Source organism: Sceloporus occidentalis, unplaced genomic scaffold (assembly GCF_023333645.1).
Source record: "Sceloporus occidentalis isolate IW3139 unplaced genomic scaffold, rSceOcc1.0.p SCAF_3, whole genome shotgun sequence".
NCBI classification, from domain to species: Eukaryota; Metazoa; Chordata; class Lepidosauria; order Squamata; family Phrynosomatidae; genus Sceloporus; species Sceloporus occidentalis.
In genome coordinates this window covers 247,762,743-248,049,223 of record NW_028316983.1, presented here as the reverse complement: position 1 = coordinate 248,049,223, position 286,481 = coordinate 247,762,743, and the positions used below count along the sequence as shown (strand labels likewise).

The window sequence follows — 286,481 nt, the reverse complement described above, 5'->3', positions numbered from 1 at the left end:
TTCTAAGCTCTGAGAGGGCTTCCAAACTCTTTTTCTCCAGGATCCACATTCTGGAATCGGAACAGTGAATAAAATGCATCCTTGCTGGCATTTAGGCAGAGAGAGACCTTCAAGAAGGCAGCAGAGTTTAGCAAAGGGAGCAGAATTCTGGTTTATTGTCCTGGGAAGCATCCAGCATCAGGTCAAGAAAGAGAAAAGCAAGGAAAACACAGAGTCCAGAAGCACAGACCCCTCCATGCCACCCCTGCTGAAACTTGAGGGCCAGGATGATGGGCCTTCAAAACACATAGTTTTTTCCTTCTGGGCTCAGGTGGAACAGGGGACTCAACTGCCCAGCATCCGAAGGCAAAAGCCCCAGGGCTCCTTCCCATGGATACAGTCCCAAAAAAGCAGCAGAGCTGTTTCCCCATGGAGGGAGGGCAGCCCCACGAGAAGATACAGATTGTGGAAAGGAAAGAAATGGGGAGCAGCAGCTCTTTCTGATTTTGGGGATGCCAAGGTGGCCATGGGGCATTGGCCAGAGAAGGGAAAGGGAGGCTCAGCTGTGAGTGCTCTGGTATTGGGGGTTCACCTAAAGCCAAGAGGGGCTTCCATAGGATCATAGAGCTGGCCATCCAGTCCAACCCCAAATCTGCCATACAAGAACTCTCAATCAAAGAATCCCTGACAGATGCCCATCCAGCCTCTGTTTAAAGACCTCCAAAGAAGGAAACTCCACTATACTCTGAGGAAGGAGTATCTTCCACTGTCAAACAGCTCTTGCTGTCAGGAGGTTCCTTGTAATGTTGAGGTGGAATCCTGGAGCTTGCATTCACTGTTCCAGATCCTATTCTCTGGAGCAGCAGGAAACAAACTTGCTCCCTTCGCAATATGACATCCATTTAACATAAACATAAACAGGGCTATCATATCACCTCTTAACCTTCTCCTCCAGGCCAAACATCCTGGAGAGGGATGTGTGCCCTTGGCAATTTTTCTCTCACCTGCGTTTCCACAGATGAAACCAAGACACACATGGCCAAGCAACGCCAGACTGCAGTCAGGTGACAAAAATCATTAACAAAGAACACAAGCTAAAAGAGGCTGCAGCAGTTTGCTTTTGCCTGAGCCTCCTGGGAAGGACATGATCCTGCCCCACCTCCCATTGCTGGGTTAATAAAACACAAACTACTTTTGCACTTCGAACTCAGTTTGCAGCAATGAGGACAAAGGGAGGAAGTGGGAGGAAGAGAGAGAAACCAGGACATTTTCAAGGCAGCTGAAAAAGCAGGATGGCAGAGGATTAATCAGGGCAACTGGGGGGTATGCAAGGGTTTGCTGGCTAAAAACTATTCCATAACTATATTTTTGTGGGTTTTTCAGGCTATGAAGCAGTTTTCTAGAAGAGTTTATTCCTGATGTTTCACCAGCAACAGCTGCTGGTGAAACATCAAGAATAAACTCTTCTAGAACATGCCCCCGTAGCCCAAAAAAACCCACAAAAATTATGGATGCTGGCCATGAAAGCCTTTGACTTCACATATTCCATAACTCTGACTCTACCTTTCCAAGCACATGGAGGGGGGGGGGGGGAGAGAAAGATAGAGATGCACATGGAGGAGGGAAGGGGAGGTGCATTCAGACATGCAGGTCATAAGTCCAGCCTGCCAGGTGAGGAAGAGGTTCAGTCGTGCAGCTCCTCACCTGACCCTTTCAGCAAGGCATGGCAGACATGGGGCAGCAGCAGGGGGAAGTGCACCCTCTTTTCACAGCCCAAAGTCTTTTCATTTACAAAAGAGTGGGGAGACATTAGGACAGTGGGATGGAATTGCAAGTGGGGCCCATGGAGGTGTTGGTGAAATTTTGAGGCCCAAAAGAGAATGATGCCAGGGCTGCCAGTCTGAGGACATCCAACGGACGAGGTGGAAGGGACATTGGAGTTCTCACAGTGCCATGGGATAGCAAGGCATGGGTGGTCATCACTAGGCCATGATCCTAAAAGCAATGAGGAGCTGACCTCTTGCAAGGTTGAAGTGATGGGGATGATCCCAACCCACTCTTGTGATCTGGGAGGAAATGGAACCATTCCTCCTACTCTCCTTCCTTCAGAAGGGGCAGAGAGAGTGATTTCTTGCCCCATAAGGACCAGCCTGCTCAGAGAGGAGGAGAATGAGGAGGTCCCATCCTTTGCGTGGATTGAGAGCCCTCTGAATCCTCTGTGGCTGCCATGGTTCTTGCTCCCAGTCCATCCCCCGGAGGGCTGCAGAAAGGTCTCCCTTGAGGAGGGTCTCAGACGTCATGTTGGGCTGATGAGTTGATGCGTCGGGCGGCCGGGCCCAGCTCCACTTTGCAGACGCGCTGGGCAAACTTGAGCGAGCAAATGGATTCACCCACATTTTTCTCCAAGGGAGAGATCTGAGGAAGAGGAGACAGAGGAAGAGGGGAAAGTTGCTGGCTTGTTGTTGCTAACTGCCCTCCAGTGTACTTTGACTTGTGGTGACCCAATGGATGAGACATCTTCCTCCACTGCTCTGCTTAGGCCTTGTAGAGTCAGACCCATAACCTCTCTAACTGAGTCTATCCATCTGGCATGTGGTCTTCCTCTCTTTCTACTGCCTTCTACCTTTCCTAGAATTACTGTCTTTTCTAATGCAGAAAGCTCCAAATCTTTCCCAGCCTGCATTTACATTTGTCTCTCCACATTCGTTAGGGTTAGGGGCACAAGACCCCCGTGAATATGGAAAAAACGCAAATAACAAAAACACCATGTTTTTACCTGAGAGGACACTTCTCTAGGAATCTCTAGGTCCTCCAGTGCAACTCTGTGGTCGACGTCCGACAGACACTGACCATAGAACTCCAATGGAGGAGCTACAAAGGCCTAGTAGAGTATCCTCTCTAGGAATCTCTAGGTCCTCCAGTGCAACTCTGTGGTCGACGTCCGACAGACACTGACCATAGAACTGCGCTGGATGAGCTACAAAGGCCTAGTAGAGTATTCTCTCTAGGAATCTCTAGGTCTTTCAGTGCAACTTTTAGTTAAAGTTGACCATAGAGTTGCACTGGAGGACCTAGATGTTCCTAGAGAGAACATATTATTCAAATCTGTGAATAATCAAACCCGCAAATATCAAAGCTGCAAATATGGAGGGATGAGTGTATTTATTTATCATCTGTATGCCACCTTTTTCCCAGAGTGAGTCAATTTAAAAACACACTGTATAATAAAAAATTTAAAACAATTAAAATCACTGCATAAAGCAGTATAAAATCATTGGAAAGACATACAAAATTGTAAAAAGGCAAATAAAATCTCCCAGTAAGGAGTATTTGACTGAACCGACTGGGAAGGCCAAACCTCTCTATCCTAGTCTCCTCTCACCTCACTGTGAGTTAACTGAGTAAAAACTCCTTTTGAGCACAATTTGAGGCAACTGAAGTAAGTTGAGGACAAAGGGGGAAAGTGCGAGGAGGAGAGAGAAACCAGGACATTTTTAAACCAGCTGGAAAAGTGGGATTGCAGAGGATTAATCATGGAAGTTGGAAGGTATGCAAGGGTTTGTTAGCCAAAGGCTATGGCATAATTCTGACTCTGCCTTTCTAGCTGCGAAAGGCTGCATCCTCACAGCAGAAATGATCTGATCTGACACCACTGTAAATGCCATGGCTGAATGCTATGTGGCACCAAAGCTTCAAACTGGATTATTTCTGCTGTGCAAATGCAGCCAAAGTGAGATGGCAGATAGTTAACCAGGGTTATCTTTTCCAAAGGCAGTTGGTGGGTTTGGAAGGGTTTGCTAGGTAAAGTCTATTCCATAATTCTGACTCTACCTTTCCAGCTGAGACAGCAGGTAACTAACCAGGACTATCTCTTCCAAACTGGGATGGTTGGAGGGTATGGCACCCAACAAGCCTTGAAACCCTCACATCCATTCGCTCACCTGCACCATCATTATGGTCTTGCTGCCCTTCCCCAGGGAGTCCTGCAACAGGTAGGTGAGTTTGGAGTTCCTAAAGGGCACGTGGGCCTGCTTGGCGCGCAAGGCCTGGATCACCTCTCCCAGGGCCAGCAGGGACTTGTTGATATTCTGGGCCTCCTTCAGGCGCTCGCCCTGCGCTCCAGACTTCCACACTCGCTCTGAGCCGGCCAGGTCCACCAGGTTCAGCTTTCCTGCAGAAGAGAAGGAAGGTGAGAAAGGATGCAGGAGTCGCCATGGGTCGGTCACCCCTCCGAGGGACTTGCAGCAACTCCGGCTGGGATGATGATGATGATGATGATGATGATGATGATGATGATGATGATGATGATGATGATGATGATACATTTTTATATACCACCTTTCCAAAGGGTCATGGTGGTTTACAATGTTACATAAACACATAAAATACATAAATAGTTTATGTAAGCAAATACATAAAATACCTAAATAATACTTTAACGTATACGACTAAAATTCCACCCCTCATCCCTTAACTAAAATCCAATCATCAAATTCCAATTTAAATTCATTAAATATTTTAAAAAGATAAACTTAAAATAAGCAAGTTAAAAGTTAAATTTTAACATTTTAAAATAGGTCGGCATAGGAGGGACATTTGGGGCAAACAGGGGTCCTGAGCTGATGAAAACACTTTTTGTGGCACTGAAGGGTGATGGGATGAAGTGGGTTTAAATTCATTCTGCTCCATGTTAGCCTATGGCCAAGAATCAGGACCCTGGACAGGGAACTTGGAAAGCGATACGACAAACAGTCTTTATACATAGGTTTTGCAGGCTCTGTGGCCAAGGTCTAGAACAGTTTATTCCTGGTGTTTCACCAGCATCTGTGGCTGGCATCTTCAGAGATGCCATCTGAAGACGCCATCCACAGATGTTGATGAAACGTCAGGAATAAATGCTTCTGGGACATGGCCACAGAGCCCAAAAAACCCACTAAAAACTATGGATGCTGGCCATGAAAGTCTTCGATTTTACCCAGTATTTATACACACACACACACACACACACACACACACAACTCCAATGTAAATATGTTATTGAGAGCTAGTGATTTGAGCAATTGACTACAGCTCTGAAGATCAGGGTTCGATCTTCTGGTGCAAAAAGCCCATTGAGACTTCCAGATTCCCAGACCTCTGCAGTCAGTCTACTCTATAACCATACTTTTTACTTTATTTCATTTCATTTGTTTAGGGAGCCAGAGTGATGTAGTGGTTTGAGCATAGGAGCATAGGACTAGGACTCTGGAGATCAGGGTTCAATCCCCCACTTGGCTTTGGAAACCCATTGGGTAACCTTGGGTGAGTCACAAAATCTCAGCCTCAGAAAAACCCAGAACAGTCGCCATAAGTCAAAAACAACATGAAGGCTCACGACGACAACAAATATATTTGCACTGGGGTTGTAGTGATGGGCATGTGCAGTCCTTTAAGATCTCCTGGGAGGGCTAATGTGCCCCCTTAGCCTTCTGCAGTTTCCCAGACCTGCTCTACAGGGACATTTTTGCGAAGGTTTGGAGGGCCCTGGTGTATTTTACCACCTGGAGAGGCCTTTTTTTAGCAAGAGGAAATGACTAAATGTCAACTTCTATTCAATTCCTATTCAATATCCTGTGCCTGAAATGGCCCGGGGGGGGGGGGGTATGTGTCACTCACCCAGCATAAATGCCCCAAAGCCCCAGAGTGCACCTGGGGACAAAATATTGCATTTTGCCCACATCTGTCTTAGGAGGATGCCCAGCAGCCAGAGTCTTCCTTCCTGATTTCAGAGAGACAGCCTTCTGCCCCCAAAGCAACCTCCTTCGTCCCAGTTCCTGCCAGGTTCCAGTCCCATTCCACCACCATGACCCATCACCACCCCACAGATATAGGTGTCCCTCTAGGTACCTGTGACCTTGGTGCCACTGGCCAGCTCTGTGCCAGTAATGGTGACGGTGAGGAGAGCATGGGAACGAGAGCTGCGTTCGTTCATGTGGGTGGAAGAGGTTGCCCGGTTCCGCTTCCCCAGCAAGAGCATCTGCAAGGAGTCAAAAGGAGGAAGGGGTTCAATGTAGGTTGGCATCATACATGAATTCCACACATGTGTTTCCCTTCTAGAAGTTATCAGCCCCGTAGACACAGCATTTGATGCTGAGCCATAGTCCACATTACTCCATCTTTTGCACCCTGCTTTGTGATAGTCTCCCTCCTTGGAAGTCTTTAAGCAGAGGCTGGGTGGCCACCTGTCAATGGGGATGCTTTGATTGAGAGTTCCTGCATGGCACATTGGAGTTGGACTGGATGGCCCTTGGGGTCTCTTCCAACTCTATCATTCTATGATTTCATGATATGGGTTATATGGGATCAGAAGTTATATGGGATCTGAGTAATGTATGCAGCATAGCTTTATGACACTGTTTTTTTCTGCTTCATTATCCAGCAAATAATCTTATCCATTTTAATAATCTTAATGATATTGTTTTAATGTCATTGTTTACTGTTATGATTTATAAGTTATGGTGGTGGGTGGGTGCAGTTCTGGGGCATTGTATTTTATTGTATTTTAATGTTGTTAATGTTGTTAGGCATCTCAATCTCATTGGAGAGGCGGGGTATAAATAAATGTTATCGTTATTATTTATTATCATCAGTGGGGAAGATGGCAGGATGGCCATCTGTCAGGGATGCTTTGATTGTGATTTCCTGCATGGCAGGGGGTTGGACTGGATGGCCCCTGTGGTCTCTTCCAACTCTATGATTCTATGATTCTATGGGAGCAGACCTGCCCATCGATCATGCATCCAAACAGAAGAGCTGTGGTTCTGGAAGTCCCTGGAGGCCTGGAAAGAAGAGCTTCTCTAAGGGTTTTGGTGGGTGATTCCTTCCATCTTCCCTTAAAAGTGTAAGTGAAGTTGCATAAATAGGTACCTATTTATGAAGCCAGGCCAGTGGGGAAAGCGGGCCTGTGCTTTAGCAGTCTGACTAATCAACTTTAGGGTTTATCCACACTGCAGAAATAAATCACTTTGATACCACTTTAACTGCCATGACTCAATGCTATGGAATTTGGGGATCTATAGTTTTGTGACATATTTAGCCTTCCCTGTCGAAGAGCTCTGGTGCACCACCAAATCCTGTAATGTCATACAGCATTTGGCCACTGAAGTTAAAGTAGAGTCAAACTGCTTTATTTCTGCAGTGTGGCAATAGCTATAGCTCCAGGGGACCAGAATTCAAATCCCTGCTTGGCCATGGATGGCCTTAGGCAAGTCACACTCTCTCAGCCCAAGAAGGTAGCAATGTCAAGGCAAGATCTGAAGAAATCTTGCCAAGAAAACACTATCGGGATTCAAATCCCCACTCAGCCATGGAAACCCACTGGGTGGCCTTGCTCAAGTCACACTCTCTCAGCCTCAGAGGAAGGCAATGACAAACCTGCTCTGAAAAAAATCTCATCGAGAAAACTCTCTGACAGGGAAGCTGAGTTCAGGGTTAAACGCCAGCATGGTGTAGTGGTTTTGAGTATTCATAGAATCATAGAATCATAGAGTTGGAAGAGACCACAAGGGCCATCCAGTCCAAACCCATTCTGCCATGCAGGAAATCCAAATCAAAGCATCCCCAACGGATGGCCATCTAGCCTCTGCTTAAAGACCTCCAAGGAGGGAAACTCCACTACACTCCGAGGAAGGACTCTGTTCCACTGTCGAACAGCCCTTACTCTCAGGAAGTTCTTCCTAATGTTGAGGACTATTGGACTAGGACTCCAGAAGACCAGAGTTCGAATCCCCGCTGAGCTACCGAAACCTACTGGATGACCTTGGGCAAGTCCCACTCTCTCAGCCCCAGAGGAAAGGAATGGCAAACCCCTCTAAACAATTCTTTGCCAGGGTTGCTGTATGTCAAAAATGGCTTGAAAGCACAAAAGAACAACAATTGGGACTTGGATGGTTGCATCTCAGCATCACTTTCAAAACCCACAAAGGTGGGAACTTCATGTCCTTCATAGAGAGTCTAAAATGACCCACTTCTGGCTGTTTTTCTGTTGACAAAGACTTTTCCCTTTAACAAAGAATATTTGCATTGAGTTTTAGGGAACTGAAGGAGGTTGTTGTTGTTTTAAAGAAAGGGCTTTTAGGAGAGTGCTGTACTGTTTTTATTGTTTCACTTGCTTTTATTGTTTCAGTTGCGTTGTGTTGTTTTTAAACTGCTCTCTGAAATTTTTAGCTTCATGTGTTAAAATATTTTTAACTTAGTTCCAGGTCAATGTTGATCTTTTTTAAAAAAATAATTTTATTGAATTTTAATTTAACATAGAATAAATAAGCAACAAACATTCTTTCATTATACGTTTTGCATTATCTCTTTTGTTACGTATTCGATTAAGTTACAAACAAGTTCTTACATTCTTATATTTTCCTTCTCTATATAGATTTTGGTTGATTAATACCAAACTCATATACTGATCTGATCGCATTTTATATTCTTATCTCCCCCCCCCCCCCCCATAGTCTTGACACTTCTTTCCATTCCTCTTCATACTGTTGGATTGTCTAGCCAAGCTATCTAATAGAGCTTGGTCATTTAACTTTATGACCCATTCATCCATTGATGGTATTATATTTGATTTCCAGTACTTCGCATATATCATGGTATGTTAAGAATTGCTTTTTTATCAGTAAGACACCTTGAGCCCTAGTATTGTGGGAAAGGTGGATTAAGCCTGACTTAAGTGAGAGTTGACAGCACTAGGCTAAACAGACTCCAAAAGTTCTCACTCATCTCCCTGTGTTCCTATGCCCAGGCCAGGCTTTAACACTGCCCCACACTGGACCTCTCCCCAAAGCTGACTGTGTCCACTCTGCCAACCTTTTTAATCTCCCGGAGGCTGTGCACCTCAACACTGGTCAGTCCTGGCACATGCAGCTGACCGCTCCCATCCGGATTCAGTTTGACATCCAGTTTCTCTTGGGAATCCTTGGCCAGAAGATCCCTAAAGAGAAGGAGAAAAAAGTAGTTTCTTGTACAGCCCTCCTGGGAAAGATACCATAGATACTCAACTATGGGGCACGATAGACCGCCTGAAAACGGCGGAGTGCAGGCTCCCATTTGAACTCTGGAGGGATGCCGCAGCAGCCAAACCATGCGGCATCCCTCTGGAGTAAAAAGAACCTGTGAAAAGCGCACTCTGCACAGCATGACTGCACCTGTTGCGCGTCCATGACGTAAGCGTGGTGCCCGGAGGTGCGGATGCTGTGCCACACTTGTGCCATGCACACACACCTCATATGGATGACGCCACGTAAATATGGCACTGTACATACATGCTAGGGTTCCGGAGCGTGCGGATGCTGCATGCTCCAGAACCCTAGAATTGGCCCCAGGCCACCACAAACTGTTGACCTCTTGCATAAGTCAAGGTTTTGTAGTCAAGATTAAGGATTTTGATATTACCCATAGATAAGTCAAGGGTAAAATTTAGGGGCCTGTAACAAAGGATGTAAAGAGTGAAACAAAGGGAAATGATGCCAAAGAACTTGGAAAATTCGGTAAGTCATAACTGTTTGTGTTCACCATAAAGGCTGAATGGATGAGATAGTAGAGGGGGTCAGTGCTTCTTTTAGGTGCTCCCAGGATGGGTTAAGCTCTCACCTTTTGCCACACTACTCAGAGGATGCAATAAGAGTTAATGTACAGTACTTACCTACAGATAGACTTGTATACATGTACTTATATTCATTGACCCATGGATAAGTCGACCCAGGTTTTCAGGGTCAATTTTTTGGTACAAGATTTCTAGACTTGTACATGAGTATACACAGTAAGCTTTCAGGATGGCTAAGGTCTCCTGACTACCAGCACGGTTTGTGAATTGGACTATGACCCTGGAGACCATGGGCTTCTTCATCCGGCAAGATTTTACAAACAGTTCATGTGACTTCAACAGATCCCCAAAACTGCAGCTTCAGTTGGCACTTATACAGTACAAGCCAGGGTTTGTGGGTGAGAGGTGCAAGGAATGGCAATGCAAAGGATATTGCTAAGAGTTGGGAGCTGACTCTCTGGACACAGCCTGGGCATCATCATTGACAGCTGCTTAGAAACAAGCCAGGACTGAAGTTCACAAATTTTAGGAGGAAGGAAATAGGAGCAGGGTTTGCTCTGTTGACAGGTTCCCAGCTAAATGTGTGGATCTTGCACTAAGGCTGCATCCACACTGGAGAAATAACCCGGTTTGGCACCACTTTAACTGCCTTGGCTCAAGACTATGGAATTCTGGGAGTTGGAGTTTGTTGTGGGCCCAGAGCAGAGGTGCCAAACTGGGTTATTTCTACAGTATGGATGCAGCCTAAGAGAATTCACACATCCAGGCTTCTGCTGTCTGCAAGCCCAAATGATCCAAAAATTGAATAGGTCACAGATGGGTATCTTCATCTCCATAACGCAGTTAAGCATTCCCCAGTTTTTTTAAAAGGCTCTTTTTCTTCATTCAGTTACACTCAGGCCCTCCAGACACAAGCGCAAAGTGCTGAATGCATTTCATTCTCTGGCAATTCACCTCTCCAAATTGCATAACTGACAGTATCACCCTTTCAGTTGTGTGTTTTCTCTCCTGCAGGGCAGCATCACACTTTAGTCTATTATTATGTGAACAAGGTGATTAATGCAGAACTTCCCTAAGCTATAGCGGGAAAGAAAGACTTTGCAGTAAGATCTGTGGCTGGTTGCTTGCACTGACTTGGGCTAAGGAGACTTTCAGTTTAACACATTTAGTGTTAAAATGTTTGGTCTTGCCTAATGTACCTTGCAGACAAGGCAACACTGTATGTCCTATTGGGCTCAGATCAACGATTCCTAAGATCCTTGGCTTTTATTTCCAGAAAGCATGTCTCTGGTTCCTATGATATCCCTGAAAAATGGGTCCAATGCCTCATTGATTCTTAAAGATAGATCCAGAAAGATCTTCAAAGGTGAGGAGATCAAGCCTTGCTGTTGTTGTTGTGTGTCTTCAAGTCGTTTCCGACTTATGGCAACCCTAAGGGGAACCTATCATGGGGTTTTCTTGGCAAATTTCTTCAGAAAGGGTTTGCCATTGCCATCCTCTGAGGCTGAGAGAGTGTGACTTGCCCAAGGTCACCCAATGGGTTTCCATGGCTGAATAGAGATTTGAACCTTGGACTCCAGAGTCCTAGTCCAACACTCATATCACTAGCAAACAAATCTGGAATGAAACAAATACCAATGAAGGAAAACCATGCATATTTATTAATGAAGAAAAATGTATATTCACAATTATGACCACATAACTTGAGAGAACCAGCATGCTGTAGTGGTTTGTGTGTTGGATTACAACTCTTTGTAGATTTGCCTTAGGGTCGCCATAAGTCGGAAATGACTGGAGGGCACACAACAACAACAACAACAATCCATGGGCTTAAATATCTCCTCCAAACTACCACAGGTGCAGCCAATGGAAATAAAGCATTACCACAGTGCTACGGCTGTGTAGTGTGGATGGACTGTGCAGTATGCACTCCCCACCTCTTACCTGATCACCTCGTTGTAGATCTCCACCATACTGAGGCTGACGGTGTATTTCCATGCCTCTTCCTTGGCTTCCATCTCCCGGTACAGAGCCTGCAGCGCTCGCTGGTTGATCCCGGGGTTATCTGGGACACCCTGGAACCGGAAGGAAAAAGGAAAGGCTCTGGGATCATCTGTCCCAAGGGAAGTCAGGGAGGAAGAGGGAGGTTCAGGTACGATAAAATCTCAGGCTAGCAACTGCTTCATTTGCAGACATCTCAAGTTGCATCTATACTGCAAAATTAATGCAAGCTGACACTGCTTTAACTGCCACGGTTCAGTGCTATGGTAGTCTGGGGCCCATAGTTTTCTGAGCTATTTAGCCTTCCCTGTGAGACAGCTTTGCTGGCACAACAAACTACAAATCCCAGGGTTTCATAGGATGGAGCCACAACTGTTAAAGAGGTGTCAAACTGCATTAATTCTGCAGTGTGGTAGGCAGCTGCCTCCGCCTCTCCAGCCAAATCCTGTAACCCACTTGAGTCTCTGTACTGGGAAGAAGGTGGCATATAAATAAACATCACAATAACATCATAATAATTTCTTAACTCTCCTCCTTCCCTTCTCTCAGGCCAGGGATCGCCCAGCCTTCCTTATCAGGTGGAGACTTCTTTTAACAGGACCACCATCTCTGTGGCACAATGATTAGAACAGAGGGCACCAAAGAAATGTTGGAATGGCCATGGCAGCAGAAGTGAGGCTTATGAGTGGGCACTGGGCAACTCCTTTGGCATTGGGCAATTGCCAGCCAAACCCATTGTTCATCTGAGCATGGGAGTCTACATGTCCCAAAACACTCCCAGGCAGCAATGACTACCGGAGCAAGGAAACTCTGGTGATAGGTCTGGAAACCACCATTCCCAGCAGTAATTCACAACCCAGCAAAGGTGAATGACAATTTAATTGCCAGCAATAAACTCCAGTTTCCAAAAGCACTTTGTGGAAACAGGACCAGGCACATAGCAAGGATAAGATTGCAACAAACGTTCCAAGCGGTGTCACTTTTTAGAATTTGGTTACAGTGATCCTATCTATTACAATTTCATCCAGAGGTTTTGTCAGTCCATTTGGAGGTGCTCCCTAAGGAAGGAGTTCCAAAGTCTGGGAGCAGACACCAAGAAGGCCTTCTCCCTTTCCCAGCCAAACATTCCTGGGAAGGCAGAGGGACTGAGGGATGCCAAGCCACCCACCCACTCCATGGAGTTTATCGCACTGCGTTCTGAGACCGTTCTCATCACGTGATGAGAACGGAACGCATTTGAGTATACCGCACAGTATGTGTTCCAATCGGGTTCTCAGAACGCTTAAATGCGTTCCAAATGTGTTCCAGGAGGGTACAGATATGAATGTGTTCCCAGAGAGCTGGAACGGGATGAGAACGTTCCAACAGAGGTGTGTGCGGTAATCTTATGTGTTCTCAAATCCGTTCTCGCATTCCTCCGTCTCCTGATTGGCTGAAAGAATGACAGGCAGGGAGGGAGGCAGGCAGGCGAGCGACTGCAGTGAGGGAAGCTGTGTGTGTGTGAGGGGGGAAAGAAGGAGGGAGGGAAGGGAGGAAAGTTGGGACAAGTGAGAGAAGAGGAAAGAAGGGAAAGAGAGAGAAAGAGAGAGGGAAACAGGGGGGCCAGAGCAGAGATCAAGAGGGAGAGGGTCTGGCTGCTTCTGTGGGGGCCTCTAGTGTCATGTCCAGCGGGGCTCCTGTGCTGGCAGCCTGCAGGAGGCAAGGATGGCAGGAATGCCCAGGACCTTCTCCTCCTTCCCTCCAGGAAGGAACCCACAAAAGCTCCTCTGTTTGGAGCAACACACAAAAGCAAGCAAACAACTCCCAGAATTCCATAGCAAAGAGCCAGACAAGAATTAAAGCGGGGAGGGAAGCTCACAGGCCCCACCTGGAATATTGTGTCCAGTTCTGGGCACCACAATTCAAAAAGGAGCGTGTCCAAAGGAGCGCGACTAAAATGGTGAAAGGTCTGGAAACCATGCCCTACAAGGAACGACTTAAGGAGCTGGGGATGTTTAGCCTGGAGAAGAGAAGATTAAGAGGTGATATGATAGCCCTGTTTAAATATTTGAAGGGATGTCACATTGATGAGGGAGCAAGCTTGTTTTCTGCTGCTCCAGAGACTAGGACCCGGAGCAATGGATGCAAGCTCCAGGAAAAGAGATCCCACTTCAATATTAGGAGGAACTTCCTGAGAGTAAGGGCTGTTTGACAGTGGAACACACTCTTTCCTCAGAGTGTAGTGGAGTCTCCTTCCTTGGAGGTCTTTAAGCAGAGGCTGGATGGCCATCTGTTGGGGATGCTTTGATTGTGATTTCCTGCATGGCAGAATGGGGTTGGACTGGATGGCCCTTGTGGTCTCTTCCAACTCTATGTTTCTATGATTCTATGAAGGCACACATTACATGCGCACACACACAGGAGGCAAAAGGCTGACAAGCAGCCAAAATGGGGAATTGGGATGACAGCAGAGGACTCTTCTTTTCTAACCGGTTTAAAGAGCTGCTATGGCTGCCGGGGCTCTGCCCTTGGCCCAGTCCCCTCCCTGGCAACTTGCTTTTCTTCGGCTTGAAGAGACCTGCATGGAGCTCCTCCTTCTTCCCAGCCTTGCAAAGGAGGTTTGGGATGTAACTGGCAAGGCTCATCTCTCCTCATTTCTCTTTCTCCCTGCCTTCCTCCCGATCCCTCCTTCTTCCCTCCCTTCCCTCCCTCCTCCTTTCCCCCCTCTCTCTCTCACACACCCCCCTTCCCTCACTGCAGTCGCTCGCCTGCTTGCTTTCCTGCCTCCCTGCCTGTCATTCTTTCAGCCAATCAGGAGACGGAGGCGGCCTTGGTGGAATATGTTCTCGGAACGGTTTCAGGAATCGCTGTGCGGTAAAATGCAGTTCTGATCACGGTCTGATCACGTTCTAGTTTACTAATGCAGTAATATCTGTTCCAGGAAAGTTCTCATCACGTGATGATAGGAACGTTCTCAGAACGCAGTGCGATAATCTCCCATGAGTGAGCCCTTACCTCCATGGTATAGGTCTTGCCTGAGCCCGTCTGCCCATAGGCAAAGATGCAAACGTTGTAGCCGTTCAGGCAGGACATGACCAGCGGCTCAATCTCCAGGAAGACCTGCACAGGGGCAGATGGCAAAGTTAAAGGGAGCAAGCAACACACCTTCCCAAAAAACAGTACTTGCAAAGACTGCAGTGAGGCTGGGAGGCAAATGCAAGGAGGTGCGGGTGCATGTGTGCGCAAGTGACTAGAAAGAGACTATGGCCTGTTACAGACTGCCAAAATAAAGCTGCTTCAGGTCTCTTTGGAGGTATGCTGTTTAAATGATGCATGGGTCCTAAGAGTCCGGAGGTTGCGCCAAAGCCACACTCCATTCCTAAGCACTGGAGTGCAGCTTTGGTGCAGCTTTCGGATTCTTAGGATGCATGCATCATTTAAACAGCATACCTCCAAAGAGACCCGAAGCAGCTTTATTTTGGCAGTCTGTAACAGGCCATTAAGAGGAAAAGCAAAAGAAGGACCAATTCATAAATGCTAGCATGGTGCAGGAGTTTCAGTGTTGGACAAGGACTTGGAAGGCTCGGGTTCAAATCCTTCCTCAGCCATGGAGCCCCAAGTCACCTCTCTCAGCCTCAGAGGAAGGCCATAGCAAACTTCCTCTGAAGAAACATTGGCAAGAAAACTATAGGATAAAGTTGATAATGAATACCCATTCGCTGACCTTGGGCAAGTCACACTCTCTCAGCCTCAGAGGAAGGCAATGGCAAGCCTCCTCTGAGGAAACTTGCCAAGAAAGCCCCATGATAAGGTTGCTTTATGGTCACCATAAATCAGAAATGACTTGAAGTACACAATAACAACAACAAAGGGCCACCATAAGTCAAAAATGAATATGAGGGAAAGGTAACAACGACTTCCAACTTTTCAGCTAACGGTTATGCATGATACGATATCTAACTTCCTTTGTTGCCAACATACTGTCTTAGGTTTATTGATCCTACTAATCTGTTGACCCTACTGTTTATTGATCCTACTAATCTTCAGACCCAGCTATTGCCAATTTCCTTGGTTGTGTTTGTAAAAAAGAAAAATTACAAGGTTTCCAAACTTTTTTAAAACTACAGATTTTTCTTCAAATTAAGACAGTGACCAGCTCCATCGGAAGGACTCTTGCCTCTAAATTGCTAAAAGGTATATAAGCCGCTGCAATTCCGTATATTTTAAATAAAAGAGCCAGATGGCTCACATTTTAAAATTTGGCATCAAATACAAAATTAAATCAAATACTACTACTAATAGAAATCAGGACTCCACCCTCCAAATGCAAAACATTACTTGCTGAGCTTTCTAGTTCTTCTGATACAAGGCCATCTTAAAGAACTAGGTTTGCAGCGCCTCCTGCTGGTTTTCTAAAAACATACACATTATCTTTTGCTTTTGCAGTGGGGGAAAAACCATTCCACAATCTCTCTTTGCTGTTTGTCTCCTCTTCTTCATGGTCTGCTTTCCAAAAGATCCCAGGAATGGGTCTTGGCTTCAGCATCTCTGGGGTGGTTGAATGCGCTCTGGGTTTTAGTGCAAACTTGAAACAGACTTTCCAAAGGGCTGAACCTCTTTCGAGGCTATTGCTCTGCAAGTGCCATGCCCTCCCACAAAATCCCTGACAGTTGCAAGAACTGCAGTGAGACAGATGCAAGGAGGTGAAAGGACATGAGCGCCAACCCTTCAGAGGAGTGCAGTGTGTGCAAATAAGTTTAGTGAGGGAAAAGAGAAGGTTGCATGGAGGGGAGGACAAGCTCAGAGCAAGTGTGTTACCTGCTGCGGCATCAACCACAATTCTGGTCATCCTGGTGGGGTGTGGAGTCCCCTTCCTGGCAGCCACCTAGTAAATCATAAGGGGTCACAAGGCAGCAAGGGCCTGGGTTCAAGTTCTGGCCAAACCAACAGGGTGGACAGTGCCCAGGAGAAGGCACAACCTCCTGGCCCTTTGCCACACAAATGCAACCACCTGATCTAGAAGCATCTCCCTTCCTATGTTAGGCAAAATCCCACAGCTGTGTCAGGGTGGCCCTGCGCACGCTCCCTGGCAATTAATTGTAATTAATGTTTTAGTTTTATCCCTTTTAAATTACACATTCACTGTGGTTAGGGGCACAGGACCCCCTTGAAAGTGAGGGAAAACACAAATTAAAAAACCACTACTTTCTTAATCTGAGGGAATACCTCTCTAGGAATCTAAAGCAATGAATCCTCTAGGAATCTAAAGCATCAACCCTGCATCTTTCAGGACTGGTGGCAGTCTGGCTTCACTGCTTGGCCTTAGGTTGTAACAAAGGTCTGTGGGAAGTGGGTCCCTGGAGCATGTGCCTAGAGCATCACATTGCGGCTCCTTCTCACCTCCTCCTGGGTGGCCTGTGGCAGGAAGACCTTGTCCAGCCGGAAGGTGCGCTCCTTGCCCTTGTAGCAGGTGCTCACGCAGCCATCGTCACTGAGGTCGGCCTCTACCATGGTGGCCCCGTCCCCATCCTGCTCCTCATCCTTAGTCAGTGGTTTTAGGCGGCACAACACCCGGATGTTTCCTGCAAGGAAGGGGGAGAGTTGCATGCCATGGGGACCTAACAGAACCCTAAGAGCTTCAGGGGAAGGCTTTCTCTTGGTCCCACCATCAACACAGACTTGTTTGGGGAAGAGATGAGAGACAAGGCCTTTTTGGTTGGCTGCTCCCAGCCTCTGGAACTCCCTGCTGCCGCCCCCTCTGCTCTCCTTTCATGGACAGGCAAAAACTTTGCTTTCCAAGCATGATTTTAATAAGTAATTGTGCCCAGGTAAACCCCAAGGTGACTGGCAGGGACCCAAGGGCTGGAAGAACTGAGCCCAGACAGGGGTGCTGTCACACCATCATTTCAAAGTATTTTACTATTTCTTCTTTGGAGGGTTTCTGAGTCAATTTTCAGAGTCCGGGGCAAGGATCTTGGATGGAGGATGCCTGGAGGTTGCATCAGCAGCTGCCCAAGTTAATCTGGCCAAAGTGTTACTGTAAAAGTAGCACATGATCATGCCCCACAGCAAAATCCATTCCCTCATTGATCCACTGGTCAACTGTGGCCAACTCAGGAATGAGGAAAGCAATGCTGAGCGCACAGTAAGAGTGACAGAACTGGGACAAAAAGGAAACAAGAAGACACAGGGGGGTCCCAAGCACCTGGGATCCATAGGAACCCAACTATCCTATTTGTTTTATGTTATTTATCCCCTACCTTCCTTCCAGAACTGTGACCCTAGGCAGCTCTCAAGATGATTAAAAATCAGAAGGACTTGTAAGCCACCGTGAGATCTTTTGAAATAGGGCAGGATACAGATACTTAATAAATTGTTAATTGAATAAATGCAGCTAAAACCACCACAAAATATAATACATTTAAGCTCTTTACAATGTTTTAAAAAAAAGCTCACTGAATTAAAATTATTTCAAAGCACATCAGAGAAAGAGCACAGCATTGCCCCATTTGTTAAAAGCCAATTCGTCAGCAGTCAGTGAATTTCCAAAAGCCTGCCTGGATCAAAAGCTCTTTCCTTGTCGATGGGAGGACATCTGGGAAGGGTCGGACTAGCATAGAATCCCTTGCAAGGGGTTTCCAAGGCCTGGAAGCAGCCACCAAGAAGGCCCTCTCTCATATCCTCAGCAAACGTGTCTATGAAGGTGTGGAACGAAGTACCAAAGGAACATCGAGATGGAGGAGATCCCAAGGGCCATCCAGTCCAACTCAATTCTGCCATGCAGTAAAACATCATCAAACACCTCCCTGTGGCAGATGGCCATCCAGCCTTTTAAAAACCTCAAATAAGGAGACTCCATCACCCTCCGAGGCAGCATCTTCCACTGTTGAACAGCAATTACTGTCAGGACATTCCTCCTAATGTTGAGGTAGAATCTCTTCTCCTGTAACTTGCATCCATTGCTCTGTGTCCTGTTCTCTGGAGCAGCAGAAAACAAGCTTGCTCCATCCTCAATGTGACATCCCTTCAAATACTTAAGGAGGCCTATCATATCACCTCTTAACCTTCTCATCTCCAGGCTAAACAGACTGAGGCGCGTTACAAACACGTGCATAGTATGTGCTCCGCGCGTACTAGGGTTAGGAAGAGCCATCTCTTCCTCACGGCCCCCAACCCTAGTACGCGCAGAGCGCGTAAGAGATGGTGCCGCCTGTCCACATGGGGGCTGCCATCTTGATGTAGTGGACGCACTGCGTCCGCACGTCGCACCCCAGAAATGACGCGGCGAGTGCGTGCTTCGGCACTTGTGGCATCTCTTCCAGGATGCAGGAAGAAGCGCGATTTTCGCGCTCCTTCTTTGCAGGGTCCAGGATGTCATATTGAGGATGTCATGTTGAAGCTTGTTTTCTGCTGCTTCAGAGAATAGGACATGGAGCAATGGATTGAAACTGCAGGAAAAGAGAAGAAATGTACAGATGTGTGTGGGATGCTGTATTTCAAAGACCTTCTCATGGGAAAGGAAATTAATAATAATAATAATAATAATAATAATAATAATAATAAATTTATTTATGTTTTCCCGCCTCTCCCATTGGATCGAAGCAGGGTTACAGACTATAAGGTGGAGACAAAATCAAAAGGGGGGCTGAGCAATTAGGATGATGATGATGATGATGATGATGATGATGATGATGATGATGATTTGTATCCTGCATCTTCAATAAGATTGAGGCAGCTTACATCAATAAAACAATATACATAATAAAATGATCCCACAACCCCCTCTTTTTAAAAGGAAGAATGGGACTTGGTTATATATTTATTTACAGATGAATAATAGGGAATCCTGTGAAACGTTTGTGCAGGTTATTGTTAATGTTAGGCCTGTGTTTGTAGATTATGGCAGCTTTGTCTACAAACATCTTCCTGCCAATACCTACAGTTGTTGAAATAAAGTTCTTTCTGTTTGAATACAGAAGGGACTGGTTTACTGAACTTTAAGGGAAAGGGCAGTTCCTGAGAGTACCTTTCAGCTCCAAAAGCTGGTCATGGTATTTCTTGCGAAGCTGCACTTCCCGCTGGTAACGCTCCTGCAACGAACGGTTGGTGTATGACGCCTCATTGATGGCTGAACACATCTGGAGGGAAGGTGAAAGAAAGCGAGGCTGAGTAAGGAGAGAGGCAATGGAGAGAAAAGGCCAAGTGGACTATGGAGGCCCACTCTCCCACTGGACCCTGGAAGGCCACCATCAAGCCTCATTCCCAACCCTATCTTCATCTCTGCCACCCTCCTTCCATCTTCCACCATCTTTCTCCAATGATGTAACTATATGGTGGAGGGGGGAACAAATGAAGGATTCATTCTGCATCCCAGTGAAATTTTCCTCCCATCCCCTTTTTTTCTAGCATTGCAGAGGCAGGCCTTGAAAATCATTCACACTTGGAACTCTTCTTACACTTGCAATCCCTTGCTCCCTTTGCTTTCCCCCTTTCTAAATGCTCAATCAAAGTTTTAAGTAACTGCTGATCTAAGCAGGGTCAGCCCTGGTTAGTACTTGAAGGACAGACCACCAACACATTCCAGGTTCTGTAGGCAATATGTCAGAGGAAGGAACTGGAAATAACACCTTTGAGGATTCCTTGCCTGAAGCCCAGTAAGTGACTTTGGGTGAGTCACATACTCCCAGCCCCAGAAAACCCTGTGATAGAGTTGCATTACAGTCGCCATAAGTGGAAAACATTTTGAAGGCACACAATAACAATGCAATGAATGCAGATGGCCAGATTAGATCTCTTCAGTAACAGGTGCAGTTCAAGACATTTCCAGACAGCACCAAAGCAAGATCAGCCAGGATCAGGGACCCTGCATATACCCCATGGCCAATGTCTTCTCATTAAGCCCACAAGGCTCAGCTTGCCCACCATATAATTAGTCAGCTCCCAGAATCTCCACTTAACAGGCTGGTGAGAATGAGGCCCACTGCCTACCATCTTTCCAAGAGTCTCACCTGCCTTCGAGCCTCACTGAGCGCAGCTTCATAACAGTCAGCAAAACTGCGCACTTGTCCACGCAGGCTGCTGTAGTCAGATTTCATGCCTCGGAGAAGAGGCTGGAAAGTGTCGAGACGCTGTTGTATACCTGAAGCAGAATTGGAGAAGGGAGTTTGCTTGATACACTGAGAGCCTGCCTTTCCTCTGTTTGTATCTCATAACAACCCTGCAAAGTAGGATATAAACTAAAACTGTTCACTTCAAAGAAATGAACTGGGACTTCTGAGATCCCTACCCACCTTTCACTCTCTAAAACTCCAGACTTTGGGGATGGGAAATCATAAACAAGGATCACTTTTTCTCTCCTGCATGGCATCTGGTGGCATCCATGTCAGCAGAACACTGAAACCATTCCAAGGTTTAGGAGATTATCACATTAGCTTCGCTGCCGGGATAGACGTGGGATGTAACTTTCCTAAGGTGGATCTTATTGCATTCACACATCACCAGGCAGTATGCAGCCGGTATGCAACCCAGGCTTCTCTCTCAGCTTTCCAACAATGAGATATTCCCATTCTTGAAAAGATGTGGGACAGGCCCAGAGAAGCCAGCATTGCATACAGGCTGCAGACTATCCTGGCAGCACCAGTGCTATTCAACATCTTTATCAATGACTTGGATGACAGAATTGGGGGCATAGTTATCAAATTTGCAGATGATACCAAATTAAGAGGAGTAGCAGGGGGGTTGGACTGGATGGCCCTTGGGGCCTCTTCCAACTCTTACGATTCTATAAACTCCTTAGATTAGACATAGAATCATAGAATCATAGAATCATAGAATCGTAGAGTTGGAAGAGACCACTAGGGCCATCCAGTCCAACCCCCTGCCATGCAGGAAATCCAAATCAAAGCATCCCTGACATCATATGAGTTCTCCAAGGTGGAGAATGACTTTGACATCCTGGAGTTGATTTCCAGTACCATTGACATGGAGTCCACCAGCCACTACTGCTGCCCACTCTCCAGAGGCAGAGAGCATAGAGGTTGAAGGAACCTGCCCCAGATATCTTGTTCAGCCCTTCACCCACCCACTACCTGCCAGCTGCTGGCGCAGATGCTGGAGGTGTTTCTCAGAGCACTGAGAGGCCTCCCGGACAGCTTCTTCCTTCCGCGCCTCCAACTGGTTGATCTCACACAGCAGTTCTTGGTGCAACCCTGCAATTTCAGACTCATAGGCAGAGATCTGTCAGGGACACAAAAAGAGAAAAGAGATTCCACCTAAACATTACAGTAAGAGCTGTTCAAAAGTGGAACACACTCCCTCGGAGAGTGATGGATTCTCCTTTATATGCATTTGTTCAGTGGATGCACCATCGGTGTTTGAAGCTCAACATGTCCAAGACGGAGCTCCTTGTCTTTCCACCTAAGTCCACCCTTCAACACTCCTTTTCTGTCTCTGTGGACAACATTTCTATTCAACCAGTCCAGCAAGCCCACAGTCTTGGTTTCATCTTTGATTATTCTCTGTCGTGTATCCCTCAGATCCAGACCACAGCCAAGGCTTGTAGATTGCCAAAATCCGACCATATCTCTCTGCCTCTACTGCCAAGATCCCTAGTGGTCTCACGACTGGATTCCTGTAACGTCCTCCTGGCTGGGCTTCCTCTCTCTCACCTCCGTCCTTTAATCTCTGTCCAGCATTCAGCTGCACGCATTATCACTTCCACCCACCGCTCTGACCACATCTCTCCTGTGTTGGCGTCCCTTCACTGGCTCCCTCTTCCTTTCCGCATTCAGTATAAGCTCCTGCTGTCGACGTTTAAAGCCCTCCATGGTCTGGCCCCTCCTTACTTATCAGACCTTATTTCTCCTCACCTTCCCACTAGGGCCCTCCGTTCTGGTAGTCAAGGTCTGCTGTCTCAGCCCAGGATTTCCTCTGCCCCATCTCGAATTCGCCCCTTTTCACTTGCTGCCCCTCACTCCTGGAACCTTCTTCCCCCACAAGCAAGAGCCATCACTTCTTTAACCAGCTTCAAAACTGAGTTGAAGACCATCCTGTTCAGAGAAGCGTTCCCAGGCATTGCATAATTGTCACTTGCTATTTGATGTTCCTTTGTTGCCTGTTTTATTGAATCATTTCCTGTATTGCTATGTCCTCCCTCCAGTCCATCTCCCCTGATCCAGGCCCGGGAGGTAGAGAAGAACTGTTGGCCCTCATCCCCTTCCCCTTCTCCTTTTGTGTCGTGTCTTTTTAGATTGTAAGCCTGAGGGCAGGGAACCGTCCAATTAAAAATATTGTATGTACAGCGCTGTGTAAGTTTACAGCGCCTTATAAATAAAGGTTAATAATAATAATAAAATAATAAAGTTCCTTTTTTGCAAAAGACATTGTTGCATAAGCTTTCATAGAGTCAGTCTACTTGGTCTACTTCCTTGATGCAAGAGGAATGAAAGAATCAAGGGCAGCCTTTGTTGAGAGCAAGGACATTAGGAGGAGCTTCCTGAGAGTAAGGGCTGTTTGAGATTTTGATGGAGTCTCCTTTTTTGGAAGGTCTTTAAGCAGAGCCTGGATGGCCAATCTGTTGGGGATGCTTTGATTGAGAGTTCCTGCATGGCAGAATGGGGTTGGACTGGATGGCCCTTGGGGTCTCTTCCCATTCTATGATTCTATGATTCTATGACAAGGCGCTCTGACATTCAGCTTCATAGAGGCAAGTGTGCTAGAGCTGTAGGACACAACTCAAACCCAGGGCTGCCTTACCTTGTGGCGCAGGCCAGCTGCCACCTCCTCGGAGCTGTGAAGTTGCTCTGTCAGCTGTTGGCATCGCTCCGCTTGGCAGGAGAGCTGCTCCATCAAGGCCCGGTTCTGCTCCTCGGCTTCTGCCACAGCCTGCAGGGTTCGGGGGGAGTCCACCTCCACAGTCTGGGTGACGTACTGGGAAAGGGGACCAGCAAGGAAAAGAGAGGTCAGGTGGGAACAATATCACTTTTTGGACCACATGTTGGCTATGAGATTCTGGAAACTGTAGTCCAAAAAAAAAGTAGTAGTTTCCCCAAGTTCTACTTCTGAATCTGCTGTAAGAAAAATTCTCTTGGAACTCCCTGCTATGCGCTTTGCCTTCCAACTGTCCTGATTTGGTAGAGACAGTCCAAATTAATCCTCTGCCATCCCACTTGTCCAGCTGCTTTTAAGATCTCCCAGTTTCCCTCTCCTCCTCCAACCCCACTTTCCCCCGTTATCCTCAGCTTACTTCCATTGCTGCAAACTGAGTTCAATGTGCAAAAGTTAAATTGGTTGACTTCATGGAAATAGATAAATTAACACAAATGCTGCAAAAGAAAAGTACAGAAAAATTCAAAAAGGACTGGAATCTTTTGCTTTGTTACCTAGAAAACAAGTGGAGGCAAAACTGGAAGAATGGTCCAGATTAAACAAAATCTGAAAAATGTATAGAAATACAGGTTTGAAAAACACCAATTTACAAATATGATGGTTTGGTTAAAATTATGTGGAATTAATCTCTGTACATGTGATAATTTACAGGGAGAAAAACCTATACAATAATTAATCAGGTAAACTTGAGAAGTAAGGAAGTTTTGTTTGAAAGGTGTAATTTTTTATTGTTTAGAATAGGAATTTATGTTTAGTTAGGTTGTATGTATTGTACTGTTGAATGTGTGCTATGGATGTCATGATTTTATGTTTCATAATACAGATTACAAATAAAGTGCAAAAGACGTTTGCGCTCCATTCACTCAGCAAGAAAGAGAGGAGAAGGTGAGGCAGAAGTTGCCCTTCCCAGCAGGTTCAGGCAAAAGCAAACTTCTGCAGCCACTTCTGCAGCTCATATGTTCTTCCTGATTAATAACATTTGCCATATTGACCCGTGGCATCACTAGGCTTGCGTCACCTGGTGCAGTAAATCATGGTCTCCCTCTCCCCATTGACCTTCTTCCATACCACACCATGCAGAATCCATAGTAATATTTTTGTACTAATGTTACTCATACATCATAATTCACATCTATCACTGAATGTAACAGCAATGGTTGTGACATAAACAACTATCAAAATTAAAATTACAGTTTGCGGCTGTGACTTTGGTGGATTTGATTATTCATGGATTTGATTAATATGTTCTCTCTAGGAACCTCTAGGTCCTCCTGTGTGACTCTGAGGAAGGTAACCATAGAGTCACCCTGGAGGACCTGGAGATTCCTAGAGAAAACACCTCTGTAGGCACCTGCAGGTCCTCCAGCGTTGAGTCTATGGTCAGATTCCAGAGGATGTTGAACACAGAATTGTGTTGAAGAACCTAGAAAACCCTAGACAGGTGTTCTCTCCATTAAAAAAATAGTGTTTAGTTGCAGTTTTCCCACTTTCACAGGGGCCCTGTGCCACTAACCCCAGTGAATGTGGACAGTCCAACATATTCCTCTCAGTTATAATCGCATATGCACAGCCTAAATGTATTTACATGTACATAGGTCCATGAAAATTTGGTAAGATGGGATGCTTTTAATTATAATTAATTTTGAATCTTAGGGGAAAGGGCTTTTTAGACCTAGGGCCTCTCTCCTCTCTTCCCAGTCAGCCTCCTCCCACTCCTGCCATCTCTTCAGTGTTTTAAAAGGATGAGGTGAATGCCACATTTCTGCCAAAAGGCAGATGTTTGGAGAGAAGTGGTGTTGCTCCTCCTAAGAGTGTCACCTGGTGCGCTCCACACTCTCCGCACCCCCCGAGTGATGTCCCTGAGAAGTGACCACACTCTGATGTGGCTTGACCACACCTATCCTGTGAAATACTGGAAGGTATGCACATGGGTTGTGCCTGCCCTGTAGTACACACAAAGGGAACTGCAATTCCACTCACCTGTATCTCAGGTGGGCAGCTCTTTTGGGCTTCTAGAGAGAGCTGGAGCCCGCGCAGGCGTTCGTCCAGGTGGCGCACCTCCTCCTCCTTGCGCCACTGGAGCCTGTCCATCTGGGCTTCCAGGCCCACCAGCTCTTCCACCTTCTGTTGCAAGGTGGTCTCCAGCCGCTGGACCTTGGTCCGTAGGTCCTCGTTCTCCTGGCGGGAAAGAGCCCTGAGGTTAAGTCAATGCCCCCTTCACCAACGCCATGTTTGCAGAGTGAGGGGCACCCTGGCATTACAGTGGCAGCTTTGCACCTCCCAAGGCAGGGCTAGGCCACTAATGGGGACTAGGTGGTCACCTTCTTCACCCCAGCGGACCTTGGGGAGCCAATCCCAGCAGCATCTCCTCGTGGAAAACAATTCAATTTGAAGGCAAAGGTTTTCACGGCCAGCATCTATAATTTTTTGTGGGTTTTTCGGGCTCTCTGGCCATGTTCTAGAAGAGTTTATTCTTCACATTTCACCTGAAATGAGGCTGGCATCTTCAGAGAATGCTGGCATGGAAGAGAGTTAGTTGTGTGTGTGTGTGTGTGTGCGCGCGCACACGCACACACACGCACACACACACATTGTGTGATCTTTGGTTGGAAGAAAGTGATTTACCTGTTAATCAGTGTGTTGGTCTGCTGTTGACTAGCAAGGCTTCAGGGTGTCTATTTAGTTAGTGATCCATTGACTGCTGGGAAAAAACCCTCACCCGGGTGGTTTTCAGCTGCATGTTTTCACTTTTGATTTTGGAGTTTTTGAGGATTGGTAGGCAAATCTTGTTTACTCTAAAGGTTTCTTCTTTCCTGGTGAAGTTGTCCAGGTGTTTGTGAATTTCAATGGCTTCCCTGTGCATTCTGACCTGATAGTTGTTGGCATGGTCCAGAATTTCAGTGTTTCCAAACAGCATTTTCTGCTCAGGATGGTTTATAAAATGTTCTGCTACTGCTGATTTTTCTGGCTGACCAGGTCTGCAGTGTCTCTAATGTTCCTTGATTCATGTTTGCACACTGCATTTGGTGGTCCCTACAGAGACTTGTCTACAGCTGCATGGAATTGGAACACCTGGACTGGGCTCTACAGGCAAATGGTTCTTCCAGCACATAGATCAGAAGGGCTGCCAGACCCAGAAAAACCCAGAGGAGTGAAGACAATCACCCGAAGGCAAGAGTGTTGGCCAGTTTAGGGTGGCCTCAACTTGCTTGAGGAAGAGAGAAAAAGCAAGGAAGGTCTCACCTTGACCAGGAGGGCCGGGGGCTGAGCGGACACAGTGGCCAGCTGCTGCAAGAGGCCCTGGGTGATGGTCAGGCTCTGCTTCAGCCCCTCATTCTCCACTGTCAGGTTATGGATCCGCTTCTCCGAGTCTGTGATTCCCTGCCCAGGAAACAAAACGCAAAGGCTTATGGAGGGAGGAATTAACTAATGGTGTCCCTAGGGTTGGTGTCACCCAGTGAAGTAACTCATAGTGAAAGTTACTATGAAAGTGGCTATGAATAAGTGGGAGTTCTGGCTTCCCACTCCAAGGAAAGAAGACCTGCAGGTTCTAAGAGTTGACATCCCACAAATAGTGAAAAGGGAGAATCTGTCCAGGGCAATCTAGGATCTGTAGTCCTTCCAAAAATTAAAACTAGACCTGGCTGGGGGATTTGGGGTCTTATAATCCACCTGTAAACTATTTCCTTAACCATCATTGCAAAGCCAACACACATCGTCATATTTATCATCTCCACACAGCCAAGTGGCACAATCCACAGAGAGGAAGACACAGTGGCGGCAGTGACTCTTTCCCTTCCCTCCGTGGTCTGACTTCTCTGTTCTTCTCTGTCTCTTTTGCTCTCTCCAACTCTGCAACCACCATCGCTGCCTCCTCTGAGCTGGTCAGCCATGAGGTCCATCAGTGCCAGCACCTCAACAGTGTGGTCAAAGGCAGTGGCCATAGCAGTGCAAGCTGCCCTAGACTGCACAAAAGATGTATACAGTATTTTGGTGTCAACCTTTCTGATAGTGTCACCCAGTGTGGTAAGCACTCCCCACACCTCCTTAGTGACGCCACTGAAATGGACCCACCTGAATGAAAGGGTGGGAGAGAAGCAACAGTAAGGGTAGGCAACTGTCAGAAGATAAGAGGTTACAATGGCACCCCAAAGGACCTTGGGAGGTGGTGACTCCCAACCCCTGGTTTTTGTCTCCCCCCCCCCCACTGACCCCTAGCTTATTGACTACCAGGTCACTTCCAACTTAAAATGGTTCTGTTGGGTGTCACACGTGGTCCACTGGCCAAACATTCCCCACCCCTGACCTATAGCAACCACACAAGGGCAAGATTTAAACTAGGCTGTAACTAGTGGGATCATGTCCTGTGAATTTCCACCCTTCAAGGGAATGGTTAGAGGGTGACCATAAGGCCAAAGTAAGGTGGAATCATACTGAAAGAAAAGTTTCCTCAACCACGGAAAATATTAGAAGTTGCAAAGTTTCCAGACGTGTAATCGTCTTAGTCTTCTGGGGTCTCAGGCTGCAAAAACAATCCAAGGACCACTCCTGATTTGAATATAGCATGTACCTCACTCCTCATTAGGAGGAGGACTAATAGGGCTAGGTGGGCAGTGCTCTATCTGCCCAAAATGTAGGATCACCCCTTGCTCCTTTGGCTTTCCCTGTTGGGGAGACAGGTAGGATGGCTGAACTTTCCTCACCGTTCCCATGCGAAGCCGTGCCAGTTCCTCCTCTCGCTCTTGAATCTGTTGCTTCAGATGCTGGATCTGCCAGGAAAAAAGAAATTAAGTATATCACCCTTTCTGTGTTTTGGTCTCCACACAAAGGAAACCAGAGAGCAGCTGAAGGCGGGTAGTTACCCGTCAGATGCTCTTGATTATGGGTGCATCCACACTGTAAAAATAATGCTGTTTGACACCACATTAAGTGCTGTAGCTCCATCCTATGGAATCCTGGGATTTGCAGTTTTGCATGGTCTTAAGCCTTCTCTCCCCATTAGCACTGCTGCCTCATCAAACTACGACTCCCAAGATTGTGTAGGATAGAGCCACGGCAGTTAAAAGTGGTGTCAAGCTGAATTATTTCCACAATGTAGATGGACCCATGCTTCCAGACCTGTTGTTGTTATTATTATTATTATTATTATTATTAACCTTTATTTATGAAGCGCTGTAAATTTACACAGCGCTGTACATGCAATCTTTTTAGTTAGACGGTTCCCTGCCCTCGGGCTTACAATCTAAAAAGACATGACACAGAAGGAGAAGGGAGTGGTGGAGGGAAAGGGTAAGAGGTCCAGCAGTTCCTCTCTACCTCCAAGGCCTGGACCAAGGCAGATGGACTGGAGGGAGGGCTTGGCTTCAAAATGGAAGGTTAATCATTATCCAGGGAAAATACATACTCACAAGTAGGATAATACATATACAGTACATAGCAATACAGGAAATGGATCGATAAAAAGTCAACAACAGAACATCAGATAGTAAGCAACAATTATGCGATGCCTGGGAAGGCTTCTCTGAACAGGATGGTTTTCAACTCCGTTTTGAAGCTGGTTAAAGAAGTGATGACTCTTGCTAGTGGAGGAAGAAGGTTCCAGGAGTGAGGGGCAGCAAGTGAAAATATAAACCTGGATTGGTTTATATTCCTTAGATTCTTCTATAGCTTTGTCTTTTTCTACCTCCTGAATCTTGATGTTGCTTAATGAACTGGCTTTCATCCTAGGACTAATTTTGACTCCCTTCTCTTAATATACTGGCTGGTGATGAACTTGGCTTCTCTGACTACAACTCACTTACATACCCTGATTGTGACCAGCTGCATCCCATGGTGCTTAATGACAGAGTAACACACCTGTGATGACTGGTCCTCCAGTCACCTGAAGACTTCTCCTGAACTACAAAGGGTTAATCTGGGAGGAGGTACATGCTAATGGGAGATGACATCACATGCTAATGAGCTGTGACATCATAGCTGATGCAAGGTCTAACTGACCAATCAGAGAGTAGGACCGCGAGATTCAAGAACTTTCTATGGGAAATCTTTAAAAGATCCTTTGTGGCCATGCGGTTCTTTGTCTCTCTCTCTCCTCTTGGGGGGGGAAACCATGCTTTCCTTTGTTCTCCATCTTTGTGTTTGTTTGGGGAAACCGGCTGTGTGCTTGCACGGAAGCAGGCAAAAGCGATGCCAGTGGAGCTAGGCCATGAGGGCCAGCTCCTTGTATCTGAAAACTCAACACGGACTACAAATCCCATCACTGTGTTAGTAGTTAGGAAAACGTGTTAGCTCAGTGCGTTTTAGGCCTTTTGTTATTTTCAACAATGGCTTGTGTGAAATGAACTCTATAACTATGTTCTTTGACCTGCAAGGCAAGGGGGCTTTGCAAGAGTGATATAAATTCTTTCTATCCTATTCTATCCCTTTTTAAAATAAATATCTTTCTTTAAAAGTACCTGCTGTCTCTCTCTACTCTCTGTACACGCGTCTTAAGCTCGGTCTAAGGGGTGTTCTTTACTGATTGCTTAAACTAGAGGTCCCCAGCAAGTCTCAGTGTGTGCTGGGAGACGTAGTGCATTGAATTCACTGAGTGGTGGCAGCGAGACTATAGGACCTCCAGGGGTCTCATTCCGCTCAGCAGGGAGTGAGAATGGAGACCTAGGAGATCCGGGAAGGGAAGTTCTTTAAGGGACTCCCTAGGAGTAAGAGCCACGCACAGCGCATTGCTCCTAGGGATCACCACATGGTTGGCAGCAGTGGTTTTCGGACTTTTGGAAGCACTGCTCGCTAGGCAAGGGTGTTTCCGCTTTGGGAGCTAGGGACCTGAACTTTTTCAGACTCTAGTGTCCACAATACAAAATCCACCTCTGATCTCACCTGATGGTGAAAACTGCCAGCCAGCCGCTCCTTCTCTTTCTCGCGTTCTTCTGCCTGCTGCCTGAGACCCACTACCTCCTCTTCCAGCCGACTTCGTTCCCCTTGGAGGACATTGATGGACTCCACCAGTTGATGGACGCCTGCTGGGGCCACTGGGTAGAGCAGGCAGGCGGAGGGCAGCTTCACACCTGGCCAGAGGAGAGAGCACCTGTGTTACATCATGAGCACATGCAGGCATAGGCGAGCCAGGGTTTTGTGAGCATGCTCCATGGGTGGGGCCTTGCTTGGGCAGGCAGAGGATGAAAAGATCATTCAAAAAGCTTTAGAAATGTGCCATAATTCACCCTCTAGAGCAGGGGCATCACTAAGAGGGTGCGGGGAGTGCATAATGCACTGGGTGACACCTCACAGTGGAGATTTCTTCCTTCCCATGTGGAGTGTACAATGCATCTCTCCTCAGGTGGACCATTATTATTATTATTATTATTATTATTATTATTATTATTATTATTATTTATATCCCACCTCTCCGGTTGGACTGAAACATCTACCAATAAGAGTAAAATTTAATACAGAATACAATAAAATACTCAATAAAGCCCATTTCCCTCCCTCCAACACAACACCTAAAATACCCAATTAACAGTGACAATGCTAAATAATATCTAATAATAAAATAACAGAAGACAATGGGATTCCTGGGTGTAAATTAATCTGGAAAGTCAAATCAGGGAAGGCTTGTCCGCAGAGATCTGTCTTGACAGCTTTTTTAAAGCCACCAAGACTGTCGATGTTCTGGATCTCTTCCATGACTCCCAGAGACTGACGGTCCTGGGGAGGACCTGGTCTACCCAACTGGAAGTGGCAAGGAGGCCAGCTGTCAGCATGCTGTGCTGGACCCCTTCGGGACTTGCAAACAAGGCAGTCCCTTTTTTGTGTCTTGGTCCACCAGCTGTCGGTGACAAGTAGACAGGAGCCTTTCTCTTCCCAGTCTGCTCCTTAGGGACCATTGGCCTGGTGGCTCTGAGCCTGTGGCTAACAGCATGAGGGGTTATCACACTGCGGTGATGCCAACCCTAGTGACGCCAATGCTCTGGAGACCAACAATTCAGCAGGAGAGGAGGAGGCAGATTGCCAGGAATCCGCAGCTCTGATAACAATGCTCTTTCTGAGTCCAAAGACCCAGGGGTTGAGCAATGAGAGGACAAAGGAAGATTGTGCTGCTCTCAAAAGTTGTTAAGTAGGAGATGCTGACCTAACTAGGCAGCTAAGGTCTTCAAGCGGCTGCCTATAAATCTCCCAACCACTCTCTGGCCCCTGTTGCTTTTAACTCTGCAGGGAAAAGGCAGTTGGGAAAGAGGGAGACTGCACTGCAGGTGGATTAAGCCCATCAAACAAGCCAGGCCTGCCCTGAGTGTGAAAGACCAGAGCAGGGCTATGGATGATCAGGGACCGTGGAGGTCTTTCTTTCAGAGGGTCACCTACTCTCTGTTGTAGGAACCTGGAGTATCCAAGCTTGGGCTCACCTCCATGCATCTTCTCCAGGAGACCTTGCTGCTCTGAGATGATGCGCTCCAGACTCTCGATGAGGATGAGCTTGTCCTTCACCCGCTGCCTGCATGCCCTCTTCAGCCCACGCAGCTGCTTCCGCCTCCGACTCTCTTCCTTCCGCAAGCGGGAGCGATACTCACCTGCCTTCTCCTGCAGCTGCTGCAGCTGGGAGTAGTGCTCCAGGAAGGAGAGGAGGTGGGACATCACTGAGACCAAGGGGGATTCTGGGGACTGGTGGGAGAGGAGCCGCAGGGAGACCCAGGACCAGAGGAGGAGCAGGCATGGAAAGAAAGAGAGGAGACAGAACGTGAGTGGCTTGCCCATACCCCTCAACTGTCCCATTCTGGCAGCGACAGTTCTGATTAATCCTCTGCTGTCCCATTTTTCCAACTGCTTTTGAAATGTCCTGATTTCTCTCTCCTCCTCCCACCTTTGTCCACAGCTTACTTCAAATGCTGAAAATTGAGTTCAAAGTGCAAAAGTAGAGTTTGTTCCCACTATGGTTTAAACTGGATCGTGATCCGATTTAAACCACTATGGTTCCCACTTAATTCGAATCCTTGAAGCAATTTGGAAAAGGGGGGGGGCATGGTTTTTAAGACACTGGCAAAATGGGGTGTTTTCTGGGCTGAATCGATTTATTTGGAAATAAATCAATTCAGCCCAAGTGGGAACCAGGCGGAATTGAATCGGATTTGAATCCTCCCTGATTCCCACTGGCAGCGGCTTCCCCGGCCTCCATGGCTGCTCCGTCCTCTGTCCTCTGTCCTCCCGGCCTGCCTCTCTCCTTCCGCCCCGGCCTCTCCTCCGCCCCCGGTATGGCTAGGAAGAACGGAGGGAGGCATGGCAGGGAAGACACGGCTGTCGCCTCCTGCACCGATTCTTGAAACCGGCGCAAACATAGTGGGAACCATGCTGTTTGCTGAATCGGTTTCAGGAATCAGTTCAGGAATTGAATCAAGAGATAAGTGGGAATGAGGCTGAAGGTTACTGTATATACTCCACTATAATTCGACCTCATGTATAAATCGAGGGCAGGTTTAGGGGCCAAAATTATGGATTTTGATATGACCTGTGGATAAGTCGAGGGTCAAACTTAGAGTCATGTAACAAAGCATCTAAAGGATGAGGCAAAGGAAAACAATGCCAAAGAACTTATAAAATTCCAGCAGCCATAACTTTGGACTCATTTTAAAGGCTGGATGGATGAGAGAATAGAGGGAGGTCAGTGCTTCCAGGACAATTTACACTCTTGCCTTTCATCAGGAGGTGGTTCCCTTTTTTAAAAAATGAGAGTTAAAGTACAGTACCTACATTGACCCATTAATAAGTCAATTCAGGGTTTTTAGGTCAATTTTGTGACCTAAATTTCTAGACTTATGCAAGAGTATATACAGTACATCCAATTAACTCAATGTGGGAAGAAGACAGGAAGGGACAGAACCTATGATAAAATGAGGATAAGCAGAGTGTTTTGGTTTAGTGGAAAATGAGACTCCATCCGGCTTAAGATTTGAATTTAGGTGTGCTTTAATTAGGCATTGCTTATGCTGGCTCTTTAGTCCTGACAACACATATCTGTGGTGGACATCTAGAGTTCTGAATAAAGCTTTTCTGTTGTATTGCTGAAAGCTTGGATTTGTGGATTAATGTGATAGGATGGAAGATGGAGATTTCTTTATTTTACTTTTTAACCCTGCTACAGCTAATCCCCCCTCTGCCCCCCCTTGTCTTCTGTACAAATCTTAAATAGGACCAGAGCAAATTAGGGGTAAGGATGGTGGTAACCATTTACCGTTTTGCTTGGGGACTCCATTTCTGCCAGCACCATCTTTGCAGCTGCCTCTTGCTTCAGCGACCGGAACTCAGTGAGCGGAGTGGGGGCATCCCCCAAGTGAAGGTCTTCCTCCTCTTCCTGCTCCTCTTCCTCGGTGCTGCTCCCTCTGTCACTTTCTGAGCTGCCTGCCAAAGAACAAAACCTTTTGGCAAGTGGGAAATGCCCCAAATTTCATCATTTTCTCTTTGGGAGCCATCCCAAGATGGGAGGTCCACCCTCTTCAATGCTCACATTTCAACCTCCAACCCGCCATTAAAGGGGGAAAACTATGAAGTCTCCATGGCACGCATCGCTTGATACGTTCAGGGCACCACCGAAGGAGATCTCATTTGGAAACCCTCTTTGGGTGCATAGAAACAATGTAGTTTGACACCACTTTAAGAGCTGGAGCCCCATCATATGGAATCCTGGGATTTGTCACTTTACAAGGTCTTTAGCCTTTTGTGCCCAAGAATGCTGGTGCCTCACCGAACTACCCATTTTAGGATTCTGTAAGAATGACCCATTTTAGGATTCTGTGGGATGGAACCACAGCAGTTAAAGTGGTGTCAAACTGCATTCTTTCTACAGTGCAGGTGGAAACTAAGTGGGATCCAAGAGTTGCTTGGCCAAAATTTCTACACAAGAAAGAGCAGAGCTTGGGAAAGTTATTTTTAGGGAGGGATGACTTCCGGAATCTTTGTTGGCTGGAGGATTCTGGAAGTGCTTCATAGAACCATACAATCAGAATCATAGAGTTGGAAGAGACCCCAAGGGCCACCCAGTCCAACCATGCAGTCCTGCCATGCAGGAACTCACAGTCAAAGAATCCCCATTGACAGATGGCCATCTGCTTAAAGACCTCCAAAGAAGGAGACTCCACCACACTCCAAAGGACATTGTCCAAAAATATATATTTATATGTAACTTTCCCAAGCTCTGGGAAAGAGCTGCTCACTCCTGTTGGCTTTCCTGTTGCTGGCGCCACAGCCAATTCATTCCACATGTTAGTCCCTTCCTTAAAGGAACTCTCCAAGAGGCTTAACTTATTTAAGAACTGTAATTCAGCACCTTAACCAGCTCCTTTGAATTGTGAGTTAAAACCTGGAGTGTTTTCCTAATTATGCCCAGTGACCTGGAAAACAGGAGTCGCCGTTGCCAGATTCATGGTGCAGATAGATCCAACTTGTATTGGTTGGCTGAGCTGTGGAAACTGGTCCCACCACCCTGCATCCTCTGCCCTGGTGTTCACACTCTGGCTCCCAATAGTTCCCAAATCTAGCAAGTGCAGTTAGGCTATTGTACGTCTACTATTGTTCTTCACACATGGGGAAAGCCCTGTGTTGGGCTTCCCAGGTAATGGTGGCAGCAAGCACTGGCTATTGGGCTGACTAATAATTCTGGGCTTTGGGTGAATGACTACATACTGTCCAGCTCTGTCAGTTCCTTCCAGAGGTCCTTGCGCTGTGGTTTCTTGGTCCTCTTTGGTGGCTCCACAGGAAAAGCTTTGAGGCCCTGTGTGAGATAAGCATGGAAGGAGACATGGATCGGCACCGCTCTGCAGGGAGTCTACATACCATTCACTGGGGTCCTGCGGGGCTACTTTATAGATGAATATTGAAATGACATTTCTAAAGTGTTTTCAAGCTGTGGATGCTTGAATCCGAGGATACACAGATTTTAAAGAAGTCACCATCTCTTAGCTTGAGAGGAAGGTGAATTAATCTTGCCATGAAAACCCCAAGAGAAAGGGAGAACAGGGTTTGAATCCCCATTTAGCCTTGGAAACCCACTAGATGACCTTAGGCAAGACATAGGCTGCATCTTGTTGTTGTTGTCATGTACCTTCGAGTCATTTCTGACTTACGGTGACCCTAAGGAGAAGCTATCCTGGGGTTTTCTTGGCAAGATTTGTTCTGAAAAGGATTGCCACTGCTGTCTTTGAGGCTGAGAAAGTGTGACTTCCCAGGGTCACCCAGTGCATTTCATGGTCAAATTGGGAATCAAAATCTGCTCTCCAGAGTCGCTCAAGCCACTACATCACACTGGCTAAGGGTTGCATCTTCACTACAGAATTAATGCAATTTGACACCACTTTAATGGCTATGGCTCAATGCTATGGAATTCTGGGATTTGTAGTTGTGTTAGATATTTAACCTTCTCTGTCTGAGCACTTGGGTGTTGCAATAAACCACAAATCCCAGGATTAGATAGGATGGGGTCACAGTAGTTAGAGCGGTGTCAAACCGCATTAATAATGCAGTGTGGCAGCAGTCATACTCGCTCAGCTTCAGACGATGGCCGTGGCAAACGTTCTCTGAAGAAATCTGGCCAAGAAAACCCTAAGAAAGTGGGTTGTCACAGATAACTACAGCCCTATGGAGTCCTCCTAAGCAATGAGCATGAGTAAAAAGCCCATTTTGCTGTTCCCTTCTGAGAAATGTGTCAGCCTGTCCTTGCTGCAAATAAAGGGAGGGAACAGGAAGGATCCTTCTAAAGTTCTTTTTTCCTAGCAGCAAGCGACAAGACTCGCACCCAGAGCTCAGGGCACGTTTGTTTCTTGGAGGGGGAAAAGGACAGTATAGGTGGTGTTAGGCAATGCTTGAAGATACAATGCAAAGGTCAAAACAGGTTTTTTCCCTTGATTTCAACACAATGGACAAATGAAAGGAATAATTTAAGTGCAGATTCAGTCAAGGGTTTGTGGCACCACATTTGCTGTCCTTTTTCATTAAAATGCTTTGTTGGCTTGCAATGTTAAGTATTTGTCTTCCTCGGAGTTCTATAAATACAATGCAAGCCAACAAAGCATTTTAAGAAAGATAAGTTCAGCAGAAAAATACAGCTGAGTATATAAGAGCAGTTTGAGTGTTGGACTACGGCTCTGGAGATTGGGGTTAGATGTCTAGTTTGGCTGTGAAACCCATTAAGTGGCCCTGGACAAGTCACACTCTCTCAGCCGCAGGGGAAGGCAATGGCAAACGACCACTGAACAAATTTTACCAAGAAAGATTAGGGTTGCCATAAGTCGGAAACAACCTGAAGACACACAACAGCAACAAATATTTATTTATATACTCGACTCTAAGTCGACTTCATGTATAAGTTGAGGGCAGATTTTGGGGCCAAAATTAGGGATTTTGATATGACCCATGGATAAGTCAAGGGTAAAACTTAGGGGCATGAAATAAAGGAAAAGGAAAATGATGCCAAAAAACGTACGCAAAAAGGCCTAACTGTTTCTGCTCACAGTAAAGGTGGGGTGGATGAGAGAGCAGGGTTGGGTTAATGCTTCCACGGCAAATGATATTCTTGCCTTTCACAGAGGATGGTTCCTTTTGATATAAGCCTTAAAGGACAGTACTTACATTGACTCATAGGTAAGTCGGCTCTGTTTTGGGGGGGCAATTTTTTGACTAAAATTTCTAGACTTATACATGAGTATATATAGTAATAGACAAACACACACACGCTTGATCCTTCCCTTCGGAAGATGCCATGGCACAGCTTGTCTTAACAAGTGCAATTGGAAAGTTGCCGGCCAGCATCTCGTCTTGCAATATTGCAAATGCTCCATGCTCCCAGATTTTATGCCAATGTAGTCACTTGGCTCAGCAGCACCCAAGAAAGTATTGAGGCACACAGCCAAACACAGCCTGGCAAAGGAGGCTGGTATGAAGCCTTGTTAAAATGGCCAGGCACTTGCTTGTGTTGGGTTTCTTAGGAAATCGTGACTTTGCCCATGTGAGGCTGCACTCCAGTGCCACATATGCCACTTTCTTTTTCGACTGTGCCCATTCCCAGGCTGCTTCCCTTCCCCTCCTTTCCAACTGATAATTTTGACGCTTCACTTCCCTTTGCAATTAGGACCTTTATTCCTGGCACCAAAGAGCAACAGGCCTGGTGCCAGGACCACCAACCATCACACTTCTGCTCTTGAAACAGCCTGGGAAGCGTGCAAATGGAAGCAGTGCCTTCTCCCCCTCCATCTTTCTTTGCTGAGGCAGCAGAAACTTGGAAGACTGTTTTCTTTCTTAGATCCCATGATGCAAGGCTCAGCCGGGGGCAATGTTCAGCTTGCACATATTAAAGCAGCAGAATGCTGGCAAGTGCAAAATGAGCAATAGTGAATTCTCTTTCCGTCTTTCATATCTTATTTTTATGTGCCCACGCATAGACATACATGCGCATCATTTCCTTGTGGGAGGACCTTCAAACAGCTGTGGCTGCCCGGCCATCCTGATGGGGAAGATGCAGCTCTGTTTCCATGGCAACAGTGCCATGGAAACCCCATCACGAAACCTGTCTATCTGAATCCTGCTTCCTGATGATGGACGGAGCAGATGCATTTTTAGCCCTGTGGTCCATATCTGGAGAAAAGGAGGAGCTTGTGCTACACAGGTAACCATATCCTGGGGAATTCCTTCACAGCAGATGGCCTTTAATGCTCCTTCCAGCTCCAGGAGATACACATTACAATAGCAAGAATCTTTCAAATAAGATTCCTGATGACACCTAAAGATCCTAAAGAGCAAAGGTATACAACAGAGCACCAAAACTAGAATCCTCCAAGCCACTGCTTTCCCCATCACGATGTACGGATGTGGGAGCTGGACAGTGAAGAAAGTGGATGAGAAGAAAATGAATTCATTCAAAATCTGGTTCTGGGGAAAAGTGCTGAGGATACTGTGGATGGCCAAAAAGACAAACAAATGGGTCCTTGAGAACTCAAGCCTGAACTGTCCCTGGAAGCCAAGATGATCAAGTTGAGGCTGTCGTACTTTGGCCACATCATGAGAAGGCACGAATCACTAGAAAAGACCAAATGCTCGGAAAGGTGGAGGGATGCCAAAAGAGAGGAAGGCCCCATGCTAAATGGATGGACTATGAAGGAGGCCCTGGATATGGATTTGCAGGACCTAAGCAGAGCAATGGAGGACAGTCTCTTCCACAGGGTCGCCATGAGTCTGGTTGATTCAAGAGCAGTTAACAACAAAGGTGTCCTCTCTCTCCATCCCCCAGCTGTGCCTTTTTCCAAAATAGCTCTTAGATATTCCCCTCCAAGAGACAAAAATAGCCCTCTGCCCCCACATTCCCCAGGCTCCAGACTTGTCAATGCCGCTCACGCAGACCTGAATTCAGGCAGGGGAATGCCAACTTGGAGGACATGGCATCTGCACACCCACTCAGCCTCCTTCTAGAATAGACACACATAGACACAAACGCACACACACCACACACCACTTTGCCTGCCAGCTACAGTCGCCTGGCCTGGCCTTTGCAGAAACCCTGGATTGCTAGGAAGGGAAGGAGGGGGAGAGGCCTTTTCCTAGCTGGCCCACAGGGACAGGCAAGGGGCCATTAAAAACCCACAGACCTCTGCGTGAACTCTCTTGCGCACACAAACACACTGGCGCATGAGCGATGGCAAGAGCTGGCTCCTCTTCTCTGGGCAAAGTGGTATTCCTACCCAATTCGGGAAGCGGACCAAGAGAAAAGGCTATGACTAGAAATGTCAAAGATGTGACATTTCCAGCCTGCACCCCTTTTCCTGAAACTATCCACGTCCACCCACAACCTCTCCACTATGCATCACAAAACATATGTATAAATGCTCAGGGGGAGATCTCACGTCCCGTAATGTAGTCGCCAGCATAATTATTCTGTATTATACACACAGAGAAAATTTACTATGAGGTCTCGCTTTTGTCGGTAGAGTTCTGGCACCACAGCTCCCAGAATTCCATAGCACTGAACCATGGTAGCTAAAATGGGGTCACGCTTTGATAGCATTCAGTTTGGGGTCAAACATGATTGCTAGTCTATGCTGTTTTAACCTGCGTTGTTTATTTTATTGCTTCTAATTTAATATATGTATTAGTCTCCATTGTCCTTTGTAGAATGTATGCCACTTTATTTTATTTTAACTGATTGTAAATGACTTATTTACATTTATTTTAACGATTATCAAACTTTGATAGCATTCAATAGTAATAACTCTTACATTTCTATGCCACTTTATAGTGCAGAGCATTATTATTATTATTATTATTATTAGAGCGCTGTGAATTTATACAGCGTTGTACAGTTAATCAGTTAAAAGTAGAATAAAATAAAATAATCCTGCCTATGGCGTACAATATACAAAATCAGTTTAACATAATAAATATTAATACATATTAACATAATATGTTAATAAAACATAATAAAAAATTAGCAAGCAACAAATAAAAATAAACCTACGATGACAATCAAGTGAACTCTCTAAGTGGTTTGCGAAGCGTTAGCCAATGTGTTAGGAATGACTTGAAGGCACACAACAACAACAACAACAACAGCAGCAACCCGATATTGCCAGCCCTGACTGGCAGATATAGGAGATTCTAGGATACAGGGAAGGTTATCAATATCTTCCAGTTAAACAATCAATCAATCTATGATCTGCCGCCTCTCTGGGATGGTGATGGGGGTACCTTGCCCCACAGTCTTTGCAGCTGGGCTGCCCAGTCGGTTTGCATAAAACTGGAGAAACTGGGAAACAGGGAAGGATGGTGGGCATCCTCTCTTGGGCATCCGGCAGCAAAAAGTCTGAGGTCAACCCCAGTGCCATCCATCCATCCTTAGAGAGACCAGGTTAAGTGGACCTGGAGTTGCCAGTAAGGATTAAACCTGCCTGGGCACAGAGGGGCCTGCTTTGGACTGAATCAGACCCTTGGCGTTTCCAGACCCAGGAGTGCCCACTCTGGTTGGCAATGCTTCTACATTGCAGAAACAGTGGTTTGGGACCACTTTAAGTGCTGCAGGCAGCTCTATGGAATCTATGGAATCCTGGGATTTGTAGTTTTGCAAGGTCTTTTGCCTTTTCTGCCAAAGAGTGCTGGTCGTGCCTCGCCAAACTACAGATCCCAGGATTCCAAAAGATGGAGCCAGGGCCCTTAAAGCGATGTCAAACTGGATTATTTCTATAGTGTAGAAGCAGCCTAGGGTTGACTCTTTTAGATTATGGGTGCAGAAATAAAGCATTTATTATTATTATTATTATTATTATTATTATTATTATTATTAAGATGTATTTGCAAAGTGCAGTAGGTTTACACAGCGCTGTACATACAATCAATTAAAATTGTCGTGGCGCCAGAGGTCTCTGACAGAGAAGGCAAAACATCTCACAAAACCACAGTTCCCAGAATTCCATAGCCCTGAGCCATGGCAGCTAAAGTGGTGTCAAACTGGATTATTTCCATTGCAGAGACAATGCAGTTTGACATCATTTGAGCCCCATGCCATGGAATCCTGGGATTCGTAGTTTTACAAGGTCTGTTAGCTTTCTTACGCCAAAGAGTGGTGTCTAATGGTGCCTCCCAAAATGACAAATCCCAGCATTCTGTCAGATGGCAATGGCAATTGAAGTGGTGTCAAACTTGGAACTGAATCTGTACAGCAGAAACCATGCAATGGAGCAATGCTATGGGAATCCTGGGATTTGCAGTTCGTGGTGTCATTAGAGCTCTCTGTCCAGAGAAAGCTAAGCATCCCACCAAACTACAAATCCCAGGGCAGGCAGTTCAAGCGGTGCCAAAGTGCATCATTCCTGCAATGCAGAAGAGGCAGCCTATTTTAGGTCTGCCATCCAAGGACCCAGCCCTGCCTACCATCCAAAATCAAACGCGAGTGCCAAGGCTGGTGCAAGGTTGGCACAGACAGCAAGGTTGGCATCGATTTCCATCCAAATCGATGCCAACCTTGCAATCCCAGGGGGTCCAGGGGGATAACATGCCCACGCCTTGGATTCCCCATCTCCAAAAAGGATGCCCCTGATGCCCACCATCCCAAGATATCTCTGGTGCCACCTTACCCTGGGGCTGCTCCTGCTCCTGCTCCTGCTCCTGCCCCTGCTATCCAGATGTTTGGGGGGCACCCCACTGCCTTCCTCTTCCTCCTCTTCCTCCTTGCTGGCATCCTTCTTGAAGAGGGTATAGAAGATGTAGACCAGCAAGGAATAGAAGGCGTACATGGAGGGGAGCCTGGGCAGCCGAGGAGGCGATGCCAGTCTGCAGCAGACGGTGCCACCTCCCAGCTCCGGATCGTCTGCGCCTGTGCAGGGGCAGCCGCTCTCCTTCCCTCCCTTGCACCCCCTTTTTTTGCAGGGCCCCCAATGGAGGGGATCATTGGACCCCAAAAGCCAGCCTTATTGGGGCTAAAGGGGAGATGCCAGCCTGTGCCAAGCGCCCCTCGTCTGCATCCTTCATCCAGGAGATTGGGTACCACTCTGGATGGGTGGATGCATGCATGCATGCATAGATGGATGCATGGGTGGATGCATGGGTGCATGAATGGATGAATAGATCGATGCAGGGATGCAAGGATGGATGGATGCATCGATGCATGCAAGCATGGCACTTTAACTGCCCTGGCTCAATGCTATGCAATTCTGGGAATTGTACTTTTGTGAGACATTTAGCCCTCTATGTCAGAGAGCTCTGGTGCCACAGCAAACTACAGTTCCCAGAATTCCATAGCCCTGAACCATAGCAGCTAAAGTGGTGTCAGACTGATAGCACTGAGTCATGGAAATTGAAGTGGGGTCTAATTGCTTTATTCCTGCACCCATAATCTAAAGCAAATGGTCCCCAAACTGTGCCCTTTAAGAGATTCTGGACTTCAGCTCACAGAAGTCTCAGCCCTGTTGGCCAATAGTGTGGGATTCTGGGAGCTGAAGTCCAAAATCCCTTCAAGGGCACAGTCTGGGGACCACTGAGATTCTAAAGAGTCAAGCCTAGGATGCTTCTACACTATAGAAATAATCCAGTCTGACAGATTGAAAACCTCCAGGCACAAATGACAAACAATAAAAATAATGCTAATGGACTAAACCATTTAAGGGCTTTAGAAGATTAAGACAGTATCAAATTTTGCTAATTTGCATTCTGAATACATCAGTTAAGCCCCACCCCCAAAGGCTTTAATAAAAAAAACCCTATTTGAGGAGTTGGAAGGTGCAGCTACACTGTAGAAATAATGCACTTTGACACCGCTTTAACTGCCATGGCTCAATGCCATAGAATGCTGAAATATGGCACTAGAGCGCTCTGACAGAGAAGGCTCAATATCTCTAAATGGTGCTTTGATTGAGAGTTCCTGCATGGCAGAAGGAGGTTGGACTGGATCGGGGCCCTTGGGTTCTCTTCCAACTCTATGATCCTACGATCTCACAAAACTACAAATCCCAGGATTTTTGATGTTTGTCCTGGAAAACCTGGAAAATCCCAGACCAAAGGGATTAAAAAATGTTTTAGCCAACTAGCCTACTTGAAGTAGTAAATCCCGGGTTTCTCTTGTGTTGCAAATTAGATGCCGGGATACGAAAGACTGGGATATGGCAACCCTAGCTATGAGAGAAGGTAAATTGGGGAAGGGTGACACCATGCACTACTGGACCAAGTGACACCAACTCTAGCGACACCAGGGATGACGACAGTTTAGAACAACTACTACTAATACTGAAATTTATTTAGTTAGTTAATTGCATGCTGCCTTTCTCTCAGAAGGGACCAAGGTGGCTGAAATATGCAATAAACAATCTTCAGTGTCAAAATACGGGGGTTGTTGTTGGTGTTTGTTGACAAACCCCCCAATCGCGTCCCATATACTTTTGTCCTGGTTTTGTGGAAGAGAATTATGGCAACCCTGGGTTGGACGGGGGCTTCTTCCAACTCTAGGATTCTGGGTAATAATTTGGAAAAGAGCACTGCAGAGTTGTTTCTTTTTTTTGGAGGGGGGTTAGGAGCAAACTTCTGTGGTTCTCAAAAACGCTTTCAATTTGGACATAATGTCCCATGCCAAGAGCAATTCTGAACATAATAAAGGAGGAGGAGGAGACTCCAGTAAGTGCTTTGTAATGGCAATGTTTGCTTGCCCTGTTTGGGACAAAAAGAATCCTGCTCAGGGCCTCTTATTGATGCACACAAACTAAATGCTGGTTATATTACAACCGGCCTGCAGCTGGTAAGGCTCACTTTACAATTCATTCCTCCTTGGGAAAAGGGCCATACACAAAACTATATACACAGTGGGCCCTTGGTATCTGCTGGGCTTTGGTTCCAGGACCCTCGGTAGATACCAAAATCCATGGATGCTCAAGTTCCATTATATACAATGGGGTAGTAAAATGGCGTCCCTTATATAAAATGGCAAAGTCAGGGTTTGCTCCTTGAAATGTATATATTTTTAAAAAATATTTTCAATTGCACTTGAATCCACGGCTTAAAAAATCCATGGCTATGGAGGGCAGATTACTGGAATGTACTGGAAATATTACAGAGCCAGCGTGGCATACTGGTTTGAGCGTTGGACTACGACTCTGGAGATCAGGGTTCAATTCCCCTCTCGACCATGCAAACCCACTGACACTCTCTCAACCCCAGAAAACCCTGCCATAAGTCAGAAATGACTTGAAGGCACACAACAACAACAACAACAACAACAACAACAACAACTGGAAATATTATAGCCCATAATATTGGGGTGGCATAGGCTAAATATCTACACGCCGAGTTACATCTCAAAGTTGACAGGAACTTATTTTCTGCTGAACCAAAGACAGAACAGGGAACTAGTGGATTCAAACCACTATAGAATTAGTGCAGTTTGAGTCCATTTTGACTGCTGTGGCTCAATGCTCTGGAATTTTGGAATTTGTAGTTTGGTGCGATAGTTAGCTTTCTCTGTCAGAGCATTCAATACCAGCCAGGGGCTCAGGGTTGACTCAGCCTGGCAGCCTTTGGAGGTCGCTAAAATCTCATCCATAGTATCCATCGTTTTTTGTGGTTTTTTCAGGCTATGTGGCCATAGTTTGTTCCTGACATTCACCAGCATCTGTGGCTGGCATATTTTCTTCTAGAACATGGCCACATAGCCCAAAAGCACCATAATTAGCTTACACACTGAAAGCGGTATAGAAATGTACTTGCTATTGCTATTCTGGTACCACAATTACAAATCCCAGGATTCCATAGCATAGAGCCAAGACAAGTAATGTGATGTCAAACTGCATTAATTGTGTAATGGAGGTCTTTAAACAGGAGTGCATAGTAAAGGATTGGACCTTGGTTCCTTCCAACTTTAAGATTGTGTGATTCTAATTTAGCTATGCACCACTGAATCAAAACACCTAATGTGCAACCACATGCAATGTGGATTTATGCACAGTGCAGATCTATATGCCACAGAAGTGCATATGCAGCTTAACTCACAACCTCAAAGTGAATGCATCTGTTCTCCTTGGGGCATTACAATGTGCCACCAAACCAAGATACCAAATGTGCAACTGAATGCACAACCAAATGTGCATGGACATCCCTGCACACTGAACATCCATATGGGGTTCCCATAAGCTGACAGGTGACCTGAAGGCAAAGGCACACACACATACATCAGCTACTTATTAAATGAAGTAGTTAAGTATATTATGGATGTATCCACACTGCGGAAATAAAGTAGTTATTTCCATGACTCCTTTAATTTCCATGACTCAGTGCTATCAAATATAACAATTGCAGATTCACACATGTACACACTAGCTTTGGAAAATACAAAATCTGGTTACAATTTGGATTTGTCTCCAGTAAGGTAGAAAAATTAAGAGAAATTCTTATACAGACCAATGGTATGTCCTTGGGTAAGGCAACTTTCCTGCGTCCCTATATCAGGAACACAGAGTTCATGCTCAAGGATTCATTGCGAGTGTTGTACTAAGTGAAAATACCCCCCAAAATTCACACTGAGTAGTGTTAGTGATTGAAGGGAATGCTACACTCATAAACTAAGGGCCTTTCCACATTACACAGTTATAGCTGAATCATTCCACTTCAACTGTCGTTCTGTGCTTTCGAGACCTGGGAGTTGCAGTTGTTCTGCCTCACCAAACTGCAAATCCCAGGCTATCACAGCAAGTCCCCATGTCTGTTAGATGTGGAATCACAGGCTGCTGCCACACTACAGAATTAATGCAATTTGACATCGCTTTAACTGCCATGGCTCCATCCTATGGCATTCTGGGATTTGTACTTTGTTGTGCCACCAGAGTTCTCTGGCAGAGAAGGATAAACATCTCACAAAACTACAAACCCCAGAATTCCACAGCATGGAGCCCTGGCAGTTAAAGCAGTGTCAAACTGCATTAATTCTGCAGCGTAGATGCAGCCTATATAGTCCTGTTATTATACAGTGTGAAAGGACCCCAAAAGTCCCAGGGTGCATCTACACTGTAGAAATAGTGCAGTTTGACACCGCTTTAAGTGCATTAGCTCCATCCTATGGAATCCTGGGATTTACAAGGTCTTTAGTCTTCTCTGCCAAAGAGTGATGGTGCCTCACAAAACTACAAGTCTCATGATTCTGTAAGATGGAGCCATGCAGTTAAATACAGTTGGTATCAAAGTGCATTATTTCTACAGTGAAGATGCACCTCCAAACATAGAAATCTACTGTTATAGGCTCCTGATCCCAAATAGATCCCACTAGGATGGAGGGTTTGCTAAGATTCCCATAATGTGTTGCAGATCCCATCATTCTCTTGGCAAGCATCTCCATCTTGGTCCAGGAACATCGTCTTTGCAGGCTGCTCTTTTGGGACAGTGATTCGGCAGCTTCAGTGTCCAATGCCTTGTTGGCAGACAGAGGATGCAAGTCTAAAAATGAATACTCAAAGATGCTTTTCTCAAGTCCCAGTTGCAGTCTCTGGCTGGTCCTTGGGTTTTTGCTTCTTCCTGCAAGGCTGGCTGCTGAGACCCTGTAAAAATGAATGGCAAATCAGAATGAGGCATGTGCCATCCAGTTCAGCTTTTCTTCAAAACTTCCTATAGGAATGGAGAAAGCACAAAATGAAATCATTATTTAAAAGTCTGGGGAAGCTACTTTCTTGGGGTGCATCTTCTACACTGTTGAAATAATGCAGTTTGACGCCGCTTTATATGCCTTGCTCCATCCTAGAGAATTCTGGGATTTGTCTCCCTCTTTGACAGAGAAAACAAAAGAACTTGCAAAACTATAAATCTATCTGCAAAAAGAAAGTTTAGGAGCATGTTTCCACCATCTGCTTTGTTCCATCAACTAAATAGCTGTGATGCTTCCTCTGCTGTAGGTCACTTGTTGCATCCGTTTGTCACCAGTCAAACTTATCCTATAGCAGTGATGAGCTTTCAGTATTATGTGAAGATTTGGGGAGGGCTGAATGGCAGCTTCATCCAGCTGAGAGCAGGCCCCCAATCCTTATTCAAATGTAGAGAGATCTTGTAGCACCATTGAGACTAACTGAAAGAAACAAGTTGGCAGCATGAGCTTTTGTTGACTAAAGTCTACTTCCTGCATATGCATCTGAGGAAGTAGACTGAAGTCTATGAAAGCTCATGCTGCCAACTTCTTTCTTTCAGTGAGTCTCAAAGGTGCTACAAGATCTCTCTACATCCTGATTCTGCAGACTAACATGGCTATATCTTTGAATTCTACCCTTATTCTAGTGTTAGTTGTTATCATTAAAGCCCTAGATGATTTGGGTCCAGATTACCTATAGAACTGCCTTCTCCTGTACAATCCATCCTGTACACTCTGGTCCTTGGGGGACATCTACTTCAGGCAGCCAAAACTAGACTATTACCTGGAGGATGTTTTCTTCAGCCGCCCTTGGATTGTGGAATGACCTGCCAGAGCAGATTCATCAGCTGGATAAAGATATCTGAGGTTGCATCTGCACTGCAGAAATAATGCCATTTGACAACACTTTAACTTCTATGGCTCAATGCTTTAGGATCCTGGGATTTGTAGTTTTGGGAGATATTTAGCCTTCTCTGTCAGAGCTCAGGTACCGCAACAGATCCCAGGATTCCATAGCACTGAGCCATGGAAGTTAGAGTGCTGTCAAACTGCATTATATTCCTCCTTATATAATCATATCAGGGTGGATTTTATATGGTGTGCATGTTTTAGTTTATGTTTTTTAACATCTGTGTATTTTTATGTAAATTCATGCTGTTTTCAGATTATTTTAACTGTTTTACATTTTTATTGTAAAGTTTTTAAAATGTTTTTTTTCTCTGTGAGCCGCCTGGGGTCCCTTTTCTGGGAGAAAGGCAGCATACAAATGAAAATGACGATGATGAAAATGGTGCAAATGCAGCCCGAGTTTAAAACAGCACTAAACCCCGGTCTCTTCTTGCAGGCCTACCAAGTGATTTTTAAACTATTAATTTTAATGAATGGACTGATTGTTTTTCATCTGTATGGTTTTATATGTTGTGTGCCCTATTTGTTGTTGTTCCCCACCTTGATACATAGGGAGAGGCAGGTAAGAAATTATCATTATCATCATCAACATCATCATAATTTAGTTTTAGTACTAGTATTATTTCCTGCTCTTTCCCTGTTTTTTTTTTGCTTAACTGGCTGCAACAGTTTCTCCCTCCTCTCACCTCGCTCTGATGTTTCTTGATCCGGAAGAACTCTCCTATCTTCTGCTGCCTTGGGCTGCCTTCCGTCAAGGAGCCCATCAACTGGGGTTGAATCTGCTTCAGGCGGCTCTCCCGCCACTTTTCCATTCGACGACAAACTCGGCTCTCGCTGTGAAATGCAGACTCTGTTTATTGCTGAGGCCTAACTAGATACCATGGCAAATGGAGGCAGAAAGGGCTAGGACACTGGTTGGAAACATTACCTTCTTTGGACTACAATTTCCAATTAGCACTGGGATGCTGGGAGTTGTAGTCCAAAACAGACTAACTTCTTCTGAGCTCTGCCCAGACCGCCTAGTCCAGGCAGCATCCCCAAGTAGAGCAGACAGACTGCAAAAAAAGTTTCCTTTGCTCCTCCAATCTAAAGCACCTTGGAGGCCAAACACACCCCTCTCTTAGGCAAAGCATACAATATAAAGAAGAAAGGCCTTGCTGGATCTAGTTCAGGGGTTGGTGATAGCCAGGAGTTGGAAGAGTGAACTATTGGAGGGTGGTAGAGTCTCCTTCTTTGGAGGTTTTTAAAGAGGCTAGATAACCATCTGTCACTGGGAGAGCTTGGGTTGTGTCTTCCTGCATGGCAGGAGGGGTTGGATGGGATGGACTTTGACACCTCTTCCAACTTTTCCAAACCATAGAAATTAAGAGTTGGAAGAGATCACAAGGGCTATTCAATCCATCCCCATTCTCCCGTGCAAGAAGATCCTGCTATTGTTTAGGTGGAATTTCTTTTCCTATAGCTTGCATCCATTGTTCCAGGTCCTATTCTCTGGAGCTGCAGAAAACAAGCTTGCTGCATTTCCAATATAACATCCTTTCAAATATTAAACATGGCTATTGTGTCGCCCCTTAACCTCCTCTTTTCCAGGTTAAACATAGCCAGCTCCCTAAGCTCTCCTTATAGGGCCTTCCACCATTCTGGTCACCCTCCTCTGGACATGCTCCAGCTTCTCAACATCCTTCTTGAACTATGGTGCCCAGAACTGGACACAATATTCCAGGTGAGGTCTGACCAGGCACACACCAGGCATCCTGCCTAAACCACCACCAGCACTTACTTCATGTGCTTCTCCCGAGCAAGGAACTGCACCAGCTTCTTCTCATCCGGCTCCCTCCATTCCAGAACCACCTGGCTCATCTGAGCCACCTCAGGCTGCAGAAAGAGCCGCCGGGTCTCTTCCAGGGGCCAGTTGTCAGGCAATGGGTGTTTCTGCAAAAAGTAGAAAGTGTCATTCATTCATTTAATATCCCATCTTTTTCCTAGCAGGAGATCCCTGGCTTGGACATGAACCACCAGACAAGGTATGTCCTTCACCCTCCACCTTGGGCCCAGAGGCTTCTGTAGGATGGAGCCATAAAGGTTCAAGTGGCTTCAAAGAGCCATAATTGTGCCATGTGACGTTGAAATTCAAACCTTCACTTGCAGCCATGCCCTTCTAACACAGCTCCTGCCTCCCTAGTGGAGACCATGGGAATGGGTTGCGGAGGCACAGTTTGAAAGATAAGAGAAAACAGGTACCTTTGTTCAGCTTGATGGATTCTCAGTATGTTTGGGATTAAAGTTAAAAGGGCTCCATCCCGTATCCATCCTGGCAAACCTATAGACAGTCCTTCTTTACAGCTGCCCACATTACCAGCTCTCAGCACATCACCCAGGTTTATGAAGAACTGAAGACGCAACACACATACCTGGCGACAGGTGTGCTGCACCACCTGCTCGATGCTCCCATGTTGCTGGAGCAGCTTCAGGGCCTTTTTGGGGCCAAATCCTCGGATCTTTTCACAGTAATCACAGCCCAGCAGGATGCAGAGGTCCACAAACTAGATCAATGGCAATGAAAAGAAAGGAGAATGGGTCATGATGTCAAGGAGCAAAATTAACAATTATCCCCAGCCTGGATTCTACTGTGCCAAACCTCCTCCACTCCCCATTTCTGGAAATCCATCAACCACTTGTTAAGCAAGTCTTTTCCCAAACCAGCATCCCTCCAGATGGCTCAGACTGCATGCCCCCAGCAGAAGACCAAGTTAAACTGAGGCTGTGTCTACACTGTAGAAAAATTGTAGTTTGACACCACTTTAAGTACTGTAGCTCCATCCTATGGAATCCTAGGATTTGTCATTTTAAATGTCTTTATTCTTCTCTGCCAAAGGGTACTATTGCCTCAGAAAACTACAAATCCCAAGATTCTGTATGATGGCACCATGGAAGTTAAAGTGGCATCAAATTGCATTATTTCTAAAGTGTAGGTGTAGAAACTGCAGATATCAGAAGATGCAAAACTGAAGATATATATATAACAACATCATGTACATCTTTGGGTGCATCTACATTTTCCTCTAGAGTTCCTCACAAAATGGTGACAGGAAGTAACACTGAAGAGGGTGAAAGAAAGTCAATAAAATTAATTTCTAGAGGTAGCCAATCTATATAGTCAATATGTTAATTGTTAGAAGGCCTGGACATGAAATAAGGACAAAAAACTGTTTCTGAGATAGATAACTGAGGAGGTCAAAGCGACATCTTTATGGCCTCTTCATTACATCTCTGGCGCCTGAATGTCAGCATTAAGCCAGAATAAGGAATGTTTAAATTAATGCCAGGCTGAAACAGTGAGTTAAAACAGTCCAGGTAAAGGGGATTGATGGGTACCAACATGGGGTTCAAATTGTATACTTTTCTGTAACCAATGAGTGAACATAATATACCTATGTTTAAATCCTATATACCAATCAAGATGTAGCTCAAGAGTTCTTTGTCTGAATCCCTATAAAAGGGAATTCCACCTGTTGATCTGGGCTTGAGGCTTTGGAAATTATTCCTCTGAAGCACGCCGGCTAATAAAACTTGCTGATTTCTTGCAAATTTCTGGGGTCTCCCTGACTGTTTCCTGGGATATCTGCAATAACACAAGTCACACCTTTATCTCTGTATCAATTTAATTGGCTTTTATTTGTTCATTGCCTTTGGAGCCCTTACAGGCTGGCAGGCAATACAGAAAAATAAGTCATTTTGTGTTTCCATATCCTAAATGTCTTTACATGTACACAGTTCCATGTAGTTAGAGAGAAAAATCTGGTAAGATGTAATGATGCTTTTGAAGAAAATGTTAAAAGAATTTGAACCATTTAAATTTTTAAATGTTTTTAAAAATTAAAATGTAAAACCTGGGGTCTCTCCTTTCTCCTCCTACTCAGCCTTGCCCCACTCACACCATCTCTTCGGCATTTTAAAGGGATGCAGGTGAATGCCACGGCCCCTTTCTGCCAAAAGGCATATGTTTGGGTGGTGTAGTGGTGTCACCCCAACTTAGGGTGTCACCTAGTGTAGCCCACACACCCCTTTGTGATGCCCTGGCTGGCTGAGTGGCACAAAGAGTGTGCACCCTTTCCTTCCTGATCAGCAACTCCACCAGACCCAGGAAAGGCTGTTTCCTATTTTAAAATGTTTTTTATTATTTAAAGAAACATATAAAAGTTATTCCCATACAAAAAAGAAAAAAAGACAAGAACAGGGAAATAAAGAAAGAGAGGAATAATAGACTACAGATATGTTATATGATATATAGTATATGTTATATGATATGAGATAAAGGTAATAAGAAAACACAGAGGGAAACAATTTATACAATATTTATTTATAATTAACATAGGACATAGAACATAGTTTATGTATTCTAAAAAGAAAGCACCAAGTTTATTAATGACTTAATACATCCTCACTGTCATGCCTCATGACTAGTTGCTAAAATGAGGCACTCTGAACCAGAGGCTGGATCTACACTGAAGAAATAATGCAGTTTGATACCATTTTAACTCCCAATGCTATGGAACTGGTTCAATGCTATGGAATTGTGGAATTTATAGTTCTGTGAGATATTTAGCCTTCAATGTCAGAGAACTGCAGTGCCTATTAACAATTATTGGTAACTATGAACCTTTATAGAAATAGCAAACTTATACGCCTGTTCTAGAGGAAGTGAAGTAAGAATATATCTACATGTTGTCTCTTTTGTGTTTGTTTGCACATTGGTGTGTTTCTTTCTTTTTTTTTAATGCTCTGTAATATATTTTTTCTTTTTTGTATGTGAAAAGCTGTTTCCTAAGGAGGAGTGGTATTAAAAATCATCCACATTGTGTGTCATATATACTTGGCATGCCATTGTGCAAACCAAAATGGAGGCACTATGGACTTACTGCATGAGGAGATAATGGCTCAAAGGAGGAAGAGGTGTAGAGGGGGCAAGATCTGTTTAATGTCCCCACGTTGGTGGGTTGGCAAGAACGAAAAGGAGCCATAGCTGGAAAGGGTCAGAGGAGGGGATAGACGGAAGTGCTAGAGCCAACAGAGTTTTAATGGGTCCTGTTCTCTCTTGCCAGTCTGAACTCACAGAGTCTTCCCTTTGTTCATCCTTTTAGCTGTGATAGTGGGGAGAGTAAGTGGAGCTCAAGAATACTCAGAAACATAAATTCATCACAACCACCAACACCAACCCTCCCCCCCCCAACACACACACACAACCCACTGCTTCCACCTGCCCTCACCTGCTCATGCGTCAGGTTCAGCTTTTGCAGAACTACAGGTAAGGAGATTTCTTCCAGGTCACTAGGGGGGAAAAGCCAGAACAAATCAGGCTCCAAACACGGTGCTCTCCCCAAATGCACTGAGCCTTAACACATCCTCACTGTCATGCCTCAGGACTAGTTGCTAAAATGAGGCACTCTGAACCAGAGGCTGGATCTGCACTGAAGAAATAATGCAGTTTGATACCATTTTAACTCCCAATGCTATGGAACTGGTTCAATGCTATGGAGTTGTGGAACTTGTAGTTCTGTGAGATATTTAGCCTTCAATGTCAGAGAATTGCAGTGCCACAGCAAGCTTAAAATCCCAAGATTCCATAGCATGAAACCATGACAATTAAAGCAGTGTTAAACTGAATTATTTCTGCAATGCAGACGCATCCTTAGACTTTCTTTGAAACTATAAATACTATTTCCCTGAACTTGAAAAGTATACTTACATGGGACTTCTGGCACATTTTCCTCACATTTTCCCAGTCCTGCTTTGTCCTCAAAACTCTTTCCTTTTATCTCACAGATCTGTGGGGAGCAGAATTTGGCAGGGACTGTCCCTGGAGACCCTCTTTTGTAGCTGTCCCAGTTTCTCTCTCTTTCTCCCACATTCCCTTTTTGTCCTCAGCTTACTTCAATTGCTGCAAACTGAGTTCAAAGAGCAAAAGTAGTTTCCACTCCATTAACTCAGTAGAAGGAGAACAGAGGAGGAGATGGTAAATCTTATCCTCCCCTCGAGGCAAAAGCAAACTGCTGCAGCTTCCCCTGGCTTTTGTGTTTTAAACTTTAATTCATAACTTTTGCCCTCCTGACCACTCTCTGATGTTTCTCCACATGTGTCCCTGTTTTCAAATGTAAAATATGGAGGGTATGGCAGAGGTGTTGTAGACATTCAGCTGCGAGTGAAAAACCCTCTGCACATGCCCAGAGATGCCATTATTTCTGTTCATGATCCTGAGTGGAAAAGGCCAGGTATTAATGCTCCTGTGCTTACCCATTTTTGGCATTAAGGTGGCGGAGGAGACGTCCGCTCCCAAAGGGCAGGGCATCCATGTCTTCAGTGGCTGTGCAAGATGCAAGCCCAGACTTCACCAGAGCAGCACAGGTAGCTTCTGCCTCTGCTGGAGCCTGAGGGAGCGAGAAAAGCCCAGTGCATTCTAAATACAGAAATATACATTCTCCAGTTGATTGATTTTGTGTCCCATCTTTCTCCTAAGGTTAAAATATCATATAATTTTAAATATCTTTCAAAAACAGGTGGGAAACAAGGGGTAGAGGAGGCAAATTGCAATTGTCTTCCCTGTATTTTGACATAAAGGAGACACACACTGCTCAGGCGCCTGCTTTATTGGTAAAGATGAGTGCATTTCCTCTCAATAAGAGTTCTGCCCTCCATATGAAATTTTCCTTCTGTCTCCAATTTTCTAGCATTGCAATTATTTAAAAACTGCAGTTGGACATTCAGAAATACAGTTTAGTTGTCCAAATAAAAGAGACAGGCAGAGTAATCGAGGATAAGTGAGCATAGCAAATAGAAGAGTTATAAATGTAAATGATTTTCAGTATCTCACTCTCTGCTATGCTAGACAACTGAGGATTGCAGGAAAAAATTATTTGGAGAGGCTGGCTTTCACTGTTGTTGCTAACTGCCTTCCACTCTACCAATTATTGTCTTTTTCTGTTCTTCTGAATCTGTTCTTCTCATGATATGGCCAAAATATGACCACTTCACTTTAGTCATCTTAGCATCTAGGGAGACTTTGGGGTTTGATTTGCTCCAGGACCCATTCATTTGTCTTTTTAGCAGTTCATCGTATCTGCAGAACTCTTCTCCAGAACCACATCTCAAAACAAGTTGATTTTCTTCCTATCTGCTCTCTTCACTGTCCAGCTTTCATAACTGTACACAGACATAGGAAATGTGATGGCATGGACAATCCCAAATTTAGTATTCAATTATCTATATTTACATTTCAGGGTCTTGTCTAGTTCCTACATAGTTGCCCTTCCAAGTCCTAGTCTTCTGATTTCTTGACAGCAGTAGTCATTCTCATTAATTAATGAGCCAAGGTATGGAAAATATTGAATTATTTAATTTTCATTATGGGGGGAGTGTGCCCTCATTTTGCTCGCCTCATAGCCACACCCCGGGTCAGTGCAAGGTAGATAAATCATACCAGAAAGAAAGAAAGAAAGAAAGGTGCATATTTAAGCACCTCAAGCAGGGCAAAGAATTCCACATTTCTCAGCATAGAATCTGTGCTTCTTTGGTGCAGAATTCTGACCTTTTCAGCAAGGAGACATGGGCTTTTACAAAAACCACCACTCTTTAAGGGTTCTAGGCTACAAGAAAGGGTTGCCACCAGATCCACATGTTTCCAGTGATGGAAGCTAGGGAGGCTAGGTCCTATCCCTATGCTCATGGGGTGGTGAATCCATTATAAATTTTGCTCAAAATTGTAAAGACATCATCCAAGTTATAGTTTTTTGTGGGTTTTTCAGGCTATGAGGCTATGTTCTAGAAGAGTTTATTCCTGGCATTTTTCCAGCATCTGTGGCCGGCATCTTCACAGCATGGAAGAGAGTGGAGTATATATAATGTTGGTTGAGAGGAAGTAATACCCCACTCTCTTCCATGCCAACATTTTCTAAAGATGCCAGCCACAGCTGCTGGCGAAACATCAGGAACAAACTCTTCCAGAACACGGCCTCATAGCCCAAAAAATCCACAAAAAACTATGGATGCCGGCCATGAAAGCCTTCAACTTCGCACCATCCAAGTTGCTAGACCCCTTTGGAGGGAATAAAGTTCATCATCACAAAGAGTTTTGTTAAAGTTCAGACCTAAACCCAGAATGGCTTCACCCCCACCAAAAAAAGAAGAAGGAAGAGGAGGAGGAGGAGGAGGAGGAGGAGGAGGAGGAAACTCAAGGGACACTGCACCCCACCATAGGCCCAAAAAATATCTTTGACCCACCCTTCTTTGGCAGTGATAAGACACACACCCCGCATTTGTTACCTGCACATAAGGAACTCCCAGGCAGCTCAACAGAGTCTCAGAGTCTTGTTTTCGGAGCCGTTCTGGTAGGTCACTTGTAGAATCTGGTGGGGAGGGAACAAATTTAAGATACAGTTTTTATTGTCTCAAGTTGCATACAAAGAGTATAAAGAAAGAAAGGAACATCACAAATATGGGATGACATGACAGCAGTACATGTGAAAAGGATCTAGTCGACTTTGTGGGAGAGCACAAGCTGAACATGAGCCAGCAGAGTGATGCAGCATCTAAAAAGCCAATGGAATTCTAGGCTGCATCAACAGGAGCCTAGTGTCTAGATCAGGGGAAGTAGTAGCATCACTCTATTTTGCTTTGGTCAGACCTCACCTGGAATATTGTGTCCAGTTCTCCTCTGATAACCATCTTTAAATATTAAAATGGCTGTCCTGTACAGTAGGTTCTTGGTATCCGATGGGGTATGATTCCAGGACACTGAGTGGATATCAAAATCTATGGGTGCTCAAGGCCCAATAAATACACTGGTGTACTAAAATAGTGTCCCTTATATAAAATGGTAAAATCAAGATTTCCCTTTTGGAATTTATATATTTTTAAAATATTTTCAAGGTATAGATGATTGATGGAATCCATGGATACAGAGGGCCGACTGCGTAAGGTGGAATGAGCTTGTTTTCTACTACTGCAGAGGACAAAAACCAAAGCCACAGATTCAAATGATGAGAAAGCAGATTCCAACAGAACGTTGGGAAGAGCTTCCTCAAAAGTGGGACAGACTGCTTTGGAGGATAGCAAATTCTCCTTTGTTGGATAGAGTTTGCTGGATTGCTTTAGCCATTGATTCCTGATCTGGCAGGGAGCTAGACAAGATGAACCTTCAGAGATTTTCCAATTTTATGATTCTAAACTGTGATGGGATAGAGTTCAGCACATCCTTACCTTCAGCTTCCTTTGTGATTCCAGTAACCGCAGCCCGCTTGGCCAACTGTAGGAGGAAAAATCAAAGTTCACAAAACTTCATCTCCCAAGTTCTCATTCCATCATATTCCCCAGTCACAAGGGTGCCGATCCACACACACAGCCACTCTTATTCCTCTGCTGGCTGCCTGATTTTGCCACTTCCCAGCCTGGTTATAGCCAATACAGCTGAGGCCCAAGCTATTTGAAGGACGGTTTTCTCCCTAATGAACCTGTCCATGTTTTGAGACTTTGAACCTTTCCTTCCTGCTCTCTATCCCACTACCTTCATAGGTACACCTGTATGCGGGAGACAGGGCCTTCCCAGTAGCAGCCCTCAGGGCTCAGGATTGTCGTTCTCAAAGAGGCTAGACCGGCACTCACCTTTATTTATTCATGTATTTATTTAATTTATATGCTGCCCTTCTCCCAGAGTTGGACCCAAAGTGGCTTCCAAAAAGAATCAGTTTTTTTAAAAAAATATTATCATCTGTATGCCACCTTTCTCATTGAGACATTGAGAAACTGGAGCGTGTCCAAAGGAGGGCGACAAAAATGGTGAAGGGTCTGGAAACCATGCCCTATGAGGAACGACTTAGGGAGCTGGGGATGTTTAGCCTGGAGAAAAGAAGGTTAAGAGGTGATATGATAGCCCTGTTTAAATATTTGAAAGGATGTCATATTGAAGAGGGAGCAAGCTTGGTCTCTGCTGCTCCAGAGAACAGGACCCGGAACAATGGATGCAAGCTACAGGAAAAGAGATTCCACCTGAACATTAGGAGGAACTTCCTGACAGTAAGGGCTGTTCGACAGTGGAATGCACTCCCTCGGAAGGTGATAGAGTCTCCTTCCTTGGAGGTCTTTAAACAGAGGCTGGATGGCCATCTGTCAGGGATGCTTTGATTTGGATTTCCTGCATGGCAGAATGGGGTTGGACTGGATGGCCCTAATGGTCTCTTCCAACTCTATGATTCTATGATTCTATGATTCTCCCAGAAGGGACCCAAGGGGCTCACAAGTAAAAAGCATTTCAAAAAACACTGCAATAAAAACATAACATCATCTAAAAACCATTTAAAACTACATAAAAATAGACTATTTTAATTCTTTTTTTAAAGTGTGGATTTAATGTGTTTATGAGCCGCCGTGGCTCCCAACTTGGGAGAAAGGCAGGATAATAAATAAATAAATAAAATATACAAAATACAAAAATATTCAAACTTAATAGAATTTTTAAATGATTTAAAATCCCCACATTAAACAATATAAAATCATTTAAAACCAAGCATTAGTTTAAAAATAAATAAATAAAACATGTACCTAATTTGTGCTTACCTATTAAGCACCTACTTAAAGAAAAATGTACAAAAGGCCCTTGGTATCTGCTGGGGTTTGGTTTCAGTGCCCACCATAGATACCAAAATCCATGGATGCTCAAGTCCCATTAAATACAATGGCAGAGTAAAATGGCATCCCTTCTATAAAATGACAAAGTCAAGGTTTGCTTTCTGGAATGTTTATATTTTCTGAATACAGTATTTTCAAGGCATGGATGGTTGAATCTGTGGATACAGAACCCATGGATACAAAGGGCTGATTGTATTTGGTTGCAACTACATTGCAGAAATAATGCAGTTTAACTGCCATGGCTCCATCCTACAGAGTCCTGGGATTTGTGGTTTGGTGAGACACCAACACCCTTTAGCAGAGAAGGCTGAAGACCTTGTAAAACTACACATCCTAGGATTCCATAGGATGGAGCCATGGCAGTTAATGGTGTCAAAGTCCATTATTCCTACAGTGTAGATGCCAGAGAAAGCAAAGCAGGGAGGTGGCCAAACTAGCCTCCTCCTCACTATCTTTCCATTATTAAATATTTATTTGATTTACATGCTGCCTATCTCCTCATGCAGGATCCAAGGTAGTTTGTCTATCGTAAGCCATCTTGAGTCCCAAACTGGAGGAAAGGCAAGATATAAATAAATGTGATCATCCTCATCTTTATCCTTCCTCTCTCATTGCAATAACAGGACCCAAGATCTTCTGGGTTCCTTCTCCTGCCCTATTTCTCTGGGCACCCAAAGGATTCTCTCACTTACGCACCACCGTCTGTTTCAGGTCCGGAGGTTTTCCATCAAACACAAACACGGGCTTGATGCCATTTTCCAGGAGATACAACGTCCGGTAAAACAGCCCCTGCAAGGGACTGAGAAGAGAAAAACTGACATTAATTTTATTCTCATAGGAAAGAGTTCCTTTCTTTCTTTCTTTCTTTCTTTCTTTGTGCATTCATTTATTCATTCAATATTCTGCCTTTCTCCCAGCATGGGATTCAAGGCCACTCACAACCATTTAAAAACAGAATCCAACTAGGGATAATAACAACTATTATTATTATTATTATTATTATTTTCACTCCAGGACTCCCAGGATTCTGCAGGTCAGACTCATGGCAGTTAAAGTGGAATAATAGTGCTATAATTCCATAGTGCAGATGGGCCCCAGGTGAGTTTGGGGAAAAAGGGAATCTGAGTGACGCTGGAGCTCACCTGCTTCAAGCAAAAGAGAGAGAAAGAAAACTGTCACCTTCCCTCCACTTTGCAGCTGCTCACCTGATATTTTGTCCGTGGCGGTTGACAATCTTGGGCATCGCTGTGCGGAACTGGTAAATGGCCACAGAGGCATCCAAAGCCACCACCTGGCCTGAGACAAGCAAATGGAAGAAGTGTTAATTGTTATTATCATTATCTGTTATTATGTTCATTTATAGTCATCCCTCCATATTTGCAGTTTTGACTTTTGCAGATCTGATTATTTGCAGGTTTGATTAATATGTTCTCTTTAGGAATTTCTAGATTCTCCAGCACAACTCTATGGTCAACAGCTGCCAAATTCTCAATCAAAGCATATCCGACAGCTGGCCACCCAGCCTCTGTTTAAAGACCTCCAAGACTCTATCACCCTCCAAGGGAGTGTCTTCCACGGTTGAACAGCCCTGACTGTCAGAATGTTCCTCCTAATGTTCAGATGGAATCTCTTTTCTTGGCGCTTGCATCCATTGCTCCATTGTGTCCTGTTCTGGAGCAGCAGAAAACAAGCTTGCTCCCTTTCAAATACAAATAGGGCAATCATACCACCTCATACTTATCTCTCCAGCTCCCTAAGGCATTACTCACAGGACTTCATGGTTTCCAGACCCTTCACCATTTTTGTCACCCTCCTTTGGACACATGGCTCCAGTTTCTCAATGTCCTTTTTGAATTGTGGTGCCCAGAACTGGACACAATATTCCAGGTGGGGCCTGACCAAAGCAGAATACAGTGGCACTATTACTTCTCTTGATCTAGACACTATACTTCTATTGATGCAGCCTAAAATAGCATTGGCCTTTTTAGCTGCCGCATCACACTGTTCACTCATGTTCAACTTGTGGTCTACTTGGACTCCTAGATCCCTTTCGCACGTAGTTTCATTCAGCCAGGTGTCACCCATCCTATATCTGTGCATTTTATTTTTCTGCCTTAAGTGCAATACCTTACATTTCTCTGTGTTGAATTTCATTTTGTTAGCTTTGGCCCAGCTTTCTAGTCTATTCAGGTCCTTTTGAATCTTGATCCTGTCCTCTGGGGTATTAGCTATTCCCCCTAATGTTGTGTCATCTGCACATTTGATGAGCATGCCCTCTATTCCTTCATCCAAGTCATTGATGAAGCTGTTGATGCCCGTGGGTCCTCTCAGGCTGTCTCCGGCTGCGGTCCGCCCCCCGCCCCCCAATTGACGCCACTCTCACCCCGAAACTGCTCCAGCGAAACAGTGCGGACGGCCTCCGGCGCTTCTTCCTTGATCAGCTCGGCCAGCTTGGCGATGCCCATGGCCGGAGGGTCCGGAGGAGGAAGGGAGGCTGGCCGGTGGGTGCCCAGCTTCCCTTCCCCGCAGCAAGAGTGCCTCTGAGCAAGTGCAGAGTGCGCAGCAACCACCAGCTCACACCCCTTTCATGGGGATGGCTGCTGCGGTGCGCCTTCAAACCTCTTCCGACTCACGGAGACCCTGCTGCCATGGGATGTCCTTGGGAAGGAGAGAGCTTTGCCTTTGAGGCTGAGAGAGTGTGACTCGCCCAAGGTCCCCCGGTGGGTTCCCATGGCGGAACTGGGATCGTCTCTCCTCTTTCGCTTCTCTAGTCGGCCCTATTCATTGGTTACTCTCTATGGCCCTCTATGTGTGACCGCTCTAGCCTCCGCATCTTCCGCTTCGCTTTTAAATCTCTATGGTTCTCTCTTACCGCTCTAGCCTCTATGTGGACCTTAGTCTCTATGGTTCGATGCTCCCTTCCTTCCGGTTGCGTTTCTAGGGTAGCTACCGCTCTAGTCTCTCAGGGCCCTTAGTCTCTATGGTTCAGTATTGCCGCTCTACACTCCTTTGGGTTGAGTCTCTATAGTATTAATAATAGCCTCTATAATAATAGTAATAGTAATAATAATATATAAATAAAACATCATCATTATTGTTATACAGACTATTATTACTATATTATTACATATTATATTATTGTATATATGTTAATATATATAATATATAATAATGTAATATATAATAATCTCTCTCTCTGGTTTTACTTCGCGAACGAAGATTCAGGAAGGATAACAATATAATAGTAATAATAGTCTCTGTAGTACATCATAATAATAATGCTTTATTTGTATCCCGCCTCTCCAGAGGGATAGAGGCGGGTTACAACAATAAAAAGAACATAAATACACACGTAAATAAAATTACATCATCCCTATTATCCCCTCCCTTTACACTAAATCCCAACATTATAAAATGCGGTTAAAATCACTTTAAAATTAAGACATCTTGGGGCGATCCATATCAGTAGAACTAGGATGACCAATCAGGGAAGGCCTGATGTTACCGCTCTAGTCTCCATCTGAGCTGTAGTCTATGGTTCAGTGTTGCCGCTCTACCTTCCTTCGCCTTGTGTCTCTATGGTACTCTTACCGCTCTAGTCTCCATCTCTATGGTTCACTGTAACCAATCTAGCCTCCCTCGGGTTGAGACTCTATGGTACTCTTGCCGCTCTAATCTCCACCTGGACCTTAGTCTCTATGGTTCAGTGTTGCCGCTCTAGCCTCCTCTCTCATCCAGTTGCTATTTAAGTCTCTATGGTTCGTGGCTACCCCCCTTTTTTCAATGCCCTTGAAGTGCCGCTCTAGGCCAAGAGAACTCTGTCGGAGGCCTGGAGGACTCTTCAGCTTTGGGGGCAGACAGGAGAAGGGTAGGGGGCGAGGAAGGGGACCAGGGGCTTTGCAGTCAGTAGCCCCTTACCCAGAAGGGTGAGCCCCTATCTTGCCTTTGGGCTGCCTCCCCTGAAATGCCTGCAGGTGCTCACTCACCCCAAGTCCCCACCAATGTAGTCCTCCTCTAGATATCCTATATATATCTCCCATGGGGTAGTATGAGTATCTCTATATCCCATGAAGTATGTAGTCCTCCTCTATATATCCTATGGGATTTGTGTATCTGTATATCCCATGGGATATGTGGTCCTCTATATATGGAAGGGAGAGAGGAGGACTACATATCCCATGGAATATATAGCCCAAGCCATTCTTCCTCCAAGGCTGGACTGGATCCCTTCTGCTTCTTTCCATGGCCCTGATTCCGGGAAGCGCCATGGCAGCTTCTCTACAGTAGTTTAAGTCTGCGTCCGCACCGCAGAATTAATGCACTTTGACACCGCTTTAACTGCCATGGCTCCATTATCTGAACCCCAAATTGTATTTCAGAATGTTCAACTGAAGTTTTAAGTTACTGCCAGGCTAGTAGTTTGGGGACTGAAGGGTAAGGGTCTCATTTATGGGGGCAATGTCCTCATTGGCTGCATCCACACTTCAGAATGGATGCAGATTGACACCGCTTTAGCCGCCATCGCTCAGTGCTATGGAATCCTGGGATTTGCAGTTTTGGGAAACATTTAGCCTTCTCTGGCAGAGAGCTCAGGTATCAGCAAACGACAAATCCCGGGATTCCATAGGATGGAACCATGACAGTTAAAGTGGTCTCAAACTGCACTAATTTTGCAGTGTAGACGCAGTCCATGAGATCATTTTGCCTTCTCAGGAGTCTAGACATTCACTCCATCCTGCCTAGTATAACCTCAGACTGGCATTAGTGCTCCAGGGTCTCAGTGTCACAAATTTGTGGGTGGGGGTATCTTTGGGATTACACACCAAGAGGCCAGACAATGCTTAACGCCCCATGGATTGCCTGCAGCTTGGTTGGTAGTACCTCTAATTTAGGGACAACAGAATGTGTGGCCTTCCAAATGCTCTTGGACTGCAACTCCCATCAGCCCTGGAGAGCCATTTCTGCCTTGCTTGGGTTCCCGAAGCTTGTTAGTGGTTCTGGTCATGGCTGGCACACGAAACAACCCTCTCTTTCTCTTCCTTTCCAGCCCCCCTGCCTGCCCCGATGCCTGGCTGGCCTGATGTGGTGGCTGATGGGCTCTCCAACCTCCTGCTGTGTACCGTGTGCTTCGGCTCTGCTGTGAGGACCTTCCAGGTGTGAAAGCAGTGGAGGCTTTTGTATGTAGGAATGGGGTAGTATCTCTGCTTGATGTCTTGCATCCTCAGAGTGTGTCTACACTAAACAATATACTTGCTGCAAGCTTTTAAACCTCCACTGGCTTCTTCATCAGGCAAGATGTTACAAACCAAACAGGAGAAAAATTGGAGATGTTAGTACGGTGGCATCTTACTAACATCTCCAGTTTTTCTCCTGTTTGGTTTGTAACATCTTGCCTGATGAAGAAGCCAGTGGAGGTTCGAAAGCTTGCAGCAAGTATATTCTGCATTTTGGTTGGCCAGGAAAGGTAGAACTGTTTGGTGGATTTTTGTTTGAAATGGACAACACAACTATCCTTGCATATTCACTAAACAGTTAAAGCAGCTTGATTTTATAGCTAGCAGCCATAGTAACTACCATGGCTCCTATTTATGGGATGCTGAGATGGGCAGTGTGAGGAGGTACTTAGAATTCTCTTGGCTAAAGAGATCCAGTGCTGAAATTCAGGGAAGCAGGTACAGTTCTCCTCAACCATTGGTCATTGACCGCCTCTCTCTGTTTTGCAGATCAGTCGTGGAGCTGCTGCTGGTTTTTTCCTCCAGGCCCTTGTGCCCCTCCTGGAAATGGCCGCCCTCGTTCCCACGTTCCCCCTTGGGCTCGGTTTGGAACCCCCAAAGTCCCCCCTTCTGCCGGAGGAAGGCGCCTGGGTGTCCACGGTGGTTGGGCTCCCTTTGCTGGCCTTTGGGTTCCACTGGCTGAATGGAGACTGTTCCACGGCCAACACCCTCCTGGGAGGAGCGCTTCTACTGGCTGGAGGCTGGAATTACTTCACGGAAGAAGGCCAGGCCATGGTGAGCCACTCAGCCACCGCTGTGGCCTCCATCACCATCCTGATCATTTCTGTCTTCACCGGGAATGCCTATGGGGTGGCGGGCAGCCTGCTTGTGGGCACAGCTGGCCTGTTGGCAGGGACCAAGTTGCAGCACCTGCTGATTCTGGACAAGAAAGATGCTCTTCGTTGTCTCATGGCAGCCGCCAACCTGGCTTTGCGATGGGCTCTCCAGACACAGCAGCAAGAACTGGACCGGGGGTGTGGGGGTCTTTTTACTGCCCTGTCTGACTAATATGCAAGAGAGAGGAGGGTTATCTCTCATTCATTTGAGGGAAAGCTGCCCAGGATCCCAAGGAAGCTGAAGAAGCTGCAGAAGCTGCAGTGCACAGCTTCAAGAAAGGAGTCCATGAAACCTCTCCTGCAACCTTGAGGGTGCAGGAGGAAACCTTTTCCCAAACTTGAAAGGGTCTTTCAGGGGGCTTCATTCTGAATACAAGCTGCTTCATTGCAGATTTTTTTTCAAACCTGCCCTTCTGGAGAATGTTGGCCCTGGACTGCTTTGGATGGATTGATATTTCTAGTTTAGGTGCCTGATGAGGATCCCTGAAACTGGATATCAACTGAAATCCCACAAGCAGGACATCCAACAACTAGTTTTGTTCCTAGTATTCACAGCTTTCTAGCCATAACCAATAGCTGTCATGGCTTGTGACCTTGGAGAGCTGGATGTCCCATTATTATTTTATTTATTCTTTTTTTGATCTAACCCCTTTCTAAAGCCATCTTGGTTGGTGGCCATCACTATATTTTGTTGCACTGAGTTTAACTCTGCACTATATGCAGAAGTCTTTCTTTTTCTTTGTCTTGAATCTCCCGCCTTTCAGCTTCCCTGGGTGACCCCTTCCCTGGTTTCTAAAATCCATTTTTCTACTTTATATATTTTGATCAAAATCCTTCCCCACAGCAGTTTATCTAAATGCAATACAGTGTTCTGGAAATACCCCAAAGCGTTGCAACCTTCCCCGCAAGTGGGACTCACTCCAGTCCTCTAACCATTTTGTTGTAGCTTGTGGAACCGGACCTCCCGATGCAAACCAAGGATCCTGTAGGGACCCCTTGCTTGCTTCCTTTGCCACTGTTTCTTGAATCATAGAATCATAGAATCCTAGAGTTGGAAGAGACCAGCCAGGTGAAGCTGTGGTCCAGAAAAGGCCACTTTTGCAAGCTTTCAGCATGGTTCCAAAGTTATAGTCCAAAATAGATGGTTTTTCAAGCTCTGTAGGTGGAGGTTGCCTGGGAAATTCTGGAGGTTCTGGTCCAAAAAAGGGGACTTTTCCAAGTTCTCAGGATGCTTTAAAAGTTATGGTCCAAAACTGGGTGTTTCTCAAGCTCAGAGAGAAGGCTGATTGGGAAATTCTGGAAATTGTGGTCCAAAAAGAGAATTTTGTCTAAGCATGGAGGGCTTGAGTAGAGCTCTACAATTATCCTGGCTGTTCCTTTGAGATACATTCCTGAAAAATCCAGTTTGGTCCCAGCAATTTCAAGAAGAGTTGTCCATAGCAAAAGCTAAGTGGGTCAGCATTCCATGCACCCAACTGGAAACCAGGCCTGAGCCCCCTTGTCGTTCCAGTCATACTGGCCTGGCCTGGGTCTCCTTGCTCTGGGAAAGCCAGGCGGACCAAAGATTGCCCCCTTTTCATTCAGATTTCTTAGGGAGGGCAGGTCAAAATGGATATGGTAGCAAATGCTGCATTTCCACTTTAATGTCCAAATGGGATCACCATCTGCCACTCTTGATGAGAATGAGGACTACATGAGAATCCCACCCCCCTTCTTGGACTTTTCCACATTCTGCAACTAAAACTAGCAGCATTCTGAGTTAAGAATAACAGACCTCTGTTTTTAGGGAAACCGGATTAAGAGTCAGGCACTGAAAGGAGGTTTTTTATTATTTACTCACAACTGCAGCTCAGTCTACAGCTCTCATCAGTCACAACGGAGCTACAACTTCCATTTGGCTATCCTTTCTGGGGATGCTGGGTGTTGTAGTCTGACGCACTGAGAAAGCATCAAATCAGAGAAGGCCACGTTGGGTGGGGTTTTTAAAATATGGCTTGGGTCCATATCTGAAGGACCATGTGCTGTCATGTGAGTCTATCTATGTTCTGAGAATTCAAACACATAGCTGTATTAGTCTGAAAAATCACTGTGTAAAGGGGTTTTGTAACACCTTGAGTCTAACTGAAAGAAAGAAGCTGGAAGCATGAGCTTTAGTAGGCAAGAGTCTACTTCCTCAGATGCTCAAAAGTGCTACAAGGTTGTTTTGCATATGTTTTGAGAAGGTCTGGAGAAACCCTGTTTTTGTGTCAGCACCTCACAGGTCCCTTTGGTGAGAATATGGGAGACAGGGCCTTCTTGGTGGCTGCTCCCATACTCTGGAACTCCCTTCCAAGAGAAGTCAGACTAGCATCATCCCTCCTATTATTCTGTGGGCAGGTTAAGACCTTGGAGGACTGGCTGCCCAGGTTGAAAAGGCCTTCTCAGAACATGCTGTTGGTTTAATTATATTTTTAAATGATACAAATTTTCAAGCTATATCTGTTTTAACCTTTGTGGGTTGCCTTGATTCTTAGACTGAGAAAATGATGAAAATAATAATAATAATAACAACAACAACAACAACAACAACAATAATAATAATAATAATAATAATAATAATATACTTGTCCCTCCCTTTTTGTGGACTTGGAGTCTTTGGTCTCACTCTTCATGGGAGGGACAAGTGGGGAGGGACAAAATGGCAGCGCACACCCGGTGCGGCCCTGCATGTCCTCCTCAGGCGCACGCGCCATTATTTTCAATGGGACTCTATTATTACAAATATTGTGAGTTGCCATTTTCGCAGGGGGTCCAGAATGGTGCTACTGTAATAATAATAATAATAATAATAATAATAATAATATCAACAACAGGAACAGCAACTTCTCCAAGCTCTGCACAAATGTACTAGTGGGATCCCAGCTGTTAAAGCAGCACATCCTTAAACAAAATACATTCCAGCCCCAAACAGATCTTTATCATAGGTGACACATACAACTGTATGGAGCTGAGGAGCTGTGTGTTGCGGGCTGCCAGGTGCTTAACAGCGACCCAATTTCTGTCATCCCAGGCAGGTAGCAAACCCAATCTGTTGTTGAGGTTCTTGCTACAGGTTGAATTTCCCTTGTCCAAAATGCTTGGGACTAGAAGTGTTTTGGATTCCGGAATGATGGGGATAGGAAAAGGGTTAGCAGAAAAAAAGAGAACCACTGTCAATGACAAAAAAGGGTTTTGTACCTAACTGGGTATAAACAGGAAAAAAGAAAGAAGTTATGTAATGGTAAAAATAATATATTCTCTAACAAGGATATCAACAATGTGTGTTAGATGTTAAATCTACAGTGCTATATAAATAATAATAATAATAATAATAATAATAATAATAATAAATGTATGTTAAAAATAAAGGTCTATCATGCAAACTTTGTCATACATAAAGAACCCAAAATACACATGTTTTGTGGATGCAACTAGAGTGTGCCCTAAAAATAATAAGACTTGATAGTCCTGGATAAGTACAGTACTCCGAAAGATTCACTGGAGTACTTATCCAGGACCATCAAGCCTTTGGCACTGGCTTTGTCCTCTCCGGACTTGTATAATTACCAAAATTGATTATTTTTTAAAGGAACACTGTAGTTGGATCCTTAAAGTGAGTATTTTAGGTTCTTTATGTAAGACAAAATTTGCATGATATACCTTTGTTTTTAATGTAAATTGAACATCTAACAAACATTGTTGATATCCTTGTTATAGAATATACGCTCATCCCTCCGTATTTGTAAATTTGATATTTGCATGTTTGATGATTCGCGGATTTGATTAATATGTTCTCTCTAGGAATTTCTAGGTCCTCCAGTGCAACTCTGTGGTCAACTTTAAAAGTTTCACTGAAAGACCCAAAGATTCCTAGAGAGACTACTCTACTAGGCCTTTGTAGCGCCTCCAGGACAGTTCTGTGGTCAGTGTCTGTCGGACATTGACCACAGAGTTGCACTGGAGGGCCTAGATTTTCTTGGAGAGGTGTCCTCTCAGGTAAAAACATGGTGTTTTTGTTATTTTTGGTTTTTCCATATTCATGGGGGTCTTGTGCCCCTAACCTTAGCAGAAAAAAGGCCCAGAAGACTTACTGCTCTCCTTTGCTGCAAGGCTTAGCCCACATTATCATGGATTGCTCTTCTGCATCTTCCACAGAATGGGCTTCTCATGCTGGAGGTCAGCATTTTGTAAATAGATTGTTGCTGCCTTGCAAGATGAAGCCTGGGTGCAAGTCTTGTAGCTGTGGAAGTGTGCTTAGGAATTTACAAAAGTGTGCGGCTTGGTTCTGAGCCATGTTATCACCTTGACGTCTGTGTTGCCGTCTCCTGCCTACTCTCCAGCACTCAGCAACCTCAAGGGCCCTTGGATGTACTCTGGGCTCCTCTTGGCTCTTAAAACCCAGCCATTGTGAGTTCAGAAAGGAGGCAAGGAATCAGGGTGGCACTTCTTTTACAGCCAGAGCAATGTCGTGCATCTAATGCCAGGGCTAAAAGGTGTGCATCTGAACAAACCAATAAAACATCTTGGTGGAACACGCTTTGGTGTGATGTCTTTCATGATGGCCCTGCTTTCTTAACGTCGGAGGCAGGACTGCAAGAGACTGGCCAGGACAGCTAGGCTTTCCTGGCACCAACCAGCCCTTGCCATGCCAGAAACTTGTAGGCTCTTCAGATGTCCCCGAAGGAGATCAGATGGGCAATTTCTTCCCCGCCCAATTCATAAACTGAGCTGCATTGTGACTTTCATGTGATGCGGAGACTGGAGAAGCGTCTGCCCAGGGATTCCTTGGAAAGCTACTTGACTCCATTTGTGTGAGGACAGACCTACCCTGGGGGCAAGCAAGGTACAGAAGCAGCCACCTTGGTTTTAAGTTTGGTTCATGTCTAAAAGGGGGATCTCGGATGCCAAAAGGGGTGCCTAACCATCCCTTCCCAAAAAATAGGCAGGGGTAGCTGTGTTGGCCATTTAGCAAATGCAAACAAAAATCCAGCTATACCTTTATTGGCTAACCTAAATGCACAATATACTTGTTGCAAGCTTTCAAAACATCCCTTCCCAAGGAGCTGGGATGGAGCTAGACGAAAAAGAACCATTTTGGATTCTTGCTAACATTGCCAGGAGGAGATGGAGTTGAGTCAAGGTGGGCTTCTCCTTTTTGGGTCCATGGTGGTGGAATCACAGAGACTCAAAAAACCCAGCAGATCAGCAGCTGGTTAGTCAGAAAGAGCCAGCGGGCAAATTATGTTGGGGACTAGAATTCCCATAATGCAGCACTATTATAGGAATTGGAGTCCAGTCAAAAGTTATTTGCCTCAAGCTCTGGGTCTGAAAACCCCTGGATGAAAACATCAACCTTTTGGCAGCGTGATGTAGACCTTTCAAAGGTAACAGGTGGTTTTATAGGTATACCAGCAACTTCTAGACTTCCAAAAGGTTGCCAGGGAGGGCACCTGCTTAGACATGAAACCCTTGGGCAAATTACATGCCCTCAACTTCATGGGAAGGCTACCCCAAAGCTATCAAAATGGTGAATGGTCTGGAAACCACCAAGTCCTATGAGGAGTGGTTTGATCCCACTTAAACTGCCATGGCTCTATCCTATGTAATCCTGGGATTTATAGGTTGGTGAGGCACCAGCACTCTTTGGCAGAGAAAGATCATAGAATCATAGAGTTGGAAGAGACCGCATGGGCCATCCAGTCCAATCCCCTGCAGAACCTGTAAAACTACAAATCCAAGGGTTTCGGAGGATGGAGCTACACCGCTTAAAGTGGCCATGGCAGTTAATGTGGGGTTAAACTATATTGTTTCTACAGTGTAGATGCACCCAAAGAAATTTTACCAACCTCTAGTTTAGGGTCTCCTTGTGCCGGATTTTGCCTGAGTCCCATTTGGCACAATTTCTGCTCTTTTCTTTGTTTGCAAAGGTTGCCAACTCCCATCATTTGGTGACTGCGTGCCCTTCTGCTTTCAGCTACAGTTTCTCTTGCCGAAGCTGTGCCTTCCCTACGAGGCAGAAAGAGAGAACCAAGCTATGGCAGCACCCACCACCACCACCAGCCTGAGATTCAAGCTCATCCTCCTGGGGGACTTTGGGGTGGGAAAGACCACCTTTTTCCACCGCATCAGGACTGGCCATTTCTTAGAGGAGGCCCACACCCTTGGGCAGCACATGAACGTCTGTGAGAGGATGCTGCCCCTGAGACACAGTCGCAGCAACCGCCAAGTACAGGTATGTGGAAGTCATAGAATTATAGAGCTGGAGGGAACCCCAAAGGCCAGGGAACCCACAACTAAAGCATCCGCAAGAGGTAGCCATCGGACCTGTTTAAAAACCTCCATCATGGAAGTTGGTACCTCACTGCTGGAAAATTCTGCCTCAGGATGGTCCAGAGAAAGAGAATCTTGTGTCTCTCTCTGTGTGCATGAAACACATCATCATAGTCATCATTATGATTACAGTGGTCCCTCCTCAATTGTTGGGGTTAGGGGTGAAGACCCCCGTGAAAGTGGGGAAACCACAAATTCTATTCTTTTTACTTGAGAGAACATCTCTCTGAGAATCTCAAGGTCCTCCAGTGCAATTCTATGGTCAACATCTGCTAGAAGTTGATCATAGAATCATGCTGGAGGACCTAGAAATGCCCAGAGAAGTGTTTTCTTTAGGAACCATCAAACTGCAAGCTGTCAAGACAGATCCCTTCCGGCAGGCCTTTCCTGAATAAAAGCACTTGGCCATAGAATCGATTACTCCTTTATACCATGCACCACAACGCTACCATTCTGCCCACTGTCTATGTTGTTATTAATAGCTTATTTCTAAATTAATTTTAACTGTAACGTGTTTAATTCTTTTTTAAGGGGGGGATACTGTAACACTACATTGTATGTTGGATGTTTTTAACCATGTTAGCCTCTTTGATTTTTCTATTATAGAAAAGTGAGTTACAAATAAAAGCTTTATTTATTTATTTATAATTATGTAAATGTGAAATTATGCAATTCGTGTTAAAACTTTTGTAATAGTAATAACAACAACAACAGCACAAGTAGCTAAAAGCATAGAAAAAGTGATGCAAAACATGCAAAAATTCTCGGATCTAGACATGCCCAAACAGGTTCATGTAGCAGGGAGTTCCCCTGCAAACGCCGCTAACCACCTGCCTTTCTCTTTGTGTGCATAGATCTCCTTATGGGACACAGCTGGCGAGGAGCGCTTTCTCTCGTTGAGCAGCTGCTATTTCCGAAACGCGGACGCAGTGCTTCTGGTGTACAGCCTCCAGGCTCTCATCTCCTTTGACAGCCTTTCGCACTGGGTCTATGTGGCCAGACAGTACTGTGCAGATGGTAAGCATGACGGGGGGAACTTACCCTCCCATTTTCCCAGTTTGGCAGAGATAGCCCCAGTTAATCCTCTGCTTCCACACTTTCTCAGCTGCGTTTAAAATGCCCCAGTTTCTCGCCCATCCTCCCTTTGTGCTCAGCTTATTTCAATTGCTGCAAACTGAGTTCAAAGTACAAAAGCAATCTGCACTCATGTGAAGTCAAAGGCTTTCATGGCCAGCATCCATAGTTTTTTATGGGTTTTTCAAGCTATGTGGCCATGTTCTAGAAGGGTTTGTTTCTAACGTTTTGCCAGCAGCTGTGGCTGGCATCTTCAGAGAAGACTGAGCTAGATATGTTCTCTGAAGATGCCAGCCACAGATGCTGGCGAAATGTCAGAAACAAACCCTTCTAGAACATGGCCACATAGCCCCAAAAACCCACAAAAAACCTATAATGTGCACTCAGGCAGGGTACAGATCACCCAAAAAGGGCAGTCTGCTGGTGCCTTGTTTTGCTGTACGAGGAAGCCACAGCGGACAAATCACGCAGCTCCCTCACGCAGCAAAGAACCCGCAAAAAGCGGGTTCTTTCTGCGGCGCCATTGTGATGCCAGTGTGCCAATGGTGCACTCACAACATCACAATGGGGGTGCGATGTGCGGATGCTAAGCGCCTGTCGCATCAAAATGTCGGCGCCTGTGTGTACATGGCACCACCATTTTGACGCCCTCGTCACATGCTAGAGGTGAGGCACATATGGGCGGTGCACCCTCGGCCAAGCCCTAGTATGTGACGAGGGCGCCACAAAAGCCCGTCTGGACTGGGCCATAGTTAACTCAACAGAGAGAAAGGAGACAAGAGAGTCTCATCCTTCCCAATCTGCCTTTCTGTGTGTGTTTTTCTTTTTCAAAACAGACTATTTATATGTGAAGTCGAAGGATTTCATGGCTGGTATCCATAGTTTTTTGTGGTTTTTCAGGCTATGTGGCATAGCCACAGATGCTGGCAAAATGTCAGGAATAAGCTCTTCTAGAACATGGTCACATGGCCAGGAAAACCCACAAATAACACTACATATATTACAGGGTTTCCTTGCTTAACATAGTTGTGTGTGTTCTCCTTCGTTCATCATTTTTGCCTTTTGTTGCCTGTCGCTGCCCTTTTGATCACACTCTGATGTCACTCAGCCACATGAGCCCTGGTTTTCTTCTGTGAGATCGATTCCCAGCTCAGCCACAAAAGCCACTGAGTGACCTGGGGCAAGTCACACTCTCTCAGCTTCAAGGGAAGGCAATGACAAACCTCCTCTGAACAAATCTCGCCAGGACAAACCCATGATAGGTTTGCTTTAGGGTTGCCATAAGCCCAGAAACAACTTGAAGGCACACAATAACAACAATGTGTACAATGCAGGACTCTGGTGCATCTACAACCGTGTGAGAAAATTCATCCTCAACTTTGACATGAGAATGGACGCCTTACAGGCATTCAGTGCTTCATCAGAGAAACCCACATTTAGTCATCTTAACTTTAGCAAGTAATATATTTGAAGAAATATCAAGGGGATAGTTTCTTAGCAAATTTGCAGAGAAATCACGGCTCCTTAGATTTTATTAACAGATTAAAATCATTATAATAAACAACTTGCAAAACATTCATTTACTTCCCAATCACTGTTATTTACTTTACACAACTGTCTTGGAAAATATTCCAAATTGTAAATTGATTTGCTGTTTTGAAAGCTTTATAACATACTTCCTAGGCTGTGTCTACACTCCAGAATTAATGCAGTGTGACACTTCTTTAACTGCCATGACAGTTAAATTCTGGGATTCATATTTGTGTGAGCTATTTAGCATTTGCTGTCAGAGATCTCTTGCACTACAACAAACTAGAAATCCCAGGAATTCAACTTTATTGGATGATCCTTTTGGGTTCTGATACATTCTCTGTCCACTTTCTCTGCACCTTACTTCAGATTAAGTCCTGTTCTCACAGCTTGCTATCCTTTCTCTCTTCTCCATAGCTGATATCTTCCTTTTGGGTAATAAGAGCGACCTGGAGAACCGCGTCTCTGAAGACAAAGCCGAGAAGTTTGCAGTGGAGCATTGCGCATCGGAGAGATTCAAAGTGTCAGCCAAGACAGGTGAAGGACCCAACATCTGTTTATATAGCAGACCGGTTAATAATCATTTGTTTCTATTAGACTTGAATTCAGTTGCAGGTTTCCACATTGGAGGGAAGTGGTGAATCTGACCCAGTTGGAGCCCAGCCAAGAGAAATGGAAGAAAGAGCCCCACGATGCAAGAAGGATGGAGCGTGTTCAGAGGAGGGTAACCAAAATGGTGGAGGGTCTCGAGACCATGTCTTATGAGAAGAGATTTAGGGAGCTGGGGGTGTTTAGCCTGCCTCATTCCCACTACATTTTTAACTGGTTTGCAAATCGGTTTGAAGCGGCATAAATGACCCTGGTTCGCACTTGAACCGAATCGGAGAGGGGGGCCTTGCGCTAGACCCATTTAACCTGCATCTTTTTGACACTGATTTTTTCCACATCTTTTTGGATAAATCGATTCTGTGCAAGTGTGAACCAGATGCTGATCGGAATCAGTTTCAAGAATTGAATTCACGAATTCATTCAGTATCAGTGTGAACCAGATGCGGATCGGAAACTATTTACTATGATGTGATAAGGAGTCGCCGGGTGGGGAATTAACCTCCTGTGTTCGCCCATCTTTCGACCCTCCTACGGGGCGATGCTTATATCTCAGTTTTTGGCTCAGAAGCCTCAGGCCTGGCAACCCTAGTTCCACCCCAAGATACCTGCTTTCTTTTATCCAGATGTCTGCATCTGTCCTGGGATTTTAAGGCTCTGTCTTTGGACTCCAAGTGGCATCTCCTCTGCACTTTTGAACCCAATTGGTGAAATGGAGCAACCGGTCCCTGCGGTCTCTGATGCTGAGATGGCACGCTCTGCAAGTAGTATTTATCCGCTGGCATGAACCTGAAGAATTTCTCATTAAAAGCCATTAACCCAATTTGACAGGCAAAGGAAGGGAGGGATGGAGGGATGATTCACGGCTTGCGGAGGAATGTGCGTGTCTCTCGGGCGAGATGCTTAATGAACGGATGCGGAGCAGGTTCTATTTCTAGACCGACAAGCACCAACAAAGGAAAATGCTTTCCTCTTGTAAGCAATAACGTGGTTTCATGGCAGAAAAGCAAGGTGGGGCAGTTACTGGTCTGTACAGGTACTTTCCCCCCATAGTTAGAGCATCAGCATCCATGCCACATAACCATAAGTCTTGGTGCAGAGGCTTTTGAAAAGGGTCTAGATCAGTGGTTCCCAACCTTCCTAATGCTGTGACCCCTTAATACAGTTCCTCATGTTGTGGTGACCCAAACCCATGAAATTATTTTCGTTGCTACTTCATAACTGTAATTAAATAGGTGTTTTCCAATGGTCTTAGGTGACCCCCATGAAGGGGTCCTGACCCACAGGTTGGGAACCACTGGCCTAGATACACAGATGGGAAGTGGGTAGCCTTACAGATGATACTGCGCTGCAATTCCTAACTGGACTTCAGATAATAGAATCCTAGGCCTCATTCCCACTACCTTTTAAACCGGATTGCAATTCGGTTTGAACTGGTTCAAATGACCCTGGTTCCCACTTGAACCAAATCGCTGAAGTGATTTGGAGAGAGGCCATGAGCCAGACCCATTTAACCCGTGTCTTTTTTTCTGCATCACTTTGGGTAAATTGATTCTGCGCAAGTGTGAACCAGATGCGGATCGGAATCGTTTTAATTTGCCCTTCGGCCTACTGGAGCGGGTCAATTTTGAATCGATTCATTTGTGAATGTGAACCACAAGTGGGTTATTTTACAGGGAAACATGCGATCGGGACAAATGTAGTGTGAATCATGCTCTACTGTCGAATCAATCCCTCTATTCGGATCACACACCAATTTTTTTGTAAGTGGGAATGAGGCCCAACCTTGCTCCATCCTCCATGTGACACTCCTTCAAATACTCAAACAGGGCTATCATATCACCTCTTAACTATCTCTTCTCCAGGATAAACATATGCAGCTCCCTTAGCCACTCCTCATAAGGCTTGGTGGTTTCCAGACCTTTCACCATTTTAGTTGCTTTTCTATGACCCTGATCCAGCTTCTCAAAGTCTTTTTGGATTGTGGTGCCCGGAACTGGACACAATATTCCAAGTGAGGTCTGACCAAAGCAGAATAGAGTTGAACTATTGCTTCCCTCAATATAGACACTGCTATTGATGCAGCCTAGAGAGCCTGGAAGGATCCTGAACTGGCAACCCTACACATTAAATACCATATACAGCTGCATCAAATACACTACTTAAATAAAAACAAAACTCACCAAGGGTGCATCTGTATTGTAGAAACAATGCCGTTTGACACCACTTTAAGTGCTGTAGCTCCATCCTATGGAATCCTGGGATTTCTAGTTTTACAGGGTCTTTAGCCTTCTCTGCCCAAGAGTGCTGGTGCTTCACAAAACTTCAGATCCCACACACAAGATGAGGGCTGTATAAAAAAACAGGAATAGAGGAATATGGTATAAATAAGCTGCTTAAGAATAAAAAGGGAATATCCAGGGGAACAGTAGGTGGGGGGAATGGGGTAACAAAGAGAATGGGGGAAAGAAACTACAGATCCCAGGAATCTGTAGGATGGAGCCATCGCAGTTAAAGTGGCATCACTCTGCATTATTTCTATATCATAGATATACCCCAAGTTTAACAGATGAGCAAGATTTAGACACACATACACAAAGCCTGTTAGAGGCAGTGCTGTCACCCTGAGATTCCTCCCCTTTGCCCTGCAACTGGAGAAGATGGTCCAGGAGCTGGAAACCCTTGTCTCCTTCTTTCCATAGATTGACTGTGGCTTTCTTTTGCATCTTCCTTTGCAGGTGAGAACGTGGAGCGGAGCCTGCAAGAGATGGTCGAACATCTCTTTCTCAAGAAGGAAATCCAGCGCAGCAGCCTCCAGGTTCCCTTGCAAGACGTCGGCTACTACAGCCACTGCGGATGTTGAAGGGAGCCACTGTTCACTTTAGCAATAAATGAAGGAACAAATCCCTTCCTGTTGCAAAAAACAAGCTTCTTGCTGTCCTGTTGTTGTTGTTGTTGTTGTGTGCCTGCAAGTCATTTCTGACTTATGCAGACCCTAAGGTGAACCCATCGCTGGGTTTCCTTGGCAGGATTTGTTCAGAGGAGTCTGCCATTGCCATCTCTTGAGGCTGAGAGAGTGTGACTTGGGTCCAAAACACACTGCAGAAATAATCCATTCTGAAACCGCTTTAACTGCCCTGGCTCAATGCTAGGGAATTCTGAGAACTTTTGTAGTTTTGTGAGACATTTAGTCCTCTCTGTAAAAGAGGTCTAGTGCCACAATAAACTTCAATTCCCAATGTTTCCTAGCACTGAGAGAGGGCAGTTAAAGCGGTCTCAAACTGGATTATTTCTGCAGTGTGTTGTGGACCATGGTCTCCAGAGTCATAGTCCAACACTCAAACCAATACGCCACACTGTCTCCCAACTTGCTATCCTATATCATCATCATCATCATCATCATCATCATCATCATCATCATCATCATCATCATCCTGTCACCTCTCAAGATGCATCTACACCATAAAAATAATAGAAATAATGTGGTTAACTGCATGGCTGCATCCTTCAGGATCCTGGGAAGAAAGTGTTACCCATGCTGCTCCATATAAATTTTGGTATAAATGATAGCCCTTAATGACCCCTAGAAGAACTCTAGTAGCCTGTCCTCCGTTGCCAGCAAGGCATGAGGACATGTACACACACCCCTGAGGGGCACCCACATCATCATATCTAGGGAGTCGCATAAGAGGATTATCATAGGACCAGGAAGAGCAAATGTTTGCCTTGCCTGAGGCTCTTGCCCCCTCCCAGGGTCTGTTGTCCGAGCAGCTTAAGACCACTAAGACAATCAGACAGGGACATCCAGGTGAAAAGAAAGTCATTAAACACCTTTGTTCTCACCATCAAGCCCCTTTGCCAGAGGCAAGATTTTGCCTATAAATACTCTCAGATTTGCCTGTTCGCTCCTGGGCCAGTCTGGACTTCGGGGGGAAGCTCTGTCCCCTTGAACCCTGACCTGGCTCCTGGCTCCTGATTCCTGGCCAGTCATTCCATGGCTGAGCCTCCTGCCATCCTCATCATATTCCATGTGGATTCCTGGAGGGAGTCTACATTCTGGGACGTATCACCCTAGTGATGCCTAAAATCCTATTCCATGCTAACTCCTGCTTTTCCTGAGCCTTGAATGCACATGTGTGTATGCGCAGCGAATGTGTTTCCCCTATTTCAATAAATTAGACATCTAGTTATTAAAGCCTGTCTCAGCTCTATTTATTGGAATCTCCCAGTCTACTCCATATACATATCAGGAGACGATTCTGCAAGGGCCGTCGTAGCAGGCCCTCCTCTTGCAATATTTGAGCTAATAACAACAATAATAAAATTCCCCTAAACGGACCCTTGGCTACAAAAGCGAAAGACTTTGTGAAACTAGGACCCCATACAGACAGGCTAAAATAAAGCTGCTTCGGGTCACTTTGGAGGTATGCTGTTTAAATGATGCATGCTTCCTAAGAGTCCAGAAGCCATGATCCCGTCCTAAGGACTGAAGTGCCACTTTAGCGCAGCTTCCAGACTCTTAGGACGCATGCATCATTCAAACAGCATACCTCCAAAGTGACCCAAAGCATCTTCATTTTGGCCTGTCTGTATGGGACCTACAAATCCCAGGCTCCACTTGTTGTTCCCCATAAAGCTGGGTTCCCAAGTCTTTGATTATTTTGGACGCTGTTTGCTGCACACATTTTATTGCAACCAAGAGTTTAACTGTAATTTAACCATAACTTGTCATATGCTTTTATTTCTGTATGTTTTGTTATTTGTGTGTGATTTAATCTTAATAAGATACTCTAAATCCTAGTTCGGGGGGAAAGTGGGAAAATAATGATAATAATAATAATAATAATAATAATAATAATAATAATAGCAGCAGATTTAGGAGAAGAAAGAAGAAGTCTTTAATAATAATATCGTTGAATTATTTTTTCCTCTTTTTAGTTGTATAATTAAATTTAGTTGTATTAATTAAAAGAAGGTCAAAGATGAAGAAGCAATAGTAATAAGAAAAATTACACAAGTTTTAAATTTAAAAACTTTTTTGATATTGTAACTATTTCTAATTGTGTTTTTAATATATTTTTGTGTGCTGAATTAAAAAACAACAATATACATGTAGAATTCAAAGATGTAGCCATGTTAGTCTGGAGAATATATGTCTGTCCTTGGTTTCCACTAAATGCATCTGAGGAAGTAGACTTAAGCCTAGAAAAGCTCATGCTGCCAACTTCTTCCTTTCAGTTGCTCTCAAAGGTGCCACAAGATCTCTCTACATACACACAACCCTTACACAAATTCACTATTGTTATCCATTCAGTTGTTACTGAGCTTTAAGGAAATGCAGATGCTGATGTTCCAGGGCAGTTTCCAACAGATATTTGTGTTTCATATCAGCCAATTAAAGTCAGAAGATGTTAACCCCTTGATTACTCTTTGCAGGATCACTTCATTCTGTCAGATAGTAGAACCTAAAGAATATCAAAGCAAGAGACCAGGGTTCGAATCCTGGCTCAGCCGGGTGACTTTGGGCAATAAGTCACACATACTCTCAGCCTCAGAGGATGGCAACGTCAACCCCCCTCTGAAGGAACTTGCCAAGAAAACCCCATGATAGGTCTGCCTTAGCTTCGCCATAAGTTGGAAGCCACTTGAATTAGACCAACTCACCTGTAGTTCAAACAGCAACTCATTAACTGAAGTAGAAAAGATTTGGTTACCAGTGAAAAAATACTGGAATAAGAATTGGCAAAGTCTGATAATATACTGCTTTGCAACAAAATGGGAGACTGCTATAAACAAGACAACTTCAAACTCAAGATAAGAACAATATTTTGTTCCCTATTTGCCCTTTCCTTTTATTATTACAATTTATTTCATTCAAACCTTCGTAGTTTTTAATAGGGACATCCACTGAGAAGAGTTCACACCTTAAAGAACGGAGGTGATAGGAAGGCTTTAGCAACTAGGGAAGGCAGGAAGCATCCTTAGTTAAGAGTCAGGAGGAAGTCTTAGGATTTTTTATGATCAAAAAGGAAGAATACTGTTAATTTCATAAGGATTAGTGGGTATATAATGTTATTATATGGGTTTTACTTTATTTGTTTTGTATGTTATAAATAAAATATTTTAAAAAGGGGGGGAAGGAAACGCCTTGAAGGCACACAACAACAACGACAACAACATTATTACTGTTTTATTAAGTGCTCATAGCGATTGGCAAATCACGCATGTCATAGAAGATCCTAATTCTCCATGCATCCAATCTAAACCTAAATGAATAGGTTCAGCTTCACCTGAATTCTGACTCTAAAGACATAACATTTTTAAATGCTTCTGCAGCAGAACTGGGGAAAGTTCCTTTTTTATTAGATCATTCTGTTATTAGATATACAGTGAGCCTGAACAGACAGGCCAAATTAAAGCTGCTTCAGGTCACTTTGGCGGCATGCTGTTTAATTGATGCATGCCTCTAAGAGGCCAGAGGTTGTGCCAAAGCCATGCTCCAGTCCTAAGGACTGGAACACAGCTTTGGCGCATCTTCTGGTCTCTTAAGACGTATGTGTCATTTAAACAGCATGCCTCCAAAGTGACCCAAAGCAGCTTTATTTTGACCTCTCTGTTCAGGCCCAGTAACTAGTTGATGGTGTGTAATTGATTGAATTATCATAGAATCGGAGAGTTGGAAGAGGACCCCAAGAGCCCCTTCTGCCATGCAGGAACTCTCCATCAAAGCATCCCCATTGATAGATGGCCATCAAGCCTCTGTTTAAAAACCTCTGAAGAAGGAGACTCCACCACCCTCCCTAAGTCTCCCCTCATAGGACTTCATGGTTTTGAGGCCCTTCGCCATTTTGGTCTCCCTCCTTTGGACACATGGCTCCAGTTTCTCAATGTCCTTTTTGAATTGTTTTGCCCAGAACTGGAGACAATATTCCAGGTGGGGCCTGACCAAAGCAGAATAGATCGGTACTATTCCTTCCCTTGATCTAGACACTGTACTTCTATTGATGCAGCCTAAAATCGCATTGGCCTTTTTAGCTGCCGCATCACACTGTTGACTCATGTTCAGCCTGTGGTCTACTTGGACTCCTAGATCCCTTTCACATGTAGAATTAGATATTCAGTAACTGGTTGATGGTGTGTAATTCATTGATTTAGATATGGGCAACCGAAATGGTGATGGGTCTGGAAACCATAAAGCCTTATGAGGAGATACTCAGGGAGCTGGGGATGTTTAGCCTGGAGAAGAGAAGGTTAAGAGGTGATATGATGGCCCTCTTTAAATACTTCAAGGGATGTCATATTGAGGAGGGAGAAAGCTTGTTTTCTGCTGCTCCAGAGACTAGGACTCAGAGCAATGGATGCAAGATACAGATAGAGATTCCAGCTTAATATTAGGCGGGACTAGGACAGTAAGGGCTGTTTGACAGTGAAATATATTGCCTTAGACTAGAGAATTATGAAGTCTCCTTCTTTGGAGGTCTTCAAACAGAAGCTGGATGGCCATCTGTCAATGGGGATGCGTTGATTGAGAGTTCCTGCATGGCAGGATTGGGTTGGACTGGATGATTCTATGATGTACAGTAACCGGTTGACGGTGTGTAATTTCACTCAATGATGTGTCTTTTTCGACTGACAGATGTATAGCACTGTGCTGTTGATTGGTATCGCCCAGTTTGCCTCATATAAACAGTGATAGAGACAGAAGAGGCCCAAGGGCCGACCCAGAGCCTGGAACGGCTCAGATCCTCACCAAGAGACCAAGGGACCAAGGGGCCAAGGAACGAAGGAACGAAGGGGCCAAGGGGCCAAGGAACGAAGGAACGAAGGGACCAAGGGGCCAAGGAACGAAGGAACGAAGGGGCCAAGGGGCCAAGGAACGAAGGGACCAAGGGGCCAAGGAACGAAGGAACCAAGGGGCCAAGGGACGCTGGCCATTTCGTAATGTTTTCAGCTGATGCTTTAAATTTTTATTGGAACGTGTTTTTTTTGAAATTGTTATTCTGAGCCGCTTTGGGTCCCTTTGGGGAGAAAGGCGGGAGAGTAAACAAACAAACAAATGATTACTATTACTATTATTACTATTATTATTATTACATTTATTTGTATCCTGCTCTTTTCCCAGAGAGGCTTCGCAACATTAAAAACAACAGCAACAACAGTACAATTACAAACACAGAAAAAAGTACAATATTAAAAAGGAATTCAATTATTATGATATTAAAACAGAGAGTTATTATAGGAATTAAACATATTTTTTAAAAGATAAAACTATATATATATATATAAAACACCTCAAAACAACCCCAGCTTAGTAACTACAATGTGGGCTTTTTTTGGATTTGGGAAAGTTACTTTTTGGAGTTAGGATTTTGCCATTAGGGTAGTTACTCTTTGGATTTAAGGCAGTTATTCTTTGGATTTAGGATAGTTACTCTTTGGATTTAAGGTAGTTACTCTTTGGATTTAGGATAGTTACTCTTTAGTTTTAGGATAGTTACTCTTTGGATTTAGCCTAGTTACTCTTTCGGACAGTCACTACAATGCCCAGAATCCGCAGCCGAAGGGGTCCTGAATGCCTTAGTCCATAAAAAAGTAACTATTCTAAGCTTTGGGAACGAATCTGTAAGGCATCTGAGGCAAAGGGCTTTCTGGAAAGCTCTTTCCCCGGGGCTGACACGTGACGGCCCGTTCTCACGTGCAGATCGCGAGTCGCGATGAGGGAATCTTCCCCGCAGGAGCTCCGCCTCCCTCCTCACGTCACGCGCCTGGCCCTCGCCCCGCCTTTTTTCCTGCGAGCGGCGCCGCCGATTCGTCCTTTGTGCTGTCTCAAGTGACATCCAATTGGCCCGCCCTCCGCGAGCTCTGATTGGCGGCGGCGCGGCGTAAATATAGAAGAGCGTCGCTGCGTTTTTTGCCCTTCTTCGGGAAGAAGGAGGGAGGCGATTGGAGGAGGTGCACGCCCGTCTCTTTTGTGCCTCCTCTGATTGGCTGCTGCGTGGGGCCGGTGGGCGTGGCCACGGGGCGGCCGAGGAGGAGAAGAAGAAGCAGCAGCAGCAGCAGCGGCCAAACAAAGATGGCGGCGCCTGAGGGGAGCGGAGCCACCGGCTGAGGAGCGACGCCAGCGCAGCCGGAGCATGTCGGGGCCGGACGAGCGGGAGCCCGGAGGAGGAGCCGGGGCGGCGTCGGTGGCCGCCTCGGGGGCCGCCGGCGTCCCTCTGGCGCTGGGGGAGGCGGCGGGGCCCGGCCCGGGGGGCGCGGAGGAGCCGGGGCCGCCGCTGCTGCAGCTGGGGGCGGGCGGGGCGGGAGCGGGGGGCGGCGGAGGAGGCCGGCAATTGCAGCCCGAGCCCGGCGGCGACCGAGACTCCGACGCGCCGCCCAAGAAGCGGCTCAAGCTCCCGGGAGGCGCCGAAGGAGGCGGCGGCGGCGGGGTGAAGCTGGAGGAGCGGCTCTACTCGGTGCTCTGCTGCACCGTCTGCCTCGACCTCCCCAAGGCCTCCGTCTACCAGGTGAAGCCCGCGGCAGAGGGCCAGGAAAGGGCAGCGAGGAGCGGCAATGGGCCCTAAGAGCCCCTCCCTTCCCTCCTCCCCATGTTCCCCCGGAAGAGCGGCCCTCGCCCGCAGCGGGGTCTGGGCCCAGAAAGCCCCCTTCCAGGCCAGGCGGGCGCCAGACGCAGCACTCCCGCGCGGCGCCTTCGAAAAGGGGAAGCCGCTCAGCCCCCGTTTCCCCCCAGGAAAGAGGGGCCTTTGCCCCCAGTGCCCCCTGGCAAGGAATGCTGGGCCCCATGGAGCCCCCTTCGGATGCCTGGCGGGGGCAGCCCCAGAAAAGGGAGCCCTCGCCCCTCTTCTTCTCCTCCTCAGGAAACACGGTCCTTGCCCCGATTCCTTCTCCCAGAAAAGGGGTCCTTTGCTCTCCAGGGATTTTGGGAACCCTGCCCCCATTCCCCCCCCCTTTCCCTTCTTGAAATATCTGGGGGTCCCAAACCCAGCGTTCGCCCCTGGCTCCACCGGCCCCCCTTTCCTTGCCTCTCTTCCCCTCCGAAAAAGGGCCCCAGAGGGGCTCCTAGCGCCCCTTCTTTGCTCCCAGGGGATTCTGGGACACTGAAAGCATGGGCATGGCATGCCTTCCGCTCCCTTGGCTTTCCTTAGAAGAGGGGGGAGCCGCTTCTCCTTTCCCTCAGAGAGGGGTCCCTTCACCCTGAAAAGGGGGCCTCACCCAGAAATCATTTGCTCACAAGGGATTCTGGGGCCCTATCATGCCCCCTCCCTTCTCTTTGATTTGCTCAGGTACCAAACCCAACATTCACACTTGACACCTTTGGCTCATCCTCCTTTAAGAAAAGTGGGGAACCTCTTTGTCTTCCTCGCCCCCAAATTCAAATTGGCAAAGGATTCTGGGAGTCCATGTCCCCCTCCTTTAATAAATGCAGAAACTAAGCCCAGCATTCACCAGTGATGCCTGCAGCTCCCTTTTCCTTCCCTTAGCAACATGAAGACCCACTTCCTTCCCCCAGAAAAGGGGTGCTCAGCCCCAACTTCTCTGACCCCCTTGCCCTCCAAATCCCTGTTCTTAAGGGATTCTGGGGCCCCATAAAGCCCCCCTGCTCTTGAATTTGCTCAGGTGCCAACCCCACCATTGACAGGTGATGCCTTCAGCTGACCTTCCTTTAGAAAAGTGGGGAGCCTGCTTGCCTTCCTTCCCTCAGCCCCCATTTCTTTGCTCACAAGGGATTCTGGGACCCTCATAAGGCCCCCTTCCATCTTTTCATACATGGAGGTACCACACCCAACATTCACACATGACACCTTGAGCTGTCCTTCCCTTGGGAAATGGAGGACCTCCCTCACATTTTTCTCTCAGGAAGAGGGGTCCTGAACCCCAATTCTCTGCACACAAAGGATTCTGGGAGTCCATATGTCTCTCCTCCCCCTTTTAATACAAGATACTAAACCTAGCATTCACAAATGAGCCCTTCAGCTTCTCTTGCCTTCCTTTGGGAAAGTGGGGAAGCTCCTCTCCTTTTCCTCAAACAAAGGTCTCCTTACCACCAATCCGTTGCTTACAAAGGATTCTGGGAGTCCATCCCTCCCCGCATTTTAATAGATGTGGACACTAAACTTAACATTCACTTGTGACACCTTCAGCTCGCCTTTCCTTCCCACAGAAAAGGGAGTGTTCACCCCATTTTCCCCTCAGAAAAGGGGCCCCTTATACCCATTTCCTTACCTCAGAAGAGGGATTCCCCTCATTTTCCCTCTCACCTGAATTATTTCCCTCAGAAATGGGGGTCCTTACCCCGCATTTCTCCTTGCATAAAAGGGCTCCTTGTTCCCAATGCCTTCAGTCTTTGCCCCCCAATTCTTTGCTTGCAAGGGAGTCTGTGGCCCCATAAAGTCCCTCCCGTCATTAATTTGCTCAGATACCAAACCCAATATTCTCAGGTGATGCCTACAGCTCCTCTTTCCTTCCTTTTCAAATTTGGGGAACCACCTCTCCTTCTTTCCTTCAAGAGGAGGGTCCTCACCCCCAATACTTTGCTCACAAGGGATTCTAGGTAGGAGTCCATAAAGGCCTCCTTCAATTTGTGTAGGTACCAGACCCAGCATCCAGCTCCCCATTCCTTCCCTTTGAAAAGCAGGGAATCTCCTTGCCTGCCTGCCTTCAGAGAAGGGGTCCTCAACCCCAGTTCCACTCTTGCAAGGGATTCTGGGACTCCATAAAGCCCCCCTCCCCTTTAATTTGTGCAAGTACCAAACCTAACCTACTGGTGTTTGATTGATATGTGACACTTTCCACTCCTTTTTCCTTCCCTCAAAATTGTGGCAACCCTCCTTCCCTCAAAAAACGGGCCCTCTTGGCAATGCAATGAGGGTTCTTGTCCCATTAATGGTTGTGTGGAAGGGGGTGGTTTAGGCAAGTGTGGCTTGTCACACAATCAGGTAAGAAGCTGTACTTGCTGGAATTGCCTTTTCTACACAGACTGTACAGGAGCCCTTTCCAGTTTTTACTTTGGCAACCTGACATGGATTATATGGGTACAGTTGATGTGTGGATGCATGGTAAAATGTGTATTCGACAGGTACATGAGGTGGGGGTGATCCACAGCCTCCAGGAAGCTTATTCTCTAGACTTCTTGGGGTGGGTAGCCAGGTGTTTTGGACTACAGTTTCCATAAGTCCAAGACAGTCGTTGTAGTGAGAAACGTCTGGCAAGCGCCATGTTGCCAACCTCTCTGGGAGCCTTTTATTCTACAAAATGGTAGTGATGCCTGCCAAGGCTTCTTCCCGGACAATCCTGGGATTTGCAGTTCAGCAAAAGGTACTTAGAAATCCCTACCTGAGAGCTCTACTGCCTCCGTAAATTGCACAGGGAGCAGCTGGGGCACTTAAAATGGAATTGTACTGCTATAGTTGTCGTAGTGTGAAAGGGCCCTTTGTTAGATCATTTCATGCTCATAGTCTGACTACAGCAGTCTCAGGTCAAGTTACAAACTAAAAATGTTATGAAATGTTTGAAACAGAGAGGAGACTATTTAGAGAAACTTGTCTTACTCCAGAAGATTGCTTAATGTGGCTTAGTTATCCCTTGTTACTGAGGACCTGTAGTATAGTGATGGTATGAATCAGCATCCTACCCCTGGTGCATATGAGGATGGTAAGTACAAAATAAGAGGAATAGGAGACGCCTGTGTTAGTTAACATGGAGGGTAAGGATGTGTTTTCATAATGGTGGTTTTGGCTGTATTTTTACTTCTCTTCTGCTTAGTATCATTTATTTGGATCTTCTGCTTATGTTATATTTCCATCCCTGGCACTATCATGGTATTTTCCTATCAGCAAAATGGAAGAGAGCTCTGAAATGGGATGTTTTCTAGTTCTCAGTTACAGATGATGGCTGAGATGTATGTCAAGTCATGGAACCAAGCCACCCTCAGCTGCTTCTTCCTAAGGTCCAAAACACAATGCAGAAACAATCCAGTTTAAGACCACTTTACCTGTCTTGATTCAGTGCTAGGGAATCCTGGGAAATGTAGTTTAGTGTGGCAACAAAGCTCTGTTGGAGAAGGCTAAATGTCTCACAAAACTACAGTTCCCAGAATTCCCTAGCATCGAGCAAAGGCAGTTAAAGTGCTCGCCAACTGAATTATTTCCGCAGTGTGTTTTGGACCTATGTCAGTAATTAATGAGGTTTTGGTTGCCAGTATCATAAATACTCTCTAGGCACCAGATCCTGCCTGATCTTGCAAGCTAAGCAAGGTCAGCCCTGGTTAGTACTTGGAAGGGAGACTACCAACAAAAACCAGGTGCTGTAGATTATATTTCAGAAGAAGGAAGTGGCAAGTGAGTATTCCTTGCCCAAGTAAACCCTGTGAAAAATTCATGCAGTTGCCAGGAGTCAACAGGTAACCTGAAGACACATACATACACACATTCAGACCCCTGGTAAAACTTGTTTGGCTGAAAAACTAGTTCTCCACATGAACTGTGCTGTTCGAAGCATAGGTTTTTTTAAAAAAAAAAACCTTGGTTAATCTTTTACCTCTTTGAATATTTTTGGGTGAGAGGATGGCATGTAAATAGCAAACCTGGAGTTAGCAATTGTGTGAGTCCCCCCATGTGCTCATAGTGTTTGTCTCTGTTGTAAAATTCAGAACTGCCCTCTGTGTTTTTCTAGAGCAGTGGTTCTCAAATGGTGGTCCTCCCAGCATTCTGGACAAATACATAGTGGAGTGTTCTCTCTGGGAATCTCTTGGTCCTTCAGTGCAACCTTTGGTTAAAGTTGACCATAGAGTTGTGCTGGAGGACCGAGATATTCCTAGAGAGAACATATTAATAAAATCGGTGAATAATCAAATCTGCAAAAGTCAAATCCGCAAGTGTGAAGGGACAAGTGTATTTTCAAACCCTGGATGTTTCAATCTGTGGATAAAATAATCCACGGATATGGAGGGCTGACTATATTATTTTGTGCATCTAGGACTCCCTGTGAGAACTACTTTGTGTGTGTTGCTATGTATTTACACTGTGACACATGCATGGCAGTTGCAACTGAAAGGTAGTGGAAACCCATAAATAGTGCTAGAGGGTGGGGAAGAGCTTCACAATCTCATCTGGCATTGTTGTTGTGTGTCCAAGTTGTTTCCAACATATAGTATCCCTAAGGCAAACCTGTCATGGACATTTCTGGGAAATAATAATAATAATAATAATAATTTATTTTTATCCCACCTCTTCAATAGGATCGAGGCGGCTTACAACAGTGACAAAATACATACAATATAAAATAATCCCACTATCCTCTCCCTCCCCAAACAACATCGCAGTAAGTCCTCTATAACAATAATAACATCCAATTTTCAATATGGGTTGATATGGGTCTGGGTTGATTATTTTATCTCACAAGGACAGTCCCCCCTCCCAGATGGACATGTGCTAGATCTACTTTTCCCACAGGGATATAGAATTATTTAGAGTTCTCTGCATAATCCTGGGATCTGTTTCTTCTTTGGCTTTGCTTTCTCTCCTTTCATCATATGTCCAACAATATGCCAGCCCAAAGCTTCTTTTCCTGCAGAGCACAGAGACTTTTTGGCACCTTTAATTTTATGTGGCATAAGATTTTTTTTAGGCTAAAGCCACCTTTTGTCAGATGCAAGTTTGCTGTGGTAACACTGGCTAGCAGTTGGGCCTGATTGTTCTGGCGAGGGCAACAGATGTTTCTGGGCCCCACAGGCTTTTGGGATAAATGGGGTACAGCCACTGGGTTGTCTTATTTTTGGTTCTGTATTTTGTCAAGGAAGAGCTCTGTGGTGTAGCTTGGGGTAATCCGCCACACCTTGGACATGCCTTGCTCCCTTCAAGGAGCCATTGTGCCAAAGCTTTCCTCTTGAGCACTCGCTCTGTTCTTGTATGAAAAGAGGATGGCTTCTTTTCTTTCTTTTTTTTAAACTTCTGTGTTTGGTTGAATTCCTGCGAACATGAATTCCTGCCACAGAGGACTCTTCAGCCAAACCAGGCAGGGTAGCCAACAATCAAATGGACTTTTGTCCAGTTGTGTGCATCAGCGATGGCTGTTCTGCTGCATAAAAGCCGTCTGTCCCCCTCCCCCTGGACTTAATTGCAATAGGGAGTAAAAGAAGCAGCGTGTGAACCAGAAACACTGAACATGTGATTGAGGCATGTGAGCTGCCTTGGTTAAGTCCCTAAATGCAAAGGTCATCTCCTTGGTGATGTTAAATTTTGATGATCGCACCCTATAATATCTGCATAATGTTCTCTGCCAGTTAGTCGCATAAAGAAGTGCTGGAGCTCTTCTGTTCCCATAATTTCTTGCTGAAAAATCAGCCAGGAATTGATTTTTTTCCATTTAAAAACATGGTGCAGCAGTATGAAGAGAGACTCACAATCCCAGCGAAGAGAAGGGTTGTTGACAACATGTCTGAATTGCATACAGGCAATTAAATTCTGAGTCAGTGCTGATAATGGAAACACTTAGTGTTACTATAACATCTTTGTGTGGCATCCAGTGGTGGTTTCAGTCTTGTTTGTGATGCCATATTAGGGGACAGCTCTCTAAAACGATTCAGAAGCTTCAGCTGATGCAGGTGCAACTGAGCATCTTCTCAGGTGCTGAGAGATGTGTATCTGCTCAGTTTAGTCTATATTAATTAACAGTGGTAGTCTACTTCTGGGCTCAATTCAAGGTACTGCCTTTGCCTCACAAACTGCTCTTATGATGTTCCTCTTCATCAGGTCAGGATGGTCAAGGGCAGAAGCAGACATGGCCCCCAAGCTCTGGAACACTCTTAACAGAAAAATGTCCAAGTCAAGGGCAGTTTCCAAATTGAGGTATAGTTCAAGGGAAGTAACAGTCCTGCTATATTCTGCACTGATCAGGCCTCATCATCTGGAGTACTGCATCTAGTTCTGGGTCCCTCGTTTAAGAAGGATATAGGCAAATTGGAGCAGGTTCAGGAAAGGGCAACAAGGATGATGAGAGGTGTGGAGAGCAAAACATGAGGAGAGGTTGAAGGAGCTGGCCATGTTCAGATTGGTTTCAGTTGAATGTTAGTAGGAACATCTTGATAGTAAGAACAGTTCAACATTGGAACCAATTGCCCAGAGAGGCGCTGAGGGTCTCCTTCAAAAAGAGCCTGGACAGTTACCTGCTGGGGATGCTTTTAACCGGAGACCCTGCACTGAGAAGGGGCTTGGATTTAATAGCCTATGAGACCCCTTCTGACTTTGATTCTATAAAAGGGTGTTGACTTTTCTGGAACAGTTGCAAGATTGTTCATTTCCCACCTCCGTGGGCATGTTCTGTCCCTGGCCTCCCCTTGTCTTTATTTCTGGTTTGTAGTTTTATTAGAAAACATTCTGGCCATTCTAATGGTTTGTTCACCTAAGCCACATTGAAATGTCTTGGAAAGGCAGCATATTCATAATTAAATAAAGTTTTTAAATGACTGGCTGTTCTCTTTTATCTTAATGTGATTTGAGCCTTAGAATTAGTTAATCCAATTTGAAAAATTTACATATGATTGGAGAACTATGTATAGTCTGTTCTGTATAAGGATAAAAGGTTGAATAGCGAAGGACAGTGGCTGGAGTGATAGAGGTATTTAAGCCTGAAGTCGGCTTGCACCTTGCGTTAAAGATTTACCAAATGTGATGGGGCTTTGCCTTCTTGGAAAAGCTGGTTCAAAAGTGGCTTGAGGCAGTCACATTATCTTGAAGGTTTTGGTTGAGGAGGGCCTCAGGGCTAGAATCTGTGCTTTGTTGATGCAAAATCCCACTCTGGACTCTTGGGAGAGATGTTGCCAGTCAGAGTAAGTCAATACAGAGCAAGATGGGACAATGCTGTCACCTGAGGAAGGCAGTATCCTTTGTTCATATGACAATAGTATTACTCCAAGCTTTAAACTGCAATAACATGGCAAGCTGTCTTCCATAACCAGGCAGAAGAGAAAATTCAAATCTACCCTATAGAGCCAGCATGGCATAAGATTTGAGCATTGGACTTCACATCTAGAGGCCAGGATTCGATTCCTGGCTCAGCCGTGAAACCCACTGGGTGACTTTGGGCAAGTTGCATGCTCTCAGCTTCAGGGAAAGGCAATGGCAAACCTCTGAACAAATCTTGCCAAGAAAACACCATGATAGGGTCGCCTTGGGGTTGCCATAAATCATAAATGACTTGAAGGCACACAACACTAGCTTGCAGCATTTCCTCCTATATAGTGAGTGCCATAAAGAGGTAGTGAAATGTCTGGTGTCTTGGTTGTAGTGTGCAGCATTTAATTTTGTCAAAGACCAGCTTTGACCGTTGTGGGCTGTTAAAGGGCTGATGTCCAACATCTTACCAGGGTACTTTATTCTGGGTTTTGTTCTGTAGGCAGGGGCTTGCCAAGTGCTGTAGGCTATATTTCACAGGAAGAAACTGGTAAAACTACCTTTCAGTGTTTCTTGCCTAAGAAAACCATTTGAAATTTATGGGATTGCCATAAGTCGACAGGCAACTTGAAGGCACATACACACACCTGCTACAGAGCACACAGATTCACTTGAGGTGCTGCATTCTGTCTTTTAGTTGTTGTTTGTAAACAGTCAGTGACCACTACCATTTCCTGGCAGGTACTCTTGAAGTCACTATTGAGTTGACAGGCTTGAAACACTCTTTCCCTTTCCTGGGGTGTAGTAGGGTCTCTATGTTCCCACTTGTCAGTATTTCTATTCTCCCTTTCATTCTGCAATCCTTTCTGAAGGTCACAAACAGAAATCTTGCCTCTAATGGCATTAAGGGAATCTCCCTGACTCACAAATGAGCTGCTGACCTAGTAACTTACAAGAGTTGAACACTTGGGCAGAATAACAGCAGTGTGTCTGCATTTGTAGCTGGTAGCAGTTTTGAGCACTGTTGGTAGCATGGCCAACTTTATAGTCTTCACTTTCTTCAGGCCCAGAAATCAACTTTACTCTGGACATATTTGGAGAAGTACCTCTTAGTTTTTTACCTGATCATATACTAGTGTGGTGCTGCTGTAGCTGCTGTTAAACCCTTTCTGGTGAATCTTTGATCAAATAGTAGGTCCCAACCCAGCAGTTTTAAAACCAGTGTCAGGGGTTGGGAAGAAGGAGAAGAGAGGAAAGAGAGGAAGAAGGATTCTCTTGGTAATTCTAAACATATTTAGAAAAAGAAGCTTAGAAGCCGAAAGAGGTGTGTGTTGAGAGTGTAAACAGATTTAATTACAAGTTATGGTGTTGAACTAGAAAGTTAAATGCTGTGAACATTCAGGAAAGATTGGCCTTTGCAAAATGTTTGGGCATCATTAATAACTATCCTTCCTATCCATTCTTATATGATATTTTTGGTGTGCAAATAACTTTGCGGTCATTATTTTTGACAACAGCCCTGTAAGTTTATTTGCTGTTGGTAGCAGAGTTGGGGCTGAGAGACACTTCCTTGAAACCGTTCCTTGTGTGTGTGTGTGTGTGTGTGTATGCATATGTATGCGTGTATGCCTTCATGTCACCTGTTGACTTATGGTAATGCCACGAATCTAATAGAGTTTTCTTAGGCAAGGAGTCCTCAGAGGTGGTTTTGTCCATTCTTTTCTCTGAAATAGAGCCTACAGCACCTGGTATTCTTTGGAAGACCTTCATCCAAGTACTAACCAGGAGTGATCAGATGGGATCTAGTGTGTTTAGGACATTTAATCCCCTAGTGATTCCTTGACTGAGAGGAAGTGTTTGGCCTAGCAAACTCACTCATAAGACTTGACTTCCTAGCTGATTCTTTGCTTCCTCAGAGACACAGAATGTTAGAATTGTGGCGTTGGAAACAATTCCAGTGATTGTCTCGCCCAACCTGTTGTTAGTGGAGGAAATCCACAGCTGAAGCCACCCCAAGAGATGCTTGTCCAGCCTCTTATTTAAAAAAAATCCAGTCAACTACTTTCAGAGGTCATCTTTTTCACTGACAGCTCTTACCATCAGGAAGTTCTTTGTAAAGGTTAGTTGCAATTCTCTTTCTTATATGCCAGAGAACCTGTGCCCCTGGCAAACAAGCCAAAGCTTTCACATTGGGCTTGTATCTGGAGCAGGAGATAACTTGGAAAGCTTTACCATCTTTATCAGACCCAGGATCCAGCTTCAGCCCATATATTTGAAGGACCACTGTTTTGCGTGGTGTTGGTGGTGCTGTGACCCTCTTGGATGAAGTTATGACCTAAGGTCCCCTGCTCAATGATTTGGGAACTTGGAAGTTCTCAGAAGCCACTTCGGCTTACTCTTGTGCTCAGCAGCACAAAGCACAAGCCAATTGCTTGCCTTCAGCAGTTGTATGTCATCAAGCCAGAGCCTTCCCTACTTGCCGGTCGGTGTGGATGGTGAGTTCGATTTGTATGCTCAGTTTCCTCATAATTGAACCCACCATTCTCCCCCATGAAGCTGGTTTTCCAGGATTTTGCCTTTGTACTGCACAACCCTTTCTTCCATTCTGACTTTCCTCTCAGGTTTGATCATTTTGGATAAGGGAGTCTCAACCTGTATTATGTACTTCTATAATTTACTTGACCTTTTAATCCAGGGCTGGGCATTATGCAGCCCTCCAAAAGGCCTGCAGATCCTTACAGTCCTAATCAGCATAACCCAGGAATGTGAGGGGCTTACAGTGCTGAAGCCCCTGGAGGGCCACATGACTCCCACTTCTAATTTAATCTCTAGGACTGCCCCAGCTCACTAGCTGCAGTGGCCTGAGAAATGTAGTACCTAGTCTGTTTAACTGTCATACCCTGCCCTGAAGGTTTGCCATTGTCCAGACATTGCCCACCTTGGCCCAAGTACAGTTTATACCTGTTGGTGCCACTCTTTCCACAAGTGTGGAGACTAGGTTATGAAAGCCGGTTCAGCAATTGCATAATAGCAGTTACTCACAGGGCCTAACTCATATTTAACCTCTGCTTACCTGCTTGAGGGTTTAGGTGGTTGCTCACCCCTCTCTTTGATAGACTTGCTTTGCTTTGCTTTGATTTCTGCCACAGCAGTGAAAATAAGTTCAGAATTGTTAACTTCTCCCATTTTTCTCTGCTGTAAAATAGTGTCTAATCTCCTCTCCCAACCCTACATCATGATTTGCCACATATAAAGGGAAAGTAGAACGTTTAAATGAAGGGCTGCACACAACTAGGCTGCAGACCAACATTCCCTCAATCTAGTGTAATTATCCACATGGGGAGCACCAGCACTACGTAACCTGCATGCAGAGTAGCAGTGTTGTGTAACCCATCAGTGAAGGGTGCTGTTGTGAAATGTGGAACAGCAGTATGCAACAGCATGACGCAACCACAATGTGTAATGTTGCTATATGCACAACTCAGCTTCTACTGAGGTTAACAGATTATTTCCATTGCTCCACACCACATACATAGCACGTCTTCTGCATCCATATTTCGCTAATAGAAAGCCATCCCTAAAGAGTCTTAGCATTAAAGGCCAACTTGGCAACTAAGCAGAGAGCTGTGTGATCATATTGTTTGAAACTATTGTCATATAGGATGGCTAAGGAAGGAAGTGTTAACATTCTGTTTTATTCTCTGAGGAGAACACTGCTGCAGAGCATATTGTTCATGGTCACTTTTTCAACAGCTTAGTATAAAGTGTGTGCATGTTGGTGGGGGAAGCAGGTTTTCTTAGCACACGGTTTTGTTGTTGTTAGCTTCCCGCAATGCGATCCCAGCTGATGGTGACCCTGTGGATGAGACATCCCCAAGACCCCCTGTCCTCCTCTGCTCTGCTTAGTTCCTGCAGATTCAGACCTGCGATCTCCCTAACTGAGTCCATCCATGTGGCGTGTGGTCTTCCTCTCTTTCTGCTTCCCTCTACCTTTCCTATCATTATTTTTCTCAATGAGTTATGCCTTCTCATGATGTGGCCAAACTACAACTGTCTCGGTTTGATCATCTTGGCTTCCAGGGAGATTTCAGGTTTGACCTGTTCAAGGACCAATTGGTTTGTCTTTTTTGCTCTCCAGGGTACACTCTTCTCCAACACCACATCTCAAGATTAGTTGATTTTCTTCTTATCCGCTTTCTTCACTGTCCAGCTCTCACATCCATGCATGGTGATGGGGAATGCACATAGCACATAGCATCAGTGAAGTAGCAGACTATCTAGACAGCTTATATTGCCCTAGTTTGTCATCTGGCGATACAGCTGGTCTGGTTGGTTGGCTATGAAAATGGAGTTTTGGGTGTTGCTGTTGTAAGGCTGAAAAACCTGAGGTGGTGGAAAGGATAGTTGTTAAATAGCACTAGGCATGCGAAGCAGAAAAACCTGAAATAACATTAAAACACACGAAGCCTGAATACCAGGGTAATGGAACAGGGGACAATGCTTCAGTGACAAGTCATTTGTAAAACACATTTGATAGTGAGAATTCTCACTTGTTGCCCAGATGTGTTTCTAATGGGTTCCTGATAAGTTCAGTCAAAGGATAATTTGTGCTGCTTTTCTAATCTCCTGAAAAATGTGGCCTGCCTTAGAGAGTCTGTAGTCCTTTGTGCATTAGGTGCTTCAGTTACTACAGCAAATGTCATTAGATCCTTGGTGAAATGACTTGGACTAAAATATGTATGTTGCAAGGATGGAGTAAAAGCAGGAGTGCAGAGTTCATGTATTCTTTCTCTGTTCTGTTCTTGATAACGTAAAAAATATTGCACACCTTGGGTATGTCTACACTGGTGGCAATGGGCCTTAACAGTGAACCTTTGAGGAAGGGAAGAGAAAGGCATCTGAGTCACAACTGGTGAACTTGACGGAGGTTTGGCTCTTCCTCTATCATCTGCTCTCCAGATCTGCTTGACTAGATCTCCCAGAATCCCCTCAGCCAACATACCTGCAAGGTGCAGTCTGGAGAGCACCAAGTTGGGGGAGATGCCTGTGAGAAGGCTCATTATTCCTTCACATTTAACTGCCACCATCTGAATAATTGCTTCTCCCACTGCCATCCCCCTCAGAGACCGAGGATCAGGGGTGGCTGTGATTCAGAATTTGTCTTCCATCATTCTAGTGTGACGTTTGGCATGTTGCTGCTCCTGCTGCATCCTGTCACTGTTGTTGTAACAGCAACATCCTATCACTACTGCCATTTCTGTATTGCTAGATTTGAATGGTAATTCCAGAGTCAAGAGGGTGTCCTACCAATCTACACCCCCAGTTTTAATATGTTGTATCACACCTTATAACAGTGATGGCGAACCTATGGCACGCGTGCCAGAGATGGCACTCGGAGCCCTCTCTGTGAGCACATGTGCCATCGCCCCAGCATAGAGTTTGTTACTAGAAGCTCAAAGGGACATGGCACTTTGCAATAAATAAGTGGGTTTTGGGTTGCACTTTGGGCACTCGGGCCCTAAAAGGTTCATCATCACTGCCTTATAAGCTTCTGTTGGTGTCTTCTAAGCATTTGTGTCATAAGCAAGAATTGCAGGACTTCCTGTTCTGGGACCATCCCAGTCTCCTGTGAGTGGATCTTTTGTTGCAAGCCTGTGCATGTTAAATTTAGAAGTAAGTTCTGCTATATTTAGTTGGACCACCTCCCAAAGAAGTGTTTTGAAGTATAGGAAGGTCTATGAAAATCGCTTTTCTTTGACTCCACATCTGGGTGAATGAGGAGGGGGCTTAAATTTGATATAAGGATTGTGGAAAGATTACACATCTGTTAGGGATGCCTTTCATTATGGAACATTCTGTGCTTTACTAAATGGTTCCACAGTTCTTTTATGGCCTTTTGTTCAGTTACCTTAGTTAAACTGTACCTGTTGAAACTTGATGATCTGGGGATTGTATGTTGCTCTTTGACAACACACTTCCACCATTCAGTCAGTTTGGTGTTCCATCCTCTTCCTTGCCTCATGTGTTGCTTACAAAAATAACTCTGCTAGTTGTGAGAGAGGTTGAGAACAATATATAGTACTTCATTGTTTCAGAAGAATGTTTCTTGAGTTTGCTCTTGAGTAGTTTAGATTTTGATCTCTTGGAGCACATAAAATAGCTGAGTGAGACACGCTGTTAGATTTGGGCTGTGACTGGTCACATGTTGAGGGGGATGACTGTATACTGAGCTGTTTTTCTCTCCTCAGATACTTCTCCATTAAAGATGGCACCTTTTTCTTTTTGTCATCTTGTTCAGGAATGCACTAAAAGAGATTTATCTTGCAAACATGATTTTAAAGTGTAAAAGACCTGATAAAAGTGCCTGGATGGGAAATTCCACATAGACAGCTGTGGACTTTTCAAGGAAGAACTAAGATAAAAATATAAATAAATCTAGCTGTAATTCAAGCACAGTGTTGGAGTGGAGTAAATATTTTGTGCTGCCCCTTGTAGAAGGCCTCTAAAATTCTAATTTCCCCTTTTATACAGTGTACAAATGGCCACTTGATGTGCGCTGGGTGTTTCATCCACCTGCTGGCAGATGCCCGGCTCAAAGAGGAACAGGCCACGTGTCCCAATTGTCGCTGTGAAATCAGCAAGAGCCTCTGTTGCCGAAATCTTGCCGTAGAAAAGGCGGTCAGCGAGCTGCCCTCGGAGTGTGGCTTCTGCATGCGGCAGTTTCCTCGCTCTCTCCTGGAGAGGCATCAGAAAGAAGAATGCCAGGACAGGTAGTTATTTATATGTATTTCATTTACTTGCTATGTTTCTGCCAGAGTAGGACCCAGGGCAACTTCCAAAAATCATTAATTAATAAATGTTTACAATAAAATCTAAAAAACAATTAAATTCACCTCATAAAACACATTTCAAAAGCAACCAGAAGTTTAAAAGATAAATATCCTCAGTAAAAAGTCTGCTTAAACAACAACATCTTTGCCTACAGGCAAAAAGAACGCAAGGGTGGGAGCAGCCACTGAGAAGACTCCCTCTCCTATTCTCACTAAGCAAACCTGTGGTGGCGGTGTCCTTGCTTGCTGCCTTTGAATCCAAGACCATGTGCTGTAACTTTATTGTTGGAGGGACAGGCTGGGAGGGGCAGGACATGATGCATTACTGACAAGAAAATGAGTGTCTAGTTATCAAAAGACTTGGATTTTCTGCTGTTCTTTCTAGGTGTGTGGAGACAGGAAATTTCTTGTTGGGTGTAAAATCATGTGTTACATTGATAAACAGGAGAATGAATGAACCTAAATACAGACTGTTTCATGCTAGGGTTAGAACCATCCCCACCACATTCCCACATTACATATGGGTAAAATCTAAACCAGGTGCAAGATCGCAAAGGTTCTTAACAAATTCACTGGGCTAAGTCTCAATATTGAACAAAACACATCCCATGCTTAAGATTATTAGGATTTTTTTTGAAAATAAGACTGTCAGCTTTATGGTCACATTTAGAATACGGTGTATGTTTCTGGCTGCCTCATTAAGAAAGTATTAAGAAAGGAAGTGTATTTTAGAAATGTTGGTGATGTCAGATGCTGTAAGATGCTTTGAACTATATTGCACAAGATGGTATGGATAAGGCTGAGGGACTGTGGCTTTTGGGCCTCCAGCACTCCTCTTTGTGGTTATGTGAAGTGCAGACTCTAAATCTTTGGTGTTGAAGATAAAAAGACATGGAGGTTTTTAAAGGTTTACCATCATACTAAAAGTATATTTTTTGGAGAGAGGTAGCGGTGATAGGAGGGACAAGAAACGATTCTGGCATTCTCTAATGTAACACTTGCATAAAGTTGAATAATCCCCGGGAGATGGATCCCAAATCCATCCCCCCTCCCCCCTGGAAACGTCTTGTCCTGTGAGCCTAGATGTTATGCTGGAATGTAATTGACAGTAAAAAGAGGCTGATAGGCCAAGATCCAGAAGCCTAGGGTTTTAGCTCAACATGACTTCTTGTAGAAATGAGGTCTTGTTGGCATACGTTTCATACTTCGTAGCTTTGCAGCATCCTTCATCCTGTGGCCTTTGCATGTCAAGCATGACGTTCAAGCTGCTACTTATTTGAATTTTGCCTTTCTTTTAAACTGCAGGGTCACTCGGTGCAAGTACAAGCGGATTGGGTGCCCATGGCAAGGTCCTTTCCATGAGCTCACAGTACACGAGGCGGAATGCACACACCCGACCAAGACCGGGAACGAGCTGATGGAGATTCTGGATGAGATGGACCAAACGCATAAAAAGGAAATGCAGCTGTACAACAGCATCTTTGGCCTGCTAAGCTTTGAGAAGATTGGCTATACAGGTAATTGCTGAGTTATGCTTAGGATGTAAAGAAAAACAGCCATTATTGCTTTAAGAAATTTCTTTTTCTTTTTCACATTGGTGTCAGTTATAAATTGATGAATGTGTTTCTCTCATGCAATATGCTGCAACTGTTTCTCTAGGTCAGAAGAATGGGTCTTTGCTGAGCAGGCAGGACCACCACACCAAATAGCTACTCCAGCAAACTGCTCTTGTTAATCTCATAGGTGCTACTGGATTCTTTGTGTCTGCTTGAAAGTTCAGGTTGAAGGGTAGATCCTGGGTCAGGCAGGAGATGGTGGTGGTGAGTGTCTAAAATGTTATATATGATGTGGGGAAGTCAAGCTGTGGCAGGGGGTCTTGTGGTCTCTGCCCAGGTTTTGGCACTTGCACTGCTTGTTCAGAGCCTGGCAGCTTGGGCACAGCTGATTGGTTCTTTGGCATTTATCCTCTTGCTGATTACTCCACTGGGCAACATTGATCCCACACAGAAGAAGGACACCTTTGTAGTAGAAGGTAAGGTGTTGGCATTGTATTTGTCCCCAAACCACAGGTTGTGGATTAAACCAGTGCCAGTTCTGTTAGAGAGTGTGTATGTGTGTGTGAGAGCATGCATTGTATGATTTGAACATTGAATTATCTCTGTTTTGGGATTCTTGTTTATGAATATTATGCACTTTGGGGTGTGTTAAGTATAAACATCCTTTATTGTGGAATAACGAATTATGGAGCTTCTAGCTTAGGTTACAATTCTTGTTCAGTGAGTTGTTTATGTGATTGTTGTATGTCTGTTAGGTACTTTCTTGGGGGGGGGGTTTAAAGAGAACTTTAAAAAAATTTCTAGTGTGAATTTTCTGATTTTCTTGATCTTGAGCATAAAACTGCTCTGTGTGTGTGTGTGTGTGTGTGTGTGTGTGAAGACTATAATGATAATTATTTAAGGGCATGGAGGAAAGAGATGGATTTTAAACCTGATGGAGTTAATTACCTTTGCAGGTAAGTTTCTGACTCCATTGGTATGAATCCTGAAGTACTGTTGAAAACATGTTTGGCAGAATGTTTGGAAAATTCACTATGCAATAACTGGGATTTCTTGAGGGTTGGAGGGAGGGAAGGAGGGAAGAAAAATAATGTTGAAACCCACTTTCTTTGGCTGTAAATGTTCCTTCTTTCCTACGCAGAGGACCCACTTGGATTTAACCTTCTGTTGCCACTCCTAAGGGGTAAGGGGCTTCTCTCCTTTAATCCAGCAGGTGCTGCAGCCTGAAGAAAGGATTTGTGTTTGCATTAGCTGAACTGAAAGAAAGTGCTTTAGTGATTGCAAAGCAAGATGGAGTCCTGGTGAACTCCAGTTGTGAAACAAGATGATGTTGTCTCTGCTGTTGGGAGAAATGCATTGCTCCCAGTGGACACCCTGTCAAGCAGTCAGAAGCAGGTTGGCAGGCAGTCCGGTTGGACACCCTGATGGTGCCAAAGCTGAATGCAATAAGGAAATGAGGAGCCAGGCAGGGGGGAGTGGGCTTCAACCTCCATAGGTTGCAAACTGGGGGCGGAAGGGTGGTGTCAGCAACATTCACCCATCTGGTGTTCTTGAACACTGTGCGGAGGCCTCCCTCTGCCCTAGGAAGGAGATGGCCGCTAGTCGGAGAGGCAGTGGTTGCTTGACGAGGAGAGAACAAAAGGGCTGAATCGGTCTGATTGTGTGGCTTGAATAACTCCGTCGCCTCCTTTGTCCAGGTGTTGCTGCTGTGCCCTCCTAACGGTCCTCTGGAAACAACGAAGAATGCAAAAATGCTCACAGAGGTTCCCTGCCCCTGAATTTGTCCTGTGAGATTCCAAGGGTTTTGTACACCAAAGACTTTTAAAACACTGAGCCAACCAATCTTGATAAGTTTGAACAAAACAAAAATACTTCGTTGCACTGTGGACTCTACCAAAGAAGGGTTCTGAACAGACTGACACTGGACTATGCTAAACCCTTTGGGTCTAGAGTTGGATAGAATCTTGAACTGAGTCAGTGTGTTTTGCTTTGTCTTGATGTCTCTTAACTCTGCCATTTTCTGCACTGTGAAAACCAGAAAACTCTTCCATCCCACTCCACCCCATCCCTTTTTTCTTGGTTTGCATTGTGGTGATACAGAACTGTGCCTTGCTCATCTAAACATTTTTGTATTGTTAATTCTAATAAAATAAAGGTGCTGTGTTACAAGAATTGCATTGTCTGACCTGGTTTTTATGCACCCATAATGTTGGTGTGGTCACCTGTAATGAATATAAAGCCAAATGTCTTGTTCCTGCAGTGCTGAATGAGCATGAAGTGTCTACTTTACTGCCTCTCAGTGTCCCAAGAAATCTTAAACATGTATTCGAAGAGGCCTCCAACTTGATGTTCGTGAAGGCCTGGCCTTGTATCTAAAGCCTGAATGTCAGAGCAGTGATGTCTTTGTGCACTGCAAGGCCACTCTAGGTGGTTTACTAAGCAAATTTTCTTAATGCAACAAACGGTTCTGTCGTGCCCAGCGGTTCTGATGCAAAGAAAGGCGCATGAGGTGAGAAGACTGAAGACTTGAAGATCTTCTGTGCCCTTTGGATGAACAAACATGGAATTCTAAGCATAACCCTGCGCTGAAGGTTGATTCATGGATTGGTCACTTGTAGCTCTGCTGCAGCGTTTTTCCATGGCAGAGGAACTAAGACCATGGAGTAGATGTTTACAGTTGCAGGGGATTCATTAACCATATTTGAGCCTCATTGCTGGTGCTTTCTCTCTGTCTCTGTCTCTCTTTCTTTAAATCTTCAGCAATGATGAAACTGTGAAGTGTTTTTTTAAGTGACAAAATGCATTTATGTTTTTATCTCCTTTTCTCCCCTTCCCTCCAAGAAGCCAAGTTGCTTCTGCCCCTAACTAGCTCTGAATGGCTACTCTCACCCATGTCTCCTTACCTGCTGGCAGAGAAGGCCCCACACAGTAGCTACAGGTAACGTGAGCTTTGTTTCTTTCTGCTGCTGGCTTCTCTGGTCTAATTGCTGTGTGTGTCTCTCCTCCCCTTTCTTCCACTCCTCCCCATCCCTTTCTTCATGCTCTCTTGCAGAGGTCCAGTTCCGTCCATACCGAACAGATGACTTCATCACCCGCCTCTACTACGAAACTCCGAGGTTCACAGTGCTGAACCAGACCTGGGTCTTGAAGGCCCGGGTTAACGACTCGGAGCGGAACCCCAACCTGTCGTGTAAACGGACCCTCTCCTTCCAGCTCATTCTCAAGAGCAAGATCAACTCCCCCATGGAGTGTTCGTTCCTGCTGCTCAAGGGACCTTACGACGACGTGAAAATCAACCCTGTGATCTATCACTTTGTCTTTACCAACGAGAACAACGAAACGGACTATGTGCCCCTCCCCATCATAGACTCTGTGGAATGTAACAAATTGCTGGCAGCCAAGAACATCAACCTGCGTCTCTTTATATTCCAGATACAGAAGTAAAGTGTAAGCAAAGCTTGGGCTTTTCCAGGTTTGACAGAGCAAGAGAGAGAGAGAGAGAGAGAAAGAATGCACCACTGAACCAGAGTTACCTCGTATGGCTGCCTCGGCCCCTTTATGATTCCACAGTTATTTGGTTATTTTAAAAGAACATTCTGCATGTGTGGTATACAACAAGCTTTTTGAGTGTGGTCGCTGCCTTCCTCATCTCTCTCCATCTCTGCCACAAATTAGGTGACTGGGGAGCTGGATTGATGTAGGCTGCCGACCAGGCCTAAGAGTCAGGAGGACAAGCTGGCAACCACCACCAGTCAATACATTATGAAAAGGCTGCATCTGTGTCATGGTTGTATGTGATCTCCACAAGATAGTGTCCAAGTGGTTGCGGGTCAGGGTCCTTGGTGCCCTCTGACCTGGCGGGTGGCAGTTCTGTCTTGATACTAACAAGCATCATGCAGAGTCTGAAAGTGATGAGTTCTGTCCTTATTTTACTGGAATAAAATAAATGTGGAGTGTCAGGGTGGGAGAGGTTCTCAAGAAGACAAGACACCTTCAGGGACCCCAGTCAAGGGGAATATATTATTATTGTTATTATTGCCAGGCTGCTTCTAGCTAGGCTGAAGTGCCACATTCCACAGAGGAGCAAGTCTTGCTGGGGGAAGTGCTTTATAGCACAAACGGGCAGCAGAGCACTACAGTGTTCTTCAATTGGTTTATCAATAGTCCAAATCATTCCCTTCCCAACTTTTCACAGTTGGGTGAAACTGGTGACTGGTGTAGAGCATTTGAAGCAGGGCTAGGCTTAAAAGAAGGTTTGTGTTGATAAACTCGATTGTTTAAAAGTTGCTGGCCCTTGCACACGGGAGGTGGCACCCTCAGTGCGCTCTGAATTGCATTTCACAAAGAGAAGTAAACCAGAGATGGGTCTCTTGTCATCCCCAGCGCTGCCCTGTTTGTCCTGTTCTCTCTTACCCCACATTGACCCACAGCTCCCCCATCCCCAAGCAGACTTGATCTGACAGACTAAATAAGAACTTCTGTAGGACTGACCCAAACCAGTGCAGGACTCTCGGAATGCAGGGTGACTTATTCTGTCTGTTTTTGGGAACTTTCCCAATACCTTTTTTTATTTTGTTTCGTTGTGCAAATGAGTTAACAGGCTCTTCTAAGTAATTATGCAATTTTACCATGTGATTTTATGTATGTAAAAATAAATAGAGCAAGTTTATGGATGAGGATAGTTGGGGGCCGTTCACCAAATTTCAACAAGATCTACAGGGATATTTTGCTTGATGCTCTTATACGTATTTTAAAGAGGTGGTGGGGGGAATTGGAGGGAAATGAAGACATACTGTGTATCATGAGGAACTCATATGTTAATACTGTGCATTCAAGATTATTTTTCCCCTCTCCTTCAGCTTTCCCACCCCGGTTTGTTATTTTGTTTTTGTTTAAATGAGGCTGCGTTAGGTGGCGATTTACACTTTATATGGACTAATTGGATCAGGTATCTTTTTGTAAAACGTGATAATCCATTGCAAGTGCTTTCTTTCCTGGGACCTGTGCTGCTAAGGGGTGACAAAATAGTTCCATCCCCTAGTTTTCATGTCCCACCCACCTCCTCCTCCTTTCAACCTCCTAATCATAGTAAAGGCAGACAACAAGCTTTTAAAATATATTTAGAAAGGTGAGAAGTGAGTCTGTGATGGCCCTCGGGAGTACTGGTTTCACCAAACTATGTCCATCTTTAAGTATGCCAGGTGTCTGACACCTCTCTTGGATTCAGAGTCTCAGGCAGGGCAGCCAACTCTTGGTGGGTTTATCTGTTGCACAATCGACCAAAAGCTGTGGCAAGTCACAAGATTTGCAAGCCTTGTGGCATGAGAAAATGTTGTGGTATATACTGAGTAGGGGAAAGCAAAATATGCCCAGATTTACTGGAAGGACTGGCGAGGGATTCAGTTAGGGGAGAGAGTGATGTCTGCATCTAGACTGTTCCTGGTTTTGCAGAAAGCTTGGGTTTGAATGACTCTCCTTTAGCTATTTCAGATGGCAGTGCTTGGTCTCAGAATTTGAGGATAGAACTTCTGGTCTGCATGTGAATGGAATATATGGATTATCCTGGCTGGGGCAATAAGGTGAATGAACAGTTGTGCCCTTCAGAGGGAGAACCTGCCAGCCACGCATGTTGCTGTTTCTGTTCATATTGGCAGCAATTGGCTAATTAGGGTGTGTTACTGGCACAGGGTTGTCAAAAGCACAAGATATTTGTCTGTAATTCTTGCTCTGACACTTTTAATCTTACTTACTCTGAATCACGAGATAGCATCTCCAAAAAAAATAGGCTACCTGCTGTTTTCCTTTTTGATAAAGGACAGTTCCTAAAAGCTGGCGTCTTGCAGGTTTGGCCCTTAAACTCACCCACTAAAGGCAGAATATAGTTTAGAGCAAGATTAACCCTGGGCCAAATGAATGGGCACCTGATGCCACCTTTCTTGCATTTGGGAATGCAAGTCAGTGCTGAATGCATTTCCAGATGTCTTTGGAACCAAGACATGATCCTTGAGGGCTGAAAGCAAACAACCTGCACCGACCTAGTGTAGGTCACAGAGCTGTAGCACAAGAAAGTATCCTCTTTCTGATGCCCAAAGATTTGATAAGTGAGTGGTTAAAGTTGCCTCGCTTAAATTGTCGCCAGTATTAGCAGCACTCTTCCTCCTTAGATTGGAGTAGGTGATCTTTCCCTATCCCACTCATTTACTGGAGGGGCTTCAGAAAGAAGGACAGATAAATTACCTCCCAATGGTTGGTGCAGAGTTTGAAAATCTGTAGTTCCAGAGATTGATAGGCTTGCTCCAGAGAAACTTCTGAGTAAAAGTGATTTGAGCAGGAAAGCTTCCACAGCCAGTCTTGGTAAAGCAATTGAAAAAGGTTCATCTTGCCGTTCAAATGGAAAAGGCAAGTTCATCCTATGGGAGCAAGGCAGTGCCTTGTGATGTCTACAATGTGGGAGCTGTGCCTGGGTTCACCATTCCACAGCCTAGAAGGGAAGGCACCTTTAGGGAATAAGTATTCCAGGTCTGAAGTTGCCAAGAAGGTGAGGCAGTGCCAACAAAGTTTGTTAGGCTGTACCTGGCAAGTGCTGGTAACATACACAGTTCATAATGAGGCAGATGGTAACTCATGCATTTGGGCTCTAGAAGGTGGCAAGCTTAATGGAGTTTTCCTACCTTTCTGGCCTAGGATTTTATTGGCCAGCATCAGTCAGTATTTCTCTACATCTGAACAGCCAGGCCATCATCCCAGGGAGTCTTGGGAACCTTTTACTTGCTGGGTCATCTGAGTGCCAGATGCTTTTCACCCTAAAGTCCCTTTTCTTTAGGACAGCCTTTCCGCAGCCTCAGGCCTTCCAGATGTTCTCTGGCTTCAACATATCCTTTGTGTTGGTAGGAAGATGGCAGGTTCTCTAAAAGCAACCACAGATTGATTCTGGGGTATGGGGGGGGGGTCTACATTGACCTGACCATCATAAAAGTGCTGCGGCTCCCTTCCTATGAACACTTAAGAATATAGGCGCAGTTTAGGCCAGAACTTTCTTTCTGGTTGTCCAGCAAGACATTGCTGGCTACTGATGGCTGGAGACAAGAGAGGACTGTTGTGTGGAGGACTTGGGCTATGAATACATCACTCTTTCTATCAGCATCTTTCCGGGTTTTTCTTTTTTTTGCTGGGCAAGGGGAGAAGGGGGTTTGCAGCAGGCTTCCTTCTCTAAATGTGACTGCAGGATGTCTTGATTTTGCCTTTGAAAAACAAGACTCTTGCCACATCCTTTCCCTCCTCTGCAAAAGACATTCTAGTGCAGGGGTGGGAACCATGTAGCCATTGTTTTACTGCAGCTCCCAGCAGTCCTCACTGCTCACTGTCCTGGCTGGGAATGATGAGAGTTGTCTCACAGTCGTCGTCCCCCCCCCCCCCCCCCGAATTCCTTGGTGCAGATGGTCCCTTTATCTTGGGTAGAGCCAGCTTAGCAGTCCCCCATCGGCAGCTGTTCACAGGCTGCCTATCTTTCCTTTTCTCCTATGTAGCAACTTGTACATGCCATGGCATGGACTGGCATCCATTGCCAGGCTCTCAACTGTCCAGAGTTTCTGAGGTGGCAGCGGTGTCCTAACTGTGTACTGGATTGCCCTTGTCTCCGTCTCGGGTTTTCCTCGGGTGTCATCTGATCATGTTAGCAGAATAATTCTTTCTGAAATCTGAGCCCAAGGTGTGGTTGTCCACAGGACTTTCCCAGAAATGAAGAGAACAGCTTTGACTGAGAAATCTGTTCATATGAAGGACAAAGTGTTTTGAAGGGATGGGGAAGCTGAACAGGTGTGGCGAGTGGAGTTTTGCAAGAGTGGTAAGAGTGATGTGTTGTTGCTGGCTGCCTCCGGATGGAAATGAGAGAGAGAGAGAGAGAGAGAGAGAGAGGATGGGTGAGTGAGAATAATATGGGCCTCTGTCTGGGGACTGGTGCCAGCCAAACTCAGCACTGCCAGCATCTTTGCTTTCCTGCTTCATCCTCATTCTCCCTTCTCACCTCCTCCTCCTCCTCCTCCCTCCTAGGCTGCCCTGCCCTTACTTAACAGGACTCTGTCCGATTTCTACTTGGTAGCTGAGCCTTACCTGTCTAGTCCCGCGCTAGACGCCTAAAGATTGTAGCATGCTTCTCCATGCCAGGAACCTGACGGCTGGCAGACCACAAACCTCCTTACAGTATTCACTGTGGGTAATTTATTTAAACTAGCGAATGTAGAGTTTAAAAATAATTTAAAAAGAAAGAAAAACTAATGGTTTGTTTGCAAGATTGTATGTCCTTTGTACTTGGCCTGATTTTGCATTCTTTGTGTTCCTGTCAGTTTCTCATTTCCTTTCTCTTTTTTGTTGTTGTGATCATGAAGAGAGGGGTTCTCTGAAGGACCTTCAGAACCCAGCTGGAAACTCCTGATGATGTAGAGGAGAAAATGGCGGTGGGAGGAGGTTTCAGTCTCCAGGCCCTTTTGCATTGCAGGTCTGCTGCTGCCGCCGCCATCGCCACCCCACCGGCTGGCAAGGGCGAGACATGTGGGGCAAGAAGAGCGGCGAGGGGGCTGGGACTTGGTCCAGTGCGGCAGCTGGGCCACCTCTTTGTAGCTTTCTCCTGCTTCCCTTCCACCCGTCTGTCTTCCCCGTTTTTAGTTTAATTTAATTTAATTATTATTATTATTTTTTTTTTGCAAGCACTAAAACATTTACGTAAACGGCTTTTAAAAGACAAGGAATGGTTTTAATGTTGTGGGGAATGATTTCTTTTGTTCCTTTGTGGTCTGCGTTTGTTTGAAGTTTCTGTATGTAATGTAGTTTAAAAAAAATATTGCCAAACCACGCTGTGTGTCTGCGTGTGTCTGTCTGCGAATGACCAAAGCGTGGATTCTTTCCAGGACTTAGCCAAAAACTGGGGAGTTGAATTTGGGAAAGGTGTATGTTCAGATTTGGGCATATTGCACAGGTATGTGTGTTGGGGGGGGGGTGGTGCCAGAGAATACCCCCAACCAATATTTAATAAGGGAATTTTAACAGTTCAAGTAAAGCTGCTTAGAGGGCTAAAAGCAGGGATCAAACCTGTGTATACCAGTTCCAAGAAAAAGAGCTCCAGAATGCAGGGTCCAAATGTAATTTTATTTGTAGATCAAAGGGAATCGCCACTCATGCAAAGACACTCAGCCACATATATATACATGAACTCACAATATAAAAGGTGGTAGCAGATACTGCAGAGGGCAATACAGTACAGATTCCAGAAGCATAGGTTCCAGTTGCGAGAGTCTGAAATGATGTTGCTCAAGGAGTCAGGCGAGATACTGCCAGAATGCCTGCCTGACCTCAACAAGACCAAATTGGTTGTGCCTACGGAGGCATATTTATAGGGCAAAACATACCCCAGGGATTAAAAGGAAGTTTCCTGGAGGCAAAAATGAGAAGGGAACTTGTAAATGGCCAGACAATGAGTGCAAATGCCTCTGGACAAGGCAGCTATACTTCCAGGGGGAAGTATTCTTGGATCTCTGTTCAAGTGCAAGCCCCAGATCTATCACCCACCATCGCTCCGATCAAAGAAGGGCTTACGCAGATTCCAGTCTTAATTTATCCTGGCCATGTGCTTTAGCTTTCTCCCATGCTGAGCCACTTGGATCTCCTTATAGCATGGCTAGTTTCCTGCACTGGGAATGCCCAGTCGGCTACATGCCTAAAACATCCCTTTTGATATCAATTTGATATCGACAGGAAGGAGGCTAGACCTTGGGGTTGGCTGAAAAATAGTTGTCTTCTGGAAGAAATCTCCCTCCTTTTGAGAAAAGGAGGATTTGGGGGTCTCCTGTACACTAAAGATTTCAAAGGGATCTTGGAGCACCTTTGAGACTAATTGAAAGAAGATTATTCTTAGCATAACATTTCATAGACTTGGAGGAAGATTGGAAAGAGCAGAATTACAGTATTTACACAAACTCTAGCCTCTCGATGGTGGTTTCCTGGCACAGTACATATATTTTAACACTAGTTAACACCCAGCTTCATGAGGGCTCTCTCAGCCAGTTCATCAAACTTTCTGGCCTGGTTCCTGGCCAGTGTCACGCTACATTCAATAACCCTCCACCATTCATACGGTTATCTAGTCATCTTGGCTTTAGGCAACCTCTTTCTGCCTTTGTCCCCCAATCAAGGGAGATACTGAAGGCACAGTTTCAGAGGAAAATGGGAGGTGTCTCAAGAAACCAGGATGGATGATTAAGGAACTTCCAGTGGAGCTAAGTTTTAAATGGAGCATGTGCAGTCAGACCTCCTTATCCTCGGATTCTTTATCTATGGATTGAAAACATTCCAAAAGATTATAAATTCCTAATAGCAAACCTTGATTTTGCCATTTTACTGTATATAAGGGACACCATTTTACTCTGCCATTATGTTTAATGCATCCATGGATTTTGTTATCCACGGGAGGTCCTGGAACCAAACTCCAGCGGATAACAAGGACCCACTGTATAAGAAATGGAGAGGAAGGAAAACCACCAAAGAGGAATTCAAACAAATAGCCTGTGTCGGGGTAAAGTCAGAAAAGCTAAAGTGCAGAATGAGCTCAGGCTTGCGAAAGGTTACGAACAATAAAAAGGGTGTTTGGGGGTATGTCCATGAGCAGGGTATAACAAAATGTTTGATAGTGTTTTAACTTGGACTGTTCTAGGTTTGTAAACCGCCTTGAGTCCCTGTCCTGGGAGGAAGGCAGGATATAAATAGCCATAACGGCAACGATGATATTGAGCTTTACAAGTCATAACCAGCACTTTGAATTGTGCCCAGAAACAGACTGACAGCCAGTGTAGCTGTTGCATCAGGGGAGCTGTATGCTTCCTGTACCCAGATCCAGTTAGCAATCTGGCTGCAGCTCTTTGGACCAGATGAAGTTTCTGAACACTCTTCAAAGGCAGCCCCACACAACGACAACTGGGATATGACAAAGGTATGTGTCACCATAGCCAGATCTGATGTCTGACGAAACGGGCACAACTGGCACACAACTGTGCAAATGCTCTCTTAGCCATTCCTGAAACACAGGTTTCCAAGCTTAGAGCTGAATCCAAAAGCACACACAAGTTGTGAACCTTTGTCTTCAGGGAGAGGGTAACCCAGTGCTTCCCAGACTTTGGTCCTCCAGATGTTTTGGACTTCAGCTCCCAGAATTCCTAACTGCTGCCCAGGCTGGCTGGGGTTTCTGGGAACTGAAGTCCAAAACACATGGAGGACCAGCACAGGCTGAATCCCTATTCCCTGATCTGACTTTGGTCAGGAGCACTCCGTCTTGTCTGGGTTAAGCTTCAATTTGTTTGCCCTCATCTAGTCCATTAATGATAAAAGGACTTGTGGTGGAAAAGGCTTGCGGTGGAAAGGAGTATAAGAGTCGGGTGTAGTGAACCCGAAAACTCTGGACAGTGTCTTCCAGTGGTTGCATGTATGTGTTATATAGCATGGGAGACAGAACTGAACCTTGAGGGACCCAAGGGGTCGAATAGGAGTCCCCTAGGACCACCTTCTGGCTTCATCCCTCCTGGAAGAAAGGCTAGTGTAAATCGATGTCACCGCGTTCCATCGGCAGGGCAACCAAGAAAGATACCATGGTTGATATCAAAAGCCACCAAGAGGTCCAGCAGAACAAGAGGGACAACCCCAGTCTAAGCTCCTACTGCAGGTCATCCACCTGCATGACCAAAGCCATCTCTGTCCCACAACCTGACGTGAAACCAGATTGAAATGGGTCTAGATAACCTGTTTCATCCAGAAACCCCTGGAGCGGAGAAGCCACCAGACATTCCAGAATCTTACCAAACATTGAAATGTCAGAGACTGGCGGACAATAATCCAGAATGGAGGGATCCAGGGATGGCCTTTTTAGTAATGGTTTTGGAACAACCTCCTTCAGGCAAGCTGGAACTTTTAGAATCATAAAATTGTAGAGTTGGAAGAGATGCCAAGGGCCCTGATCCAGTCCATCCCCATTTTGCCATGCAGGAAATCCAAATCAAAGCATCAACAGCAGATGGCCATCTAGCCTCTACTTAAAGACCTCCAAGGAAGGAGACTCCACTATAATCTCAGAGGAAGGAGTCTGTTCCACTGTTGGACAGCCCTTACTCTCAGGAAGTTCTTCCTAATGTTGAGCTGGAATCTCTTTTCCTGCAGCTTGCATCCATTGCTCTGGGTCCTGTGCTCTGGAGCAGCAGCAAAGAAGCTTTCTCCCTCCGCAATATGACATCCCTTCAAGTATTTAAACAGGGCTATCATATCACCTCTTAATCTTCTTTTCTCCAGGCTAAACATCCCCACCTCCCTAAGTATTCCAGGTGGGGCCTGACCAAGGCAGAATAGAGTGGCACTTTACTTCTCTTGAGCTAGACGCTAGATGCAGCCTAAAATCGCATTGGCCTTGTTAGCTGCTGCATCACACTCTTCACTCATGTTCAACCTGTGGTCTACTTGGACTCCCAGATCCCTTTCACACGTATAAGTCTCTCGTTCAGCCAGGTGTCCCCCATCATCCTATATCTCTGCATTTCATTATTCTGCCCTAAGTGCAGGACCTTACATGTCTCTGTGTTGGATTTCATTTTGTTAGCTTTGGCCCAGCTTTAGAGGCAGAGAAGAAATTTGCCTTGCTGCCTCTATGGCTGCAGAGTAGGTCCTAAGACAGTCTCCCTTAGAATCTTGCCTCAGGCTGCATCCGCAATGCAGAAATAATCCAGGTTGACACCACTTTAACTGTTGGAGCTCAATGCTATGGAATTCTGGGAATGGTAATTTGTTGTGGCACCAGAGCAGAGCTCCAAAGGATGGAGACATAGCAGTTATATCATTATTATTACTATTGTTATTATTATTATTTACCCTACTCTCCCCATGTATCGAGGTGGGGACAACAATTAACAAACAACATCACTTAAAACACACATCATTTTATTATATATATATATATATATATATATATATATATATATATATATATTGTATTATACATTCTATTTTATTCATATCCCACTATTTTCCCCAAATTGGGACTCAATTTAATAAATAAATAAAAATATTTAATTAAAAAACCACAATATAATACAATAAATAATACAAAAATAAATAAAACAAAAGTAAATTAATTATTAAATTAAATTAAAATGAAAAAATGCAATTCAAAGATGCAAGTGAGCCTTAAAATAGAATTAAACTGCTGTATTTAAATGTGTATGTATCTCTATCTATATCTATATCTATCTTGGCCCCAACTTGGGAGAAAGGTGGAATAAACATAAAATATGTATTATATTATACTATCTTATTTATATTCTGCTGTTATCCCAGAATTGGGACAGTTTTAAAAAATTAAAAATTACTTAAAAAAATAAAATACAATAAAATAAAAATACAAAAATAAAATTAAAAAATTAATTAAATTAATTAAATTATTAAAATAAAAAGAACAATTAAAAATACAAAATCAAGCCTTAAAATAGATTTAAACAACTGTGTGTGTGTGTGTATATATATATATATATATATATAGTAGTTTAATTCTTTTTTTAAGGCTTGCTTTTGTATTTTTAATTGTATTTTTAATTTTAATTTAATTTAATAGTTAATTTAATAATTATTTTATTTTATTTGTATACAAATACACACACACACACACACATATATCTCTCTCTCTGTTGTGAGCCGCCTTGGGTCCCAATTTCTCACAGTGCGGACAGCTAAAGCGAATCAAAACAGCCCCAAAGCTACAGCCCCGCCCTTTCGGAGGAGGAGGAGGAGCGAGAGGCGTGGCCTAAGAGGAGGAGTGGGCGTGGCGTAGTCGCGTCAAACGTAACGCGAGGGCGGAGCCACTGCGGCGAGACTCTGGCGATTGGGTGGGGCACAGCCAATGAGAGTGGAGTTGCTCTCGGCGGACCAATGGAAAAAGGAGGGCCGGGTTTGGGGGCGGCCAATGAGCGAGGCGCTCGTCGGGCGGGAAATGGTGGCTGCTGAGGGAGGCGAAAGAGGCGACTGATGAGGCAAAATGGGCGGCGCGCGGGAGAGAGAGATCCGGCGTAAGTGAGGGATCGGGGAAAGAGATCCTTTCTCTCTCTCTCTCTCTCTCCTGAGGAGCCGCCTCATAGAAACAGAGCGGGGGAGGATTTAAGGGCATTTTGTGTGTGTGAGGAAAAGTTACTTTTTGGACTACAACTCCCAGAATCCCCCGCCAACCACGCGGTTCTGGGAGCTGTAGTCCGAAAAAAGTAACTTTTTCCTTTCCCAAGTCCTAGTGTGGGGTTTCCATAGGTTTTAGAGGCAGCTGTTTGAGGGGACGCTGGGAACTGCTGTCCAAAATAACTTTCCCTTTCCACAAGGTTTTAGAGAGTTGGCTGAGGGGGATTCTGGGAGATGTAGTCCAAAAAGGCAAAGTTTCTCTTCCAAAGCTCTAGTGTGGGGCTCTCCATAGGTTTTAGAGAGAGCTGGCTGAGGAGGATGCTGGGAACTGCAGTCCAAAAAAGTAACTTTCCTTTTCCAAGTTCTACTGTGAGGCTTCCATGGGTTTTAGAGAGAGCTGGCTGTGAGGGATGCTGGGGCCTGTAGTCCAAAAAAGTAGCCTTTCTTCTCCATCTTGGGAGATGCAGTCCGAAAAAGGGGACCTTTTCCTTTCCCAAGTTCTATTATAGGGCTCTTCATAGGTTCTAGAGACAGCCGACTGAGAGGGTCTTGTCAGCTGCAGTCTGAAACTAACTTCCCGCCCCGAGTTCCAGTCTCAGGCCGACAGAGTTCATGTCAAATCATGGTTTCTCACCCTGTATATGAGCTCTTAAGAGCGTATTGCAGTGATTTTATAGGGCTGTCTGTTAACTGTAGGGTTTTGCATTTTAAGACACTGCAGCCTTGAGGAGAGGCAGGAAAGAGATGCATGGTTTCTTATTCTCCTTCTCTTCCCTTGCCTTTCAGAGCTACAGAAGGACAAGGAGAAAGCCCAGCGCAAGGGGGACCGGAAGGAGGAGGCTGCCCTCTGTAACCAGCTGGGGGGCATCTTGGCGCGTCACGGTGAGGGTCCTCCAGGGGATGATGGTCCAGGCATCCAGGGGCTCAGTGGCTGAAACCTGTGGCTCAGGGGCTGCGAAGCTGCCACGACTAAAGAGTCCCCTGTGATTATTTAGGCTGCATCAATAGAAGTATAGTCTCTAGGTCAAGGGAAGTAAGAATGCCACTCTGTTCTGCTCTGGTCAGGCCTCACCTGGAATATTGTGTCCCGTTCTGGGCAAAACAATTCAAAAAGGATGTGGAGAAACTGGAGCCATGTGTCCAAAGGAGGGAGACTAAAATGGTGAAGGGTCTGGAAACCATGCCGCCCTATGAGGAACGAATTAAGGAGCTGGGGCTGTTTAGCCTGGAGAAGAGAAGGTTAAGAGGTGATATGAGAGCCCTGTCTAAGTAAGGGTGTCATATGGAGGATGGAGGAAGCTTGTTTTCTGCGGCTCTAGAGAATAGGACACAATGGAGTGATGGATGCAAACTCAAGGAAAAGAGATTCCAGCTCAACATTAGGAAGAACTTCCTGACAGTAAGGGCTGTTTCTCAGTAGAACACACTTTCCTTGGAGAGTGGTGGAGTCTCCTTCTTTGGAGGTCTTTAAACAAAGGCTGGATGGCCGTCTGTCGGGTATGCTTTGATTGAGAGTTCCTGCATGGCAGAATGGGATTGGACTGGATGGCCCTTGGCACCTCTTCCAACTCTAGGATTCTGTGATTACCCCACAAGACAAAACATGGTGCAGGTGAAGTCTCCCTTATCCAGAAATCCAAAATACTCCAAAATCCAAAATCTTTTTTCATGGGTGACTGAAATAGTGAGACCTTTGCTTTTTGATGGTTGCGTGTGTGTGTATATACACACTTGGCCCTCCACGTTTACAGCTTTGACTTTTGCAGCTTTGATTATTTCCGGGGTTTGATCAATATCTTCTCTCTCCAGCACAACTCTGCCAAATTTGACCATAGAGCTGTATTGGAAAACCTAACAGTTCCCAGAGAAAACATTTCTCTAGGCATTTGTAGGTCCTCCAGCCTGATTCTGTGATCACCTTCTGGCAGATGTTAACCATAAAGTTGCACTGGAAGACCTGGAGATTGCTAGAGGGGTGTTCTCTCAGGTAAAAAGAATAGTATTTTTTTATAGTGGGTTTTCCACATTCACGGGGGTCCTTCGCCCCAACCTCAGCAAATGTGGAGGGGCCACTGTATGTGTGTGTGTGTATAATGTATAGAAAGCCCAAATTATTTTCACGTTTCGACTAAGGTCTCTTCTCCAAACTATATCAGTATGTATATGCAAATATTCCACAATCCGAAAAATCCAAAACACTTTTGATCCCAAGCATTTCAGATAAGGAAGACTCAACCTATAGCAGAGAATTCAGTCTATGACTCCCATTCTGACATTTTGAGAGCCAAATGAGATGTTCTTGCCAGATGTCTGCTTGGTTTTACTATTTTAGGAAATCACACAGTGGGAGAAGCTGATTAACTGGTTTCTTAGCATCATTTTCTGCTGAAAATGTCCCTCCTTGCCCACATAACCTTTTCCCTGCCTTCTTCTGCTCCTAAGTGGAGTGTTTGACACTTCGATATTGTTATACACTTTCATGTGGACCCCAGCTTAGGACACCCCTTTCATAGGGTTTCTTTGCAAGACTGATTCAGAGAAGGTTTGCAGTCAGATTCCTCTGAACCTGAGAGAAGAGTGAGACTTGCCAAAGGTCACCCAGTGGGTTTCCATGGCTGAGCAGGGATTCAGACTCTGATCTCCCAGTCTAGAACAGTCCAGCACTCAAACCACACTGGATCCCTTTCTGACAACTGCTTGTCATCAACAGCAAAAAAGTGTTTTGCCACAGTGTTCCTTCTTTGATTCTAGTTCTCATTTTACAGATTTGGGGAAAGTGTGACTGAGCGTCCAAAGAGGCAGTGAGTGACCGAAGCCCCGAATCTCACTCTCAGCAACCTAGATGATGTGGCTCATAAGATTTTTGGGAGTCTATAGCAAGAAGGAGTGAAGGGCAGGCAGTCAGATCCCTTTTCTACTGCTCTTTGTTTTTGCTTTTCTCTCTGCTGTTCTTGTGGCTTCAAGTTTTTCACTGTTAAAGCCCTGACTGAGCTGCTGAGGATGCACATACGAAAAATGATCAGGAGGTGGCTTTTGGACTGAGGGGAGATCAGAAAGATGGGTTTTTGGAGAGCCCTGGTGGCGCAGTGGTTAAAATGCCTGTAGTGCAGCCATTCACTCACAAACTACAAGGTTGGGAGTTCAATGACAGCAAAAGGGCTCAGGCTCGACTCAGGCTTAAGTTCTTCTGAGGTCGCTAAAATGAGTACCCAGTTTGTTGGGGGTAGTTAGCTTACACATTGTAAACTGTTTAGGGAGTCCTTGAGTGCACTGATGATACAGAAAGATACTTGCTATTGCTGTTGCTATTTGAAGAAGTGTAATTGCAGAAGAGAGCCAGCGTGGTATAGTTGAATATCACTCTACAACTCTGGAGACCAGGGTTAAATTCCTGCTCAACCGTGAAAACCCTCTGGGTGACCTTCAGCAACTCACACTCTCTCAGCCTCAGAGGAAGGCAAAGGCAAACCACCTCTGAACAAAACGTGCCAAGAAATCCTACCTTAGGGTTGCCATAAGTCAGAAATGACTTAAAAGGCACAGAACAACAAAGAAATCTCAGAAACTGCTTTGTAGCAAGACATGCCAATCAAACTGAGTTGTGGCCTGCTCTCATAGTGAAGTTCTTTCTGCATTTAGAGTCTGTGCTTTGCTACTTGAGCTCTGGCCTTTCAGTTTTCTGCCGCCCCAGATACTTTGTTGTGCCTGTGGAGGAACTTATTTGAGGAGATACTAAGGGAGAACCTTCTGACCCAGTCGAACCTCAGCTCCTTGTGGTCACTATAGGGTGGTTTCTTTTCACTGCTGTTACCATAGTTTAGTAGGCCCAGCATAGCTGGTTCTTCTGTCCCCAACAGGGCGCTTCCATGAAGCACTGGAGGAGCACCGTCTGGAGCTGCGTCTGCTCGAGGGTGTGGATGATGTCATTGGCTGTGCAGTTGCCCACCGGAAAATCGGGGAATGCTTGGCTGAGCTGGAAAGCTATGAAGCTGCCCTGAAGGTAGGAAAGCCAGCAGAGGTGGGAGCTTGGTACTCTTGGCCAGCAGGTATGCGTAGGCAACTTAACAGAAGGGAGTAAATAAATCCTCATAAAGCACAGTAAAAAAGGGGGAAAGGAAGTGGAAGAAAGAGTTTAGTAACATATTCAGGAGTAAATTATTTCAGCATGAGTTTAGGGATGTCATTCCTTTTATTCATGCTGGTGGAGTACATTAACATTTGCCCAAGTGTTTAAGCAGGTATATAGATGTGGGGTGTGGAATAGTGGCCCTGGCTGTAAATCTTCAAAGAATTGTGTAAGATGATACAAGTCTTTCAAGTTCAGGTTGAGCTTCCCTTTTCTGGAATTCCAAAGCATTCCAAAACATGAGTATCTGCGATAGTGACATCTTTGGTGGTTCAATGTATGCAAACTTTGTTTCATGCACAAACTTATTAAAAATGTTGTATAAAATTGCCTTCCATTTGACACCACTTTAATTGCCCTGACTCCACCCTACAGAATCCTGGGACCCCAGGATTTCATAGGATGGAGCTACAGCACATAGAGTGGTGTCAAATTGCTTTATTTCTATAGTGTAGATGCACCCACAGAGTTGGAAGAGACCACAAGGACCATCCAGTCCAATTTCCTGCTATGCACGACACAGTCCAAACACTCCTGACAGATAGCTATCCAGCCTCTGTTTAAAAATTGATGTACAACCTCTTTTGTAGAGTTTGGATCTTGTCTTGGCAGAATGCTTGTCTTGTCTTTGGATCTCAGAATGTGGGTCTCTGGGGTACCCTGAGCAATTCCTGAGCCCTTTTGAAGCTCTTGGAGCAGGGCATCTACCAGAGGCCCAGGGAGTCCTTCCCCTTCATGCTTTTGTCTATATCTTGGCAGCACCAGCGCCGCCACCTGGAACTGGCCTGCTCTGTCTCTAGTCACATTGAGCAGCAGAGAGCCTGGGCCACCATTGGCAGGACCTACATGTTCATGGCTGAGAGCAACCAGTCAAGGGAAGCCCTGCAGGAGGCAGAGAAAGCCTTCATGAAGAGCCTAGCTATTGTGGAGGAAAAGCTGGAAGGTACTACATGCCAAACTGGGATGGGAAGTGGTAGGAGGAAAGGGCCATGCACAGTGCCATGGGTATGCTGTGCCATGCTATGAGCATTCAGAGGAAGAGCTGTGCCACAAGACAAAATGATGCAGTTTCAAGTAAAGCAAGGCCTCCGGTGCATGGTTAGAGCATCAAACTTGGTCTTTGGGTTCTGAAGTCAAGGTAGCTCTTCTCATACTGGGTCTGCCCTTGAAGAGTTTTCAGAAGCTATAGCCTGTGCAAAATGCAACAGCCAAACTGGTCATGTGTGCCTTTAGAAGCCATACTGTATATCACTGATATTGCAACAGTTCCACTGCCTTCAGGTTTGCTTCATTTCTTTTTTTACTGTATTTTAAAATTGATATAATGTATCAATATTAAAAATACAGCAATCAGTCCAAGTAAACAGGAATAGGATATAAATAAAAAGACAAAAAAGGAAAATATTTAAAATACCCATACATAATATTAGGATGAAGTCAGAGGCTCATATACATATTCATCACAAAATGTGTACTCAGTTTATTTGATGGATCTCAGTTCTCAGACTCATTCCTTTCCTCTTGATGATCACAGTTGAGTTTCTGCACATCATCTACTGAGTGCCCATCCTTCCACAAATTCCTCTGTGTAGATGGAGGTCCACTTGCATTACCTTCTAATTTGCTTCTGAGATCAAATCAAGGGCCTTGTAGAAAACACAAATGGACCTCCATCCACACAGAGGAATTTGTGCAGCTTGGGCCAGGATATCAGTGTCACTGCTTCCTCCAAGGAAAGTTTAGTATTCTATATGGCTTTGTTTTTGTTTGCGTGTTTGTTTTTGATTGACTTTTTAAATTGTTTTTAATCTGTTGTTAAGGAATTATCAATTTTATTGTGCATTGCATTGTAGCCCCGGTGAGCAGAAAAGCAATTTATTAAAAATTATTATAAGACTATCATTGTTGTTAATAATAATAATAATAATAATAAGACAAAGAAGATGAAGAAATATAATATAACTAATTTATTAAAGAAAAGAAAATAGTGCTTCCAGTAGTGACAGGAGCAGCGACTGTCACAAGGAAGCAATTGCTCTAGGAGCAACTCCAGACAGAATAATAATAATAATAATAATAATAATAATACATTTTATTTATAGACCGCTATTCCGCAATGATCATAGCGGTGTACAGTAAAAAATTGCAATACAATACAAAATTAATAAAAACTCTGAATGAAATTGTAATAGATAGCATCACAACTACACCGTTACAAAAAGTGATGCTCCTTGGAACAGACTACATGATCTGATGATGTCTCACTGATTCTTAAATAATGAATAGACTACAAATCACTGGTGGTCCAGAATTCCAGGCAATAACAGCTGGTGCACTGAAACGAGAATAATATTGATAATAGTATTTGTTGATTTCTAATCCTATAGCGAGGAGGCAGAACATAATGTTTCATGTCCTCCTTTTCCCTGGCAACTGTCAAATCCTGGGAGGACCCCTTCTGCTGTTGTGGTTGCTTACTAGTGGGGCAGGGGGCAATTCAGAGGAAGGAAGGAGCTGCTGGTCTCAACTTGTGGGAGGGGAGAAGTGAGGCTGGGTTTACAGTTTGAACACACCCTTTTTTTCCTTCCCCCTGGAGCCCAGTCCAGCATATCATACTCTGAATTGCTTTCCCTCCCTGATTTACTGATAAGCAGCACTATTGGAAGTTCCTTCTGAAGCTTGTCAAGTGTAGGGGAGGGGAGGGAGGTTTTGGACAAAATACAGTATGTACATGTTTCACTAACAGGATGCCACCCACTGAAGCACACCCAACCCCAAGTAAGGAGAGGGGCTCATTCCAGATACAGGGGAGTGTGGCTGTGGAGGGTTTGCAAAATGATTTACAACCTGCTCGCTAATAGCACACTTTTTACAGGGGAGGTGCCCCAGCGGGAGGCGAGCGAGATGAGGGCACGCCTCTACCTCAACCTTGGCTTGGTATATGATGGCCTGAAGAACCCAGCCAAGTACACTTACTACATCAAGAAGAGCATCTACATCTCAGAGTAAGGATTGGGTAGGGCCTGTGGGAGCTCTTCTCATCTTCCCTGAACACTCCCAGGATTACCTGAAATTAAGCAAAGGTTGGATCTAATTCACATTTGGGTGAGGGACAGTCACTTGGTAATACTGGGAATCTCAGGCCAGGCTAGGAAAGAACCCTACCTGAAACTGGGGAGCAGGTGCTGTCAGTCAGAGTTGATAATATTGGGCTAGATATACTCTAGAAAGAAAATCAACTCATTTGAGATGTGGTTTTGATACAGGAAGACAAGAAAAGGATTTCTATAAAGTAATTCCCTGTGTTCCTTCTCCATAGTACTTTGGGTTTCCTAAAAATTGATGGGTTGGAAAAATTTATGCATGTTTGGACATTTATTTTTCTTGATATATAGGCAATGGAAAATTTCCTCTGAATAAATCTTGCCAAGAAAACCCTATGATAGGTTTGCCTTGGGGTCGCCATGTCGGAAAAAACCTGAAGGCACACAACAACATTTATAAATATTTTGAGTATCTTAAAATGGGACACTTCATCCAATTCACTATCATGCTCTCATTTTGCTTAGTGGTAGTTTTTACTAAGACATAGCTGTATTAATCTGTTGCAGCTTAAAGAGATATAAAGGAAACTATAGGATAGGGTCACTATAAGTTGGAGTCAGCTCGAAGCCACTGGGAGCCAGTGTGGCATATCATTTGGGTGTTGGACTAAGGAATCCTCATGCAGCCACAGCAATCCCCTGGGTCACACTCTCCCAGCCTTAAAAGAAGGCAATGGCAAACGTCTTCTGAAGAAATCTTGCCAAGAAAACTGTAGCATAGGCTCAACAGAAGTCAACAGACTTGACTTGAAGACACAGTACAACAATTATTACTAAAGAATTTTAGGAATACAGTATAACCCCCATACTTGTGGAACTACTACCCATGGTTTCACTTACCTGTGACCAAGAAAATATGGTCTTTCTAGGTATCTGGAGGTCCTCCAGTGAGGCTCTGATCAACTTCTTGCAGAAATACAGCGTTCACAATTATCTGATATTCACTATTTGCTATAACTCTGGGAATTTATCCCCCGCAGCTATGGGGGTCGCACTTTAATTGCTGTTTGGTTTTTCTCTGGAGAAACTAACCACTGGAAATTTTAGTGGGGGAATTTGCCACACAACTTCTTGGTTGGCAGTCTCGCTCTGCCCAGGAGAAACAATAGGCTCTGGTTAGGTTAGCTTCTGCTAAAGCTCTGTTTTTGACAGCAGCCTCTCCAAAAACCCCAGATTCACAGTCTTTGGTGTGTATGAGTTAGTTAGCCAGCTCTGATAATTTGTTCATGCTCAGAGATGTTGTCAAGACACTGTACAGGGGTGGGAACTCATGCATCCTATGGAAGAGAAGGCCAGCATACCTTGGTTTAAGGCTCAGAGTGATTGCAGTGATGTCTGGAGAGCTTTCAAAGCCTGTGAGCTGGAGGAGGGGTTAGTTTGAGAGGAATAAGCAGAATTTGACAGATGCATTGAGCTGGGCTATATAGTAATGGAGGAATCTCTCTCCCCACCACCCCAGGCAGACTCAGCTGTTCGAAGACCTGTATCGTGCCTATTACAACTTAGGCAACATCCACCTGCGGGAAGGCGAGCATTCGAAGGCTATGCGTTGCCTGGAACGGGCGCGTGAGTGTGCCTGCAAGATGAAGGAAAAGTACATGGAAAGTGAATGTTGTGCAGGCATTGCCCAAGTAAGTGGGAGACAGACCACAGTTTGTTGAATCAGTCAGAAAACCTTGCTGGGGTCCTATGGGGAGAGTATGAGTAGTGATGTGGCTTTTCTGGAAGAAGTATGTTAACAGATTTAGCATGCTTAGTTTAAATTGTATTCAAACACCTTCAAAGCTTTATGCAGAAATTATTTTATTGGAATATTTGTAATGTAAAGAGAATAACATACTTCCATTATATTTAACAAAAAATGATTACACCTAATAACATTTTGGGACATATAACCAAAGAGAGCTGTTTCTGATCTTATGTCAACAGTTTCACTGAGCCACTGGGTTCATATTACAAGAAAGGTGGTTCTTACTAAAGATTTTGGCTTGCAGGGGGTTGGACTACATGACCCATGGGATTCTTCCCAGTTCTGTGATCAACCTGGGCTTGCTCAAAAGCTCCTTGGGGGTGGAATGGGGATTATCTCTCTGCTTTGGTCAGGTCTCACCAGGAATACTGTGTCCAGGTCTGAGCACCACAGTTTGAGAAGCTGGAGTGTGTCCAACAGAGGGGCCACCAAAATGGTGAAGGGTCTGGAAACCATGCCCTCTGAGGAGACACTTAGGGAGTTGGGTATATTCAGCCTGAAGAAGAGAAGGTTAAGAGGTGATATGCTAGCCCTGTTTAAGTATTTGAAGGGATGTCATATTGAGGATGGAGCAAGCTTGTTTTCTGTTGCTCCAGAGAATAGGACCCAGAGCAATGGATGCAAGCTACAGGAAAAGAGATTGCACCTCACATTAGGAAGAACTTCCTGACAGTAAGGGATGTTCGACAGTGGAACACACTCCTTCAGAGTGTGATGGAGTCTTCTTCTTTGGAGGTTTTTAAACAGGCTGGATGGCCATCTGTCAGGAGTGCTTTGGTCCTGTGGTCCTGCATGGCAGCAGGTTAGCCAGATGACCTTTGTGGTTTCTTCCAACTCTATGATTCTGTGATTCCCCTCCCCATGCCCTGTTCATAAAATGTAATTGTCAGTAAAACCTTCTTTTAGGGAGAAGCCTGGGGGTGCTTTACTGACATCTCAGTCACTCTGTATCCTTGCCCTTCCAATGTGGTCCCTAGGCTCTGGAGGTAGAATCCATATCCAGTCTTACATGCCATCCCTTGGCAGCCTCTTGGCATGTCTTCCTAGCAGTGGCTGTACCTGTGGCCACTTTGCGGCTGGGGTTTCTGTGATTAGGGTGCCCCGTTGTCTCTGCTCCTTCCTGGCAGCTTCTTGAGGGAGGGCATTGAGCCCTTTACTGTGGGTTCTGGCCTGTCTTGACACACTGCATCCCGCTGCAGGTGCTGCTGAGCCTGGGGGACTTTGTGGCAGCCAAGCGGTCTCTGAAGAAGGCCTACAGGTTGGGCTCCCAGCAACCTCAGCAGCGGGAGAACATCTGCCACAACCTCCGCTATGGTGAGTGTGTGTGTGTGGTGGGGACCTTCTTTGTCTCAGAAGTACTGTCTAATGGGAGTTCAAAATAGTTACAAAGACTTTTTTGTATCCTGAGGGTTTACTTTAGAAACCAGTGAGTTCCTCTGGCTTATGCTCAACAATTTCAGTAAGGCTTTTAACAAGTCCCTCATGATTTTCTTGAAGGCAAGCTAGTGCACTGTGGGCTAGACAGTGCTACTCTTAGATGGACTCATAAATGTTTGAGGGACAGGAAAGGAGGAGGAATAGCACTATATGTCAGAGATATTTACACCAGTGAAGAGATCCTGGACATCAATCATGGAAGCCAGGTGGAGAGCATCTGGATAAGAATCAAAGGGGAGGGAAACAACAAGGGTGTTACGGTGGGAGTCTACTACAGACCCCCAAGTCAGACTGAGGAATTGGATGATATCTTTCTAGAACAGATGACCACACAGTCAGAAAAGAGAGATGTAGTAGTGATGGGCGACTTCAACTATCCTGATATTTGCTGGAAGTCAAACTCAGCAAAATCCTCAAGGCCTAGCAAATTCCTCACTTGCCTGGAAGACAATTTCATGGTCCAAAAGGTGGAAGAGGCAACAAGGGGGTCAGCTATTTTAGATCTGATCCTAACCAACAAGGATGACTTGGTTAATGGGGTGCAAGTGGTGGGATCATTAGGTGGAAGTGACCATGTTCTCCTGGAGTTTGTAGTACAGTGGAAAGGAGAAGCCAGGCATAGTCAGACACGCATCCTAGACTTTAGGAGAGCGGATTTCAGTAAACTTAGAGAAGTATTGAGGGCGATTCCATGGTCAGAAATACTAAAAGATAAAGGAGTTCAGGACGGATGGGACTTTCTCAAAAGGGAGATACTGAAGGCACAATTTCAAACAGTTCCAGTGAGAAAGAAAAACGGGAGGTGTCTCAAGAAACCAGGATGGATGACTAAGGAACTTTCAACCGAGCAAAGTTTGAAACAGAACATGTATAAGAAATGGAAAAAGGGGGAAATCACGAAAAAGGAATTCAAAGAAATAGCAGGCATGTGTAGGGTAAAGTCAGAAAAGCTAAAGCGCAGAATGAACTCAGGCTTGCTAGAGAGGTTAAGAACAATAAAAAGGGCTTTTTTGGATATGTCTGCAGCAAGAGGAAGAAGAAGGAAACGGTAGGGCCACTGCGTGGAGAAGATGGCAAAATGCTAACAGAAGACAGAGAAAAGGCAGAATTACTCAACACCTTCTTTGCCTCAGTCTTCTCAGAAAAGGCAAAGGGTGCTCAACCTGAGGATAATGGAGCAGAGGACAGAATAGGGGAATTTCAGCACAGAATAAGTAAAGAGATAGTAGAGGAACACCTTGTTAATCTAAATGAATTTAAGTCTCCGGGACCAGATGAACTCCATCCAAGGGTATTAAAAGAACTGGCAAAAGTAATATCGGAGCCATTGGCAATCATATTTGAAAACTCCTGGAGAACAGGAGAGATCCCAGCAGACTGGAGGAGGGCAAACGTTGTCCCCATCTTCAAAAAGGGGAAAAAAGAGGATCCCAACAATTACCGTCCAGTTAGTCTGACATCAGTTCTAGGAAAGATTCTGGAGCAGATCATTAAACAGAGAGTCTGTGAACATCTAGAAGGCAATGCCATAATCACAAAAAGTCAACATGGGTTTCAGAGAAAGAAGTCATGCCAGACAAATCTAATCTCTTTCTTTGATAAAATTACCAGCTTGGTAGATGAAGGGAATGCTGTGGATATAGTAGATCTTGATTTCAGTAAGGCCTTTGACAAGGTTTCCCATGACATTCTTGCAAACAAGCTTGTAAAATGTGGGCTAGACAAAGTAACTGTTAAATGGATCTGTAATTGGTTGACCGGCCGAACCCAAAGGGTGCTCAACAATGGCTCCTTTTCATCCTGGAGAGAAGTGACCAGTGGGGTCCCACAGGGCTCTGTCCTGGGCCCAGTGCTATTCAACATCTTTATCAATGACCTGGATGACAGAATTGGGAGCATACTTATCAAATTTGCAGATGACACCAAATTAGGGGGAATAGCTAATACCCCAGAGGACAGGATCAAGATTCAAAATGACCTGAATAGACTAGAAAGCTGGGCCAAAGCTAACAAAATGAAATTCAACACGGAGAAATGTAAGGTATTGCACTTAGGGCGGAAAAATAAAATGCACAGATATAGGATGGGTGACACCTGGCTGAATGAAACTACGTGTGAAAGGGATCTAGGAGTCCAAGTAGACCACAAGTTGAACATGAGTGAACAGTGTGATGCGGCAGCTAAAAAGGCCAATGCTATTTTAGGCTGCATCAATAGAAGTATAGTGTCTAGATCAAGAGAAGTAATAGTGCCACTGTATTCTGCTTTGGTCAGGCCCCACCTAGAATATTGTGTCCAGTTCTGGGCGCCACAATTCAGAAAGGACATTGAGAAACTGGAGCGTGTCCAAAGGAGGGCGACAAAAATGGTGAAGGGTCTGCAAACCATGCCCTATGAGGAACGACTTAGGGAGCTGGGGATGTTTAGCCTGGAGAAAAGAAGGTTAAGAGGTGATATGATAGCCCTGTTTAAATATTTGAAAGGATGTCATATTGAGGAGGGAGCAAGCTTGTTTTCTGCTGCTCCAGAGAACAGGACCCGGAACAATGGATGCAAGCTACAGGAAAAGAGATTCCACCTGAACATTAGGAGGATCTTCCTGACAGTAAGGGCTGTTCGACAGTGGAATGCACTTCCTCGGAAGGTGATAGAGTCTCCTTCCTTGGAGGTCTTTAAACAGAGGCTGGATGGCCATCTGTCAGGGATGCTTTGAATTGGATTTCCTGCATGGCAGGGGGTTGGACTGGATGGCCCTAGTGGTCTCTTCCAACTCTACGATTCTATGATTCTATGACAGAACCCAGGGACTGCTTACCAGTTGTTAAGGGTGGTAGACTTTCCTTCTTTGGAGGCTTTCAAACAGAAATTGAATGGACATTTTTCAGGCTTGCTTTAGTTGTTTATTCCTACATGGCAGCGATGAGACTAGATGATCCTTGCAGACCCTTCCAAATCTAAGATTCTGTGGTTATTCTTCATCCTGGAGGGAAATGACGAGGGGTGCTTCAGAGTTCTATCTTGGGTCCAGTGTTCAACATCTTTATAAATGACTTAGGTTCTCAGACTTTGGCCCTCTAGGTGTTTTGGATTTCAGATCCCAAAATTCTGTCTTTAAGGTTAGGTACTATAGCTAGGCAAGAAGATATGATAGCCCTCTTTAAATATCTGAAAGGATGCTATGTTGAAGATGAAGCAAGGTTGAGACTAGAACACAAATGGATTCAAATTACAAAAAAGAGAGATTCAGCCTACAGTTTAGGAAGAACTTCTTGACTGTAAGAAATGTTATAGAAAAAGAATAGACAGCCGAAGGATGTGATGGACACTTCTTTGGAGGTTGGGCTGGATGGCCCTTGTGATCCCTTAAAGCTGTGTGAATCTATGATGGAGTAAAAGTGTTCATTGAGATGCTTTTTTTCTGGCAGTCTCAAAGGTGAGTCGCCTGCAGCAGGCTCTGGAAGAGGTGGAAGCAGCCGGCAACCTGGGGGCAGCCCTGGGCCTGTGTGAGCAGCTGGGAGACCTTTTCTCCAAGGCAGGGGATTATCAGCGGTCCGTGGAAGCCTACAAGAAGCAGGTGAGGCCAGAATGGTCTGGAGCTGGGTGGTGAAGGAGACAGAGGACTTCATATGGAAGGGGAAAGGCAGAAGTGGGGAGGGGAGCTGGAAAAGATTCCTGCTGGCTAGGTGAACTGAGCCAACTTGAAACATAAGGGTCCAGAAAGTCTGTATTTTAAATAGAAATACATCAGACCTTCCTCTGGAGCATCCAACTGATTGGGAGTTCCAGTCATGTAAAAGGGATGAAACAAAGGAAATGTGAATGGGATAGGAGACTTACAGAGCTTATCCTGAGTGAGACCAGTGGTCCATCTGATCTAGTAGATCTCTCAGCCTCAGAGGAAGACAAAGGCAAATCCCCTCTGAATAAATCTGGTTAAGAAAACCCCAGGATAGGATTGATTTGTGTGTGTACGTTTCTTCAAGTTGCTTGTCAGCTTATAGCAGCCCCATTAATTTCATGGCGTTTTCTTAAGTGAGAAATGCTCAGAAGTGGTTTTGCTAGTTCCTTCCTCTGAAACAGTACCTGGCATTTGTTGGTGGCTGCCTATCCAAGTAGTAACTAGGGCTGACCCTACTTACTTTCCAGAGTCAGACAGGTTCTGATACCTTAAGGGTAGGCTCTGGGTCATCATAATTCAGAAATGACGTAAAGGCACACAGCCACCACCACAAAGTCCCAGATAGAGTAGGCCTATTGAATCACTTGGTAAATGTTTAAGGGAACACCTATATACATCCCAATCTAGCAGGGTTTAGCAGTTGGAATTTAGGACAGGGGAGATCATTCTGATGCCTAGAAAATGGAATTTCAATTGAAGCAAGAAAGTGGTGTGCTTGAATTTAGCGGGGTCAAAGGACTACCCAAGCTGGCAAAAGGATCGGGGAGAGCAGCTGTGCTGAACTGCCAGACTTGGACCTAGCAGACAGAGTCTACTTGATGGATGCCCCTAGGCTGTGGAACTCCCTCTTACAGGAAACCAGGCTGGCTCCTCTGCTTTCCTGCTTTTGGGCAAAGTCCTTTTTATTTAGATAGGCTTTCAGTTCTGTGGTTGCTGTGAAAGGGTCTTTTAATGGGGCCTTGTGTCCTTTGCTTCTCATTGTTGCAATTTAAATGCTTTTAAGTTGTTTTAAATTAGTATCATTTTAGACAAGATAACAGTTTCTTATTGTAATAACTGTTCTTTACCTGTATTTTTGCTTGAATCTATGTTCTAAACTGCCTTGAGTCCCATTTGGGGCAAGAAGCAGGATGCAAATGTAATGAAACCAGACTAAACAGCTGCATGGGATGATCTGGTTTCAGCTGCACTATGCCCAGGCTCTCAAGCGGTCGCCCCAGGAGCTGGCTGTGATCCACGTTTCTTTGGCTGCCACATTTGGGGACTTGAAGGACCATGCCCGGGCATTGCACCACTATCAGGAGGAACTAGCATTACGAAAGGGGAACCCCCTGGAGGTAAGAGGTCCAAGCCATGTGCTTGGGACCCTCTGACGCTGATGTGTGCCATCTGGTCCCTCACTTACTGTATGTGCCCACCAAATTCAACTATTCATGTGTTGAACTGGAAGCAGGACCTGTGATATAACCTTTACTTGATCAGTAGTCAAGACTGTGGAACTTTCTCCCACAGGAAGCTAGATTGGTCCCCTCTCTGTTCTTTTTCCACCATCAAGCAAATACTTTTCAGTTCATCTAGTCTTTGGAATATTGTCTTTTGTGGCAAGTCTTTTTTTTTAATTAAAAATATAATATGTTGTTAACTGCCCATGAGTTGATCCCTACTCATGGCGACCCTGTGGATGAGACATTTCCAAAATTCCTTATCCTCCAATGCTCTGCTTAGGTTCTGTAAATTCATGCCCATGAGCTCCTTAATAGAGTTTATCCATCTAGCAAATGGTCTTCCTCTCTTTCTACATCCCTCTACCCTTCCTAGCATTATTGTCTTTTCCTATGAGTCATTCTGTCTCATGATGTGACCAAAGTACGACAACCTGAACATTATCATCTTGGCTTCCAGGAAGATTTCAGGCTTCATCTCTTCTAGGACTCATTTTTTCATTTTTTTGGCTGTCCATGGGTTCCTCAGCACTCTCCTCCAGTACCACATCTCAAATGCATTGATTTTTCTCCTATCCACTTTCTCCTCTCTCCAGCCCTTGCAACCATAAATGGTAATAGGGAATACAGTGGCTTGTACTACTCTAACTTTAGTGCTCAGTTGGATATCTTTACATTTTAGGATCTTTTCTAATTCCTTCATAGCTGCCCTCCCCATTCCTAATCTTCTTATTTCTTGACTGAAGTTCCCATTCTGATCAGTGTTTGACCCAAGGGAACTCTTTTACTATTTCAGTTTTCTCATTGTCTAGATTGAATCTGTATAGATCTTCTGTGGTTGTTAGTTTTGTTTTCTTACGTAACTTCAGTATTCCATTTAGATTTTACTTAATAACAATGTACAGCGCGCCTGCATTTTACATGGGCACACCACATGCGGCTTTCAGCATACGCTGAAAACCGCTTCGGTGGTGTGCCCCGGGCACAGGTGCGAGCCCAATTAGTTCCTATGGGGCTTCAGCATACGCTGATTTCTCCTTACGCGGAGGGATCCATTGTATAAAATTTAGCATAAATACTTATTTCAGCTTCAACTGTAAGATTTTATTATTAACTTCCTTCCTAATTGGTCTTTTAACTGGAGTGTGTTGGATTTGGATTTTTCACATTTAAAACTGTTTTAAATAAATATTTAATATGTTTATCTGTTTGTCTTTTTTAAAAATTTGACTACTATCTATTGTCTTAAGTGTATTTTGTTTTAACTCATGATAAGCTGCCTTGGACTCCAAGCCAGGATATAAATTAAATAAATATAAAACCCAAACCTTTCATTCTTGCCTGTTCCTTCCATGGCTAGGAAGGGAAGACATGGCTGAGCATTGCCTTAGCCAAAGAGGAAATCAAAGAAACCTATGAGGAACTGGAGCCATGTTTCCAAAAGGCTCTGCACTACGCCAAGAAGGCCTGTGACCCCAGACTACAGGTGAGCTCTGGAGGAAAGGGATGGGAGGAGGTGGCGCGCCATCCTTTTGCGGGGGAAGTGGAAAGTGATGGGAGAAGATTTGTTCTTTGCAGGCCTGGTAGCCTCCAAGTCTCTTTAGCCTTAGCATTTTGGAGCTTGACTGCTGCTCTCTCCCCAAGCCTGTCCTTGTTCTTTTCTCCCCCAATGAGGCAAATTTCTATACTTGGAGCTGCTCTCAGATGTCCTCTGTTGGCCCCTTTGTTCAATGTGGCTTTCCAGACATGACTCTCCAAAGGTGGTGCCCAGAATTCATTTTGTTTCTCTAATATTTCATGTTCTTCCTTCTACACCTTGGCCTTGTGAATGTCCTGTTGCATGTTTGGCTGTTGTTGTTGTGTGCCTTCAAATTGTTTCCAATTTATGACAATCCTAAGGCAAACCTATCATGGGGTTTGCTTGGCAAGTTTCTTCAGAGGGGGCTTGCCATTGCCATCCTCTGAGGTTAAGAGAGTGTGACATGCCCAACGTCACCCAGTGGATTTACATGGCCGAGTCAGAATTCAAACCCTGGACTCCAGAGTCCTAGTGCTTCAAACCACTACACCACGCTGGCCTAAACATCCTAAAGGCACAAGATCCCATCTGATCAAGAAGCTAAGTAGGGTCAGCTCTGTCAGTACTTTGATGGGAAACTGCCAATGCATACCATGTGCTAGAGGCTCTGAATATTCCTGGCCTAAGAAAACCCTCCAAAATTCATGGGATCACCATAAGTTGACAGGCGACTTGAAGTTGCATGCACACATTTGACAGCATTCCTGTTACAGATAGATCTGTTAATAATAGCTTCATAATCCAGAAGATTCCACAGCTAGGCTTGAAATCATACTAATATCAAAACCCATTCAAATCATAATTTCATCCTGAAACTGTAACTACATCATATCATATTACTGATTAAAACAACTTAAAACATCTTTGCAAAACTGGGAATAGTCCTCCCCATCCTTTTGTAGGACACATCCTATCTGACTATTGCTATTTTGTTTGTACATCCTGCATGTAGATTGGAATGGATATTGATATTAGTGTGGTTTTAAGACCTACTATGGAATTCTCTGGATTGATTAAAGGCTGTTTTCTAGCACTTGAAAGTTCACCAACAATATAGCTTTCTTCCTGATTCGAATCGTGCTATAGGTGTTGTGTACAATAATAGTGAGATAGATTTGGAAGGAGAATCATGAGGGAAACTCAGAAAATCTTAATAACCTTGGTATTGGTTACCTTGTGATCCAATTGTTTTTAAACCCCTGGATCCCTGTTTCTCAGCATCAGATCCTGCAGCACTTCTATGCCTGCCAGCAGAGATGTGGATGCCCTGAAGCAACAGGAATTCTAGGCGAACTGCAGGACCTCCGGCATGCTCAGGGCTGGCGTTCGGATGGGGAGATCAGTGAGGAGGAGGTGGAGGAAGAAGAGGAGACACAAAGCAGTGAGCCCTTGGAAGCAAGTGATCTGGAGCTTTCTGATAGTGGTAAGTGTAGAGGAATTGTGAGACTGGGAGGTGGTGGCAGGTATCACTCAAAAGGAGCATCATCCCTGTGTGGGATTGCCTGTGGTGCAGCAAAGAAAGCAGAGATTGGCATACTTATTTCATAGAATCATGGAGATGGAAAAGACCTCAAGGGCCATCTTCTAAGTGTACTTTCACCTTTCAGTTGATTTGAACAAGGCCACATCTATCATAGTGATGCCAATACTGAGAATAGAGGAGGTGGTGGCAGAATAGACAGAGCAAATTCTATAATTGTATGGGAGCCATTTTATAGAATCATAGAGTTGGAAGGTATCCCAAAGGACATCTAGTCTATCCCCCTGGCATGCAGGAATCCACATATGGATTCCCGAAAGCATGCCCAAACAATATTTAAAGGAAAGACTACCACTCTGAGTCAGTCTATTCCAACAGCTGCTGCCTTTAGGAAGTTCTTAGTAATGTTTAGGTGGAATCTCCAAATTTAATTTGGCTGTCTTTGAATCTAAGATGCTTTCATTTCCTTCTTTCCTGAGTCATTGAATTTAAGAATTGGAAGGGGTTCATAAGGGCCATTTATTCCATCCCCAGCCATGGAGGAATACAGAAACAAACTACTCTCGAAAGATGGCAATCCAACCTTTATTTAGAGACCTTTGAAGAAGAAGCATCCCCATCCTCTGTGGCAATCCATTATACTGTTGGACAGCTCTTACAGTCAGAATCATCTTCCTTGTAATTTGAATCCACTGGTTTGTGTTTTGGTCTCCAGAGCAGCAAAAAACAAGCTTTCTCCTTTTTCTATCTGACAAGCCTTCAATTAGGAGCTGTCCTATGCTTTCTTAGTCTTCTCCAGCCTAAAGATACCCAGCTCCCTTAAACATTTACTTCTACCACCAACAGAAGCAAATTATTTCTCCTTCTATTTGTGAATGCCTTGCTGCCCAGACTGTGGCTCTGAACCAGCATGGCTGTTCATATGGCCTTGTTTCGCTTACAGACAGAGAAGATGACTTGGAGGGCTATAGCAAAACTGTTCCTGGCCAGCGGAGGACCAACAAGGTAAGCCAGGCCTTAAGCCAGTCAAACTGATCTGGGCTAGGAAGTCCAGAGGCAAGGAAGGTATGCATTTGGGTTGGCAGCTTTGTAATGAGAGGGGAAAGGTGCTGCTGCCAATTGAAGAATGTACAGTTGTATACAAGGGAGAAAGGATTTGGCCTGATGAAAAAATGGCTGCAAGAGGATTGCAATGTCCATCCCAGCTCAAGAACTCTGTTCCCATTCTAGCCCTTTTTCAACAGGGGAGCTCATCTAGGCAGCTTACAATTTAAAAAGAAACACAATTAAAAACAGATTATTGTCTCTGTCAAAAATTAATAAAACAATCCCACAAACGAAAAGCCTTTTTTTGGTAAAACAAGTCAGATTCCGAGGTCTAGTTAGACCAATGTGTCCTGCTTTCACCTGGGGACCATTTGTAATCCAGAATGATAGTGCTATGATTCCACTTTAACTACCATGGTGCCATCCTATGGAATTCTGGAATAGGCAGTTTAGGAAGGGGCAGTAAGAATTCTCAGTAAGGGCACTCTAGTGCCTCTCCAAACTACAGATCCCAAGATTCTGTAGGATGGAACTATGGCTAATAGTGCTGTAATTGTATCATGAAAATGGGTCCTAGTCTGATGAGGATGGGGGGGGGGGTACTCATCTTTGTGTCTTCTTGAATCTCTGCCTCCCTTAGCACCAGACAGTGAGCCCTGCATTACAGTACAGTTTTATAGGGGTAGGAAGTCGGCTACTGCAAGGCAGGATTCAGGCGTCCAAGCCTTTGAACTCTTCTTGCTGGCTGGGGGGGTGGGGGTCCTTCAATGGGAGGGAGGCTTCACAAGAGAGAAAATAGCAGTTTGGTCTTCTTGTTACTGAGTTTCCTTTCCTGCAGTGGAACCAGCGGAATGACAAGGGTGAGACTTTGCTCCACCGGGCCTGCATTGATGGGAACCTGCGCCGTGTGCAATTCTTTGTGGAGAAGGTAAGCTACTGGTCTGCGCTTCCAGGACATGAATCTCCCGTATCAGTGGATCCCAGACTTTGGTCCTCCAAGTGTTTTGGACGACTTCTCTCAGAAGCCCAGCCAGCTTGTTCAGCAGTTAAGAATGCTGGGAACTGAATTCCAAAACATCTGGAAGACCAGAGGTTTGAAACCACTGCCTCACATGAGAAAGAGTGGGCGCCAGGATGACTGGGATCCTGGTGTGTAAAACCTGAAAGATAGGGTTTTCTGTCTCCAGCCCAGCCTTCTCAACACTTTGGTTTCCTATTTGTTATGGTTCATGCTCAGCCCTGAAGCCCTTCCCCAGTCCTCCAAAGCCCTCTAGTACCCTTCTGCTGGTTTGTCGTCATCTGATGTAAGTGGGCCTCAGAATCACACCCAAGCTCATAAAACGCATGAAAATACTGCCACAAGCACCCCAGAACTCTGCACTACTCTATCATACATGTTTTCCCTGCTGACCCTTTCAAAATGGCTACAGGGAGTGACGTAACATCACTTTTTGTCACTATTTTTGGAGGGATTGCAGAAGCAAACAGGTTCGCTTCTGGGCACAATACAAGGTGTTGGTTATAACCTATAAAGCCCTAAATGGCTTGGGCCCAGGGTACTTGGAGGACCGCCTCTCCCCATATAATCCACCCCACACACTCAGGTCATCTGGAAAGAGTTTATTGAGGATCCCTTCTACAAGATATAGGTCAGCCTCTCAAAGGGCATTTTCCATCTTGGCCCTTGGGATCTGGAACACCCTCCCCGAGGAGCTCCGCACCGCCACCTCCCTGGATCTCTTTAAAAAGAGACTGAATACCTTTTTGTTTCATCAAGCCTTCCCTGATGTTCCGTGATATGTGTGCCCCCCCCCCCCCCATGATTAACATCTTCGAGTATATTGCTGGCTTGGTTTAATGTTGATTTTATGTATACTGTGCACTGTTTTGTAAGTTTTAATTATCTATTGCAATTTTTATCTTATATTGTATTGTTACTGCAATTGTTGTACATCGCTGTGATCGAATGGAATAGCGGTATATAAATCAATTTTATTATTATTATTATTTAGGCTTGCTTTGGTAGAGTGTGACCCATGGTGGGGGTGGAGGAGGGTTAATTAGCCCCTTTCACCCACACAATTACCACTCATGGTCTGTAGTGGTTCCCAACCTTTTTGACTTGCTGAGCCCTTTTCAATTTGGCAAATTTTCGTTCAGAATGTAATTTCTAGTTTTCTCATTTTGATTCACCTGGGAAGTGCATGTGAAGTCCTAAGGGCTCCTCGGACCACAGATTGGGAACTACTGGGCTATGGGATCTTCTCTCTCCCCCCATTTCCTTGGCAAACAGTCTTAGCTTTTGGATGTGTATGTGTGTGGGCGAGTTCTGGTACCCAGTATGAGGTGGGCATACCACCCAGAACCCCTGAGAGGGGCATCCTAGCTCTGCAATCTGTTCCACCATAAGAGAATAGAAGAGAATAGAACAGGATTTCCTCTGGACTCCTCTAAAGTCCTTGATTTGAAGAATGCTTTCCCATTTCTGCAAAACATGATTTAAAAGGAGGTGTGGGAGAAACTCTAATTCAAACCTTTCTCTTCTCCATTTCTCTTCCTGCAGCTTCTGAACAGAAACTTTTCTCCTGAATAACAGCCTGGGGGTTCTTCTCAGACCTATTTACTTATGTTCTGCTGGAACAAAATCATGCCCCCAAAAAATGTCTGTTACCATCATGCTTTGAGCATGACTTCAATCTAACACCTACTCTAAAGAACATGCAGTGCCAACACTTGATACTTAATACACTTTCTTTGTCTTTGCAGAATAGATGGAGCTTGTGATTCTGACCTGCCTTTTCCTTAGAATTTAAGTTACTTCCCATTAATATCAATCACAGGACATCTGGTTAAAAAGGTTGCCCAAAGCCTATGGGGTGCAGGGAAGAGCTGGTGGAAGGTGATCAGGATGGGCAGAACTATGGAAATATGGAACCAGAGCCAGTGAATTCACATTGCAAGAAAAAAGATTCTGACTAAATGTAGAAAGCATTTGGTGGTGTCTTTTCTTTTATAGGAGGTTTTGGAGCATAGGTTGGAGGTCCACCTGACAGGGGTGCTTTAGCTATGGGCCTTCTGCATTACCAGCAGATTTGATTGGATGTCTGTTGAGATCCTTTCAACTATTCAGTTCTTGGATTCTATGAAAACCTAATATGGGGGAAGGAATAGATGGGATTTATTGACCAGGCGAGTCCGAGGAGTGGTGCTTATCCTCTCACCAAGGTGTGCTTCAGCCTCTATACCCCATCCAAGTTTGGCAAAGGAGAAGGAAAAGTAAGGTTGGAGTAAGGAGAGAAGAAAAATTCTGCTCCTGGTCAAAATTACCTTGGACCCCAGGTGCATGATGCTGTTTCTCATCTCTGCTTCAGGGTCATCCTCTGAATCCTCGGGATTATTGTGGCTGGACCCCATTGCATGAGGCTTGCAACCATGGGCATCTGGGTAAGTGCTGCGAAGCCAGAGATAAATGGAACAGGATGATTGCTTCTAGTTTTGGATTTGCATTTTAGGGACCTTACAAGAACTGCACTGGCTTCCAGTTTGCTTCAAAGCTCATTTCAGAGTTCTAATTTTGACATACAAAGCCCTAAATGGCTTTGGGCCAGGAGATCTGCAAGACCTAAAAGACCCCCTTCCATATGAACCTGCCCAAATCTGAAATCTTCAGCAGTGACCCTGTTGTGTCCCAACACATTGTAGCAGATTCTGCCTTTGTGTGGAGTGCTCTGAAAGCTCACAATCATTCTCTAGTTAGTTATTAATTGGTTGATTTACCAAATCAAGTCAGTTTCTGCCCAGACCAAGTACCATCCATGAACAGTGCTGTGACTGACCAGAATATAGATACACAATTAGAAAGTAGGAGTTACATCTCGCAACCAAAGTCTATAGTTCCTTTACTTATAAAAGCTTTGATAGATATAAAATCGACTGAAAAAAGAGAAATACAAAGTTACAAATAGCATAAATTATTATTATTATTATTATTATTATTATTATTAACCTTTATTTATAAAGTGCTGTAAATTTACACAGCGCTGTACATACAATCTTTTTAATTGGACGGTTCCCTGCCCTCAGGCTTACAATCTAAAAAGACACAACACAAAAGGAGAAGGGAGTGGTGGTGGGGAAGTGGCCTTTCTAGTAGGATAATACATATACATAGCAATACAGGAAATGATTCAATAAAACAGACAACAAAAAAAACCATCAAATAGCAAGTGCCAGTTATGCAATGCCTGGGAATGCTTCTCTGAACAGGATGGTCTTCAACTCCTTTTTGAAGCTGGTTAAAGAAGTGATGGCTCTTGCTCGCGGGGGAAGAAGGTTCCAGGAGTGAGGGGCAGTGAGTGAAAAGGGGCGAATCCGGGATGGGGTAGAGGAAATCTTGGGCTGAGACAGGAACCCTTGACTACCAGAACGGAGGGCCCTAGTGGGAAGGTGAGGAGAAAGAAGGTCTGATAAGTAAGGAGGGGCCAGCCCATGGAGTGCTTTAAACGTTGACAGCAGGAGCTTATACTGAATGTGGAAAGGGAGGAGGAGCCAGTGAAGGGATGCCAACACAGGAGAGATGTGGTCAGAGAGGTGGGCGGATGTGATAATGCGTGCAGCTGAATACTGGACAGAGATTAAAGGACGGAGGTGAGAAAGAGGAAGCCCAGCCAGGAGGACGTTACAGTAATCAAGTCGTGGACCAGGATCTTGGCAGTAGAGGCGGAGAGATATGGTTGGATTTTAGCAATATTGTACAAAAAGAATTGACAAGCCTTAAATAAGCATAAGTATTCATACCAGTACATCAGGACGATAGTTACTGTGCAAGTACATCTCTTATGACCATATGACAAAATGCAAGTGGAGTAAAGATTCCACCTAAACCTTAAGAAATACATCCTGATGGTAAGAGCTTTTCAACAATAGAATATGCTGCTTCAGAGCGTGTGGTGTCTCCTTCTTTGGGGGTTTTTAAACAAAGGCTGGATGGCCATCTGTCCCAGAGAAGGCTTTGATTCTGTGTTCCTGCATGGCAGAAGGGGGTTGGATCAGGTGCCCCTGGAGGTCCCTTCCAGCACTAGGATTCTGTGGTTCTAAAGTTATATTTCTTATCCATGCTGTTGCAAGAATATAAGTGGAGCAAAGTTAGATTTTGTAGGCAGTATATCAACCAGAACAGGCTAAAAAATACCATAAAGTCACCAGATCCTGTCTGATTGTGAAAGCTAAGCAAGGTCAGCCCTATCTAGTACTGTACTTAGATAGAAGATCACCAATAAATACCAGATACCGTTAAACTATATTTCAGAGGAAGGAATGAGCATAAACACCTTTGAGGATGCATTGTCTAAGAAACACAGAAACGGACAGGCAACTTGAAGGCAGATCTGAATCTCAACCTAAGTACGCCAGATGTGAATGTCTCAGATGTGACCGTAAGACTGCCCTTCTGTGTTCCAGATGGGCTTTTATATACAGTTGCCACCATACATACGCATGGCCTTACAGACTTCAAAGGAGAAGATCAAAGGAGACTAAGGCCCGAAATACACGGGCCAAATAAAGCGGTCCCTATGTAGACTGGTATGAAGTAAACTGTGGCCATAGGGAAGGTATTTTTACAATACATCAAAGGAGTCACAGACAGAATAGGGAAACTGGTGAGGAAGCACAACCTCCAAATGGTCTACAAACCGACCAAGAAAATCCAGCCAAAGTTCTTAAAAGAGTATATTAATTTGCACTTACCTCTGTTGTGTAAAAGCTTTTACCTGTAGAGCATTGCCTTGGGGGTCTTGCTGGGCTGGAGGTTATGTATAAATACTTTAAATAGGTTTTTCAGATATACCTCAGATAATGTGAGAACTTTCTGAGGATTTGTGTCCAGGTTTGTCTCTGATATAATAATAATAAATAATAATAAACTGTTTATTTCTATACCGCTTTTCCTCGAGATCAAAGTGGTTCACATCTGGTAAAAATATGACATATGTCATAATACAATATACAAAGAGTTATAACATTCAATTGCAATTACAACAATTCAATAAAATTATCTAAAAACGGCAAATTAAAATAGTCGAAACTATAAACTATCAAAGTATCTTAATCTAATTGGGGAACCTGTTGTCTTTTCCTCCAGAGATTGTGCATTTGCTTTTGGACCATGGGGCAGCCATTGATGACCCTGGAGGGCCTGGCTGCGACGGCATCACTCCTCTTCATGATGCTCTCAACTGCGGCCATTTTGATGTAGCTGAGCTCTTGATCCAGAGGGGAGCATCGGCACTTTTGCGCAATGCCAAGGTAGAGGATGCTGAACAAGACACAGGTGATGTGATGTGGTAGGTTTGGCCCTAACCTACCAGACTCACATTTGCCCCCAAAGCCTGAAGGGGTTGAAAATCCCTGGAATTGGAGGTGATGGTCAGCAGTTTCTCTGAAAGGCCTACTGAATCAAATTCCCATATAAGCAGTTGTTCTGTGCCTTCAAGTTGCTTCTGACCTATGGTGACCTTAAGGCTGACCTTTCACGGGATTTTCTTTGCAAGATTTGTTCAGAGGGTGTTTGCTGCCATTGGCTTCCTCTGAGGATGAAAGAAAATGTGATTTGCTCAAAGTCACCCAGTGAGTTTCCATGGCTGAGTGGGGATTCAAATCCTGGTCTCGAGTCCTTGTCTTACATTCAAACCATGACACAACACAGCTTCAGCTAGGAATTTCTTGGCCAAATTATGTCAGTTTGCCTTTGCCTTCCTCTGAAGATGAAAGAAAATGTAATTTGGCCAAGGTTACCCAGTGGGTTTTCATGGCTGAGTGGGGAATCAAACCCATGTCTTATAGCGTCCCAATCCTGTATTCAAACCACTACAGCACACTGGCTTTCTGGAGCCTGGCTTTTTAAATTTTCATTTGCCGGTTGATAATTTTTGAGGACTCCCCCCCCCCCCCTTTTGTCAGTAGGGCTAGAAAGGAATCAGAGTTGCAGTCCTGGACTAGGTGGACCCTTAAGGATCTGATTCTGCTTCCTATGTTTCTCTGGAGAAGATTCCCCGTTTCAGTCGCTGGCATCGCCAGGCAGGGCAAGAAAGGAATCCTGCCCAAGCCACTGCTGCCAGCCAGAGTTAGCAATATTGAGTTAGGTGTCCAAGGGTCTGATACAATATAAAAGCAGCTTCTTATCTTGGACTGTCATGATCTTCCCCTTTTGCCCAGTTTGTTGGCACTGGCACTGGGCAAGGGAGCAAAATGTATTTATTTTTTGCATGTATTTCATTTCTATCCTACTTTCTCCCCAAATGGGAGGCTCTCAACAGAAGTTAAAACAATGGATAATGCAAAGATATTTTTTCAAAAAAGAAGCAGCTGAGCAGGGCAGATGCATTGTAATACAGGTTGAGCCTCCCTTATCTGAAGTGCTTGGGAGCAGAGATGTTTCAGTTTTTATCCGGATTTTGGAATACCTGTATTTGCATATATGTACATAATGAGATATCTTGGAGGTGAGAACCAACTCTAAACACAGAATTCATTTATGATTTATATACACCTTATACACATAGCCTGAAGGTAATTTTATACAATGTTTTTAATAATTTTGTGCATGAAACAATGTTTGTATACACTGAACAATCAGAAAGCAAAGGTGTCTCTATCTCAGCCACCCATGGGGGAAAATTGGTTTTTGGGATATTTCAAAATTCTGGATAAGGGAGACTCAATTTGTAATGACAAAAATACAGCCCAGCCCAACTGAAAGACTTTTTGCAATGGCCAGCTTAACAGTCAGAGCCCTGAATAAATGAGGAGACTTCGGCCTGCTGGTGGAAAGAGAGCAGAGAAGAGGCTAACTGATCCCCCCATGGGATGGAGGTAGCCTTTGCCTTGCATCTTGGCCTCTCCAGCCTTTTGGAGTCTCCAAGAAGGGCAAATACTGGTCAGCTCTAGGCCTGTCCTGGGAATGTATGAAATCCAAGGGGACCAGGGCAGGCCTGGGTAGCTTACCAGGAGATATGGCTGTGTGTGGACTTGTGGTTCTACTGGTGATATATGGAGCATTTACCCCTGCATTAGGGCCAGACCCCACTGGGCACACTGCAGGAGTGGATGCGTCTCTACGGCAGGGATCTTGACCAAGAAACCCGGGAGCGCTGCAGAACCATGGAGGGACTGCTCAGGAAAGCCATGGCAGGGCGAGGTGAGAAGCTGGGCTGTTCTTGGATGGGTGGGGCTGTTGCAGGGAACATCTTACAGGTAGTTCCAAAAAGGAGGAAGTGATCTGAGTCTAGTTCATCCTTCTTGGCCCAGACAATCCTGACTCTTTTTCTTGATTTTAAAAGTAACTCCAAAATATGAAATCTGTGGAACTCATGAGAATAAACCGAAACGTCCTGTTGTTAAAGGTTTCTCTGACTCCAATTTTGCGTGGTGCAGCATAGCCTAATAGTTCTGCATTTGGAGTTTGTCAGGAGCTTTGTTCATTGAGGTATGCATGTATTTCAATGCTAATAAATCCATGAAAGCTAACACTGAAATAAATAGGTTAGTCTTCAGTAAGATACAAGGTTCCTTTGTTTCCTCTTCCTCTGCTCCTTTTATACTCTTGGGAATGACTCCTTTTTATACTTCTGGAGCCTGACTCCTTCCACTTTTTGCCTCTCCAGGTCCCAAACCTCACCAGGCCCCCCGAGAGCAGCCAGCCAGCCAGCTGTTTGATGCAGAGCTCTCTGAGTCTCAAGGATCCAGTCCTCAGGGCTCTTCTGGGAAGCCCCTCAGCCCCAGAAGGAGCCAGACAGAGCCAGAAGCAGAGGAGGCCTGTATGATTCCCCTGAGACCTGTCAAGAAGAGGCAGAGGTTGCTCAGCCAAAACCTGCTGAGGGAGGAGGAGATGCAAGCCAATTCAGGGGAAGCTGGGCTTGATGCCCCAGCTGAATATCGGGCAGCCATGCGGAGATTGGGGGGTGCCCTGTCCCGGGCCCCACCAAGCCCTGAGCGCCCCAACAGGCCCTCTGCTGCTCCAGCCCTGATCCCCCCTGAAGAGTACGTGGGGGATGACTGGCTGGAAGATGACCTGGGCCTGAACCTCATTTCCCGGAAAAGAAGCCGCCCAAGCCCACCCAAGGAGCTGGGGTCCGAGTGCGAGGAAAGTCCAGAGGAGGCCGAGAGTGATGGCGGACTTCCGCAGCAGCCCCTTGAGGCAACCAGGAAGAGACAATGGAGGAGGACCAGGCAAGCCCGCCTTACCCAGATTGTGAACAGAACACCACTGGGGAGGATCCAAGGAGCCAGCGTGGTGGGGCCAGAGCCCACCACTGGCCCCAGCAACTTCCATGGGGCTGGCAGCATGACCCAAGTTGAGGGGGTTCCTCCAGGGGAAGGAAGCTTGTCGTCTGCATTTACGCCAGTGAGTTTTTAGCATGCATGTGCATCTTTGTAGTATCTTGCTTGTGCCTTTTGAGATGGACATGGCAACTGCCAAGGATCCTGACAGGTAGAAGACCAGGGGTGCAGAAAGTACAGCCTTCCCTAGGGCCAATTGTGTGATCCCAGGCCCCCCTTCCTTTTTTAAAGGATACCCCCTCCCCCTCCACCACATTTTTGGTCCCCTCAGATCTGTTCTAGGCCCAGGAGAGCCCTTTTTTCCCAACAGGAAATTGATTTTCTCTTAGGAAAAAAGTTTGTAGTGCTTTTTCACATGGGCCAAAGAGGGAATAAACACTTTTTTTCTGTCATGGGACACAAAACAATGAAGGAATTGGCCTCTGTGCCCCCAATGGATGTTTAGGGGTATAAAATTTTTAAAATTCAGGGCAGGGTACAGTCTCCAACCTGGGACCCCTGGCAGTTGCTGTTCCCTTGTTTAGATTTCTTGGGTCAGACCTGTGCTCCTGCTTGGCTGGGCACTTGATAAGGATCTCAAATCAGCCTAAAGCACAGTTTCTAACTGGGAGAGATGGAAAGGAACAGTACTTTTAAGAGCAGCAGACCAGTCACAAGGTCTAGGCAAACTATTCCATGGGTATGATCCCTTCTGCAGCTATAGAGAAGGCTCCTTAGCCCCTCACCTTGTTTTCCATTTCTGCAGGTCCCTGCTCCTCCACCCCCGATACGGGTGCGAGTTCAGGTTCAAGACAACGTCTTCCTGATTCCTGTGCCACACAGGTAAGTGAGCAGGGTACCCAGGTCCTTAGAAATATCTAACCTTCATTCATGATAATTATTTCAGAGCCATGGTCATCGAGTTAGAAGGGATCCCAACTCTGAATCATAAAGCTGGAAGAAACCCCAAGGGCCATCCAGTCCAATCTCCTGATATGCAGGAATACACACATGAAGCTCTCCTAACAGATGACCATCCAGCCTCTATTTAAAAACCTCCAAAGAAGGAGATTCCACCATATTCTGAAGTAGCACTTTCCACTGTCAAACAGCTCTTACTGTTAGGAAGTCATTCCTAATGTTTAGGTGGGATTCCTTTTCCAGTGGCTTGAATCCATTGCTCTGTGTCCTAGTAACAAAACAAACAAAAACAAACAGCTTCATTTATATACCGCTTTATACTGAACTAACAGTGTCTAAGTGGTTTACAGCTGTAAGCTAATTGCCCCCAACAATCTGGGTACTCACTTTAGCGACCTCCTCAGAAGGATGCAAGTCTGAGTCGAGCTTGAGCTCTTTCGCTGGTATTGAACTCACAACCTTATGGTTTTGAGTGAGTGGCTGCACTACAGGCATTGAACCACTGCGCCACCAGGGCTTCTCATTGTGCACCCAGCCAGTCTCTGGAACAGCATAAAGCAAGTTTGCTGCTTCCTCAGTATGGCATCTCATCTGACCCGCTGCCAGTGTAGCCGAAGAATCCATGAATGGTGACTATCCCACCTCAGTTTAGCAGTAGCAAGTACACTTCTGTACCGCTTATCAGTGAACTAGCACTCCCTAAGCAGTTTACCATGTGTAAGCTAACTGCCCCCAACAAGCTGGGGACTCATTTTAGTAACCTACGGAAGGATGCCAGGCTGAGTCAACCTGTAGCCCCTGGCTGGTATTGAGTGAGTGGCTGCAGTACGGGCATTTAACCACTGCACCACCAGGGCTCTCTAAAAGCCTCCACCAAAGGAGAATCCACTACCATCCAAGAAAATCCATTCCACTGTTGAGCATCTCTTACTGTCAGGAAGGCCTTCCTAATATTTTGTCAGAACCATGCCAAATCAGTTCGAAGGTATATGCAACCCTTTGCCTTGTTTCCCTCAGCATCCAGCCCATTGCGCTTCGGAATATTTAGTATCTATATTAAACCTGCTAGCAGGATTTGTGCAATATGAACTTATGGTAAGAATAGGAGCAGTGTGGGCTACAACTTTGGAGCCAGGGTTTGAATCTGCTTGGCCATGAAAGCAGTCACACAAACACAGCCTCAGAGGAAGGTGAAGACAAACCCCGTCTGAACAAATCTTGTCAAGAAAGCCCTGTGGTCTTAGGGTCATGATAAGGTGGAAAATACTTGAAGACATACAATAACAGCAGGGCAGAGTGAAGAAAGCGGAAAAAAGAATTTGATCTGTAATTGGTTACAAGAGCCTCCAAAAGCTAGTTCTCATATGTGAGAGTAAGCTAGCAACCTGCTTTTTGACAGCTCAGTTTTTTACATTCCGCTGTTTTGATGGATCTAATTTATAGCTGTGTGCCAGACATTTGACCCCTGGTCTGCTCTTTCATCATTCTTTCTCCTGCCTTCTTCCTGTAGGGAAGTGCATTGTTCAGAGGGGGAAATCTGGCATCCCTGGAGGGAGGATGGGAGAACCTATGTAGATTTTAGCATCTCTGGCAGAGGGAAGAACCTTCTTTAGTTTCTCCCTCAGGCTGTGGGATGGGTGGGTGGTGGGTAGGGTGAGGAAGGGGTCTTCTGGCACAACCCTCTCCTCTTCCTTGCAGTGGCAGTGAGAGTCGCCCTGTCTCCTGGCTGGCAGAACAGGCCTCCCAGCGCTACTACCAGGCCTGTGGACTCCTGCCACACCTGATCCTGAAGAAAGAGGGGGCCCTCTTGGCTCCCCAAGACCACATTATGGATGTCTTGCAAAGCAATGAGGAGGTGAGCAGTCACTGTCGATGGGGAGAGACTTGGTAGCTAGGGTGAACCTGGGAGAGGCCATTCTTAGAATCATAGAGTTGAAAGAGACCATAAAGGCCATCCAGTCCAACCCCCTGCCATGCAGGAACTCACAATCAAAGCAACCCTGACAGATGGCCATCCAGCCTCTGTTTAAAAACCTCCAGAGAAGGAGACCACTACTCTCCGAGGGAGTGTCTTCCATTGTCAAACAGCTCTCCTAATATTGAGGTAGAATCGCTTTTCCAGTAGCTTACATCCATTATTCTGGGTCCTGTTCTCTGGAGCAGCAGCAAACAAGCTTGCTTCATCCTCAATATGACATCCCTTCAAATATTTAAACAGGGCTATCAAATCACCTCTTCTCCAGGTTAAACATTCCCAGCTCCCTAAGTCAGAAGGCATGGTTTCGAAACCCTTCACCATTTTGGTTGCCCTCCTCTAGACACGCTCCAGCTTCTCAACAACCTTTTTGACTTGTGGTGCCGAGAACATTGGGAAGGCCTTGTCCTGTGTTCTCACCAGATGGGCCTGGGATGGTGGTGGGACACATCTCTTCACAGCAGAGAGGTGGGGTGGTTGGGGTTCTTGGGAGAGCAGCAGGCCTTTGTTTCCTGGGCCTGGCTGACATTCCCGCTCTCTTTCCATGGCAGGTGTTGGCTGAGGTGCAGTCGTGGAACCTGCCACCTCTTGTGGAGAGGTACCGCAAGGCCTGCCGGAGCCTCGGTGTGGGTGAGCTGCTGTTACGTCACACAATGGACCTTCTCTGGCTGGTCAGGTCCCTGGGAAACTGGGGGAGGGCATTTTTGAGCTCCCCAACAGTTTGTGGCAGCTTCCCCCAGGGTGACATATGCTTTCCCTCTCCTGGAAGCTGGATACTGGGGTCGCTGGGGCAGCTTGCTAGTTGGAAAAAAAATTTTAACTGGATTTTAACTGTTGTTAAGATATTGTGAGATTTTGTATTTTTTGTATTTTAATTTTTTGTATATTGATTGTATCATGTTTTTGGCTGTTGTGACCTGCCTTGATCCCAGGAAAGACGGGCTAAAAATAAAGCTATATTATTATTATTATTATTATTATTATTATTATTATTATCTGGGACTAAGGGTAACCAAGTTTGTCTTCCATCTCCCATCCCCTTCACTCTCCTCCCCATGACCCTCCTGGCTAGCAGGGGAGCACCGACTGCTTCTAAAAATGTTAGAACGCCAGGAATCGGGACCCTCCTTCAGCATCTCCAACGTGGCTCTGCGGGGCCCCCACCTGACCCCGCTCCTTCGGGCACTCAAGCTGCAGACCTCCATCCGGCAGCTGTCTCTCTCTGGGACGGGTCTTGGAGATGACTCAGCCGAAGAGTTGCTGGCCAGTATCAGTACCATGCCTGCCTTGAAGCTGCTGAACCTCTCGGCCAACCGGCTGAGCCCTGAAGGGCTTGGCAAGCTGACCGCAGGAGCCCCTGGCCCAGTCATGTTCCAGGTGGGTAGGAAAGAGCTGCTTTTGGCTACTGAGAGCAGGAGGGTGAACAGCTGTGAGTCAGAAGGGGTGGGAGGCATAGGTCATCTGTCCTGGGGTATAATTTTACTGCCTTGACTTTACATTCTTGAATCTATTAAAGCCTTTGGTGCCTACTTGATTTTATCCAAGTCGATGCATGTGCCCTATGGTTTTAAACTGAATTGACTTGTAGTGACTAAGATTCTTAGTCACTTTCCATCTGCTTAAATTATTACTTAATATATCATTTTATTATAATTATTATACTGTAATAACTTAAGAGCTAAAGTGGCTTGGTGGTTTGAGTGTTAGAGTATTTTAAATGTTGGATTATTATAATTTGTAATTTATAAAGTGCTTGTGTGGCATACTGGTTTGAGTGCTGGAATACGACTCTGGAGACCAGGGTTCAAATCCTGGCTCAGCCTTGTAAACCCACTGGGTGACCCTGGGCAAGTCACACTCTCTCAAGTCTCAGGGGAAGGCAATGGCAAATCTTTTCTGAACAAATCTTCATAAGAAAACCCTATGATAGGTTTGTTTTAAGGTTGCCATACATAGGGAACAAGTTCAAGGCACACAATGAAACATTATTATAATAATAAATAAATTAAGTAATAATCAATTATTAATCATTATAAATAAAGATTAATAAATTAAGTAATAAGCAATTATTACTTAAATAATTTATTTTAAATTATTACTTATTCCATCACTTACTTGTTTAAAGTTGTTTTATTCTATTCTACCTCAAGATTATATAGTGTGATATTGACTGGTTGGTTGATTTTGCCTATTTATTTTATTTATTTATTTAATGTTGTGCCTTTTTTCCCAGTACAGAGCCAGAAATGGGTTGAGTGGGTTGTAAACATTGTAATAAATACAGTGGGCCCTTGGTTTTGTTCTAGGACCCCTCATGGATACCAAAATCTGTGGATACTTCAGTTCCATTATATACTGTACAATAGGAGAGTGAAATTGTGTCCCTTATATAAAGTGGCAAAATCAAGGTTTGCTTTCTGGAATTTTTCCAATATATTTCCAGCCTGTGTCTATGTGAGGCTGTGGATGCAGAATCTGTGGATATGGAGGACCGACTGTTATTCTCTAGAATGGGAAGTCAGGGGTGGTTTCTTTATGAGGAAGAATAAGATGCTGGGAGGTAAGGAAGGGGAAGGCAATACACAGAATACACAGAACTCATCATAGATGTCCATTCAATCTCGTTTTAAAAACCTCCAACGAAGAAGAGTTCACCACCCCAAGGCTGTTGAGCAGCTCTTACACTTTACAAACGTCTCCCCAGTGTTTAGGAGGTGCCTCACCTCTTGTAATTTGAGTAGATCCAGTGTATCAATGGGATGAACTTTTGTGAGGAGCCACCATTCTGTGGGTGGGGGCTGCTTTAGTTGGAATTAACCAGCTGGATTGGCCTGCCTTCCCTTCCCACCGCTGAGCCCCTGGGAAAAGTGCAGTCATAAGCAAAAGGGGCACCAACAGCATTTCAGCCAGCAATTCTGTGTTCATATATTGCATCTTTCATCACTATGAGGACTAAAAATTTGCTCTTCTTATCAGTCAGGTTTTCCAAATCCTACATGAGATATACTATGTATAGATTATAGATTGAGTCTCCCTTATCCAAAATGCTTGGGGCCAGAAGTGTTTTGGATTTCAGAGTATTTGCATATACATAAGTTGCTCTCGTAGAGATGGGACCCAAATCTAAACATGAAAATCGTTTATGTTTATACACAGAGCCTGAAGGTAATTTTATAAACATTTAAAATAAGTTTATGCATGTAATTAAGTTTGTGTGTGCTAACCCACGTGGAGAATTCTGAAACATAAGGGAGACCCAATATGGATTTATTAGTTACTTTTAGATTCTGTCTTTACTCCACTGTGCTTCAAGTGGCCTATGTGGCTCTTTGTTTCCCTGCTTCATTCTCACAACAACAACCCTGTAAGAGGTCAAGCTAAGAGTGGCCAAGGCCATTTTAATGGGATTAATGGTTTTGCAAGGACTAGAACCAGAATCTCCCAAATTCTGGTCCGGCAGACAAACTACTGTCTGGTATCATCTCATCTGGCGTTTTATCTTTTTTCCTTGCCTGCAGCTTGGAGGAAGGGGCTTGCTTCTCCCCTAACCCCACTCTACCCCTTGTTTTTTTCAGAACTTGGAAGAGCTGGACCTCAGCCTCAACCCCTTGGGTGACAACAGTTGCCAGTCCCTTTCCTCCCTGGTCCAAGCTTGCCCTGTCTTGAACACCCTCAAGCTGCAAGCTTGCAGCCTCACCTCCGCCTTCCTGCAACACTGCCGCCTTTTACTGGCCAATGCCCTGAAAGGTAAGGAGGACAAAATTGATTCAGCCACTTGGGTGAGGTCTTGACCCTGATGGAGCTGTATCTGTAGTTATGGGTATATCTGTGCTGGCACATCTCCTCATATCTCCAGATTAATAATAAATAAATATTTTAACTCACACAAGAAACTGTGGCAATTAAACAAATCTATACTTTATGTAAGAGCCTTGCGTAGTGGTTTGAGTGATGGGCTAGGCCTCTGGAAGACCAGGGTTTGCATCTGCACTCAGGTATGGAACCCTCTTGGGCAAATCACACTCTCCGCCTTAGAGGAAGGCAATGGGGAACCAACTCTGGACAAATCTTTAGTTTTACTGTGGTGTAGTGGTTTAAGTGTTGGACTAGGACTATGGGAGGCAAGGCTTCAAATCCCCACTGAGCCATGGAGGTCCACTGTATGGTCTTAGGCAAGTCACCATCTCTCTGCCTCAGAGGAAGGCCATGGCAAATCTTCTCTGAACAAATCTGCCCCAGAAAACCCTGGGAAAGAATTGCCGTAAGTCAGCACTGAGTTGAAGGTGTCTGCTTTCAAGTGCCCTATTGCCTTATGGCAACTACATGAATTTCATAGGGTTTTCTTAGGTAATGAATACACTCAGAGGTGGTTTTGCCAATTCCTTCCTCTCAAATACAGCCTACAGCCCCTGGTATTAGTTGGTAGTCTCCCATCCAAGTACTAACAAGGACTGACTGCTTTGCTTCCAAGATCAGATGGGATCTCATCATCAATTTTTACAAAATACCCATAGACTTCATAGAATTATCTTGCTGGAATCATAGAGCTGGATACCAGTTCGATCCTAGTGCAGACAATCCACACCTGAAGCACCTTTATGGTGTTTGTTATGGTCAGTTGACTGGTATGTCCTGGGTAGAGAGGTGTGAGAGTGAAGTGACTGGTGAATGTGAACTCTTTCCATGCCCCTTGGATACACCAGCATTTGATATCCTCTTTCACTTTTCTCTTCATTTGCTCTCCTAACCTGTTTCTGCCTTGGAGTGTGCATCACTTTCTGTGTAAATTTTTAAAGAGAGGCTGGATGGCCATCTCTCACAGGGAGTGGTTTTGCTGTGTTTTCCTGCATGGCAGAAGGAGGTTGATTGGACAGCCCTTTTAGTCTCTTCCAATTCTAGGAGTCTGTGCTCCTCTTCCTTTGCTTGGGCACTGAACAGCTGTTTTTCTCTCAGGCGCTCTACACCTCAAGAGCCTTACAGTGTCCCACAATGCACTGGGCTCCCCAGGTCTTGACCTGCTTCTGAGGAGCCTGCCCTGCGAGACTCTCACCCACCTGGAGATCAGCTCAGTAGACACCGAACCAGGCGATCAGCAGCCTCTCTGGAGCCCGGTGGCCAGGTACCTGGCACAGGTATGAGGTGGGGAGGCGGATGGGAGTGCTGCAAGGAATCAGCCCCATCTCTCCATTCTCACACTTTGGGCCACTGTGATCAGAAGAAAAGCTTAAGTGATGGGCTAGCGTCCCTGTAATGGAGTATGGAGATGTCATTATCAAGGGGGGAGGATGTATTAAAAATGTGGTTGAAGCTTTCTTATCCTATTAAGTTAAGCAAATATTGGAGAAGGTAGACCATCAGCACCACCTCTCCCAACCACATTTGTGCATATTTCTCTCTCTTCTGAATCCCAGTATTTCATTTTATTTATTTTCCCTTTGGACAGGAAGGTTGTGCTCTCACCCACCTGACTTTCTCTGGGAATCGGCTGAATGACGCTGCTGTTGCAGAACTAGCAAGGTAAGGGGGATTGGGTGGGCAGGCTCTCCTGAACTGGACAATAGTGAGTCCTCCACTTTGAAACTATGGGCAAGAGTAGGTTCCTGCCTTCAGCCAAAAAAGATGACCCATCCATGTTCCTTGTCTTAGAGTGTTTTTGAGAGAAGTCACCACACGTGTACCCTCTTCATATTTTTGGCTCTGGGCAAAAGATACCCATTTTTACCTTTGGAAGGTGGGGCTCCTCCCAATTGTGGGTGGAAACCCCCATCTCTGTGACATGCTCTTGCATCTGCAAGAAAGGTTCACCAGAATTTGTAGTTTCCACCTTCAGAGATGCAGTAGCCTGAGGAGCTTTTGAATAACAGTCATTCCATTGATGAACATTTTTCATGGGGCTCTCTAGAAGGCATCTCGTTCTGCAGTTAGGTATTGTGATACTGGCACTGTGTCTTCAACTGATACATCCACCATCTAAAAGGTGTAACTGAAGCTGTGCAGCCCAGTCCCATCTTGAACATCCTGCTACAGGATTTCTTCCTCTTTCTTGAGTAAAACAGTCCAGGGCATAGGAAGGAGGCTCCCCACTTGTTGTTTTAAAGTTTGAATTAGATTTTAAAAAGGAAAAGAAGAAAGACATATGAAAGGTTATGAAATGTGGGCTGGCATAAAATTAGTATAAGCTGACTGTATGCCCCAAAATAAGAGCACCAGTATTGGATTTAGTGTTGAACTGGGACTTCTGTCGGAGACCAGAGGGGTCCAAATCCCATCAGACCATGGAAACTCACTGTGTGACTTTACATGTCACACTCTCAGCCTCAGAGGAAGGAAATGGTGGCAAACCTCATCTTAAGAAATCTGGCCAAGAAAACAGTCAGAGTATACACAAAGGCACAGAACAACAAGAGATGCCCTCAAAATAATGTTGTTGTTATCTATGAAATAGGCAATGACATGCGGCTAAACAGTCAGGGTTTTCTGACCTTTGAATGATGGATGGTGGATGTTTCTTTCCTGCTTTGAAGTATAAATCTTTTAGCAGCAGCAAAAGCTTGCTGTTCACGGGAGAAAACTCAAGCAGAGGCCTGACTTTGCTCTTTCAGTGGATTTTCTGGGCAAAGTGCAATATTCCCATCTGCCTCCTCCTTCCCAGACCCTTGCTACAGTTCAATGTGCTTAGCATTTGGATGCACTCCATACAGTGGTGGTACATCCACAACTGAAGGGGCAACTGGTCGCAGAGGAATTTGGACTCTGTCCACCTAAAGATCACTTCTTGGCCTGTCTCTGCAAAGTGAAGAATTACCCATTGCTGTGTGCCCTGTTCTATCTCCGTTGTATATATATGTTAAGCTGGGGGAAGTACATGCTAATGAGAGCTTACATCACATGCTAATGAGAAGTTACATCATAGCTGACCTAAGGCCCAATTGGCCAGTCAGAGAGCAGGACCGGGAGTTTCAAAAACCTTCCACCGGAGGCCTTTAAAAGGCCTCTGAGACCATGTGGTCTTTCGTCTTTCCTCTTCTGTTGTTTTGGAAGCCCAGCTGTTGACCCTGTGCCAAAAGGGCAGGCTTAAGGGATGTAGTTGGAGCTAGGCAATGGGGGCCAGCTCCTTGCAGCCAAAAACCCATCAAGGACTGCAGAACCCATCACTGTGTGAGTAGTTTAGGAAATGTGCTAGTTAGAGTGTCTAGGCTTTTGTTATGTTTATCTTTGGCTTGCCTGAAATGAACATCTTGTAACTATGCATTCTGTACCTGCAAGACAAGGAGACCTTGCACCCTATTGCTCTATTCTGTCTAGTTAGAATAAATACCTTTCTTTAAAAGTATCTGCTGTCTCTGTAGTCCTATACATGTGTCTTAGCTCAATTGTCGCTTGCTTAGGTTAGCAAGGGAAGGGAACTTAAGTCCTTAGCAAGTCCCAGTGTGTGCTAAGGTGAGTTTATTGGCGATTCACTGGGTGGTGGCAGCTTGACTAGAGGATCTCAAGGGCTCTCTTTCAGCTCAGCAGGGAGCAGGAACAGAGACCCAGGAGACTCTGGGGACATTAAAGGGATCCGCTGGGGCTAAGGGCCAAGAACAGGGTGCTTGGACCCCAGGGATCATCACAATAATCTTGTCAATCCAGCTTTCTGTTCCTTTCTTATCAAAGTGTTACTGGGCTCTTTGTAGCTCTGCAGCCCTCTTCTTTTTCACATTGCAGCCATGCTGACCTGAGCCTGAGGTCTCAATATTTCTGCTGGTAGCAAATGGCTTCTGTGTTGCCCTTCCCTTCCCAGCTGGGAGCTGCCAAATGCTTCAGGACAGCAGGTCAAGAAACAGAATGCTGGATATAAAGCAAATTGCTTGATTTGAAGCCTCTCTGAGCAAAGGAGCAGAATCCAGTCCCTTCTCTGTTCTTTGAGCACTCAGGCGGGACAGGGAGTAATTCTGGTCTACCATCCAGGAGAGTATTTAGGGAAAACACTGTTACAATTATGGTATTCTTAATCCCAAACATGTATGCCTCCATAAAGAATCCATGGGGCCCTTCCTCCAGAGGACAGGGTTAAAATTTAAAATGACCTGAATAGACTAGAAAGCTGGGCCAAAGCTAACAAAATGAAATTCAACAGGGAGAAATGTAAGGTGCTGCACTTAGGGCAGAAAAATAAAATGCACAGATATAGGATGGGGGACACCTGACTAAAGGAGACTACATGTGAAAGGGATCTAGGAGCCTGGAGAAAAGAAGATTAAGAGGTGATATGATAGCCCTGTTTAAATATTTGAAGGGATGTCATATTCAGGAGGGAGCAAGCTTGTTTTCTGCTGCTCCAGAGAACAGGACCCGGAACAATGGATGCGAGCTACAGGAAAAGAGATTCCACCTGAACATTAGGAGGAACCTCCTGACAGTAAGGGCTGTTCGACAGTGGAAGATGCTGTCTTGGAGAGTATTGGAGTCTCCTTCTTTGGAGGTCTTTAAACAGAGGCTGGATGGCCATCTGTCAGGGATGCTTTGATTTGGATTTCCTGCATGGCAGGGGGTTGGACTGGATGGCCCTAGTGGTCTCTTCCAACTCTACGATTCTATGATTCTATTTGACTGTGGAACAAATTCCCTCGGAGTGTAGTGGAGTCTCCTTTGGAGGTCTTTAAGCAGAGGCTGGATGGCCATCTGTCAGGGATGCTTTGATTGAGAGTTCCTGCATGTCAGGGGGTTGGACTGGATGGCTCTTGTGGTCTCTTCCGGCTCTACGATTCTATGATTCCCTAAGTTCTTGGACTCCTTTCCTTGGCTCAGGTTCTTTGTGTGGATGAAGCACACCAAGCCAATCCATTTCTTGTCCTTTCTTCAGGTGCCTCCCTATTTGCATCTCTTTAGTCTCGCTGGATTTGTCTGCCAACCCCGAAATCAGCATCGTAGGCCTCCGGACACTGCTCCTGGCCCTTGAAGAAAGGAAGCGGGGCCTCCAGTTTCTCAACTTGGCAGGTAAGTGCTGGAGCCATTCTTTCCTGGCTAGACAGGGGGTCCTTCGCTTTTCACATAGGGAGCCATCTTTGAAGACCATGGCTGAATCCCGCCTCTTTATTTGTAGGCATCTTATCCTTCCTAAACATTTGCTGAGCTTTGCTCTCTACCTGTATTTATCTCTCCCCATTCCAACCCCATTCTGAGCTGGAAAAAGAAGTACAATGGGCCCTTGTCATCTGCTGGGGTTTGGTTCCAGGAACCTCCTGGACATCAAACTCTATAGCTGCTCAAGTCCCATTAAATACATAGAAAAATGGTGCCCCTTATATTAAATGGCAAAATCAATGTTTGCTATTTGAAATTTATACTTTTTAAAAATGTTTTCAAGCCCGATTCCGTGGATAAAGGATCCATGGATACAAAGGGCCCACTGTAGCATAACCTGTCTCTCTTCCCTGGACTCTTGCATTACAAAGACACAGAGCTGAAACCTTTTTTGGAAGATGTGAATTATTTTATGGACGTTGGGGTCCCACATCCCATTGGCTTCTTACACCACATAGGTTGCCTTGCAGAAAAAATTGAGCATTTTTAGTTCAATGCATAACATCCAGTGAGATCAAGGTCACAGAAGTGGAGTTGCAGCTCCAGATGTGCATTTTGGGCCCATGTGTCCCCTTCTGCCCCTGCCATGGTTTTAAAGAATGCAGAAGTAGCAGGCCTCTAAGGAGTGCTGGTAGTCTCCACGTTGGCCTGGTCTTGTGTGAGGCCCAAGGTTTTCATACTGAGACTAAAGCTGATGTTCCTTCTTATTTGCTTGCCTCCTTCCTAGGCTGTTCCGTGAAGGGGCCCTTGGACTGCATTGCCTGGACAAAGCTGTCAGCCAACGTCCGCCAGCTGCAGCTCTGCAGCCGCCACCTAAGCAAGAGCGATCAGCGGGATGTTGCTGAGCTGTGGCACAAGACAGAGGGTACCACTTTCGTCTCTATCACACGGCATCACAAGCTCTTCTGCCAGTGTCTGTAGCAGCGCCACTCTCTGCCTGACAGATGGAGACTTTGCCACAGCCGACACACAGATGATTCTGGCCACAGAAGGGATTAGGCTTTGGAACTGCTATTCTTGAGCTGAACCTTGTGTGTGAGAGAGGAAGAGACCTGGGACTCCTAAATCCTCTGCTACACTTGAAGTCGTTCCTGGACTGCCAGGAGTCCCAGAAGAAAGAGGTGATGCAAGCCAGACAAGTGAGTAGGCTCCTTCGAGGGAGACATCTGAAAGGAAAACAGTATGAAACCGCTCCTGTGAGGAGGAAGGGGATTCAGCCTGAGCCTGTGGCTCCCAGGTCCTGCTTCTTCTTTTAACTATGAGCCATGCAGGCCTCATACATTGAACTTGAGCAAAGTGGAGAGCATGGGCTTGTGGGGAATGCTCCTCCATGGACAACGCTGCCCTTTTGGCCTTTGTGCTTCCCATCTCCTCATACTGCTGAACTCTTCCATATTTATTGAATTTAATTCTTCCTTGCAAGCTAAGATGTCATATCTTTCTAGCATGTTTGATCCATGAGGATGCTGCTGATGGGTCTTACAGTGATTATGGGGAAAGAGAGAATAACAAAACTCTGCTGATTTGCCTATTGGAATGTTTCCATACATTTGTTTCTTCTGAAAGCATACTTCCCATTCTGGAAATATGGAGGGGGAGAGACCTACCAGGGCCTTTTCGTATCCTGCCTCTTATGAAACTCTCTCCTTCAACTTCCATGTTTGGGAGGGAATAAAACATGGCTCAGGCCACTCTCTCCTGCTGTAGAAAGAGGATTTATTTGCTTCAGCCTTGTAGAGGCTGCCTCTCTGAGGCAAAAGCAAGACCCAAATAAATACAAGTACTACGCAGGCGTTCGCTGGCACAGCGGTTGGCCCCGCATGGTACGTTATTCCCACCCCCCAATTACAGCTGTGGAGACAAATACTATGCAATGAAAGAACTAGTGAGAGAGGCATAAAACTTACACGTTAACAAAAGGCTCCCCCTTTTTCAAAAAAAGGGGGGACTCCAGTCCTTGAACACAGAGGGACAAAGGGGAGATGTACATTCAACGGCCTTCGCAATGGCAAGGAGGAGTGTGGCCACTGGCACGGCTGCTGCCCTGCTTACTCCGCAGAGGGCCGTCTGGGCAACTGCTGACTAAGCCAGGAGCCAGTTCTGGTCCCAGAGCCAGCCTCACGAGTGCAGAAAGCGGTTGAAGGCATTGTAGGCCGACTCCAAATCAAAGAGCATCTGCCTGACTTGAGAATCGTCCAGTTCGTCAGAAGCTGACATCCCGCTCAGCGTCTGCAGCCTGGAAGAAGGATGAGAAACACTGAATTACAAACCCGAGAGAAGACAAGAGCCAGCCCCTTACTGCCTCTTCCCTTTCCCCAAGGTCTTAGCAAGTCTGTCAGCCTTCATGGGGAAGTGGAACAAACTGAGAAATCCCCAGTGGTGACAGAAATAGCTTCTCAGATCATTCAGACAAATAAACATGGCCCAGTCTTGGTAAGTCAAGGTAGCAGCTGCACCCAAGAAGTCAGAATGTAATAATAATAATAATAATAATAATAATAATAATAATCATTTATATCCCACTTTCCCCCTCAAACAGACTCAAAATGACTCACAATTTAAAAGAACAATACAGTTAAAAGCATACAAAAAGTGACAATTAAAAAAGAATTAAACTACAGCATTAAAACACATCACTCAGTAAAAGAATAAAATGGAATTTAAAAAGATAAAAGATTGTTATTATTAAGCTTTATTTCTAAACCGCTGTAAATTTACAGTGCTGTACATACAATCAGTTAAAAATAGAATAAAATAAACCTGCCTATGGTGCATGTTCTACAAAAATAATTGAACATAATGCATATCATTATACACTGACATTCAAGCAATAAAATACAGCAAACAAATTAAAATAAATATTGAATAACAATCATGTGGTTGTTTAAAAACAGTACAGGACCCCCGGCCCAATCTTTATAGAGTTTGTTTTAAGCCTGTCTGAATCAAAATGTCTTTGCCAGCTGCTGGAAAGGCAACAAGGAAGGGATCATTCTGTCCTTTCTGGGAAGGGAGTTCCAGAGTCGAGAGGCAGCCACCGAGAAGGCCCTCTCTCGCATCCCCCCATCAGCCATGCTTACAATGCTGTTAGCACTGAGCGAAGCGGCCCTCCTGATCATCTCAGGGCCAGTGCTGGTTCATACAGGGAGATGCAATCTGCCAAGTAGCCTAGACCTGAGCCACAGAGGGCCTTATAGGTCATAACCAGCACTTTGAATTCTGCCCGGAAACAAACTGGCTGAAGACAGAAGTGAAACAGATTCTCTTTCTTTAACCACTTTGGATGGTCTGGTCCTGTCCTGCATTTGCTGTAGCCTGCACATTTTGACACCCATTTCATTTTAGAAGCATACGGTGTTGGCCAATATCCAAAAAGGATGTTGACAAGCTGGAGTGTGTCCAGAGGAGGGCAACCAAAATGGTGAAGGGTCTGGAAACCATGCCTTATGAAGACAGACTTAGGGAGCTGGGGATGTTTAGCCTGGAGGAGAGATGGTTAAGAGGTGATATGATAGCCCTGTCTGAATATTTGAAAGGGTGTCATATTGAGGATGGAGCAAGCTTCTTTGCTGCTCCTGAGAACAGGACCTGGAACAATGGGTGCAAGTTACAGGAAAAGAGATTCCACCTCAACATTAGGAAGAACTTCCTGACAGTAAGGGCTGTTGGACAGTGGAACACACTCCCTCAGACATTGTGGTCTCCTTCTTTGGAGGTTTTTAAATAGGCGGGATGGCCATCTGTCACAGGGGATGCTTTGGTTGTGTCTTTCTGCATGGCAGGGGGTTGGGCTGGATGGCCCTTGGGATCTCTTCCAACTCTAGGATTCTATGAATACCCAGCAACAGGAGACACATAAGCCAGTGACGATGCAGTGGCTGCTGAGAAGCATCTTGCCATGTGATTATGATCAGATGTATGATGGCATCGTGTCCTCGCTGTTTTATGTCAGGCTGAAGTCCCGTAGCCAGATTCTTCTCAGCTGTCCCATGCTTTTCACTGGGCTACTACATGGCTGACATGAGGAAGGTGGGTTGTCAGATGCGAGGCCATTGTGCAAAGGACAATTCTGACCTCCACATTGACCAAGGGGAAGACATGCAAGTATAAATTGGATTCACACCCTGCTATGCCAGTAACAGGATGCCACATTTATGAATGCAGAATGCTTGGACAACTAGGAGAAGCAGAATATGTAAAGGTTATGGCAGATTGCAGGGACCATTTATCTCCAAGAGGAAAACACTCACCACTGGTTAACTTTCTGTCGTCCTTCAAAGTCTGGGGGCAAGTGACTCATGCGGTTCATGGTCTCCATCAGTTCCCGGAGGTCGGGCTGGATCTGAGGAAGAGAAGAAATGGCAAACTCAGCTGACTATTCTCCCTCACTGCTCAAATAATAATAATAATAATAATAATAATAATAATAATAATAAGATTTATTTGTATACCACTTTTCTAAAATGAATTAATCAAAGCAGTTTACAACAGTTCGCAAACAATAACATAAAATACAGCATATCTCAAAAACATCATAACATCATAACATCAATGGCAATACATCTCAATACAAAGGCAACAATATAATTCTCAGTGCATATCACAAAACAGCCAATATTACATAACAACAATAACAGCAATAACAATATCCAAACAGCAATTAGCCCTCCAACCCCCAGAGTTACCACAAAAACAAAAGACTCCAGATTGCCCAGATGGTATCAGGGCACAAGCCACAGTTCTTCCGGCCGCGCTAGCAGCAGCGGCAGTGAGGACGCCCCAAACAGGCGCACGCGAGTCCTCTGGCCTCTCTCCCCGATGGCGTGGGGGGTGTGGAGGCGTCCTCCGTCGGGGCCGGCGAGCCGAGATTTTATAGAGGCCGCTGCCACCGGCCTCCTCCCGGTGGAGGAAAACGCCCCATGGCTCAGGGGAGAGGTTCCTACAGTTAATTTCTAAAAGCCAAGTTGAATTCCTTGTAGGCTACAACTTGGTGGGAGAGTAAGGACCTGGATTCAATTCCTGACAGCACTGCCACAGAGGACCACAAAGACTCCTCCCTCTCCTAGAGATGCTGCTATGCTGCCAGTTAGAGTTGGTAGCTGTGATGTATTCAAGTCTTTCAGTCAAAGTCTTAAGTCACTGTCTTCAAGTCTCAAGTAGAGTCTTAAGTCCTGGCAAGTACTTTCAAGTTGAGTCTCAAGTCAGAGCCAACAAAGGCAGAGTGTGTCTCTCAGACGGAGCAGCAAATGTGTGAGGCAATGCATTTGAGACAGGCTCAGCAGCCTGTCCTGCTGCACATCCGAGGAGCCTCCTGAGAAGCTTTAGAAGGATCCTTCCGCCTCAAGACCCATTGCCTAACACACTTGCTGTTCCCTTCTGCTGCTCAAAGTGAAGGGCACCAGGAAGTCAGTCACTAAAAATATACAAGTTTCAAGTCATTGTCTCATTTTTTTCCAAGCCAAGCCCAAGTCAACTGACTGAAGCAACTTAAGTCCAAGTCAATTGACCCAAGATTACATAGTACTGGGCTAGATGGACCAAGGACTGACTGACAGCTTCCTAGATTGAATATGAGATCCTGTGACTCTTATCTATAAACCTCAGCAGGAACAAAAGACTCGGGAGCAGATGGCAGCCACCCCATTCTCCTGGGAATAATAATAATAATAATAATAATAATAATTTTTATTTATATACCGCTTCTCCAAACCAGCAAAGCGACTTATACTAAAAATGTCCATAAAATACAATAACAGCCTGTTTTATTATATCCCAAGCCCTCCCTAACCCTAACACACACATCACAGCTAGTTTATCCTATGGCTGGCATTCTCAGTCGCAGTAGTGCTAGTCCAACTTGTGCTACTGTAGCCCACCTTTTGGTCACTGCAGAAGTTAGAATTATGTACCAATCAACCAGTGATCACATAAGCACCCAGAGCCCACCTTTTAAGCATCCCAGCTTCCCACTAGCATGGCCACTTTTGTTCTTGGAGATCAAGAGAGTCAACAGAGACGCATCCAGCTGTCTTCTCACTGGATGGGCTGCAGAGACTTCCCAGTGACCACTGGAGATTCCCATGGATGCCTGTCATACACATTGTGTCCAGCTACAGGGAAACAGCTAGATACATCTCTGCTGATCCCACCGCCCTGCTCTCCAACTTCACTTAAAAGGTGGGCTTTTGGGAGGGTAAAAGCAGATGTAACAAGGTGCCATACATACATCTCCTAATGCAGGATTACAGCTTCTGTTGCATTTTCAGAACTTGTTGCATACCCATACATTAGAAGAAGGGCACCTGCCAAACAAGGCTGCAGTGTTCAGAGGCAGAAGCTACAAATGGCACCTGGAGGTTTTAAAGCTGCCCCTCGTTTGTTTTGCCAGCAGCCTGACCAAGTGCTTGCTGATGCAAGAGGCTCCTTCCTCAGTTACTCACCTCATCCATGGCCCGAATTTCCAAGCGCAGCTTATCCATCACAGTGATAAAGAGCTGAAAGTGCAGGAAAACGGCTTCTCAGTTCAGACAAAACAGAAAGCAGAGGCATAAAAAAATACTTGGGTGGAAAAGACGTCTAGCTTTGCAAATAACTTCAGTTATTTGCTATGTGCCTTCAAGTCAGCTCTAAAGGTTTATGGAAACCTTCTCCCAGGGTTTTCTTGGCCAGGTTTATTCAGAGGAAGTTTGCCACTGCCCTAATGTGAGGCTGAGAGAGAGTGACTTCTCTAGGTCACCCTGGGGCTTTCCATACCTGGGAGGAATTGAGAGCCAGGTCTCCCAGAGTCCTAGTCCAGCACTCAGACCACTACACCACACTGTCCCCGATAAAATAATTTATTCAGAGGTTTACCACTGACCTCCTTGACTATTCCAGGGTCATCAGAGGTTGAACAGAGACTAAGGCCTGATCTCCCACTCCCACTACGCTGGTTCCGTCCTCACAACCTTTGTTTTGTTGTGTCAAGTCGTTTCAACATGATGATGGGGTTTTCTTGGCAAGATCTGTTCAGAGGGGCTTTGCCATTACCTTCCTTTGAGAGAGTGTAAAACTTGCCCATGGTCACCTAGTGGGTTTCCATGGCAGAGCGGGGGTTCGAACACTGATCTCCAGAGTTAGAGTCAAACCCTGCCCACAACCTACCGATACAATATCTGCAATGCAGCGGTTGAGGTTGCCTTTGTCGTCTTTGATGGTGATTGGCCGGTCCTCCTTGATCCTCTCCATGGCCAGCGGACAATCAAGCTACAAGAAGGCAAACAGTGAAAAGGAGTGAAGGTAAAACTGCAACAATCCTCAGATTCCTCCCAGCTATTAAATCTAGGATCTAATCTCATATGCAGAAAGAAAGGCCAAGAACTGGAAGGAGCAAGGTCCACCTCCACTCAAAGGTGGTGCAGATAAAGAACTGAATCTCCTCAGCTGTTTGCATCCAGAGAAGAGAATCCAGCTTTGCCAACAGCACCACAGCAAAACCTAGACCCCCATCCCTCTTCATGAAGGGTCTCTGTCCCAATACCCCATCCCCAACCCGTTAATATTGGCTTACCCGAAACTTGCGGCAAAAGTCATCAATAGAATTTATTTCCAAGCCTTGGACCTGCTTGAATGCAGCTTTATACTGGACAAGGAGACGAGAACAGGCCGCAGTGTACCTGGAAAAGCAAAGGACAGGTGAGGAGGAGCTGGCAAGAGGTGAAGCATAGCCCCAACCCAATAGTCTTTTTCTCCACCAACGGCCACTGTTTTCCCATTTCTCCACAAATGTCATGCAGCCGATGCCAGTCACTGCTAGAAAGAAGTGAAGAATGGTTGCAAAACCCATCTACTTCACATCTGTGTCCCATCAACTGGTATTCAGAGTAATGCCTACCTCTAGGGATGACACTCTTGCAGTTGGCCCTCTGCATCCATGGATTCTACATCCATGGCTTGAAAATATTCCCCTCTCAAAATTCTCAAGAGCAAACCTTGCCATTATATATATGATTTCTTGTTCAAAAAGGATGCGGAGAAACTGGAGTGTGTCCAAAGGAGGGCAACTAAGATGGTGAAGGGTCTGGAAACCATGTCCTATGAGGAGCGACTTAAGGAGCTGGGAATGTTAAGCCTGGAGAAGAGAAGGTTAAGAGGTGATATGCTTAGATAATTTGTGATGACAAGAAACAGGGTGAATTGGGTCTACCAAATCTCAAACTGTATTATTTCGCTGCTGTTATGGTTTGGCTAACAGACTGGTTTATGTTGGAAGATGTAAAAATGCTGACCTTAGAGGGTCATAATGAGAGATTTGGTTTTCATGGATATCTCTTTTATGAAAAGAAAAAGGTACACAGAGAATTCATGAACCATGTTATATGTAAAGCTTTGTTAAAGGTATGGGAAAAGTTGAAACCTCGCATGTGTAAAGGTATTCCTCTAATATGTTCTTCACATGAGGCGTTTTTTGGAAGGGAGAGCCTCTCAAAGAGTAGTTGGATAAGATATAAAGACTTGATCAATCCAAAATCAGAACAAGGAGAGATAAAATCTCAAGAAGAATTAAAACTAAGAGGGATAGACTGTCATTGGTATCTTTATAGACAGATGAAAGAAAGAGGAAAGATGGATAAAAAACTAACTGGAATTAATAAGCTACAAACGGAATGGGAGGAAATAATAGATAAAGGGGGGAAAAAGATGATCACCAGATCACCATGCTTTTGACATGGGACACAGAGGATGAGATAATAAGAGAAAGTATGATCCGATGGGCACAAAACTGTGGAAAGAATTTGGAATATCAAAATTGGGTTAACATTTGGAACAGAACTAAATACACCGCTAATCAGGAAATAAGAGAGAACACTCTTAAAATGACATATAGGTGGCATCTGTCCCCACAGAAAATAGCACTCATGCATAAAAATAACAATCCACACTGTTGGAAATGTGAAACAAAGATCGGATTGTACTTTCATATTTGGTGGACATGTAAAAAAGCCAAGGAATATTGGATTAAAGTGTATAAGGTGATCTCCTTAGAATTAAAAATACAAATTCCCTTCCTACCAGAATTTTTCTTATTGGGAATGTTAAGTGACAAATTGAATAAGAATTACGGAAAACTATTGTTCAATTTGCTATCATGTGCAAGGATTGTTTTTGCCAAATCGTGGAAATGTAAATGGACTCCAACAACAGAACAATGGCTCATTAAAGCTTTTGAAGTTGCCGAGATGGACAGGATGACCTGCTGGATGAGAGGAAAAAGTGAAGATCAGATAAAAAAAGACTGGGATATTTGTTATGCTTACTTAAAGGAAAAATGGAACAATGTAATTTTTTGTTAGATTATAACATGTTAGAGAATTCTGAAACTGGATCAGTGATAATTACAGAACAATTTTCATAATATGACAGTCTAATTTCCATAGGTGTTTAGATCTGTCTTTGGAGTTTACCGAACTGTGTAATGTAAATAGCCCAGCCAGTTAACTCCGGCCCATACACATACTGTAATTAAAACAAGAAGCAATGGACACGGGTCGAGTTAACAACTTAGCAGAAGGAATCGACTAGTGAACAAAAAAGATACAACTGAAATAGATAAGATCACACTAAAGGAAAAAATCAAGCAGCAGGAAGTGCAATGTGTGTTGAGTGTTGTTTTAAATCAAGTGTCAGGAGGGACAATGTCTATTGTTTTATGTAAAACTAAGAATATTTTTGCGAAAAGAATAGAAGACGAACTATCCAAAAGTAATTGTTGGGGAGTCAGGAAGAACTTTTTGTTTGTAAAGGGTGGTGGGGAGGTGGGGAGGGGGTGGTAGAAAGTTTGTGCAAAAGTTTGGATTCAGTGTTTTTGTGGTGTATTTTGTGAGTCGCTCTGTGTAAAAGCTATAAAAATGAATAAAAAATAAAATAATAAAAAAGAGGTGATATGATAGCCCTGTTTAAATATTTGAAGGGGTGTCATATTGAGGAGGGAGCAAGCTTGTTTTCTGCTGCTCCAGAGAATAGGACACAGAGCAATGGATGCAAGTTACAGGAAAAGAGATTCCACCTCGACATTAGAAGGAACTTCAAGTCTCCTTCCCTGGAGGTCTTTAAACAGAGGCTGGATGGCCATCTGTCGGGGATGCTTCGATTGGGAGTTTCTGCATGGCAGAATGGGATTGGACTGGATGGCCCTTGTGGTCTCTTCCAACTCTAGGATTTTATGATTCTACGGTGTGTGCCTTCAAATCATTTCTGACTTATGGCAACCCTAAGGTGAACCTACCATGGTTTTTTTGTGGCAAATTTCTTCAGAGAGGGTTTGCCATTGCCATCCTCTGAGGGTGAGAGAGTGTGAGCTGCCCAGGGTCACCCAGTGGGTTTGCATGGCTGTGCCAGGATTCAAACCCTGGTCTCCCAGTGTCCTATTCCAACGTTCAAGCCATGTTACACCAACTACACCATGCTGGCCCTTTAGAAAAGAGATACCATTCTAAAACTCTATTGTATACAATGGGACTTGAGCATCCATGTATTTTGGTACTGATAGGGGGGTTGTCTTGGAACCAAACCCCAGTGGCTACAGAGGACCCACTGTATTTAGTTACTGAGGTTATTATCTATGGGAAGTCCACAGACCCTTCGCTTCAGAGGGCTTTTTGTGCATGCTCAAGCAGCAGTAAATAACAGTACAAGTTGGTCTTCCATGCCCACAGATTCTTTATTCATGGATTCAAGCATCCACTGCTTGAAAATATGTTTTTTAAAAGTATAAACTCCAAATAGCAAACCTTGGTTTTGCTGTTTTATACAGGGGACGCCATTTCAGTATGCCACTGTATTTAATGGGACTTGAACATCCATGGATTTTGGTATCCAGGGGTCCTGGAACCAAAGCCCAGCAGATACCCAGGGCCCACAACACATCTAATCTCTAGCCTCTTAACTCTCCAGAGCTACTACTCAGTGCTTATCTCTCCCTCCCCAATTCTCCTTTTTCCCTGGACACCTTGGGGGAGATGCACTTATAGCAGTGAAGGGGAAAGGCCACTTTCCCCCCGCTGCCCTGCCACTCACTCGCTGGGGGTAACACAGTCCTTGATGTACGCCTTTTCTAGGGCTTGCATTGTCTTCACCACAGCAAACAGTTCAGCCATGTTGTCGTATCTGAAACCAAAGAGAGCAAAACAATCAGGAAGGGCCAAGCTTGAGAAAAAGAGGCCCTGCTGGGAGAGAGGACCCCTGCCAGATGCCCCACAGACATCTGTGAATCAGACACTCTTGTTCAGGGCTGAATTTGGCAAGTTGTGGAATGCAGCAACACAGCAAACCCATGGCCTCTCATGACCTCCTTTTCTGCCATGATCTATGGCAAATATTTAAGGTGCATGTTCCCAGACTTACAGGGGTGACAATGTTATGGTCATCCAGATGTTTTGGATGGTCATTTCCCAGCCACTGGCTATGCTAATCAGGGCTTCTGGGAGTTGAAGTCCAAAATATCTGGAGGACCACATTTTCCCAGTCCCACCAGAAGTGAATCAAGACAGACTGAGCAACTGAGACACCCCCCCCCCCACCAATCCAGGCTCGAGTGTGCTGCCCCAACAAAGTGGCCCACAACTGGTGCCATTTGCAACTACACACAAACAACAGTTGAGTGTTCCTGAGAAAGAGACTCACTTTTCTCGCTCCCTGGCGTTCTTGTACAGCTTCACTTCCTGCAAAAGAAGAGGGCAAAGTTACAGTCACCAGGAAGAAGACAATCTTGGGATCAAGAACTGAGGGAAATCCAAATGCCTTCTTAAGGTCAGCACTGGAGGGGAGCCCAGTGAATTATGTGAAGTCGGAGGCTTTCATGGCCAGCATCCATAGTTTTTTGTGGATTTTTCGGGCTTCGTGGCCATGTTCTAGAAGAGTTTCTTCCTGATATTTCGCCATCTGTGGCTAGTATCTTCAGAGAAGATTCTGAAGATGCCTGCCACAGATGCTGGCGAAACGTCAGGAAGAAACTCTTCTAGAACATGGCCATGAAGCCCGAAAAACCCACAAAAAGCCAGTGAATTATGTTGCTGGCCTTGCCTTCTGGAAAGTCCACTCCTGGAAACAGCCTTTGTGACTGCAAGGAGGTTGACATCTCTACCCCACAGCCCTGTACCTCCCAATTCTATTAGGAGGGAATTACTGATTGTTACCAAAACCACAAACAATCCAAATGCTACTTGCCTCATACAGTTCTGGCTTATTTGCTGGGGCTGAAAAGACAAAAGAACAGAAAGGGTGTGATCTGACACAGTTCAAGTGACCCCCAAATCATACACTTGTGAGAAAACCCACACAGTTCGCCCCCAGTAGCTGTGTAAAAGAGTGCAAAGAGGACAGTCAACATCAGAGAAGGTTTCAAGCTTCATCCCACCAGGTAGCACTGAACCAATGCCATGCTACACTGTACATTGCTAAAATGTCCAGATGTCTTAAAATACTGCAGACAAGAACGCAAGGCATCCTACATCACACAGGTGAAGAGTAGGTGAAATGTAAGGCCCGCTCAATGCAGTTTTGTTTCCAAAGGGATGCTGCACTCCATTTGAGCACACACTTGGGTTTCCATGCCCCCTGAGCCCAGGCCAGCTGCATCTTTCTCCTCTGAAATGCTTTCCTCCCTTCCTCATAAGTAAGGAGCAGCATCTCAGGGCTTGACAGGGTGGCAGAGAGAAAGACTCCGCTGTCAAGCCCTGAGATGCCTCTCCTTACTTATGAAGAATCATAGTTGGAAGAGACCCCAAGGGCCATCCAGTCCAACCTCATTCTGCCATGCAGGAACTCACAATCGAAGCATCCCATTGAGAGATGGCCATCCAGACTCTGTTTAAAGACTTCCAATGAAGGCGACTCCACCACAGTCTCCAAGGGAATGTGTTCCATTGTCAGACAGCTCTTACTGTCAAGAAGTTCCTCCTGATGTTGAGATGAATTTCAGAGGAGGAAAATGCAGCTGGCCTGGGCTCAGGGGGAAAGGAAATTCAGGTGTAAGGAGTGCAGAATCCCTTTGGAAAAAACACTAGCTGCTTCTTCTTCTGGACTGCCTCCCTCCTCTCCCCATCGCCAAGAAGAACGGTCTCTCCCAGGGGAGGTCTGGGAGGGGGTGAAAAGGGCTACCAAATAATCCCCTGCACCCCATCCAAAAAAAGACATATGCGCACAAAGGCACACTTGCATGCATGTAGGCCACTAACAGGATTCTGCTCTAAGAATCCAACATAGTTATCCACTCCTGGCTGCGATCCTGTGTGTGCACAAAGCTCTGTGCACACACTTCCATGTCCTCCCACTGCCCAGGATAGGCTCCTACCAGTGGGGTGGGGAAGGGCAAAGGTGGACCATGGCGAAACAGCTGGTCTGTTTCTTTGAGGATAAATGGAGGTGTATTATCAAATGGAGTGCAACCCCCTTTTCCTTCCCTCAAGAGACCAGAGCAGCCAGATCTTCATGGCCTGAATCATCTCCTCTCTCCGGTGAGGAGCAGAAGCAAAGGCCCCTTCCAGGTCTTCAAAGCTGCTGGTGTAGGAGATTTTTTTGGCTGGAGAACAAGAGGAGAGAACAGCTCTCTGGCATTACATGCAAAAGAGGATTCATACACGTATAAGCTGCACTTATGTATGCATAAGTCACTAACAGGGTTCCATCCAAGCTGATCCTCTGGTCCAGAATCCTGGGATAAGCAGAGATGTAACAGCAGCAGATGCTGCAGGACTCACCTCCCATCCCTGGGTTTGCTGGGATTCCATGGAACATGCTTCCTTCTCTCTGTAACCCGGATCTGGACACGCGACATGCACAGAGCCTGTGAGAGGAAGAGGAAAGTCATAGGGAGATGCCCTTTGAGCGGCTGCACCCTGCGCAAGGCCTTCCCTGGTGGCACAGTGGCCAAATGCCTGTACTGCGGCCACTTACTCGCAAACTATAAGGTTGTGACTTCAATACCAGCAAAAAGGCCTCAAGCTTGACTCAGGCTTGCATCCTTCTGAGGGGGTCATTAAAACGAGTCCCCAGCTTGTTGGGAGCAATTAGCTTACACTTTGTAAACCGCTTAGGGAGAGCTTAAGTGTACTGATAAGTGGTACAGAAATGTACTTGCTATTGCCATTCCCTGTCAGGCAGCTCTGCGGCAAGCAATTTGGGAGAAGGTTTCTTTTTAACAACCACCACAGAAAGATGGATGAACAGAAGAGTGTCTGCTATCAGCTTCGGCTGATTCACCAGCTGCGTCCTTTCCTGGAACTGAGGGACCTAGAAACTGTGGTACATGCGCTGGTAACCTCGCGACTTGACTTCTGCAATGCGCTCTACATGGGGCTACCCCTGTGCCTAGAATGGAAACTCCAGTTAGTTCAAAATATGGCAGCCAGGCTGGTCACTGGGAGACCTAGGAATGACCATGTAACACCCATCCTAAAATGATTTCACTGGCTGCCTATTAGTTTAAAGCCCTACATGGCTTGGGTCCAACCTATTTAAGGGACCGCCTTCTTCCGTATAATCTGCCTGTACACTTAGGTCCTCTGGGAGGCATTTATTGCAGTCTATAAAGACCAGATGGACCGCAACCACCTAGAAGACCTTCTCTTCAACTGTTCCCAGATTATGGAATGGCCTTCTGGAGGAGATCCATCATATTACCATCTTGGACAGCTTTAAAAATGCTGTCAAGACAGATCTCTTCTGGCAGGCCTTCCCTGAATAGCAAACCCTGCCACAGTTCAATCCATCCCCCCCCCTCCGCAGCCCCATTCGCCCGCCTCTGGTCATTATAATGTACTGTTTTTAATGTTTAACCTGTTCAATTGCTCTTTTAGGGGAGGGAGGGAATATTTGGGTTATGGGGTGCGTATGCTCCCTTTTTAATTGTAAACCGCCTCGACTGCCTTCCTGACAAAGAGCGGGGAGAAAAACAAGGCCTTTATTTTACTGCTTCTTATTGATTCCTTTGGGATGTGGGTTCTGAAGGGGAGCTCCATGGAGCAAGGCAGAAGCCAAAAAGGCCACATTGAGGCTGTCCTACTATGGCCATATTGTGGAATCAGAGTTGGAAGAGACCCCAAAAGGACTATCCTGTTCTGCCATGCAGGAACTCTCAGCCGAAGCATCCCAACGGACAGATGGCCGTCCAGCCTCCAAAGAAGGAGACTCCACCAAAGCCTCCAAGAAGGAGGGTCCTCCGCTGTCAAACTGCTCTTAGCCTCCGGAAGTCCTAAATGGCGCCTCTGGGCTCTTTTGCCTTTTCAAGACTCTTATCTTTGTCTTGAATTGTTTTGGGATTTCCAAGGGTTTCCTTGTGAGCGCTTTGTGTTCCTTCCGGGGAGAAAGGAGGAATATCAACGGAAATGTTATTGTTATTGTGATTGTTATTATAGTTTATTTCTATCGCGCCGTAAACCCAGATGGCCAGTCAATACAATCTCTATGAAACCTGCCAAGGCCTACCATCTACAAAATACACAGAAACAGCAGCAGTAATATAAAACAGAATTAGCCAAACGGGAAACTATTGATTAATCAACCAATCAATCAATCAATCATGAATGTTTCAGGCGATATCCTCTCCTTCTGCTTCTCATCTCTTTTTTCTAGGCTTTTTCACCTTGTTCTGCTTTGACTCTTGAAGCCACTTTTGGGGAAAAGGGGGATATAAATACTGTATTATTGTTATTTATGATTATTAATATTATTATCATTCACACTGGAGAATCAATCCACTTTGGGACCGCTTTAACTGCCTTGGCTCAATAATGCCAGGGAATTCTGGGAACTGTAGTTTTTCGTGAGACATCTAGCCTCCTCTGTCAGGCAGCTCTGGTGCCGCAAGAAACTACAACTCCCAGGATTCCCTGGCAGCGGATCCAACCCCATAAGGCTGGTTTGGGTGCTCTTTGGGGGCATCCTGGGCGGGGATTCCAGTTCCAGCGCTTCTTAAGGCCCCGAGAGGCCCCCCAAAGCGGGCCCTTGCCAGACTCACCTCACTCGCCTCCTCCTCTTCTTCCTTCTCCGTCGCCGCCGCCTCTGTCTTTTGCTACTTCCGGCTTCCGGGAAAATGGCGTCCGGTGGCTCATCGATAGCTCGGCGGATCGACCCGCAATGCCTCAGCACTAAGCCCTCGCCCACTCGTCGCTCGATTGGAAAGAGCGTCAGGGGAGCGCGTCGGAGCCTAAACCTATAATAGTAGAGCTCCTCGCTCGGGGAGAGAGGCGTGCTTCCGAGTCCCCTGTGGCCACCTGTTGAGAGTGCTTTGGGGATGATGCTGGCGTCTTCCCTGCGGGGAGAAGGGGGCTGGGCTGGATCAGGGCCCTTCCTGGGGTCTCTTCCAACTCTATGAATCCTGACACCATAGGAGTAATTCAATGACTCATAGAGTTGGAAGAGACCCCCAAGAAGGGCCCTGATCCAGCCCAGCCCCCTTCTGCCCATTGACAGATGGCCATCCAGACTCTGTTTAAAGTAGCGGCCCCCAAACTGTGCCCTTTTGGGGATTTTGGACTTTAGCTCCCAGAATCCCAGACTATTGGCCAACATGGCTGAGGCTTCTGGGAGATGAAGTCCAAAATCTCTTTAAAGGGTTTGGGACCACTGATTTAAAGACCTCCAAGGAGGGAGATTCCACTAAACTCCGAGGGAGTTTCTTCCACTGACAAACAGTTCTAAACATCAGGAAATTCCTCCTAATGTTGAGCTGGACTCTCTTTTCCTGGAGCTTGCATCCATTGCTCCATTGGGTCCTGTTCTCTGGAGCAGCAGAAAACAAGCTTGCTCCCTCCTCAATATGACTTCCCTTCAAGTATTTAAACAGGGCTCTCATATCACCTCTTAACCTTCTCTTCTCCAGGCTAAACATCCCCAGCTCCTTAAGTCGTTCCTCATAGGGCATGGTTTCCAGACCTTTCACCATTTTAGTTGCCCTCCTTTGGACACATGGCTCCAGTTTCCCAACATTGGGCCCAAACAGACAGGCCAAAACAAAGCTGCTTTGGGTCACTTTGGAGCCATGCTGTTTAAATGATGGATGCATCCTAAGAGGCCAGAAGCCACGCCAAAGCCATGCTCCAGTCCTAAGGGCACGGGTTGGGACCACTTTATTTTGGTCTCTTCTGTGTTTATAAGCAATCAGCTAGTTATTGTCTTCTGCAACAATATGCAAAGCACCTACATCACAGGGCATACTGTCAGTAATGTTACTCAGTTATTTGTGGTAAAGTCAGCTGTGATGTATGTTGTTATTGTGTGTGCCTTCGAGTTGTTTCAGACTTATGGTGACCCTGTCATAGTTTTGGCAAGCTTCTTCAGAAAGGAGTCTGCCATTGCCATCCTCTGAGGCTGAGGTAGTGTGACTTGCCAAATGTCACCCAGTGGGCTTCACGGCCCAACTGGAATTCGAACCCTGTTCTCCAGAGTCATAGTCATTCATGTACCCTTTACAATTATTTTGTTTTAGCCTGAAGAAGCAGAGCCCTCCCTCCGGTCCATCTGCCTTGGTCCAGGCCTCAGAGGGAGAGAAGAATGCTGGACCTGATTCCCTCCCTCCCTCCCTCACCATTCCCTTCTCCTTTTGTGTCGTGTCTTTTAGATTGTAAGCCTGTGGGCAGGGAACTGTCTGTTAACCCCTCTATTGTAAACCGCTCGGATTCCCAGTGATTGGGCGGTATATAAATAAAACCTATTATTATTATTATTATTATTATTATTATTATTATTATTATTATTATAGTCCAACACTCAAACCACTGCACCACTCTGGCTGATGTATGTCTATGGCAACCCTATAAATGAGAGCCCTCCATGACCCTGCTGAGATCTTGCAAACTAAGGACAACCATGAGTTCCTTCACTGAATCCATCCACTTGTAGTGGTCTCTCTCTTTTCCTATCGCCTTCAACACTCCCAATCGTTGTCGTCCAGTGGTTCACATCAGGACATGCTGTGTCCAAAGCATAGCCGCAATTTAGTCCTCTTGGCATCTAAGGAGAGTTCAGGCTTGATGTGTTCTCAGATCCATTTGTCTTTTTAGCGGTCCATGTTATCTGCAGGACTCTTATGTGGGTAACATATGCAACAACAAAGGCCAGGATCCGACCTTGGACTTCTGTAGCGTGGCATAGTGGTTTGAATGTTGGTCTAGCGACTCGATTCCCTGCTTGGCCAAGAAACCCAGTGGGCAAGTCACTCTCTCAGCCTCAGAGGAAGGCAATGGCAAATCTCCTCTGAACAAACCTTACCAAGAAAACCCCATGATCATTTCGCCTTAGGTTCACTATAAGTCAGAAATTACTAAAAGCCACAGAACAAAGTGCAAGTCTACAGTGATGGAGTCAAGGGGCAATTGGTTCTATGCACCCCTTCTGCTAAATGCAAACACTGTGCAATTGATGTGTGTCTGTGAATGCACATGCTTATTGTTGTTGTGTGCCTTCAAGTTGTTTCCAATGTACAGTGATCCTGCGATGAAACTGTCATGGGGTTTTCTTGGCAGAATTTGACCAGAGAGGATTTGCCTTTGCCTTTGCCTTCCTGTGAGGCTGAGGCAGTGGACGTGCCCAAGGTCACCCATTGGGTTCACCTGGCTGAGTGGGAATTCGAACCCTGGCCTCCAGAGTCATAGTCCAATGTTCAGACCATTGCCCCATGCTGGCTCTCTATACCTGATGGCTGTACCACAATCCCAGTGAATGAAGTGGTACAATGAAAACATTGATGAAGACTCACACACCATCTGAGAATACACAGGACCTTCAGAGGATAATCTTAATGCATGTGCAGGTCTTAAAGGAAGAAACAGAAGAAGATCAGGTTGTGAAGCTCTTTCAGCGAACATGGAATTAAATTTATGGTAACCTTTGAATTCTTATGTGGATTTAAATCATTTACATTTGCCAGATGCTTGTGTCCCATCCAAGGACATTCAATATAAAACATGACATACATGTTTTAATAAATAACATGAATTAGGGATCTTTCAGAGGGGTTTCCATTTTACTGTGTTGCTGGAAAAACTAACAAAAAGAATCTTGTGGCACCTTCAAGATATAACACATTTTATTGCGACACAAGAGAAAACCCTCTTCTTTCTCTCAAAGCCAGTCACTCTCTCTCTCTCTCAGACACAAGAGGAGAAACTGGAAAAGAGGATCAAGTGATACAGAAATGCAGCAAGAATAATCTGTGACCCTTCTGCGCAAAACTAAAGACCACAGCAGCAGTAACTAGCAATAGCTTATAATGGTGCCATGTTATTTAGCTCAGTGGTTCTGCATACTGAGGCTGCTGACACACTGCAGAATTTATGCAGCTTGACATTGCTTTAACTGTCATGGCGCCATCCTATGGAATCCTGGGATTTGTAGTTTGTTGAGGCACCAGAGCTCTGGCAGGGATGGCTCAATGTCTCATAAAACTACGCATCCCAACATTCCATAGCATTGAGCCATGGCAGTTAAAAGTATCATCAAACTGAATTAATTTTGCAGCCTGAGTAGACAGCACTGTGTATGGAGGATCCTTGATTGGGCTGCTGGCCTCTTAATGTGAAAAAGCACACACCTCCCTTCTTTGCTGAGGACAGGCTCTGGGTAGGTTCACTGACTGTCAACATGGGCTCTTACCTGGCTATGATGGGGACAGAACCTGGAACTTCTGACAGGCAAGCTCTGCCTGCTGATTTACCACTTTTAAAAAGATTTCCAGGGGGTATTCTTTCCTCACATGCCACAAGAGAAGTGCTTCCCCTTATTACTGTCTACAAGGATCACTGCAATGCCATCGCATGTTCAGAGGTGCTCATATTTATGCCCAAGAGTGGTCCATCTAGAAGCCAACTAAAAATCTGGGAAAGAAGGAAACATGTTCATTTGTATGTGTTGCTTGTCACTTACTCAAATTTATTTTATTGCTCACAAGTGGATTGCACAGTGTTTTTTTTTACATTTCGTTGAATGGCTCATTACAGAGAGTGCAGAATATATAGCTAAGCATTAGTAAAACAGACAGCTCAGTCATTCTCTGTACTCTGTGTTACAACAGCTTTCATTTATTTATACCTGAAGTTAAAATTACCATGAAAAGCTATTTTACTCTTCTACACATTATCAACCAAAACACCAAGGTATAACCTGGAATGTGTACAAAGACCAGCAGGACACCAAGTGACAAACATTCAGGCGAGATCACACTTGCTAGAAACACAGCTGGTCAAGCACTTTGTATCACACACTCACAAATGTTTACTAGTTTCAAAGGAATTGCTCTGTGTAAATCACTAATTCCTGAACCAGGTGTCAGGACAAGTCACTGGATTTATGGTCTCCAACACCTTTATGATCCGCAATGGAAGGAATAGTCTGCAACCAGTATGGCAGTCCTCCAGCATCACCATATGGCCCATCCTCAAAAAATGTGACAGCTCCGTTCCCCACCTCCCCCTTAACAAGAACATCATCCGTTTTGGAAATGCTGAAGCCTACTGTGTTAAGATGACAACTGAGAATACGAAAACAATGCAGCTAAGACTTGAGAGCAAATGGGGTGTGAAATGCAAGGCATCTGTTGCATGCAGAGCTGGGTGGAGACACAACGGCGGGGCTGTACAGCAGCACCATCCACAGACTGCATGAGTGCAAATCAAAGAGCATTTTGTCCTTTCTGTGTGTGTGTGATTATCTTGTACAAAGGCAGTCAACATATTAGAAAAACACAACACCACGGATGGCCTCTTCACTAAAATGTGCACTGAGCTTCCATCTTTGAAATAAAACACCACTTGAGTGACATCAGACACCAAGACGTCTTACCTTCCAAAACCAAAAAGTGGAAGAAACTAAAGGTGGGCCAAGGATTAGAGGAGTGTGTCCTATGAGGGGCACTGCCTCTGGTCTGAGCAGGATGGAAATGTGAAGAAGGAGCGGCAATCACAGAGGAGTGCGGTACGAAAGAGGCGGTTTCGTCATCCACTAAGAGCTGTGATTGCGCTGTCAAACTGAAAAGAAGGGCTTGGTTAACCGGCAACACTTGCGGAGGGCATCAGTGCCTCCCCTTCACAGGCTGACACGCTAAAAGATACTGCGGGAGACATATTTGACAACTCCCACTTCATTCTTTTTTAAAATCCAGAATCTTAGCATTTTGCATATTGTCAAGTGACCTGTTCCTCCATCACCCTCATCCAATTTTATAAGCAAACTCAGGTATAAGTGGTCAAAGAAGATTTTCTGGAATGAACACAAGCATCAAGAATACAAGCCAAGGTTTTCATACATCATAGTTATAAAGATATGGCTGGTCCCACCAACATCTGCCAGTTATTTTTCAAACGACAGAGGTTCTTTTCGGGTTTTGCCAGCAACAATGTCATTGCAGGTTGAACAGATAGAAATTTGGCTTGTGTTTGGTTCTTGTGGGTGTTGAGCGCAGATTAACTGTAAGGGTCCTCTCTCTACACGCAAGTAGCACATTGACTGGGATATACAGGTCCATATTTCATTTTCAGAGAGAAATGTGGCAATTACTTTAAAGCAGAAACAAGTTGATCCACTTTTAAAATAAACAGCAAAGTGGAAAAGGAAGGAAAGCACACACAATAAAAACTCAAACCTCCATAGTGAGTTCCATCCACAGGTTTTTCTTTCAGTTGACAAAATATTACTAAAAAAATCCTACAAGACTATGCTATAGAATATGCCATAGATTCTCTGTTACACATTTAAGGAGGATTAGTTTTAAAAGACCCTATTTATCATCTTAAAATGCACTGAATCTCTTGTGCTATACTAAATATAGAGATATATATAATTTAGGTATTCTAAAAGCTGCACAGCAAAAATACATTTTCCCTCTTCCCCCCTTTCAAAAGCATAAAGCATGAACTAGATGTCTTGGGCATCAAAAATGTTGCAGGGTTTGGCATTAAAAAATAGCATTTCTTTGCCAAAGCAGAGCATGTGCCACAAGAAGCGGCTCATGTTTGGAATTTCTAGAAGTGTGTTACATTCAGATTTACTGCTGTGACTGAAGAAGAGGCAAAAATACCATTTCATGCCTGTGTCTTGAGGATTTTAAGTACCATAGAATGAAAAGTAGCGACACATCTGGACCACTTGGCATCTAAGACACTCAGGCTCTTGTGGTGCAAAGAACGCAGAGTAAACAAACTACCAGGGAGTTTGTCAGTTAGTCCTACGGCCTCTAGAAGGAATAGAACCACTGAGGCTCTGGTTTAAAAATTCCCTATTCTCTGAAAAATTTGGCAAAACATAGTATTACACTGATGATTTTTCCTTCCACTGAAGACAGAAAAATTAGTAGCAAAATAATCTGACCACAACTGCAAGAGCAGAACAGATAGAAGTGGAAATCTGCAATTCAGGCACCAGCCCAGCCACCCTACAGACAAGGTTGTTTCTATTAAAATGTGGCAAAGAAAAGAGTGGAGGTTGAGCTAAAACCTCATTGTGAGCTCAACACAATGTACTCTAATGCTTTAAAACCATGCCCAGCAGAGGCCAAAAGAGTCTTAATACACACAAAGATCTGGAAACTTCATCTCATAGACTGGAACGGACTGATAGTGTGGGTGTCCAGCAGTGATAGTCAGTGTGCCAGAGGGGCTGGGAGGTGGGCTGCAAGAGAGAGACACACGAGAGGCTCGTTAAGATCACAATACACATTCTTCCTACTAGAGCTGGTTTAGTGAAGGATGCTAAGTGGACACCAAAGTAACGCTAGGAAAAGGGGGGAGGTCAAATCAGTAGGTGGTGGCACCGACTGTTTATTTAAATGGTCTCACAGGGTCCCATCCGGCTCAGCCAGAAGGTGGACCCAAGAGCCCTCCCATGGTGAGAGAGGTAGCATGGCAAAGCCCTTTCCACTGTATTGAACTTTAAAAACCAAGCCACAGGCTAGAGGCCACGCAAATTGGGGAATTTGGGAAACTGCAGTAAAAAAAAGCGAGAGAGAGAAATTTCTAAGCTCTGATAAGGCCTTTGTTGCCTATCCTTTCCCCCAGCTTTGACACTTTGAGAGGAAGATTAATGTTGCTATGGAAAGGGGTCAAAGTTTAGCCCACTCCTCAGCACTTGCAGGTTTCATATGTTTGTCTGGAGGAGAAGGAAGGCACAACATTGTGAAATGTATGCACTGGAGCAGGAGGAGGCAGCTGCATGGGGCTTGGGACCAATTTCTCTCCAGTTCCCCATGCGCCTCGCATCCTCACAGCAAGCCCAAATACATGCCCTTTCTCATGCAGCCCCTTTTGAAATGTTGCCACCATTTTGAAAGGGACTGAATTGGAAAAGGGAGGTGTATGGGCCTAGTAGTGTGTTAACCGGTGCTTGTGGGGTTGGGTAACCCTTTGTGTGTTTTCAAGCATTTGTAGGGCATTTGTGGAGCAAAGTACACCAATTTATTTTTTAAAAGATGGTGGGGAGGGACATTAGAGCTATAAAAGTGGGGTCTAGGACATCTCTTAGCCAAGGGAATCATCATGAGTGGTACTGAGATGCCAGAAGGAATGGACATCCATCACTATTAGTAGCCACTGACAGCTGTATCTTCCATGAGTTTATTTCTTTCAAAGCTTGTCTCCTTGATGATTATCCTTACATTTTGTGGAATTTTAGTTCTGTAAAAACATTCTCCCTTTCTTTTTTCTTGGATCGCCCACCATGCCATTTTTGGATAATCCCAAATTCTAGTATTATGTAACAGAGGCTAGGGCCTAGGGTCTGGTCACAGAAACACAACCCTCATATACCAAATAGTCAAAATACCAGTACAAAGTGCTTCCCCCAGCCTCTGGCCATTTCCCCTTACCGAATGGTGAGCTCCAATATCTGAGCAAGCCGGTCATGAAGGAGATTTGCCTGCAGGAAGGAAGCACAGAATTACTGAGATCCTGAACATATTCAAGTTCCATCCAGTAGTCAGGTTCAATCTCTTTTTCTTCCCTGGAAACAGCAGGCCCTTAAACATCCCACACTGTCAGCCAAGGACTGTAGTTATGGAAGACTCTCCTACGTAATTCCAAGGGAGAAAATCTAGGGAAATTTTGTGCTTTTCTGGCTCCCTTAATGAACAAAAGAACTGGGGCTTATGCACAAGGACTTGCCTTCTGCTATAAGCAGGGACCAGTCTGTCTCACAATAGCAACACACACAAGTTCTTATTGTGCCTCTCCCCCATTTTCCACACCAATGGGGTAGTCTTGAATCAAACAGTCTCACTTGAGATCAGCGATCCTCAATCTTTGGTCCTCCAGATGCTTTAGGACTTCATTTCCCAGAACCTTTGGCCACTGGCAGGGGCTTTTGGGAGCTGGAAGCCCCAAACACTTAAAGAACCTACATTTGAGAACTGCTGTTCTCAGTAATCCTTCCAGTCCACTGTAAAGGAGGCATTTGTTCTGGTACTGAGGAATTACAGGAAGGTAGATTTTGACTGGAAATGAGAAGGAACTTCTTGACAGAAAGAGTTATTTGGCAATAGAATCAAATGACCTAGCTAGGCGGTGGGGTCTCTTTCTCTGGATGTCTTCAAAAAGCAGTTCGACAGCTACCTGCTGGGGATGCTCTTCCCTCATAGAACAAGGGGTTGGATTCAACAGCCCGTGGGGTCTCTTCCAACTCTATGATCCTATGAGGAAGTAGCAACTGCCAAGGTTTTTATTCTTATACTTTTGATATGATTTACAACTCACCTTGGTTTCACACTGCGCTGCAATCTCTTCAAAGGGAGCTTTCTGGAATTTCTCAATCACCTGGCGCCTCTTCTCCTTCTCCTGCTCTTCAAGGCCAGTGTTATCTTTTAGGGAATAAAAAAGAAAAGGCAGCAGGTGAGGAAGAGGAAGGGATGGGAGAGGAATAAATTACCTGTTGGTGATTCTTAAAGGAAGGCCTGTTCTGGGAAGCTAGAATGGTTCCCTTCCAGCAGACTTTTAGGAATAGACACAATGGGTTTTTAATGGTGTGCTATTTTGTTGATTTCTATCTTTTGTCTTTTCATGGATTTTTAAACTGCATTGATTCTATAGTTTAATTGCATTTTAAAATAAATTGGACATGCTGAGTCTTATCCAGGATTCTGCAATCCAAAACATCCCAAAACGCCAAACAGTCCACATGGGCGGCTGAGATAGTGGCACCTTGTATACTCAATGTACACAAACTTTGTTACACATATATTAAAAATACTGTATATATAATTACCTTCAGACTGTGTGTATAAGGTATATATGAAACATATCTCATTACCTATATATGGTACAAATATTCCAAATTCCAAAAACAAAAATCTGTCTGAAACACAAAGCACTTCTAGTACAGTTTTCAGGTGACTGTATGTATTTCAATCTTTATTTGTTTTAATGTTTTGTCAGCTGCCTTTAGTATCCCCAGCACTAGGGAAAGGTGGGATACAAAAGGAGGCTCTTCTCTCAGTCCCACCATCATCACAAGCATGGTTGATGGGGACACAAAAGAGGGCCTTCTTGGTGGTTGCCCTGAGACTCTGGAGCTCCCTTCCCAAGCTGTCCATCCATCAGCAGGCTTTTAAAACAAACTGAACCTTTTATTTATTTTTAACAGTATTTAATCTTTTAAAAAGTTTAGTTTTAAACCATTTGAATATTTGACAATGTTGTCAATATTAATATTGTCAACAGCTTAATTCCATTTTAAATATCACTTTTCGGTATGTATTTAGATTTTTGTTTTAACTGTAAGCTACCTTGAGTCCCAATTTTGGGAGAAAGGTGGGATATAAATATAACAACATGCGACCCATCAAAGCTGAACACAAACCACTGGCTTCCATAATCCACCTGGTGAAACAGGAACGCTTCTCCACTCCATCTCTTTAAACAGAGGGATTGAAGGTTCTTTGCTGTCTGGCAGCTAAATCTGTATCTTTGAAAGATGTATCTCATCATTCTCTGGTCACCTGGCTCCCAACTCTTAGCCAATGGAATAATCCAAACAAGCGGAGTGAGCAATAGCACTCCATTTAATCACACATTAGTCTACAGCCTGTTACAGACTGCCAAAATAAAGCTGCTTCGGGTCTCTTTGGAGGTATGCTATTTAAATGATGCATGCGTCGCGCCAAAGCCACACTCCATTCCTAAGCACTGGAGTGCAGCTTTGGTGCAGCTTCCGGATTCTTAGGATGCATGCATCATTTAAACAGCATACCTCCAAAGAGACCCGAAGCAGCTTTATTTTGGCAGTCTGTAACAGGCCTTAGAATCTCAGAATATTTAGCAGGGAAGAATAAACCAGCAATCTGTTAGTCTCTTGGGCCATTAGTATCCACAGGCGATACGTTCCCGGACTTACAGTGGAAACATGAAACCACAGGTTTAATTAGGGCAAACTCTATTGAAATTAATGAATTCTGGAGGAAATAGGTGATAAAGTTGCACTGGAGGACCTAGAAAATGCCTAGAGAGACCTTTTTTGAACATTGGTAAATGAAGCCGCGGATACCAGATAGGAGGGTTGTACAAAGATATACCAATATACACTCTGCTCAGGGACTTGCTAATGTCTAGGCACCTTACATTCATTACATTAAACTGTGGGTAGGGCAACATACATCTTACATGATACTGGAGTGTCCTCGACCATACACCATCTGTGTGGAAAACACAAAGTCATCCCAGGGAAGATAAGCATCTTCCGTAGGCATTTCAAACTCAGCCTGTAATACTGGTTCTTCTGTTTGCCTAGAATGGCAAAGACAAGCCAACCAGGTAGGCTGTGGGCATTGCTGGGGGTGGCAGGCCACCAACTGTGTAGGGACAAAATTATCAGCAGGCACTAAAAAGGCCTTAATCTCAAGGCCATCTGGAATGTCATCCCACACACTTAAGGGTATTTGAATAAAGCACAAACATTTGAGCACAGATGTACTTAATAGGAAAACTATGTTTCTGTGGTTGTTAAAATTGATTTTTTTCCTCCCCTGTAATGGATGAAAGAGGTCCATGTCAGTGTGGAGTGTACTGATCTCTTGATGATGAACCTTGGCCTCATTCACACTACCTTTTAAATCAGATCGCAAATTTGTTTGGACTGGTTTAAATGACCCTGGTTTACACTTGAACCAAATTGCTGAAGCGATTCGGAGAGGGAGGCCATGCACTAGACCCATTTAACCCGTGTCTTTTTGATGCTGATTTTTTTCAGTGTCTTTTCGGATAAATCGATTCTGTGCAAGTTTGAACCAGATGCAGATCAGAATCAATTTAAATTTGCCCTTTGGGCGGCTGGAGCGGGTCCATTTTGAATCGATTCATTTTGTCAATGTGAACCACAAGTGGGATATTTTATTTTATTTTGCAGCAAGAAATGCAAATTGGGGCAAGCGTAGTGTGAACCATGCTCAGCTGCTGAACCAATCCATCAATTCGCATCACAAAGCGATTTATTTGTATGTGGGAATGTGGCCTACAGTGTCCTGAACATTATACCAAGTAGTGAGTGAGTTATTTTTCTTGCCTCCAAATTACTTGTCAAGAGCCAATGTCTGCTGGGAGTGGAATATAAGGGAAACATCAATGTTATCATGAACTGTGGTCAATTTACCTATTGCCTTCTTCAGCGCTTCAAAGGTAATTTCTTCTGTGTTGTTGACCTGGAAGAAATATCATGCCTTTCATTTGTTTATCCCACAAATACAGCAGAGCTTTAAAAAAAAGTAATTTCTAATTTCAAATTCCATCATTTGTTGGTATGTATTCAACATCATAAATGTACACTGCATTTTACATAGTAAGAGGGAGCTGGAGGGAGGAGACAAGAATACAGTTGGCCCTCTGTATCCACAGATTCTATATCCATGGATTCCACCATCCACTACTTAATTTTTTTTTTAAATCCCCAAAGCCAAAATTGATTTTGCCATTTTATATAAATGACACCATTTTATTACATCACTTGGACCTGAGCAGCCACAGATTTGGGTATCTGGGGGGTTGGGGGGGTGGAACCAAACCCCAGGGGATACGAAGGGCCCACTGTACCACCAAGTAAACACAGTTACATGGGTGAGAGGAAGAGATACAGAATCATAGAATCATAGAGTTGGAAGAGACCACTAGGGCCATCCAGTCCAACCCCCTGCCATGCAGGAAATCCAAATCAAAGCATCCCTGACAGATGGCTATCCAGCCTCTGTTTAAAGACCTCCAAGGAAGGAGACTCTATCACCTTCCGAGGAAGTGCATTCCACTGTCGAACAGCCCTTACTGTCAGGAAGTTCCTCCTAATGTTGAGGTGGAATCTCTTTTCCTGAAGCAGTGGTTCTCAAATTCTGGCCCTTCAGAGGACATCAGTTCCCATAATTCCTGACCACTGGCCATGCTGGCTGGGTCTTCTGTCCAAAACATGAGGAGGATAGCAATATCAATAGCAAGTACATTTCTGTACCACTTATCAGTGCACTTAAGCACTCCCTAAGAGGATTACAATGTGTAAGCCAATTGCCCCAAACAAGCTGGGTACTCCTTGTTGACCTAAACTAACCCTGGTTTAGGTCAGCACTGTAAAATAAGTGTTGTGCTCAGAGACATGGTTCTAAATTTCAGGATGTATGAACCTTTGATGCCAGCTCTCCATGTGAAAGTCAATGGAAAATGCTTCTCCTGCAACTCATCCTGTGATCTGACAAACCAGGCCTACCTTATCCTCAGTGCCATTGCCAGGAAGAAGGTCCACCTGAATTGACACAGTGTCCACAACACTCTTCCTCCGGGACAGCCTGTCTTCATCTGCAGATGGACAGAAGTTTTGAAAAGAATTAATTATTTTTAAAAAGCATCTGTGTAGGTGGGGAAAGGAAAGCCTCCCTCCCCTCCACTTCAGCACCCTCAGGAAGGAAAGCACAGTACACATTCTGACTATATCAAACAAGCTTCAGACCTCAGAAAGGTTTATTGGGGTGGGGGGCTGCATCACCCAAAGCCCCCAGGCAGCACAGCTATTAGTTATACTAGCTAGCGGATTCTGGAAGGTGTAGCGCAAAAAGGTGCTTCTCCAAGCTCCCGTAAGCATGGATATATTTATATTATTGCTGCTGTGATTATACAATGATAATAATAATAATAATAATAATAATAATAATAATAATAATACTTCCAGAGATCAGAATTTTGAATAGAAGTGATATCCACAATGAAAAAGGAGAAATAGCTCAGGATGCTCAAACAATGGTCTTTCATTTGCTAAAGAGCAAATAAAATTGCATTCTGCTAGGAAATAGATTTGGCCTAGCAATATCTGTAGCTTTGATTTAAAGTTGGCTGGGAAGAAGGCCATAAGAGCAGTACAGTCTGAAACACATATGTGCTCAGAGGCACAGCATTTTAGCAAATAAAAGACCATCTTTTTAGCTTCCTGAGATGTCTCCTTTTAATTCATGGACTTCATTAAATGCTCTTTAGTTTTCACCCTTCATGAATACAAGCGGCAATCAAAGATATGACAGATAGTCATGGTGGATCAAAGAGCCAACATTTCTACAACTGACGAGAGGTGCACTTGTGTGTGCCTACATATACCTCCCTCCACTCTGCCTTCTTCTGAAGGCTGCCTCAAGAAAAGCTTTGGGAAATGTCCAGCCATTGACACTGGAAGCAGGCCATCCCCCTCTCACCATGACCAATTCCATCAGCAGGCCACAGCCAAGCCAACCAAATTACAGGGTGGCTATGGGAGTTTTCATTTCAATATGAGAAAAAGAACTCTAGAGAGACAACACATTCAGAACAAGAGCAAAGAAGAGGATGCTGGACAAAGGAAGAAAAGAGGAATTATAAACAGAAGAGTCTGACAGTATTTCTGTTGGAACTTAAGCTTGGAAACCTCTTTTGTTGGAGCCAGGTTGCATCTGCACTACAGAAATAATGCAGTTTGACATTGCTTTAAATCCCCTGGCTCAGTGATATGAAATTCTGGGATTTGTAGTTTTGTGAGCTATCTAGCTTTCTGCCAAAGACAGTTCTTGTGCCACAACAAACTACAAATCCTAGGATTCCACAGCATAGAGCCATGACAGTTAAAGCAGGGTCAAGCTGCATTAATTCTCAGTGCAGATCCAGCCTTAGCCATGGAAATGTAACTTTAAAATGTAGTTAGTTTCAGCTAGAGTTCCAACACTCTACCACCAGTAGCTAGTAGCTGTTATAACTGTATTTTTAAAACAACTTTCTTGAAAGTAAGTAAATGTTCCTTAATAAAAGGCAATCCTGCATGCTACAAAGCCACGAGTCTGTGAAAGAAATTCTCTCATGTCCAGCTTGCTGGTGCTTCAACATCCACAACAGAACACATAACTCAGGACTGGAATCATGTGCTATTCCTTCCTCACCAATTCGTAAGACACTTAATTGATATAAAACTACATTCCAGTCACAGTGCACAAACATGTGAAAATTGCCCCATGTTAAGTTACAGTCATAGGTCATGAAAAAGAAATTAGTAATAGTAACCTGTGATAATGACAGGTTGCCATCATCACACACGTGACTAGTTATTTGCAACTAGCTGCTACTAAGTTCCTGGCACATAACTGGGAAACCTGCATGGCAGCCTTGCAGTACACTAAGCCATCAAATTCATTAATGATCAGGTTGGAAAGAGAAGAGAGGCAGAGTAGGCGGTAGATGGGTGAGAAGAAAACCTCCAGAAACAAAAAGTGTTTATGTGCCTGGAACGTTGTTGGGTGCTCACAACGGAAGTCTGAGGGTTGCTCAAAGGCACACTTCCATCCGCAGGTGCTTTTGACAGAACTATGCCACTGCTCACCTGTCACCTGGGGCACGTAAGGCACTGACAGCCTCTCCACACTGTAGCCGCTGCCACCCAAGGACTCGGCAATCTTGTGAGTCAGGAAAAACAAGGTCTTGTCCTCCTTGTCCAAAGTTTTAGGAAGACTGTTTAAAACACACAGGGGAAATTTAAACAAGAAACAGAGACATCGCACGTGAAATCAGCATCAAAACATTGCAGTACGGAGTGTGGCTGCCAGGGCTGGTTGATTTAAACCAGGTTGACTTAAAGCAATTTAAAAAGAAGAAGAAGAAGAAACAACACAACACTTCTAGTTCTTTTAATGGATTATTCTTTAAAAAAAAACAACTCTGTGGATTGTTACTATTCTCCAACCCTCCTATTGAAACAACAATGTCTGTTTGAATTAAAACATTTTAAGTTTAAGAGTTTGTTGGCACTTGTTCATGTTTAAACCAGTATCCAGTGTATGTTGCTTCTTTTTACTCACTTTTACAGTGCAACAAATGCCATTCAGAAAAAAATCCTTAAATGAACATAATGGTAAATCTAACCAAAACCACTTGCTTTAAAATACCACTTTTCATAGAATAATTATTATTTAAGCTAGTGGTCATAACATCTGAGCTGAATTTTGCTTATTTTCCGATCCATTTCTATATTGGTATAGCCCTATACTCCCATATATAGGCTACCAATGTATCAATATACAGTTGACCCTCTTTATCCATGGATTCAACCATTCGGCTTGAAAATATTAAAAAAATAAACAAATTCCCAAAAGCAAACCTTGATTTTGCCATTTTATATGGGGAACACCATTTCCCTATGCAACTGTTTATAATGAGACTTGAGTATCCAAGGACTTTGGTATCCACAAAGGGTCCTGGAACCAAAGACCAGCAAATACCAAGGACCCACTGTAATACCCAAAGTTTTATTGAAAGATGTAAAACAGCAGCAGAAAAAGCAGCTGACTGTTCACACACAGAAGGGGTTGGGACGGGGCAGCTACCCAGCTATTACCGAACTGCAACTCCCAGCATTCTTTTTCTCATTGACTATATTGGCTAGGAGCTGCTGGGAGGCGTGGGTCAATAATATCTGGGGACCTATACGGTTCCTACCTCTGGATACTGGCTCCTGAGGAACTACCTTTTCATGGAGGGTATTCTACTGTTTCCTCTTTTTTTCCTGATGCACTTTTAAATTGCAGTGCACCCATGTCAACCGTGGGCTTGTCATCTGCAGATCTTACTTCCTGCGATGTGGCTGTGTGTGGCCATTGAAAACAATGGGACTTGAGGTACTGCGTTTTTTTGCTATCTGTGGGGGGTGGAACAGATCCCCCGGACACAGCAAGGGACCACTGTATTAATTTTTTTAAATTGCTGTTGTTTCAATATGATCATTTTTAATGGTGTTTTCATATTAGAACTCAGTGCGCTTTCAGCTGTACCTATTTTTAATCCTCTTGTGAGCCACTTTGGTTCCCAATATGAGAAAAAAGGTAGAATATTAATGTAACCAAATGTCTCAAGCCATCAACAAGCCTCCTGTTACTGCTTTTCACCAGCCACCTGATCTTTAGACTGAAGGCATATCACAACAACTTTGAATGTAGCAATGAAGAAGAATTGTTCTAGCACAGAGAGTCAATATTGTTTTTAGATGTTAAGCTCCCCACATTGCTACATTACAGGTGACAACTAGCAAGGTTTTACCATGTGTTTGTTAACAAAACACATAAAAATAACATTTACCTGCACTTGTCTCGGAATATGGTTTCTGGCAAAAAGTATGGAGCTTCCACAGTTCTAGTTTCAATGACCTGAAAAAGATAAATAAAGGAAAATATTCACTGCACAAAAATGGCTCCCTCCTGGAACCAAATCCTGCAGATTTGTACTGACATTCATTTCTGTTTCTGTTCCATCCCCATATATGCTGAAAGAAATAGAATACACTAATAGACTATATGGTCCCTGACACTAAAGCAAATGGAGGGGCCAGTACAAAGTCTTAAAATGGCCTCTAGCAGCCCATTTGAGATTTCTTTAACGTCTGAATGGGTAAGTCCCAATCCCAAAGTGACTGCTCTCTCATATGCAAGGCAGTGGCATCATCTTTGCTAACAATACAAGTGCCAAAATAAATGTTCCAGAAAAGGAACAAGTTATTGATGCCAGTGTGATGTAGTGGCTTGAGCACTGGACTATGGCTCTGGAGACCAGGATCTGACTACTTGCTCAGCCATGGAAACCCACAGGGTGACCTTGGTCAAGTCACATACTCTTAGGCCAAGAAAACCCCATTATAGAGTTGCCTTAGGGTCACTGTAAGATGGAGACAACTTGAAGGCACACAATACCAACAGCTTTGATGTCCCCCTTAGCATAATAGGTAAGAACAAGTAAGGGCAACCTGGTAGCTCACAGGCTGGGCCAACTCCTGGAATCTATATGAAATATTAATCAAAGTATACCAAAATGCTTCCTGATAAATCTGAGTTAGAGTATGTCTTTCAGTGGTGTGTATGTGTATGTGTGGACACATGGGAGAGAAAGAGCTCTACACACTTGAATGATACTTATTTCTTTGGGCTATATAGACAATGATCTGACATCCCACTCTTAATTTATTATTACAGATTTTATCCAGTCTTTCCTATGAGAAGCTCAAAGCAGTTCTCCACAACAATTTATCCTCACAACAATCCTGTGATGTGGGTCAAGCAAAGAGACTGTGATTGTCTAAAGTGAGCCAGAGAACTCCATGGCTGAATGGAGATTGGAACCTGGGTCTTCCCAGTCCTCATCCAGTACTATGAGTCCTTCTCAAGCTCTTTAATGCAGAGGGCCGGCACTTTTATTCCTCAGTATGCTGGAGGCCAGCACCATATCTGTGCAATATTCTTATCAGTTGTTTCTTTCTCTCCCTAAAATTCACAGTGGACCAGCAGCTAATGGCTAGCAGACTGGCATTCGCCTTCAGACCATCACTCTAACTACAGCGCGCCTGCGCCATACGTGGGCGCGCCATACGCGGCCTTGAGCATACGCGCTCAAGCCGCGGGGCGCATGCAGGGTGGAAGGGGCGGCGCATCCCATTCAATTGAATGGGCGCACGTGCCCGTTGCGCCCCGTGCGCTCCCGCGCCGCCGCGCCACTGTGCACGAGCCCCATTGTTTCCAATGGGGCTCGAGCATAGGCGGAATTCGCCTTACGCGGCGGGATCCGTAATGGATCCCCCGCGTAAGGCGAGGACGGACTGTACTGCACCACTGGGAAATCCTTATTACATGGTGGCGCCAATGCCCTAACAGACTTTGACAACTTGTGAAGGGTGTATGTGGTGAGCAATTTTTATTTATTTATTTATTTTACTATTGCAAAGTATTGATATAAATCTCTTCACTTGCTTAGTTCCAGGGCTGTATAAAGAATTAAATTAAATAGAGAACAATAAAACCACACATTCCATGCGAGGACTGGCTGAGAGTGGTCCCCAAGAGTCTGATTCCTCATTCCAGGAGACGAATTTGGAAGGCACAGCTACCCACCTTGCTGATGTGCTGGCAGAAGGCAGGCACAGCAATCATTTGACTCAGGAAGTTGAGGTATGCAGCGACCAGCGCCATAATGCTGCAGCGGTTAAACATTGGCAAGTTGTCCTCATTAAGTATGGCCATATCCTTAGAGGAACAAAAGTCAAACAGGAGAAGAGTGAAAATGATGGACATGGCCTTAACATATTTTCCTGGAGACACCAGACCAAACCAGGCACTAATGTGCACCACACATGTTTTATAGCAAAAATATGCATCCTATATCATTCTCCACGCCCCCCCCCCCCCCACCATTCTGTCCCTCCCTACATACCTGCAATGCAATGGCTAGGCGAATGAGGTCAGTGACCACTTCTTCATTTGCTAGTTCAATTGTTATCAGAGCGAGAGAGGTATAGAGCAGCTCGAAATTCTTATGCACATTGTCCTCTTCTTTGCAGCCCAAGTAAACATGCCTATAAAGTTGTTGGCCATGCTGCAGAAGACAGAAAAGACTCATGAAACAAAGGGGCTAGAGACGATTTCTCAGTGCTAAGAGAAGATGCTTAAGAAAACCTTCCTTGCTTTTTTGTACCTCTTTGCTTAACAGTCATTTATGATCTGGTCACCAACTGCTACTAGCACACTCTCTCTAGGCTGCTGACTATGGTGCCTATACCACCTAAACAACCCCTCTCCTCCCTAGAAAGTCTTGGATCATCAATAGGACACCAGCCCTGTAGGGTCTTCAGTTTCTTATGTCTCCAGGTAAAACAGAATTTCAGGGAGCAGCAAGATCTCTGCCTTGGAGAACAGCTGCCAAACAACGTAATCAATATTCATCTAGACAAACCAGAGAGCTGACTCTATGTGATATCACTTGATAGGTTAGAATCATAGAGTTGGAAGGGACCACAAGGGTCATCTAAGGGCCACAATATCCTGCCATGAAAGAAGGCACAGCTGAAGTACTCCTGAGAGATGCCCATCCAACTTCTGTTTAAAGAGCTGTAAAGAAGGAGAGCCCATTCCATTGCCAAAGAGCTTTTACTACCAGGAACTCCTTCCTAATTTGTTCATACAGTGTCCCTTTCCCTGATATAACTTTATCTCCTCCTTTTACCCGTAACATCTCATTAGCAGCTTTATTTAATGATTCATGTTATCCAAAAGCATCACATTACCCCAGTGAGCACACATCAATAACGCAGTACAGTCCATAGCTGCAACTATCTTAGTGAGAAAGGCTACTTCCCTCTACCTGAGGCACTAGAGATACATACTAGGCCATGGGGACAAGTAATCAGACTAAGCATAACAAATACTTATATCTTCTTCTTATGTTCACATAGAATTCAAGGTAGCATTGAGAGTGTAATCTGGGTTACGTTTTAAGGGATGCAGAAACAACCCAGAAAAGAAAGGTGGCTGCTGTGTGTGCTTTTCAATGAAAATGGGCCTGTTCTTGGCATTACCTTCTTCATGAAGCTCACGTCTTGCCGTGAAATTTTGTCTCGCTTGATCTTCAGGTCAGATACATCAGGTATTATCCTGAAAATGTAACACACAAAGACGGCTTAATAAAATAACCTCAACAATAATCAGAGGTTGCTGAGCGAAAGATGGAAGCTAGCCATAAATTACATAAATATATTTCCAATTCTTCTAAATCTGGGATTAAGCATGCTACAGTATTAGAAGAGAAGGGGGAAATGAAGCACCTTTGACATTAACCGATTTATTTTAGTGTGAGCTTTCATGGCTATCAATCTGCTTTTTCAGATGCACAGATGTGTCAATCCACTTCTTCAGTGCACATATGCTGGGCTTTAGAAGCAGAGTTTTATTGTGCAGGTAGGCTGAAATGAAGTAGCCACTTAGGGCTCTAAAAATACACTTTAAAGGGCTGCAGAACTTTAAACTGGGTCTGCAAACACAGCGGAAACCAATGTAACCAGGACAGTAGAGGTGCCACATATATTGGTGGCTGTCTACTTCCAACAGTACCCTCGTCACCACATTCTGTACCATGTAAACTTTCTGAACAGTTTTCAAAGGCAGCCCCATGTCAAGTGAATTACAGTAGTCCAGCCTGGATGTCACCAGTGGATGGGTAAATTACACATGGTCTGCCCTCTCCTGAAGGGGCAGGAAGTACCAGCCTCCGCTGGAGAAAAGCACTCCTGGCTACTATCACCTCAGCTTTCTCCATTAGTAACAAGCTCAGAAAGACCTCGATCCATGTACGTGATCCTTAAAGGGGAGTACGACTCTACCCTCTGTTCACCTGACACCTTTTTACAGATCACTTCTCTCTTATTTAGATTGTCTCAGCTTGTTGTTTCTCATTCATCCCAAGACTCCAGGTAGAGACAGAGTTGTGTTTCATCTATGTTATTGCCGTTGTGTGCCTTCAAATCATTTCTGATTTATGACAACCTTAAGGCAAACCTATCATGGTGTTTTCTTGGCAGAATTTGTTCCAAGAGGGTTTTCCTCTTCCTTCCACTGAGGCTGAGAGAGTGTTACTCGCTCAAAGTCACCCAGTAGATTTCCATGGTGAAGTCGGATATGAACCTACTGTCCTAGTCCAACACTCAAACCACTACACCACACAGTTTCTTCTAAGCATGATAACACTTAAGATCATCAATTAGGGACTATTTTCCAGTACACATTTTTGACAGACGGTGATGAAATATTGCAGCTTTGTAGACTGCCGTTTTTATTCTTCATGTAGAGCACCCAGAATATTTCCTGTGGAGAGTAGGATCATTTTAACACCTCAAATTAGAAATAGCAAGTCTTTAAAAACAAAAGGTTATTTCAACCTCAGATTAACAATGGCTAAGAATGTCTAACATAAAAGCATTACTTACAACTGATTTCATCCCCAGAGCATCCTACCTGATTCCTCTAAGTTTGGCTCTGTTGTCATGGCGATCAATAAGATTGTGTAATATTTCCAGGACCAGTTGCCGGAGCTCACAGTCCTCCATGAGAGAAGAGGACAGCAGCGGATCCAGAAACGGGGCCGACATGACTGTTGCAATGCTTTTGGCATTGTACCCAGAGGTGACCTGGTGGGAAAGTTCAAGTCAAGCAAGTGATGCTGAGGCAAACATCATTCATGAAAATCAACAGCAGTAAACAAAGGGGCTACCATCTGATAGAAGTGAGTTTGCATGCCAAATCCTAAAATCAAATAATCTGAGGGCTGGATTGGTCCCCAGCTAGGCTCTGCACACCGGAAAGCAGCCCTTCTCAACCAACCTGCTGTCTTCCAGATGTGTTGTAATCCAACACATCTGGTTTAAAGAAAGGACTTCTCATACTATGCTACATTGCTTTTTCACTGTTTTCTTTAGGAAACAACAACAAATCACTGCCCCTTCTCTTACCCCACATCACTCAGGTAGCAGTCCTCTGTGTGTGTGTGTGTGTGTGTATCCTTATAAATAAATAATATTTATAATATTTATAAATATATAAATAATATGTCTATATCCTGGGACCTCTGACTCATTCCCCTTTCCTCTTCACTATCTGGGAAAGAAATACCATCAAGTCGCCTGTCGATTTATGGCGACTTCATGAATTTCATAGGCTTTTCTACAGCACTTGGTTCTTCCTTGGCAGTCTCCCATCTGAGAACCAACTAAGGCTGACCTTGCTTAGCTTCCAAGATCAGGAGTGATCTGGTGCCTTTTGGTGATTCTGAAAAGTGGTCAGAGCTTCATCCCTTGTGTTATACTGTCTGTCCTTTCACAGGGCAAGTAGACTAAACAACCCCCCTCCTTTTTTTTCCAGGCAGGTTAAACTCATTTAAACTATTTAAACTATTAATATAAGGCACACAAACCAGGATTGGCTGCAGCAGCCCGCCCAGCCCCAGCCTCCGGGGAAGGGAGAAACATTATAGACAGTTTTAATTAAAGGTTCGTGACAATCCTTGGTGTGCTTCTGTCTATGCTGTAATTGTTTTAACTTTGTAAGTCACCTTCAGACCTATTTCTGGGGAAGAGGCAGGAGAATAAGTAAATGGGGGAAGGCTGAAGGATATTAAACAGGAAAGGGGACCTGTAGGCCTCCTCTGGCCCACCCAAAATTGGCTCCCCACTCACCTGAGAACCCCCCCCCCCCCTCCACCCAGCCCACCTCTCTCTGAAACCTTGCTTTCTTGGGGAGAGAAAGGAGTTTCTGATTAGAGACTGGAAGGAGAAGAAATTCTTCCTCATCTTGCTGTTGGCCAGTATTTACAGCAGCAAGATGAGTCCAAGACTGGGTCTCTACTGGCTTCTGGAAACACTGACTCACAACAAATTGCTGCCCTTTTCTTACCCCAGATCACTCAGGTAGCAGTCCTGTATATAGCCTGGGACTTTTGACTTGCTTCCCTTTCCTCTTCCCTATTTGGGGAAGAGATCCAAATACCATACCTTGGTGTGACCTCCCCCCATCCCCAGCACTGTATGAAGCAGGGCTGCAACTCAAATGGCAGGGGGGACGAGGACAAAATAATAGCAGCCACCCCATGAAATAAGAATCCCTCCCTTGTGAAATCTTCCTCCAATCTCCAAATTTCTAGCATTGCAGAGTGTGAGAAAGTGAACGTTCTTCACACCTAGAATGCTTCTATTTGCTTGCCCCTTTGCTTTGGATGCATAACCTGAGTTTCTAAATGGTCCACTGAAGTTTCTGTAATGCTAAAAATTTGGGGACTGAAGGAAAATTCCCCTTGGGCAACAGAATTTTTCTTTGGAGAGGCAGTAGTCCCATTTTGCCCCCTCTCCCACCCCCAGTAACTACATGCCTGAGAATTCCATGTCTGACCAGGAATTGTGTCCTCGGGGACCTCTCTACCCCAAGGTGGACCATGCGTGCTTATCTTCTCATGAGAAATATTGTACCCAAAAATGTAGGGAGTGTGGGCCTGAGATGCCCACCAGCAAAGAGATGGGAGAAACTACACAATCCTGTGTGGCTTCCCTCTTTATTTCCCAACTGAAATAAAGCCTAAGAATTAACCTTGTTTCCTGTTTAGGAGAGAAAGTCTATACTAATCTTTCCTAATGTGATTTATTTCAGATGTGCTGAGCTACAGCTCCCATCTTTCTCAGTCAAGGGGTTAGGGGAGGCTGGCTGACACTGTCTGTACCACTGAAGGCTGACATTCCCTTCCACTAAATCTATGAGTAGAACCAAGATCAGGCCTACCATCAGCAAAGACCTCAGCAACATGATCTGAATCCTCCTGGTTCCCAGTTCGCTACAGGGAGAGAAAAGCAGAGGAAAATGCATAGTTCAGAACCAGAAATAATGCTTCAAGGCCCAGCTCCTAGTCCAGCCCTTGGCACACAAGAATGCACAATGAAAGCATTCCTGACAGATGACCATCCAGCCTCTGTATGAAAACTTCCAAAGAAGGAAACTCCATCACCATCGAAGACAGCATTTTCCACTCTCAAACAGCTCTTACCCTCAGGAAGTTCTTCCTAATGTTTAAATGGAATCTCTTTTCCTGTCATTTGAATCCATTGCTCAAAGTTCAAGTCTCTGGAGCAACAGAAAACAAGCTTGCTCCATCTTCGATATGATTCCTTTTCAAATATTTAATAATAATAATAATAATAATAATAATAATAATAATAATAAAATTTATTTATATACCGCTATTCCATAGATCATAGCGGTTCACAACAATAATAAAACCAGTTAAAAACAACAATGTACAACAACAATCACAGTAAAACGTAACATCAACATTTATACAAAAGGCTAAAAGGTGGAATACATCACAATTTCAGGGGAGAAGAATGACAACAAGGTTCATGGAGGGAAAGCTTGGCAGAATAGATAAGTCTTCAAGTTTTTCTTGAATACATCAAGGGAACTGGACATGCGGAGCTCATTGGGGAGAGAGTTCCAGAGTTGAGGGGCTGAAACAGAATATGCCCTCCTTGCAGCAGCATAACCAACATCTGGAACTGTTAGGAGATGTTTCTCTCCTGACCTAAGAGTGCAGGGTGGATTATATGGGGAGAGGCAGTCCTCCAAGTACCCTGGGCCCAAGCCATTTAGGGCTTTATAGGTAATAACATGGTTATCATGTCACCTCCAGGATAAACTTACCCAGCTCATTAAGCTGTCCTTATAGGGGATGGTCATCTTTGCAGTAATGTTGCTGCCAGCCACACTCACCCTATGCAAGTCACAATCCATTACAGGCAAGCTGCCCACTAAACTCATCCCTCAATGCACTTTTCAATACAAAAGGCCCAACTAGCAAAAAACATGGGTTATTTTTCCTGTACCTGTCTGCAAGATGTCATTGTGAGGAAAAAGACAACCCAAGAGGCTTGTGTTCAGGGACATCCATTAACATTTCAGCTTAGAATCATAATGGGAGATGTAACATCACATCCCCGGCAATGATTCATACTTTGTTTATGAATACAGTACGACCCCTGTATCTGTGGGACCGGTATCTGCAGTTTCACTTACATATGCCCGAAAAGCTATAGCAATAGCAACGCGCCACCAGAGCAACTGCTGCTTAAATGCTTCTGGCAGAAGTTAACCACAGTGTCATACTGGAGGACCTAGAAACGCTCAGAGAGATTTCTCTCTAGAAATCTCTAGGTCCTCGAGCATGACTCTAAGTAATTCATTTCAATAGGGTTCACTATTATCTACAGTTTTGCGTTTCCCATTGTAAGTCCAGGAACATAGCTCCTGAAGATACAGGGATCATACAGGATACGGGAACCTGTTAGTTGCTTGGAATGGCAGAAAGCACTGGATAGTAATTCCTGACATACTGGCCTCAGGTCTAATGGCACAAGGGCTGTCACTGTGTTGCATATTCAACACAGAAGCTACTGCTGGCATTGCATTTCTCTACCTATCTTGCAATGCAATCAGAAATAGGCAGCACTGGCAGGCAATACATGGGAAAAAGCTAGAGCAGCAGAGGCACACATGTTACAGATCTCCTGAGACCTTCTTGGCTCTGCCTACATGATAGTTCTGGTTTACTGCCTCAACAGGTTTCCAGGATGTTAAGGAAGCAGCAGAAGGCAGAACTGGAAATATTTCCAGGGGCACTAAGACTGGACAAGCAACTGGAATTGGACTTGTGACCCTCCACTTCTTCTGCTCCAGCTCTTCCAGTTCAGGGAAGGGCTACCAAAATGGTTAAAGGTCTGGAAACCAAGCCCTATGAGGAATGGCTTAGGGAGCTGGTTATGTTTAGCATGGAGAAGAGAACACTGAGAAGTGGGATGAAAATCATATTTAAATATCTGAAGGAACATCATGTAGCAAGCTTATTTTCTGCTACTGCAGACTTGACAATGTACCAATGAATTTAAATGACAAGAAAAGACATTCCACCTAAAATTAGGAAGAAATTGACCAAAGGAGCTACTTGAGAGTTGGAATAGATTTCCTTGGAGAATGCTGGACTCTCTTTTATTGGAAGTCTTTAAATAGAAGTTGGATGGGCATCTCTCAGGAGTACTTCTGTTGTGTGTTCTTGCATGGAAAAGGGTTGCACTACAAGGCCCATGGAGTCCCTTTCAGTTCCATGATGCTAACAGCCTACCTCCTGCAATTCCACCTATTCCCACTAGCTCTATAAATATAACATCAGTAATACTAATAATTAATATCAACAAAAACTTTTTAAAGAGAAACAGCATTACAAGCAAGGTTTAACAGTGCAAACAAACAGCAAAGAGAAGAAAGAGGAGATACAAACCCAAGCTGACTGGTGTCCAGTGTCTGCAACACTGACCCAAAGACAGGCACTTTCCCCATTATGAACATCATAATCTCAGAGCGCTGATAATCTGGCAGGTTGCTTCCAAAGAAACCTATGGGATGGAATGGAAAGGAAAGAACTAAAATTTTCCACCCAAATTATTATTATTATTATTAACCTTTATTTATAAAGCGCTGTAAATTTACTCAGCGCTGTACATACAATCTTTTTAATGGGACAGTTCCCTGCCCTCAGGCTTACAATCTAAAAAGACACGACACAAAAGGAGAAGGGAGTGGTGGAGGGGAAGGGGCCTTTCTAGTAGGATAATACAGCGCGCCCATGCCATATGCGGGCGCACCATATGCGGCTTGAGCATACGTGCTCAAGCCGCGGGGCGCGCGTGGGGCAGAAGGGGCGGCGCATCCCATTCCATTGAATGGGCGCGCCCCCCCGCTGCGCCCTGCGCGCCGCTGCGCCACCGTGCATGAGCCCCATTGTTTCCAATGGGGCTTGAGCATAGGCAGAAATCACCTTACGTGGAGGGATCCGGAACAGATCCCTGCGTAAGGCGAGGACCCACTGTACATATAAAATACATAGCAATACAGGAAATGGTTCAATAAAGCAGACAACAAAGAAACATCAAATAGCAAGTGACAGTTATGCAATGCCTGGGAAGGCTTCTCTGAACAGGATGGTCTTCAACTCCTTTTTGAAGCTGGTTAAAGAAGTGATGGCTCTTGCTCGCGGGGGAAGAAGGTTCCAGGAGTGAGGGGCAGCGAGTGAGAAGGGGTGAATCCTAGATGGGGCAGAGGAAATCCTGGGCTGGGACAGCAGACCTTGACTACCAGAACGGAGGGCCCTAGTGGGAAGGTGAGGAGAAAGAAGGTCTGATAAGTAAGGAGGGGCCAGCCCAAAGACAGGATTCTGGAAATTCAAGGAGGCCACCTCATTTAGCTTTTCCTCCCCCTTCATCAGAAATAGCTAAAAGGGCTGGTGAAAGATCTAGAATCTGTGCGGGGAGCAATTTAGGGAGCTAGGTATGTTTAGACTGGAGAAGGTAAAAAGGGGACATGATATCCATGTTTAAATGTCTGAAAGGCTGTCATACTGAGGATGGAGTAAGCTTGGTTACTGCTGCTCCAGAGACTAGGACACGGAAAAAAGGATTCAAACTATAGAAAAAGATATTCCACCTAAACAGTAGGAAGAACTTTCTGATAGTAAGAATTGTTTGACCATGGAAGATGCTGCTGGTGGAGTGATGGAGTCTCCTTCTTTTTTAAACAAGTTGGATGGCCATCTACTGGGATAGCTTTGATTGTGTATTTCTGCATGGCAGATTGGGGTTGGATTGTATGGCCATTGGGGTCTCTTCCAACTCTAGAACCAATGATTCTATGAGCAATTCTGAGCCACTTGTCCAGTTAAGACAATTTTTCCAAGCCCCATTAACAATTATTTTTGAAGCCAAAAACAAGAATTGAATCCAAGACTGTTTTCTGGGAAGAGAGAGACACTGATGACTTGACCTTTTTGTAAAGGCAAGATGAAAATGTAATAAACAAAATGGTACACATATGCAAAGTTAGACTTTATTGTGGGGCTAACTGACTCACCAATAGTTTGTATGATGGCATTCTGCACAATCTTTTCATCGTTCTCCTTTGGGGAAGTGGTAAGGCCGACGCTGCCTTCAGAATCCCGTCTGTTGCCCAATTCGAAATCCACACTTAGGGTCAGGTGCTTCAGCAGTGTGTTGAACACCTCCAGGACAGTTGGACCTGCACAATGGGTGACAAATGTCACAATCTGAATCTTTCTGGGAGGATGTGCCTTTACTGCACCAGAAATCAAAATCACCTACACACCGTCACTGAGCCTAAAAATCTTGCCTCCAGCTATTTTAAAAATATCCCCACTGTGTTGTAACAAGACAGCCAATATGGCGTAGTGGTTTTGAGTGTTGGACTAAGCCTCCAGAAGTCCAGGGTCTGAATCCCCACTCAGCCATGCAAAACCACTGGGTGACCTTGGCAAGTCACACATTCTCAGCCTCAGAGGAAGACCACGGCAAATCTCCTCTAAAATAAATTTTAAGAACCAACATAATGCCCTGGTTAGACTGCTGGATGTGAACTCTGAGACGATATGGTTTGAATCCCTGCTCAACCATGGAATTCTTGGGCATGTCATACTCTCTCAGCCTGAGAGGAGGGCAATGGCAAACCTCCTCTGAAAAACTCTGGCAAAGAAAATCCTGCAACAGGGTTTACATGCTCATAAATTGGCAGAAGAAGAGATTTCTCAGTTCATTTTTGGGCAGAACAATAAGCCATAGAGCATGGCAGATGGGAAATGTGACTGTCTGTCTAGCACCATAAAGTGAAACTGTCAGATGAGCAGGTACATATAAGCTAAGTTCAACAGAGAAGAAAGGCATAATCTTGACACTTTCCTCCCAGCTTTTGTAGAATGGGGCTCTTCTGCCAAATGTCCACCAACCTTATTACATTTGCAACCCCATCTGATTCAGAAAATTGCTTTTGTTTCCTCTGCTAGTTCCTCTGCCTCACGTGATAAACATTCATTCAAAAGACCCTTTGAACGGCTTCTGGGAAGAAATGGTCTGGCTAGTACTTTAATGCAAGCTTTCCCCCTCTTCCCTGATCAATACACAGATGAAAAACTCACAATTGACACCAACATCCCATTCAAAGGTCAGGTGGCAAAGCAAGGAAATAGAGGCCTCAGCAGGGTTGCTAAAATAACTGAACCCAGAACATAAAGGACAGAAATTTTAGGAATCCTTCCTCCCAAGAATCCTCACAGAAATTCTGCATTCTTATCTGTCTCTTTTAAGTATATTTTTTACAATCAGTATAACTGTGAAGTCGAAGGCTTTCGTGGCAGGCATCCATAGATTTCTGTGGGGTTTTTGGGCCCTGTGGCCTTTTTTCTAGAGGAGTTTATTCCTGATGTTTTGCCAGTATCTGTGGCTGGCATCTTCATTCAACTGCTGGCGAAACGTCAGGAATAAACTCTTCTAGAACATGGCCACAGAGCCCGAAGAACCCACAAAAATCTATAATCAGTATAAGTCATCATTATTAAAAACAAGAATGCTCCAGTCAGACTAAACAGGAAAATGGAATAAATAAAAGACAAAAAGGGAACAATCCAAAATATTCAATATACTATATTATTATAAAGTCATAGGCTTCTCTACTAATTCATCACAAAGTGTTTGCTTAGCTTCTTTGGTAACTTTCAGTTCCTGGGTACATTTCTTTCTTTAGTGTTACAGGTGAGTTTCTGCATATCACTCCCTGAGTGCATGCTTCTACAAACTCCTCTGTGAGGATGGAGGCCCACTAGCACATCAAGTTATGTTAATACATGAAATAAATGTTTTCCCAACTTCTAGCCCCCCCCCCCCCCCATCTTCCTCCTGGGCACTACTACATCTGCAAGAATCCAGAGCCACCAAACTTGCTCCTCAGTCTGCCCAGCAACCAGCTGGAATTTTCTTTTTTCTCTGCCCATTTTTTCTACATTTTTCACCAGGGTTTTCATGGTTCCTGGGAGACCTGAGCCCCCCCCCTCCACCCCATCTTGGCATGCAGAGAACACTTTCATTCCCAACCACAGAAATACAGGGTTCAAAATGGTCTTTTCTTTCTACTGCTTTCTTTGGCTGGCACTAGTTCTTGCTACTTGATTTTTGCTGAACTTGAAGCTGAAGCAGTGTACCTTCTGTGCATGGAGTATAAACCCTACCATTTTATGATGCAGTTTTGGATTATGAGTCATGGATGGTGAGATAATTCAACTGCCAGAAGAATCTCCACTAGATTCAATCAAGACTATGAACACGTATTTTAAAATAGGTATAAATTCAGCTATAAAGATGGACCAGTGTATTGCAACCAATCCTAGATTAGTACCTTCTTTAGTAACACAACAACTACATAAAAATATTTTTGCCTCCTATCAGAAGGACAACGGAGTCTGGCCTCCCTTGGCCATGAATTCCAGAGACTTTGAACTATTTCTCTTAATTTTGAGCTCCCGTGTATTTCATTTTATAACTGTTAACCTTTCTGTCAAGAAATCCTCAAGCAATCTTTTTCTAGAAACTTTAAGTTTTGCAGAAACAGGTTTAGTTCTCAGAAGAGTTTACGAGTTCAAATGTTATTAGTTAACTTAAAGTCTTATACTGCTAAATTAGGAACTGTAAATTGACACCAATAATATTTCAAGTAATAATAATAATAATTATTATTATTATTATTATTATTATTATTATTATTATTATTTATATTTCCCCACCTCTCCCAGATGGATCGAGGCGGGATCACAACCCAGTATAAAATACAATACAATTACGATACAACAAATCAATAAAAAACATACAATTCACAATTTAAAACTATACATTACAAAGCAAGAATGGGACAGGGTGTGCTCATCCTATTCAGGGAGAATAGGTACAATAAGTACAATAAGTACTCCATACCAAGATTACTCAATGCACAGCCATTTTCGAATTAATTATTTCTATGTTCTATCTTGCTTGGGCCCAGCACATGCCTAATGTTAAACTATGGTTTGTGCTAAACAGTTCTGAAGTCAAATTATTGTTTCATCCTCTAAAATTTAAAGCTGCTTTCCTGCTTCCATTGTCCTTCTCCTCTGAATTCCCAGCTCTTTATAATTATTTCTGGAAGCGAAGTATATGGCACAATTGTCATCTGACATTACATAAACTACAGCTAACACCAAACCATTTTTCCCCATTTCTAGTATACCAGGCAGTTACAAACCATGGTTGGGCAGTTCAGACATCACTGCAAGCCCTGGATCCCCTGATGACGTTGGACTACAGCTCCTAGAATCCCTGATCAACCCCATGTTGGCTGGGGCTTCTGGGAACTGAAATACAACATCATTTGGACATCCAAATTTGAGAACCACTGCTCAAAGCCATTGGTTTGTTCACCGTGGGCTGGCGTAATGTATGAACAACTGCATCTTGGTCTGCTTCTGAAGATGAAGAGTGGGAGAAAACTTGTATAGTTATACAAAATCCAACTGTGACCAGCAGCTTGCTTTTTCAATATACAGTATATGTTTTCAATGCACTGCTGTGGATAGGTAAAAGTATCAACTAATATAATCAATGAACTGAATCACAGGCAATAGCAAGCCAAGCTTTTCTCAAAGGTAAGAAAAGAATTCATTTGAAGGACTCATGGCATTCTCCCTCTGAATGCTGCATTCAAACTAGATTTTAAAAAGTAATTTATTTCAAGAAAATAACACCTAAACCAACAACAGATCAACAAGCAGCAATTCTATCACACTGGTTTAATCAGCAGGTCAGCTAGAGTGAATTCCTCTTTCAGGAGCAGTCAAAATTTAAAACAAGACAAAACAGGTTATATAAAATATAAAAACAACCACAGCTATCAAGAGGAAGAATCACCTTCCTTGAGGTTAGCACTCTTCATTAATCACATCAACTACATCTGCACTGAGGAGCATGGATAGCCTTACCATCTGGGTGAGCAGTCCCTATGTCTTTCTTCATGCGAGTTTGACGCAATGCACCATCACAAAAAAGTGCTTCCTGAGAATCCATTTATTGCACAAAAAACCATGCAATCATTCGTTTTCACTGTTTGTCTTTTCTAGGCATAGCATATTCCCCTTGCTTCAGGATCCTTCTGCCAGTCCCAGCTTTGCTTTGAAAATCTGACTCTTCCTGCCAGTTCTACACTGGACTCCACTGAAGGCCTGAGCCTACAGATCCTGTATTTCATCTCAGCAATTTGTCCTTCCACACTGTGATTACTTCTTCAAGAATCCCTGCCCTCAGCGAACAGATGTCTTCTCACACAACTACTGAGTCACACCTTTGTTTACTAGAATAGCTTCCTGTCACAAGCCACTGACAAAGATATATTAACTGTAGCACACAAAAACCCAAAGCTGTCAAAAGGAGGTACTGTACTCTGTAACAGGGAGAGAAAAGCAAACATAAGGACCAGAGACAATCCAGGTTTCCACTGTCTAATCTGCATTGCCATGGCCAACTAGATCTTGCCTCAGTTTCCCAGGCTTTAAGGTTATTGTTGTATGCCTTCATTCATTTCCAATTTATGGTACTCCGAAGGCACATCTGTCATGGGGTTTTCTTTTCTAGATTTGTTGGGGGGGCGCGGGGGGATTGCCTACAGTCACCCGATGTGTATCCATGGTCAGGTGAAGATTTGAACCTAATCTTCTGGGGTGTAGCCACATCGCAGAATTAAAGCAACTTGACACTATTTTAACTGCCATGACTCTACCCTTTAGAATCCTGGGATTTGTAGTTTCCTCAGGCACCAGAGCACTCTGACAGACCTGGCTGAATACCTCATCAATTTACAAATCCCAGTGTTCTGTAGGATAAGTCATGGCAGTGGAAGTGGAGTACAAGTGCTTTAATTCTGCAGTGTAGCTACACCCCGGAGTCCTAGTCCAGCACTCAGACTACTCCACCACACTGGCTCTCCCAGGCTTTAAGTGTACGTAATATTCTTTTAATCAAACTTACCAATGGATCCTTTAGCAGCAATGGCCACAGCCTCCAACAGGACCTGGATGATGCCTGCTCGGACTCGAGGAGAGGCTCGCTTACAGCTATCGAGATGCCCCAGAATCTCCTGTATCACATGATGGGAATACTGCGCCTGGAAGCAGAAGGAAACGTTTAAACCTCGTTATAGTCTTTCAGAATTGCCCTTCTTTGTTTTACAGATGATAATGTCAAATAATACCCAACAGTCACAAATGCTGTAAAGAACACAGTACAGTCGCCCCTTCTTATACATGGTTTGAAAATGTTCAAAAAAAGTATAATTTCAAATATCAAACCTTGGTTTTCCATTTTTTATAAGGGATACCATTTTTCTATGCCATTATATTTAATGGGACTTGAACATACATGGATTTTGTTATACATGGGGGATCCTGGAACCAAACCCCAGCAGATAACAAAGGTCCACTATACATGAATATCTGCCCTACACAGTGCCCTTAGAAGAGTCACATGATAAACTGGAGGAAAGAAATATGATAAATGGCAGAAAGAATAACATAAAATGAGAATGGCACCTTAAAGGTCCATGACAAGAGGATTGACTCTTTGGTCGTCCCAAAAAAGGCAGTGTGGGTTTAAGAGAAAGAACTTAAAGAACACAATATGTCATTTTAAAACAAATGTATGAAAGCAATATATGATAAATCACAGGCTCTGTTACTAGTGAAAATGATTTCTTCTAAACTACAGAAACAGTGTAGGCACACGTCCAAAACACATTGCAGAAATAATCCAGTTTGAGACTACTTTAACTGCCCTGGCTCAGTGCTAGGGAATCCTGGAAATTGTAGTTTATAGTGGCACCAGAGCTCTTTGACAGAGAAGACTAAACATCTCACAAAACTACAGTTCCCAGTTAAAAAGCAGCCTCAAACTGGATTATTTCTGCAGTGTGTTCTGGACCACAGTGAAAAAAATTGCTTGATAATATGCCTGGTGCCCAGATTGCTGAATGTCAGAATAAACGTAATGAAAACTAATTTAATGTTAATATTAAAAGGTATAGCCATGTTAATCTGTAGAATCAGTACGTAGAGAGATCTCGTAGCACCTTTGAGACTAACTGAAAGAAAGAAATTGGCAGCATGAGCTTTCGTAAACTTCAGTCTAATTCCTCAGATGCATTAATGTTAATATGTAGATATGTGTTCTGAAAAATCAGAAACTATGGTCCATTTTATAGGTATGATATGCTATATAATTTTTTAAAAAATAATTTCCCAAAGGCTGATGGAAAAGGAAAGTTTTCAGCTTGGCACAAAACTCCTATACAGGACATTCAAAATACAGTTTTAAAAAATATTAATTTCTTCATCATAAAAACGTAAGGTTTCTGAGAACCTGAGAGGTGAGAGAGTTAAATAATGAAGCTCAGAATAAATATTCCGGCAACATAAACATTGGGAAAAACCATTTCTTTTTCTCCAGCACTGCACTCAACACATGCTGATTCCAGCCACATACATCCCCCACCCGCCCAATCTAAAAGCAATTTTGTTATGACAAAGGTACAGGAAAAAAGTACCTGTATGGAATACATAATGATTTTAAAGCAATGGACAGCAAATTCATTGGGATCCCACAGCTTGTGATGGCCTAAATGTCTGTTGAAACAAGAAAAACCATCGTTTTTGTTAATTAAACACCTAATTTCATTGGAAAAGATGATATTGCTCTGGCTATAATTATGAAGCATAAATATTTTTTAAAAAGGTGAAAGGAAATGCCTTTGTTAGCAATGTTTTTATTTCAACAACAAAATACTGGTGAGAATTAAGAAGACACAATTTTAAGGCTGGTTCATGTGTGGAAGACCACTTGCCTTCACACAGTATATTTGGGTGGTCCCACTGCTTTTGAGCGCTCATGGTCTTTGGCATATCTAGGACAAGAACTCTGAAAATCCCATCCCTGTCCTTTCTATTTCAGCTAATTCTTTTCAAATAAAAACTCCCACTCTGTGGTGCTCAAGGCTCTCAAATGCTCTGAAATAGGAGGAAGGAGACTTACTGTACTGAAAGGATCTGCATGTCTTGGAATAAGACAGGAGTCCCTCAGAGATGCTTCTTAGAACATATTTTTATACAGATGCTCAGATACAAACCCTGCGCATAGTGTGTCATGACAGGTTCTCCTTAGAGTCCCCATAAGTCAAAAAGGACTTGGAGGTACACAACAACAACAACAACAACAACAACAAATCTGAAGGGTGCATGATTAGGCAATTTGCAATTTCACTCCTCAAGTTACTCTCTGGTAGTGAGCAAGAAAGGAATAGGATCCCACATAACTAGAGCATATGCAGATGCCCAAGGTGCAAATATGCACAGATTACACCAACTATGGAGGACAAACATACATATAATGTGTGGTGGTCTCCTAAATCGTGGACAGATAATGTGTGTGGCCCTCTGGATTTTGTAAAGAATATAACTTCCAACAGTCCTCACCATTACTTTCACTGGCTAGGGGTTGGTGGGAGTTGCAACAGAATAACACCAGGAAGACTCCATGATTCTCACTCTGATTAAGGACAGGACACCCAAAGTCCACCCAACAAGCCCCCCAGCCTCCTCCTAAAGGTTTTTTTTAATTAACACGACTTTGAGCAAATTTAGCCCTCAAGCCACACAGAAAGTCCCCAAATGTATGGAAATACTCCCAGCCCCCCTATACCTACACTGAGAATCCCATACTACTGCCAAATACCTCTGTTTTACTCTGCAGTAAATGGTGGTAGGAAATAATGTAGTATCACCTTCTGTCACCAGTTTGAGAGGGACTGCAGAGGAAAGTGGAGGTATTTGGGCTGGGAGTGGGGCCCATGCGGAAGGAATTTGGCTCCTGCCCCCCCCCCAATACAACTGCCCAATTGACAATGGTTCTTAAGCTTTTTACAGAACTCTTTATGAAAGTTAAGATCTGGTGCCTTGCATATCTCCCACAAAAAGCCGGGGGGGGGGAGGTTTCTGCAAGGATATTCCACCCCATGAAGGTAAAGATGATGACCATCTGTTGTTGAACCAAACTATTAAAATAACCTCCAGATCCCTACAAGCCTGCCAGGGATTTACAATTTATTGCCTTACAAAATATGCTCCTGTTCCTGTAACATTTCCACCCTTCCCAGCTCACCATGCTCTGCTCACTCCTGAAGAAAGGTCAGTTGCCACACACCTTTTTATAAGGACAAGAAAAGGACAAAAAGCAAAACAGTCTGTGGTTGTGCCATAACATCATCCCTAAGCCACTGTAAAGATACAGTAGAACTGTGATCAACAGCCTGATTTGTTAGCTGCAACTGGAGCCTTCAGGGATTTGGAAAAAGTGATGCAGCCACAAAGAAGCACATGAGCAGGGCTGCATACTAATGGAAAAACAAACAAATCCCATCAGTTTACAGGTTTCGTGCACTTCGGCACCAGAGCTGATTCCCTGCCTAGGGGCAGGGGAACTGAATTTGGAAAGACAGCCAGAATCTTGTTAGGGAGTTCTGTGCAAAGAGATAGTCACTACTTGCAAATGCCACATCCAACCCTCATCCCTGACCATTGCTAAGCCTCAGTGATGTTGCTGCTACCTTTTTCCTGGCCCAGAGGGAAGCAACCAGGCAGCACCTGGCAGCCAGGGAAGTGAAATTCAATTGCTCTGTCAGATCTCCAGCAACCTCATTTCTCTTCCCCCAGGACTCTGCTACCCAGCTCCATGCTTGATCCACTACACCACACTATTTCCTCTTATTTTGATTAAACAGATGTTCCAGACTGGTTTCTAGCTTGCAGAGACAGATGGTTAGGTGATAATAAGAAATTTTGCCCCTGGTGAAATCCAGAAGATATTGAAGGTTTCCACTTACGCAAAGACTGGCCTGACAGCATTATTCATGTTCCCGTAAGTGGCACGGCCCAGCAGTTCTCTGAAGCAGTTCTCAGCAAGCACAGCTGGATTCTCCTCTTTATCGCCGCCAGTTGGAGAAGAGGGTGGCCCGATTCGACTGCAAGATGACACAGAATCAGTTGGGATCATCAAGTTAGAATCATAGAATCACAGAGTTGGAAGAGACTTCAAGGGCCATTCAGTCCAACCCCTTTGTGCCATGTAGGAACTCTCAATCAAAGCATCCCCAACAGATGGCCATCCAGCCTCTGTTTAAAGACCTCCAAGAAGTCTCCACCAAAATCTCCAAGGAATACTGTCAAACAGCCCTTACTGTCAGGAAGTTCCTCCTAATGTTGAGGTGGAATCTCTTTTCCTGGAGCTTGCATCCATTGTTCCTGGTCCTGTTCTCTGGAGCAGCAGAAAACAAGCTTTCTCCCTCCTCAATATGACTTCAAATATTTAAACAGGGCTATCATATCACCTCTTAACCTTCTCTTCTCCAGACTAAACATCCCCAGCTTCCTGAGTCGTTCCTCATAGGACATGGTTTCCAGACCCTTCACCATTTTAGTTGCCCTCCTTTGGACACATGGCTCCAGTTTCTCAACATCCTTTCTGAATTGTGGCGCCCAGAACTGGACACAATATTCCAGGTGGGGCCTGACCAAAGCAGAATGCAGTGGCACTATTACTTCTCTTGATCTGGACACTATACTTTTATAGTTCTAACAAGGGCCTCATTTGTCCATGGTATATGATCTGAAGCAGGGGTGGGCAACAGCGGAAGGGTAGGGGCTGCATTATCCCACCCTCAGGAAACCTTGGAGGGACACATCCCCACCCACCCACCCAGTCCTGCAAAACTAAGAATAAAAGTAAAAATAAATTTTAAAATATGTTTTGGCTTCAAATGCCCCCAAATGTCCCCTAGGCATTATTTTCACCATGCATTGGTGCTTAATAACAGGAAGTAATGTCTGATTCAAAATAAAAGGGCCTAAATTGGCTGAAATGTGATGGGAAAGCACCCCACATCCCCATAGAAGGCATTTGGGAGCAATATATATATATTTTTCTTGATCATTTGATTTTTTTAAAACCCTGGGGAGAGGCCCAGGGGGACTCCGCACATAATGGAAATGCCCTCCATAGACCCTAGAGGTCGTTTTGAGGCATTCTGAATCAACAAATTAACTCCTGGAGGCCACAAAACAGCCCTGGGGGCTTTCTGGGACCAGCAGGCTGCACTTTGCCTGTCCCTGGTTTACAGAAAGGATATAGTTACTGCATCTCTGTCACATGGCCCCCTAGTCTCTTCTCAGTCACTCATTTTGCTCCCAAAAGCAGGGCAAGGTGGGAAAGGAACCCAGACATCTGGGAGACAGACCTACCTGTCAACATCTTCTATTTTCTGCATGTTAAAAAGCAATGAGGGAACAATCTTGTCCATGTGCTGAGGCTCCCATATGGTGGCTCGGAGCTCATCATTCACAGTTTTGCGAACCACCCCCTGGATGCCTCTGATTCCAGCAATTCGGATCCTGGCAGGAAAAGCAATGGCATTTTCATAAAAGGAAGGAAGGAAGAAGAGTGGGAACAGAAGGCCTGAAGGTTTACTTTGCCAGCCGGCAGCTGGCCTGGCAAATCCAATGGCTGAGACTCAGGAACAAAGACATATAGGATAGCTTTTGATGACATTACAAGGGCATGATGAACAAACAAAAACAAGAGTCAGCATATTTCTGGGTGGGGGTAATTGTTTTCAGTTTTATGTTCTGTTTTGACCTGTGGAGTGAGCTCAGTTTCCCTTTAATGTCACTTGATCCACAAATTGCAGTCGAAGACCTGGCATCCCCTGAAAAAGCATATGATGAAACTTCACTGAGCATGCTTGGCAAAGCATTTTTCTAGGGAGATTTCTGGCCCTGTCACCAAATATGGCTTCAATAACCAGGGATTTTTAGGGAATCAATATGAAGAGTGCTCAGAAACTTCAGTTGGCCCCAAAAGCTGCAGCCAGATTGTTGACTGGGACTGGCTACAAGGACTGGCGACTGTTTCTTTGCTGCTACAGCTCCACTGGCTGCTGGGATTTTTCGGAGCGCAATTTCATAGTGCTGGTTATGATTTTAAAAGCCCTATGCAGCCCAGATCCAGGATACCTGAAGGGACCATATCTTTCCCATGCTCTTAGTATCTTTGGGGAAGGCCCTTCTGTCAGTCCTACTGCTTTCCCAGGCATATTTAGAGGGTAGAAGGGAAGACAGTGTCTTCTCAGTGGCTGCTCCCAGACTTTAAAGCTCTCTCCCTAAATAGCCTAGGATGGCAAGTTATCTGTTAGCAAGTGAAAACTTTCCTATTCCAACAGGTGTTACGGAATTGCCTGCAATAGGCTTTTAATAGTGTGCTGTTTGTTTTTATATCCTGTCTATTAATGAATTTTTAAATGTTCGTAATTCTATAAATTGTTTAATTGCATTTAAAATTAATTTAAAACGTATTTTAGAGATGTTTTTGTATGTTTAGTATGCTTTTAATCTATTCTGGTTTAAATATTTTGTAAACTGCCCTGAGGAGTGCTATCATGGTGTAGTAGTTTGAGTGCTGGACTGGGACTCTGGAAGACCAGGGTTCAATCCCCACCAAGCCATGGAAACCCACTGGGTGACCTTGGGCAAGTCATACTCTCTCAGCCTCAAGGGAAGGCAAAAGCAAAAACCCATCTGAACAAATCTTGCTAAGAAAACTCCCTGAGGGTTGTAGGTTGCCGTAAGTTGGAAATGACTTGAAGGCATACAGCAGCAGCAGCAGCAACAACAACAACAACAACAACAACAACAACAAGCTGCCCTGAGTCCAACTGCTGTGATTATTAATTTCATTTATATCCCACCTTGCTCCATACAAGATCCAAGGAAAAAGAAGGGATACAAATAAATAAATAAACAAATCCCCAAAGGTGTTCCCACCCATCCATACACCCAGGTTATCCTGTACATTTTTACTTACTCATTCCGTATTTCCGGGTCATTATGGCAAGAATGGCACATGGCACTGAAGCGAGATACAAAGAAGTCATAGCGGCGGTGGTAGGAAGGTGTGTCCTCTTCAATGTTTGCAAACTTGACAAACTGCAGGAGAGGAGAAAGGAAAAATGCTTCAGAGAACATGAATGAGCTGAGTCTTAGTATCTTCCAGCCTCCTAAAATGCAGCACTCCCCAATTACAGTTACAATTATTTATTGATTCACATGCCATCTTTCACCCAGAACCGAGACTCAAGGTGGCTTACAAAAATTAAACGATGCAGATCAAAACATGTATCAGTTAAAACATTTAAAAAGTTAAAATAGAATTAAACAGTTAACAGAATTTAGAGCAATTTAAAACGGTTTACATGTGTGGCTCTATGGAAAAGTTTAATGTCTGATTCTCAAGCACTAGTTCTGGGCACAGGTCATTCAGCCAGGTAAGTATGAAATTTAGTAAATCACCCTTTTTAGCATATTCAGGGTCCTCCCTAAGGCAAATATTAAAACATCTCCCCTTGTTCTCAAGATTCTCAATCTTATTGTTGAGATATTTTCCTCTAAGTGTTGAAATCTGTTATTGTGCAAAATGCTTTTTAAAAAGGGAGTTTGTTACGAATCATAACTTTTGCAGATTCCTATGCTGAGGATCAGTCTTTCTGACAGTCCTTTATTAAATTTTCTCTGAGTTCTTCTAATAATTCTGGGAACAGTGGGTCTGCTGTCATCTGGGACCCGCTTCTTCCCCTTCCCTCCTCTGTTCAGGACATGAATAGTATAGCCCTGTTAGTCTGTAGTAGAATCGATATGTAGAATCAATATGTAGAAACAAGTTGGCAGCATGAGCTTTTGTAGACTTTAGTCTATTTCCTCAGATGCATTTGGTGAGGAATGCATCTGAGTAAACTGACTTAAGTCTAAGAAAGCTCATACTGCCAACTTGTTTCTTTCAGTTAATCTCAAAGGTACTACAAGATCTCTCTACATACTTAGTCTGCAGTATTGTCCTCACTTTCTGCTGCCAATCCAGACTCCTTTGCTGAATGGTAGCAGTATGAAATCAGTTGATCCGCAGTCCTCTTTGTTCCCAGCAGCAGAGATTACTTTTGCTGAATTCTTTTCTAATCAGTAATGTACTCCACTATCAAAAAATTAAGGGGCCTTGACCAGCTTTCCTTCTATGCATCCAGCATAACAGCCACATGCATCCCCTTCAAGTTGTTTCTGACTTATAGAAACCTTAAGGTGAATCAATCACAGGGCTCTCTTGGCAAGATTTGTTCAGCAGGGGTTTGTCGTCATTGCCTTCCTCTGAGGTTGAGAGAGTGTGGCTTGCCCAAAGTCATCCAGTGGGTTTTCATGGCTGAACAGAGATTCAAACTCTGATCTCCTAGAGTTCTAGTCCAACAGAAGTACCCAAGTAAACACAAACCAAAGAGGAATTAGTACCAAACCACAAAAATAAGCATATAATGCAATTAAACTATGTATGGCTGTTTATATACACATGTAATAATGAAACTTACAATGCAAATTTGGTTCAGTATGTATCAACAACTATATTACATAGATAAATTAAACAGAGTAGTATACAGAAAGGAATACTTCCCAATTGTTGAAAATGAATTACAGTATTATCAACCACAGTCCACAATTGTAGAAATTGTCAGCAGACAGCACCATTTGTTAGAATATCCCTAGATAATTTTCTTTTCTGTTTCGCCAGAAGATAAGCTTCTTCAATTGTATAATCAGCTATGTATTACATGTGTACATAAGCAGCCATACATAATTTAATTGCATTATACACCTGTTTTTGTGGTCTGGTTCTAGTCCAACGCTCAAATCACTACATCATGCTGGCTCTCTTTCAAGTTAAAATGCTGGACATAAGTGTTTTCATGCTGTTGGGTTTTTGTTTTGTTTTGAAGCAACACAAGGAAGATCTGAGCTGAGCACCACAGAGGGAACATTAGTTTTGAACCCACCTGGGCTCTCTAACTCTGTTCTTCAATTCACCCCATCCACCTGGTTCTGGGGAGCATTCATTCTCACACTAAGCTTGAGTCTCAGTGACATTTTAGCTATTTATAGAGCACATTCCTGCAAAATGCAGACTTTTGGAGTCACAGTGGCTAGATTCTGTTACTATGAAACTGTATCACAGGTGGTATAGCATGACAACCAGGATGCAGAAGCCCATGGTATACTCATCACTAATGCAGCAATAATGATGAGGTAACAGAATACCTTCCACTCAGCAGATAAGGCACACCAAGCTTCAATTTAAAGTCTTGCTCATACCTACTGAAGAAATGTAAAGTAAGTTCTTGGCTTTGCATCTAATGGACAGAGATGTCTGTAATACAGCCCAGAAGCAAAGGAACAGAAAAGCAAAGATAGTCTTCCAGTGGTTTATCCATAGCTCAGGATAGCTGTCTAGATGCTAAGCTAGCTAGGAGAAACTATGTCTTCTGAAAGCATTTTATATGTGATCACTGTGAGTAACCAATTTTCAATTTCATTCCATGGTTGGAGAAGGGAGCAGCTTCATCTCCCCAACCTAGGTTGCTCTTGTGAATGAGTATTTCTTAATACACCTGAATGAGATTTTCTTTATGGGCAGGAAACCTATATATCTTCTAAACTCATTCTATATTTAGAAGCTGGTTCACCCACCAACAGCTTCATTTCTATGGCCCGTTCCACACGGGCGTAAAGTACGTCCCCAGGATGTACTAGGGTTAAGAAAGGGTTCCTTTAAGCATGCCCCAACCCTAGTATGTCCTGGGGACGTACAAAATGGTGGCGCCTGTTCTACACGTCCCGCAACGGAAGTGACGTCACGAGTGCGCCATTGGCCACTTGCGGCACCACTTCCAGGGCGCAAAAAGAAGCCGCTTTTTGTGGCTTCTTTTTGTTGCGTCCGGTAACCACACGGTTTGACCGCTGCGGTTCCCGGACGCAGCAACCGGCAGCGCCGGCAGACCGCTGTTTTCAGGCGGTCTGTAACGTGCCTAAGAAAAACAAGATAAACCTCCCACTACCTACTAATCAGTGAATGGGGCAAAGCTTTGGGCAACTTTTCACTTTCCTGAATCATGATGAGGGCAGCATCTTGCTCATTTTTCTTTTAATTCAGTCACCTGCACTTTTTTGTATTATTACTAACAGATCACCGAAAAGATGCTAACACATTAGAAAGTTTAAACAAGCTGAAGGCCATGCCTTCATTAAGCAGCGGTTCGTCACATCTCCAAATTCAAGGCTATTATATAGAACCATAGACTTGGAAGCAACCTGAAGCACAACCTCCTGCCAGTGCAGGAATCCACGCCTAAAGTATCTCTGAGAGATGGCCATTTGACCTCTGTTTAGAGACCTCAATTAAGAGCCCACTACCATCTGAGGCAATCCATTGCACTGTCAAATAGCTCTTATTGTCAGGATGTTCTGTCTAATGTTTAGGTTGAATCTCTTCCTTCTAATTTGAATCCACTGATTTATGTCCTAGTTTCTGTGGCACTAGGAAAAAAACAGCAGGGTCCCCCCTTCCATGTGCCTGGGAGTGGTACCATATTTATGCCAATTGTCTACAACAGGTTTTTGCTTTCCTGAAAACTTGCTGTGTACCTTCAGCTTGGGGACTGGCACTGGCCCACAGATCACCACTTTAAGTAGCACTGTGCTACATGATATCCCTTCAGATATTTAGTGATGGCTATCATACCTCTCAGTCTTCTCTCCCAAGGTAAACATACCAAATTCCTTAAGCTATTCCTCACAAGGCTTTTGGTTTTCATTCCTATGAGCATCTTGGCCCCCCTCTTCTGTATCCCAGCTTGTCCTAAACTGCAGCTGGACTACACTGCCAAGGAGCGACTGTGAATTGCCAACTCCTGTTTCCCTATGCATATTTCACTGCAGGCATACAGGGACAAGCACCAATGCAGCTATTAGCAGGCTTCTGCACACAGGTGCTTGTAAATAATGTTGTTCCTCTCTGCCCGTCACAAGCTGCATTCTTCCCCAAGATGCTGTCAGAGCACAAAAAATGCAAGGCAATTTCACTCACCGAGTTGGTTCCCAAAACTTGAAGCTTGGGCTCTCCAGACTCCAGCAGCTTGGCCACCATGTGGAGGAAGCTTTCTACAAACGGCTTGATGCTTTGAGAATGGCAAGCCATTAGGAGCTGATCCAGGGCTTCCATGGCGATGAAGACATATCTGAGAGCCAATTGAAACCAAATAGGTAAGTCCTTTACAAGAGTAGCTCTGTGCATCAATCTACAGGCAGTACAAAGTCCTTAAGACATTATTTCTAGGTGGCCTGCACCCACGTATCTGTGCTAATGTGTGGTGCACTGACAGACTGAGAGGAAAGAGAACCCACACACTTCTCATTTACAAACACAACCCTGTCCGCTTGCTGCAGGAGATTCTTATTCACTTCCAGGAAAAGAGGCAAGTAGCTTTCCACCACAGGTCAACAATGGAAACACAAACAGTGACATGGTAAAAATAGGCACAAAACATTTGAAGTGGGTTAGAGAAGCATTTGGACCTTACCCATAGCGGTGTCTGACAACATCCCGGCTCAGCCGCTCTGCTAAATAGGCACCAATTCGGTCAAGCTTCTCTGGGGCAGAGACAGCATAGAAAGTCAGCTTCTCCATGTCAGCTTTGACAAGGCCATCCTGAAAGGATGGAAGTCTCAGAATAAATAAATGTAATGATATGAGATATGAAATATGAGTGAAACTGTAACTTTAAATTTATTTAAAATTAAAATAAAATAAAATAGATGTACTAATAATGAAACTATAATGATTTAAGAATAATGATAAATAATACAGTTTAATGATCATGGAATGGAATGATTTAATGAACTTCAATCATATGCAGTCTTTACTAATGTCACAGGCACATGACCATGTTAAGAACTTCAAATGAAGTGCCACCTTCAGTCCCCGTTTAAGGGCAAAAGTGGAGCATAAATAAAAATGACAATATGATCCTATGATTCTATGATAATGACAACAGCAGCAGAAGATGACAAGGTGGCTACAGTTTTCCAGTTAATTGCTTTTTGAGAAAATAATATCCTTCAACAGAAGGATAACCCCACAGAAAGGCTGCTGAATTCCCTGCAACTGGCTGCCATATTCTCTGTATGTCCATTGCTGGAACCATAGAAGTAAAATAAAGGACCTTCTCCACAGGGTTCTCAGCTCTGGAATTTCCTCACAAGGGAGGCTCATTTAATTGACTCTTTTCTGACATTCAAAAGGCTTGTGGGGATCATACAGAAAAGTCTTTGGAAATCAGAAAATCAGTATTAATTTAGTGCTGCATGGATTATTGATTTTAGTTATCTGGAATGTGAATTTCAAATTGTACTGCACATACAGTCAGCCCACCATAACCAGAGATTCTTTATCCATGGATTCAAGCATCCATGGCTTGAAAATATTCCAAAAAAGATAAAGTCCAAAAAGCAAACCTTGATTTTGCCGTTTTATATTAGGGACATCATTTTACTATGCCATTATATTTAATGGGACTTGTGCATCCACAGATTTTGGTATCCATGGGGGGGACAGGGGGCTACAATGAACAATTAGCCAGCCAGCCATCCTTGTGAAAATGCACTTAAAATGTGGTGAACCCTCACTTACTTTGGGGTCTTCGGGGAATATGTTATCCACCAGGCGCTTGTAACGGGGACGCAAGGCAGCACAGCAGCAGCAAACTCCTGAAAAAACAACTGCTATGAGAACCAAGCTGTTGAGAGATGGAGACTTTAGTTTTTTGTGTGTTTTTCGGGCTAAGTGGCCATGTTCTAGCAGAGTTTCTTCCTGACGTTTTGCCAGCATCTGTGGCTGGCATCTTCAGAGATGCCAGCCACATCTCTAGAACATGGCCACTTAGCCCAAAAACCCCACAAAAAACTATGGATGCCGGCCATGAAAGCCTTCAGCTTCACAGATGGAAACTTTGCTTCAAAAGGAGTATCAATTTGAAATGTCACCACTGCTGAATATATTAAACTTCTGCAGATTTGTGGAAATGTGTCTCAGATATATCATCAGTAAGCATAATTTTGATGGGGAAAACAAAGAAGGGAGCAGATGCACAAATCGAGGTGCAAAAGTGAAGACTTGGAGACCAGATCCTCTCACAAAATACTTCTGACTTGAGATTACTGATGACAACAAAAGCATTATGGAGATACTGTGCAGCTTCAAAAACTCATTTAAAATCACCTTATAATGCTTAGGGATGCACTTCCTAATGAGTAACATGATGAAAAATTATGTCCACACATACCTAAGAACATGCTTTGATTACTTTTAACTTCAAACATAATCAACACACACACAGAGACTATTTGATACAGAACAGAAACCACTGCAAGAACATCTGCAGGTCCATGCATTTAGCATGCACAAAGTTGTAAATAGATTTCAGAATCCAGCACCAATTCCACCATATCCTGCAACTGTTCTGATTTGGCAGAAAGGAAGAGTCCTAATTAATCCTTCGTCGTCCCACTTGCCCAACTGCTTATAAAAGGTCCCAGTTTCTCTGTCATCCTCCCCCTTTGTCCTCAGCTTACTACAATGCCACTACAATCTGAGTTCAAAGCACAAAAGTAGTTGCACTCAATTAACTCAGCAGGAGGGAGAGGAGAGGAGGAGTGGAATCTTGCCCTTCCCAGAAGGTCTAGTCCAAAACAAACCGCTGCAGTCTCTCCTAGCTTGTGTGTTCCTCCTCATTCGTAACTCTTGCCGCTTGACCACACTCTGATGTTACTTGACTACATGTGTCCCAGTTTTCATCTATGCAATGTTGAAGGGTATGATTTCACGAGTGATTCTATGAAATAAAACTAGCATTAAACTAACAGTAATTTTTCTTCTGGGGAAGATATTGAGGAAATAAGAGGACTGGAATGGAAGCGGAGAGAGAATGATCTCCTTTTGTTCCATTGGCCAAAGCAGTTCCATCAGCAAAGCTGCCTCGTTGAATCCTGGTCTATATTTACAATGAAGCCCCTGAGAACGATGGCAGAAATTCAAAGATCTTATTTACCTGGAGGAAAAGGTAGCACCAACAAACTAAAGGGGTCTTTCCATAAAAACACACACTCAGTGCCTGGAAATATATGTGAACTGTTGAGCCTAATTCTGTTCCAGACCATGGATACCTCTAATTTGACTGGCCAGACTTAATGAGTACAGTGAAAATGTATTCTTTATCAATTTCTTGATTTTTAAAAAATAAATGTAAACATTCCTTTACACTGATATGAAATGTCCTTAATTTTCATTAAATATTGATAATGCTAGAACCAGAATACTAGAACAGAGAAGATCTGGAAGATGAATCAAAGGCTGGAAAATTTCATCCCTGGATTCTTCAAAATTTATTTAGCCAAATTATAACATACTAAAATGGAAGTCTCTGAATTTGTGGAGCACATAATGATTATACAATTAAAGTGAATTAAGCAGACCATCTATAAGTCTTCTTAATAAATATTAACAGATTCAAAGCTACTGCAAGCTGCTTTCATAGAGTATGAAACAGCCCACTAAAGAATTCTAGAAAGTTTAACCTTAAGGCATACATTTGTCCTTCTTTATATGCAATATCTTTCCCTAACTCCTCTACATATTGCTAACTTCAGGCTATGGGGTAAGCAAAACTAGCTTCCAAATGGTGAAATTTCCAAGATTTCAATACAAAACACACTAGCAGATGTCTTCAGATAGCTTACCAAACTAAGAAAATATCTATTCTACCAAACAAATAGGCATTAAGGCTAAGGAGCTATATAGAGATAGTAACATGCCAGCAACCGGTCCACACAATAACAACGCGGATATACCTGGAGAGTATGTGTCTGGGGAAACATGTAAAAGGAAACAAACAAGATGATGCTTGAAATTACATCAGCTGTAAAATTAAGCGCACAATTTTTCTATGTGAATGTTCTGAAAAGGAGATTTATGTTAAAACTGTTTTACAAGGGGCATTATAATATTTAACTCTTTCAAATAAAGAATAACCCAATAGGCCAGGTTAAAGAAAAAGAAAAACCTGAACTGCACCAACTGAAGGTGAAGAGAGGAGTTCTGTGCACGGCACACAGTTATTTTCCAGATGCTCTGGAGAAAGCTTCACTCTTTCTCATCAGCATAAGAGAACAGGAAGGAATAAGCAGGTCGGATGGCTGAAGAGTCCACCTACCAAAACACACACATGGTCCAGGCTCCCAAGCAGGATTGTAGTCGTAGGATTTTTCTTGGTCGGCTACTGGAACGGCTACGTATGTCTTCATCTTGCTCTTTCCCAGCTCCTGCAATTCTACCTTTCTGCAGCTGCACCTGTCCACCTTCCTACCACCCTCCAGTGCAAGCTTTGCAAAGCCTAATTCCAGGACAGGCAACAGAGCGCTTATGCGATGAGCCCTGCGTGTGACAAGGTGCCCAACGCATGTGAGCCCCGTGTATCCAATTCCCTTAACAATGCCAAGTCGCTGGAAAGAAAAGCATCCGGACGGCCCCATGTGGCAGGTACGTAACCTGGTCTGCCCATTTGGTAATGAATGCACAACTGGAGAATTGATACAGATTGAAAGAAAAACAGGCATGGATGCTTAGAAAGGACAAGGTTATGAAGATGAAAAACCTTGCCTACAAGTTGACACCTGTCTCCCAAATTGCTTATTTTTTAAATAAGGACAAAATTCTTCCTGGATGGCTAATGGTACCAAGGATTTCTCCAGCTCTGGATTTCAACATTTTAGCTCTAATAATGAACATCCTCTGTGCATACAGGTGCACCTCCGTTGATGAAGTAGGTGTGTTCCCAGTATTCATTTATTTTTTACAAAGGCAGAAATAACATGAAAAGGACAGGTATAAGTCCCTAGACCACACACAAGCACTTTGTAGAAGTTGGAAAGCTTTCTAACTTCTAAAACATGCTGGTGGAGAGCGGCTGGGACCTGGACTGATTGCGGGAGGCGATTTGGTGGTGATTCAGTGTGTGATCATCCCCGCCTCCATCTCAGGAGGCTGGAGCCGGTTTAAAATGCTGAGAGATAAGCTCCACTATTTATTTATTTCAAGGGTTTGAAATACACTATGGCATACAGTATCCTGCAACATTTCACAGATAAAAACTGGGACAGGTGTGGCTGAGCAACATCAGAGTGTGGTCAAGACATGAAAGGTTATAAATGAGGAAGGCCACAAAAACTAGGAGAAGCTGCAGCAGCTTGCTTTTGCCTGAGCCTATGGAGAAGGACAAGAGTCCCTTCCTTCCATCATCTCCCCCCTCCAGAGTTAACTGTGTGCAAACTAATTTTGGGTTTTCAATTCAATCTGCAGTGACCAAAATAGGCCAGTGACAATGGAAAATGTGAGAGGAGGAGAGAGAAAGTGGGACCTTTCAAAAACAGCTGAAAAAGTGAGATGACAGAGGATTAATCAGTACTGTCCCTGCCAAGTCAGGACAGTTAGAGGTTATGCAAACTACAAGACACAGACCTGCAGGCTTGTGACTACAACAATGTCACCTTTGCTGCTCTTGCATGATTATTTCCAGCTTAGTAATGGTATCACCAATGTCTATTTTGGATTTTACCACCTATGAAGGATTTCTGTCAAAATGTTCATGAATTCTGATCTAGCACTTGCAGATCTGTAATGTGAAGATAAGGATTTAAACAGCCAGTGAGGATTACCACTGCTCCTGTACTGAGACTCAGAATGAGCATGCATATGACACAAATTGTTAACTTTAAAAGGATATTTTTAGTTACTGTATAATTTTAGTTAAAACAAGAGGTCATAAAATCTACATAAGCAACTGCCAAATGTCATTCAACTAAACTCACATTCACACACCAACTTTGCACACTTCCATATATGTTTCTTTTGTTATGTGACTTCAATTTCATGCTGCTATGTGTTTTGCGGAAAGATCTTCCCAAACAGGAGTGGTACTGATTAAAATGTGCTCTCAGCAAAAGAAGAGCATGGCTCACACTGCAGAAGCACACTTTTCAGAAGAGATGTTTCCAATGCCTCCAAGGTCAAGGCCAGATAATGTGGTACAGAAAAGGAAGGGATATAGGAATCTCACACACATTGTTCTCGTAAGATATCACAGTGAATCAAGGCATCACAAATACAAAGCATTCCAGAGACACTGGAACAAAAAAGCATTCGCATTTCTAAGTCCACATTTCTTGCACACTGAGATAAGAAAAGATTCAAAAGAAAGTGCCTCTCACTTCAAATAATAATCTCTCTTCCAAAGATAGGCAACCATGTATTAGAGGCCTAAGGTTCTGACTGATACATTGGAAAATAATAGTCAGGGGGAGAAAAACCCATGTATTCCAGAATCTAAAAGAACAAAAGAGAGATAAATATGTGGGGTAGTTTAGCTATACGCTGTTATTGACTAGCAATTATCACAATGGAGTTCCAATTTCTGGGCAAGTTTAATTACACTGGTTATATAAAAGGATTGTGCATAAATCTGAAGTTTATTTCCTTCATAAGGGTTTTGTTTAAAATGAGGAGGATCTTTACTCATGAGCTGTCTCATGGCTACAAATGCTTTTGGTTCTAAAAAAAGGAATTAGCTATTGTAATGTAAAAGGACACATTTCATTTTCTACTAAGCACTAAACCAGTCACAGTTTAACAATTCACCAGAGCTGCACTGACCCACTGTCTCATAATTGCAAAGCAGACAAAGACACAAGCCCAGTCCTAACTAATCATTCTGCAATTGTTGGATGTCTTCAGCAGTACAGTCAGCCCTCCACATTTGTGGCTTTTTGGCAGATTTGATTATTTGCGGATTTGATTATTACTGTATGTATCTCTAGGCCCTCCGCTGTGACTGTTGGAGGTTGATACAGTCACACTGGAGGAGTCAGAGATTACCAGAGAAAACACTTCTTTGGGCATTTTAAGGCCCTCCAGCGCAATTCTGTGGTCACCTTCTGCCAGATGTTGACCATAGAGTTGTGTTAGAGGACCTAGAAATTCTTAGAGAGGTGTTCTCTCAGGTGTTTTTTTGTTTGCAGTTTTTCCACATTCATTGAGGTCCTGCACCCCTAACGCCAGTGAATGCAGTGTTAAGGAAAAAGCAACATGGGATATACAGTGATAGAAATAAAACTTGTATGTGAGTCAGGGTGACTCAGCAGAAGCAAATTAAGAGCCACACAGGTGTAGAAGGTAATACAATTAAGAAGTCCTGAATGCCAAGGACAGAAATGCAAAGTGGGTAATTGAACACACCTGAAAATTGTTAAGTGGTCAAGGCTGAGATGATGAAATCATTAATTCTGGGTAGAAACAAGAGAACCAGTGAGAATGGATGTACACGCCCACTGGGTGGAAACTGACAAGAGTGGGTGGTATGATCCAAGGACTATAATAATGGCTATGAATCCCAATGTATTGTGTGGGTAGTAGTGAGGAGTTGTATATAGTAGAATAAAGTAGATCTTTTATATAAGACTACTGAGTTGTCTGGTGTCTTGAGTGAAGATACAAGAGCCAGCTGGATCCTGAAGAAGTGGGAAGACTTCTGTGGAAGCAAGAGTGAGAAGGCTTGGAGAGTTTGTCAGGGTCTTCAGCCTATTCTCTGTAACTCTGCTGCTTTAGAGCAAAGCTTTAACCACTGGCCAAAACTGGTCAGCGCCGGTGCGTAACAAGGTGGTGAGTTCGAGCCAGAGGTGAAGAGCAACAACTCCCATCATCCCTGACAAGCAGAGGGCCCACTGTAATGTCAAAAGTCCAATTCCTAATGCTTTTTTGAATAAAAAAGAGCTTGCATGTCATAGTGTCTGAAGACATGTCATCAAGCCTCCATCTTCAAGATATTCCAGATTGCCATACATTTGACTCTTGCTTTCACAAAATCATAGGGTGGGAAGGGGCCCTCTCTTGGCCATTGAATCCAACCCCCTGCTCAATGTAGGAAATCCAGCTAGAGCATCCGCAGCAAGTAGCTGTCCAGACTCTTCTTGAAGACATCCAGAGAAGGAGACCCCACCACCTCTCTAAGTCATTGGTTTCATTGATGAATGGCTCTCACTCTCAAGAAGTTCCTTCAAATATGCAATCAAAATCTACTCTCCTATATCTTAAAACCTTTGGCCCTTGCCCTATATTCTGCATCAATAGAAGTATAGTGTCTAGATCAAGAGAAGTAATAGTGCCACTCTATTCAGCTTTGGTCAGGCCGCACCTGGAATATTGTGTCCAGTTCTGGGCACCACAATTCAGAAAGGACATTGAGAAACTGGAGCCATGTGTCCAAAGGAGGGCGACTAAATGGTGAAGGGTCTGGAAACCATGAATCCCTATGAGGAACCACTTAGAGAGCTGGGGATGTTTAGTCTGGAGAAAAGAAGGTTAAGAGGTGATATGATAGCCCTGTTTAAATATTTGAAAGGATGTCATATGCTGGAGGGAGAAAGCTTGTTTTCTGCTGCTCCAGAGAACAGGACCCGGAACAATGGATGCAAGCTACAGGAAAAGAGATTCCACCTGAACATTAGGAGGAACTTCCTGACAGTAAGGGCTGTTCAACAGTGGAACAAACTCCCTCGGAGTGTAGTGGGGTCTCTTTCTTTGGAGGTCTTTAAACAAAGGCTGGATGGCCATCTGTCAGGGATGCTTTGACTGAGGTCCTGCATGGCAGAAGGGGGTCGGACTGGATGGCCCTTGGGGTCTCTGCCAACTCTATGATTCTCTGATTCAGCAAAGAACAGGCCTGGCCCCTCCTGTTGACAACCCTTGAGGTATTTAAAAAGGGCAATCATGTCACCCCTCAGTCCTCTCCTCACCAAGCTGAATGCACCAGTTCCTCCAACCTTTCCTCATATCATATCATATCATATCATATCATATTTATTTATTTGCCTTCAAACTGTTTCTGACTTATGGCAAACCTATCATGGGGCTTTCTTGTCAAGATTTGTTCAGAGAGGGTTTGCTTTTGCTCCCTCTGAGGATGAGTGAGTGTGACTTTCCCAAGGTCACCCAGTGGGTTTCCATACTAAGCAGGGATTCAAACCCTGATCTCCAGAGTCATGGTCTAACACTCAAACCACTACACCACACTGGCTCTCTTGTTTGTTTGTTTGTTTCTCCACATCTTCTTTAATCTTTGCTGCCCTCCTCTGATCCTGGTCCAGCTTGTCTATACCCAGATGAAAACTGACCAATACAAAATACAATGGGACTATTACTTCCCTCCACTTGGAAACTATGGCTTTATTAATGCAGGATAAAATAACATTTGCCTTCTTTGCTGCAGCATCACACTGCTGGTTTATGTTCAATTTATGATTCACAATAATCCCAAAGTCCCTTTCACATGCTGAGCCATATTTTCCTCATCTTGTAACCAGGGCATTTGTTTTTTGTGGCCTAAATGCAGAATTTTGTGTTTGTCTCTGCTGAATATCACTTTATTAACTTCTACCCAATTATCTCATTTATCAAGTTTTTCCCCCAGAAGATAATTTATTTCTATAAACTAGAACTTATAAAAAAAATCCTCAATGCAAATGTTTCTTTCCCAGCAACACACAACAGGTTGCCATACTTACTGCCAGGCATCGTGAGTATGCAGTTTGGCTTCTATTTTCCACCATGTGATAAGCTGCAAGAAAAAAGAAAAAGAAAATTGCTGTGTCAAAGTGATTTTACTGGTAAGATGGCTGCTTTCAAGGACCTTACAACAGACTCCTATTACATAATCCATGAAGAAGAAGATTTCACTGAAGGTAGCTCTGTGGGGCTCACCAATCAATACACAAAGAAAATCTATCCAGCCACTATCATGGCTCAGAGTTCTTGAGTGCCATTTTTCCATGTCAGCCCTACAGAGTACATGTTCCACTAATTGTCTACAATTCATTTATTACTTTTATACGCCGTCTTTCTCCTAAACTGGGCCCATGATGGCCCATTGTTCATATTTTATAGATAGCTAGATAATTTTGTCTGTGGCATAACATCCATCATAAAATATTCTAACAAAACAATGTATCTAGAACATTGGTCCCCAAACTGTACCCTTTAAGGGTTCTGGACTTCAGCTCTCAGAAACCCAGACTATTGGCCAACATGGCTGAGTCTTCTGGGGGCTGGAGTCCAAAATCCCTTAAAGGGAACAGTTTGGGGGCCATTGATCTAGTATAATAAGCCATGTATTGGTGACAAAGTTACAACTACATTAAACACAGGATGAAAAAAAGAGATTGAAATAAAACAAACAAACAAACAAAAGGTTACTGGACAAAATGTCTGGATAAAATATCGAACCAATAATAATGACAGCTAGAACAACTGATTCCCTTTGCAATTGAATGCTAATGAATTCTAATATTATCTTCAAGAAGTTGCAGAGGATCTTTTGCACTGCAACTGCAAAGGTGACAATCTTAAACATGATGGATTTAGAATGATCAGCCAACAAGGCACAAATAATATTAGACAATGACCAATCTGACCTTGCTCTCAAGAGATCTCCCAAGAAATGTATCCTGGGGTGACTATATTTATGAAAATATTTATATCCCACTGTATATCAAAATGGTATACAAATAAAATCATTCTAGATTTGAAACAATAAAAGAATTGAAGCATTTACATTTCTAGCATTTACATTTTCATACCTCTTATCAGTGAACTCAGCACTCTCTAAGCAGTTTACAATTTGTTAGCCAATTGCCCCCACAAGCTAGATACTCATTTTACCGAACTACGAAAGGATAGAAGGCTGAGTGGACCCTGAAGCCCTGCCTGGCATCGAACTCACAACCTTGCAGCTGGAGTACCGGCATTTAACCCTACACCACTCAGGCTCCTAATTTAAATAGCATATAAACATATTTAACAATTTAAAACAGCTTAAAACAGTAGTAACCATGCACATTTATGTTGCACAAGCAAACCAGGCCCCAAAGGCTTTAACAGAAATTCATGTTCTGGCTTGGCATCGGAAAGAAACAACTAGGAGCACTGACTGGGCATTTAGAAATGGAGACTTTGATATGATATCATATGATATGGTATAATAGCCCTGTTTAACTATTTGATAGGGTGTCATATTGAGGATGGAGCAAGCTTGTTTTCTGCTGCTCCAGAGAACAGGACCCAGACCAATGGATGCAAGCTACAGGAAAAGAGGTTCCAGCTCAGGAGTAACCTCCTGAGAGTAAGAGCTGGTCAATAGTGGAACACAATCCCTTGGAGAATTTGGTGGAGTCTCATTCTTTGGAGGTCTTTAAATAAAGGCTGGATGGCCATCTGTTAATGGGGATGCTTTGATTGAGAGTTCCTGCATAACAGAAGGGACTTAGACTGGATGGCCCTTGGGGTCTCTTCCAACTCTATGATTCTACGATTCCATAAGCAAGGTGCCACAATGGAGAAGGCCCTGCTCCCACGTCCTTGGTGGCCTCTCAGGCAGCCATATATAATTCTGGAATATTACGGAGCTGGATATGTTTAACTTGGAAAACAGACGACTGAGTGACAAGATAGCCATCTTTAAATATCTGAGGGGATACTGTGTAGAAGAAGGCACAAACTTGTTTCCTGCTGCTTCAGAGACCAGAACACAAACCAAAATACAAGAAAAAAATATTGCACCACCTAAACCAGTGATTCCCAAACTCTGGCCTCCCAGGTTTTTGGACTTCTGGTCCCAGAATTCCTGACTATTGGCCAAACAGGCTTCTAACTTGAGGACCAAAGTTTGGGAAACACCGATCTAAACATTAGGAAGTAATTCTTGACTGTAAGAGCTGATCAACAGTGGAATAGACTGCCCCACAAGGTAGTTGTTGTTGGGTGCCTTCAAGTCGTTTTTGACTTTTAGTGACCCTAAAGTGAACCTATCTCAAGGTTTTCTCAGGAAAATTTATTCAGAGGAGATTTGTCTTTGCCTCCTTCTGAGGCTGAGAGAGCGAGACTTGGTCAAGGTCACCCAGTGGGTTTCCATGGCTGAGCAGGGATTCGAACCCTCATCTCCAGAGTTATCTTCAGACCAGCTCTAAGAAGATAGTAGACTTAGTTTTTTGTGGACTTTTTTGGCTATGTGGCCATGTTTGAGAAGAGTTTCTTCCTGACGTTTCACCAGCCACAGATGCTGGTGAAACGTCAGGAAGAAACTCTTCTCGAACATGGCCAAATAGTCTGAAAAACCCACAAAAAACTATGGATGCTGGCCATGAAAGCCTTCGAGTTCACACAGCTAGTAGACTCTTTATTTGGAGGTCTCTAAGGCGAAATTAGATGGGCATCGTTCAGGAGTGCTTTTCTTGTGAATTCCTGCATGGCAAGGAGTTGGAGTGGATGACCCTTGTGGCCCCTTTCCACTCTAAGACTCTATGACCCTATATCAGTGATTCCCAAACTTTGGTCCCTCCAGGTGTTTTGGACTTCAGCTCCCAGAAGCCCCACTCAGCTTGGCCAACAGTCAGGGATTCTGGGAGCATAAGGCCAAAACATCTCAAGGACCACAGTTTGGGAATGACTGCTCTAACTCATGTCCAAAATTATGCAGCCACTCTGGGGACCTTCAAGGGACAACTCACCTGTTGCCTGAATCCCAGGATCATAGTTAGGAAAGACCAGAAGGTCCATCCAGTCTAACCCCTTGGAAACATTAGGACTGAATCTGTGAGCCATTCTTGTTTCTAAATATGTACAGAAACCCAAAGCAAGCCATTAGCAACTGTTCTTGACCCTTTCAGCCTTCTGTTGTTTCCACTACCATACACACATAAGCCTTATTTGCCATTGCTCTGACTGAGGTGTCTTGCCAAACTTGGCCAAAATTACTACAAATGATGTAAACACTAAAATGGTTATAATTTTTAATTCGCAACTGAGGCCAAAACAAATTGTCCATGGCTGTACAATGAGTACAAAGTAGAACTGGCACATGTACCTACATCTCTTCAATAACAGGAGTTCTTTTTTTTTTTGGGGGGGGGGGGGTCTTAGGACTGCAGAAATCAGTCTGAAAATGTTCATGATATCTTAACAAAGTCTCAACAACTAGAGGGTGAGCAGGATGGACACTTGGAGTCTGCACAACTCCTTCCTCTCCCCCAATGGCAGCAGGAGCAGAACACGGCTGATTTATGTGGAGAAGAGAAGATTAAGGGATGATAGGATAGCCCTGTTTAAGTATTTGAAAGTGTGTCACGTTGAGGATGGAGCAAGCTTGTTTTCTGCTGCTCCAGAGACTAGAACACAGAACGATGGATGCAAGCTACAGGAAAAGAGACTCTGCCTCAACATTAGGAGGAACTTCTTGATAGTAAGAACTGTTCAACGCCTTGGAGAGTGGTAGAGTCTCCCTCTTTGGAGATTTTTAAGCAGATGCTGGATGGCCATCTGTCCCAGGGAGGGCTTTGATGTTCCTGCATAGCAGAATAGGGCTGGAATGGATTGCCCTTGGCATCTCTTCCAACTCTATGATTCTATGATTCCTATCAGTCTCCCCAAGAATGGCTGTTCGTGAGGGATTATGAAACCTAAAGTCCAAAATACCTGGAAACTTGCCCTATCTTAAAGGTGCCTCTTAGCTCTTTGGACATAATGAGTAGGCAATCTTAGATTATAAAAATAAAGCATGTCACATGTTGGATTATAAACATAAAGCATGTGTATCCTGCATGGCAGGAAGTTGGACTGGATGGCTCTTGGGGTCTCTTCCAACTCTATGATTCATCTGGGGAGCAAATGCAACTGAATTTAGTGGGAGTTACCTCTGGGTAAGTATACTGTTTTGTTTTACTTTTATCAATGAAACATGTCTGTTCTAGCCATACTTAGAATCACAGAATCCTAGAGCTGAAAGAGATCCCAAGGGGCCATCTAGTCCAACCCAAATAGTTGAGGGGCGCATCCAGTACCATGTTTCATTTAAGCCATGGGCATCTCAAGACCCATTTTGTAAGGCAAAAATGTAGGAAAGACATACAAGCAGCGGATTTTAATATTCATGCAACAGCAAGGATAATCCCTTGAGCTATTAATTTCTGGATGCCTCTGTTCAAGATGTCAAGTACTGATATTTATTGGATTGAAGGAGATGGGTAGGTGCATTACTCTATACATGTTAAGCATTTCTTTCTGAGTAGAGATGTTTTGAAACTTAGATCCCAATTCCCCACCACCTGGATTGAGGGTGGCCAACTCCCCGTTCCCTAAGAGAGCTATTCCCAAAGTGCATTAGAATGCATCTACTCTAGTGCCCCTAAATCACAAATCACATTGGTCCCAAATGTAAGGCAAAGCTCTGGAATCAGAAGACAAAGATATACTGCACAGCAATTATTGTACTCCTGCTGCTCTGATGATTGGCGTGTTGGTTCATTTTTACTGCAAATGAGACAAGTGATAATAAAACAGCCGGAAGTAAATGTTTCCTATCGCTTAACAGGCTGATTCATCATATGCTACTCAGGAAGGCCAACTACCAATTCCCTTTTTTCACTGACAGAAGGGCCAATAATAGTTGGGAGTAGGAACTTGAATTCAAGTCCTAGTGTCACGGTGATCTCAACAAGAAACAAAACTGTCTTAACAGTGAACTGAAAGAGACTATAAACAAACAAAAAAGACCAAGTAAAAAGATAGCTTTAAAACTGCCTTAGATACCTACCATAAGTCTCTTCCAATAGTGTACAGAAATCTCTACACTATGGCAGAGATTCAACTGCCTTGTAAGTGGTAAATGTAATGTACCGCTTCATTGGTATCATTTGAATTTTTATTAATGGATTGTTATACCATTGCTATGAATTGCATTAAAGCCAGATACATTTCTGAGGTATGTAATGTCTCCTAGAATGGATTCCACTCAACATTACTTTATTAATTATGAACAGTGCTGAAATTGTGCAGAGCCATCAAAAGGAAGAGAAGGAGTGTAGGGCCATCTAGTCTTCAAATCATGAGAGCTGTGTATGTGTGCCTTCAAGTTGCTTGTGTACTTACAGTAACCCTATGCATTTTTTAAAATAAGGTTTTTATTAATTAAACATACACTCAACAATCATAAAATCACATACAACATAACATGCAGCATAACATACAACACATAATACCAATTATATATACACAACATCTATTGAACTTTTATTTATCATGACTTGCCCTTCTTCTAATTTTATTTCCTAGTTTCACTTATACTATTCCTTATCTATTCCCTCTCTTTTCCTTATATTCATTCATTCTTCACTCAATCCTTTCCTTATCCCTCTAAACCTCACTAAACACTTTCTATTCCTCTCCACTTTCTTAATGGTAACCCTATTAATTTGATAGGGCTTTCTTGGGTAAGGAATACTCCCAGGTGGTTTTGCCAGTTTACAATGTACAGTTCACAGAAATATAGCCACAGCACATGGTATTCACTGTCTGTCTCTCATCTAAATACTAACCAGGGCTGACCTTCCTTAGTGTCCAAGATCAGATGGCATCTGGTGCCTTTCAGTTGGAAACTGGTGGCAACATAGCTCTACTCCATTCTTCTAGAGGCCTGCTGAGAAACAGCATCATTCCTTAAAATGAAACAGGTACCTTGCCGAATGAGAACTCTTTTTCACACACTGTCAAGCTGAAGGGGAGGTATGTTTTTTAACTTTTGTATATTTAATGCATTTTATATTGTTTTACCAAGATGATTTTAATTGTTTTTAAATCTGTATTGTAAAGTTTAACTGATTTTATCTGTGAGGTACCTTGGGTCCTTTTCTGGGAGAAAGGCAGCATACAAATGAACTGATACAAATAAATGACACCTGCCTCTTTTCTTGCTACAAAGCCAAATTATTAAATAGTAAGGGTTAGGCCTAAACCTAACCACATATTCACTTCATTAACCACAAGATTACTTTTAAAAGGCATCGAGTTAAGTTCCTGAAGAATAAGGCTATCAAAGGCTGAAACTCACAATGACTGTAGGTTACCTTCAGGATCAGAGGCAGCATGTTTCTGAATACCAGTCTGTGTGGAAAAACAGTAGGAGAGCACTCTTGGTCTCATGTCCTGTTTGTTGGCATCCCATAAGCAACTGGTGAGCTACTGGGAGGACTAGATAGTGGACTAGAAAAGCTTCTAGTATAACTTAGCTGGACTTAAGAAATGCCATGCCCTATTCATATGTTGATATGCACTAAAGAGCAAGCTACACTTGTCTCTCCGCATTCACTGGGATTAGGGGCACAGGACCCCCGTGAATGTGGGGAAAACACAAATAACAAAAACACTATGTTTTTAGCTGAGAGAACACCTCTCTAGGAATCTCTAGGTCCTCCAGTGCAACTCTGTGTCAACATCTACCAGACATTGGCCACAGAGTCGCATTGGAGGAGCTACAAATGCCCAGTGGAGTGTTCTCTCTAGGAATCTCAGTGCTACTTTCCGTTAAAGTTGCCCATAGAGTTGCACTGGAGGACCTAGATATTCCTAGAGAGAACATAGTAATCAAATCCGTGAATAATCAAATCCGAAAAAGTCAAAGGTGCAAATGTGGAGGGATGAGTGTATCTCACTATCCACTTTGTATCAGCAATGTTGTAAAAGGCTTCCACTCTACTTAAAAGCGTGCTTGGTCATAAAGCAACCTTTTCCTGGATTTAATTATTTTTAATTGGGGCTGTCTGGTGGAACAGGCCACTAATGCCATCTTCCCAGGGAAAAAGGAATGTCTCCAGAGTACATTTTATGTTCCACAATTCATGTGGGTAGAATAAAAGGAAGAAAAGAACAAAACAAATGATAATGTTCTTTATGGCAGCTGTTACAGTAACAAATTAACAACACTTTGTAAGAAACATCCATTTCTTGAGGGGGGAAAAACACTTTTATAGCTGCTTCATCATAAGGCAAGAGAATGGTTTGTGCTCACTGTGTCCTTTCTCTAACAGAGATCTCAAAGAGCCTCCCAAAAAGATGGTGATTTATTGTCTATTCAGGGAGAACAAATTCTTTTTCGTGCTGAAACAAGTTCTGAAATGCTCAGCTGGCAGCCAACCATGATTAGCTTCCAGAACTATTCAAAGGCAAAATGATGAATCCTTCCTGTCCAAAGCACACTTTTTCCACGGGTGAGAACACATTTTGCTATGTGCTTTCTCCCATACTCTCAGAGAAGCTGTTATTCTCTAAGGATATTTTATCTCACACAATCTGCACCCAATGCCCTACAAGGGATGTGGGACTTGTATCATCTTTCAAAATGGTATCCTCATCGTCGGCGTCGTCATCCTCCTCCTAGTAAGCACCCAATGGAGAAGCTGTCAGCTTCTGTCAGGCAGTCTCTGTTCCTTGGCGGACACACAGCCTCTGAATTAAGACATCCCTCTGTTAAGTGGAGAGAGAGGCAGCATGGCGTAGTGGTTTTGAGTGTTGAATTATTTTATATTGTTTTAATTCAATTAGTTTAACTGTTTATAAAATTTTACTGTAAAGTTTTTAAAAATGTTTTATCTTGTGAGCCACTTTGGGCCTCTTTCTCAGAGAATCGCAGAATCATAGAATTGGAAGAGAGCAGAAGGGCCATCCAGTCCAACCCCCTTCTCTCATGTTCCTCCTAATGTTGAGGTGGAATCTCTTTTCCTGAAGTTTACATGCATTGCTCCATGTCTTATTCTCTGCAGCAGCAGAAAACAAGCTTGCTCCATCCTCAATTCTCCAGGCTAAACATCCCCAGCTCCCTAAGTCTTTCTTTATAAGGCATGGTTTCCTGGCCCTTCACCATTTTTGTCGCCCTCCTTTGGACACCGCTCCAGCTTGTCAACATCCTTTTTGAACTGTGGTGCCCAGAATTGGACACAGAAAAGACACAGAAAGGCAGCATAAAAATGAAATGAAACAACTCTGACTCTGACTCATAGAATCATAGAATCCTAGAGTTGGAAGAGATGCCAAGGGCCATCCAGTCCAATCCCATTCTGCCATGCAGGAACTCTCAATCAAAGCATCCCCAACAGATGGCCATCCAGCCTCTGTTTAAAGGCCTCCAAAGAAGGAGACTCCACCACTCTCCAAGGAAAGTGTGTTCTACTGACAAACAGCCCTTACTGTCAGGAAGTTCTTCCTAATGTTGAGCTGGAATCTCTTTTCTTGGAGCTTTTTCCATTGTTGCAGGTCCTGTTCGCTGGAGCAGCAGAAAACAAGCTTGCTCCCTCCTTATTATGACATCCCCTCAAATATTTAAACACCTCTTAATTGTCTCTTCTCTAGAGATCAGGTTCAAACATGAAAACTCATTGGGTGACCCTGGGCAAGTCACATTCTCTCAGCCTCAGAGGAAAACAAAGGCAATCCCCCTCTGAACAAATGATTGTCGTTGATGTTGTTGTTCTTTATTTATATAGTGCCATCCAGGTACATCTTACTAAGAGAAACTCCTGACAGGTTCACCTTATGGTCGCCGTAAGTTGTAAATGTCATGAAGACACACAACTACTGTTAAGCAGGAAGACATATTTATGCAGCCAAGGACACAAACCGAGAGACAGCATCCTTCCCACCTCCAGTTATTTGCTTTTGCCAAGGTTATCCTGCCAGCCTCAGTGTGCTTTCCAGTTTAGTTGCACATGGGATGGAGGGTAGGAAAAAATGAGCACTGGGCCAGAAAACTATTCTCAAGAGTTCTAAAGAGTCACCTCTATTTAGTGCTAAATATTGCAGTTCTTAGGGAACAGCATTTTATTTCTAGGGAGCCATGCAACAGGCACTGGAGATTTTTTCTCCCTTGAATTGAAGTAACTACCCAGGCAACAAGGTAAGACCTTGAAATTACCATCTGAAAACAGTTGAAAGCGAAAGTATTATTACATAAGCTATTTGATGCTGGGAAAAACTGCAGAGGCAAGCTTCCTTGCAACTTCTTTTCAATGAGGTTGCAAGGAAGCCTTTGTACACTTCTGGCAGGCTTTTCTAATCAGAAAAAAACAGGGATAAGCTGCTCTTGGAGGAGGCTCTTAATAACAGCATTGAGGAGATAAAGCCCCAGGAACACCCTGATACTATATCATGCTCTTTTACACTCCACCAGAAGAGACTGGAAGTTGCAAGGGAGTGCAAGTTGGGGAGTTTCAGCTGCAGCAGAGCGCTATGCATTTCTCTGTTAAGTCAGGGATGATCATGACATATGGGCAACAAATGCCTGTTCCCTTGCATTCAGAAAAACCATCTGTAGTGGGGGAATTGGAGGCTGTTCCATGAGATGACAAGCACTTGGGTAAATCACACTCTCTAAGGCCTGTTACAGACAGCCAAAATAAAGCTGCTTCGGGTCTCTTTGGAGGTATGCTGTTTAAATGATGCATGCACCCCAAGAATCCAGAAGCTGCGCCAAAGCTGCACTCCAGTGCTTAGGAATGGAGTGTGGCTTTGGCGCGACCTCCGGACTCTTAGGACCCATGCATCATTTAAATAGCATACTTCCAAAGAGACCCGAAGCAGCTTTATTTTGGCAGTCTGTAACAGGCCTAAGACTCAGAGGATGGCAACGACAAACCCCCTCTGATGAAACTTGCCAGGAAAACCCTGTGATAGTTTCACTTCAGCAATGACTTGAAGGCACACAACACACACATTGGCATGTACTGGCTAATTTCACTCCAGGAACACAAGCTTCAGTAGGTTCACAAAAGTAAAATTGTTCACAACATAATAGAAGATGGAGCAAGCTTGTTTTCTGCTGCTCCTGGAAAAGAGAATCCACTTAAACATTAGGAAGAACTTCCTGAGGATAAGAGCTGTACAACAGTGAAAGATGCTCCCTTGGAGTGTGATGGATTCTGCTTCTTTGGGGGTTTTTAAACAGAGGCTGGATGGCCATTTGCTGGGAGTGCTGCAATTGTGTATTCCTCTGAGACATGGGTGGCCCTTGGGGTCCCCACTCTGTGATTCTATGACGACATTGTCAGGACTGAAGCATTTGACAGTTACACAGCATATTAAAAGCACAAAGCAACTTGAATGCTCTTGAGCTTCTCCTTTTGTGTCGTGTCTTTTTAGATTGTAAGCCTGAGGGCAGGGAACCGTCTAATTAAAAAGATTGTATGTACAGTGCTGTATAAATTTACAGCGCTTTATAAATAAAGGTGAATAATAATAATAATAATAATAATAGAGCTCAAACCCCCTCATTCATCATCAACCCAAAACATTATCCTTCCCAGGACTACCCCTCCTTTCCTCTTTGTACCAAGCATTCCCACCAAAATGACCTTGGCAGTTTAAAGTGTGTTTTTCCTCTCCTGGCATTTGCTCATTAGCCAGCTTCAAGAAGGATACACAATCTTTCCACCCAGCATCAGCCTCATCCAGTATTACAAAATGTATGCAGTATCACAAAGCATAAATAAAATATATGGCCAGCAAGCATGGCAGGACCAGTACCCTGACAGGTAGCCATCACCTGTCTTTGACCAACAATCAAAGTAGCTCAAGAGTAAGAGAGGATGGATTTTATGCACTCATCAAAGAATGCCCATTGGTGTATGTGAAAGCCTACACTGAGGATGTGCAACCAGAGTGTGGCTACACACAACCATTGTACAATAAAGAAACTGGCTCATGCTAATAAGCAAATGTACGATCACAAAATGATGAGGAAAAAAGAGAAAGCTACCATGGGAGGGGGGGGGGTCAACTCATTCAAAATGTACTAAAGGAAGGTTTTCCTGACACGATGCCCTGCCAAAAAGACAAATAAACAGCTCTAAGAACAAATCAAGGCTGAACTAGCCAAAACAACCAGCCTGAAGCTGTCACTGAAAAAGGCAAAAATGTTGTGAAACAATGAAGGCAGTAGGAAAAGAGGAAGGTTGCACATTACACATGAACTGACTCCATCAACAAAGCTCCTTGAGTCTGCCAAGGCTGAGCAGGGCTGCAAAGGGCAGGCTGCCCTGGAGATCTCTCCCCCAGAGAGTTGCCATCATTTGAAGCCAACCTGACAACAATGTTATAAATATTATCCAGTGAAATCCTAAATCAGGCAGGACAAACACAACTCTTGGGGCAACTGACACACCTCAAGCAAAAGTACAACATGAGAGAATGTACTGGACAGGCGTAGAGCAGGATACCTTTGTATGTTCCCTATATTGCTCCTAAGAGAGGCACTTGAGTTGATGCCACACTGCAATTTGACACCACTTTAATGGCCATTGCTCCATCCTAAGGAATCCTGGGATCTGTGGCTTGTTGTGGCACCAGATCTTTCTAAGTGAGAAGGCTAAATAGCTCCAGAATTCCATAGTACTAAGCCATGACAGTTAAAGCATTATCAAATTGCCTTAATTTTGCAGTGTATGTGGATGCAGTCTTGGTCAAGCAAAGGAGAGGTCGATTAACATTCTCTCATAGCCATAGCAACACTGATACATCCCTTTAAAGTAGGCCTAGTATCACCAGAGAAACCTCGGGTCACTGCTGTTGGGGTGGGAGCCCAGACAGCCCAAACACAGCAAAGGCATGCCAGCACACCATTTTCTATGGGGTGGCATGACTCTGGGGTGCCATTGCAAAAGAAAGAGGTAGAGGAGGCAGAGGAATGGGGGCACAGGAGCTGGCTGAAGAGAGGAATGTCCCTCTTTGGTTGGCCACCAGCTACTCAAGACTGCTATGGGAAAAACCGGAGGCTGGAGGGCTGTGGAAGTTCCCCAAATTTAACTTGAGTGCCTATCTCCACGTTTCCTTGCCCGCATCCTCACAGACACACTGAATGGATTGGATTACGGTACTCACCAGCCCCAGCTAGTATGGTGAGGGATGATGGAAGTTGTAGCCAGAAACATTAGGAGGGATGGAGACTGATAAAGGCTTTTGTAACCTTTTGTAAACCATGCAAACAAAACTTTTGCAGTGTTCCAAATGCAAAATTAATTCTTTTTTTTCTTTTTTTTTTTGGGGGGGGGACAAAAGTACTTCTGGGGAAAGGTGAAGAGGCAACAGATGATTATCACCTACTGATATAGTGCCATCAATGCACAGAAGAAAACAATAAAGAGAGACAGACAGCCCTGCCAAAGGCATACAATCTAATTTGTACCAAAGGAATATGGGAAGGAAGAAGTGATGCAGATAGAATCAGTACAATGCAACTGTAAGCAAGAGAGACAAATACAAACAGGAAACACATAAAATCAAAACATACAAGACTATGAAACTAAATTAAACTAAATAAGATACTATTCTTGCTAACAGTAATGTTGTTATTTCTTACCTGCCTCTCCCCATGGATTGAGGAGGGGAACAACAGCAGATTAATATACAATGTTTGTTGTGGGGTTTCCAGGCTATATGGCCGTGTTCTGGAAGAGTTTATTCCTGATGTTTCACCAACATCTGTGGCTGGCATCTTCAGAGATCTTCTGCTGGCAAAACATCAGGAATAAACTCCTCCAGAACACGGCCATATAGCCTGGAAACCCCACAAAAACAATGGATTCCAGCTGTGAAAGCCTTCGACTTAATATACAACGGTATGTGTTTGTGGATATAAATAAATATTATTATTATTATTATTATTATTATTATTATTTCCTGATTTATGTGTTTTTACCTGATGCTATGCTTTTGGATATTATGTCTGCTTCCTTAGAGGTCTTTAAACAGAGGCTGGATGGCCATCTGTCTCAGGGGATGCTTTGATTTAGATTTCCTGCATGGCAGAAGGGGGTTGGAATGGATCAGGGCCCTTGGGGTCTCTTCCAACTCTATGGTTCTATGATTCTCTATGTGTTGTATATTAATGTGTTGTTGCTCCCCACCTCAATCTATGCGGAGAGGCAGGTAAGAAATACTAATACTACCACTACTATTTCTTAGCTGCCTCTCCCCTCGAAGAGGGAAACAACAGCAGACTAATATACAACTCCTGGCGTCTGTTACAAGCATAGCATCAGTATTATTGCAATAATGGTTTTCAATCAATAGCAGGGGCTCCTGGCCCTCCTGTTCAACACACAGGTTGAGTCCCTTATCTGGATTTCCAAAAGGCTCCTAAATCCAAAATGGTTTTTGGGGGCAGCTGAGACAGGGACACTTTTCTTTTCTGACAGTTCAGTATATACAAGTACAGTTTCATGCTCAAAATTATTAAAAATGTGGTACTGTATTATTATTATTATTATTATTATTATTATTATCCCGCCTTAGGGATTCAAGGCGGCGAACCACAAGTACTGTATAAAATTACCTTGCGGCCATGTGTATAAGGTGTAGCTGAAACATAAATGAATCTTGTACTTAGACCTGAGTCCCGTCTCCAAGACATCTCATTATTTATGTATATGCAAATACAGGCATTCTGAAATCCAAAAATATCTGAAATCCAAAGTACTTCTGGGCCCCAACATTTCAAACAAGGGAGCCTCAGGCAGCCTTTGGACATCTATTCCCCTCCCCCACTGGCCGGGGGGGGGGGGGGTGAATACCATAAATAAATACATACATAACTAATAGTATTTCTAGCAGCTTTTGCTTTCTAATTTTTGGGTTGCCCACGTGGCCCTTGGGAGGGACAGAAAGTGGCCCCCAAAACCACCACAGCTGCCCACCCCCCTTTTAAAAAACAAAGACCCCCCCCCCCAAACGCTCCCCCACCAGCTAGGTCTCTTTTATATCAAAACCCAAAGGGTTGCTCCCAACCCCACTTTTTGTGGGTCTCTTTGTGGGTGGGAAAGAAAAGGGGAACCCACTGGGTGCTCCATCCATCCCCAGCCTATTGGCCTGTTACAGACAGCCAAAATAAAGCTGCTTCGAGTCACAGTGGAGGTATGGTGTTTCAATGATGCATGCGTCCTAAGAGTCCAGAAGACGCACCACAGCCACGCTCCAGTCCTTAGGGCTGGAGCGTGGCTTTGGTGCGACTTCTGGACTCTTAGGACGCATGCATCATTCAAATACCATACCTCCACTGTGACTCGAAGCAGCTTTATTTTGACTGTCTGTAACAGGCCATTGTTTTTATTATTAGATTATTTAAATCCCACTCACCCCCCCCCCCAAATTACCACCACCATCATCATCATCATCATCATCTCATTCCCTCAAGTCTTCATCCATCCTCTGCCCATCATGATCATCATCTTATTATTGCTATTATTATTATTAATATCCAACTCACCTATCCCCAAACATTCTTCATTCACCCCTGGCCATCATCATCATCATCATCATCACCACCACCACTTACAGCCCACCTTTCCCCCCAAAAACTCTTCATCCATCCCCTTATGATTATTATCAATAGTATTTTATCTAAATCTCACTCACCCACCCCAAACTCTTCATTCATCCCCTGGCTGCTGCCATCATCATCATCATCATCATCATCTCCATCATTTCATGACTAGCCCACCTCCCCCCCAACTCTTCATCCATCCCTTACCCATTATTATTACTTCACTTACATCCCACTCAGCCCTAAACTCTTCATGCCTGACTATCATAGCCCTTATATTCATCATCATCATCATCATCATCATCACTATTTCATGGCTATTCCCCCTGCCCCCCAAAAGCTCTCCATCCACCGCCTTCCTATTATTTTTATTATGACTATTTCATTTATATCCCATCCCCCAAAGTCTTCATCCATCCCCTGGCTATCATCCTCATCATCCTCCTCCCACTCCTCCTCACCACTGTTATTGCTATTTCATTTATCTCGCAACTTCTCCCTCCAAAAAACGTCATTCATCCCCTGCCTATGATTGTTACTGCTGTTATTTCATTTATATCTCACCTCCTTATCAAACTCTTTGGCCACCCCCTGGCTATGATGATGATGATGATGATGATGATGATTTCATCTATATCCCACTTTCCCCCCAAAACTCTTCATCCATCCCCTTCTTATTATTATTATTGTTGTTGTTGTTGTTGTTACTTCCTTTATATCCCATCTCCCCAGCAAACTCTTCAGCCACCCCCTGGCTATCGCTATCCTCATCCTCCTCCTCCTCCTCCTCCCTGGCCTCTGACTCTTCATGTTCTTCATGCTCTCCACATGACGCCTCCTGCCTCCCTCCCAGAACTCCGGGCAGCTTCCAGAGAGCAGCGCCTTTTCCTCTGCGCTCCAAGCCCCCGCCAAGCCCCCGAGAAGCCAGAGCCATCCGCGCCCAGAGCCGAGCCTTACCTGAGGGCTTCCTCTGGCTTTCTCTCTCAGGCGCTGGCTTCAGGGCGAGTTTGACTCTTCATCTAAAAAGACGCGGATATCCCCTGAATTCGAGCCGGGAGCCCCTCTGTCTTTCTCCCTCCGTCTCCCGCTTTCATTTCGGGTGCTAACGGGGCCCCCAGACCGCCTTGGGGCCCCTCCGGAGGCCCCCAGCCCCGCCGCCACAAGAATCACCTCAGACGCCTGCTCCTCCTCCTCACGGCAAGAGCCGCCATCTTGGCGCCTTCCGCCCGTTTATGAAAACTCCGAGGGGGAGGGGGCGGGAGGGGGCGCGCGGTGCATTGTGGGCGTCGTAGTTTTCCCCCTCAACTCCTTCCATCTTTCTTCCTTGAGGTTTTTTATATTTTGGACTTCATCTCCCAGAAGCTCTAGTCAGCGTGGCCAACGGCCAGGGATTCTGGGAGCTGAAGTCCAAAACCCCCCACACAATCTAGAAGGCCAAGAGTTTGGGCATTTTACATTGTGGAGATGATGGAGTTTGAGGCCTTTTTAAATGGTGTGGCCATTTTACAAGGTCTCTCTCTGGCCCAAGAGTGCTGGTGCCTCAGGATGGAAGCTACCAATTCCAGGAGCCATGGCAGTTAAAGTGGTCTCAAACTGAACTGTTTCTATAGTGCAGAAGGGGCTGCCAGCAGAACATCATCATCATCATCATCATCATCATTATTATTATTATTAAGATTTATTTATATAGCGCTGTAAATTTATACAGCGCTGTACATACAATTAAAATAGATAAAATAAATCTGCCTCTGGCGTACAGTCTACAAAAATAATTAAATATAATATTAGTACATGTTAACATTCAATAAAATAACGGTGCAGGGATTAAAAATAAGACTAAAAATGAGGTTTCTTTAGCATTAAGTTGCTATCTCTTAAAGATGTACAAACAGAAATCCATCAGTGATACCTTTTATTGGCCAACCAACATGGACAATGTTGCAAGCATTCGAAGCTCCATGGGCTTCTTTATCAGGCAAGATGTTGCAAACCAAACAGGAGGAAAACCAACAGAGATGTTAGATGCCTACATGTTGTTTAGTCCTCAGTAAAGATGTTATGATGGAGAAGAAGATATATCATTTGCAGGCAGGATTCTCCTCCTCCTGACTGTGCAGCCATTAAGTCCAAGAAATGTAAAGTCCATTTGCATCTCAACAGGGACACTTCCATTCCCCCTCCCTCAAATTCAAAAAGGACATTGAGAAACTGGAGCCATGTGTCCAAAGGAGGGTGGCTAAAATGGTGAAGGGTCTGGAAACCATGAAGCCCTATGAGGAGGAGAGGCTTAGGGAGCTGGGGATGTTTAACCTGGAGAAGAGAAGGCTAAGAGGTGATATGATGATAGCCCTGTCTAAGCAAGAGTGTCATATTGGGGATGGAGGAAGCTTCTTTTCTGCTGCTCCAGAGAACAGGACCCAATGGATGCAAGCCACAGCAAAAGAGATCCCACCCCAACATTAAGAGGAACTCCCTAATCATGTTTAGAACTATTGGACAGTGGAATACACTCCCTGAATGGAGAATAGTGGAGTCTCCTTCTTTGGAGGTCTGTAACAGAGGCTGGATGGCCATCTGCCAAGTTTGATTGAGAGTTCCTGCATGGCAGAATGGGGTTGGACTGGATGGCCCTTCTTGGGTTTCTTCCAACTCTATGATTCTATGAAGACCCAGTTGCTGGCCTTCTTGGCCATCCATGGTATTCTCAGCACTCTTCTCCAGCACTGCATCTCAGATGAGTTGATTTGTCTTCTGTCTGCTTCCCTTACTGTCCATACCTAGTGATGGGGAATCTTAGGTTGCTGGTGTTCCTGCCTCCTATTTTCACTCCTCCTCCTCCTCCTCCTTCTGTGTCCAAGCCTGCTTTATCCATAATATGACCTGCATATAAGTTGAACAGATACAGTGCAAAGATGCTGCAGCCTTGCTGGATCCCTCTGCCAGCTGGGGAAGCGGAATGAACAGAGCCTGACTGAAATGACTTTGAAGTTGCAATAGCTGAAAGTGACCGTTAGATGACGGAGCTGCTCCTTATGGATGCATTTTATTGAAACTTTCAGACTTGCCAATCTGTTTTTGTGCAAACTGTTGTGGAAGTGGATTTTAACACATGAAAAGATGTGCTAAAATTAACCTTAAAGGTCTTGAAAGGTTCCAGTTCCTCTCTCTTCCCCTCTACTTATATGCTGAAATGTATGGATGCAATTAATCTCTTTTTAAAAAGCAATTTCTTTTGTCCTTTAAAATCTCTAAAGCCAAAGCTGTCCCCCCAAATATTATATTCTTTCGGGATATATTCAAGGACTCTTTCATCACACATCCAGAGTCATTTCGCTGACTTTTTGAATAACTCTCTTCATTTAAAGAACAACTGAATCAATGAAGTCGGGAAGAACTTGTCCAGCAGTGACCATGTAAGTTGGAAAAAATAACTGTCCCCAAATTCTGTACCTTTCAAACAAATGGCCTCCAAAGTGACTTTTTTGTTGTGCCTTCAAATCGTTTCCGACTTATATAGACCATAAGTTGAACCTATCACAAGTTTTTCTGGGGCTGAGAGAATGTGACTTGCCCAAGGTCACCCAGTGGGTTTCCTTGGCTGAGGAGGGATTTGAACACTGGACTTCCAGAGCCCTAGTCTAATGCACAACCCACTGCACCACACTTCCTCCAATTAGAACAGAGAAAACTGCTGTTAAAATACACTCATCTCTCTACATTTGCAGCTTTGACTTTTTCAGCTTTGATTATTCATGGATTTTATTAATACGTATGATCTCTTTAGGAAAATCTATGTCCTCCAACACAACTTTATGGTCAAATTAAGCCAAAAGTCACAATGAAAGGCCTAGAGAGAGAGAACACTTTTCTAGGCATTTGTAGCTCCTCCAGCACAATTCTTTGGTCAATGTCTGGCAGATGTTGACCACAGAGTTGCACTGGAGGACCTAGAGATTCCTAGAGATGTGTTCTCTTAGGTGAAAAGAACAGTGTTTTTGTTATTTGCTGTTTCCCACATTCATGGGGGTCCTGTGTCCCTAAACCCAGGGAATGGGGAGGGACGAGTATACCTGCAATTGTAATAGAACCCTATGGACTGTTGCCTGCATTTCCCCCCACACTTTTCCCCCATAAAATCATAGATCGCAGAATTGGAAGTGACCACAAAGGTCATCTCTCCTGACCAGGGCCCTGCTGTATAGAAATACACAGAATACTGAGAAATGGTTGTCTGAGCTCTTTTTAAAGGCAGTCTGTTTCATTCTCCAGCAGCTCTCCCTGTCAAGAATTCTTTCTAACGTTGAGTCAGAATCTATTTCCCTACATTTTGAATCCATTAGTTCATGTCGCGCCCCCCCCCCCCCCCCCGATGCCTTCTTTTGAACCATTGTTTTGTTGTTGTTAGATACCTTCAAGTCACTTCCGACTTAATGGTAACCCTAAGGGCCAGTGTGAAATAGCAGTATGAGTACTGGTCTATGACTTTGGAAGCCAGGATTCGAATCCCGCCATGGCCATTAAGTCAGAAGTGACTGGGTGACCTTAGGCGAGTCACACACTCTCAGCCTCAGAGAAGTTCCCTCTCTGTTCAAAGCAACTGAACTGCAAATGAAACAATATCCATACAAAATGTAGCCCTGTGACTCCAGCAATGCCACTTTCTCTTCCTCTTGTACTATTTTGTAACATCTTTTGCCTGATGGAAAAGCCAACGAAGCTTTGAAAGCTTGCATGATATGTTTTGTGCATTTTGGCTGGCTGATAATGATGTGTCACACTTTTCTGGATTTTGGATTTGGTTTCGAAATAAAAACAGCTAGTCTTAAAAGTGTCGCCACGTTCCCTTTTTGTCTTTTCCCTTTGAAAAGCCAGTTGTTACGTTGAAGTTGGCATCTGTCCTGATTAATCGTTATATATATATATCTGTGTGGTAATTCCAGGTTTTTCCAGCAGGGCCCAGTGGCCTAATGGATAAGGCATCAGCCTCCGGAGCTGGGGATTGTGGGTTCAAGTCCCATCTGGGTCGGTGGCTGGATTTTTATATTAGCAAAACAGGGAGCGAGACAAAGAGCTTCATGTCGCTGCCCTTTCCTCCCCATTCGGCTTGGACAGTCTGTATCATTGCCTGGAAAAAGACACATCTGTTTCCTATCAGCAACAAAACCCCATCGAAGGAGAAAGTGTGCCACAAGTCTTTTGTCTGTTTTGTGACCCAGCATGGTGTAGTGGTTTGAGCGCTGGACTACAGCCCTGGAGCCAAGGGTTTGAATCTCTGCGCAGCCAAGGGAACTCCCTGCGTGACATTTGATTGTCACCCAAATGTCAGGGTCCCGGGAGGGCACCCACCGCAAATATTCAATGAAAGGATTTTATAAGCTCAATAAAAAAGAGCAGAGAGGGCTCAAGCAACTCAAAACAGGGATGAAGCCTATGCATAGCACTTCCAAGAAAGAGTGGTGCAAGGAGGTCACCATTCACGCAAAGACACACTCTCAGGAGATGATCAGGCAAGGGATATCCCGTCTTTGTCCCGTCCTTTTAGCGCGATCGTGAAAAGATTTTCATATAACGATGTGCTTATCCCATCAGTGTCCTGTCGCTAAACAGCGATTGACTGTGATTGTGAAAAAGACTTTTGCATGACGTTGCACTTATCCTGTCATTGTCTGGTCATTGAAGGGGAATTGTCCCATCCTTGTCCTTCATTTCATATTAACGGAAGAACACGTTCATGCAATTCCACTTCACTGACAGTTTAGTGACAGGATCAAGGAGAATGTCACGGACGGGATAAGGACGGTGTTTGCTCCCATCCCTTGTCTGATAATCTCACACACACATCCAAGGACTAACAATACAGCAGATGGTAGCAGACAGCGAGATTGAAGGAGTGCAAGGAAGGCATGGAGCACCAGAAAAAACAATAATGCTAGGAAAGTTAGAGGGGAGAAGAAAGAGAGGAAGACCACAAACCAGATGGATGGACTCGATCAGGGGGTTATTATGGGCAGGGGCTTATTGCAGGATCTGGGCAAGACTGCAGTGGAGGATAGGGATTTTTGGAGATGTCTCATCCACAGGGTTGACTTGAAGGCAGCTAACAACAACAAAAGCAGTGGCGTCACTATAGGGTGCGAGGGTGCAGACCGCACCAGGTGACATTCTGGGGGGTGTCATCCGGTGGGGTACTACACCCCAGGGAGAGCAGGAGGCTACCTTCCGGATCCTATGCACCCATGGCCACGTGGGACTCGGAAGGCCAAGGAGGGAGATGGCTGCTTTCCAGATCCCATGCTGCAATGGCCACGCAAGACTTGGAAGGCTGGTGGGAGGGGTAATAGGCTGCCTTCTGAGTCCTGTGCGGCAATGGCCATGCAGGACTTCGAAGGTGGGGGGGCTGCTGAGATGGCGGAGAGGGCCAAGCGCACCCCCACCTCACTGCCATGGCACCATTCTACATGTGGCGCCATTCTACAAACTGTGGCAGTGAGGTGGAGAGGGATGCCACTGAGTGCAGGGGGCAATACTACACCGATTCCTGAAGCAGGGCTCCAGTCAGGGGACATGGTGAAATGGAAGTGACTCAGGGAGCTACTGGGGATTGTAGAATCATGGAGTTGGAAGAGACCCCAAGGGCCATCCAGTCCAATCCCATTCTTCTGCCATGCAGGAACTCTCAATCAAAGCATCCCTGACAGATGGCCATCCAGCCTCTGTTTGAAAACCCCCAAAGAAGGAGACTCCACTACACTCCAAGGAAGGAGTGTGTTCCACTGTCGAACAGCCCTTACTGTCAGGAAGTTCCTCTTAATGTTGAGCTGGAATCTCTTTTTCTGTAGCTTGAATCCAAATATTTGAAGGCATGTCATATTGAGGATGGAGCAAGCTTGTTTTCTGCTGCTCCAGAGACTAGGACCTGGAACAATGGAAGCAAACTACAGGAAAAGAGATTCAACATTAGAAGAACTTTCTGATGGTAAGAGCTGTTTGACAGTGGAAGCTGTTTCCTTGGAGAGTTGTGGACTCTCCTTCTTTGGAGGTTTTTAAACAGAGGCTGGATGGTCATCTGTCCCTGGGAAGGCTTTGATAGCAACTTCCTGCATGGCAGAAGGGGGTTGAAATGTATTGCCCTTGGGGTCTATTCCGGCTCTATGATTCTATGATTCCTATCAGTCTCCCCAAGAACAGCTGTTGGTAAGGGATTATGGAAGCTAAAATCCAAAATACCTGGAAAGTTGCCCTAGCTTCGAGGTGCCTCTTAACTCTTAAGACATAATAAGAAGGCAAACATAAAGCATGTTGCTAGACCACAAGGATCAAAGTCAGCCAACTCATGCCCTGCCTAGCTCCAAAGGGCTTTCTATCCCTCCCAGTGACTCCTGTGGTGTTTTACAGGGCAGCTTTCTGCATCAAGGCCGAGCCGAGCCCTATCATTAGGCAAAGGGAGGCATTCATCTCAGGCAGCATAGTATATAGCTGGGGTTTTAGGAGGGGGGTTAAAAAGTTTTTGGATTGTTGGGGAGGCATATACAAAAAAGATGGGTGTTTAGCACCAGTAGCCAAGAGGGCATATCCAGACACCCTCCTTGTACCTGCATCATCCTGAGCTCCACAACCCTAAAAGGCTCACCTACTGCCTACTCTCTCACTGCTTCCCTGTCCACAGGTGAAAGCCCTTTGCCCATTGCTCTTTCCCATTATCACCTCCCGCAATGGAATATCCACCATCCCCAGATAATGATAATGCATCTTATAAATATGCTGCTGGGAACTGATCCTGGCTCATACGCCAGCCCTTGGGTGGCTTCCATTGAGAGTCACAGGTATTTCTTATATAATCCTGCTATCAGTTTGGGGTTCAGGCAAGATAACCAGGAACACACAAGGAAGTCATGGGAGCAAAGCCAGAGCAAAGTTTACCTTCTGAAAGCAGATCATCTCTAGGTGCAAAGTAAAAAGGTTTAAAAAATTGTGTTAATGACTTTCTCCATCATCATCATCACCATCATCACCATCTTTATTTTGTTGTTTCTTGTAGTGTGGCTTCAGTAGTGGTTTGGGTATTGGAATACAACTCTGGAATGTGTTGTTGTTGTGCACTTTTAAGTCATTTCCAACTTATGACAACCCTAAGGCGAACCTGTAATGGGGTTTTCTTGGAAAGTTTCTACAAGGTGGGCTTGCTATTGCCATCCTCTGAGGCTGAGAGAGTGTGATTTGACCAAGGTCATTTACATAGTCAAGCCATAATTCAAACCCTGGTCTCCAGAATCATAGTCCAATACTCAAATGCTACACTGGGGTCTCTGACAAATTAGACTTACTCAACCATGAAAACCCACTGGACAACATTAGATATATCACACTCTCTCAGGAAGGCAAAGACAACTCCCACCCTGAAAAAAATCTTGCATTCCACATATTAACACATATCCCATATATTAACCCTAAGTGATAGGTTCTGCTTTAGGGCTGCCATAAGTCGGAAGTGACTTAAAAGCACACAACAACAACACAATTCAGAATCAGCTTTTCCAACTGAGCTTGGAAGCAGGCTGGAAGGCGATCCAGTTTGTGCAAGCAAGAGTAGTGGTATATGCTCTCTGATGTACACACCTGACACAAGTCTGGCTGCCATGTTTCTGAATACTTTCCAAAGGCAGCCTCCCATAGAGTGCATTACAGCGAGCAGTGAAGGCATGCATGGACCACAGTGGTCAGATCGGCCCTCATTCAGAAGGAGATAGCTGGCAAACCTAATGTATGTAATAATAATAATAAAATAATAAAAATTTATTTCTATCCCACTTCTCCCATAGGATTGAAGTAGCTTACAAAAATGATAAAATATATACAATATAAAAATCCCACTATCCCCTCCCTCCCCAACAACATCACAATAAATCCTACATAACAGTAATAAAAGACAATTTAAAATCATTGAAACAATAAGAGACAAGGCAATGTCTTTCCTGGATAATCGGTGAATAGTCTATATTAATGAACTCTATCATGTACAATATGAAGAAATGGGTAGTGCTCTCGCTCTGAGATTCCTTCCTGCATTCTCTGGCTTGGAAAAAAGGGGCGAGATCCTGAGGTTCAAGGCCTGGCCTTCATGTCTAGGAACCTCACATAAGACTAACATAAGACTAACTGCCATCCATCGGCCTGAGAGGAAGGAGACTCCGCCCTCCATAACTGCCATCCGCCGGCCTGAGAGGAAGGATGCTCCGTGTCATGCCCAGCCTGGAGGATGGCTTGGAGGACTCAGAGGATGAGCTAGAGCCACTGGGGCTTGAACCTGTAACGGAGGAGCCAGAGGCTGGCCCTAGTTCTGCTGGAGCAGAGTCTATGGCCCCTCCAGAGATTCAGCAGTCAAGTTTGCCTGGTGCCGAGGCTGTGGACATGGAGGAGGATCTGGGCAGTGTGCCTACCTTCAATGAGCGTCGAGCAGAAAGAGAGGGCCTTCGAAGATCTCGGAGGCTTTATCAGAAGCGTCTTCGCAATCAGGCACAGCTGAAAGCCAGCTCCTTGCCTTTATAAACACCTGGAGCATGTGTGGTTCTTTGCCAGTGGATATCTGACTCTTTTAGAGGAAAGACTCTGTCTCTGGCTCCTTTGGCTTCTTGTCTTGACTACCCGGAAACCTTGACCTTGGACTGCTTTATCGACCTGCCTATCTGTTGCCCTGAACCTCGGACCGTCTGACAATTCTCTTGGTAATCCCTTTGGTAGAACTACTGTGAATCTCCAGGACTGTGTAGCTTACACTGACTTTGCTGTGCTGGGAGGGGGTTTGTTTGTTTGAGAACTAGCTGCCTTATCAGCCCTTTGGCTGCTTTCCCGGACACTCCGCCCTCCAGAACTGCCATCCGCCGGCCTGAGAGGAAGGATGCTCCGCCCTCCAGAACTGCCATCCGCCGGCCTGAGAGGAAGGAGACTCCGCCCTCCATAACTGCCATCCGCCGGCCTGAGAGGAAGGAGACTCCGCCCTCCAGAACTGCCATCCGCCGGCCTGAGAGGAAGGATGCTCCGCCCTCCAGAACTGCCATCCGCCGGCCTGAGAGGAAGGAGACTCCGCCCGCCAGAACTGCCATCCGCCGGCCTGAGAGGAAGGAGGCTCCGCCCGCCAGAACTGCCATCCGCCGGCCTGAGAGGAAGGAGGCTCCGCCCTCCAGAACTGCCATCCACCGGCCTGAGAGGAAGGAGGCTCCGCCCTCCCGAACTGCCATCCGCCGGCCTAAGAGGAAGGAGACTCCGCCCGCCAGAACTGCCATCCGCCGGCCTGAGAGGAAGGAGGCTCCGCCCGCCAGAACTGCCATCCGCCGACCTGAGAGGAAGGATGCTCCGCCCTCCAGAACTGCCATCCGCCGGCCTGAGAGGAAGGATGCTCCGCCCTCCAGAACTGCCATCCGCCGGCCTGAGAGGAAGGAGACTCCGCCCTCCAGAACTGCCATCCGCCGGCCTGAGAGGAAGGATGCTCCGCCCTCCAGAACTGCCATCCGCCGGCCTGAGAGGAAGGAGACTCCGCCCTCCAGAACTGCCATCCGCCGGCCTGAGAGGAAGGATGCTCCGCCCTCCAGAACTGCCATCCGCTGGCCTGAGAGGAAGGAGACTCCGCCCTCCAGAACGGCCATCCGCCGGCCTGAGAGGAAGGAGGCTCCGCCCTCCAGAAATGCCATCCGCCGGCCTGAGAGGAAGGAGACTCCGCCCTCCAGAACTGCCATCCACCGGCCTGAGAGGGAGTTCACCAGGCAGGTCCAGCTCCATCAGGACTAGCCTGGAAGAAGGAAGAGCCCTCCCATCTATCCATCTGCCTTGATCCAGGCCTCAGAGGGAGAGAAGATCTACTGGACCTCATCCCCTTTCCCTCAACCATTCCCTTCTCCTTTTGTTTCGTGTCTTTTAGATTGTTAGCCTGAGGGCAGGGAACTGTCTGATTAAAAACAATCATTGTAAGCCGCCCTGAGAGCCATTAGGGCTGAAGGGCGGGATAAATACCTAAATAATAAATAAATAAATAAGACCAAACATTTCTTGTTCAAAAGTTTTTTGTGGGTTTTTCGGGGGGCTGTGTGGCCATGTTCTAGCAGAGTTTCTTTCTGACGTTTCGCCAGCATCTGTGGCTGGCATCTTCTTGTTCAAAAGCTTGGGTCATCTTGTTGGAGGGCAGCTGTAAGCATGGACTCTGCCCACCTTCTCCAGCAGTGAGATAAAGAGAATGCCATTCTACTGAGAAAGCTGTTCCCACAGGCTTATTGAACTAATATACCCTCCAGAATTTCACAGATGGAAACCAGGATACATGTGGCCAAAGCAACATCAGAGTGTGGCCAAGATCATAACAGATATTAATGAGGACAAACAGACAAGCTGGGAGAGGCTGCAGCGGCTTGCTTTTGTCTCATCATACTGGGAAGTTATATCAACAATCTGAGATATGCAGACGACACCATACTGCTAACAGATAACATCACAGATCTAGAACAACTACTAAGGAAGAACAGGGAAGAAAATGCAAAGACAGGACTACTGTTGAACATAAAGAAAACAAAACTAATGACCATGGAGAAACTACACCTAGACAATGAGGAAACAGAAATAGTAAAAAGCTTCCAATTCCTTGGATCAAACACTGATCAGAAGGATCAATGATCTGCAGTCAAGAAACTAGGAATGGGAAGGGCAGCAATGAAAAGAACTAGGAAAGATCCTAAAGAGCACGGAAACGATATCGGGTTAATCTAGAACTGTTCTAGAGTTGATTCAGGTTTCAGTAGGAACGCTACACCTTGGATTCGATTGGTAAACTGGAGTATAACCCAGTGAGAACACCCCCAGAGTACTTGAGTTAGACTCATCCAAGCCATTGTATTCTCTATTACCTTGTATGGATGAGAGAGCTGGACAATTAAGAAAGCAGATAAGAAGGAAATCAATTAATTTGAGATGTGTTACTGGAGAAGATTGCTGAGGATAATGTGGATGGTCAACAAGATAAACAAATGAGTCTTTGAACAGATCAGTCCTGAACTCTCCCTGGAAGCCAAGATGATCAAATGAGGCTGTCATCTGGGGGTACTTAAATACTAAGGGATTTTGATGCCCACTTTTCCACCAGATTTTGGAGAGCACCTTTCCTAAACATCAGAGATCTACATCCCTTTCTACCATTTGTTGTGGTTAATCTGAGCCAGTCTCAACTCATGGTGACCTTCTAGTGGAGGAGACATCTCCAAGACTCCCTATCCTTTGGCCACATCATGAGAAGGCACAGATCACTAGAAAAGATGAGGATGTGAGGAAAGATAGAGGGGCAGGAGAGGAAGACTGCTTGATGGATGAACTCTATAAAGGAGGATACAGTATGAATTTGCAGGAACTGAGCAGAGCAATGAAGGGCAGGGAGTCTTGGAGATGTCTCCTCCTCAGAGTGACCATGAGTCGAGATCAACTCAGAGGTGGTTAACAACAACAAATGGTAGAGATGGGTGTGGATGATCCCTGATGTTTAGGAAGGGTGCACTCCAAAATCTGTTGGGGAAATGGGTATAAAAATCCCACAACCTTGAAGTAGCAGCATTACCCTACGTCTTGGGGCTGCATGGGGAGAAGATATAGTGCGCTCTTTCCTGCTTCCTGCTCCATCTAAAAATAATGATGATAGGAACAGGAAATCAACAAAAAAATACTCCATAATAGACATCAGCCGTTCTTTATGTTAAATTCACCCCAGCCATGGGCAGTTTCTGGCAGCCAGTCTGTTCTTCAAAGGTGATTGATTCATCAGATGAAAACATGATACTGAAACTCTTTATGTAATGTCCAACCTGCGTCATAATGAATCAACCACGAAAAGACTGGGATTACAAGTACCATGCTTGTACTTGTGCTTTATAAGTACCATTCTTCCGCTTATGTATCAACCAAGACAAACCAACCAAGAAAATCCAGGAAATGCTGCGCTCAGCGAAGGATAGGAGAGAGCTCTCGCAGGAGTTTAGCGCATACCATGCAGCTGCAGACAAGTCTCCATAGGCAGCACCAAACGCAGTGTGCAAACCAGAATCAAGGAACACAAGAGGCACTGCAGACTGGGTCAGCCAGAAAAATCAGCAGCAGCAGAACATGTTACTGACCACTATGAGCATAAACTCCTGTTTGAAAACACTGACATTCTGGACCATGCCAACAACTGTTAGGTCAGGATACACAGGGAAGCTGTTGAAATCCATAAACACCTAGACAGCTTCAACAGGAAAGAAAAAAACCCTGAAAGTGAACAAAGTTTGGCTCCCAGTCCTGAAAAACACCAAAACCAACCCAGCAAATGCAAATGAAAAGCAAATGAAAAGTCAGGGGTTTTCCCAGCAGACAATGGATCATTAAGTAAACAGACAGCCTGAGACCTTGCCATTCAACAACAGATCAACACACAGATGAACATGCAAATTGCTTCCTCTCAGCCAACAGCATATGTACCCCACTCTTTTCCATGCCAGCATTCTCTGAAGATGCTAGCCATAGAGGCCAGGGAAACGTCAAGAAAAAAACTCTTCCAGAACGCAACCACATAGCCCAAAAACCCCACAAAACCAACAGATTACCAGTTAAATAGGTACAAAGCCCCCTCACATATCCTCCACAACACACCTCCATGTGACATTCAACACAGTACAACGCACAAACTAACTCCACCATTAACATGTAAACCACCTCCTCCCAAACAAGGGTCCCACAGGTATATATACCCCACTCTCTTCCATGCCACCACCCTTTGAAGCCACAGTTGCAGGCAAAACATCAGGAATATATTCTTCCAGAACACAGCCATATAGCCCCCAAAACCTAGAGAAAACTATGGATGCCAGCTGTGAAAGCCTTCAACTTTACATATATCGTGAGAACTTATGCTTCTTCAAATCATTTCGGAAAAGGCTGGTATCTTATCTAAAGTTATCTGGAAAAACTGGTATCTGAGCTCTTAGATACTGAACCAGGAAATCTCAGTTTAAGAGTGCAGGCTCTTTTGGGTAAACACATCCGCAGTCCAAATATTGACTTATCCTTTGGCGAGGTGCTAAACAAAGAATTTTTCTAGGCTAAGACCCCTGGGGAGATGAGCAGCTGGCTTACAGAGAGTAAGTCCATTGGTCTAACTTGCTGTTATTTCCAACTTATGGCAACCCTAAAGTGAACCTATCGTGGTTTTCTTGGCAAGATTTGTTTAGAGAAGGTTTGCCATCACCTTCCCCAAAGGCTGAGAGAGTGTGACTTGCCCAAAGTCACCCAGTGGGTTTCATGGCAGAGCTGTAGTCCAACACTCAAACCATTGCACCACACTGGCTCTCCTCTAACTCTCTTGGCTTCCAAGCAAAGGTCATCTTTGTTTTCCCAACCCCACCTAGAGATGTTGGGATTTGAACCTGGGACCTTGTACCAGTAAAGCAGGTGGCTCTGCCAATTGGCAATGGCTCCTTGCTTCCCCAGACTTCGAACTGAACAAATAAAGCCAGGCATGGATACAAGACCTCAGTGAACCCACCATGCCAAGCTCTAGAGGCTGATGCATCAACTGGGGAAGATGAACCAATGGTCTAAGTCAGCATCAACACAACTCCATGTGTGAAAAAGACAGAAATACTTTTGTATCAGACTGTTGGACATCAATTCACATCTGCATAAATTGTTCAAGGAAGCATGCATGTATTATGGGATTGCATCAAAGCTTGTGTGCATGTGTGCCTTCAAGTTGTTTCATTCTGACTTGTGGCAACCCTATCATTGGGCTTTCTTGTCAAGATTTGTTCAGAGAAGGTTTGCCATTGCCTTCCCCTGAGGCTGAGAGAGTGTGATTTGCCCAAAGTCACCCAATGTGTTTCCTGGCTGAGCTGGGAATTGAATCCTGGTCTCCAGAATCACAGTCCAACATTCAAACCACTATGCCATGTTGACATAGAGAGCTTAGCCTAAGATTATTAGAAGTCTGTATCTGGAATTTTGTGTGTCTTCAAGTCATTTCCAACTTATGTCAACCCTAAGGCAAACTTATCATGGATTTTTCTTGGCACATTGTTTCAGAGGGAGTTTGCCATCAATATCCCCTGAAGCTGAGAGTGTGTGACCCAGTGGGTTTCCATGGCTGAGCTGGGATTTGAACCCTGGTCTCCAGAGTCATGGTTCAATGCTCAAATCACTGCACCATGCTGGCTCTTGTCTCTGCAATACACAAAAGTAAGCATAATTTCTGCACTGTGTGTGTGAATATATATATATATATATATATATATATATATCTATCTATCTATCTATCTATCTGACCAAGGGAATACACACACACACACACACACACACACCTAGGGCTGTTAAACTTACATGCTATTCCACATATTCATCCCTAAGTTTGATGCACTTGGCACATTGTTTCAACCTTTTGAAAAATAATGTTGATATCTGGTCACAGAACTACTGCTCTGCTGTGTCTATCACCTCTGAATCATTCACAAATGTTATTCCTTTCAAACTCTTTTTAAGGTTTGCAAACAAGAAATGGAGCAAGATCTGGTGAGTAAGGTGGGTGGTCTATGCACTCAAACCCTAAATTCTTCAAAACGTCCATCGTCTCGCCAGCCCTGTCACCAAACGCATTGTCCTGCAAAACAATAAAACCCTTCCGCAGCTTCCTTCACTATTTTCCTCACAATGCCTGCTTTAACCAGCACATCAGGTTAGAGTAGTATTGTGCATTAACTCTTTGGCCCTTCTGAAGGCAGTCAGTCATAAAAATGCTGTTCTTATCTCAAAAAACTTGGCCATGAGCTTTCCTGCTGACCTTTCAGTCTTGAATTTCTTTGGCCATGGAGAGTCCAGGTGCTGACAGTACATTGGTCTCTGGATCATAGTGATGTAACCATGTTTCATCAACATTGACGAGTCATTCCAAAAAATTATCCATTTATTCAACATTTTTATTGCTCAGAATGCTGCAAAATCACCTTGGAGGTATCCACTCGATTTTGCTTCTGGTCTCCATTTACAAAATTGGGCACCCACTTGGCTGACAGCTTCTGCTCATGAATGATAAATCAATGCATTCCCAGATATCTCTAGTATCTCAGCAATTTTTTTCAACTGAGATTCACCAATTTGCCAAAATCAGGTCATGAAGACACTCAACAACTTCAGGAGATGTCACTGTTGAAGTTCTCCCAGACCTTAATAAAATAATAAATAAAAATTTTATTTGTATACTGCCCTTCTTAAAATCAGGGCGGTGCACAGCAGACACATAACAATACAATAATACAATTTTACAAGATTAATTTAAAAAATACAATAAAAATAATAAAATTCATACTGGCAAAACAGTGCTGACCAAGGGGGGGGGGGGGGAGGAAGGGTATTCTGGGGAAGGTCAGGGGTAAGCCTGCTCAAATAGAAAGGTTTTTAACCCCTTCTTAAATTGGGCTAGGGAGGTGGCTGAGCGGAGCTCAAAGGGCAGCGAGTTCCAGAGGGTGGGGGCCGAGATGGAGAAGGCCCTCCTAGAGGTGGAAATATATTTCCCCTCTGGAACTCTTAACAATTGCTGCCCTGATGATCTGAGGGTGTGGGACGGATTGTACGGAGAGAGGCGGTCCTCCAAGTACCCTGGGCCCAAGCCATTTAGGGCTTTATAGGTAATAACCAACACCTTGTATTGCGCCCAGAAGCGAATAGGCAACCAATGTAGGTCTTTAAGGACCGGTGTTATATGACTGGCCCTGGCAGAACCAGTGACCAGTCGGGCTGCCATATTCTGCACAAGTTGCAGCTTCCGGGTATGGTACAAGGGTTGCCCCATGTAGAGCGCATTGCAGAAATCCAAACGAGAGGTTACCAGAGCATGTACTACAGTTTCAAGGTCCCCCCAGTCAAGGTAGGGTCGCAGCTGGCGTATCAGCCGAAGCTGATAACAGGCGCTCCTGACCGTCGCATCCACCTGAGATGTAAGGTGGAGCGACGAGTCCAGGAGCACCCCCAGACTGCGTACTGAGTACTTCACGGAAAGCGTGATTCCGTTCAGGACATGTGGAACCACCGCCAACCCCGAACCGGGAGAACCTATCACGAGTACTTCCGTCTTTTCCGGATTCAGGCTGAGTCTGTTTTCCCTTATCCATCCCATTATCGACTCCAGACAGGCCACGAGAGGAGAGACGCCAACCCCGGTCACTGCATCAGTCGGAGACATAGAGAAAACTATTTGGGTGTCATCAGCGTACTGATAACCCCACGCCCCATGTCTCCGGATGATCTCTCCCAGCGGTTTCATGTAAATGTTAAAGAGCATGGGAGACAGAATGGCTCCTTGAGGGACCCCAGATGTCAGGGCCCTCTTATCGGAGCACACGTCCCCCAGCTGCACCATCTGGAACCTCCCGGAGAGGTAGGACCAGAACCATTGGAGCGCAGTGCCCCCGATTCCCACCTCTGCCAGGCGCTCCAGAAGGATACCATGGTCTATGGTATCGAAAGCCGCTGAGATGTCTAAGAGCACTAACAGGGACACGCTACCCCTGTCCATGCCCAGACAGAGATCATCGACCAAGGCGACCATAGCAGTCTCAACCCCGTAGCCCGCCCAAAAGCCGGTTTGAAATGGGTCTAGATAATCCGTTTCATCCAAGATCGATTGAAGCTGGATTGCAACCGCCCGCTCGATCACCTTCCCCAAAAATGGCAATAGCGAGATTGGCCGATAATTATTATGCAACAGGGGGTCGAGGGAGGGCTTTTTTAATAAAGGTTTTACTATGGCCAATTTCAGATTACAGTGGTACCCCGGGTTACGAAATTAATTCGTTCCGCCGCCGCTTTCGTAACCCGGAAACTTTCGCTAGCCGAAATGCCCTTAGGCGCTAATAGCGAAAGCCGCGATTCCGTGTGAAATCGCGCCGAAAAGCACCAAATTTTTTTTCGTAACCCGAAATAACCTTCGTAACCCGGAAAAATGTTTTTAAATGGATTTTTTTCGTAACCCGGAAATTTCGTAAGGCGGCGCATTCGTATCCCGGGGTACCACTGTAGTTGGAAATTGCCCATCCCTCAAAGATGTATTAATAATCCGATGTAACAATGAAGTCACAATCGGGCCCCCCTGTGCCGCCAGCCATGAGGGACAGGGATCGAGAGAGCAAGTTGTCTTCCTAACGCTTCCAAGGATCTTGTCCACATTCTCGGTACTGACAGACTCAAACTGATCCAGAATAACCAAGTTCACGGAAGCTCTGGATGCCTCTACTCTAGGCTCTGCTCTAAGGCTGGCCTCAAGACCTTCGCTTATCCGAGAGATTTTATCCGCGAAGAAGTTGTTAAATTGGTCACAGCAGGCCTTAGAAGGTTCAAGGATCTGGATCGGGGCAGGAGGGAGCTGAGTTAGCTCCCTCACTACCCTGAACAACTCTGCCGGACGCGACTCCGCGGACGCGACACGTGCACCATAGAACGAATTCTTAGCTGCACGTATCGCCTCTCCGTTGTCCTCTAAAAGGTGGTCTAGGAGAGTCTTGTCGGATAAGCGCTGGTGTTTCTGCCAGTGGTGCTCTAGCCGTCGCAGGACCCGCTTCCTTGCCCGGAGATCTTCCGTATACCAGGGCTTTCTTTTGGAAGCAGGCCTGAGAGGGCGCTTGGGAGCGATCCTGTGTATAGCCCTAGAGAGACCGGTATCCCAGATACCAGTCAGGGCATCAACAGAGTCGCCGTCATTTCCAACCATATACCCCTCTAGGGCTTCCTGGAACCTTTTGGGTTCCATCAGCCTTCAAGGGTGGACCATTCTAACAGGTCCGCCACCCCCGGGAGGGATCTGGGTAGAAGCCTTGATCACTGCCTTCACCAGGAAATGATCCGTCCATGACAGGGGGGAAATACTGGTTATTTCCGCCCACGGATTTTCCATGTCCGTACAAAAGACCAAATCGAGCGCATTACCCATCATTGGTCTTAAAATCTCCATGGCTCAAAGTTTGGCACATCACTTTTTCACAGTTGAGTATAAGGATCACTTGTCACTCAGTGTTTTCATCATTTGTCCTTTTAAACTGATGTGTGTTTTAACTGATGATGTTTAACTGATATTTGTCTGTTATTTGTTATTGTTCCTTGCCTTGATCCACGGGAAGAGGCAGGTAAGAAATTATTATTATTATTATTATTATTATTATTATTATTATTATTATTATTATTATTTAAAGGTCTTTAAATACACTCATTGGTTTCTTTTGGAGTTTTCTTCTGCACAAACAGGAACTTCTTGATGGTTTGGAGTTCTGCATTTGAAAACTGCATACATTTCAGTGACATGGTTCAATCTGTCATCTGAAAAAATTCAGAAATTGTGACGATGATCCTTCAAATTGGCCATTTGCAATAGAAAAGAACACTCTTCCAAGCTTCAATGAGAAAATTACACTCAGATTTTGGGAAATGGAATAGGTTGAGAACTTTGCAGCATATTTTTAAATGTCTTTGTGTTGTTTTTAATTTGTACTGTTTTAAATTTTTGGGTTGCTGCCCTGAGTCCCTATACTGGGAGAAAGACATAGAATCCTAGAGTTGGAAGAGACCCCAAGGGCCATCCAGTCCAACCCCCTTCTTCTGCCATGCAGGAACTCACAATCAAAGCATCCCCAACAGATGGCCATCCAGCCTCTGTTTAAAGACCTTTAAAGAAGGCAGGTTTGTTGTTGTTGTGTGCCTTCAAGCTGTTTCTGACTTGGGCCTTCCCTAACCCTGACCTATAGGGTCTTCTTGGCAAGTTTCTTCAGAGGGAGGGTTGCCATTGCCATCTTCTGAGGCTGAGAGAGTGTGATATACCCAAGGTCACCAATCAGGTTTCCATGGTTGAACGAGGATTTGAACCTGGTCTCCAGAGCCTTAGGACCAGAGCAGATGAGCAGGAAAAAGGGGCTCAATCCTGGTTTTCTGAGAGTGGCCCACTCCCAAGGCGGGCCAAACACCCACAATGTGTCCATGCAGAGTCAAGCCATTTGTTTTTGTCGCCTCCCCACCATGTATGCGAACCATCGCACAAACACTCTGCCTGATACCTCCAATTATCTCCCTTCCTACACAGATGCCGCTCCATTGGATTTCCACCTGTATGAATGGCCACACTGTTGGACATGTGATGCACCACCTGTACAATTGACCACTGATCCATTGGTGCATCAGTGTGCCAAGTGACACATTGACAAAAGGCAATCATGGAGGCCCCTCATGCATGTCCCCTTCATCCCCCTTTACCCCATGTGTCCGTATTGCACTGTCTGGTTTGTGAACAAGGTTGTGAGTTCAATACCAGCCAGAGGCTCAGGCTCGAGTCAGGCTTGCATCCTTCTGAGGAGGTCGCTAAAATGAGTCCCCAGATTGTTGGGGGCAATTAGCTATGTATTGTATATGTATTATGTACTGTATATGTATTGCTATGTATTGTATATGTATTATCCTACTTGAGAGTATGTATTTTCCCTGGCTGAAGATTAACCTTCCATTTTGAAGCCAAGCCCTCCCTCCAGTCCATCTGCCTTGGTCCAGGCCTTGGAGGCAGAGAGGAACTGCTGGACCTCTTACCCTCTCCCTCCACCACTCCCTTCTCCTTCTGTGTCATGTCTTTTTAGATTGTAAGCCCAAGGGCAGGGAACCGTCTAACTAAAAAGATTGCATGTACAGCACTGTGTAAATTTACAGCGCTTCATAAATAAAGGTTAATAATAATAATAATAATAATAATAATAATAATAATAATAATAATACTTTGTAAACTGCTCAGGGAGTGCTTAAGTGCACTGATAAGCGGTATAGACATGCCCTTGCTATTGCTATTGCTATATATTGTAATTACATCCATTGCATTATTGGTGATTGCGTTTTTGCTTTGCCGCAATCCTCTAATGGTGCCAGGCTGTTTATATATCTGTGTGACGCTGCACATTTGCCATCTCAAGGCCGGAATATCGCAGCTTTGTTTTTGCTCTGGTTTTTAGCCTGGAGCATGGCTTTGTTTCACTTTCCACCTGCTTTCACGTCATGCATTGTCTAAACATCCCACCTTCAAAGCTGCTAGAAGCCGCTTTATTTGACTGGTGTGGATGACCCCTTAGTCCAATGCTCAAATCAATACTACACTGGCTCTAGAGACACAAATAAATTAATGGTGGTGGTGGTGGTTAGCTTGCCTCCTTCGCCCCCAACTCCCTGCAAACTCCTTCCCTGCAGACATCCGCAGCCTGTCCTCCTTGTGGCATTTGAGAGAGGGGCGTGAGTGTCCAGAAACATCCCGGCTATGAGGAAGTGTCCATCGCTGAGACCTGTGGGGAAACCCCAAGGTAATGCAAACCCAAGGCTTCTTTGTGTTGCAAGAGGAAAGAGCTTCCAGTCAATTTGTCATGAACAGAAGACACAAAGAAAAGCACGCCAGTGATGTCTCGGTTGTGCCTGAGAAAGCACGCAAGCACAGAGGAGCAAGGCATAGCGCATGAGGAAGGTGTGGGAAAACCAGGAGGAAAACCAGGATATAACCCTATAACCCGGCAAAGGACTTTCCATCTCTCACAAGGAGATGGACTGCAATTCCAAAATACCTTTTCGTGGAGGGTGGCTTTCTGTAAGGTCTAAATATACCCTCAAGGCACCCGATCCTGTCTGATCTTGGAAGATAAGCCAGGTCAGCCCTGGTTAGTACATGGAGGAGAGACCACCAACAAATACCAGGCTCTGTTTCAGAGGAAGTAACTGGTAAAACCCACTTCTGAGGATTCTTTGCCTAAGAAAATCCCATGAAATTTATGGAGTCCCTATAAGATAACAGGCAACTTAAAGGCGCACACAGAGGCACACAAAAGGCACCAGCTCCCATCTATTCTTAAAGGCTAAGCAGGGTCAGCCCTAGTTAGTCCTCAGATGGGAGACCGCCGATGAATTCCAGGTGCTGGAGGCTCTATTTCTGAGGCAGGAACTGACAAAACCACAACTGATGATTCCTTGCCTAAGAAAACCTTATGAAATTCACCATGAGTCCACAGGCAACTTGATGGTGCACACATATACACATGAAATTGTGTAGTTTTGAGTTCAAATTTAGAATAACAGAATCCTAGAGTTGGAAAAGACCCCCAAGTCTCAAATAGGGTCAAACTGCATCATTTCTGCCATGCAGACACAACCAAAATTATTGCTTGTTATTGTTTCTCTGGACTGTCTTTCTTCTTATCTTGTAAATGCTTGAACTTTGTACGGAAATATTACACACAGTTTGTATCTCTTGGAGTTTATCTGTTTACGTACTTATGGGTTACATTTATATAATGGGTCCAAGGCAAGATATGTGGCTCTTTCCATCCCTATCCTTACAACAACCTTGTGAGGTAGGTCAGTCAGGCTAAGAGAGAGTGGCCCTGGCCCAAAGTGGCTCTATGGGGAAACCACTGGTTCAGATTAAACATCTCTTTGGATATTCTCTTATCATTTTTGTTTTACAAATAGTGCTGCCGGCAGAACCAGATTTCAAAGCAATTGTGTGCATGGTGCCCTGATGTTAATTTAATGTTAATTTAATTTATATTAATGTTAATTTAATGGATAAATTAACAGCTAGACTAAATAACAAAGACTGAAATATTATTGAAAGAGAATGGAGCCCCGTTGTAGAATTTTGCAAAAAGAAATGGGAAATTGTAATTAAATGAAGATATAAGGAAAGATTTAGGATTGAGAGTTGTACTAAACAGATTTAAAACTGCTGAGATTATAAAAAGTTAAAGGAATCATAAGTTGTGAATTTAGAATTAAACACATGTCCTATGAAACCAGATATAATAGAAACTTAGAAGTAGATTAAGTAGAAATGTAAGTGGAAACTTCTTGTTCTTTTTCACACACAGTTAATTATCAGATGTGTATATTGTATCTTATATGTTGTGAAAAATGTAAAGCTGCTAATTTGAATCTGTGTAGATTAGTTTTATTAATCATAATAATTTAAAAATATCCCTGTGGAGGAAGACCTGTCTGGTTGAAATGCATTCAGCATACTGATATCCTTCCACTGTCCAGATTCGGCAGGGACAGCCCCGATTAATCCTCTGCCATCCCACTTTTTCAGCTGCGTTTAAAATGTCCCTGTTTCTCTCTCCTCCTCTCCCTTCGTCCTCAGCTTACTTCAATAGCTGCAAGATGAGTTCAAAGCACAAAAGCAGTTTGCATTCACTTCAGCAGGAGAGAAGGGAGCAAAAGCTTTTTCCCTTCCAAAAGCAAACTGCTGCAGCCTCTCCTCGTTTGTCTGTCTTTTCCTGGCTAATAACTTTTGCCGTCTTAACTTTACTTGGATGTTGCTCAGCCACATGTTTCCTGGTCTTCCTCTGTGAAATGTTGGAGGGTATGAGTATTCCCAGCCCGCATTGCACATTGACACTGGAGAGCAAGGTTCGAATTCCCACTCTCTCAGCCTTAGGGGAAAGCAATGGCAAATCTCCTCTGGGCAAATCTTGCCAAGAAAACCCCATGATACGGTTGCCTTAGGGTTGCTGTAAGCTGGAAATGACTTGAGGGCACACAACAGCAATATGTATTTAGACTCATTGCCTCCCACCTTCTTGTTTTGGTTTAGGAACATTCTGAATGAGAAGAGTTACCAGTTTGCATGCTACAGGGTTTTTAAGTTTTCCAGTCCTCTTCATTAAGTTCTTACAAGGCGGGGAACAAGGATATGAGTGAAAAACAAGAGACCTGAATCTTGTGGGTTTCTTAACACAAGTGTGATTTCCCCTATGGAGACAGTTGAACATTTATATCTAATGCATTCACTTGAAGGTTGCAGAACTGGTACATGATGCACTGTTGCACATGGGTCTGCATTGTCTATGGGCATGCACAGGCATATTGGATGTCCATTCAGTAGCACATTTGGCATATTGGTTCATTAGTACAGTGCTGCCATTTAGAACAAGAGATGAACAGTACAATTAATGAGTAACTCCGACATTTATTACTCTGTAAATCTTGGCTTTAAAAGCTGTTTTCAAAAATCAGGTCATTTTTTGTGGTCAACAAATCTAACTTATTTCCTCCCCAAATTCCCTACTTTATAAATTCTAATTACTACAATGGAGATTATTACATGGGGGTTACCCCATCCTTGTCCCATTCCTGTCCAATCCTTCCCATGTGATTGCAGGAAGGACTTTCAGATACGTCACACAGATCCTGTCATTAACCCATCCGAAAAGCATGATTGACTGCGATTGTGCAAAAGATTTTCAGATGACATTGTGCAGATCCTATTATCTTTAAAGTGAAATTGGCCAGCATTTTGCATTAATGGAAGTCCGTGTTACTGCAATGACACTTTAATGGCGGGTTAATGGCAGGATCGATTTGAAAGCCTTTCGCGCTATAGCAGTCACGGACAGATAAGGACAAGGGAGTGATCCCGTCCCTGTCCCGTCTCTGTGTGGCAATCTCCAGTGAGTTCTGGAGAACCTGAAAGCTTGCAAACTTGTGTAGCATTTGGCTTGACCTTAAAACAAATATTGTCTGATGACAAATGTTGTTGTTGCTCTTTTTTTCTCACAGGCCAGCATGCCTATGGGACTGAACAGACTGCCCCTTTCAATGCCAAAGTGGGGGTGCAGCAACTACATGCCATGGTCCCGATCTGGCATTTCTGCATGCAAAAAGGAGCCATAAAAAGCAGCTCCTTTTTGCGCCATGGAAAGGACAACTTTACTGCCGTGGCAGCACCTTCTGTTGCTCCTTTTGACACTGCGTCATCTGGACGCAGTGCCAAAGGAGCACCATGATGCTGCTTGCCATGCATTCAGGCGCATGGTGTGACAGCGGTGTCAGGGCAATGTCAGGCGTGCGTTGTGTGGACGCCATGCCCCCACTCTGCTCTGAGGTTGGCATTTATCGCTGGTCTGTCGAGGCTGACAGTTTGCTTTTCTGGGTGCATTTACAGTGTAGAAATAATGCAGTTTGACCACACTTTAAATGCTGTAGCTCTGTCCTAAGGAATCCTGGGATGTGTAGTTTTACAAAGTCTTGCACCTTCTCTGCCCAAGAGTGCTGGTGCGTCACCAAACTTTGAATCCCAGGATTTTGTGGGATGGAGCCATGGCAGCTAAAGAGATGTTAAATTATTTCTACAGTATATATGCACCCTCTAATAATTTTCTTCTCTCAAAACCTAGATGTGTGTATGTGGAAGATAGTTGGTGTTATTCAGTGGTAAGATTAAGACATGCTCAGAGGATTGCTGGGGTTTTGGAGACTGACGCTTGACTTCCCTGCCTTGGGCACTGCTGAGCCAGAGGATTAGGCTAATCCTGGGTGAGACACAAACCCAGGCTCCAAGCAGGTCCCTGGTTATTATTTTAAGGGTGGGACAGGATTACAATCCCCAAAACAGCATGGATTTTCTTTTTCTGTTTGTTGTTTGCTTTGGCTTTGTCCCCAGGCCATGAAGTAGAATGCACTTAACAGTGGTATAGTATTAAATCCTGAAGTGCACAGGGACTCATCATGGCAATCCCTATAGCTAGGGTGGGAGGTCAAAAACCTAAGACACAGGTACAGTTTCTTGTGATGTTTCTGGTGATCAAGCAGAGAGCAGGCCCAGGTGGTGTCACTAGACAAAATTAATTCAGCATCAGCCATAGTTGTGTAGAGTATGTCATCCAAACAAAAACACCATGTCTAATGAGAAACACCCACACACAGTTTTCAGGCCAGCACTCTTGCTCTGAGATTCCTCCCCTTCGCCTTGAGTATACAGACAACACCCAAGAAAATCCAAAATTGCAGGCAGCTGTATGGATCCATGCAAGTGATGCAGTGCTTACAGAGCATGTCTTTTGTAAGCTTAGTGGGCTTTAATTGCCCATTCAAGATCAAGCCACCTGAAAACAGTTTGTGTTGCAACAGGGTTGATAACATACTGTATTCTTTCCAGGAAAACCTGTTTTCCTCCCAGATAATGTTCAGTTTGCAGTGAAGTTCAGTGGGAACAAGATGAGGAGGTTGTGAGGAGTGCCAGTCACACTGTTGATCAAGAGGTCCCAGCATTTCAGCCTTCCAAACCACTGTTCCCAGTACACCACTGGGACGACACAAACTGGCAAAAAGAACAGCCTGGCTGGGAAGAGGTTCATATTTGTGTTTCAAGTTGGGCTTGACATCTTTCGGATGCCATCCAGACATTAAGGATGGAAATGCACACAAATATCATCAGAGAGTATTTATGCGATCGGTGCATGGTGCCACAATTAAAACACACAGAGACAAACACACACCCTTTGAAGGATCTTTCTTCTTTTGTGAGTTAAAAGAACCACCATTGCAGGAGCGGCGTGTCAAGTCTGACGCAGGAAAAACAGTGGAGTCTTCCAGCTGCTTGAAGAAAAACAGCTTCTGTATCTCACTGTAGTCTTCTCCAACCTGGCACTGTTCAGAGGGACTACAGGTCCCATCATCCTCAGACAGCACAGCTGTTAGGCCACTACTTTCGGGATAACATAGTTGGTGGGTGCCAGACTGGGAAAGGCTGGAGTTGGGTTTCTCTTGGATGAAGTGGATTTTCTAAAACCAAAAAAAGGCTCCTTATGCCACAACATAACTATGGAGTTTATCACACTGGGGCTAATTTCAGCATTAGAGAGATTAAGCATCCCGCAAGTAAATTTAAAATGGCAGATAATTGTGCGAATGACTGTCACACGCAATTGTGCAAATAAAGTGATATCGGAAATGCATTGTCGCTGAAATCCCGAAAGTAAAAAGGTGTGTGTTAAGGCTTCTTTGTGACCACTTTATAATGACAGGTTTTGTGCGACATTGTGCAGTGTTGTTTTGTGTAATTACACAATTTTTCTGGGACGTTCACGGAATAAACTCCCAATCTCCTTCATGTGATAAACTCTTATGTTAATTGTAAGGGCCTGCAAGACTTGCGTTTTTGCAAACAGGGGTTCTGTATGATCCAACTATTGACCTATTTTTCCAGAGCAGTCAAAAAAATGTCTCAGCCCTTATCTTCTTAAAACAACCCTGTAAGGTAGGGCAATGTTATCACCATATAGTGTAGTTAGGGTTATAATCCCATTTACACCCATTTTGGGGATCTATTAGCCCTCTGTCATCCTGCTTATTTTTAAAGAGAGTGTAGTGGTTTGAGCGTTGGGCTAAAACTTTGGAAACCAAGGTTTGATTCCCTACTTGGCCCTGAAACCCACTGGGTGACCCTTGGGCAAGTCACACTTTCTCATCCTCTGAACTTGCCATGAAAAATCCACAAATGGGATTGTCATGAGTCAGAAATGACTTGAAGGCACACAACAGCAGCATAAAAGTCTTTAAAAAGCAGGAGTGGACTTCTCAGGGTTTTTAAAATGATTACATATTATTTTCCTTAGTCTGCATCTTCACTGCAGAAATAAAGCAGTTTGTGCATCACTTTAGCTCAATGCTATGGAATCCTGGGGTCTGTAGTTTGTTGGCCTCATTCCCACTACCTTTTAAACCGGATCGCAATTCGGTTTGAACCAGTTCAAACGACCCTGGTTCCCACTTAAATTGATTTGCTTAAGTGATTCAGTGAGGGGGGGGGGGTCATGATCCAGACCTTTTAACCTACATCTTTTTATACTGATTTTTTCCTCGTCTTTTTCACCAAATCGATTCAACGCAAGTGTGAACCACAAGCGGATCGGAATCAATTCAAATTTGCCCTTCAGCCAGCTGGAACCAAATCATTTTGAATTAATTCATTTGTAAATGCGAACCTCAAGTGGGTTATTTTAATGCCAGAAAATGCAATTGAGGCAAATGTAGTGGGAATCACACTCTGATGTTGAATCGATCCATCAATTCGGATTGCAAACCGATTTATCTGTTAGTGGGAATGAGGCCGTTGTGGCACCAGAGCTCTCTGACAGAGAAGGCTAAATATCACACAAAACTACAAATCCCAGAACTCCATAGCAGGAGTTAAAGCGGTGTCAAACTGCATTGATTTTGCAGTGTAGTTGCAACTCCAGGGACCAGAGGCTCCTCAACTCCATCGGCTTCTTCGCTTGTCCTCCCAAGTCCTATGCAGTAAGAAATAAGAGTGTTGTTGTTGTTGTTGTGTGGCTTGACATTGTTTGACAATGGAGAGAAAGGGTGTGGTGGGGAAACCAGGACTGGATGATTCAGGATGCTTGGGTTTCGTTCCCAGCAGCGGAAAGAGGGTTGTGGCCTCCAATGGGTAGAGCAAAAGAAGGCTGGATGAGTCAGGCACTTTTGGTTCTTGAACTCTAGAAAAGCCTATGGAGAAAATGACTTTCATCTGTTTAATAGCCAGCTAGGAAAAAAAGGAAGCATATTCATACATGGCTAAGGGCAACCATTAATTGTTCCAAAATTATAAAGCACCACAGTTCCACTGTTTTATAGCATGTTCCCACTGCAGGAAAGGAGAGAAGTCGCTTGGGTCCCCTGGTCCTTTCTTGTCTCTTTCATCTTCTCTTGCTTCTAGCTCAGGGATTTTCCCCATACAAAGGTGCATCTACACTGTAGAAATGATGTAGTTCAGTACCACTTTGACTGCCACAGCTCCGTCCAACCAGAAGCCTGGGATTTGTAATTTGGTCAGGCACCAGCATCCTTTGGTCAGGCACCAATCCCTGGGTGCCAAAGGATGGAGCTACAGCACTTCAAGCGGGGTCAAAACTGTATTGTTTTTACAGTATAGATGCACCTGAAGTAAGGCATTCTTTGCCCGCTAGCAGAAAGAGAGCACTTCCCAAATGTCTTGTAGGTGGAAGTTCCACAGTCTGGGGGCAGCTACTGAGAAAGCCTTGTCTCCCATGTCCTCACCAAACATGTCAGTGATTTATATTATATTAATATTATATTATATATGGGGGGGGGGTTCTCGTCTCTATCTATCTATAAAATGGGGGTTTTCAGATATATATACATATACAGCTGGCCCTCTGTTTTCGTGGGACATCTATTCCAGACACACACACCCCCGCAAAAACGGAAACTCGCTGATATTCAAGCCCCATAGGCTTGAATGGTGGAGCGTGTAGGTGTGCGCCATGGGCATGCGCCATGGGCGTGCGCCCCATTATGTCCCCCTTCCGTTTGCTTAACTTAAGCGAGGGTGTGAATTCTAAGGCCGCATAAATGGAGGGATTACTGTGTGTATATATATATATATGTGTGTGTGTGTGTGTGTGTGTGTATCTATTATATATATATAATAAAATATTATATACAGTTGTCCCTCCCGATTTGCGAACTTGGAGTCTGCAGTCTCGCCTGTTCGCGGATGGCAAGCAGGGAGGGACAAAATGGTGTGCATGCAGGAGCATGCTGCTATTGAAACCAATGGCAACTCCAATATTGCTGTTTTTCTGGATTTATGGGGTGGGTGGGTCCAGAACAGATCCCCTGCAAATTGGGAGGGACAATTGTGTGTATATATCTGAGAGGGCCTCGCCACCCATATATATGGATCTGGGTATGTTTAGCCTGGAAAAGAGAAGGTTAAGAGGTGATATGATAGCTCTGTTTAAATACTTGAAGGGTTGTCATATTGAGGATGGAGCAAGCTTGTTTTCTGCTGTTCTAGAGAACAGGACCAGAAACAATGGATGCAAGCTACAGGAAAAGAGATTCCAGCTCAACATTAGGAGGAACTTCCTGAGAGTAAGAATCAATGAATCGTAGAATCATAAAACTGTAGAATTGGAAGAGACCACAAGGGCCATCCAGTCCAACCCCCTGCCATGCAGGAACTCTCAATCAAAGCCACCACCCCCCCACACACACACACACAGAGGGCCAACAGTAGAACAGTAGAACTCCTTCCTCAGAGGGTGGTGGAGTCTCCTTCTTTGGAGGTCTTTAAACAGAGGCTGGATGGCCATCTGTCAATGGAGATGCTTTGAATGGGAGTTCCTGCATGGCAGAAGGAGATTGGACTGGATGGCCCTTGGGGTCTCTTCGAACTCTGTGATTCAATGAATAACTTTAGAGCCGTAGTCCAACATCCAAACCACTTTACCACATTGGCTAATGTGTTTTTCTAAAACTGGTTTCAGTTTGGATTAAAACAGGTGTGGGTGGCAGTAAAGGGGACAAATCGAGGCAGTGATACTATGCAATGGAGCTGGGATACAGCCCTCTTGTGCATTCAAAATACAAAAGTAATTTGCACCCTATTGATCTGGCAAAGAGGAGAGGAGAAGATGGGGCAGAATCTTGCCCTTCCCAGTTGAGTCAGAAAAAAGCACACTGCTGCATCTAGCTTCCCCATTCTTCTGATTCCTTCTTGCTGGCGAAGGCTGCATCTACAGTGCAACATTAATGCAGTTTGAGACTGCTTTTTCATTCATCACCTTTGCCATCTGCTTGACCCCACTGTGACGTTGCTTGGACCTGGTTTTTAAGCTGTGAAAGGGAAGGGGGCATGTGCCATCACCTTCCTTCCCACCCACCTCTTCCTCCTCCCAGCCTGGAGGTGATGCAAGAGCGGAGCATCCCATCCAGGGCCAGACAGAGACGCATGGTGAGCTCAGGGACCGGTTGAGTAAGAAGAGAGGCTGCGGTGGTGCTGGTACTGGTGCGGTTTTTGCTTATTTCCTGCCTGGCTGGGGATTGCCTACACAGCTGCCTTTTCCCTTGAGTTTCGCCTCTGCCTTGCTTGCCAGTCTTCTTCTCTCACACTGGAAGCTGCTGCTCCTCCTCTCTCTATCAAGGTGAGGGATCTGCAGAGCTGCACAGGTCCTGTGGAATGGTTAACCCAAGGCAATCTCACCTGGAGCCAATCACCGGAGTGCAGGTGCCAAGAGACTAGAGTGCCAAGGCGCCCGGCTGAGTCCTTTCCTGGAGAAGCCTTTGTCCTGGCTGGACACACCTGCCCAGCCTCTTCACATTTGGTGCTTTCCATTAGACCACCTTCTCCTGGGTCTACGCGCTAGCCATGGCCTTCTTCGCTGTGGCCCCCTTCAACCTCCTCCTCATCTTCTGCCTGGCAAGGACTGTGATGGCAGTGCCAGGGCATCCTGCCCTGAAGTCACCGGCTCTGGACCCGGCGGTGCTGGATCTGCAGACTCTCCTCGCTTCGAGCACAGAAGGCGTACTGACCCGGGGCACCGTGGAAGCCCTGTTAAATATCGCCACGGCTCGTGCGCAGTGCCCAGAGGTGCCGTGTGGAAAGGTAAAGAGGGTACAATTCAGCACCAGCTCCAGGGAGAAAGATTGAGAAAGACAGTTGCTTCTGGTGGGTCAAACTCCACCACGGGTGCAAAGGGCTAACAGCAACGGCAGATAATGAGTCACTGGCCAGAGGAGAATAATACAAGCCTTAGCTGCTTTTTGGATGCAGGGAGAGATGGGTCAGCTTGTGGGAGAGGGTCCAGGGGAGGCCAGGCCCTCAAAGAAGCAGGAGGGCAGTTGGTTGCAGGAGGGCTGCTTCCTTTTTGCTGGTCAAGGCTGCAGCTACACTGCAAAATTAATGAAGTATGGCACTGTTTTGACGGCCGTGGTGCGACGCAGTGGAATTCTCGGATGTGTCGTTTTGTGAGATATGTAGACAGCCCTGTTGGAGGGCTCTGGTGCCACCACAAACAGCATATTCTATTCAAATAGTCAAAGTGCTGTCAAACTGCATTGATACTGCAAGGAGCCTAAATCTTCATTCTGCTCATGCCTGCCTGCTTGCCCAACCTGGGACCTTCTCTCTTGCTTCCTTCTTGCTGGTGAAGTCTTCATCCAGACTGAAGAATTAATGTGGCTTGATGCTGCTTTAACTGCCATGGCTTAATGCAGTGGATTTCTTGGGTCTGTAGTTTTGTGAGATATTTATCTTTCCCTGTCATGGTACTGCAACAAACTGCAAATCCCAAGCTTCCATAGCATTGAACAGTTAAAGTAAAGGTAAAGTGGCAGCAGCCAAAATCCTCATTCTTCCCATGTTTGCCTGCCCAATCTGGGACTTTCTGGATGTGTCGAACTCAGGGCCAGGTTATCAAAGAATTCAGTGGGTACAATTGCCCAGTGCTGAAAGAAAAAGATAGGGCTTGTTTTCTCTTGTCTCCCAGTCCCTAACTGGGGAATCTCCCAATATTCCTGTGATCGTCAACATTCTGGTAAAGTTACTTGAGTCATTCCTCAAAACCGCATGGAATCATGCTGTTCCAGCTGGTATGTGCCTTCAAGGGGTGTGTTGTGACACAGGGACAAAACTGCACGCAGGGACACAGTTCTTAAGATGCCACAATCGCCAAGCCCAGCCTGCATTTTCACCTCTTTTCAAGTACTTAATAACAGGCTATAAGACAAGAATGTTTTGCAATGAAAGCTTTCACTGAGAGCTAAAGCCGTGGAGTTCTTCAAACAGTGAAGAACAGGCTAACAAAGAACAGAGGAATGTTGCCATTGGCAGAAGGAGGTGGAATGGCTTTGGGATACAATGGCCACGATTCCTTGGCATGAGGCATGAGGCATAAGGGGTATATCTACATTACAGAGTTACTCTGGTTTCATACTGCTTCAAATCTCATAGCTTCATCTTTGGAACCCTGGGATCTGTATGCAAAGGGTTCTTGTAGCACTTCTGAGACTAACGGTTCTTGTAGTTCATGCTACCAACTTCTTTCAGTTAGTCTCAAAGGTGCTACAACATACATTTGTATACTGATTTTCCAGACTAACATGAGTATACCTTGGGATTTGACCATATGGGATCTGTAGTTCCACAAGGGAAAACTCTTGTTGGGAGAACTTTTGTGCTGCAGTTCAGGGGAAGAGATTAGGAGTGCATCTACGTTACAGAAATAACCCAGTTTGACACTGCTTAAACTGCCATGGCGTGTTGCTATAGAATTTGTGGGATTTGTAGTTTAGTAAGACATCTATTAACTTTTATTTATAAAGTGCTGTAAATTTACACAGCGTTGTACATACAATCTTTTTAATTAGACGGTTCCCTGCCCTCAGGCTTACGATCTAAAAAGACACGACACAAAAGGAGAAGGGAAGGTGGTGGGGAAGGGGATCAGGTCCAGCAGTTCTTCTCCTCCTCCGATGCCTGGACCAAGGCAGATGGACTGGAGGGAGGGCTTGGCTTCTTAATGGATAGTTAGGATAGTTCTGCAACGTAGATGCACCCCAGTCTCTTCCCCTGAACTGCAGCACAAGAGTTCTCCCAACATTTCCTTCTCTGGTACCACAACAAACTACAGATCCCAGGATCTCATAGGATGCAGCCATGACATTTAAAATGTGGAATCATAGTGCTATACAGTGGACCCTTGGTATCCATTGGGTTTTGGTTCCTTGGACCCCCGGTTGATACCAAAATCCATGGATGCTCAAGTCCCATTAAATACAATGGTGTAGATGCAGTGATTTCCAAACTTTGGTTCTCCAGATGTTTTGGACTTCACCTCCCTGGATTCCTGACTGTTGACTGTTGGCTTGGGCTTCTGGGAGCTGAAGTCCAACACTTGGAGGACTAAGGTTTGGGAATTTCTGGTGTAGGAAAGTGGTGTGTCCCTTATATAAAATGGCAAAATCAAGGTTTGCTATTTGGAACATATACTATTATAAAATATTTTCAAGCTGTGGATGCTTGAATCCATGCATATGGATGATGCACTGTGAATGGACTCTGGGTGTGTTAGTGGTTGTCACTTGTGGTATGTTGGAGGATGCTAAATTATTGCCGTCTGGAGGAAGGAGTCCAAGACCTCCTCTTCCTTGCTCCTCTGTGGCTGCGCCAGCCATGCAAGATCCTTGCTCAACACAAAGCTGGTAAAAGCATGCATTCCCACCCATCTGTTCTGACTGCAAGCTTGTGAATAAAACGGGGGTATTAAAGCCACAGTACTGGGACAGAACCAGGAAAGTAAAGTAGTTTATTCCAGATTAATGGACATGAATTGGATCTGAGAAAGAAGTGGATTAACAAAGTGACCAAGGGCCAATGAAGTGAGGTTTTTGCATCAGAGAGGGCACTGGAACAAAAGAAAGGAAATAAATACAAACTGAGTCAGTGGGTTTGGTGGCTGATAAGTAAGAGGATTAGCGCAGGTGTGACAGGGGAATTTGGCTCTCCCCTTCCCTTCCTTATTTTTTTTGGGGAAATCCCACTTTTAAACCTAGGAGGAAATCCCCCAGTGACACTGTAGCATCACAGAGTTGACCTCAAGGGCCATCTAGTTCAGTGGTTCCCAAACTTTGGTCCTCCAGATGTTTTGGACTTCAGCACCCAGAATTCCTGATGGTTGGTTCCGCTGGCTGGGGCTTCTGGAAGCTGAAGTCCAAAAAAACACCTGGAGGACCAAAGTTTGGGAATCACTGATTTAGTGTGGGGAGTCTAATGGATGTGCAAAACCCACAAAATGAGAGAAATGGACACAATTAACACAAATATTAAATACCAAAACAACACAAAATGCAGAAAAATCTTAGATTTTTGTAAAGAAAAATGGGGAGTAAAAAAAAGCTCTATGAGAATTAATAAGGGTTTAACACCACTTTAAGTGCAATCCCTCCATCCTATGGAATGCTGGGATCTGTAGTTTTACAATGTCTTTAGCCTTCTCTGCCAAAGTGTGCTGGTGCCTCACCAAACGATCAATCCCAGAATTCTGTAGGATGGAGCCATGGGAATTAATGATGTCAAACTGCATTATTTCTTCACAGTAGATGCACTCCCAGAACAGATCCCTCCAAAAATGGGCCTTTGCCATTACTCTGCAAGGGAGAGACAGACAGTTCTTGTAGTCTGGAGAAATAGTTGCAGGGAACCAACAATCATGCAGCATCTTGAAGATGAAAATATTTATTTTAGCATTAGTTTTCAAGGTTGCAACCCACTTTTTCAGAGGCATAGCATATAATCTTGAGAGGTTCAGGTGCATATGGTCAGTGGACAGGGTTGAGGGTGGAATGCAGTCCAGTCCATGGGTAAAGCAGTAACATGGAATGCATACCCTCCAACGGTCTCAATTTGGCTGGAACCCTTCCGATTAATCCTCTGCCATCCCACTTTTTCAGCTGCTTTCAAAATGTCCCAGATTCTCTTTCCTCCCTCCGCTTTCATTTTAAGCAAACGTCCTTTGCTGCAGAGAGCGAAAGCAGTTTGCACACAATTTAACCCAGCAGAAGGGAAAAGCGAAGATGCTGCTTGCACTTCCCAGGAGGCTCAAGCAAAAGCAAACTGTGGCAGACTTTACCCGCTTGTGTAGTCTTCCTCACTAATAACGTTTGCCATCTTGACCACAGGTGACTTGGCCGTAGGCACCGCAATGGTCATCTGTGAAATACTGGAGGGTCTGGGAATGGTTCCAATGTCTCCAAAGAAGCCGGCATTCTTGGTGCATAACATGGCGACCTCTTTAAAATTTGGAGACAGGATTGAAAGTGTGTGAAGAAAGAGAGGAGGGCATTTGAGTCTTTAATGGTGATGCAGGTGCAGGAATGTTAGCAAGCGTGCCTTTCCTTCAAGATGCCCATCCCCTTTTGCCAAGTAAGCACCTCTTTACTCATTTGGTATTATTTGCAAAAGCTCTGCAGGGTACTTCAGTCTCAAACAGAATCCGGTCAATTATTAATAGCTCTTCCAGGCCTTAAACAGACCCCATTCTTCCTCCCTGATAAGAATTAATCTGCATCCCCCCCCCCCCCATATTCTCACCTGAATTCAGATTGACTCTCCCTTCCTCTGAATTCCAAATTCCAAAATATTCCAAAATTCAAAATTGTCCACATGTGCGGCTGGGATAAGGACGCCTTTGCTTTCTGATGGCTCAATGTTCTAGAAGTGTTTATTCCTGAGGTTTTGCCAGCATCTGTGGCTGGCATCTCATCTTCAGAGAAACATCAGGAATAAACTCTTCTCAAACATGGCCACAGAGCCCAAAAAACCCACAGACATTTTGTTTCATGCACAAAATTATTTTGAAAATATTGTATATAAAATTACCTTCAGACTATAGCTATGTGGTGTATATGAAATATAAATGAATTTTATGTTTAGACGTGGGTCCCATCTCTAAGATATCTCATTATGTCCTTAAGACAGTGCAAATATAGATAGACCAAAATCCCAAACACTTCTGGTCCCAAGCATTTCGGATAAGCCAGATTCAACTTGTATAGGTTATATGCAGGCATTTGATCAGTGGGGAAGGGCTTATTTTAAAAATAATAAATATTATGGGTACTAATATTGCAATATGTCTTTGGGATGCCCACTGGATTAAAAAGGAAAAGCAAAAGCAAAAATGGTGCCCTGGGGCATGGAAATCTCACAGTGGCATAAAATCACTTGAAGTGAAGTTGAAGGTGACTTCTGGCTGCAGCTGAAGAATTTGCCTCTAAGACACTAAATAGCAGCCTCTTATGTTGATATTTAAAGAGATATTGACCACGAAAACTAGAGCTCCCCCCCTCTCTCTCTCTCTCAATCTCTCTCTCTCTCTCTCTCTCTATATATATATAGTCCACTGCAGAGTACATGCGTTGTTGTGCAAAAGATCTCCAGAACTGTTATTCTTCTTGTTGTGTGCAACTCTAATGCGAACCTATCATGGGTTTTCGAGGTTTGCCATTGCCTTCCTCCAAGGCTGAGAGAGTGTGGCTTTCCCAAGGTCACCCAATAGGTTTCATGGCTGAGCAGGATTTGGACCCTGGTCTCCAGAGTTATAGTCCAACATCCAAACCACTATGCCAAGCCATCTCTCTCTAGAACTGTAAGGAAGGCAAAGAAAAACATCCAGCTGGAAACTTGGAGGGCTGCTGCCAGCCAGTGTTGACAACCCTAAACTAGATGGACCAGTCTGACTTGGATCAATTACAATTTCTTACCTTTATAGTCTGAACTCTGCTGCCTGACTTCAAAATAGTCTTGGATTTTAGAATTTGGGGGGCTACAGTTTCCTTTCCCCTAGAAACCCATCCCTTGCTGGCTGTAATCTACCACAAACATTGATTTGAGAGGGACAGCCCAAATTAATCCTCTCTCTTCCCACTTTTCATTTGCCTCAAAAATGTCCCAGTTTCCGTCTCCTCTACTTGCTTTCACCCTTTGTCATGAAACTGAGTCTGGGAACCAGGGTTTGATTCCCAGCTTGACCATTAAACCCTCTGGGTGACCTTGGGCAGGTCACACTCTCTCAACCTCAGGGGAAGGGAATGGCAAACTTCCAGTGGACAAACCTTGCTTAGAAAACCCCATGATAGGCTCACATTAGGGTCGTCTTAACTCTGAAAGGACTTGGAGGCACACAACAACAACAACAACAACAACAACAACAACAACATGGTACCAATGAGATTTTAAAAGGTAAGATGAAATGGCTTCATGTCTATTGATGCCACAGTGGGGATAGCGCTGCCAGCTGCCCTTTTCTTTGTTCTGCTGAGACCATTTTTCTTTTCCTGTGTTATGTTTGTCTGACACACATACAGCTTTTCCTGAATGGAAAGGCTTGTGTGTATGTTGATGGACTGACTGTCTTGCAACAATTAAACAATGAGACAAGCGGACAAACTTGTTGGGCATACTTTGCAACATGTTGGGACATGAGAAATCTTGCTCCTTGCTGCCTTTGATCAGGCTGAGCTGGAACAAGGACCTCTCCAAAGGAAACCAGGATTGTCTCTACTCACAACTGACCCTGGAGTATACTTTTCCTCCTCATCTCACTTAACAGTTAGTCTGACATCAATGCCAGGAAAGATTCTAGAGCAGATCATTAAACAGAGAGTCTGTGAACATCTAGAAGGCAATGCCATAATCACAAAAAGTCAACATGGGTTTCAGAGAAAGAAGTCATGCCAGACAAATCTGATCTCTTTCTTTGATAAAATTACCAGCTTGTTAGATGAAGGGAATGCTGTGGATATAGTATATCTTGATTTCAGTAAGGCCTTTGACAAGGTTTCCCATGACATTCTTGCAAACAAGCTTGTAAAATGTGGGCTAGACAAGGCAACTGTTACATGGATTTGTAATTGGTTGACCGGCCGAACCCAAAGGGTGCTCAGCAATGGCTCCTTTTCATCCTGGAGAGAAGGGACCAGTGGGGTCCCACAGGGCTCTGTCTTGGGCCCAGGACTATTCAACATCTTTATCAATGACTTGGATGAAGGAATAGAGGGCATGCTTATTAAATTTGCAGATGACACCAAATTAGGAGGAGTAGCAAATACCCCAGAGGACAGGATCAAAATTCAGAATGACCTGAATAGATTTGAAAGCTGGGCCAAAGCTAACAAAATGAACATCAACAGGGAGAAATATAAAGTATTGCAATTAGGAGCTATACAGACGGGCGGCTAAACGCCACTCCTGTTTGCCCCGGGTCAATGCCACAGGAGCCTCATGCTGCGGCACCGACCCATACCCCAAAAGAAGCTGCTCTGAGCAGCTTCCTCGAAGAGGTGTTACAGGTGCCCTCACGTGCCATGATGACACCCCTTCCGGCCAGCTCTGTTTGGGCGCTGTGCCGCACTTGCATCATAATGGTGAGCACTGTATGGACGGGCGCATGCCATGATGGTGGTGGGGTGGCGGAACTCACGGGGATCCATTCCGGACCCCCCCACCCCCCCTCGCAAATTCAAAATGTTGTGCATATTCAAGCCCGTAGGCTTGCGCATCCATCGATTGTATATAATGGGACTTGAGCTTCCACATATTCAAGCCCATAGGCTTGAATGGGGTGCATGCATGCAGGGTGTTGCCCCTCCGCAGATCTCCAAGTCCGCAGACTTGGTGGGACGACTGTATATGAGTGTTCTCTACTTTTATTTTTATTCAGCAATATTCTATATTTTTCTTGAATGTCCTACATTTTGCTTTAAGTTGTGACATCTGGTCATCCTGGCCATGGCAGTTGAAGCAGTTTTGAACTGCATTACGTTTGCAGTGCAGATGCAGCATCAGTTAACAGTTTGGGGAGGGCTGGCTGTTACTGTTTTTGTAATTTTGCAGGACTTTCTCATCTCTTGTGCATCAAAGGCATTCAAATTTCCTGCCTCTTTTCCCCCCTATTTGATCTCTGTGTTTCAAGATGATGAGTGAAAGGGACTTTAAAGAGGCAGCCTGTGTTTGAGTTGTCTTCTTCAAAAGGCTTACAAACAGTCCATCCAGGTGTGTGTATGTGGGGGGTGGGGGGTGGGGTGGGTTTAGGATCCATTTTTAAACTACTCCAGACTATAACTCTGGAGACCAGTGTTCAAATCCCCACTCAGCCATAGAGTCACACACTCTCAGCCCCAGAAATCCCTGTGATAGCTTTGCCTTAGGGCCTTCAAATGTTGGAAATGATGTATGAAGGCATATAACAACAGCAACCTGCAGAAATCATGCAGTTTAATACCTCTTTAGCTGCCATGGCTCAATGCTGTGGAATCCTGGGATCTGCAGTTTGTTGTAGCCCCAGAACTCCCTGACAGGGAAAACTAAAATAGCTGACAAAACTACAAATCTCAGGATTCCAGAGCAGTTAAAGTGGTATCAAACTGCATTATTTCTGCAGTGCAGGTGCAACCAAAGTCCGGATTTAAAATTACCAAGACTATCAAAGGACAAGTCTTGTTGAAGAAATGTCGATGTAAAATAGGCCTGTTACAGATACCCCTCAAAAGACCAGGGGCTGAAGTAGCCAATTGTTCCCTTTGGAGGCCTCTGAGGGTTTGACTGGCTCTTTTAGGCTACAATCAGCCCTCCAGATCCACAGATCATAAATATATATATTTTAAAAATATATAAATTTGAAATAGCAGACCTTGATTTTGCCACTTGATATAAGGGATGCCATCGTACTACACCATTTTATACAATGGGACTTGAGCATTCATGGATTTTGGTATCCGTGGGGAAGCCTGCAACCAATAATAATAATAATAATATATTTATATATCCCACCTCTCCCTACGGATCGAGGCGGGAGTACAACACAAATATAAAGTTACACATAGTTAAAATACTATATTTTCTGGCGTATAAGACTACTTTTTAACCCAGGAAAATCTTCTCAAAAGTCGGGGTTGTCTTATACACCGGGTTTCATCTTATAGGGCAGGTGCTGAAACTTCTGTGCCAGACTGGAGAATCTGCGGTCGCCGCATATGGTGGGGGGAGCTAAAAAATGGCCGCGGACGCATCCCTGCCGTATGCGGCCATCGTATGAAAGCAGCTACCGCTCTGATAGTCTTGGAGACAGGGAGGGCTGGGCAGGCAGGGAGAGCTGATCAGTCCAAGCAGGCTTTGTATACAACAAGGTTTCCTGCTAAGGACCTGCATGTCATTTGAATTAAAATTACCATATTGAAACCAAATCAGATTTAAAAAAAAATTTATTTGGTGTGCCTTGGAAGAGGGGTAGTCTTATACGGTGAGTATATCCCAAACTCTATATTTAAACTGGAAAAGTTGGGAGTCGTCTTATACGCCGGAAAATACAGTACATTCTCATTATACAAAGCAAAATTTAAAAACACATTAAAATACCTGTACATGTGCAATATCAAAATCTGATTCCTCATCAATTTCTGAGTGAAGCATCATCTTAAGCTGTTAAAGCAGGTCTGGGGGGGTAGGCTCGCCAGAAGAGATCCGTCTTGATTGCCTTCTTAGAGGCATCTAAGGTGGTAATGAGACGGATCTCCTCCGGCAAGCCATTCCACAATTTGGGAGCCATCACCGTGAATGCCCCTAAGGGAAGTAGATCTCAATCTAGTCTTTGGACAATCCAATAGGTTCTTCCCAGTTGTTCTGAGAGTGCGGGGAGGAGTGTGTAGGGAGAGGCATTCCTTCAAGTAACTCGGGCCCAAGCCATATAGGGCTTTAAAGGTAATGACCAACACTTTGTACTGCGCCCAGAAACTAATCGGCAGCCAGTGAAGAGATCTTAAGACTGGTGTTATATGGTCAGTGCTAGATGTACCGGTGACCAGTCTGGCTGCTGCATTTTGTACTAATTGAAGTTTCTGAACTTGATACAAAAGTAGCCCCATGTAGAGAGCATTACAGAAGTCTAAACGAGAGATCACCACTGCTTCAACGTCCTTTCAGTCCAGGGAGGGACTCAGTTGGCATATCAACCGAAGTTGGTACCAGGCGCTTCTGGCCACCGCATCTACTTGAAATGATATTTGTAGTGATGGATCCAGAAGAACCCCCAGACTGCGCACTTTGTCCTTTGGGGGAAGTGTGACCCCGTCCAGGACTGGTTGACAAATCTCCATCCCTGGACTTGGGGAACCTATCACCCCAAACCCAGAAGATACCAAGAGTCCACTGTCATAATAATAATAATAATAATAATAACAACTCATTATATATAATGAGACTTGAACATCCATGGATTTTGGTATCCATGGGAGGTCCTGGAATCAAACTTCAGTGGATACCAAGGGTCCACTGCATTAATAATAATGATGATGATGGTAACAATAACAATAATAATACCCTATTATATATGATGGGACTTGAGGATCTATGGATTTTGGTATTTACAGGGGATCCTGGAAAGCCCAGAAGACACCAAGGGTCCACTGCATTAACAACAACAACAACAACAATAATAATAATAATAATATCCTATTGTATATAATGGGACTTGAGCATCCACAGATTTTGGTATCCACAGGTGAACCTGGAACCAAAGCCCAGAAAATATCAAGGGACAGGTCCACTGTAATACCCCATTATATATAATGGGACTTGAGCATCCATGAATTTTAGTATCCACGGCAGCTCTTGGAACCAAACCCCAGGGGATACCAAGGGTCCGCTGTAACAATAGCAACAGCAACAACAATAATGCCCTATTGTCTGGAATAGGACATGAACATCTATGGACTTTGGTATCCACAGGCGTCCTGGAACCAAAGCTCTGCGCATACCAAGGGCCCACAATATTTTCAGAGTGCGAGTCTAAAATCATGTGACTCCCTCCGGGGAAAAGGAGGTGCTTCCCCCAACTCTTGGAATTTGTCTTCCCTGTTTTTAACACTGCAATGAGTAACAAAAAATGAGTAACTTTTTAACACTGCAAAAAAGAAAGAGGAATAAATTACTTTTTCAAAGCATAATACTCTAAGAGCTCTGCCAATTCCAAACTTTGAAAGCCCCCAAATTGATATTCATTTTTCTACTGCTACTCTAGATACTTTAGGTATTTTCAAGATGACAGAATGGCTATCACAGTTATTTTCTTTCGGAATGAATAATTTCTATATTGGAAAGAACATTGTTTTGCACTTCATCCTTTACTTCTTTCAATGCAAGTCAAGTTTTACCCTTGACTTATCCACGGATCATATAAAAATCCATAATTTTGGCCCCAAAGCTTGCCCTCAACTTATATGTGAGGTTGACTTATAGCCGAGTATATATGGGTAAATAAACACAATTAATATTCACCAGAAAGCCCCTCCCCATGAAAAGGACCTGAGAACTATCCGAGGTAGTATCCCATTTTGGGTGCAGCAGGGGATAGGCTTCAACATCTTGGATACCTCCCTTAAGTTCGGTCTAAAACCCAGAGCAGATTCACTACTCTGCCAATGTGGCATTGGCTCAGTAGGTAATGAACTAGGGACTGGGCAGAAAAGGCACACACCTTTCTTCTCTTGGAAGGCAAGGAGGGGTCTGCCTCATCTCACCCCAAATGGACCTGCAGGACGCAAGCATTCATGCTGGACAAACAGCAGATCAGCCGGGCAAGATTCAAGGACAGTGTTGTTTTCCTGAGCCACGCAAACTAGATGGGTTCAGTTGCTGGCTAAGCAGATAAGCCTTCGGAAACTTTGGAGCCGGGGAGCATGGGTTCAGGTTCTGCCACCTGGGTCATTTATGCTCCATCATGTGCTGATAATAACAGAAAACACCCACAGTTTGGCCTTTGTGCCTGGCTTCTGAGCATGGTCCAGGCTAGACAGAGGACTGCTATCTGGAAACAGCGGAAAATGTGTAGGTCCTTCTTTTTCTTCTAAAGAGATTTTCAGTGCTTGGAGAAAGTTACTTTTTGGAGGCTAGCATTTTCCAACCAGCATGGATTTTCAGTTACATTTCCAGGCTTGTTGTTATTGTTGTGTGCCTTTGAGTCGTTTCCGACATGTGACGACCCTAAGGCGAAACTATCATGGGGTTTTCTTGGCAAGTTTCTTCAGAGGGGTTTGCCATTGCTTTCCTCTGAGGCTGAGAGAATGTGACTTGCCCAGGATCACTCAGTGGATTACATTGGATGAGCCAGGATTTGAACCCTGGTCTCCATAGGGTTCAATTCTTTACTTGGCCATGGAAACCCACTGGGAGACCTTGGGCAAGTCACACACTCTCAGCCCCAGATAACCCTTTGATATGGCCTTAGAGTTCCCATAAGTTGGAAATTACTTGGAAACACACAATGACAGCAACAACAATGGTGGCAATGAAGGCTGCACTGGAAGCCTGGATGGGTCACACATGGGATTTTATTATACAGGACGGATCCCGTGCAGAAACTGAATTTAAACTGGGGAAAAACTGCAAAAGTGGGTACATTTTCAGATGATGCTGGGGGTTGACCCAAACAGAAAGTGGACAAAACCCACAAAAGCGGGTTGATTTTCACACAACACAAGGGTTAATGATAATTAATGTGACATTAACCCGAATGGAAAGTAGACAAAACCCTCTCTTTTTATTTCTGGAAATCCTGAAAATAAAAAGGAGTGGGCTTTGTCAACTTTCCATTTGGGTTAATGTCACATTATTGCTTATTAACCTCAATGTGTCTGAAAATCAACCCACTTTGGCAGTATTTTTTCCGGATTTTTAAACCCTGTTTCTGCACAGGATCCGTCCCATGGGATAAACTCCATAGTCAGGCCCCACAGTCAGGCCCCATAGTCAGAGTCCAAACGGTGGTCTCTTGCAGAGCTCAAAGATCAGCCTTTACTGTCCAGTTTTATAGCATCTTGGTCAATGCAAGGATCCTACTAACTTGTAGGGATCCTTGTTGACAGTCAACATGGTGCAGCAGTTTGAGCATTGGACTATGACCCTGGAGACCATGGTTCAAATCCTCACCCAGCCATGGAAAACCACAGGGTGACTTTGGGCAAGCCCCACTCTCTCAGCCTCAGAGGATGGCAAAGGCAAAGCCCCTCCATTTAAATCTGTCCACAAAAACTTCCTCCAAGCTCTCCACAAATATACTAGCAGCATCCCAGCTGCAAAAGCAGCACATCCTTAAGCAAAACACATGTCATGCTGTGAACTACTTTAGTTTTCTGAATAAAGCTTTCTGAACGGCTGGAGCTTGTGTCTCCGAACTGAAATCAGCCAGAACATGTCACCCGTCAACCCGGTCAGTGGACATTATTGTGCAAAACTATCCCGGTTTATGCTATGCTCTTATGAATTTTAAGGTTTTTTTAAAGTAATGAGAATTAATAGAAAAGTAAATAGAGAGGGTCCTTGTTATCCGCTGGGTTTTGGTTCCAGGATCCCCTGCAGATAACAAAATCCAGGGATGCTCAAGTCCCATTAAATACAATGGCATGGCAAAATGGTGTCCCTGATATCAAATGGCAAAATCAAGGTTAGCTTTTTGGCATTTATACATTTTTTGAGTATTTTCAAGTTGTGAATGTTTGAATCCGTGTATAAAAAATCCATGGATACTGAGGGCTGCCGACTTTAACTGGGTAATAACAGACACAAGGAGTTGTTGCTATGTGCCTTCCAGTTGTTTCTGACTTATGATCACTCTAAGGCAGTGGTTCCCAAACTTTGGTCCTCCAGATGTTTTGGACCATAGTTCCAGAATTCCCGACTGTTGCCAAAACTGGCTCTGACATCCAAGAATTGAAGTTGAAAACATCTGGAGATACAAAGTTTTGGGACCACTGCCTTAAGCCAAACCTATCCTGGGGTTTCTTGGCAAGAGTTGTCCAGGGCCTCATTCACACTACCTTTTAAACCGGATTGCAAATTGGTTTGAACTGGTTTAAATGACCATGGTTCACACTTTAACTGGGTCGATGAAGCAATTTGGAGAGAGGGGGGCATGCACTAGACCCATTTAACCCACATCTTTTTGACAACGATTTTCCATGTCTTTTTGGATAAATCAGTTCTGTGCAAGTGTGAGCCAGATGTGGATTGAAATCGATTTAAATTTGCCCTTTGACCAGCTGGAGTGGGTCCATTTTGAATTGATTCATTCGTCAATGTGAACCACAAGTGGGTTATTTTAGTTTATTTTGCAGCAAGAAAATGTGATCGGGGAAAATGTAGTGTGAACCATGCTCCGCGGCTAAACTGGTCAATTGGTTCAGAGCACAAAGCAATTTATTTGTAAGTGGGAAAGCAGCCCAGAGAAGGCTTGCCATTGCCTCCTCCTGAGGCTGAGAGAGTGTGACTTGCCTAAAATCACCCAGTGGGCTTCCGCAACAGAGCAGGGATTTGAACCCTGGTCTTCAGAGCTGTAGTCCAATGCTCAAACCACTATGCCATGTTACATCTCCAACACTGGAGCAATTGAGCACTTCTCAGATGCTGTAATGAGCAACAGGAACAAATATATTGGCAAAAATGAATTCCAAGCTCCATTTAAAGATATGGAATACATAATTCCCTTTTTCTTGCGAAGCAGGATTCAGTCATGTGTATCTCTCAGTCATTTCCCTCCTGGTGACATGCGCTTACCACAAGATTTACTCTAAGAATGACATTATCACTTCCTAAAATGTGATGTGACCCAATGATGCAATTTGCAACAGACCCAGGAAAGGAGGAAGAAGCATGATCAAGGGTCGCTCGGTCTGGCTGCGTCTCAAGCAATTTCTCTCTCTGTATTTATTGAACATATATATCCATATCAAACAATAAGCATCGCACCACAATTTAAAAAAAACCAAACAATAAAAATACTACAATTATTATTATTATTATTACTATTAACCTTTATTTATAAAGCGCTGTAAATTTACAATTTTACAAGGCAAGCAAACAAACAAAGGGGGGGGGGGAGAACACCGATGTATAAATGAAAGAATACATACTTAACTGACATTTATCAATCTCCCATACCTTACCATCCTTCACCATGAGTATAACAGATAAGCAATATTTCTCTTCTTATAACTATTCTTATTAAGCTTTATTTATAGAGCACTGTAAGTTTACACAGTGCTGTACATACAGTTAAAAACAGAATGAAATAAAATAACATGAGCCTGCCTAAAGTGTATATTCTATAAAAACAATTTAACATAAAATACATTAATACATATTAACATTAAATAATAAAATATAGCAGGCCACAAATAAAAAAATACACCTGGAATAACAATCAAGTTATTCTTCAATTCTTCATCTACTCTTCCTTTTTTCCACTAGTTATTTCATGCTTTCCTCATCCCCTCTTTTCTCTCCTTATCTCTCTCTTTTTGGTCCTTTCTTTACTCTCTCTTTCTTTCACCACTCTTCCTTTCTTCACTCCTCCTTCTGTTCTCTGGAGTTTATCACACTAGCAAGATCTTGCAGGAAAACGGGAGTTAAATGCGATTTAAAGTACATTTGACTTTAAACAAAACTTGCAAATACGAGGAGTTTATCACACCAAATTGCTTCTAAAACGAAATAAAGTGATGTTAAACCGCAGCTAAAGTGGAGAAAAGCGGCAGCTTTTTACTTTCGGGATGTTCTAAAGCTAAAAAGCTGCCATTTTTCTCTGCTTTAACTGCGGTTTAACTTGGCGTTATTTCACGTTAACTGCAACATCATGTGATAAACTTCAGGCATTTCCAGGTTTTCTTTGCGTCAAATTGCGTTTAAATCCCATTTGCCCGTGGGATCTCGCTAGTGTGATAAACTCTAAAGTCTTTAACTATCTTACACTCTCCTCGTTTAATCCTCATTCATTTCTCAACAAATGCGTTGTTATGCTGCGCACTAATATCGGGGGATTGGTTTCAGTTTAATCTCCAAATAACCGGAGGCACAAAATGTTAAAAGCATGCAAATTTTTGAGCTACGCAGAACTCCTCATCACATAACGTAACTCGGTTCTCTCTTTTTTCCTTTTCCAGTGCATCACTGCTCCAGACATCTTTGCGCTCACAGAGAAGAAAACATCCAGCGATGCCAATCTCACCTCTTCAGAGATCGTGCCATTTTCGGCTGCTCTCGTATTTTATTTCTCCGATCCAGCGGCAGCCTGCCAGGCGGTGACGGGGACCCATTGGGTCGATGAGGTCCACAATTTTCAGACCAGATTCTCCCAAGGAAATCCTATGGGAAGACCCACGCAGGAGAAAGTGGCCGAGCTGATGGGGACCATCCAAGAAAATATCAAAGGCAGTGACAGAGAAAAGGAGGTAAGGAAGACAGCGGATGTTGGTACTGCAAGGGAAGATATTGCCTTGTGGCATATCCCACTTCCAGGCATGACCCTGATTCACAGCTTGGAAAGTCTACTTTCTTTGGACTGTGGCTCCCAGAACCAACATCGCCTTAGGAATTGTGGTTTTATTTGTCATCTTCAATGACAACTTGTCATTTATTTCTCATTTAAGTCTCCCTGATTCAGAATTCAAAAATCCAAAATACTCCCCAAAACAAAACTCTTTCAATGAGCGGCTGAGATAGCGATGCTTTAGTTTCTCACTCACTGAGAGAGATAATTATTTTCCTTTAAGCACCACTCTTAGACTAACATTTACAATTACCCGTCTTAATATCAAATACTTTGCATTTTTCTTCATCTGTTAACTTTACATAACTTTTGTTTCATGCACACCGTTATTTTAAACAATATAGTGTATACAGTTACCTTCAGGCTAGGTGTATAATGCCTATGAAACATAAATGAATTGGGTGTTAGACTTGGCTCCCCTCCCTCTCCAAGTTGTCATTGTGTCTGTATTTGCCAACACAGGTATTCCAAAATCTGTATAAATAAATAAAAATCTAAACCGCCGCTGGCCGCAAGCATTTAGGATATACTCAGCCTATATATGCAAATATAGGTTTTCCAGAATCCAGAAAAATCCAAAATCCAAAACATTTTTGTCTCAAACATTTTGGATAATGGAAAGTCAACCTGTATTTTTTCCAGGTTCTAATATATATAAAGTAGAGCCTGGAAAAATACAGGTTGAGTTTCCATTCCATATATACCATATTTTCCGGCGTACAAGGTGACATTTTGACCCAATAAAATTGGGTCAAAAGTCGGGGGTCACCTTTTACGCTGGGTTGAGCCCGGCAGCCCCGCGGCCAGGCAGGCGTGCGTGTTCTTGGGG

At 44.4% G+C, this 286,481-nt stretch overlaps 9 protein-coding genes and 1 non-coding gene across 17 annotated transcripts in view; 6 read left to right on the top strand and 4 right to left on the bottom strand.

The window, feature by feature from the left end:
• Positions 1-126: 126 nt before the first annotated feature.
• KIFC2 (kinesin family member C2) lies at positions 127-45,065 on the bottom strand. The gene is made up of 19 exons (XM_089518151.1): positions 41,527-45,065; positions 35,099-35,186; positions 33,651-33,817; positions 31,831-32,086; positions 30,305-30,492; positions 28,132-28,197; positions 26,672-26,809; positions 25,409-25,606; positions 23,297-23,470; positions 21,631-21,778; positions 20,551-20,681; positions 19,569-19,680; positions 16,943-17,124; positions 14,558-14,662; positions 11,507-11,637; positions 8,827-8,950; positions 5,866-5,995; positions 3,921-4,150; positions 127-2,394 (listed from the first exon to the last, which is right to left on the bottom strand). The coding sequence occupies exons 1-19, from the start codon at positions 41,683-41,685 to the stop codon at positions 2,269-2,271; spliced, it is 2,853 nt and encodes a 950-aa protein (XP_089374277.1). The 5' UTR covers positions 41,686-45,065; the 3' UTR covers positions 127-2,268.
• A 105-nt stretch (positions 45,066-45,170) lies between these two features.
• LOC149317752 (putative flap endonuclease 1 homolog) lies at positions 45,171-60,933 on the bottom strand. 2 transcript variants are annotated; one of them, XM_089518153.1, is made up of 11 exons: positions 60,511-60,933; positions 59,333-59,423; positions 58,824-58,926; positions 56,703-56,748; positions 55,767-55,849; positions 53,742-53,875; positions 52,718-52,778; positions 49,862-49,993; positions 49,231-49,382; positions 48,137-48,284; positions 45,171-46,461 (listed from the first exon to the last, which is right to left on the bottom strand). In XM_089518153.1, exons 1-11 carry the CDS (start codon positions 60,590-60,592, stop codon positions 46,390-46,392), a joined length of 1,104 nt encoding a protein of 367 aa, XP_089374279.1. In that variant the 5' UTR covers positions 60,593-60,933; the 3' UTR covers positions 45,171-46,389. The 2 variants fall into 2 exon arrangements, with proteins under 2 accessions (XP_089374279.1, XP_089374280.1); XM_089518154.1 differs by lacking the exons at positions 52,718-52,778; positions 53,742-53,875.
• Positions 60,934-61,949: 1,016 nt separating this feature from the next.
• TMEM276 (transmembrane protein 276) lies at positions 61,950-66,751 on the top strand. 2 transcript variants are annotated; one of them, XM_089518150.1, is made up of 3 exons: positions 61,950-61,995; positions 63,175-63,281; positions 63,851-66,751. In XM_089518150.1, the coding sequence occupies exons 2-3, from the start codon at positions 63,192-63,194 to the stop codon at positions 64,406-64,408; spliced, it is 648 nt and encodes a 215-aa protein (XP_089374276.1). In that variant the 5' UTR covers positions 61,950-61,995; positions 63,175-63,191; the 3' UTR covers positions 64,409-66,751. The 2 variants fall into 2 exon arrangements, with proteins under 2 accessions (XP_089374276.1, XP_089374275.1); XM_089518149.1 differs by having other exon boundaries at positions 61,950-62,053.
• LOC149317750 (ras-related protein Rab-43-like) lies at positions 64,059-76,761 on the top strand. Of its 3 annotated transcripts, none has more exons than XM_089518146.1 (5): positions 64,059-64,135; positions 70,229-70,486; positions 71,439-71,601; positions 73,606-73,725; positions 76,533-76,761. In XM_089518146.1, exons 1-5 carry the CDS (start codon positions 64,133-64,135, stop codon positions 76,655-76,657), a joined length of 669 nt encoding a protein of 222 aa, XP_089374272.1. In that variant the 5' UTR covers positions 64,059-64,132; the 3' UTR covers positions 76,658-76,761. The 3 variants fall into 3 exon arrangements, with proteins under 3 accessions (XP_089374272.1, XP_089374274.1, XP_089374273.1); XM_089518148.1 differs by lacking the exon at positions 64,059-64,135 and adding an exon at positions 66,863-69,097; XM_089518147.1 differs by lacking the exon at positions 64,059-64,135 and adding an exon at positions 66,863-69,097 and having other exon boundaries at positions 70,182-70,486.
• Positions 76,762-82,802: 6,041 nt separating this feature from the next.
• Positions 82,803-107,916, top strand: ZFTRAF1 (zinc finger TRAF-type and ring finger containing 1). The gene is made up of 4 exons (XM_089518145.1): positions 82,803-83,300; positions 97,215-97,453; positions 98,819-99,030; positions 102,122-107,916. The coding sequence occupies exons 1-4, from the start codon at positions 82,929-82,931 to the stop codon at positions 102,511-102,513; spliced, it is 1,215 nt and encodes a 404-aa protein (XP_089374271.1). The 5' UTR covers positions 82,803-82,928; the 3' UTR covers positions 102,514-107,916.
• A 5,091-nt stretch (positions 107,917-113,007) lies between these two features.
• Positions 113,008-155,890, top strand: TONSL (tonsoku like, DNA repair protein). Of its 2 annotated transcripts, none has more exons than XM_089518142.1 (26): positions 113,008-113,156; positions 114,043-114,138; positions 117,114-117,256; positions 118,142-118,325; positions 120,258-120,387; positions 121,946-122,117; positions 123,436-123,550; positions 127,099-127,247; positions 128,537-128,689; positions 130,155-130,280; positions 131,592-131,796; positions 132,797-132,858; positions 133,739-133,828; positions 136,272-136,344; positions 139,043-139,206; positions 140,974-141,097; positions 141,564-142,303; positions 142,985-143,061; positions 144,838-144,994; positions 145,666-145,744; positions 146,190-146,491; positions 148,690-148,861; positions 150,068-150,246; positions 150,558-150,631; positions 153,960-154,093; positions 154,908-155,890. In XM_089518142.1, the coding sequence occupies exons 1-26, from the start codon at positions 113,126-113,128 to the stop codon at positions 155,099-155,101; spliced, it is 4,125 nt and encodes a 1,374-aa protein (XP_089374268.1). In that variant the 5' UTR covers positions 113,008-113,125; the 3' UTR covers positions 155,102-155,890. The 2 variants fall into 2 exon arrangements, with proteins under 2 accessions (XP_089374268.1, XP_089374267.1); XM_089518141.1 differs by having other exon boundaries at positions 146,187-146,491.
• On the bottom strand, positions 155,880-170,272 carry VPS28 (VPS28 subunit of ESCRT-I). Its single transcript, XM_089518143.1, has 10 exons — positions 170,175-170,272; positions 167,917-168,002; positions 166,385-166,413; positions 165,842-165,879; positions 165,236-165,325; positions 161,730-161,835; positions 161,324-161,425; positions 160,621-160,674; positions 158,431-158,522; positions 155,880-156,416 (listed from the first exon to the last, which is right to left on the bottom strand). Exons 2-10 carry the CDS (start codon positions 167,951-167,953, stop codon positions 156,299-156,301), a joined length of 666 nt encoding a protein of 221 aa, XP_089374269.1. The 5' UTR covers positions 167,954-168,002; positions 170,175-170,272; the 3' UTR covers positions 155,880-156,298.
• A 2,953-nt stretch (positions 170,273-173,225) lies between these two features.
• On the bottom strand, positions 173,226-239,353 carry LOC149317746 (protein EFR3 homolog A). Of its 2 annotated transcripts, XM_089518140.1 has the most exons (25): positions 239,094-239,353; positions 223,510-223,562; positions 215,531-215,607; positions 214,422-214,549; positions 213,929-214,079; positions 209,834-209,955; positions 208,216-208,365; positions 206,802-206,939; positions 204,471-204,549; positions 202,901-203,036; positions 197,919-198,083; positions 196,294-196,408; positions 193,749-193,800; positions 191,439-191,611; positions 190,007-190,082; positions 188,866-189,027; positions 188,547-188,678; positions 186,748-186,815; positions 185,000-185,127; positions 182,876-182,964; positions 181,781-181,829; positions 178,894-178,997; positions 178,011-178,060; positions 176,724-176,818; positions 173,226-174,030 (listed from the first exon to the last, which is right to left on the bottom strand). In XM_089518140.1, the coding sequence occupies exons 2-25, from the start codon at positions 223,517-223,519 to the stop codon at positions 174,023-174,025; spliced, it is 2,457 nt and encodes an 818-aa protein (XP_089374266.1). In that variant the 5' UTR covers positions 223,520-223,562; positions 239,094-239,353; the 3' UTR covers positions 173,226-174,022. The 2 variants fall into 2 exon arrangements, with proteins under 2 accessions (XP_089374266.1, XP_089374265.1); XM_089518139.1 differs by lacking the exon at positions 173,226-174,030 and having other exon boundaries at positions 174,065-176,818.
• A 3,736-nt stretch (positions 239,354-243,089) lies between these two features.
• Positions 243,090-243,162, top strand: TRNAR-CCG (transfer RNA arginine (anticodon CCG)). Its single transcript has one exon. It is a non-coding gene; the product is annotated as a tRNA-Arg (tRNA).
• A 25,601-nt stretch (positions 243,163-268,763) lies between these two features.
• Positions 268,764-286,481, top strand: part of SLC39A4 (solute carrier family 39 member 4) — a 35,739-nt gene continuing 18,021 nt past the window's right edge. For both annotated transcript variants that reach the window (XM_089518137.1, XM_089518138.1), the window contains exons 1-2: positions 268,764-269,382; positions 285,267-285,554. In XM_089518137.1, the coding sequence (XP_089374263.1) occupies positions 269,146-269,382; positions 285,267-285,554 (525 nt within the window). In that variant the 5' untranslated portion in view covers positions 268,764-269,145. The remainder of the gene's footprint in view (positions 269,383-285,266; positions 285,555-286,481) is intronic.

Bases quoted from the DNA above. Each gene is read 5' to 3' on its own strand.
- TMEM276 (XM_089518150.1), top strand. From the start codon at position 63,192: ATGCCTGGCTGGCCTGATGTGGTGGCTGATGGGCTCTCCAACCTCCTG. The intron at 63,282-63,850 runs GTGTGAAAGCAG...TCTGTTTTGCAG, and splicing joins CTGCTGTGAGGACCTTCCAG to ATCAGTCGTGGAGCTGCTGC.
- TONSL (XM_089518141.1), top strand. From the start codon at position 113,126: ATGGGCGGCGCGCGGGAGAGAGAGATCCGGC. The intron at 117,257-118,141 runs GTAGGAAAGCCA...ATATCTTGGCAG, and splicing joins GCTATGAAGCTGCCCTGAAG to CACCAGCGCCGCCACCTGGA. The intron at 143,062-144,837 runs GTAAGTGAGCAG...TCTTCCTTGCAG, and splicing joins CTGATTCCTGTGCCACACAG to TGGCAGTGAGAGTCGCCCTG.
- LOC149317746 (XM_089518139.1), bottom strand. The intron at 206,940-208,215 runs GTAGGTCTGTCT...GTCATCTTGCAG, and splicing joins AAAATAGAAGATGTTGACAG to TCGAATCGGGCCACCCTCTT. The intron at 189,028-190,006 runs GTAATGCCAAGA...TGTCTTCTGCAG, and splicing joins ACGTGAGCTTCATGAAGAAG to CATGGCCAACAACTTTATAG.
- VPS28 (XM_089518143.1), bottom strand. From the start codon at position 167,953: ATGTTCCATGGAATCCCAGCAAACCCAGGGATGGGAG. The intron at 165,326-165,841 runs GTGAGTCTCTTT...CTTTGGTTTCAG, and splicing joins AACGCCAGGGAGCGAGAAAA to ATACGACAACATGGCTGAAC. The intron at 161,836-165,235 runs GTGAGTGGCAGG...TTGCTTTTCCAG, and splicing joins GACTGTGTTACCCCCAGCGA to GTACACTGCGGCCTGTTCTC.
- KIFC2 (XM_089518151.1), bottom strand. From the start codon at position 41,685: ATGTACGCCTTCTATTCCTTGCTGGTCTACATCTTCTATACCCTCTTC. The intron at 17,125-19,568 runs GTACTCTCAGGA...CCTTCCTTGCAG, and splicing joins CCAGCTTTTGGAGCTGAAAG to GAAACATCCGGGTGTTGTGC. The intron at 14,663-16,942 runs GTGAGAAGGAGC...GCCCCTGTGCAG, and splicing joins CACAGGCCACCCAGGAGGAG to GTCTTCCTGGAGATTGAGCC.
- LOC149317752 (XM_089518153.1), bottom strand. From the start codon at position 60,592: ATGGGCATCGCCAAGCTGGCCGAGCTGATCAAGGAAGAAGCGCCGGAG. The intron at 52,779-53,741 runs GTAAGCACAGGA...TTTCCCCCCTAG, and splicing joins CACCTTAATGCCAAAAATGG to TGACCTGGAAGAAATCTCCT. The intron at 49,383-49,861 runs GTATGTGTGTTG...TACTTTTTGCAG, and splicing joins TGCAGCACACCTGTCGCCAG to AAACACCCATTGCCTGACAA.
- ZFTRAF1 (XM_089518145.1), top strand. From the start codon at position 82,929: ATGTCGGGGCCGGACGAGCGGGAGCCCGGAGGAGGAGCCGGGGCGGCG. The intron at 83,301-97,214 runs GTGAAGCCCGCG...CCTTTTATACAG, and splicing joins CCAAGGCCTCCGTCTACCAG to TGTACAAATGGCCACTTGAT. The intron at 97,454-98,818 runs GTAGTTATTTAT...TTTAAACTGCAG, and splicing joins AAAGAAGAATGCCAGGACAG to GGTCACTCGGTGCAAGTACA.
- LOC149317750 (XM_089518146.1), top strand. The intron at 70,487-71,438 runs GTATGTGGAAGT...TTGTGTGCATAG, and splicing joins GCAGCAACCGCCAAGTACAG to ATCTCCTTATGGGACACAGC. The intron at 71,602-73,605 runs GTAAGCATGACG...TCTTCTCCATAG, and splicing joins CAGACAGTACTGTGCAGATG to CTGATATCTTCCTTTTGGGT.